Source organism: Contarinia nasturtii, unplaced genomic scaffold (assembly GCF_009176525.2).
Source record: "Contarinia nasturtii isolate CC-2019 unplaced genomic scaffold, AAFC_CNas_1.1 Cnas_scaffold_1037, whole genome shotgun sequence".
In the NCBI taxonomy this organism is placed as follows: domain Eukaryota; kingdom Metazoa; phylum Arthropoda; class Insecta; order Diptera; family Cecidomyiidae; genus Contarinia; species Contarinia nasturtii.
Genome location: NW_022198383.1, coordinates 7,348,358 through 7,579,653, shown reverse-complemented (window position 1 = coordinate 7,579,653; position 231,296 = coordinate 7,348,358). Strand labels below are relative to the sequence as shown.

Sequence of the window (231,296 nt, the reverse complement as noted above, 5' to 3'; positions counted from 1 at the left end):
GGCGGACACGGATACGGGCGGATTAGCGGGAGCAATGTCAGTTACCCCTACATTCAAGAAGATGTCACGTAGTGCCGTAGTCTCATTGGAAAACATTCTTTGGTCCGTGAGAGATCTAATAATATGTTTGGAAAAAAATTCTCTGATGAACAAATATGTCCATGTTGTGTCAGTTCATAATTTAGTTTTTCTTTTGCACCTTACGATCATTCATGAAATTAATACATTAAAACCGAATACCGCGCGAGAGAATAAAAGAAGAAATGCACGCGTTTTGTTATTTTCTTGATTGGTAAATTGATGAGTTTCAAACAATTCCACCGAAAATGAGCGGCTGTCGCTTTTTTCTATTCCTAAATGAAATTCGATAATAGAATACACAATAAATGCCCATATTTCATCTCTATTTGGAAAATAGTTCAACATGAAAATACCGAAAAGCGATTTCCCGCTGCGTTTTCACTGCCACTGGTGTTGCGTCTGTCGTTTTTAAAAAAAATACTAGCTCGATGCATTCATTGGCTTATTGATAGTTTCTTTTTTCGTTGATTAGCGTTGTTTCCAAACGTGTGCGTAATTCAATAATTCGAGAGAACTCAACTCAATTTTCTACTAATACTTGTAGAGGGAGAGAGAGAGAGAGAGAGAGTGTGAACGCAACAGTTTGAATAATCAATAGGATAAAACTGTTCTTTTGGAAATAAATAACTTTGACATTTAGACAGCGGATCAGTTGTTGTTTGGTTCAATTTCAGTTTGTGTTGCGGCTACCAGCGTTGAGTCGGCACAATGCATTGATATTCTTACCTTCTTCTCACATTTTTTGTCTCTCTTTCTCAGTTGTTGTTTTTGTTTTTATTTTTTATTATTGATATCATCCTTCATCGTTGCGTTCGCTATTAATCTTCGACATTTTAATAATTTATATTCCAGCTTTTTTTTCTTTTCGTTTTGGGTTGTCTATTTACCAAAAATGTTTTAATAAACGAAATGAATCGAAAGCGGAAATTCCAAAACGCATTTGACTTTGAATCGTATCGCCCATAAAACAATTTTCGTTCTTTTTAACATTCCAGCAGTGATTTTGCATTCCGCACACACACACACGTCCTTAAAGAGTCTATATATCAAAACGATATATTTTATTGCACATAGAATCTACTTAGTATCCTCGAAAAAGGAATGAGACAGCGGTCGAATCAACCATTTCAATCGAATGTGCTTTCGCTCATTTTTATGATTGCGGTTCTTTTTGGCTCTTAAAAGTGAATTCATACATTTTTCAAATAAAAATAATAAATTTATTCAATATTTATGCAAATGTGTGTATGTCTCTTTCTTTCTCGCTTTGGCTTGTAATTTGTTTTGGAATGAAGAAAAATATATGAGCGACGAAGATGATGATTAGCAGCAAGCAGCAACTGAATTTTTTTTTATATGTATTTTTAAATATGTTTGATTGTCGCTTTTGTGCAGCCAAAAATTCCTATGTGGTGAAGACGAAAGCGAAACAAAAAAAAACATGAAATATAAAAATATGAATATCGAATTATATATGAATTCACACAGAGAAAAGGAACCGAACAAAAAACGACAAACGTTGAAGATGTGGCCGAAAAGTCACAAAAGCATAAAAATGTGTTCGGTAGTAGTTTTAAAATGGAATTAAATTCCAGGAGCCTGATTCATAATTAACCTTTTATTATGAAGATTATTATTGGTAAAACTGTGTGTGTGCGTCTGCTCATTTCAACGGCTTCTAATTTAATTCTTGAGATCAACAATTTCAATATAATAATACAAACATCTGAAAATTTGGCATTGCAAACAGAAAACTGTTGAAAAATGGACCGTGACTTGAACGTTAATAAAATGACAAGAACTAACCGGTTTAATTGTATCGGAGTTCAATGTTGTTCAAGCTCTGTTTAGCTGACGTTTTAAATGTATTTCAAATTCGCAAACCGAATTAGCCAACCGAAAAATGTGTTAGTGCTCTTTTAAACAAATCAATAAAACATTTTATTGACCAATTCGAATTCGTTGCGTTTATTAAAATCGATATTTCGTTTGATGAGGAATATTTTGACTTTTACTATAATTCTAATTGGATTTTTGTTGCTAAATTTTAGCAAAATAAAATGCTCAATGCTAATTTGACTTGATTGGATTATTTGCCTATTCAATATGGATTATGTGTGTGAAACAAACCGTTGTTGATTTTATTACTTCAACGTTAAATTGCAGTTCTCTCGATCAATAAATTTTCGACTAAGTCATTTAAAACCATTCTTTATGATCTCGTTATATATTCTAAATTAATAAATTCAATAATTTAATTATTATTTTATAAAAAAGACACATCGCCACCGACTGACATCGATACAATTCTCGTTTAGATCTCTTTGATCTAAATCAACAATAGTTACAACAACAGTCAACCTTTTTAATCCGCAAAATAAAAAATGAAAACTACATTTCTCATCTATCCTTAAAGATCTTTTCCACCAATTGATCATCGATCTGCAGATGATGTTCAAGATCGTTTGAACATCTTGCAATCCCTTTGTGTAATATTCGTGTGATTATTTTAATTTTTTTTTTTTCAATATTGCAATAAAAGTAAATGATTTTGGGTGCAATGAAAAAAGGCTTAAAAAATGTTTAAACCTCTTCCAAAGAAGAAATAAAGATAACCAGCGCAATATAAAAATATTTTTCTTTCTTTTTCTTTCAGATGGATTAAATTGTTTACAATTGCTCGAAAAAATGATTTCGTTGGTGCGTTTATTTTTAATCCGAATTGAGTCGAGCCAATCACTGACAGCATTCCAATTATATTCTTTCAAGCTATCCAACTTTAGCACTTCAACGCACTCCAACACATTTCGAATTGAACAAGACGATTCGATTTGTTGATATTTTTAGAAACTATTTCTTTGGAATACTCAAGCTTCCTACTGAAGCTTCGTTCATTTAAATTGCATATTCACAAAACAATCGTTAATTGGCAATACTGCGTAAATGAGATTTTATGTTGTAAATATGTCTGAATATACATAAATCTTTGAATATTTAAATAAATTCTATGTGGCGGCTGCTAGATATCATCGACGATATTTCATTGGGCATTGAATGATTCAAATATCAACGGATTGAATTAGATACCCCTTAGAAGTAAAGTATTGAATTTAATTGGTTTATATTTCTTTTCAGACATTGTTTTTTATGCATAAAAACGCCTATTACAAGCTCTTGAATCCCCGACTGAACAAATGAAAAACAGTTTTGTGGGATGCAGTTGGAAAAAATGTTCAAATGTTATGCAGTATATTTTTTATATATATATTTGAAATGTGGATAGAGGACATTTTCCAACAATCAAAAATTAGTTGAAAATGATTAAATTAACTAAAATGTAAACTTTTAATTAATTTCTTTTAAGTGGTCAATTTTGTAATCCCCAATAAAAATTCAATTGTTTGTGAATTTCTTTCGTTGAGACAATATTTAATAAATTTATGTTTTTTTTCTTAATTTATTGTACCAGATTAATGTATGAAACATACAAAAAGTTACATCACGACGAGTAACTTTAAAATGACATTTGAGGAATTTGCAAAAATATGCCATTGATAAAAAAAGCACATTTTCTCTAGACGTTGAATGTATTGAATTTCACGGCGTACTTTTTTTCTCGTCGTTTCGTCTCTTTTATATGAGTTTTGAACGATTTCCATAACATTTTTATTTAAAAAAAAAACTATGAATAACCATATAATTCATGATATAACTCTAATGGTAGCAAACTGTTTAAAAAAAACTAGCCAAACAAAAAGCGACATTCATAATGTATTGGATTTGTGTCGAGAAAGCTGGCTTCCGAATTTAATTCATACTTCATCAACATTTACGCTGCTCACAAGCACTTATATAGTTCATTTTAATGAATTCGATATTTGCTCAGATACTTTCTTTTGCGTAGTTTTTTTTTTTTTTTTTGATATCGTAAATGAGCTCTTTAGTGGCCATTGAAATCCATTCATAAACTACTAATGATTTGAAATTCGTTGACTTCATCGACTTTAGTCTAACGGTTAGTTAGACCACTGAGAATCTTTGTAAATACTTTTTCGTAAATTATGCTGTGTGGTACATTTGGGGAAAAGAATCATGCCCAAGCTGACTTTGTGTGAATTGATTGCTTTTTAATTTGTATTTAAAGAGAAAATTGACAAGCAAATGAGAATCAAGAAATGAGTGAAAGGTTCATCAATATGAAGAGAAAAACTATACAAAACATAAAAGAGTGGTGATTTGCCCACCTTTGGTCATAAATGTGTTTAATCAAAGCATGTCTGACCGGTTCGACCAATCAAATTGAACTCATTTCAATGTAGGAATATATTGAAAATGCTTTTGTCACGAAAGAAAAACTTCTGGTTGTAATTCATTTGCGTTCGCATTTTGTACTGGCCGCGTCCGGCAATAATAACGACATACACAAGAAGAAAATCATTTTGAGCGCTTTGATCTTTTTTCAATCTTTCTTCATTTTTTCCGCTGCGGCAGGCTTAAAAACTCTTTTTTTTCTTCTTTCACTACCAATTCCATTCAAATCCGTGAATATAAGCATCGTTTAATATTTACGAAATAAGCGTTGTGTCTTGGTGAAGAAAAAAAGAACGCCAACATTGCATTCACATTTAATTTTAAATTCTGCTTACATGTGTTCGTGGTCTCGCCATCTCCTTGTGAATTGAAGCAGTAAAAAGCAAAAGAAAAAAGAAATACCGTCATTTTCGTATAATATGGTCAGTGGTTTTTAATCTGATCTGCGTCACACGGTAGCGCTTTGTGTGATTCTAATTCAAGCCATAAGTTATCATTAGAGAGAATTTTTCTTCTGTGATGTTCGTCGTTATATTGTGTATCACATTTTTTTTTTGAATATGCATTGATCACAATACATGAATTGTGTGGTAGTAATACGCAGCACATCAGTACTACTAACGTATCTTTTGTTATTGAACCATTTTTGCGGCCACTGTCGCTTCATTTTCAATAATTAAAATGAATAATAATCTGAAAATTGAAAGTCTCAAGAATATTAATGTTCGTTTGAAAATTGCAAAAAAATATATTACTTGATTTCATAGCATCGACTAACAGTAATACCGTCTGATTTATATGGTCGACAAATCGGTATTTTCCTTTGTACACAGTTTTTAAGCATTTAAGTTTTTCGCTACTTACAGATATTCCGTTGAATTGAGGTGTTACTGTATATGTTTCTTTGCTTTGCAACGCACTTTCCCATCGATCTATATAATTTGCAAAAACTAAATGAGTTACTGTGTATCGGATTTGATCAAAGGGCGCCCAAAATTAATCCGCCGAACACATATACATCAAGTTGTCATTTTGGAATAAATTTCGTGAGAATCACGCCATCCACAGCAATAAGTGTTTAACTCTTATTTAATTCCGGTAGCACTCAAGAATATTGTAAATTAAAATTTACGCTCGTTGTTGTTTTAAGACATACATCTCTCCATCTTCTGCTTCAATTTTCGTTTGTTCCCAAAGAGATCAATTCTGCGGTCAACACGACTGAAATCACGAAACGGAGACTCATTTTTTTCATTCGAACAACAATCTACTAGATTTATTTCTCGCTTTTTTTTAGTTTCAATGCTATTGTCGAAGGCAACGATTTTTTTTTTGGTATCATATTGAAGATATGCCGTCCAATGAAAATTGCAGTCAAAACATATATTGCATGATTTAAATCAGCCGTAGCGTAATGCAATCTGTACGGTAACAAATTTGTTCGTTCGTTGTGTGGCATGAACAATGAACACACATCCAAACAAACTAGACGCTCCACAACGGCGTCAACAATAAAAACGGAACTCTATTCATATGGAATTAGCATCCTAATCTTGTGTGAATGATACGCTTTTTTCTCTCTTTCTATTCTTTTCAATGAACCCTGAATTGCATTTTATATAAAATAATAATAAAATTGAGAGTGAGACAGCAAATGAATTGAATGGGGAAAAAATTGAAACAATTTTTTTTCGTTATCGATTTGATTCTATTTTTCAATTGAATGTACATGTAACCGGCCCAAAACAGTTTTGTTCAACCCTCGTTTTTGAAACGCACAAAGAAGAAGAAGAAAATAAATGTATATATTTAAACCAACAGTGACGGAACACATTGCTGTGCAATTGATATAACCAACTATAGTTGAATTCAATGGAAAATTAGTATTGGGCAAAGTACGTACAATAGACCCACACCAAACACTGTAAACTGAATTGAATCGAGACGCTGAAAAACTAAGCCATTGTCCCATCCACTCGCAATTGATTTCGCACTCGAGATCCTTTCATTTCATTTTCAACACGAATCATAATACCGTTTATATATACAGTGAATCTAATTTTTTTGATAGACAAAATAACAATCAAAGTAAGCAGAGAAACTCTCCATTGACATAGGATTTATATACGAATGGCGTGTGAGTGGAGTGTGCCATGCTAAATTTTGTCTACCAAAAATATTAGACTCAGTGTATAACCTTTTTATATGTCGACAATAATTCAATGACGATTTTTTTGGAAGATGAAAACAAATGGCAACTCAATAGTGTTTGTGTTTGTCTCAGCTACCGAAAAATGATAGCCCACAAAATTAATTCGATTTGAAATGAATGAAAAATACAATTTACTGGAAACGAAATTGTTACGTTGTCTCCAATGAACGAAACCACGATTGAACGTATTTGAAACTCGGTTACCCTCGGTTTGAAATGAAGTATTCCTATATAATGACGAGATACCGTCGAAGAATGTCGTTTGATTCATACTCTTTAAAGTAATGTCTGCACATCAATGTCTCTTTGTGAAATATATAAGTTGTATTTATAACATTTTTTTAACTGAAAATTTCTATCTAAAATGAACCAAGTAATGATTACCTTGAAACACGCCAATTTATCCATAAACGTTCTTATATTATTATTGAACCGTTAAACCAAAAAATCCACCAAACACTCAAAGTACTCAAAAATATATTTTTAAATAATTGTTTTTTTCAAATCACCAAATTACGTAAACTTTGACCTCCATCATAATAATCTTACCTTGTAAAATATCAGAAAATAAGATAAAACATTTCGTTATTACGTTCTTATCAAGCTTATTTACCCACGTAAGTCGTTTGTTTGCCCATTAATTCTTAAATATCAGTAAAATTCAGAATACATGAGTTGGTGCAAAAAAAAATAAAATGGCTGATCTTTTCAACGCGAATGATTAGAAATGTGTGCATCTGTTTAATTTCGTTACCAAACAATAAATTTAGGCTGCTCATTATTGTGTATTACGCACTTGGAAAACAAAACCAAAAAATATACTTGATACCACTCTCTCGATGGCATCAATTGACTTATACAGATGTAATACGTAAATCGAAAAACAAACACGGACGAAGAAGGTACATAAAATCGCGAGGCGAAACTAAAGAGATTTTGAGATTTAAAACGTGTCTTCAAATAGAAATACTTCTATGTACATAATGCCGAATAATACTAAAATTATTTTCACATGGTACAACCAACCTTTGCTCTGATTATTCCATCAAATGTGGATTGGCCCATTCTTTTTGCTATATGCGTATGTATTTTGATCTGATGATCATTTTCAGTGAAATGAATAGTTCCATTGACAAAAATAAAAAGTAATTTAAATAAATACACACGCAAATTATTGTTAGCCGAAGATTAAAATAGCAGTCACACACACACACAACTTATTGTCTCGTTAAATCCACATTGATGATGCCGTAAAAAAGTGTATCATTCAATACATTTTCAAGCAGAAGTTTTCCTTTGGCAAGTGCCCGGGATTAGACTCTTGTAAAAACCATTGCATTTTGACCTTTTAATTTTGTGTGCTGTGAAGCTCATGTTGTCGTCGACGTCTGTGATTTCAATACGTTTACTATTTTTGAAAGTGTTTAACATGTGACGAATGTGTAAATAATAAGCAAATAAAACACAGATCGACAAGTTCCGAACGCATACGTATGACATCGAGACGATGACAGACGACAAGCCGGATAGTATTAAAAGTTAGTCGGATTTAATAAAATAATCTTACAAAAAAGAGCGAACGCACTTACAACAGTACGAACGCGTTGAGCGAAATGAAAAAAAAACCCGAACAATTTATGTTAGTCGAACGAAGGTTTATGTATGCGAGTAGCACGGTAGCAATAAATTTGTACATTTTGATATACTCGAATAAATGCCCCAAAAATGTCTGGTGAATGATTTAAATGTTCTATTTATTGAGCTGTAGCTAACGGAATCACAAGTGATTTAGCATTGTCAACATCATCATCTCGTCAATACCAGATTTTTCGTGAACGTGCATCTCTGTCTCTCTCATATGTATAATAACTTATCAGAACGTGGTTGGCATTATGTATGGTTTTTGGATTGCTGTTGTTATCGGGTGCATAAGATTTGATGAGAAGCTTTAATATACTTTGACATTGTTCCTGATCAACACACACATTCAGAGAGTTGACTTCATTCTTTAACATATAATCTAGATGTGTTTTCTCTATTTCTTTTAAACGTATTGTCAGACGGTTATTATGAAAATGGTGTAACCTTGACATTCAATTCTTAAGCACATTACCGACTCACACTGCAGATGTGTTTACGTATTACTTATGCTCAATTATGCAAGTGTGCGCAACGTAGCACAACATCCGTTTCAATCCTTATAATGTGGTTCTAAATCTGACCAACAAATGTTGCTACTTCTAGAATATTTACTCTGTGTTTCGAAATATCGACAAAATATCGAGATATCGACTTCATTGTGTTCAAATTCCCATCGCTCCCATTGAATACATAATTAAGTCAATTATATCTAATGCCAATCAGCTACCGATATTAATTTCACAGAGATTTTGTGTTGAACTCTGTTTTTTGACATGGCAGTATTTTTTATGGTGAGAACGGCGATATATTGAATAAAAACTTCGAATTTCCAAACTAATAATAAAAAATGTCGATCAATATAATAGTTTCATTCACGGAATTGTTCGATCTTTATGAAAATGACGACATAAAAATTATGTTGATATGTATAACTATGACTTTGATTCGAATTGATTTGGCTACTGGCGATTCATGTCGGAAAATTATCAAATGTGAGAACGAAAAATGCCATTTATGAAAACATTCGATGTGTAATAGAATTTGAATAATGGAACCGGTTCGCATTGAAAATGACAACAACAAATGAATGCATTTCAATAAAAATTCCTTTGGTGTGACCGTTTCATGCAGTGCAACCGGAAAACTGTCTAATATTTCTCTCTGTTCGGTATAATTTTTCATTGAACAAAAGAGTTGAATATGTATCGCGCGTCTGTCACTGGACAATTAAAATGTGTGCATGAGAACGCACCAATTTCTTATGTGTTTATCGATTCAAAACAGCACCTGAATGTAGAATGAAAAAAGAAGAAAAGAAAAAGAAATTCTTCATTCATATCGTTGGCCTATTTTATTTCTTTATGTTATATTCATTGACCACCTTTCAATGAATCGAAAAGCACGATGAAGATGTACATTTGTATCTTTATTCATCTTCTGTCTGTGCACTGTGCCTATTCAGCGGGTCACGGTGAAAATCCAGAAGCGGCAAACAAAACAACAAGAAAGAATTCATTGAGAAAAAACACTCATTCTGAAAACGTCCAAGGACTCGCGCCACATATGTAAGATTCCATTGAATGGACTACATTAATTCCATTTATTTTTATCTAATCCAATAAATGTGAAACACGTCGAAATGACTGTAGAAGTGAATGTTTTATAAATTTCAAGGATACTGGTATCCTGTGCGTATTTAATCGATATCCTTGAATTTATTACGTTAATATGTCGGTCAATTCTATTTCAATTTCGAAGTCTTGTCTTTCGATTGTCTGATTTATGCATACGCCATCGCTACCATTAACAAGTGCTTTAGTATCAATTTCGTAGGTTGAATCTCATTTTATAAACTGCGCGGGAAGTTTTGTTGGGTAGATTTTATGAGATAAGTCCGTAGTCGGAATTATTAAAATAATGCACCAGCTATTTTAGGCAATTGTACCCAAATCCTGTACCCAATACCCATAGCTAGACCATTCGTTCTTTTCGTAACCTAAGCTATATTTGAATTTTGTTAACAAAAGTCATGGCCAAAACATAAAAACACTTCCCACAAAAAAATAATGATTTGAAATGATTCAATTTTGCACAAGATTTTCATTATAAAGTCATTGCAAAAGGAAATTTTTCACACAAAGAAAATGACCAAATTCATTTTCTATTCCATTTCTATAGAATAATAACAAACACGAAAGGCAACTGTTATGATTTAATTGTTTGAATTTTACATTGAATTTCTGGATAAGATGTGGTTTGGGTATTGCTGTGACAGAACTTATTATTGACTATGCATCAAAAGTGTGTGCAACGAATGTCAGAAGGAGCAAAACGACACACAGAGAGACGCGTAATAGATGATACATGTTCGTTGTTGATGATTCAATTGTTTGCCACAATATTTTCGCATTTGACATTTTTGCAAACAAACATCATTCTTTTTCTATGAACTATCATCAACAAATATAGTTTGGAATGTTTATTTTCTTTCGAAACAAACGACAAAAGAACCATATAGATTGGAATTTCGTTTTTGTCATGCCAAGTAAAAATGTCTAATTTGTGAAAATGTTTGTTATTTTTTTTCTTCTTTCGACAACATCGATATGTGCTTCTTATGCCTTCCATTCCTTTGTGTTACAACATTAACCTTCTCTTATTCTTTTCTCTTGTTTTTCAGCTGAAATAACCTCACCGAATTCAGAAGGCTTTAATGCTACCAATTGTTTTGTTATAAATGTCACTCACTCGCATTCGGGGGATCTCGAACAAATAAAGAAAAAATGAAAAGAGCTTTTCATGCCATAGGATGAAATGCCTACACAAAATGATAATTTCGTTGTTAAATTCTGATTGACTTGGCATTCAATTGTCATAAACATATCAATTTAGGTGACAAAATACAGAACATATATATTCTAATAGATGAACAATTTTTACGTTGCTTTTTGCTTACACATTCATGCTCTTAGGTGTGGCACTCACAGAATACCATTCGGTGTTTGGCTTTATACCTTTATGTATACATCTTTTGATTCAATATTACATTTTTTTTAAACTTGAAACCATGTAACCCAAAGATAAGAGAAACACAACACCAGATGTGTGTATTCGTTAAACACGAAGTGACTAAGCTTTATAGTATATTTTTATCTTTTTTTACACGTTTACATTGATCACACTTTTCTATCTTCAACATTGCGATCTACAGGAAAAATGAGTATGCGCAACACCAGAGTCTCGAGATAAAAACAGACTTATGTTACATGAGTACTTTAGTATAAATTTTGAGTCATCAACCAAGTAATTTTTTGAAAAATATTCAATAGTATATTTTTGTAGTAGTTTGCGATCGGCGTGTTTTAATGAGAGTGTTTTTTTTATTTGTGATTATTTTATGGTCGTTCTTTTTTCACCTATGATTCATTAATCAAAAATGGAGAATCTTGCGGCATACAAATGGTAAAAAAAAACATAAAATGACATTGATATTGAGTTTTATCTACTATTAAAATCTTGTCATTGCTCCAATTTCAATCGATAGAACCTATGTCTCAATTCAATAAATGAGACAGAAACAAATGAATCCTAAACTATTTCTACCCGATTGATTGTCAATCTGTGCCTTCAGGTTTCGTGTATAAACGAGCAGACAAACTATTGTCGCCCATCGATAAACAGAACATGTTTTTAAAAAAATTCCATTAAATAAAAGATAACAAAAAAATCGAACCTCGTATTTGAATTTAATGAAAATGACTTGTCATATCAATCAAAAGGAATATGCTCAACCAGTCGTGTGGTTGGAGACATTATGTCTTCCGAAAAGTTCTGTCATTCGAAGACTAAAAGACAGGATGATTAAGCAAAAATAAACATACAGAAAAAATAGAGTCAAATTAAGCATTCAAACGATCCAATTTTGGATTTATATTTGATTGAATTTTTTCAACACATAAAAAAGTGCAAACTTAAGGCCATGCTTAGAACTTGACTAGATATTCGTTTCACCGTCTTTACAATGTTAGTTCTGCAGGTGATCCTATGCATTTAGATCACATGTTCAATAGAGAATAGATAAAATTAGCATGCATTGTTTTTTACATGTATTAAATGAACGAACAATTACTTTGCGCACATATTCACTTCATTCAAACGATTCTTACGGCGATTATCATTATCGAATTTGTTTAAGAATATCCCAACCACAAATCCATTTTCACTTAACAATTCCGACATAAAGTGCACAACTCAACACAGCCATTTTTCGCAGAAATGATCTCTTCTAAATGTCAATGGGTTAGGACTATTGGTATTTGTACAAACAAGAGAATTGGCCTTAGCGAGGCCAAAAATGTCGAAAAACGAACGTATGAATGGAATTAAAACAATAGCAATTTATTAATATAATGCAATTGATGAATTTCCAAGAAAAAAAAATATTCTCTTGTTTTTCTTCCATCTAACATTTCATTTTTTTGACTTAAATATATTTTGCTCTTCCTTTTATTCGTCCCTATTTATCTTTCTTTCTATGTATACAATTTTTGGTTTATGAATTTTGTGGTTGGTTTTTTTCTTTCTTTTGAAAATGCAAATATACGTTCAATTTCGGTTTTCTAATACTGTTAATACTTTTACAAATCCCAGAATCAATGACTGTATAACAAAAAGATTCAAATCCGGATTGCATTCCAGTGTGTGTGGTAAAAAAATGTGAAAATATAGCAATTGCTGCCTTTGTCGCTGCTTGCTTACTTTCAGGTTTTTTTTTTGTTTTCACCACGTGGTTTCAATATGTTAACACGGAAGATATTATTAGACTAAGTTAGATCGATATAACTTGAACGCCTATTTTAAAAAAAGAAGTTGTTTTGAATCAATTCATTATTTTTGCCAAGGTCATATTTGGGCAATTCAAGCTCCTCTTTGTCTCTCGGCAACCATAAAATGATTTAAATATACATCATGATAAATGTGCAAAATGACGTCACACAGCGCTAAGTTTTGGCACTGTCATCTACTGCTATATAAAATCTCTCTTTGCCAAAATGAATCACAGTTTTTTTACAAAACGCATTTTTTCGAAAAAAAGAATCAATTTTTCATAACTAACATTCACAGGAGTCATACTAATTAGTTGCAGCTCACACTGTGATTTTTGATACAAATACAGAGATAAAAATTCGCCAAAACACACCAACAAGCAAATGTAAAAAAAAGAACACAAAATGCTCACATTTTTCATATTGAGTGGTGAAAAAGAAGAAGCAAGAAAAAAATGGTATGATGTGAAAATAAATGAGTTCTGCTAATGAAGTATGACAAATGCGAGTTGTGTCGTTGGCCAAAAACCAGTAGTCGATAAATCCCAACTGAAAAAGAAATAAAGTGTATTCGCCAATTCGTGTTGCATTGCCACCACATCTCTTGAGATTGTGCACACAGTGTCCGAAACCTTTCTTGGACTTCAATGTTTTTTTCTCTTTCTTCAGATTTCTTGTATGTTCTTTTCCTTATAAATGTAATGTTTGAATTGCGAACAAAGCGAATCCTAATTTCATACTTCCCACGCGAAATGCGCTTCTTCTGCGACGTGATTTTTTCAAATTACACAAAACAAGCAGTAAACTACCTGCCAATCGACAAACAGGCATTCAACCCAGTTCACATTCTATCAAAAGGTTGAAATCTCTCTCTGGTAATAATAGAATGACAACAATAGATCGAAAGCAAACGTGAACGATACAATAAAATTCGATTTTATTTCGGAATGAGAGAGAGAAAGAGAGAGACACTTAAATTGATTTTCTCAGTTGCATTTTTGTATCCCGTTTTCGATATCGGACCGATATCAATTTTGTGTCAAACACATTTTTCACATTTCCGAATCAAATAATTCAAACAATGGACATGGTTGGTCGTTTCAATAAATTTATAGTTTCCAACAAAAATTTATCATTTTTATAATGGTCATTGGTGTTTTTTTGTGTATTGGGGTGAGGAAGAGAATCCACCGAAAAACTTTATAATCAACAAGTGAGCTACTGTATAAATTGAACTAATTTCGTGTGATGAATCGAATTTTAAGTGAAATCTATACTTTGACTTCTTCTTTATTTGGCCAAGTCGGAAATTCTCCGATCGGAAACAGCTCGGTTTGAAACATGAATGAATTTTGCTCTGTGACAAAAAAGGTCATTCGTGAATGAAAAATACTTTTATTTTAACACGCATTTACAGAACCAATTTTTTTTTACAATGTCAATAAACCAGTTCAAGTCGTCTACATTGGGCCAAAAATTTTATGACCACCATAGACTAAGAGAATTTAGCAAAAAAAATAGTGTTTTGTTGCTGAAAGAAGAAAAATAAATAATTGCAGCGTGAAGAAGAAGACATAGAAAGACCAAAACAATTCACACAAACAGAAAGGGTAACGAAGATCATAAAATATAACCACAAATGAAATATTTGCATAAAATAAATAACCATGATGTGTTTTCAGTTTTATTTTGTTTGGCATTGTATTTTAACTCTCTTGACATGTTGCTTCTTGTTTGTTACATACAAATAGAAAAAACGCACTGAATATAGGAGAAAAAGAGACAGAGTGGGTGATTGTTAACAATGCATGTTTATTTGCTGGACACCTGATGAGTTTTTCTTCTGTGTCGTTGTGATGACCAAGAGTTATCGTTTAAATAAACAAAATCCAAATGTAAAAACATGTCCTAGAATAACAAAGGATTTTTCTTTCTATTGCTGGTCTTAAAAATACACTATTTTGCATGTATGTGTTCACTGTGCATTTGCATTTTTAACTGTGTGAAAAGAAGAGAAAAAAACACGAAGGTGTACACAAAAAAAAAACAACACAACAACTAAGAGTAAGGATATAATGATGATTGTGGTTGGTTTTAAGAACAAGAACAGTAGTCAACTAATTGCACTTTCATGGGGAGGACAAACAAAGAGATAAAGATGTTGGTGTACAGCATTTTTTTTTTCGTATTTTCTTTTTAAGCTCGAGACGAACATCGGACAAGACAAAGTTCAATTTGTACATAGCAGCAACAGGAACAGCAGCATTGTCATTGATCCGTTCTGACGTGTGCTTGACAAATTTTCCACAATTAACACACGGGATGTGTGCATCCATTAATCGAAATTTATAAAATAGATGTGACTCTTTCCAGGCACATTTTTGACATCAAAAATGGTTGTGAAATGAGTCCAATTTAAATTTGCTTTCAATTAGACAACAGGCGACCCAGAGATGGAGAGAGCGAGAGAGAGGCAACCGAAGAAAATACATTTGATTTGTCATTTGTCTCACTTGATTTAACATTTAATTGACATTAATCCTGAACTGTCGAAAAGTGTTCGGACACTTCGTGCATTAGAGAATGTTGAATACTGTTACAAAACATATGCCCGAACAAATGGCACAAAACAATAATCCTCCATCGGAAAAGACTTCTACTTACATCGAATAGACCCCGAACATCTTTCAAATTAAAGACGTTCCATTTGAACTTGTTCAATTTTTTTTATTCTACTTTAACTGCTACCATTCAATCATCAACCATGCAACCGGAAATGTCAAAAAGTGATGCGCGTTTGATGTAAGTGTATTCTTTTTTCTTCAGTTATAGTTTACTTTTACCTCAACGATTTCGACCGATGTGTAGGTTTTTTTCTGATTTTATTCTTACCTTTTCCCATTAATAACGCCAAAAAATTCTCTTTGTTCATGAGAGAAAAAAAAAGTAAACACGAAAAATGCGATTTAAATGGTACATTACGCATTTTATTTCACTCTCGATTTGAATAATACAATAAGTTATAGTATATTTCTACCTTTTTTCGTCTTAAAGAAGAGAAGCGGTGAAAATGCTCTATTCCAAGTCAATTTCTCTTGTTGGCGTTGAATGAAACAACATTTTCTTGAATAAAAGAAATAAACTTATTTTTTTGTGAATAAAAAAAGAAGAAGAAGAGAAAAACTGTTTGCTGCAATTATATCGGTTCAGATTATTATTCGCTAGATTGCATTCATCGCAATGTGTTTGTTTGTTTTTCACTTCTAGTTTTAACAATTCAACACACGGCTGGTACGAGGGATAATGCATTTGGTCGAAAACATAATGTATAATGCGTAAGAAATTCGATGAGAATCGATAAATGGTTCACGCTAATGTCTTTTATCTGTGTATGTAGTATGTATTGCGCATGCCTTTCCACACATTAAAATCTCTTTCTCACTTGCACGCTCTAGCTCATTGACTCACTGGATGTCTCTGTTCCGCTAGTCAATTGCTGTACATGTAAAAATCTTAGTGTCCCAAAATAATATGAAAATGGTAAATATATGTTTTTCCATAAAGTTTTAACAAAAAATCTCTAAAAACATCATTTTACCGAAAAAAAATTAAAATATTTTTATTGAAACCAAATATATTTCAAATTTCGTATCATTTCGTGTGGTAGGAACTTACACTATCATATATGACGATCGATATTGTCTGTACAAATGCAAATGCCAAATTCCTTTACTTTGGATATTTGACACGTACGTGGAAGCAAGTATGCTTCAGCAAGTTTTAGATTCAAATCGAGCAGCAGTAGTAGCAGGCATCCTTATTTTTAGGAATATGCTCCAAAAAATGAAAATTTCGTCGAAATTACTGAAAATTTCCAAAATTTTAGCTAATTAGTGAGATGAAATGTAACATGAAATTAACATTATCCGCCACCAAAACTTATCTACCTCGATTGTTGATTTTGCATTTAAAGCGAGTAATTTGATCTGAAATCTGATGCAAATTGTGAAAAATTCATAAAGAAATAAAAATGATGATAATACTTACGATATGGAACAAAATGTTTAGGCATAGATTGAGTAATTAAAAATGCTTAAGTCCTTTAAGACACTTCATATGTTGTGGCTAATGACAGCGCTCACTCAATAACGTAGCTTTTTTTCCTCTACCATCTCTTTCTATTTCATTTCTTTGTTTGAAAATGCAAATTCTTTTTCCACGAAACTTATATTCTTCCATGTTCTACCTCTTCTTTGTAGTGTGTACATTCGATTGGTCTCCAAGGTCCAATCCAGAAGCATCCATCATTGGGACAAAACTGACTTTTATGACTCTCTGTGTGATTTTTCTCAATAAACATCGACCATAAATTTCATATTGTTATTGCTACCAAGTATTTTAAAACCACAAATTCATCAACATCTATGTACAAGCAACCATAAAAAAAAGAACTGAAAAGACATATGACAACCAAGCTTGCAATCTGTCTTGAGCGTCGAGCAGCAAATAGCACACAACAACAATGATCACCATAAACCATAAAACCTAATTACATTTTAGCTGGAACTGCAGAACGTCAGGAAAAAAAAATAAAGAGAGAGAACAATATGAGAAGAACAATTGACATGCGCTGTTCGCACTAATTGTAGTTACTTTACTTTTTAAGAACTGTTCCGTTCTGGATTTACTCATATATGCATTTTCGTTTATGATTGCGGTCAACTTACCAAATAATTCAGAGGATATTTGGCTATTGTTTGCTTTATGGCCGTTTTTCGTGTGCAACGAAATATTAACTTTTACTATATATCACCTTTGATTCATATATTTTAAAATTAAGAATGAATTTTTTGTTTTATTTAAACAGCAATACAGCCGGGGAAAAAAACTATTTGCTGGAAAACGACGGACAGGGAAATGATAAAATGTTCGGACACATCCAATTGGAATTTTCGGATGACGTTCTGATGGATGATAATAATACGTAGATCCTAGTATATGAATCTGAGACGTGCGGGACACAGAGATGAGTATTTGATTTGATTATTGTTCAAAGGGATTATTTCAGTTTTTATCGATTTTTAATGCAGTAATCCATAGCGCGAGAAAGAGAGAGAGAGATGCAATCTATTTGATACAGTCATTAGTGTACGGATCACTTTGTCAGTGTGGCGCGCCAAAAGAGTGAATACATCGTCGACTTGTTGCCACTACTTTGGAAGAATTAATTCGGATTTGTTGGCATTACATGGAAGAACTTATGAAGAAAATCTCTCTCTTGCTCGCTGCTCTGGCATTTGTTCCTTATTAACCAGACGCATATAATACTCTCCATAATAATACCATGTATTTCTGGGTCATCAGACATTTTTCGGATTTGACGAATCATCAGTTTTATATTTAAAGTTCTCCTAACCCAGATATCTCTCCGAAATTCCACAATTAATGTATTTATAACAAGTTTTACGGTTCTGGAATAATAATTGAATAATTCGAAAGTTTCAAATAGATGTTTCGATCTTAACTAAATACTCTGTGGATAAAAAAAATTGTTCATTCACTGTTGCTAAATTCATTTAGAATGATTTTTTTTTGAAAAAGCAATAAAGACAATAAAAAATTATTAAATTATTGTAATTGCCTCGCCATCACTAACAATTTTTTCTTTCAATAGCATTTGATTCAACAACTAAAAGAGTCATCATTTTTTGATTTGTCGACTCAAATTTTTCCTCCCGCGGTTGATGTTTTCCATTTCGGTGTTTTTAAACGCAAAAAACTCGATTTCGATTATATGACGGGGAGTGGCCTATCCACAACAACTTAAAGAGGCATAGGAACGCAGCAGTGGAATAAAAAAAAATAAAAGAACATGATCACGAAATGAAGAAATACAACGAAAAGAAATACATGGTTTCTTCATCGTTGTTGTAGTTTGTATACAGCCCACGATATAAAAAAAGTCCCCGATGCGAGGCAGTACCCGATACGTTTAAGAGACACGAGCATGCAAAAAAAAAATAACAACAGCAAAGTTATAATAAAGATTTGCTATGCTTTTTTTCTGTGCAATTCTCATTGTGATAACATTTCAACGTATTGTATATTGAAGGGTTTCCAAACAATCCCACGCGTTGCTACGCAATTTTTTATTCTCTCTTATTTTAACAATTTTTCTCTCGTTCTTTACCGATCGCTCTCTTACTTGCTCATTTTATGTTATACCCGTGCATGCTCGCTGATATTTTGATATTTTTCTACATATTCGTATACAAACGCACATGAATAAAACACAACTCTATCAAGCAGCAAACAACAGCCAATCTTGAATTTGTATCGCGGCAGCGTTATTAATAATTGTTTGTTCGTTGTCGTTTCTGCTGTACGAAGCGTAGTAGTATTTAATGTTTTAAGACAACAAAAATGGAATACAAAAATAACATGCATTAAACGAACCTGAGCTTGTTGGTCGGTGTACGCTATCAAAAATTTATGATTTGCGAAAGTAATTCTGGACTCTGTTCTATGGCACATAGTATGGCGCAAGAATAGGAAGAAAAAAAATGAATAAACATTATGCTACACAATTACTAAGCCGATTCGAAATCTGTAATATCAATTATTTCTCTCTAGAGATAGGATCTCTTTTTATATGTTCGAAGCGAAAAGAAAGAGAGCTTCGCAAAAAAAAAAAAACATTCAAAAAAGATGATTTTGACGATAAGCACTCTCGAAACTATCCAACAAAATTGAAGCTACTATCAATATATTGCGAAAATATTAATAAAAAAAAAGAAATCGATTTGGTGGGCTAAAAACTAACAAAGAACCAGAATGAAAAATCGAAACAAATCTACCATATAAAAAACGACACAGTAACAAATGTGCCAAAATAATTTAGCGTTCGCAAGTTAGAATCAAAATCCAACGAAAAAAAAAATCATTTTGGTTTGAAACTATATATGTTTGTCCCGTTTTATCGTATGGATGGAGTCAAACCGTTTCCATCATTTTGCATTTGAGCCATACACAACTCGTTACACATCATTGTGTTAAACAATGTAATGAATAAAAATAAGATCGAAGTAATGGTAAAAATGTTCGGAGAAAGAGACAACACACCTCCTGGAACATACACACACACACGGGCTGTATTATCATTGTCTCTGTTTCACACGCACATCTATATGCGCATACCAAATATCTCCGCGGTGAGGCGACAAACGAACGAGCATTCAGCAATGGTAATCACAAAATACATTTACTTATTCACTCACACAGCACTCACACATGCACCGCACAACACGAACAAATCAAATTCGTACGCCAACCAAAATACATAGAATGTCCGTATACCCGGGCTCTTCTCTTCGTACACGTTTCGTTCCCTGTACGTGTGTCGTGATGCTCACTCTCTTTCTCCTTTTCTCTCATGTTCTTGCTGATTGTTGCTTCATCATATTTTCTACTGCTTCTGCTTCTTCTACAATGTAATTCAACAATATGCACAGCAGTTTAGTTTGAATTCGTGTCTCGCGTTGAATACACACGCTGCAGCTCACTCCACAACTTGTGTCATGTGCATTTTTTTCTGTTGAAAAAAAAATATCATTTTGTTTATTGTAAAATACGTATGAAAATCTTTGAACGTGCTACACGATTGATTTGGTAGTTTAGCGTACTTAAAGTTTAACAACACATTGTTTTCCGATCATCAATTCCATTGTATCTGTGTTTGATACTCTGATTTTCGGTTTAAATTGTATCCGGAGAACCAAAGAAGAAAAATTAAGCGAAACGACGATAATACACAATTGCATAAATAAAAAAGTGTTTACTGAAAAAACAAAACTAAGTCACAACGAAAAAAAGTTCACATTTTTTTCGCCCATTACAATGAGAAAAAATTGTTAGAGGTTGATTCTTGTGACATTCGCAATTTTAAGTAAAAAGTGCCGTTGAATATATATCTGTAACATTGAGTATTTTGTTCTGAACATTTTGAAAATCAATTGACTGTGCAAAAAGAAATCGATCCGTAGAAAACAATTTAAAAACCATACACCGACGGCCAATGGACGGCACGGCACGTGAATAAAGAAACGAAATCGGACAGACAAGTGCTAACCAAACAAAACGGAATTGTAACGAGATTTTCAAAGCTTGTCAACAAAAAAATTCGTGCAAAAAAGTAGTGGAACACTTTTTTTAAGAGGTAAGCTTTCATTGTGTCTCTTTTATGATCCAAAAATATCCAATTATTGAAAAATATTCTTCGAAATTCTTCTACACTTCGAAATTATTGGCAAAGTTTTCACAAATTTTTAAATCTTTCCTTTTGCTTTGGACACACACAAAAAAAAGACCATAAATTCATCATCGCTTCAGTAAAAACTGCGGAAAAAAAGTATCGCTGCAGAAAAAGGCCTCTGGAATAAACGACCGACAAAATGCAAAAGTAAAAAACGAAAGAAATAGAAAGAGACAAAGCATAAATATAAGTCCATGTATTCCGACGATGATTGTGTGATATTTGTATAAATGCAATTTTATCTGCCGTGAAAATAGAGAAAGAGAGAAAATACAAAAGAAGTGAAGAGGCAACAAAAGTTAAGAAGAGAAGAAATAACAATAACATTAAGAAATATGAAAAAAAAAAAACGTTAAAAAACGTATATGCATGTTTTTAACACACAATGAACACCGCATACATTCAAGCACATAAAAAATTATCAAAATTCGTATTCAAATTTGTTTTCTCTCGGGAATGTTGTTTAGCGATACTTTTTTTGTTCGGTCTTCTTCTTCTTCTTCGTTCAAATAAATATTTTGATTTAAATGTTGAATGTCGTGGTAACGTGAAACATCTGAGTTCGAGTGATAAATATATGAAGCAGAAGAAATAGAGATAAAAACAAAGTCCAATCGAAAAGTAGAAATGATGATGGTATTTGAAATATGGAATTTTTGATTTGTTGTCTTCGATTTTGAATAGAGATTCGTTTTTTTTGTTTGTCAAATTCGCAGCGCTGGAACGGTTTTTAATATGCGTGATCTAATTTAATGGAATTGTTTTCAAATCTATTCACAAAATCAAATACTAGTTTAACTCAATGAAAGATTCGTGCCACTAAATTTATTGCCGCTGGTTTGACGACTAGTTGTCACCTTTTATGCTTTACGACACAAGAAAATACTGCTATGTTTATGTCATAAGTCTCAATTTGAATAGCTTCTCAATTTAAATTGTTTTCTATAAGTCAAATCATTTCGAATCAAGTGGAAATCTCAGTTCTTCTGAATCTTCACTGAATTTGAGAAGATTCTGTTATTGGAAATTAATTTTTCGCAACGATTTTTAATGGACAAAAAATTGTCTGTGGAAAAAGCAGCCTACACGTCAGACTACTTTTAAATTTAAAAAAAACAATATACGGCAAATGGCGATGAAATAAAACAAAATGCGTTATAAACCATTTATCGACGACATAAAATTGATGGAAATAAGTGCATTGGCTCAATAATAAACAAAACAGAGATACGAAACAAAACAATAGCATAGCATAAGCGAGCGCGCGCGCGTGTGTGTGTGAAGAGAAAAAGAGAATCAGTGAGAGTGTGCACGGTTCCGAAGATGTTTGTGTCTCCATGAGTTTTTTTCGATACTCTCTCTATCTTCCTCTCTTCATTTTTTTCTTCATGGAAATGCAGTCGTTGGCGTGTTTTGCTTAAAAGCATCAATTCATCTTATCTCGTCATTCCGCATAATTTCATCATTAAAAACGACAAAAGAAGATGTGTACTATTAACGAACAATATCGCTAATAGTTTTTTTGTTTTTTCCTCTCATTCTGATTTTGGTGTGTGTGATGATTCTTGGGCGAACGCGATTCTTCTTCTGAGTCACTTATTTTGCAAAGCCGCACACAGTTGACCAATTTTATGTGGCTTCTTACGATTTGTCGATATTGATTAAATTTTATTTGTATGCCAGGTCTTGGTTCAAAGACAACAAAAAATGTTGTATTTTGTTTTCGATTGTGTATCATTCCATTATGACAGAATATGCGTTATCTAATGACATATAAATGCAAATCAATGAATTTCGCCAGCAAAAATTTACAAAAATAAACTCAATCGCTTGGGTCGGGACACAAAAAAAATCGTGAATATTTTGATTTTGAAATTATTGTCATGTTCATCGTTCATTGTGATGAGGCGATCACACCATTGTCGCTCTCACTAATTTTGTTTTGCTGCCATTTCATTGAAATAAAAACTTGTGTAACATTTTTGGTTCCATTGAATTTGAAATTCAGCAACTGTTTGACCCGCAAAATACGGCGATATTTACGTGAATGGCTCGGTTCATGGTTTGTGTATTTATTTTTAAAAGAAGCGATGGCAATTTATTGTTTCGTGGTATTTTGTTTTTTTTTTGTATTTATTGTTTTAATGGTACAAATTGGTTTTTTGATAAGAAAGCATGCGAATCTTTATGAGGATGAGCTCCAGACCAATTTTACCTTGGCTGATAACAATAACGTATGCTGTAATTAAATAAATCACGTTCGTTTATTCTTATTGTGCTGGATGTATGCGTGATACCGGTCGATTGGTTTTGTGTTCGCAACATTGCTTGCCTATTAAGTATTTATATACAATGTGTGCATCATTTATCGAAGTAAAAAAAAATAAATTTTATTCGTTTCTCACTGTCTCTGCGACATATACTTAACTATCGTAGGCACTGCCACAAAAATCAATCACATACAACTCATACAAAATGAACGTTTTCACTTCGACTGGTATGACCTCTTTTTATCAATGGTCTGTGTGCATTAAATTATACAACCAAAGACCTAATGGAAAAACATTTGTTAAGCATTTTCGTATCAAAAAAAAAAAATCGTATAAAAAAACCAAAAATATACATTTTTTCATATTAATCTCATGTGGTCAAAGTGTATTTTATCGTTGTCGATGTCGTTTTATTTGTTCGTGGTGTGTAAGGTCAAAAACACACATCTCTCTTCCAAAAAAAAGCAGAGATGAAAAATTACTAACAAATTACCATTGGGATTGGCGAGTGAGATCGTGTTATAGGTCCGCGCAGTATTCGTGTTCTGCCGATTTTGGGTGACAGTTAATAATTACCAATGAATTTTTGAAAAATTGTCTTTGCCAGCTCACATCATTTAAAAACAAACACTCGGGCGACTGGAAACAAATGAAAATATCGTTGTTGTATGACCTGTACAGTCGTTGAGTTTTATCGCATAAAAAGAATTCAAATCAACTATAGAGAAATAAAATTAACGGAAATACTGATCCAAATGATCAATAACACATTCATTTTTACTGCATTTTCGAAAAGAAGAAGAATTGATCGCACTTCCAATTAAAAAAAGCGTTAAGTTAATTGCACAAAGCTAATTATAATATTAAATTATCATCTGATATCAAGTTTTGTTCAGCTTAACCGAAGGAAGTTAAATATAAATAGATTCTGCAAGATTCTGTGTGTTAGAATCATTCGTTGGTGTTGAACATCAAAATGTGATCGCCTTGACAGAATTTGGTTTTACATTTAGAAAATCATAAATTCATGAATTCTACGAACCGTCACTCTGTTTATTTTTTGCGTTCTCTTGTCTCTCAAAAACGTCCAACCACGAATATTTTCATTTTCGGATTGGTCATATTATAATTTAATGGTAGCTGTTTGTGTGTTTTTTTATTCTTCTTTTCGTTGCCGCTGTCGTGATCTACACGCTGTTTTCACGCGACTGTTCATACAATCAATTTATGCAAATGGCCAGTTTATTCAAATATCGAATAGAAAAATTTAATTTTCCTTCTAATATTCATATTTGGTGATCGCTTTGATTTTTTCATCGCTCTGCATCGCATTGGATTGTGTTGACAGGAGAGTGATGTTTTATGAGTTTTTTCTGCTTCATTTTAAGACATCGTGAACATCTTAATTACTTCAAAGATTCACCGATATAACAATAATTAGCATAATTTTTTCACGATCTTCGTGTGTCGATTTGATGAATGGCCCATTGAAAAAAATCATAAAATTGTTTTTTATTTGTCTTTTTGCAGAGCAAATCACACTCTTTCTCAGTTTGAGAAATAAAAAAAATGCCGAAATATTTTAAACACCGGAATCAATGTCAACATATTGCAACGCGCGTTCGATAGACACAATTTTTCTTATTCGTGTCCCTTTGTGAGAAATCGTTTTGTATCTCTCGTTTGACTCGATTTCCATTTATTCACACGACCCGAAAACTTTCTTCCGTCATTTTTTTTTTATTCACTTCGATTTTATTGATTTGAAAGCAGAATGCGATAATCGTTGCACTCACGATTTAAAGTTTGAGTGGCGGTTTGTTTTTTGCTTACCTTCTGGATTTTAATTCCAGCATGTGGAAATCACTGTGCAACATTTTACTCCTATATTAATTGAACTTTGGAAAAGATAGAGAGAAAAAAGCATTGATCGACCATCGTAAAAAATATTATTTATACGTTTGAATGATCTCTCTTTGCGCATAAACGCACAGTGTGCGCACCAAAGTAAAACTTACATCAACAACAGCAAAAAGTTTGTAGCAAACTGAAGAACCAGAATGATTTGGTTATAAAAAAAGTTATAGCTCTGAAAGAGCACACAGGAACAAAAAAACGAACGAACGTTGTGATGTCACATTGCATCTGCAAACTAGCTACTTTGCTACTGCATTTATGATTTGGACAGTTATCATTGTTAATGACAGTTTTCCATAATAATAATAATTTGATCGTATTCGTATTTAAAACTATTGCATCCGCGTGATTTTACAGTTTGATATGTTTAAAACAATTTTTTTTATACTGCTACATTGAATGTGTATTTCGTAATTAAATAACAGCACAATTGCAACAGTTTTCTTCTCTGTCAACACAAGGGACTTGAATGAAAATTTCATCGCCTTTTTTAACTGAGTTGAAAGTTAAAAAAGTTAAACGTGAACCTAACATCTGAATTGACCAAAAAAAAAACTATAATTGATGATGTGATGAAATGACCATTGAGCATTTTGTGCTGCTTGCGTTTATGGTTCGTTCATCACTTTTAATTAATAAAATTCAAAACCACGCAAATGCATACATAATATTTCAAGAAATAAATTCAATAGCATTTCTTATTGTTTGACCTTGATTTCACTCAGAAAAGCACAATAGTCCGACATGACAACATTCTTCTTTATAAACGAGAGATCATCGAGTTTTTGATCCATAAAAAAGACATTATCGGGAAAGACAGAAAAACGGGAAATGTCGACGGAATTTTGATGTAGACGGACAGCCAGAGTCGAATGAAATTGAACAGATGAAAGATAGTGATTTTCAATTTGAGAGGCACACAATATCATTACCATTCTGAAGAGTATATATTAAGACATTGTGTGTGTTTCATGGCCCAATTTAATTATAACATACCATTTAAAAACGATTAAATTGATTTGACAACGGTCTATACGAGCCGAATATTTCGATCCGTTTGGTGCGGTGTGTTCATAAATAATTTCTACGATAGGAGAAACTCATAACTCTTTTTAACACGTTTATTTAAGCTTGATTTTTATTTCGGGCAACAGAAATTTTTATTTGATTTTCTTTCCTTCTCAAACAAAGAAAAAAATTTCATCAACTCAGTATGTCAGTTTGATACACGGAATACTTTTTTCATGTGTTCGTTCTTCACACACTTCGCCAAACATAAACTTGTTCAGAATAAAATGAGAAATGTGTGTATCTAAAACACGAAGATCGGCCGCTCATTCATTTTGTCGCTTTGTTCGATCGAAAGATACGATCGAAATTGTCAATTCGTGTGCCATATAAAAGCCATCTCACTGCTATTATACATTACCATTAGGAGTTATCTCGACACGATCAGTCGTCATTTTTGTGGCCAAACAACAAAATAAAACGAAATCGATGCGAGCATCGTATTTTTTCTTCTTCTCCCCTTTTCTTTCTTTCTCTCTCTTTCGTCAATTCATAATGTGTGATTGATCTGATAATCATATGGTTCCAGGCAACACAATATACAATTCGGTTGGCATGAAAATTTCAAACGTAAAATTGGTTGTTTTGGTGAAGAAGGAGATGCGAGTGAAAACAATAGTTTATCAATAGTAGGGAAAAAGAAAGTTCAAAAATCGTTCCGATAGCTCACACACAGCACAAATGAAAACATTAAATTAACTGATTTACTTACACGTCATTTTATGGTAACGATGACGCATCTCATTATTAACATTAGTGGATCACTCTCATTTGCCTAATTTTTTAATTAATTTCATTCGATGATGAACACCAGACGATATTCAAAAAGAACAGCATGTGTGCTCATCACATTTTACTAAAAAATCAATACCAATAGAGTATATGAGTTTGCCAACATTGAATATTTAAAAAAATACCATTAAGGTAGACGCTTAGTTGCCTCTTTTCTATTTCTCTTCGCATTTGTTTCATTTGATCATTTTATGGGGCTGCAATTTATACGTTTTTTTTTTTTTTCGAAACGAAGAGTGAGCGAGAGAGAAATGAGTGTGCCAATTGTTGCTAATTTCTCTTTTGAATGACAACCAATTTTCCTGCAGTCATGGACCATGAGTCATGATGATAGACTCGAAAAATTTTGATAATTTATTTGGCAAATATTTATGGAATTTGGTTACTTGCTTGTCATTGACTTATCAACATATAAAATGGCACATAAATTTCTCGATTGAACAAATTATTCGATTTGTATTTACGTTATATATTTTTTCTTGGCTAAACAAACTGTCATATTTCGTATATCCCCATATACATACGTACGAGATTGCTTTTTATATGCTAAAAGCATCAAATGGCAATTTGAGATATCCATTCTGGTTTACACATCAAAGTGAGATTCCGCGTGTGGCCTCACTATGTGATTTGCTTGTGCCACAAAACCGTCTTGAAAACTCATTTAAATTTATTTTTATTTTTTTTTAAACAAAAATCAAAAGTCGAACACACAAACAAACAAACAAAAAAAAAACACTAACCAGATAGACCGAGTACGGCGTCAATAAAACCGATTATCAATTTTCAATATCGAAAGCAAGCTAGATGCACGCATCACACTCAAAAAACCCGAAAACTTCTTCTCTTTTTTGTTTTCAGTATTTCGTCGCTTTATCATGAAAATAACGGCGCTTATCTCGCCACTGCATTAAACATATGAGAGACAGCGACTAATTCGGTTTCGATGCCGTAGCCATTGATTAATTGTAATGTTTGATCGACGATGCTTTTAAACGATATATATATATTCCTTTATGCGTATTATATTTCATAAAAACATACCATTACCTGTCGCCACATTCTCTAAATATGCTTTTCCAGTTTTGCTTTTAAGGCAGCTAAATACTATATAACGCCAATGCAATATAAACCAATTTATTTTTTTGCGCAATCAAAAAATTGTTGCAATATTGTTGTTGATGGAAAAAAAATCGGAATATTATTATTATGAGCAAGGTCACGGTAGAATATTCCGGAATAGAATATTCACCCGCACACAATTAACTTTTCAAGGCGACTTCCCTTGAACTTATTCTATCTCCATAGAGCATACAATGACGTATTATCGCTTGTTTTCCGAAAAAAATCTCTAATAAATAATAATATATCTTATTTGATTTGGGTTTTAAAGAGAGAAAGTGAGTTTACATGAATAAAGTGCTCATTATTTTGTTCTTGTTCATTCTTGAATTTGAAGACGTTTTCTGTGCCTTTTCCGTGTTCCAGAAGAAAATCAAATGGAGACCATTGAAATCCACCTCTGACGAGCCCACAGATTTCACTTGAAACGATAATAAAAATATGTGTGTGCGAATCGTAAAACGGAAAATTCCGATAAAACAGTTTTAATATGCATTTGTTCTGTATTGTAAGCAAAAAAACGTCGATTGAAGCTCTATGAAAAACACAGTGAGGACACAACAAGAAAAAAAACAGTTCAAAGTAGTTATAAAAAAATCGTTGACCATTACGCGGTTGGTTGGTGTTTGTACACTAAAAATGCAGAAGTTAAGAAACGTGGTGCATTGCAGACACACACACACACAAGAAATAAAATGCTACATAAAAGAAACGAAATGACGACGATGGTGTAAGAAGCACAAAGAGATGTGAAACGTAAAGCATTTGAATATACACAGTAGCCATGTATGATAATCATATTTTCGAAATTTATATTCGTTCGATTCGGTTGGTCCACATAAAATCATCGTGTATATGGTGTTTCTTTCGTTGTTGTCTTGCTTCCAACAATAAAAACCGAAAGCCCATATAAAAAAAATTTATTGAACGACACCACAGCCAAGAGAAAAATTATAATCAGAAAAGAATGTTTTTTTATACATCCAGCACGATTGAAACGCGGGCGATTTTTGTTTTCTGCAGAAGCCAGTAATGCTGTTGTTTGCTTATTAAACATGATATTGTTCGCGCGGTATCTCATCATAATCGGTCGCATTGAGAAAAATGAACATTTCTTTTTTTTTCTTCATAATTCCGGTCCGATTATTCAAATGTTCTCTGGCACCCAGTGTCTTTCAAAGAGTTCGATTTTTTTCTCATTTCTCTCACCGCTCACACGTCGTCGTTTTCATTCTGGACGATATGTGTGTGTTTGTAAATATCAATTTTTTTCTTCTCTTCTGTTTTTTTTTTATTGTCGTTTGCGTGGTAGTCGGTCGGTGTGTAATGTGGATTCGCTCTCGCAATAATCGTAACCTTTACGGTGTGTCGTTACATACCTTATAATATGTCTTCGTATAAATAAAAATTCATAAAAATCTGTCGTTCTGATTGTGTCTCTATCTCTGTCATTCAATGTCTCTCGCTCTCTCTCACTCTCTTACTACCTCACATTCAACCATGTCATATTATTACTGTTTCGTTATTAATATTTCTCCCGAGTAGAAACCTGTTTAATAAGAAACATTTTCTTTTTCTTTCTTTCTTTTTTTTTACTCGATTGTGCTTTTTAAGCGATAACTTTTTCAACAACAAAAAAATTCGTATATGAAAGAAGAAAAAAAACAATGCAACACACATTGAAAAATCATAATTTGAAATGAATGCTACACACATTTTAGAGAAGAAGAAAAAAAAGCAGATGACGGTGGACTGTCCCTTTGATGTGAAAAATTGATTGTTGCCAAAATGAAAGAAAAAAAAAACAGGTCGGTTGGTGTGGTGGGCTAATGTCATGCTATTTTCGATTTTAAATTTCGCAGAGCATAAAACACTCTTTTATGTCTGGTAAAAATCAAATCGATGAAAATGTGTTTTTGCGTGAAAAACGCACACAAACCACTAACGAACACAAGCACCGAAATACTTGTAACCTTCTAGAGTTTTTCAAACACCAAAGTCCGTGGCAAAATGATGACCAGATCAAATTTGTTGTCAATTCTTGTGTTGGTGTTTCGGTTGATCTCTCATCTCTCTCTCTCTGTCTGTGCATGCATTAACATGCAAAGCATTTATAGTTGTGCTCATTTCACCTCGTAAGCATTGCTCGCAAACTCCGTGAAGCAAAAGGAATTCCGAAGATGGAATTCAGTGAGAGATACAGGACATAGCATATCGAAAGTGGAAAAGAAGAGATGAAAAAACGAAAAGTAATATTAATTATCGCAGCTTGACTCAATTTAAATATGCTCATTTCGTTCGATTTAAGCCGTCCAATGATCTTTCTATTTGTAAATACACGAAGCGTATGAGTATGTGCGCGTGTGTTCACGTTCGCTGTTGCAATTATTGCATTGAACTCTCTCATTCTTCTTTTTTTCACTTTCATGCCATGTTAATCTGCATTGTATCTTTTTATGTTTGCGTTCGGTTGCGACAAATGCCAAATGCAGGAGGCTATCATTGTTGCTGACTGTGAAAGAAAGAGAAAAACGTACAAAATGCTACTGGAAAACTAACGCTAATTAGTCCATAAATAACGGCAATATTCACTTATGAAATTTACAATTATAGATAATATATTCATTGAATTCACGCCGTCGAAAAATGAGTGTTTCAATCATTTCGAGTCATTCCGAAACGATTGCACTGATATAAATTAAATTTCTTTTAGCAATTGAAACAGTTGGAATTCGACCAACATTTTTTCATGTCCACATCGGAACGTTTTTCCGTCGTGTGGCTTTGATTTGACATGTTGTGCATACATAGAGTAATTCCTGGGAAAAGACATAAGATCGCGGTGCGTTATTAATTTTGAGGCATGAATTCGATTTTTTTTTCTTTTTTCGTTTGCCACTGTGATGTGAAGCATTCATCATCATTTTTCTTCCTCAAAACGACCACATACGCTCAAAACGCTTTTTTCTTCTCTTTTTTTTTGATTTCCGAAGTGAATGGTGAACATAAATAAATACATACTAAAAGAAAACAAAAATTCGAAAACAATATGTTTCCACAGATCCAACTGACTCGTTGCTACCGAAGATTATTCTTGTAATAAAATTGTAAATTGTTATTAATTATATGATTTATAATAATAATAAATAAAACGGGGCAATTAGTTGGTAGCAACTAAACCACATCGGATGCAACAGCAGCAGTTAAGTTGAATCGTGCTTCACGCGCTTGTGAGCCTTCACCTTCCACACACACACATTGGTTGTTTGTGTTTTCGTTTTGGCTTTGCTTTTATTTATGGTTTCATCACTCTCGCTTTGAGAGTCTGCATCGTGTCCGGAATGTTCAAGATACAATCGAAAGAAAAGAAAAACAATAAACAAATAACAACAACATTCTCGAGTAGTATCATTCATTATTTTTTGGATTTCTCTCAGTTTTGACGGTTTGTTTTCATTTTGAGAAAAAGAAAAAAATATTTATTGAAATTTCGATAGTCGCAGTGCAATTTTCATTTTGGAGGTACCAGAGTAATCTGTCAATTTTTTTTTAAACCGTTCAAAAGAGTTGAAAAGTCGTAAGTCGTGCGAGAGTATCTCTGTTTTAGGCCTTGATAAGGCTACTTCCATTAAAATAAAGTGTTTCGTTATGTGTATTGACATATATATTCAATTCATAAAACTTCCTCTCAATAAAAATTTGTCCACCAAAGAATCATTTATCATTTTGATTTCTCTACGACGCAAATGCTAGTTTGAGTCAATTTGTGTGGAGAGAAAGAGAGCCAATATTTAATGCGTGCACTTCAAGTAACATTCACCTATTATTAATGGTTTTATTTTTGACGAACGAAACACGTAATTGACATCTGAGCCAAACAATGTAGATGAATTGAATGTGTAACACGCGTGCTCAACACCGAGACAATCTTAGAATGAAGAAAGTTGGCGTCAATCCATTTACAGGTCGCTTTATTGAATGTACCATTCGGGTTTTTTCTCTTTTGTCTTTTGACGTTGTTGCGTAACATTCAAAATCAAATGACAATTAAAAGTTTCAAATCAATGAAATGAGAGTATTGATGACGCGGTTTCTATATTTTATTCGGCCAAATAAAGAAACTTTTCTAAGATGTGTCCCATCCAAAAAAAGAAGATAGAGCTTGTTTGACCACTTTTTTAGAGTATGTCCAGTATGTTATATCTATTTCATTTTTTGCGCACACGCAACGTTTACTCAATTTACGATTGATTTTCAATTAAATTTTATTTCGTTTCAAACTTCTTCTTCTTCTTCTTCACGAATGTTTTGTGTGATGGTGACTATAAAAGACATATTTTTGTCAATGATTTTTTTGTCGCTTCGATAGCACTGTAAAACCAGAAATGAAACTGAACCCGTGGACTCAGTTGTGGTCGCGCGCGCGCGAATCCACAACAATGTATATAATCGAAAAAATTAAGCGATCGGGTTTATCCAAAACCCGATTCATTTATTGTCGGCTGAGTGAACGAGAGATGACAAAACACTTGCGCAGAACCGCACACAACGAAAAACCATTAAAATCGAATGACTTCAATAAATTTGAAGTTCAATAGATCGAATGAAACGGATAACCGAAACTCGCGAAATATTAAGTAGTGTGTGTGGAATGTTTCGTCGTTCGGCCAATTCGATGAGGTGTTTTATTCATTTTCGATACACGATGAGTGTTCATTTTAATATGTCTCTTTTTAAGGTGAACATCGCTTCATTTGTTTGTCAAACATCATGTTCTTTCCAATCGGGAGTTGCATTTTTGTGTGCGAACAAGAAATAGATGGAAGAGTGTAAAAAATGAAGCGCAAAAATGTAAAACATAAGTCACCGCAATCAATCAACGAAATGAACAAAAAAAAATGTTTGGCAATTCTGCGAAGAACCATGCCGCGACGGAGAGTGAGAAAAAAAATCATCACTTTCGAAGTAGCCGCTTGTAAGTGTGTGCACGAGCTCACACTTTCAATACACAGATTTTTGTTTTGTCGATTTATACGATGATGTGTGGCGGCAAGTTGCAAAAAAAAAACTTAAAAGCGATTTTGAGAATTCCATTTTATGTTTATGCAATCGAAAAATATTTGCTTCGGTTAAACGAAATCAAATTGTGTCTCAGAACCGAAATGCTGTTTCGGTTCGGTTCGGTTTCATAATTGAAAATGATGTGTTAGAAAGCGGGATAGATTGTTATGTGAAAAAGAGACAAAATGAACATGTCGATGTTTGTGCCTAAATTATAATGAGCACATAGTTCATTTCATTGTTTGTTTTCTTTGTGGTCAGTTCAAAATGCTCTCTAATGCACTGCTCTATTCCCTTTTTCGTTGAACCAAATTGTCCATTGTTGTTTCTTTGCCAAACAAATTTTTTCTACGAATTTGTATGTTTTTACGAATTTTGCACACATTCAAAAAAACAAAAAAATAAGATGAAAAAATCCACTGAACAAAAATCCGTCGGCAAACTGTGCTACTGTAGTTGAAATTCGCGGCCATACAGAAAGACATTTGCAAAACGAAAAAAATAAATACAGAGACCAAAGGGAATAGATAGCCAGAAATATGAATAGAGACAGAAGAAGAAAATGATGAAAAAAGAAGAGAGAAAGAGCATTGAACAGAACTATGACATAGCCATAGGATAATCCACCGAACAGATAATTGAACTCTCGGTTTGCTTGCTATTGTGTCGCCTTTTCTTCGTTCCATAATCCCGCAACAAGTAACAACAGTAGCTCCGAACACATAGAAATTTATCTTTTTGTTTAGTTTCGTCATATTTGCTATGTACTTTTCCTATTTGTTGATATTAGTTTTCTCTCTCTCTCTCTTGTTCTTTTCTGCAATGCACTCGTTATTTATCTTGATAAGATTGTTCTTGCAGTTAAACATTTTTCTTCTCTTTCGTCGATTTTCACCCGTTTCTCGTGAAAAAAATCAGGATTTAATTTTTATGTATTTTGAAAGATGTAAGCAACAGAGAAGGATATGGAACGAAAGACATGTAAATAATTTTCAATTATGTTGTTTTGCCTTTCGGCTCGGTTTTCCATCCATTTCTTCGGCAATTTTTTACCTGCATTTACTTTTGACACAATTTGACGGCATGCATTTTAGTTAGTGTACTCTCTCTCTCTCTCTAAGTGAACATGTATGTGACAAAATAAGCGCAGGTAAAAATGAGTCATGAAATGAGAACATAATGATAGTATTCTCTAATGAATGTATCTGTGGCAGCATCGACAATTTGACAGTCGGTCAGTCAGTGTGTGTATCAGTACATTCTAAGCATTTGTGTGGAACACTTCGTGTATAAGATTAAACAAGATCACCTCTCAACGATTGATAAACGGTAAGAATATATCAATTTGGAAGAATCTCTAATCCATCAAAGGCATAATGTGCCGAAATGGATGTGCATTCATTGTTTCGTGTTAAAATACAGAGAATATGTGCATTGTGTACGGTATTTTTTCCATTACCGAACGAGAAAAAAACAACAACCAAAAATATAAAATGAACGGTTTTGATCACCATTTGTCACCACATGAGCTTTTTACTGTGTGTGGTTTGAAAAAAAGAAATTGAAATTTTCACCTCAATGCACTTTGGCGAACAAAAACATGAATTGACAATTTTGCAATGCCACAAAACAAAACTATAATCACCACCACCAACTGCTCGACAAACAATTTTACAGTAAAATTTTTCAAATGAATTGTTATTGCAGTGAATTCTCACGACATGCGTATTTGATCTGTCATCTGTGCCCAAAACATTTCTATTAATAATGTTACGTAAACGGTATTTCGCCCATTTCAAGTGAATTCAATGGAATGTTGTTGCTTTTTGGTGTGGTCCATAAAACAGATGTGAACGTGTCTGTGAACAAAAGGAATTTTTAGACGAGTCGTGTCATTGCATGTTTAGGAAGTGACAAACAAAACATTCATAGTTTTGTCTTTTGATAATCACGTCCTAAATTCCAGTTGCAATTTTACACTATTCATCACGTTTTAAAAACCATGTTTAATTGTTTATTTTTTCTTTTATTTTGTAATTTCAGGACAATTTAATTAAATTTGGTCAAACTGGCTCTCCACTCAACAGAAGCCCTCATGGCGGGTTATTTGAAATCATCGGATCTTGGGCCGCATGCACATAGCTATGGTGCACCACATCCGCATCATTCAGCACACGCACATGGACCATTACCGCCGGGAATGCCAATGACATCGTTACCGTTTGGTTTGCCACATGGATTGGACACATCGATTGGCTTCCCGCAAGGTATGTGGGGTAAATATCACATTTATTACTATCACTTCATTAGTTTCGTTTTTTTTTTTTATTTTAAATTTGTTCGTTTGACTGTGTTGACTTCTACATTCGAAGAGACAGAGATTCGATTAAAATTTAAAACCAATTCTGAAAAAGATCATCTTCGGAATTTCGTTATCGTTTCGGTTTTTTTAGCGATTGAGTAAAGAAACCGGGTTGGATGAGATTGATTATGTGACAGAAAGATGAAATGGGAACGGTGTGAATAAAACGATTATGTGTAAATTAAAGTCGAAGAATTTTTTTTTGTTTAAAATATTGTCATATACATAAATCGCGTGTCATTAGAATCGGCCAATGATTAATGTCTTTTTCAATAAACGTTTTTATTTCTGTCCGTGTTTTTCGTCTGTTTTGCTGTTCATTCTGATGTCCGGCTGCATCGGAAAACCAAACGAAAATACGACGGACGTCACAGTGTCGGACTGAATATTCAATACCGCAACTAACTTAAAATATTTCATTCTTCAAACGCACATTTTTTTTCAGTTCCAGACATTTGATTCTTTCATTTCATAAAGCGTTGTGTCATTTGTATCTTTCGTTTCACGTGTATGTGGAATCTTTTCGGTTTTGGCTATGACTGAGAGATGTGGCTCAGATTAATATCATTTGATGCTAATACCAACCGTAACATCTTAAGCTCAACTGCAAAAGCAAAAAAAAAAAAAATATTGAAAAAAAGTGTGCGCACATCAAATACATTAGTCTTATCTTCTGTCCACTGCTTTATCTCTCCGTGCAGCTCTAACGAGAGAGAAAAAAATAATACACAAACACTTTGTTTGTCGTATGGTCGATTAAATTTTAATCAGTAGCCATAGTAATGAACTAATTTTCTTCATCAACACTCTTCAACTATTTATTCGGGCATTTTTCTGTTGTCAGATCATAAATGCACAACCAAAAGAAATTAATATTAGTCATTTGTGGCACTTTAAAATTAAAAATGATGCTTATGATTTAAAAAAAAATGATTCTGTGACAATCATTTAACGTGGCGCTCTCGATATCCAACAAGAATGGAAAAAAACCTCTCTATGCGCCTACCTTATCTCATGAATCAACGAATTCCAATTCATAATCATATCAATTGACAAAACTGTTAAGGAAAACAGCTACCATGTACTTAAAGCCATTTTAAATTCCTCATACGTAATGCGCATTTTTGGTTAAAGTTCATAAATTGAATTTATTAAATTCCAATATTTAAAGATCTGCATTGAATGACTCAACGAGGTCTCATTCTATATTACTTTTAAGAAGTAAGCGCGACAAGAAATCAAACTAGAAAACATTGATGGATGCGCTCGTTCAAGGCAGCAATGCTCTGTAAGAGTTTCATGAGCAATATTATCTGCTTCAGTGAATATCGTGACAAAATTCTTGTGTCGTTTTAAAAGCATTCTCCATCAACACCACGACCGTACGTCCAAGCTCTTTGTGATCCATCTCGCTCCTACATGTCTTCGGTGTATTTCATATTCAACACAACCAAATTTTTGTTGTTTTTTTTTCTCGTCTGTTTCGCCATGAATCATTTTTGGTCGGTCGCGATTGATGGCTATTCTTTTCACTCTCGAATTCGTTTTAGATAAAAACGTGAATGTGTGGAGATCACTCATTGTGCGCATTCCCTTTTACCCTTTCAATCTGATAAATTTATCATATATTTTTCTTTTTTCGCCCGCGCCGAAACTTATGTATATCAATACCTTCGTTTTTCTCTGTCTCCCGCAGTAAGTTTTCTCAACATATCACTGTTTTTTTTTTGTCTCGTGGCTGCACATCAGCTCAAAAACGACAATTTCACAACTCTTGTTTCTCTCCTGCTTGCTTAAATCAATCGCCTGATTTCTGATTCACACGACGTCAAATCACATTTATTGTACGCATCGGATATTGTCGATTTTTTTAAGTAATTTCCATCATTTGTTTTTCTGCTCCTCCCTCCACGTCATAAAATACAGAAAAATTTCGCTTTACTGAAATCATGATCGAAAAAATGAATTCATCTTGAAAAAGAAACACCGAAAATGTATTTGTCTGTAATAACATGTTGACAGGCTCTTAAATAATTTTTCTTCACTTCGTTATGCATATGAGATGTAGCGAGCATTTTTCGGCAACGCACAAAGAGAAAGTTCATAAAAAATGACTCGCAAATAAAATAGAAGTAAATGGAGTGAATACGCTAAAACAACCAAAAAAATTGATGATAATCGATGTGACAAATTCAGAGGAAAAATAACAAATTTGATACAAATGCCAAACATTTAGAATGAGAAATAAAAAATATGCTGAAATATATTATCGATCGTTTAATTCACGATGTATTTAACTCGATTGTTGTGTTTGATATGTTGAAATTTAATGGATTTACCATTTCATATCATTAAACCAGTGGAAAATCCTGTAGCAAAATTAGTTTTGCGTGCATTAAATTGTAATCTAATTATTATTATTATTTATCGCGCCAAATTTTAAGTTTCCATACAGACGACATACGTACAGAAAATGTTCAGCCACAATTCGGTCATACTATTGGATGACATTAAGAGAGAATGTGCGCACTACCCAAACAAAACTATGAATAATACTTTATGCTTGCGATTCGTCATGTTACACAAAATATAGAGAAAAATAAAATAAGTTTCATCGAATACGCGTACCACCCCGATAAGCGGTTTATCTTGAAATTGCAGGCACTCAGAAACATTTATGCGCGTCGTCACACGTACATACAACATGACATACAAACTCACTAACAAAAATCACACCATTTGTGAAACAAACAAAATGAGAACTCACTCCGAATCCCGCAACAACAATGTACGCCCCGAGTGATTTTTGATGTTTTGATTTTCGAAACATTCCAAAAGAAACAAAGCGAAAGTTTGAACGAATGAATGAACGTGCGGAAAAGTTTGCCTGTAAATAAAGTTAAAGTGAGCGTTGTAAATTATCTTCATTTTATTCGAGTTTATTTTCTAACACTTCACTTTGTTTCGAAATTTTCTATATGCATGCCAACATTCAAAAATCAATTTTTAAATTACAAAATTCACCACATTTAGTTGATACAAAACATGATCTCAGTGATTTTACAGTCTCTTTTGTCGTTCTATGAAATATTTGCCGCAGTCTTTGTTTGAATTGAAAAACGTTTCCATTATATTCCAAAAAGTAAAGCATTCTCGGCAACAATGAAAAGTAAACTGTTGCCAACCATTGTTAAAAATGCGGTGAATTTCTTTTTTCATCTTGCCATGTCGTCGTTTTCGTTTCGCTTCAGTTCACTCGTCGGTTTTTCGGTATGCAATTTTTAGGATGAAAATCACATCTGTAAACGTTCTCACCACGGATTTTCCCATTTTGTCATGACAAACAAAAAAGATTTTCCACAAAAAGCCGAGCGAACGAGTGCGGAAAAGAGAACGAGCTACAGAGGAAAAATGTTTAAATTAGCGGATTCTTACGCATAAATAAACAGCCACCAATATGAGTTATGGGCGTATGCGCCACAACCCAATAGATAAACACAACAACCAAATCGAACGAGTAAAAGAACTTTGGGCACACATTTTGGATGGTAAAACCTTCCATACACAATTACATACGATACGATATTTGCTTTACTCTTGAGATTCTCCACACAATTTATGTACATGGCAAAAGTTATTTCGACACATTCTAAGCTTCATTTTTACGCCTACATAACATAACGGTTTTTCCGTATCATAAATTAAACGATTGATTCAATTCAATTATAAATGTTGTTCTCGTTACTTGGGAATTATTCAACTTCATTTCGTTGCGATCTTTTTCTTTTAAACGCTTCTCCACAACTTTTTGTGTAAGTGTGAAAAAATAACACGCTATTAATCTGAACCGTTTATTTCTTCGTCTGTCTGCTGCTTTTGTTAATTTTACAAACCACAAATAAAAATTCGCACGAATTTCAATTTAACCTCAAAAAATAAAATAATAAACATGTGAAATGGCATCATCTAACGACAGAAATGAAAAAATTGCAAGTAGTATGCCATTAAAAAGAGAGATGAAGAGAGAAAGAGCCATAAGAATAAATGAAAACAATTTTGAATTTTCCATGCAATTTTCATTTTCACATTCACTCATTTACTCGCATCAACTATTTATTCTTTTATTTATGTTGTACAATGTTTACTTTTCCTTTTCTTGCATTTTAATTCATGAATATATCTCGTACATATTTTTTTATCGTCGCCAGAAACGCAACATGATGGCAGTTAAATATCGCGTCGAGTTTCCCATATGTACAGTGTACAATTGCACAGTTGTACACACATAAAACCAACTAAACGAATGTCGACTGTAATAATAATAAAAATAATCAAAGAAAATGTTGTTTTTCTTGGATTTGTGTTCGCTTCGCTTAGACCCGTCCATAGATCGTTCATGTATAAGGCGGTACATTCGTGTATGCAATGAAAAATAGGCAAACAAACGAACGAATAAATTTTCATGGGGTAAAAAAATATCGTCGACATTGCTCGAAATCGGAATTGTTTCACTCGCTCGTGCATTTCGCTTCCATTTTACACAACATTTTCATATTTTCGATACATTTTATTTGTACTGTGTGTTCGTATATATGAATCGTTGCGTTTTGGATCGTAAATGAATATATGAGCATAAAATATGAATTGTGCAATAACACAATAAAGTGATCATAAATCGGCATTAGGTTGCCCCTTTGGCACTCTGGTGCTTTTGTTTTGCTTTACAATTGTCGTTATCGTCGTCGAGAGCAGGCACGATACACACTAAGTCATTTTTTTTTATTCCCGTCCCTACGATTTTGGGTACCGTGATTCGTTCTTTCTATCTCGCATCCCAGCACAACCAGAAAATGTTCACTTTTCGGTTTTTGTCAAAATAACTTGATTTGATCGACCCGAACGAAAAACAAAAATGGTGTTAATGCCACATCGACATAAAATATTACGCTTCCATACACACACGCATGCACGCACGAAAACGCACAATAAAAATTTATTCAGCATATGTAATTTATTTGCAAGCGACTAATTCATAGCTAGCCATATCATAGCAAAACACACACACACACACAATTTCCATTTGAACAATATTTATTGCCTTGTTTTGTTAACACACATAAACATTGCCACAGACATATCTTGCGTATCGGCCATTGGAAGTCTTTCAAGGCTATAACCATGTTTTGGTGAACGGGCCAGGCAAATATATTCAAAATTAATTTATCAAAGAGATCAGCAAAATATCCAGAACCAACCAGAAGCACAATCATTCCGTGCTTCATTCACTTCAGTTTGTCCAAATTCTAACAAACCGAATTTCCATTCATTATCCAAAACAATATCAAACAGTAAGCTCTATTTCATTTAAATGGAAATTTCATTTAGCGGTTGATGCCATATTGGATTCTCGTATATCGAATAATAAAAAAAGGAGATTGCATTAAAAGCAGCTGTTGTTAATATGATATTTTTACCGTTTAGATTTGAAAACGAGCTCAAACACTGTGATTGCATAAAATTTTTCCGTATATTGACAAATTGCCCACATGAAATCCAAAAGCCTAACGTTAAAAAAAAAAATAAAAATTCTATTAGCAACCCTTCAATTGGAAATAAAAATAGAATATCATTTCGGTTGGCTCTTTTATTACGATTTTCACGTTTCCATTTTAGAAATATATAAAGAGAAAATACGTGCACATTTTCCACTTAATGCGTCTAAAAAAAAGAACTATGTATTCGTCTCTCTTGCTGCCGATTGTGTCTGTGCCGAAAGAATGACGTGTTGTTCTGTATGCCATTCTGATTATAATTTTAGTATTTTTTTTCGTTCCTCATACTTTGATTCTTTCGACATGGTAGGGGTTGCAAAAAAAACTACCTTTTGTTCGATCAGAGATCAAAATCAAATATTTGGCACAAAACTTATGTACACGAATAAAGTGGTGGAAAAAGGTATCGGCACAATGCATTTTTTGTTCATCATAAATCTGTGCATTGAATTCATCGAAATGGAATTCAATAGAGAGATATATATATATAGAGAGAGGTGCCTTTCTAAGCACTACAGTTACTTTTATCGCCGTCATTTCTCGCTACTTACTATTATTCCTTGTAACATTATATAATATATATCATATATTGCAAACAGGCCTGTCAGACTCCCTTTTCTCATTTCAAAGAGAAAAAAAAATTCTTTTTTGTGTATTTGAATAAAGCCGAGGGTTGGACAAACAACCAAGTGATACAACAATTTGCACCAACCATAGCAAATGACAAAAATGCCATTGACGAAATAAATCATCTTAAATTCATCGTCGCTCCGTGGTGAAAACTAGTTTGGTTACACACAGTCAACGACGAACACATCGCATGCTATAATGAATGTTACAGTATAGGCGGTACAATGGTTTGGAATGCCTCATGTTGTTCTCCCAGCCTTTTCATGGGTTACGACAAGCAACGCCGTTACTGCTACCAACCGTTAGAAATTAAAAAAAAACCTTCTTCTAAAAACAAACGAAAAAAAAACAATGGAAAGAACATTTCACTTTCTCTTAAATAACAATTTATCGCATCCATTTTAATTATTGAATCGAGTCGATTCACTTTGTTTTGTTTAAACATGAACCTCTTTTCATTTATTTAGCCTTCAACTTAATTTAAGACCTCACAGATTTCTTACATCATTCTCGAGTCATGAACAATAGGTTAAATGTTGTCCTTTTACAGATTTATGTCGGTTTCCATTTCCGAAATTTGGATAAATTTAAATTTATGATAACGATTTTGTCATCAGATTGCCCGAAAAACGATGTTTTGTAAAAATCAAAGTCTCTTTGTTTCACTGGTTTTTTTAACATAAGCATGTCATTTAATTAAAGAAAACTGCGAATCTCATTCCGTAAGATTTTGGAGGACCGCAAAGGTTTTGAAAGTGTTATTAATGAATGGAGAACGGTCACTTTTGAAATGGCCAACAAAAATATTCAAATATGAGTGAGTGAGTTAGTTCAGGTCATGAACTTCTTAAGCCTAATAAGATTATGCAACAATAATGCGTTAGACGCGCAGACTTGATAGATATAATGTTATGTATATGTTTGCCCATTCAAATGTAGTACATAGCCAACGTTAAGCAAGAACGCATACACAATCGGAATGTGCGATTAAAAAAAACTTGACACGCTGTTAGTCTTGCTTAACACTCAACTTGACAAATAATGTGTGAACTTGTAATACGGTTATTGAAATCGTATGCACTTTCTGTGCTCTTTTTTACAAATTCTGCGAGAAGTACGCGCACCAGCAAGAGCAACACAAAATTCGGTACAAAACTTAAGCACAATTAGATATAACTAGTAGCCGACGTCTGTCGTCTGAATGGCACCAGGAAGCAAAATCTAATACCATTCAATTAATACAGTAGTGGAACTGTTTTGCACTTTAATCTGCAAAAACACGCATTTCAATTTAGCACATTTTACAATGTGCAAATAAAATTGTATGCACGTATGTGCTTGCCATTTGTTTTATCACAAAGTTACATTTTATAATAATTTTCTATGCTGCACGATCTTTCTCTCGCTTGGTTATATGCCATTCATAAATTACCTACGGCTGACATTCATTTTACAAACTTGAATGAACCTATATTTAATTTCGTTTTTTTTTTTTAATTTTCAAAATTGTTCTATCTTCGTCATCATCAGTTGTCATGACAATATCGCCATTTTTATACCATAAAAATATTAAACGCCTAGTTAGCAACGAATCTTTTGAAACATGGTTTTATCCATGATTACCTCAGCCAAAGCGGATTTAAAGCGGAGTCAATATCCAAAGATTTTACATTGGATTTGTGGTCAGGATCGCAGCATTAGATGGTATTGCAGCATTCTTTCACATTTTCGAAAGACTCGCAATTCCAAAATAATCATTGATTATATACATTAAATGGGCGAATAAAATGATAGATGGAACACAAGCAAGCTATTTTATCGCATAATAATCGAGGTCTGTTGAATTACACCGACGGTGTCAGTCGGTATCAAGGATATCCATTCTCACAGTCACTTGAATTTATTCAATAAATTAGTTTTAATAGAATCAAGCACTTGGAAACAACAATGTTTGTGCACGCGCTCGCACTCACTCAACACTATGCCCCCGAAAAAAAAGGAAAATATAAATACATTCGAAATGACATCTGATGCTTAAAAAACAAATTCTCATCCGAGAGAAACACCCCAACACATCCACATCGTCGCTCGGAAATTGCGTACTTGCGTAAAAACACCATCGAATAGAAGATGTGTCGCTTGTTTTATTTCGTTTACTCCCATCGCATATTTGTCACATATCCAGCCAAAAGAATGAACCAGTATCATAGCATTGTTTGTGTGTGCGAACGAATGGCAAGTGCATCTACAATAGAGCACTTCATTCGCCCGAAAAATGTGTTTATCTTTCTTAATAAATATGTAACTAGTTTACTTTAATGCTTCCAGCTCTATTTGTGACCCTTGATTTTCAACTGAGAGGGTGTTCAAATCAAATTGTTTTCCGAAGTAAAATTCTTTACAGTGGCATACGCGTGCGTTTATGTGTTTATTTCAATATTATTCAATTTGTTTTATCTAATTTTATCGCCGAAAATGGTTATGCACATGCACATGACTAAGTGAAATCAACACCTCCCCGACAAAAGCAAAGTGATAAGCGTTGTACCGCTTCAAGGCACAAACAAACAAACAAAATACCAAGAATCACTTTCACATGCATACCAACGACCAAGCAACCGACTATTTGACTTGGTTCGGTTTTAATATTAAATAAACAAAGGGGGTGTGTGTTGAGTGCTCTCGTTTATATTTTGCAAAAATTGAAATAACAATTTTTTTTAACTGTATAACCTTGGATTAGTATCCAAGCTATCTGATGATGATAAAAAGCACAAAACAAAATTCAGCTAATTGGGAAAATTCGATGCTGTTCAAAAAAAAAATCGTAGGCGATAACAATTTTCTAATCATTTTTTTTTTTAATTCAAAAATGGATTTCTTAATTGAATTACCGCCTTACGAATAGAAGCTCGCCATAATCTCATCCATTGAGAATCACTTGACTTTTATTTTGAACTTTTTCCAAATATAAAATTTAAAAATAGTAATATTTAATTTCAATGGTTTTTTCTTTTTTTTTTTTTTACACAGGCGTAAACACCAGAAAACAACGAAGAGAACGGACTACATTCACACGCGGACAATTAGACGTATTAGAGGATTTATTTGGCAAAACTCGATATCCCGATATTTTCATGCGAGAGGAGGTAGCATGCAAAATTAAATTGCCCGAATCACGTGTTCAGGTAAGAAACGAAATAATTCATTAATGTTAAAATACAAAAGATCATTAAAATGGTAATCACCATGCCGAACAAACGCAGACCAAAAATAAATGAATCGTAATCAAAAGCAAGAATATATATCGTAACAAAGTAAACAACATTTTTACATCTCTTGTAAGAAAAATCCATAAATCATAGCGCACACCATATAACAATGGCATTTGTATTTATTTAGGATCGTCGATGTTTATTTAACAGTTTCACATTCGGCAGCAGCAACAAACACACCGCACAATACCCAATTTTCATGATGTGATAATTGTTCACAATTGGTGCAATCATTTTTTATTATGTTATCATCATCGCCATCATCGGCTTGTGATTTAAATATGCTTAAGTAAACGACCCTCTCCCTTTGTTTGACTACCGATGATTTTTAGAGAAATTATGCAATTTTAGAAATGATTTATGCCATTTTCACATTCTTTTTACTTTTTATGACTTTATTACCTCTTATTCAAGAAATTTTTATAGCAATCTAAATTACATTGGCAGTTTTTCAAATTAGTAAATAGAGATGAGAGATAAAAATCCGCACATCAATTCACTTAGATACCGACATCTCTTGTCGGTAAATTTGCTTTGAGCAGAAAGAATTCATTTTCATCAAATGATTTAACTTTAACACATCATCGATTGCATTTGTTTAGTGTGTGTTGATAGTCGTTTCAATTGTTCGACTATTGCCAATTCAGGTATATTAATAGATATTCTATGAAATTCTCAACTATTTCTGCTTCATTAAATCGAAAATGTATGTCCCGTTGAAATAATACTTGAGGATGATGAGAGTTGATATTTTTTTCTCTCTCTTGTAATTTTCTGTTTGTAGTTGTTCCGTAAACGGACAACAATTATCCAATCAAGATGATTTTTTTGTTGTTCGAAGTCGAATGCAAGACGATAGTGTATTATCACAGTGAAAACATCGTGTGTCTGTTGAACTGAAACCAACAACACGAAATTCGATACAATTTTCTCGGCGTAAATGGCATCCATAACCGAACCTTTTCGAGTTCAACTAACTATAAAACCATGCTCTCTTCACATGTTTTTTTTCTTCTTTTCTTCATTTTCTCTCTACTACACTCTTTCTGTCTCTTATTGCTCTTTGTTTGACGCACGTGTACTCTCTATTTCTCAATTTTCCTTTCAACAACGAAAAACAAAAAAAAATCAACAACAAACAAACAAACGAGAAAGAGAACGAAAGCAGGAGAGAGAAAAAAAGGTAAAACAAATCAAATGCACATCACAAATCAATCATATCGTATGCAAGTGTGTAAAATTGAATGGCAAACAAAACTCGATTTTTTTCTCTCATTTCACAACTGAAAAAAAGGCGATCGGGCAAGAAGTAATAGAGCATAAAACAGTGAGAGAATTGTTGAAAACAACATTTATGTGCAACAATGGATAGAACGTGGCTTGGTAAAAATTGTAATTTAAGTAGCTCGAAATATGTTCATTTGTGCCTAAATGAATGGAATATAATATGGCCAAGTAGACAATGTACGAGACCCATAAAACGATCATTTCTTCTACTATTGCACTCTTGCTGCACAATTCGGTTTTGAATGGCATACGTCTATTGCTGGTTTCACGTTCAATAAACATTGGCCATTACGCTTTTTTCTATGTCTCTTTTTCTTTCACTTTTTATGTATTTGCTTACCGCTTCTATATGAAATACACTCATTGAGTTGTGAGATTGTATTTGTTTTTTTCCGTAAATTAGATATATTTGTTTCCAACAGAAAAATAGTAGTGGAGAGCATAAAATATCCACCAACAAAACTGATACAAACAAGCTTCTGTGGGGCTTCAGACAACATACGAAAGGAACATTTTTGGATTGTGCATATAATACCGTTAGTGTTTTGAGTTGGAGCAAAAAAACTGGTGTAAAAAGTGATTTTCATACAAATTGACATTTTTCGAGGATTCGAAACATGTATTTCCCATTTTCAAAAATCATCAATTTATGGCTGGTTGTTTTTCAAACTTATGTTGTATTCAATACTCAGTGTATATCTCAATTTATTTCCAACACAAATTCACACATGAAATGACAATAAAATAATAGAATAGAAAATGCTGAAAAACACAGAGACGGCTGTGTTTGCCTAAACAATATCAAACGATGACATCAATTGCAGTAATGATTATACATTTTAGTGCAAACATTTTTTTTCTCCTTTTTCATTATGTTTCGAATAAACAAACCCGAAATACATACCGACCATGGGCAATGCAACATATTTTTCTTTTCCATTTTTCTTGTGCAAAAACTATTATTCATTGTGTCAGCATAAAAACATATTTAGCTACACATACTATTACCACAAAGAGTCCGGGGTTGTTTGTTGTTTTTTTGTACTCGTCAAGGAAAATTGAGAATGCATTTGTCGATCGATTGCAATTTGACATATTTACACTGTAAATATCGATGTATGAAATGCACAATAACTAACGAAATATGAATTACAACCCTCTGGCATTTTCCTCATTTTCAATTCATCGCTTTCTTTTTTTTTTGTCTCTGTGCGGCGATACTTTTATTTGTCTCTATTGTTCGTTCGGGATTTTTGTCTCACTCCCATTGTTGAATTCTTTTGACATCGGAACATTTTGTCACTCAAATAGAAAAATTATTGTGCATTTCCATGCATAAAAATCAGTAATAGTGATTGTATATTATTTGCATTATGAAAACATTTCACACATTTTGTCAACACTAACGCCATTCAAATCGGGAGTGATTTTTGTTGTTGTTTTGTTTGCTGAAATGAAACTTGAATGGGAGTTTTAATCTCTTATTTGGCTACTGTGATATATACGTATGTTAGAGAGATGATTGATGATGAATAGGTTTTGAAAGGTAGTTTTCTAAATTGTTTACGGCTGTTTTTAATACAAAAGACCTTGGCTAAAGAAGCGACACGGCATTGAGTCAGTTGTGCTTGTACAAATCATTTTGTATTCGGTCACACATATTTTCAATTAAGTAAACATTTCATTGATGAAAATGTCATATTTTCGTTTGTTGCAATGTGCAAGATGCAATAAATTTCAGTCATAGTCAGAACGGTCGTTGAAAATTGTTTGTTTTTATGATTTGTGCCGTTTGTTAATGATCGAAAAGGTAGCTGCAACATGATTTGTGACCGAGCAATAAATCAGATGCGACCGATTCGACGTACAAGTTTCTTTTTTTTGCATGAAGTAGTACATTTATTATAAAACCGATAATTAAAGCCATAAACAATAATTTGTATGAGAATCGTAAATTTCCTGGTTCACATTTTATTAGTTGAAATTAAATCTTATGGCACTTTGGAGAGAGAGAGAGAGATTGTGCCTTGTTTGTTTCAAATAAATGTCGGCAAATTGACGTTTTAACAGAACTATTATGATGCTGTCGTTTCAATTTTATATCATCACACACCCTCTAATAGTGTATTCGTTCGTATTTGTGACGTCTGCTGTGAAGATAAGAGCAGTGTGTTTCTCTCAATGTATTGTGTGGGTCGACAATACATGGGTGCAACAATAACAAACATAGCATGGACTGCGGTAAAATGAGAAGAGGCCAAAACCACCCTCTTATCCAAAGAAAATAATGAATAAAATTACATCATAGTGTAAATCCGTAAACAAATCACATGGTTAACTTGGCAGAAAATGACAGTTTTGGGGTGTTGTTTGCACTCCATCCAAAAAAAGAAACTAGAGAAAATAGATTTCTTTTTTTCTGTGTGCATGCTGTTATTGTTGTTTTCGTTGGTTGTTGTTGCGTCGGTTCCACCCCAAAAATTAGCAAACACGAACGAGTGGGTGAGTGCATTGTATATTGTGCTAAGTAGCATTGGATGCTGTTAACGATTATGTGCATGCCTCACTGGCACAAATCGAATCCTGTTGGATCAAATATCCGTTCTACCATATAGGTGGGTGCTCTTCAAGCGTTTCAACGCTCTGCTCACTCTCTTACTATCTCTCTGCGGCACGCATTACTTATTCATTACGTAACCGATTACATTTCACTTATGCATGCTATTTCATGTACCCATTCGGAAAAATCCCCTCAATTCGTTTTGACTCGATATTTTTTCCTTTTATGCAAGCAGACCGGGAACCATTCACAAAAAGAGAGTATGGTGAATATTTAATAGACTTCTTTTCATCTTTTGTGCCCTGAAATCAAATCGATTCTTCTTGCGTTGTGAATTCAATTCGGTAAATTTCCCAAATATCACAGCAATTCCACCGGAGCAAACTCAATTTAAAGAGAGCAAAAAACGAGAGCAGAACATAGAAGTGACAAATGCTGAAGAATGAAACTTCATAAAAGAAAGAAAAACATTTTTGTGGGTGCTTGAATGTATCGTTTCGTCGCTTTACTGCTCAACAACCGATGCGTATTCACAACGTGAATAATTTTTTTTTTTGGATTTTTAATCTGAGGGTTGAAATGCATTTTGTGTTTTTGCTTGAGTTATTTTAGGGGTGCCGTGTTTTTTCCCATTTACTGCTATTATTATGTGCTCATTGGCGTGATAGACATTTGATTGAATTTGATTTCCAACCAGAGAACGAAAATGAAATATACACGGGACATGGTATACTATTAATTTGTTGAATATACGGCAAATGGTTAAGTGGGTAAACTGCTGAACTGTTACCTTTTTATGTGTATATGCTTTGGCTATTGCGGCGAATTTACTTTATTGCAATTTGTGCTGTATCAAATTTCGTTGAGACTATTACTTTACGATTTTTATTACTTTCATCTGTTTTCCATTAGCTCGTGATTCAAATCTTTTTCATCTAAATTGTATTGTCCTTTTGATTGTATTTGCAAAAAAGGACAAATCTTAGCATTTTATCCCATGCACGCACACAATCGCATTGTCTTTGAATCGAAAAAAAAAAATACATTAATTTGGTTGTAGAAAAGCAGCAAATGTTCGAGCTTCTGCATATTTTCAAATTAAAAACCACATGCTGAGCCATTGAAAGGTTGTTACAACCTGCAAGAAGCCCTTCCAATTCATGGTTGCAATAGAATATGGCCATATTCGTAATTGAAATGTGACTTATTCGTTTTGTCTGTTTAGTTGATATTATTATCTATTCTGAAATAGAAAAAGCATGAACATGCTCAACAGTTTTCGGAAACAATGCACTTTCTATTGTTATTGGGCTGGTGATTACTTGGTGGTTAATAAGAGTTATTATTAAATACTACATCTGTCTATAAATATTCGGATGGGAATACCATAAAGTCATGTGTTCATATATCTAATAATATTAATTTTTTCCGATATTCTGTTTATAAATTGCAGGTTTGGTTCAAAAATCGTAGGGCGAAAGTGCGTCAACAACAAACTCATCAACAGTCGTCATCCAATGCAAATAACTCTAAATCATCGTCACGGTCTTCATGTTCATCGTCTTCGTTGCCATCATCACGTGGCACCGGTTCGAGTGGAAATAGCAGCGGCAATGCCATCACCAACAACAATAACAAAACAAACAGTTCTGGTATGAACAGTGGTGGATCTGGATCGAAAAATACGAGCACATCATTAAAACAAGGCACGAATACTACCACATCGAATAATAATCAATTGTCGCATCAAAACAGTAATTCAAACAATAATACCACAACATCAAATAATGGACTCGTATCGATTGGTCACAATTCATCACCAATTCTACCGATGACACCAACATCATCGGTCAGTCCGCCGGTAAATGTAATTTGTAAAAAAGAACTGAACTATGGCTTACAAAATGGTGTGCCCGGACTGAGTGATGTTATGAAATCCACATCTATACATGATTCAATCAAAGAAGAAATGGCCGGTATGATTTCATCGAATCCAATTGCATATTCAAATATCAATGCACGTCTTGGCCATGGCGGCAACAGCACACCATTAGGTTCAAATTCATCAATCATAACAACACCATCGCCACCAATGACACCATCACAAAATGCCCTGTCCTATGTGCCGAACCATGAATCGTATTTTTGGCATTCACAATACAATCAATATCCAAATAGCTATCAAACACCAGCTTCTTACTACTCACAAGTGGACTATCAGAGCCAATCAAACTACAGCATGGGACATTCAGGTTATTCAACATCAAACATGGGCTTAACCGCCAGCAACACATTCAACGGTGCGATGACATCACAGCCATTCTCATCGAATGGTCTTGATTATATGTCGCCAGCACCAGAAAAGTATGGCATCAATATGGTATAAAACATTCGATTTGATTAAACAAAATGGAATTTATCTCTAATTTATATACATTTTATATATATATTATATCACACACACTCACACACATACACACACAAGAAACATTACAATGGAAAATCTTTTGTTAGATTACAATCATTTAATCGTAAAATCAAGTATCAACCGAAACAAAAACAAAGAGTTTCGCAAAAAAAAACCTACTTGTTTATTTAAAATTGAAGTAAAAAAATTCAAATCACTTTTCAATTTTGATAGAGAAAGAAGAAATATCGCCGATAAATAATGACAATATTTAAAAGAGAAAAAAGAAGCTCGCATTGAATATTATAAATCTATTTAAACAATTCGAAAATTGTATTTTTTGTTAATTTTATTCACTAGTATTCTTGTGCTTGGTCATTTCTTCTTCGAATATTTTATCAATTTTTTCGTCATCATTTTTCATGTGATTTGATATCAAAAAAAAAATACTTCAATCTACATATTGTAATTAATTTTAAATGGATTTTGTGCAAAATACGCCTTCAAAAGATCTGAATGCATACTTGAGTTTTAATATAAAAAAGAAATTTTACCGGATGGTACACACTTGCATGTCTGGCTGGCAAAGATGTAAATAGTTGATGCAAGAGAAGCAAACAAATGATGAATGAAACACATATTCAACAATTTAAAATACGTAATTTTCAAGATAATTTTTAAGAAAAAAATTGAAGGTGTAAGAGACAAAAAAAAAACCACAAAAAAGTGAGAGTGGAAGATAGAAATAGAGAGTTTAGTTGTAGGAATAATACGTTGACGATAATTCTAATTGACCATCGGAACTCAATCAATTTATTGAATATGGTTTAATACAAAACTGAAAGCAGAAAAATTATTAGAATGGTTTTGAATTTCGAATCGTCAACGACATTTTTCGTGGAATAAAACACGAATCAAAATGTTTAAAGCAAAACCATACACTTCGAGAGAGAGAAAAACGTAATTTATTAGAAACATTCAACTTTTTTCTGGTTCTATGTGTCAGTGTGCGTGTTTGAATAAAAATGAAATTTTTTTTCGCAACAATAAAATATCACCAAAATAAAGTAGCGACCGCATGGATAATTTTTAATTTCACTCGTCTACACTGTACTATCGCAGTTTTTGTGCAATGAGTAAGAAAAAAGCGATTCATTGCAATTTATTAGTGCAAAACATGCGATATTATTCGTTAATTTGTTCATTTCATTCACTATTCTTTTAGTGAATGCGTGAAACGTAAATAATAATCCACAAAACATTGAAGCAAGGAGAAATGAAATTCATGAATGAGAGGAAATTAAAAAAAATTAACGTAAACAAAGAAAGAATGTAATGAGTATATATTGGTCCTTAGAAAAAGCACGAGTAAATGCATCATATGCATTATTCATGCCTAATAAATGAAGTACAACGATTCTCACATTAAACTTAAAGCAAGAACATTAACAAAGAAAAGAAATCATCCACCTAACTAAAGACAAAGCACTCCGAATGGACAACAAACGAATACTCTAGTTCTTTAACAACAATTACATTCAAAGTAATAATAACAAACATAAACGACGATAGCAAAATAAAACTTAAACAAAAAATCAGCATAAATAATAATCAACAATCCATGATTATGTTAGGTTCAATAAAACGATAAGGAAAGAAAATTACAATTAATTATACTATATAAATAAATAAAAAATATATATATTTAACATGTCAAATTGAAAATATATTCTAGAGTTAGATATGTGTAAAGTTGAAACAAAAGTGAAAAATATGCTACAAAACAAATAACATTCAAGCGACAAATATATATCAAAATTTCATATCATAAACATGTTAATTTGATGCCCTCACACTCACAATACTTTGGATAGTTACACATTTAATACACACACAATCACATGTTCAAGACAAAGAGAGACGATTTTAACTAATTTGTCGATAATATATTATTAAGTCACACCAACCGGTATCGTTCATTCAATTCAGAAAGACAAAATCAATCGCAAAAGTATAAAACAAATACGTCTTCTCTTACCCTTCTTTCAAATACTAAACCATTTCTTTCCGTGTCTTGACCATAACTAATGTTAATTGTCCAATTGTAATATAAAATAGCAGTAAAATTGATTATATAAATAATATATATATTATTTGCAAATGAATTAAGTATATTATTGTGGAAATTTACAAAACTCAATAAAAAAAATTTCGATAAAAATTATTTCTTCTTTTCATTTATGAAATCTATAGCTTTTTGTCCGAATTTTCAGCAAAGTTTTTACTTGATATTCTATTACATCATCGAGAGAAGAAAACTTGAAACAATACTCGATATTTGAATTCGACGTGGGCGTACTTTTTTAGCATAATCTTCATCCAAATTTAAATGAAGGTGTTTGGTTAAATCAAAACGTGGGATGCTTGAAGTTTTAACACGGAAAATGTATTTTCTTTTAGATAGAATTATATTTTTCAATTCAGATAAAGAATATTGGGCACTCTTCAGAGTATCCTTCAAATCATAAATAAAGAATCAAAATTTGATGAAATGTTCTTTTTCTTCGTCTGTTTGTTCTTCAGTCTAGCCGAAACATAAATAGCTCTTAGCAAAAAATAGTTTATAACAATGGAAAATCACACGGAAATTTACGCAATTCGAAAACAGAAGCAAAATTATCTGTACATTTTTGAAGGAGAACATTTTTGATTGGTAGTAAACAATATAATCGATGTAGGTAAAGAAATGTGCTGAGACATAAACAATTAAATTGGGTAAGTTCGAAACGATTTACGGTCTTATTGATTCCCATTTAATTTTGGGCACAATGGCAATTGTTTGTAAACACTTTTTTTAAACTTTTCTCTCAGGCGGTTTGTGTGTGTGTGCTTTGTTAGGCGTTGAAAATATTTGGTAGCTGCTTCTTTTTACTTTGTTGATTTTATTCTTCAATGCACGCTTAACGTAAAGAAGAAGAAGATAAATTGCGAACAAAGCACAGTGTGGGAAGAACAAATTCAGTGTGTCAAAATAGAATCTTCGTCAACAATGAGTTCAAAAAAAATAAAAATAAGAAATAATAAAACGCATCGTTTTCTCCAAAAATCGGCTTCTTTTTCTGTTCCCACTACCTTTAAAAGGCCAAGACGCAATTAAAATCATTTTATTTTTAAATGTTTGCACATTTTGATTACTTTTCTCTGATTTGATCCAATGTAATCTGTGAAATTACGCATGAGATGCGATGCAAATTAGCAGCGAATTGAAGAAATGGCGATATCAAGTGCTAAACTCAAACATCTTCAGAAATAATTTCTACATTGTACGCAAATAAAAATCATATCGCAGAAAAAAATTATTGATAAAAATCTATGCTTTTTAATGATATGTCGAAAAAAATGGGCCACAGAATTTACCACAAGACTTATGTTTAAAATTTTAGTTTGTGCTCCCTGTTATTTAATAACGAAACATTTTGAAAATCCAAACAAACGCAGCATGACATAAATGAGATTGGCATCCGCATCGCATCCGATTATTAATATACGAAATGTACATACATATCGGAGCGAATTCTTATTCTGTCTGCCATTGTGTATGCGATAAAGAACATACTCATTAAAATGGAACGAAAAGAATTGGTTGGCAGCTCCGAATACACAGAGGCAAAATGTTTTAGTTGTGGTTTACAAATTGAAAGGGATTTATAATTTTATAAGCGTGCTTGCTCTTGAATCCCAAGAGTAATCTTAGTGTATGCGGCATTTGGGGTTTGATGCATGTATGGAAATTCGATACAAACTCCTCTAATAGTCACCTAATTATCCTTTCCACTTGCCCAAATTCGGGGGATGAATTTCTTTCAGTATTTATAAGTATATTTTTATTTATTTTATGCCATACCTATTCAACAAAGGAAGAGAAATACATTCCAGATAAGAAGCGCATTGACCACAGTGCTCTCTTTGTGTACAACTGTACAATGACCCAAAATGAAATATTAGTAAATAGATATTGTTGTTTACTATCTTGGCATTGGGTTTTGCAGGCAGTGCGATCGAAATTGTATGGTTTATTGAAATCGAAGCGTGATTTCACAAAAAAGATATATTATTACTTGCGAAGAATCTTTAGAAATGTTTTTACAGTTGATTCGGCCACGTGTACACGCGCGACAGAAGACTTGCTACCATGCCGCGTTTACATTACGTGTTGCAGTTTCAGCACACGAAGAATTGTATCTCTTGTTTGAATTTTCTAATACAAAACAACAAAAATCCCATGGCAAGACATTTTTATGCCCCCGACGTTGAATGTGAAATGGTGCGCGTGAACAGTGCACTTTTCCAGTTGCAATCATAAAAGTGCTCGTGTCTTGTGTTTAGCGTACGTTGCTCACTTGTCGAAGTCCTAGAAGTTCCATAAATACAACACACACGTACGTGTGATGTGAGAATGTTGCAAATGAAAATCGATGGAAAACCAGACATGATAATTTCTCTTTTTTGACACAAACGAAAACGACTTTTCTTCATAACAAAACACACAATATTGTTGTTTTTTGATACGCACAGTAATTCACATAATGCGAAACATTCCTTTGTCTTTCTGCAAGTTTTTCACCTCGGCATAAATATCATATTGTGTGACATAAACTATACAGTTTCAGCTAACGTCAAATGTTGTCATTGCAAGTCACAAATGCACACTCATTGGATTTTCCACGCTTTGTGCTTTGTATAACAAGGAAATACGGTGGACAAACGAAAGACATACTCATGAACTGCATAGACAATTTGAGATTGGTGATGTTACGGTAAAAATTCAATGAGTTTTCAATTTAACACAACATAAAAAGGAACTTAATCAAACGAAAATGATTTGATTGCAAAATCAAATGATGTGTATTGCATTTGATTCAATTTTAAAAAAATAAAATAAAAATGCTTTGAAGTTTAACAAAGCCGTATAATTTCAAAGACAATCAGTTTTTCACATTCAAAGAACTTTGCATTTTGTCAGCATTTTGAAACGAAACACATTCGCAATCATCATGTAAAATGTACACGTTGGCTTTTTGTACTGGTATAAAAGAACCAACGTAAAACTCTTTGAAATAAAACCAAATATTCGCTGTAATTGAAAAGCATTTGTGATTCTGTTGAAAATTTAAATCAAAGCAGTTTTAATGATCTGAATAATTTAATAACATTTACGATTTTTGTCCATATTTGCATTTATTTTTATCATCCTTTCCAAATTAACATGTGGCCATAAAATTGCGAAATCAATTTACAAAACACTTTTTGTTCTTTTCATCAGACATGCTTTTCCCACTTCCAGTGAAATTGTATGGAACACTTTTTTGTACATATTCGAGAAAAAATTGCAATTTTCAACAGAACCACATTTCGTTCAACAGAACCATATTTCTACACAAAATTTCGTTGTAAATTAAGAATTTAATAAATAGCCTACAACATTATGCATGTCGTCAAGTAACTTTCTAAGTAAATAAAATATGAGTTCAGGATGTTCGGGACAAATTAAAAATTCATTTTTGATTTCTAAAGTCACAAAAACGATGACGATTTTTTATGGCTGTCCATAAGCTCTATTCCTTTCGATTGTTATTGTTATTGTACATTTTCGTCGACTTAAATAATCAAACAATTTGAACAATGCAATCGGTATGACGTCGGTGCGGAAAACAGGAACCAACCGAAATATTTCATTATTAAATGTAAAGGCAACGAAATGAAAAAGAACGATCATTTCCACGTCGACGCAATCAAAGCCCCCAGTTCCGATACAAAACGTCAGTATGTTTCATGATCGTGTGACTCTTTCAGCATCATTTTTTTCGCCTCTAATGATTTTATAATGTCATTTATTTTTAAATCACCTGATCTAATGGTTATTTATTGGTTTTTATTTTATTAGACATAGAAGCAGCGTAATTCGATTCATGTGTGTGCGGTATATAGCACGACACATCGACTCAGCGATCGATTTCCTATTGCGACAACTAATATAATATTTTATTTTTACCAAAAATGCGATCTTCCCAGGCCACAAATAAAAAAAAACAGGCCTGAAATCAAAGAGGCAGTAAAAAAAATAATTCTATAGAAAATCCAAATCACAGACGAGCAAGCGGTGAATAGGAAGCAATAAAGAATTTCAAACGGCAAGAATCTTTTGAAATTTCCTACAAATTCGAATTGAATGCTATGCGTTTCTGCACAAAAGATCTAAAGAATAAACAGTGTATCGTATTTGAACACATAGTTTCATAAAAGAGAGTGGAAGGTCAAATGGAATGGACACAAAACACAGCGTATCAAAAAATGTTTTCATTGAACACGCATTTCCGTTTTAATTTTCACCCTTAGTCTGACATAGTTGTATCGTTTCTCTTATCATAGAGATTGTTCAGCGGTTATTCGTTAATGAAATCGAAAAATATTGCCGTGTGATGAACGAATAAAAACACTAACAAAATGAAAATCGAAAATTCAATGCGTTCATGCAGTTATGTCACTTTTCTCTCTTTCTTTTTATTTCTCTTTCATTATTGTGCTGTTTTCACATCGATCTATGTCCTCAATAGCCACAAAAAAGAGTGTGAGTTTATTAATTACGATGACGAATCCATTCCAATTCATTGGACAGGTAACATTTATACTATCAACAATTTTATGGGTCATAAAATCAGTGCGAGCTACTTTTTTTGTTGATTTACTTTAAATACCACCAAAACTGAAGGAAAGAGAGAGAAAGACTTTGAATGGAAAAAGGTCAATAATCTACAGAGGAATGCACAGCGATCATAACCATGACTAGCTATATTTGATGGAAAATCGATTCAATTTACATAATTACGAAATATGATAATATTAATTAATGGCGATAGGTGCGTGTAATACGCGATTAATTTTCCTAATACCGACTGTTTAATTGGAATTTTACACTGTTTCTGTGTCCGTTCATTCCACATTCATATCGAATTGTGAGCGCGAGTTAGAATGGAGCACGCATATGTTGTCGATGCTTTGACAGAATGTCAAATTGAGAACTTTTTTATAGAAGAACTGGTATCATTGTCACTCATTTATAATTGTACATCAAAGTTAATAGTTTTGCAGCTGGAAAGTCGCATTTTTCAATTACTTTCTCAGACCTTTTTGTCATAGATTTAGTCGAATTTTCTCTGGATTTTTTTTTAATGGAAAAGTCTCGCATTTAGATTTTGGTTCTTATTTTTTTTTCGAAATGATTCTCTTTTGGGCAAACTCCGATGTATCGCCCTCTGTATCTCCCACTCTCTCTCTCTCTCTCTCTCTCTCTCTCTCTCTCTTTCTTTCTCTCTATCTAAAAAAAGCAAATTTAGAGACATCATTATAATGTCATCCCCCAAACATTTCATTGTGAACATCTCAAAAATTCCTTGCCATCAAAATAAGACCGTATTATGCTTTCAGCGTGGTTTTTTTTCTACGCATCATTCTTTTTTTTTCTTTTAGCACAGCAAGAATATATTCCGCTTTTTTATGGAATATTAGAAAAAAAAAGGAAAGGATACCACTGAAGCGTACGCGCATCACCTTTGTCATCATTTTTTGCCGTTCTTTTTCTTCATCATCGTTCTGAATTTTATTATGTATTTATTATTATTGTTATCATTGTTATTTTGTTCCATCCATAAGTAACGAAACATCAGTAAAGATTAAATGGAACCCTTGGATGTGTTTTTGTTACTACTGCATCGCCTATTCTATTCATTCCCTTATATTTTATCATCTTCTTCGATTACCTTCTGAAAGATTGTGTAATGTTTTTCATTTCGCTTTACTATTTCATCAGATTTCGTTGGAGTGTATTTGTCAATTATTAATTTGAAGCCTTCGTTTTGTGTTTTTCATTTCTTTCGTTAGTCTTTTGTCTTCTACTGGAATTTTTTATGTACATTTACACTTATACGGCACCAGTTTTTCATTTTTCAACCATTTTTCGTTTCATCAGTAGAAGTAGTAGGTGTAAAGTTTTCTCATCAAATTACACTGACAAGAATCAACTTACAAAAATTTAAATTGATAAAAAAAAATGTCCACTAAAATAAGCTTCATTCTCATTGCATCGTACGTAATTTGTTTCCAATCAAAACTCATTGCTTGAATTTAATCTCACATTCTGAGGCTAACGAAGAATCTAATCGTATTCGGCATCAATAAAAGTGTGCATGCTGTTGCACGCGCTTACTATTAAATTAACTGGTAATCATTTGAGAATATATTTTTTTTGTGTGTGTTGTTTTGTCTCTTTTGTGATTTTCCGTAACAATTCGGGGTTTCGGTGCATTTTCCTATCTAATTTTGAATAAATGAATGAAGATTTGCATTGTTTCGTTGGCCTTTTTGCTTAGATCTTCCCTTTTGTCAGCTGATTGGTTGGTGAAACGCCCAACTAATAAGGCAAAATACACAATACGTGTATAGTTTCGGCACGTGACATAGATTTTTGGCCTTCTGCATGATTCCGATTCAATTGCATGAAATATGATCCGATGAGATACCACATTCTTTACTATTCAATTCGAAATTCATAGAAATTTAATGGCAAATAAAATATTTGTATTTCAAACAACGGCACTTTAACCACACTAAGCCAAACGGAAAACGATATGATTTTGTCTCCTTCACGTTTAGGACGAAATATATTTGTGTCACATTAAATACGAATTGATTTTGATAGGGATAAACCGATGCTGTTAATTATGGTCGTACAATTTTCAAAGCAATTATTATAAATTTGATGAAAAATTTATGGAATTAATCATTGAATTAATATGAGACAGATGGATTGAGTTAGTTTTGATTGGAACCTTTAGAGGTGATGATGCTTTTACACAGCGATTCAGCGACTGGTATCACTAGAAAAAAATCCGTATTAAGACGGAAGTGATTTTCTAAATGAATTTAAGCGCTTGGTGGTCCTGTGGCGTTGTCATTTTTTATGGATACTTTGACTCGATGATGCTTAAAAAAACGCACCCTCGTGTATTTAATCGCATCGTTGTCCTTTCATTTTATTAATATTTGTGATTTATCGGAAATGGTCAACTTTTTTATTTCCGTCTGAGTGTATTTTTTTCACAGACGAATCAATAGTAGTCACAATAAAGTGAAGTAGGAAATCGAAATGCAGAGGAAAGACCACATGGGTTGAAATGTACAAAATTTAAGGTGATTAAACAAGATTTCCTCCAAATTTATTTTATAAACGGTCATATGAACTATTTAGACGCACATTCAAGCTAATCTCCGTATGTCACTTGATTTATGTCAAAGAAAATCGTCCAAGTAACATTCTTATTATTCGTTTTCTAAAATTAACGTCAACAGTCAATACTCCTCTCTCTCTCTCTCTCTCTCTCTCTCTCTCTCTCTTTCAGACTTAAATTTACTAGTATATCTATTTTTGAAAAATGATGAAATTTTTAAAAAATGTTATAAGATTGAAACGAATGGTAATTAATTCATTAATTTTTTTATCGATTAATGTTTCGCTCGCATTTTATTTTTATTTTTATCAGCATGCAAAAAAACCAAATCCGAAACAATTAATTGGGTTTTAAAACAAGTTCAAAAGCATTAAATATGTTGAACATATAAGATGGGGCGTAAAAAATCATCAAACGTAAAAAATGCTTAATTAAATAAGCTATTTTTATATTCTGATAATTTTTTAATGTGTTTTAGTCGATTCATAAAAATAACTGGCGGAAATGTTGACATATACCCGAATATATGTTTTATATTGTAAAATCATTCATAATAAAGAAGAGCTGCTGTTCACTGATTGCCATTCAACAGCATTTTTCTCATATATTGACTGAACTGCAAATCAAAACCAAGTCACGAAGACACTATGAATGATTTTACAAATATTTGTTGACAGAATGCCAATCGCAGCAGTATGAATTTAATATTACGGGTTTATTGGAAAAATCTTCACTTGAACGATTACATTGAATAAACATTGTGGTTCAATAGGCGAAGCAACGAAAAAAATGCTCTATGACAAGACACTTGAAAATGGTTTTCATTACAATCGGGCATCATTGAGCGGAAATTGTATCAATAACTAATTTATAGGAAAATCGTGTTTTCATTCTGTTTGCATCATTTAAAATGCAAACAATATTCGTCGCTTAGTTGAATATTCAACATTCTAATGCTTTTCATTTATTAATTTCGGTTTCTAGTCCCGAACCAAATGCCATTCACTTTGAACCTGTACATATTTTCACCAAAAAGTTTGTGAATTGTGTAAATATGTAGCTGTGTTTTTGAAACAGCGTTAAAACACTAACGCTTATTTTTGAATAAAAAAAGGAAACAAAAACAAAATATTAGTATAGCCGTCAATTTGTATGTGTGACTCATACGAAGCCTTTGCACGTAAAAAGCACGCTAGCATACATAAAAATGTGTTGAACAAACAAATGGATAGAGAAAGAAAATGAAGAGAGAAAAATATGTCGACACGATTCAAAAATCGATTGGATAAACATACAGAAACGCCTTTTGAATAGGTGGAGTTCATGAGTGCCATGTGCCATTCTCTACTATTCGTTGTTTGTTGGTTAGAGGAATACGACTGTATGTTGTTGTCGGGTGTTCTTTTTTGGAGTAACGATGATCCACACATTGGTTGTGCGCACGACTCACTCATCAGCTTTGGCTATCTACACATTCTGCGGTGTGCATGTGAGCATGTTTTTCGATTCATCCTTATTTTGATGTATATAAAAGAGCTCCTTTAGGCTGTTGAACCACCGACGAAAAACGAACATTTCCATTTTTGACTGGCACTCTCCCATATAAATTGCGAGTCGTTTTTTTTTATTTTGAAGAAAATGGTTGTGCGAAAAAAATCAATTTTTCTCTTAATAGCAAACCAACTTTTCTCAATCAACATCGCTTTCATATATGGACAAAGTAAAAAAAAAAACAGAGAACACAAAAACTCACAAAACAAACCCCCTTACCAAGTAGAACAAAGCCTAATGGCCATCACATGTAACTACAGTTAAAAGTTTTCGTCACCACACGCATCAAGATAAATACGGTGGTTATTTTTGATGATTTTAGTAATGAAACTCAAACATTTTTCGGAGAAGGTTAAGATTTTAATTACATCTATTCAGTTGAAGCGCGAAAAAATCGCCCCATCGGCATATTATTTATTTCTTCGATTTTTGAGCGTCTATTGAGGTCCAGTCATATCGTTTCTTTTTACTAAGATTAATTGAAGATTTTTCTATTTTTACACTCACTTTTAGAAATTCGTGATTTTTTGTACTCATTTCAGCAATTCTATGCTCTGCGATTATGTTCAAAAAGAAATTCATTGCATGCAAAAAAAATCTTACATATGTATTTTGCACAACCAGCCGACTTGCGATGTATAATTAATAATTATAAATGTTTTTTTTTTGTTGATACGCAGCAGTACTATGTTGAAAATCTAGTACCATAAATGTAGCGTTATGTACAATTTGTAGGAAAATGTGAATTTTATATATGAGCCATACAATATTTTGAGATGGCTTCATTGGCAGAGAATGTCAGCTGCAAGAAACGATAAGTGTACACTGTACACTGTACATAACCGAAATTGGTGTGTATGTAAAGGTATGCCGCAGGAGTGACAGAGAGAAAAAGAACGAGTAGGAAAACAGGAGAGCTCACCATCATTGTTGTCATCGTTATCATCATTGGGTGTCATCTTGATCATCATCATCATCATCATCATCGTCATCATCTCCAATTGGTATATATTCGGTTGCTATTTTCAGTGCGGTGCTTTTTCCTCCATACTCTTATTACCATGACTATATATGTGTTGTGTAGTAAAAAGTTGTGTGTATGACTTGTATATAGTCATCTGGGCAAAATAAGTTTGTGAAATGCGTTTCTCTTGGTATGGGAAAAATGCGCGGCAGCAGAACCGTTTTTTCCACAATAATTCAAGATGAAAATATGTGTATGTATTGCGTGCTCACAGAAAAAGCGTTCTTCATATAAAAAATTTTTTTTTGTTGTTGTCAATAATACATATTTACAGCGGCACGAAAACAGCCGAGCTTGTTTGCGTGAGTGTACGTGTGCTTCGTAATGTTTCACCTGTTAGTCCTTGTTATTGCCATTTTCAATTTGTTTATTCAGAAAATATCGCACATCGGCGAATAAGTTTTTGAATTGGAAGTGTTTACGAAAGCATCTTGTTCGTACAGCAAACCCATTAGACACAACACACACAACGCATTTTCCAGATGATGTACGAGCAAAACTATCGTTTCAAGTTTAGTGAATTTAATTATACTTAAATATTATTGATACGTTTTTTGGCCTATTTACTACAGCCACTTGGTACATCTACATTTGCATTTTATTTTTACTGGGAGCCATCGTTAAAGTGTGTGCATGTGTTGGCTCTGGTTTTGCACGCGCTTTTTCATGTGAATGTTGGCTTGATCCTGTTTATTGATTGGATTCAAAAAAGTTAATTAAATTTGTCGTTGTTAAGTGTCAATTGATGAGTCTCTGTGTGCATTTTTTTTCTATTCAAATTAGTGACAATGAACTAAATAAACTCATGGAAAATCGATATATTGCCGTCGTTAGTTTCAAACAACTCGTGTTATATTCCATATAATCAAGCAATTCGTTTGGGGTAGAAAAACCTATTCGTTTGAGCTGAAAATTATTTGATTGAATTGATGAATGGTGAAAAATATCAATGAAACATTTGAAGAAAAATGTACATCAACAACTGAAAATAAGTGAACAAATGGTGTGCTATCGAGATATTAATCCAAAAAATCCCGATAAAATTTTTAAAGCACCTGTTATAAGAAAGAAAAAAATCACTAGCTTAAAGACGAGAATTTCAACGAAGCAACTGTTTATTTTCATTCTTCAAAAATCCAATAAAAATACCGCATGCAATGAAACCAACGCCTCTCGATTACTTTCACCACAGTGATTTTTCTAATTTTGACTGAAGAGGGAGAAGAGACCCATTATACACACAATTTCAACCACATGTGGTAAAATATATATCAAATACTTAAACATATTAAAGCCTCGTATGCAGATTTTCAATGAGACTCTCAAGCAGTCTCAGCAGAAGAAAAAAAAATGGTACAAATGCGAAATGTGATATTGCTCTTTTGACTCTGAAAGGAAAAACAATAATAACTTCAACAACCCCTTTCAATTTTCATTTGAAGTTCAAGCCGCCTCTCTTTATTGAAAATGCCATTTATTTCTTTCAATATAGTCAAAATGTGCACATAGTGTCAATTGTATGTAATGAGCAAAAAATGCTCATTATTGGAATATCAGTTACCACTTCAGGATCAATTGAGTTTAGCAACAGATGCTAAATTTCAAGGAAAGTAATACAACAAGTTTGCATAATTCTTTACTATGTGTTTGCAATTACCGATTTTCACATAAAACTGAAAAAAGAAATCAATAGAAGTGACAAGAGAAAGAAAATGATAATTTCATAAAACTCCGAAAAAGCATAACCGTACATTCACTTTGCAATTAATACTATTATTATTTATTCAAAGTTTGCTGAATGTTGCAGAAAATGATTAATTTCTCTGAGAAAAAAAACCATGATCAATTCTCATTGAAATGAATGTATCTCGGTCAATAATCGATTTGTTCATAATTACTTATAGTTCGCTTAGTCAAATTCCCATACGTTGGAATTGCAATTGGCTAGTACTACTGTCGGTATTTTGTATAATTAGAAAATGTGGCATTATTTCATTGCTCGTTTAAAATGATTGCTAAAAAAACCCCTCACTAAGCTGAAAAAAGAAATCATCGATCAAAGGTGTCAACACCTTTTTCGTTTCCGTTTGTTGTGTGCACCATTTTGAACTAGTTCGACTTCGTAAATCGGTGTAATCAAGTGTAATTAGCCATTTGCGTGCAACAAAGCTCGTATATTTTCAATTCAACGTTCTGAGCTCAATAATAAATATATATTGAAATGAGTTTTTAATTCCGCGGCCACACACACCAAACCTGTGTTAATTCACATCACACCCGTTTTCTCTCTCTCTCTCTCTCATCTTGCTCGTTTTACACGTCTTACATCACAAACTCCTATGCGATGAACTCATAATTTAGCCTTTAAGACGCAAATTATTGTTTACTAATTCAATTCAAAGCGGTTTGTATTCAAATTTACGAATTTGATACAAACAACTACATGATGTTTTCTCAAATACAAATGGTAGAAATCGTTTTTTTGCGGCTGCAGTAGCCACACCAGATTTCTGATTGTGAATTATGAAAAAGGTGAAACTAAGAATGAAATCTGTTTTTGGTGCTATGATTGGGCTTTTCGCCAATAGAACATTCATTTAATTCTCGTTAATTCTAATTAATGTGCTTAAATCCATAATTTAAACTGTCATCATTTGGCGATTATTTACCTTTTTATATGCGATGTACTTTTTCTACACACACTTTGCGAATGGATGAACATCATACCGGAAATTTTTAATATTTCATAGACGTTGCACATTTGGACACTTTTTCGTTATTTTATAAAATGGAAATGAATGTTTGTTCAACCATTTGTCGATTTCTTCTTCTGAAGAAAGTATTGCGAATGCAAAGTTGAAATATAAAAACAATTGACTACAGAGTCTGTAGTACAGACCCGCGCTATATTATTCTTGCCATAGACCCCAAATAAATAATAGTTTTTTTTATTGAAGATAAATAATTGTTCTTTTCCAGTATATGATAATCGTTTGGCCGCCTGAACTCAAATTCATTTGCCTTTAAAATGTGGGGTAATACTCTCGGATCTGGGTAAGTTTTATGTAACATTTTCTTTATTTTTCTCAAAAAGGTATATCATTTTCCATAAATATTGGATTCAAAATACATAAGCATCACCGCCTTCTTTCTGGTCTTTCAATGAACATTCTTCCATTTTATCACATTTTTCATTTCTATCAATGAATTGCTTTTGGACTGTCCGCCCGAATATTCTTTTAGGCATTTAAAAATGTAAGAAAACTCAAAAATCTTCATTAAAAGAAATGAAATTGGAAACTCAAATTCTGAAAATATTTTAAAAAAATAACATCGACGGTAGAACAACGTATGATATAAAAATTCTGATGATAAATAAATGCATTCATGAGCATAAAATAATCATAACAATAATGCTGGCGACAATGACAAAGAAAAATAAAATGTCAAAGTTAAGCCATTTAAATGTCGTCTTGGAAAAGAAATAAAATTAAGCAATAGATTGAAAATGCCAATAAGAATTAGTCGCATCTATGTATCTAAATATTTTTTTTCAAACGAAAATGCATCGCGGAACCAAACAACAAACATATTGACCATATTGTAAAAGTGATTACTTTATTTGTTATTTATTGTTGTGATCAAATTTTTCATCGAGAATTTCTTTTCATGTTTTATAGTTTCGGAAGTGAGTTTTAAGGCGATTTAAAAATTTTTCTGATTTTTCTAACGCCAACCATAAAGTTCTTATAAACGTATTAAATTGGGATTTAAAATAACAAAAAAATGTGTGAGTAACATTTCTTGTCTGTGGTTTGGTGATTTAAACGATTCGTGGAGTCAAATCAATGAATGGTTAATTGTGTTTGTGTCTCACATTTATTTTTTCCTGTTTATGAAAACTAAGAGATTTACACTTTTCACTCGATTTTCTTTACCATGATCGAAACGACAATTGTCGTACCTGTCGATGATACAATACTTCGCACGGAAAAAAGATAAAATTAACTGTTTTAGTATGATTTTTCAAAATTGAAATAATGAAATAAAATTAACCATCATTTTAACACAAATAAAATGTATTTTAAAATCACATTACTCACCGTGCCGATTAAATGCCACGTGATGAGATTTTGCTATTTTATATTCATGACAGCCCTTTTTTTCATTGGCGCAAAGATCACGCGTTTAGCACGTTATACGATAAAATCAAACGTGCAAGTTGAAAATAAACAATTTAAATGCGCTTGCTTGCAGCCACCATGCAAAATATGTGTGTGTATTTCATTGTGCATGTATGTACCCAGCGCATGCATGTATATATAATCACCAGCTAATTAAAGCATATGCCAAATGCTTTTTTTTCTAGTCTCTGATACACCCTTTTCAATCCGACTGCCCGTTTTTGTTTGATGTTTTGGTGCACATCTGTCATACAAACGGCACCGTACACTATAGTGATCTTACTTTACCGCAGCTATTCAATTTATCCAACTAGAGTGGATGCGCTGAATTATAACCGAAAATAATGATAATGAAAAACATTTAACAAGCATAAAATGATTACAAATTTAAGATAACAAAATTCATGGGAAAATAAATGAGTGCATCAAATTAATGCTAACGATAGCGTTCTATATTGATGATTGTGGTATTTCCTTTGAAAATAGCATGTTACATCGATGGTTTTGATTTCACCTACGCTCACAACATTTTGCCGCCTCATTCACAAACGAAAAAAAAAGTAACAAAATTTTACTTTTATTCAATTTGTTTTGATGTTTTTATTCTCATTTATTCCCCTTCATTTACTCTATTTTGTACATCGTATATTCTAGTGGTAAAGCGATTTATTGTCATAGCTTCGTTTATTATATTATGGGTAAAGTAGATTTTTTTATTGTAATTTTTCGAGTGAATTGAGCACTTTACTCCTTTTGTAGTTTCAATTCCATGGAAACATTACAACTCGAAAGACCGACTGTGCAAAATCATTATATAGAACAATCTTTGCATGCTTGCGAAATGTTTCAACCTCATTAAGATAATGACTATCAAATCGCTTCCAATTTTACCTTAATTAAATGAATAAATGTTTTTGCTGTTCGCATTGTCGAAATGATCGCTTATGATAATGAAACGATATACAGAAAAAAGATAAGCAATCAACGAGGGAGGCATTTCAATTCGGTTGCTAGTGAAATTGCGTACAGATTACTTCCTTGCCAAAGGATTACCTTTCTCTTCAACTCTCAGCCGAGTGGATGACTTATTTTGGTAACGTTCGCCGTTTCCTCTGTTAAACACATTTCGAGCATTTCCATAGAAATTAATCACCCGCCGATACACGTACTTATGAAGCAAACGCTAGCTCAGGCACACATTTATAAGCTAAATGATTTGGACTAATGCTTTTGCCTATCGGCCGCTATTAACATATGTATCATTTGTGTGCGTGCGTATGGAAAAGATTGTTGTTTTTTTTTCCAAAGATAAATTCTTTGTTCAGAAAAGTATTGAATGTGTGCACACGTAGAGTACACCAATTACCAATAAAAAAACATTTAGTTCGACCAACAGTCGATTTCTTGTATTTAAAAAGTATATTATTTCATTTCTTTTGTTTTCAGGTGTTCACCGGACGATTTAGGCTTTTCAACCTTTGCAGCAGCAGCGGCCGCATCAGTCAATACAACAGCACCATTTTCAAGTATGCCTTACCTCAAAACATCGCCATATCTAATGGCTGTCGATCCTCTACATTCAATGGGATATTCAGCCGCAAGTATGTAACAAATACTTTTCTTTTATTATTTTGCAAATGTTGTTTTGCACATACTACAGATACAAAATTCCAATATATTCGATTGTTGAAAAATCAGAAATAAATAAAAAATCAAATGTGAAAATGATTTATTGGCACAAAACACGATGCGAATGAGTAGATAATTGTTTCAGTGTGTATTTGTCGATTTTATGAAGCATCAGTGCCATCCCAATTAGTAGTGTTGTTTACATATGCAAAAAATGCCCTGCAGTTGTTTGCTTTGGCATTAGTAATGCCCCCAGCAACAAGCGCGTCGTTGAGACGATTACAATGAATAGCTGGTGTTGTTTGTGACGATGGACGGCATGCATTCCAAACTCATCATGAAATTACACGCGGCAAGTGTTTTGCTGCTTAAGCGAATTGGTTAATGTTTTCGGCGTTTGTTGATAAATTCAGAACATTTTTAGTGCATTAAACATTTGCTTGCTTGCGGTCGATAGAGTTATTGTGCCAAAGCCCCACTTATTTGCACTCGTATACACACACAAGCACACCACCAAATAAACAATAATAAAAGGCACGTGTGTTAAATTAAACGATTTGGGTAGTTTTACAAAAAAAAACTTAATACTCACATAAAACACTGCTGTAAACAGTAGCAGTCAGCATTGAGAGGTTTTTTTATGAAGAGTAATTCTTATTTTGATAATGGATTCTTACTTTAATGGCGAAAAAATCAGACAGTACAATTATGTTAGAAGAGAAAATGCATTTCGTGGTATTTATTTATTCTTTTACGATTGAACAAAAAAAATATGCGCAAATATAGTTATTAAAAAAAAATCATGAATTGAAATAAATAAAATTGAAAAGGCGTTCTGTACAAAGGACACCAATTAAATATAAAGATTACCACAAATATTCGTTACTATGATTCGTAGCAAATCAGAGGAAGCAACGACGTGAACGCACAACTTTTACTCGGCAACAGCTCGATCTATTGGAAACATTGTTTCACAAAACACGTTACCCGGATATTTTTATGCGCGAGGAAGTCGCTCTCAAAATTAATTTGCCAGAGTCTAGAGTTCAAGTAAGTAATAAATTTTATTCATTTCTATTTTTAGTGCCTTTTTTTCACTTTATTTGTGATTAAGTGTCCAAACTTACTTATAAATATTGATTTCTCGCTGTCTTTCTTCTTGGTTGAAATATTTTCCATAAAATCACAATAACAAAAAAAAAAGTAGTAAAAAAAATACAATGAAATGTTTTTTGTTCGAAATACGAACAGACTTTGCTACAGACATTGAGTCCTGGAAAAAAATTCATGATCACGTACCAAAAAACGTGACCTTTCATAATAATGAGTAAGCGGACACGAGTGTGTAAATCTTTTAGCGACTGACTTTCATTTATATTACGAACGAATAAATTTTGTGATTCGCACATGTTGTGTAGTTTTTTTTATAAGAGTGTGCAGCTGTGCGTGCTGCAGTCTAGATAGTAGCTATTTCATAATTTCATTAAAATATTCGTTATTCAGATATACATATAATTCGTGTCGCTCTCATAAATTAGATTAATTTCATCATTTACCATAATATTAAACATGCATACACGATTTAAATATTGTCTCAACTTATCTCAAGGTTTGGTTTAAGAACCGTCGAGCAAAATGTCGCCAAATTCAAAAGCAAAATCAACAACAACAAACCAGCTCTTCAACCACTTCGAACACACAATCGGCCACAACAACAACAACGGCAGCATCTGGTAATTAATCCAACACTTAAATTGGTATATTAATTAATAAATTATTCCAAAATCTACCTTTTCCTCCGTAGGCATCGGGAAAATTCGAACTGTACCGATGACCAAAATGAAAGCAAAACCAACAACGAACATTTCAAATTGTGCCACAAATAGGTAAACATGAATATTGGAGCGAATTTAAAATTATTTATAAAAAAGACGAGTAAAAAATTTAATTAATTTTTTCATTCAAAGTCCAATCAATTCACCGACAACATCCGCACCAAGTTTACTTGATTCGCCCAATTATTTTAAAATGACTCAAAATATTTTCACAACACCATCACATACGGTGGGTCATTTCGAGAGTAATCAATTGTATTTTGAAACTTCTATTTTAATACATTGTTACGTACATTTTTTATAGAATTTATCGGCTCTGTCTTCAAGTAACAACAGTGGAAATTCCATTTGGTCGCCCACAATGCTGGAAAATACGACATCCACGGGATGTTTAGATAGTAGATCGTGGAATCAAGCCGCTAGTGTATCATCCGCTCCGAATTCTTACCAGAACTTTTCCGGTTACTATTCGAACCTAGATTACTTGGGTTCGAACATGCAACAACAACTGGTGAGTCTCTATTTCGATTTTTTAGGTTTATTTTATTTTCAAATATTCTATATTCAATTTCATACATTTAAAAGTATGTTTTTGGTTTCATTATAATTTTATAGATACAGCAGTTTTGAATGCCTTGAATACTTAAGAAAATATTAAACAAAAAATAAACATTTTTCTTTCAGCATGAAAATGCACTGGAAAGTACCTGGATGAAGCGTGAAGAAAATTGGTTTTATAACAATCCCAACTGGGATGCTCAACGAAAATAAGCTGAAATGATTATAATTACTATAAGTAACTGATGTAAAAGAATGACAAAAAAAAATCGGTGAATACATATCGAATACCAAAATATTTGTATTTTATATCAAAAAAATGTGTAAATTGTATAAAAAATAAACAATTCAAAAGAAGAATGACAACGATCACACCATAAATTAATACAGAAAAAAAATTAATAAAAAATTGTTTTGTTTGGTATATTACCAATTTAAGTACTTCTATCTTATCTGCTATAATTTGGCATTTTATTTTTGCCAATTGAATGCAATATTTGATTGCAGTATGGAAATACCATAATATGGCACAGCCTGCAGCATACACTAAATTATTCTCATGGATACGCTAATCAATGGGCCATTTTCTTACTGCCAAGTTTGTGCATTTAATTGGAAGTAGTTTCAATGGATTTAATTTCAGTACTTTCGCTCCAGCCGGATTCGAACTCTTCAATGTCACTGTCATCGTCTATTGATCTTTGTATTGGTTTCTCTTCAAGAATACTTATTTCCTCATCGTCTGGGAATATTTTCTCCTCGATGCTGCGCGAAATAAGTTCGGCACGCTTTCGACGACTCTCTTCAGATCGTTGGCGAAGGTTTTCACGTGTTTGCTCCATCCACACTGAATTCGTCCAATACCAATGATACCAGCTCAATAAACTGATTGTCATGATGAAAAAGAGATTTACGCCAATTCCTAAAAACAGATTGCATTAGAATTAATGTTGTACATCTAAATCGATAATAAATGCAGTGAGATAATACCTATTGAAGCAGAGAGTATTGGCCAATGAAACATAATATACCGTAGACCAGAAAAATGTGCAGTTATATGTAGTGTAACCGAATAGAATTGAATTTGCTTCGATTGAATTTCCACGAAAACATCTGTAACTGGATTTTCTTGATCATCTTCGTAGCTTGAAAACACTTCAACTGCGATTTGTTGTATTTCCTCTTTGAAACCAAATATAATCAGCGGACTCATCACCAAAGTTGATATTGTACGCGCCAAATCTGACCGGTAATGAAGCATGGTCGAACGACATGCGTGATTCCGCATTTGATTTCCTTTATCGCGCATTTCAGCACACACCATAAACATTCCCAGCCGTAAATTTTGTTCGCTTTCCGGCATATTTATGTTTATTGATATACGATACGGTTGACCGACCATGAGCAATTGCTGTTTCTTTGTTAAAAGAACATGAGCCTGCGGAAACGAACATGGTCCAATGATTTCATCACATGGCCTGAAACATATTTTTATATAAGATTTTAATTTTTATTGGATAAAATGGGAAAATAAACTTTTTTACTTACTTGAATTGCATGTGAACTGGACGTGTATGAGCGATGATTGGTAAATATGTGTAATAAAATGCAATGTACATAAAAACAGCCATCCAAATGATAACAGCAGCAGCCAATGCAAGAATTGCCAATTTAATCATCACTTCGCTAGCTGAAATCACTCCTTGTGTTGTGCGATTTCGATAGTCATCGTAGGTGTGCTGCATTCGATCCAGTACTGGCTGAACAAAGTAACCACGCATCATCTCAAATGGCATCATCAAAATCATTGTAATTAAACCCATTCTTAATTACAATAGCTAAATTCTTATTTATTTCAAAAACGGTTGATGTTCACAAAGAAAATTCAAAACATTTGAATTTCACATTTGTTATTGAATCGACAAAATTGATACAATAACACTAACTAATTTATATTTGGAATTGAGTTATATGAGATCAAAGTCCTTATTTACGTCAACTAAAGCAAGACTTTGTCAACAAATTTATTTTAATTTCAATTTTTTTACACACCGAAATTGAGCATAATATTTTTCAAGTTTTGTTTTTATTTGGTACATTCGTTGGTTGACAATGTATCCAATTTTCAATCGTTTCAGATGACACTTCGAAATATGACATAACCTCACTTTTTGGTATTTTGTTTATAAAGAGCAATCGCGCATTCAAGAATGAAACTTACAACAACTGACCAGAAACTACGATAAGCTATCACTTTCAATTTATAAAAAAATATACAATTGTACTTGTCGATCTTTACATGATTTAAATTCATACATTTAAATACGAAAAGTATAACTCTCGGTGTTTCGAAAATGGACAACCGTTTGAAATTCGAAAATTGATAACCGATTTTGTATTATTCAAATTACTAAATGATTTGAAAATTATTAAAAATACTGAAAAGATTTCGATTTTTTTGATTGAAGTTTGTGTCTGTCGCATTTCTTTCTTACTTTTCATCGCTGTTTAATGATATTTTTATTGTGGTATTTTGTTTTCAGTGGTTTCCTATATTCAGTTGTTCCACTTTGGCAACACTTACTCAACTTTGAAATCGCAACTTGTCAATTTTTTCAGCCGCGAATGTGAGATATTTCAACATAAGATTTATTGACCATTTAACGAATATTATTATAAAACACTGAAGATATTTTTATCGGGTATCAATTTTCCGTGTGTTGTGAATAAATACTTAATTTTTACATTCGGAACGTTGTTTCATTGCGTCAATATCGACTGACAATGAAAAGGGAGATATTTCTGCAACGTTTTGAATGTGCGAATATAAATTAAGTTTCTATTCACAACACACGGAAAATTGATCTACCAACTGCTCGTTCTTCACCGTGACAGAGGCTTTTTTGGTAAAACGGTAAAACAAAAATCAACACTATAAAATAAAAAAATTGATCAAAAATGACATAATTGCTGAAAGAATCTAATTGAAATAATTTTGATCTTGCTACGTTTCAATTTATCACATTTCTTGGTTACAAAAACACAGATGAAAGTAAATTTTATGCAAGGTAAGTCATGTATGATCATTTATTGTCATTGAGATTTAAAATTATGAACAAAAACATTTATTTTTATCGCAACCATTTTTTCTTCCAAAAACAACTGAATTATTAGTTTTAAGACTGGATTATTCAGTTTTCTTTCAATTTTTACGTTATAGTTTTATGAGCGGATGGGCAATATATTATTTCGGATTTCAATTTTTACATTTCCTTTTCTCTGTGGAATACGCTGCGATTAATTACATACTTATAGTTACGATATCCAGATTCTCTCAAACAGGTGATTGCATCGGTAAATCGTTCGGCGTACACTTCTCGTATATTTAGAATCCCGGCAGTTTTTGCAAGATCTGCATAGTATTTTTTATGACCCACATCCAAATTTGCCCCCCGTTTGCATTTGATACCCTTTTTCGTTTGCATTTCGATTTGAGTTTTCAAATCTTTTGACATCACTTGCTTTGTTGGCATTTTTTATTTCCAGAGATAAACTCCAGTGCGAAACGTGCCTAAATTAGAATTGTTAAAAATTAATTTTTATTTGAAGAGCACAATTTTGTTTGGATTAAAAAATCAAAAAGGCAACAACCTTATCAAAACTGGGTGCTAACACATTCTAACAGCAAAACATGAATAATTTCTTGTACATTGATTTATGAAAATAACATTTTAGCCTGCAAATCACAGATGCGATTATGAATTCCTTTGGAAGGAATCTAGTAAATATAAAAACGTGTAAATAACAGAGGATATGATAACAAAAATGTGTTCGATGATACCCCAATAAAAGCCATTGTCGGATGATTAATATTCAAAACTTGCTTGTATAAAGGAAATGCAGTCGGGATTTTATGAAAAGGCGCCGAAAAGTATTGAAACAATGAAATTCCTGATTTTTTTCGTCTCAAATTCTATACGTTTTACATGAATTTTTTCTTGAATTCAAACTGTAGTCGACTGCATTTTCCCAAAATTTGCATTTTATTTTAACATCCATTGTATTCCAAACACCGTTATTTGGTATGATTATTTTAAACTTTAAAATTACAAAAAAAAAATATGTAGACACATGTTACCATTGCAAAACAAAGGGATGTATAATATGACAATAACACATTATCATTCTTTAATCTCAACTATCTAGAAAAGAATAAGAATAGGTAGAGTTAATCCTTCGCAACCAAAAAATGAGGTCACAAAACATACAATGCTGTAGTCCAAAGTGCAGAAAACAATAAGTTTTCAGCCGCAGACGAATTATACCAACGATGTTATTATTTTGAACTATTTAAACGTATCTTTTGATGCTAAACCAGTTTTGCTTACTGCTCGAATGTGTGAAATATTAGTAGAAAGAATTCTCCAAAGTTGTCAACATTAAAGTTATTTCCATTTAAATTTAAATAATATTTGCAGATCAAAAATGGAAGAAATGCAAGAAATGCAAGTGAATGATCTTGAAACGGCATTCATGACTGCAGTATTCACACCCAATATTTCTAATGTAAGTATTTATCATTTTCAAAACGTCTTTTATTTTGATATCTAGCTTATTTTTATTTTATTTTTTTAAAAATATTGTCATTTTTCATTAACAGGACTTTGGTTACTTATCAAAAAACGTCTTAAGTGAAGTAAACGAAATTGACATGGATGTGGATATTTTAATGCTTGGCAATAATCTCAACAAGATGAATATATGCCGATCGGAATCAAAGATAGAAGTAGTCATCAAAACTCAAAGCTATTCGGGTGGTACAAAACGGAAAGCTCAAGATACAGAGCAAGCTGAGGGTCAAAAGTCGAGAAGAAAATCAGAACCAAAACGATTCAAGACATTTGCAAATGAAGATGTACAGAAAACACCAATGAAGGCCAAAGAAGCAAGAAATGGTGCCGTAGGCTGTGTATTTCGTCGATTGAAGCGGATTCGTTTGCACCCTGAATGCACCAAATCTATTTCTCAATCGGCCCAATCTACAGCTGGAAAGATGCAAAACAGTAAAACACGACGGTCATTGCAGTTTTAAAGAAAGAAATATGCATGTAGTCACATATTTTTAATGTATAACATGGAAACATTTATTGTAACTTAGTATTAAAATAAATAAAGAAGCATAAAAGAAAACATTTATTTTTTATAATTTATATTTCGAAAAAATACCATATAATATTGGAAATTATTACAAGAAACAAAAAAGCACTTCAGATAATCAACTCTATTTGACATTGAACACAATAAAAAGTATGGATCCGTTTGTCAAACGAACTGTTCATAGATAAGCTAGGGGACGGAAACCATTAGCTAGTTTTTTATATTTCGAGTATAAACTAGGAAAATTAAAAAAAAACTAGCAAAAGCTAGAAAAATTAGCAAAAATTATTTGATCCGCCATTTTGATATTGTGTCTAAATCAATTTTACAAGTCGACTATTGAAAGAAACAAGTATTTCATGCACGATTTTGTGTCAGTACAATCATTTGATTGTCATTTGACAGAACAAAAAACTAGAAAACTAGCAATTTCATAAAGGAATATTAGCATTATTAGATTATTCAAGCAATAAACTAGTAAATTAGCTATAAACTATAAAAACTAGCATTGGTTTATCTCCCCTAATAGATAAGCAATCCGTTTTTGAACTTTGAACTTTGAGCAGAATCTGTATGGTTCTCTGAACATAGTGCAAAACAACTTTATGGTCCAATTTCTAGATTATTCATACTGAAATTTAAATATGGAAACATAAACTGAGGCGATAAAGTGTAATTAAGGTAATTAATAAGATAATTAATTATATCGATCTCTTTTTTGTATTGGACTATGAACTATATAATTACAAAATATTTGGTAACAAAAGGTCCCGGTAATAAAACATGCAATATTTGTGCATGTACCGAAAAGGTGAGTTTGTGTGTTACTACTAATAACTAATGATATGTACGGAACCTTCCAAATGAAAGTGTATGCGAAAAAAAAGTATAAATATTACCTGCTAAATATTTTTAAATCATTATCAATCTCACTTCTGAACAGTAAACATCAGTAGATCGAATTCTCCAAGTTGTCCAATATTTTACGGATATTATTTCGCTTCGAATTCTAATCATTTTGAAAAAATTGAAAAACCTAACCATGGACGCAATGCAAATTAGTGAAGTTGAATCAGCAGTATTCACAGACATCTCTTCCGATGTAAGTATTCGTAATTTTTCAAAGTTCTTTTAATTTGATAACATTCATTTTTTTGATGAATATTCTTTTATATATATTTCCATTTTGAAATTAATTAATCATTTTCTTTTTTTTTTCTTTTTTCAGAGTTTAGAATATTCAACGGTAACATCGCAAGGCGCTTTTAGTGAATATCATGAGGCTTGCATTGATGAAGATATTTTAATGCTTGGCGGTACTCTTGAAAAGATGAACTTAAATAACAGCAAAATGGAATTGAATGCCTTCCCGGAAAATGTGTCAGCAAAAAGAACTTTGATGCGTGACACTCAAGAGGAAGATGTACCCAAGACACCACCAAAATATGCTAGTAAACGAAAAGCTCAAGATATGGAGCTAGCTGATGGCTTGAGATGCCGACCAAAGGCAGTTCCAAAACGTTTAAAGGCAATGGAAGAAGGACACACACCAATTACAACGAAAGATGCACAACATTTGGTGGCAAATGTTTTACTCCACCGAATGAAACGGGGCGTTTTGCACACTGGCTACATTAGATCGATTTCTATGTCCGACCAACCTGTTGCCGGGACGATGAAAATGAGCGAAAAATCACTAAATAAAATGAGACGATCATTGCAGTTTTGAAGAAAACAGCATCCAATCAACCAGTGAAAATTCATCAAATGTATTTACTTATCACATGTTTTTTTTTCTTTCGATTGTATACAAAAATTATGCATAAATAAATAAAAATTATATTCAATGGAAATTTCAAACGTTTAATTATCTATTGCATTATAGAATCTTGCCAAATTTATATGGTTGTCTCTGTCACTCCCATGAAAGTTTATCAGTGAATCTGGTTCAAAAACCCCAGCAAAGCGGAAGATATTCCTCTCGTCACCAAAAACCCTAGCAAAGTAACAGACAATATATTGGGCTGAATATTCATTTGAAATAAAACGAAATAGCACACTATTTTTAATAAAACAATAGAAGTGATTGTTATAATTATTGTACCAACGTAAGTGTTTTATAACCACAACAATCACATCTATTGTTTTATCAAAAATAGTGTGCTATTTCGTTTCATTTCAAATGAATATTCAGCTCAATATATTGTCTGCAAAGTAAAAGAATTCTTTGAAAGATTCGTAGGGGCTTACACTTCGTCCCCTCAGTGAGGACGTATAGTGTGCACCTGTGCATAGCGCACATGTATACTAATACAAATATGATACATGTTATTTTGGATGTACATTGCGTATGTATTTATGAAAATAGTAAAACGAAGAATATTTATATATCATATGTACTCCCTAGCTTCTGATCTCGGTGGTTTATATTTTCAGGCAAGGGTGAAACTACTGCCACTACTGTAATTCGTATAATTTAATTTAGTACAAAAATAATTCCAATCAATTCCAAATTTATTCACTTGTGTGATGCTAAACGTATATGCAGTCCAATGCTGTAGTGCTGAAAGTCCAACTAAACTAAAAAAAATATGCGTGCCAAATTGTTTTCAAATACGATAGGTGAAAATCATGCATTGAAATTTGAAGTACATTGAACATTTTTTTAATAAACATTGTACTAGATTCATGAACAGAATGGAATAGAATTTGATGGAACTGAGTAAAAATGACACATTCGAATCTAGTACCGCTTTGTTTCTTTTATGGATTTGACAGAAGTATACTTCTCTACTCTTTCACTCTCATACAATTAGCTATTTCATGCACACATAAAACAGTAGTATTAGAAATGTTTAAATAACAAAAGTAAAAAATTCTTTTGGTATTTTCATACAATCAGTGTGTCAACCATGGGGCGAATCACGCTAGTGAATACTAGAAAAACTAGTAAATCTAGTGCGAAGAATGACGTCACAAACGAAGCCAACTTCACACCAAAGGACATATAATTTATATGAAAAACTACTGAGAGCCAACTTCACGCACTAGAATTTTCTAGTTTTCTAGTGAATTTTTATCAAAAACTAGATGCACTAGAATTTAGTGATTGACCCCATGGTGTCAACTGTGCTGTAGTTACGATTGTACGAAAATACCAATAGATTTTTTGACTCGTATTAGTAAATTCGCAAAATACCAATTGATTTACACAATTGTACTACTAGTGTTTTGTGTGTGTGCCAAATTGGTTTCTTTCAGTTTGCAAGAAATGCCCTAATGCATTCCAATAAAAAAAATCAATATTTCAACAAAAAACCATTGTGGCAGCACATAAATTGCAAGATTTGAACAATTTCTTGAATACTCGAAAACTCTTCTTTAATTGAAATGTCCTGAAAGAAATATTTAAAAATGATTACATTTTATATAATAATAGTGCCTTTAATTATGACATTAACCTTAGACCCGTCCCTCGGGTCAAATTGACTCGAGGTATATTCTTTTGCAAATTAAACATACAAAAAATCAAAAATATAATCAAACCGACCGGCCACTCTTTATTATTCACAACCGGCTAAGCCTATGAAGAGACAAAATGCGAATTCCCCTCATCTGTGCCATCTTGTATTCCATAGTTGAACTCCCATTATTTACAATGAATTGAATCGAAAAAGAGAAAAAAAAACAACAACAGTAACATGGCTACATAGATCTGTTGACCAGTGAGATACGTATAACAATGGAATGAAAGAATGAAGAAAGCGTATATGTGTATGTATGCATCAGCACGCATAGATGTACAGCTCTGTGCGGCCGTGCTATTGTTGTTGTTTTTTTCTCTTTTTCATTTCAATGCTACAGAATTAAATTCAGTTTTTCGATCTAATTCGAACTAATGTGAGGTGGCGCTGATCAGCTGCGTTCGCATAAAAAAGTTCCCAATCTCATATACGCCAACCCCGCTTGATTATTCACCAATGACACCAAGACAATTTTGTATTTTACAGTGTGTCCATGACATATAGAAATAGCACTAAATAGTGTCGATATCTATACTATATCGGTGCACTATATATATATATAAGATATTCCGCAAGACACCGTAGCTCACGATCGAAGTGAGTGCGGACGGCAAACATGTTGACGCATACACACAGTTCTTTCTACTGCCGCACGACAATTTGTGATTTTTTCCGTCTACACTAACTTCGATCGTGCGATACGGTGCCGTGCGGCAATATCTTTCATATATAGTGGACCGATATAGTATAGATATCGACACTATTTAATGATATTTCTATATATTATAGACACACTGGTATTTTATAAGCACAAACAGGCGCCAATTGATAGTTTATTTCAAGACCTTTCCAACGATATTCAAATACCAACTGTAAGTCAAGGGGCTGAGCCTCAGTGGCTGTAGGAAAATTGACCATTATTCAACATTGAAAGACCGGCCACGGCCAAAATGGCGGCAGGATCAAAAAGTTTTAGAACAAAAAATGTTTAGCTTATCTTGTACTATAATCCCTGAAAGTTTGAAAAAGATCGGACTCAACTAAGTTTTACGCATATGTAAAAATACACATGTGATACATAAAAGTATGTACATATGTGATGCACATACTTATGTGAATATTTGATACTTGAAGTATTAATGTATATTGATATATAAGTATCAGTATCATAGAAATAAAATTGATCATTCATGAAATAATTGAGCTAGTTCTTAAAAAAATGACCATTTCCAATCTGACCCATAGAGACGGGATTAAGTTGTAAACACCACAGACGGGTCTAAGGTTAAACACTTCAATTTTTTAAAGTATAATTTTTATTTATTTATGCATAATTTTTGAATACAATCGAAGAAAAAAAACACGTGACAAGTAAATACATTTGATGAATTTTCACTGGTTGATTGGATGCTGTTTTCTTTAAAAATGATCGTCACATTTTACTCAGTGACTTTTCGCTCATTTTCATCGTCCCGGCAACAGATTGGTTGGACTTAGAAATCGATCTAATGTAGTCAGGATTCAAAACGCCCCGTTTCATTCGGTGGAGTAACATATTTGCCACCAAATGCTGTGCATCTTTCGTTGTAATTGGTGTATGTCCTTCTTCCATTGCCTTTAAACGTTTTGGAACTGCCTTTGGTCGGAATCTCAAGTCATCAGCTAGCTCCATATTTTGAGCTTTTCGTTTACCAGCAGTAGCATATTTTGGTGTCTGGGGTCCATCTTCCTCTTGAGTGTCACGCATCAAAGTACTTTCCGGTGACACATTTCCCGGGAAGGCCCGTTTTATACGTTTTATGTAAGATCTTAATTTACCAGAAGCAGCACATTTTCGTGTCTGGGGTCCATCTCCATCTTGAGTGTTCCGCATCAAAGTACTTTCCGCGGACATATTTCCCGGGAAGGCCTTCATAAGTTTTTCGTAAGTTTTACTTAGTTTACCAACAGCAGCATATTTTCGCGTCTGGGGTCCATCTCCCTCTTGCGTGTTTCGCATCAAAGTACTTTCCGCGGACACGTTTCCCGGGAAGGCCTTCCATTTCATGTATCTTTCGTAAGCTCTTCGTTTACCAGCAGCACCATAGTTTGGTGTTTTGGGTCCATCTTCCCCTTGAGTGTCATGCATCAAAGTTCTTTTTGCTGACACATTTTCCGGGAAGGCATTCAATTCCATTTTGCTGTTATTTAAGTTCATCTTTTCAAGAGTACCGCCAAGCATTAAAATATCTTCATCAATGCAAGCCTCATGATATTCACTAAAAGCGCCTTGTGATGTTACCGTTGAATATTCTAAACTCTGAAAAAAGTTTAAAAAAAAAAGAAAATGATTAATTAATTTCAAAATGGAAATAGATGTAAAAGAATATTTATCAAAAATATATGTGATCAAATTAATAGAACTTTGAAAAATTACGAATACTTACATCGGAAGAGATGTCTGTGAATACTGCTGATTCAACTTCACTAATTTGCATTGCGTCCATGGTTAGGTTTTTCAATTTTTTCAAAATGATTAGAATTCGAAGTGAAATAATATCCGTAAAATATTGGACAACTTGGAGAATTCGATCTACTGATGTTTACTGTTCAGAAGTGAGATTGATAATGATTTAAAAATATTTAGCAGGTAATATTTATACTTTTTTTTCGCACACATTTTCATTTGGAAGGTTTCGTACATATCATTAGTAATTATAGCTAAACACACAAACTCAATTCATTAGAAATTTTGAACTTAATGACCCTTTTCGGTACATGCCATGCACAAATATTGCATGTTTTATTACCGGAACCTTTGGTAACCAGATATTTTGTAATGTTTTGGCTACCTGAAATTAAGGACATAGAACAATAGTCATTATATAGTTCATAGTCCAATACAAAAAAGAGTTTAACATAACCTGCAAACTCGTGATCGATTTATTGCCTTAATTACACGTTGTCGCCTCATTTTATGTTTTCATATTTAAATTTCACTATGAATAATCTAGAAATTGGACCATAAAGTTATTTTGCACTATGTTCAGAGAACCATACAGACAAATCGCGACGAAGCCCGATCATGGTATAGGATTTCCTATACAAACCTTGTAACTAACAACACCTCTAATGCGTATTCCGAGTACTAATCGAAGTTTGTGACAATATGGCCGTCACAGTTTGGCAAACTCATAGTGAATCGATTAAACTGCGTTAAACTGTTAAAATAAAAAAGTAGAAATAAATAGATTTTAATTTTTTACATTTTTGAAAGTAAAAAATCTTTTGTTCTTTCAATTTTGTGAGATTTTCTGTCCACAAATTCAAAAATATTAAATTATTAAAAATGAATTGGTTGACATAACCTCACTTTTGTGTCACAATCGTGAAAAACCGATCAATTAATTATTAAAACGAAAGTGAGGTTATGTCAACCACTTTATTTTTCATTAATTTGATATTTTTGAATATTGTGCAGTAAATCTCATGAAACTACCGGAAACTAAAAAACAAAACAAAGAATTTTTATTTTTAAAAATGTAAAAAATGAAAATATTTTTATTTCTACTGTTTTAATAATTATTTAATCGGATTATCACGAGTGTGACACAAAAGTGAGGTTATGTCAACCAATTCATTTTTATTAATTTAATATTTTTGAATGGACTTTCTGATCTCACAAAATTGAAAAAACAAAAGATTTTTTATTTTCAAAAATGTAAAAAATTAAAATCTATTTATTTCTACTGTTTTCTTTTAACAGTTTAACGCAGTTTAATCGGTTCATTATGATTTTGCCAAACTGTGACGGCCATATTGTCACAAACTTCGATTAGTACTCGGAATACGCATTAGAGGTGTTGTTAGTTACGGGCATGATCAGGCTTCGAATCGCGATGATGACAAGCAACGTTGACAGTAGCGCCATAGTGCGGTTGCCAGCGAAACTAAAAAATGGCACAAATCTCGATCGCCTAAATCAAAAATGGTACAAATTTGTGGCACCCAACATAAACAGTGGCAACCATAATGAAGTTGCTGCGTTGCCCAGCTGTCATTGTCGTCGCGCTTTGCATACAGATTCTGCTCAAAGTTCAAAAACGGATTGGTTATGAATCAATGAACAATACGTTTGATTATTTTGGACTAATTTTATATTTTCCAACAAAAAGATATCTTTTGGAGTTTTTTATTTATTTTAAATCTGAATTAAAATAATTTTTTACATCTTATTCATGTGTTAAACGATAATAGTTTGCGAAATAAACGTGATTTAGTGAATCCTTCCTCAAAACTGTAATGATCGTCTGGTTTTACTGATGGGTTTTTCATTGTTTTGCATTTTCCCTGCAGTAGATTTGTCCGACTGAGAACCACATTTGATGTCATCAGGATGGTTAAAAACCTGCTTCAATCGACAGAACACCATATTTACGGCCCAATTTTTTGCTTCTTTTGACGTCGCTGGTGTTTGTGGTACTTCTTCATTTGGAAATGCCTTAAAACGTTTTGCTGCCACTTTTCTTGTGGACTTTTGACCGTCAGCTAGCTCTTGAGCTTTACGTTTTGCACCACCAATATACCTTGGAATTTTAAACACCACTTCATTCCCCGATTCTTTTTTGCTTATATTCATATTTTCGAAACTATTATCAAGCATTGAAGTATCCTCATCCATGTCAGTTTCTTGAAAGTTACTTAAAACTTTTTTTGATAGATAATCAAAGCCCTGTTAAAGAAAAACGACAACAATTGATTAATTTTAAAATTTAACTAAGCAAAAAGAGACATATGTTTAATGATATGAATGCTTACGCTTGAAATTTTGGTTGTGAAACCCTTAGATTCAATATCATCCATTTGGTTTGCGTCCATGCTTTGATAATTCGATATTTCAGTTTTTTTAAATTTAGTCACAAAAATGAAATTGACACAGTATATACTATAGAAACTATGTCAAATATCTGGTAGAATTATCTGCACATATGATTATTTTTCAGAAGTCGGGTTGTATATAATCCAAAAAAGTCTATCAGCGGTGCTATTTATACTCATTCAAATGATATTGAACATGAGTTGTCACTAATAGCCATATAATTAGGAGTGAATACAATTTTGCGTTTTTTTGGTATCATTTTTCTCAAACTTGACAGACTAATGATAATTTGATAGCGTAATTAGAAAAACAAATGATGTTTTCTCATCTGTTTTTATTGATTACGGGGGTTGCCATTGCATTTAAGATATTTGAAAAACCTAAAAATAAGAACGCTTATCGTATATTTTAACGTTTTAAATGTTCTTTTGGATAGGAACGATGAAGACAATTTAGAACGGTGGGCGCTGGTGAGGCACTTTTTGTATGGAAATATTTGTTGAAAATTCAACAATACGCCACCTATTAAAAGACAATAAAGATTTTCGTTACTATTGCTGTATTGACACAGCTCTGGCGAACTATATAGCTGTATTGCAAACGTATTAGTACTGAGCACACGACTCCGATTCTGTGTATTCGTGTGTGTTGTAAATTTTGCACAAGCAGCTACGATGACACAGCTCTAGCGAACTACATGGCTATCGCTGTATACTAAGAAACACACTGACTTCGATTCTGTTTATGCGTATGTGTTATAAATTTTGCACAAGCAGCTATGGTTGACAACTGAGTGCAGAATTTTCAATACAAACGGACACACAATATCAGAGTCAGTGTGTTCTTTAGTAACCAAAATCTTTATGTCTTTTAACAGATGTCGTATTCGTTGAATCTTCAACAAAAAATCTTCGATACCAGCGCCCACCGATATAGAATACAAAATAATGGTGCGAACTTGACAAAAAATATTTGAAAGATTTGTATTTCCTTTCTTTTTTTCAAATAAAAGTAACAAATAATCTCAGTGGACGTTACTGGAAAAAATCAACACTTTCATATTGTGAGTTCGCAGTGTGAATTTTGTACACACAAAATATTTTTCTACTTCAAGTACCTGTTCATACTTACAGCACGTTTTTCTAAAATATTGTGTAAAATATTTTAAAGTACCTATAAACTACGGGAAAAAGCCAAAAAAAAAGTAATATTAAAAATTACCCAATAAATTAAATTTTACCCAATATTTTTGGTAAATGTAAACCAGAAAAATAGTTTGTATGTATATAGTCAAAAAATCATAAAAAAGGCATAAATTATATTTGAATATTATTTATATTTATTTGGATACAATTGCTAGAAAGATACAGTCATTTTGAAATATTTTCTTTTTTTTGGTGGATGGTCCTACACTGATCGTCTTTTCTTAATGGTGGTTTTTTTATCAGCCTTCATTTTTGCTGCAAGAGATTCTTCTGTTTGGATAACAGAGGGTTTGATATATTTATGGCCGTTAAATAACCACTTCAATCCATAGAATATCATATTTGCGACTTTACTTTTTTCTTCTTTGGCTGGATCAGATTTCGGTTGTTGTTCTTCATTTGCCTTTAAACGTTTTGGTTCTGATTTTGATCGAAAATGGTAGCTATCTTCTCGTTCCATATCTTCAGCTTTCCTTTTTCCAGCAGCGACATACGTTGGAGTTTTCAACATCATCCAATTTCTTGAATCCATCGTGCGAAAGTTTTTTGAAATTCGGCAACAATTAATTATTTTCTCAACTTTTTAAGAAGTTTACTATACAGAAGTCAGACTGGTTATCATCCAAATAACTGAAGCAGGTAATATTTATACAATTTCAAAATAATGACAAACATATTTTTTTGTACATATATACATACAATATATACATAACTATGGGAGGATTATGACAACCTAATGATATTTTTATGGTATTGGTAAATCAAACTATACGAACGAACCCGAACCGAACATGAACGTTCGTTGAAACCGCTACTAATGCACAATACATACAATAGCATTTCGGTATTTTTGTGTTTTAATTGTTCGGAAAATATGTATTGTGGTTGTTGAGGTAAGTTACATCGCAATAATATTTTTTCATCTCGAAATTGGACTATTGCACTGAAATTTCGACTCGTAATTTGACTACATTGATTAATTTTTATAAACTTTGCAATAGCATATTCGTCAACAATACATTTTTCCACGAACCTTTTATAATTATTATCAGATTTTAGTAATTAGTTGCAGTTTTTATTGCATCAGAAAGTAGAAGACCAGCTGTGAAATCTTGAAATGCTTTTTGCTCATTATGCATAAGATAAGAACAGACAATATATTTAGCTGCCGTCATCTGGATATTTCAGCTCATCTGGATGCCGTCAGCAGATGATGCGAAGTGAAAACAATAGAAGTGATTGTTATAGTAATACCAGTATATAACAAGCTTATATACCTTTAACAATCACCTCTATTGTTTTCACTTCGTATTATCTGCTGACGATATCCAGATGAGCTGTAATATCCAGATTACGATAGCTAAATATATTGTCTGGATAAGAACATCATCGAAACTATTATAATTAACTGTTGATTAATAATCACTTTGAAAATAATCCTACAATATATGGGTTAGGTTTGATCTGACCCATTGCTAAAACGTAAAATTATAAATTGAATTAAAGTTGCTATCAACTAAATTAACAATTACCTAATCATAAGAATGTGGCAATCAAAATGCGCTTGGCTCATAAATACCCCATAACTGAGCATTATATTCACATTTCAAATTGATTCAGAACACTTGACTTATTTTGATGAATTTTTTGAAACGACATATTTCAACCGTACATTAGTGTGTTGAATTCAAAATCGAAAATCACATAGCGCTACACCCCACTGTATTCGTTTTGTCAATAAATAAAAAAACATAGAATCATAGTAACCATTAGAAACAATATCTATTTATAAAAAACATAGTAGCAATAACAGTATTGACAGGGCGTTTGAAATGAATAGAAAACCAAAATTACCTTTAATTCCAGGATTTGTTGTCCACGTAATTAAATAACACATAAAAATAAAGATGCATCATCATTGGTGTAATTCGATTGTTTTATTCTAGAAACCAAAAGAAAACTATCATTTGCCGCAGTGTTGGTCGCATATTGGTAATACGAGAATTCTGGTCGAGAAGAAACATGCAGATAACAATTGGATTTTAAATGATGGAAAGGTTTGATTTCGGTTAATGGTTCATGATTTTTTAAATACTCATTTATATATTTCACATATTTTTATGCAGATTTTATGTTTCAAGGCGTATTTCCGTCAGAATTTGGTTGGAAGCAGTGGAAGTGCACAGTTTCAAATTCGTAAAGTAAAAATATTATTTTATATGGAGGATGGAACTATTCAGGCAAGGTTTTTAAAAGGAAAAGATTTTCGAAACAATAAATATAAACAAAATTATAACGTGTCTCACAGGTTGTTGAACCGCGAACAGATAATTCCGGTATACCACAAGGGTGTATAGTGAAGCGACAAAGGATTCCCTGCTCGTCATCAACACAAAATCAATGTTTATCAATGCTTGATTTGAATGTTCAAAAGGAAGTTGAGATTTTTGATCGAATTTATATTATCACCGATTGTGATGGATTCACACGATCATATCTCAACAGAGCCGGTATCGAAGTGCCACACGCCATTGAAACACCAAAGTAAGTTTAATATAACATTTTTACGACTAACTGTAATGATATATTTGGTTTTGTTAGGGATCCAATTCATTTGACACGTGAAGAAATGCAGGAATCTCGACCAGTGGCGGGGCCAAGTAAAGTGGAAAAGAAAGAGAACAAATTGGAAAAATTCCTTAGGTTTGACAATCTGTGTTTAAAGTTCGATGCGTACTGGGATGACCGTGATTCTCCGTTGGGAGACATTCATGATTTGATAGTTTACTACTATTTATCCGATGATACAATTCAAATTAACGAAATTTTCAAGCAAGGAAGGCCGACTACATTGTATAAACGCTTAAAATTACCAAAGGTAATTCATTTAATTATTCAATGCTGAGCGATTTGATTCACTTTCGCCCATTTCGAAATGCTAGAGAACGGACGATGTGTTAATGCTTGATCAAAAATCAAATGCGACAGTATTGAATGTTCTCGGTCGTGATTTTATGAATGCAAGATGTATCACAGACAAATTGGACATCGGAAAACCAAATATTGACTTTTATACGGTAACCACAATTTAGAACATTATGTTCCTAATTATGCTAATGTCGAATGTTATGCACACAGAGAAGTAATACAATGAAAACTAGATGACTTGTCGTATAAAATTTGGAACTAGTTGACACTCCGTATAAAATTGTATTTTTCCATCTAATTTCATACCAAACATCGTTTTTGTGTATTCTCTTTTATGCGGATCTTCTTCAAAGCATAAACGGAGAAGAACCGCACAAAAGAGAATACACAAAAACGATGTTTGGTATGAAATTAGATGGAAAAATACAATTTTATACGGAGAGTCAACTAGTTCCACATTTTATACGACAAGTCATCTAGTTTTCATTGTATTACTTCTCTATGTGTGAATATAAAATATAGGATGCCGATTTGAAAATCGGTGAAAAAATCAATGTGTTTGGTCGGTCTGTGATTTTAACGGATTGTGATAAGTTTACGCGAGACTATTATCAACAGAAATATGGAATCGAAGAATTTATTCCAATTGCAAGGCCGAAAGAAACACGATGGAAACAGCCGTATATTGAAAAAGTGATGCCGCCATATAATGGCTGGGGAACGTTTGAAGACTCTGAATCCAGCTGTTATTCGATTCAATTGAAAGTGCCACAGCGTGATATGAAGAAATTTTTGGAGTTAGACAAATGCAACCTCAGATTCAAAGCTCAAATGATTTCAAACATAGACGAGAACAGTGACCGTGAATTTGTAATAACGTATTATTTGAGCGACGATACGATTTCAGTATTTGAAATTGGAAAGCGAAACGCATGTCAATCGGTATATTTTTACACCATAAATTCGAGCGAAATAAGATAAAAATTTAAAATATTTTGTCTTCTTTCGATTTAGCGTGATTTTCTCAAACGGTCCAGATTTTACTTGCCAAATCAGAATGTATATACAAGCCAACGACCCCTTGCATACACACCACAAATGTTTTACATTGGAGCAAATGTGAATTTAAAAGGTTTCGAATATCATTTAACGGATGCTGATGAATTTACATTGAATTTTATGGAATCACATTCATCTGAATTTCCAATGGCCAATATCAGTTCAATCTTAAGTAAAATCAAAGAGGCCATCACGCCAAACTACAAGGAATTCATTGGAAAATATTTGAACGTTGCCGAAACAACATCGAAGCCAGACAGTTTGAACATTTGTTATGATACAACCGCTTTGGCTTTAAGAGATCTTTTGGACAATCGCATTTCCGAACATGAAATCGTCACATTTTTACGGTATTTTAGCGCTAAGAAAGTATCGAACAAATCACAAATATTAGATCGTACGACAATTCAATCGTTGGTTCAAATGGCACTGACCACCAATCTTTGGGATGATTTGGAATCAATCAAAGAATTTATGTATGATGTTGCTCCAGATCATCATAACGGATTCATGCCACCGTCCAAAATACGTACGATAATCAGAGGATGTCGAATTCCAATCAAAGGAGTTATGATCGATGACATGTTTTCGGTGTAAGTTTCCTTTATCTGACTTTTATGTGATTTAATTTAAATATTGACTCTGTTTTAAAGATTGAACAAAGATTCGGATGGGAATATTGATGTCAATGATTTTTTGTATTTTATCGACAATAAAAAGTGCAAGGCACCTCCAGTTCAACCGATCAACGTATATGTAAGCCAATCAATTGAATTCATAGTTGAATGATTATCGTTTATTCTCCATTTCATTACCATATGTTTATACAGAATGAAAATGATAAAAAGTCCTTCAATTCAAGCTATCGACGAGAGCTCGTCGATTGGGCAGCGTTCATTGCCGCGCTGGGATTGGAAACAGAGTTAAAGCAAGAAACAGAATAATTTGGATTTTCATAAAATTTTATTTGAGAAAAAAAAAATATAAAAAAAAGTGTGTCACCACAAAACGCTGATTTGGATAAAATGGGATCAAACACACGTACAAATATTTTTTATTTAAAAATATGGATTGAATAGTAAATTATTGTTCACAACAACATTTCAGCTCAACTTTCCATCATTTCAGCCACTTTGATATTTTATGTTTATATGTTGTTTGCATCGGCCACACAATACTATGCTTTTATATCATTCAATTCGAATATAATGAAAATAGACAGAAAAATAATTAATTAGTAAAAAAATGCACTTCAAAAATGGTTAGTTTTATTGTTAGTATCACACAATGAATATGATGAGTGTGTATGTATTGCACTTTGTTATTTTCTAATTTTTGGTTCTAAAAACCTTCGAAACATACTGAAATCGCTATTGCTCTGCACGAAAAATATTTAAAAAAATGTTTTCAATAAAATTCCGCTTAAATTAAGCTTTTGGCTTTTGTTGTGGTTGTTGTTTTGGTTTTTGTTGTCCTTTTTTGGCGCCGCCACCTTGTTGTTGTGGTGCTGCTGCCGCCTTTGGAGCAGCTTGTTGTTGTTGCGGTGCTGCTGCTTTTGGAGTAGCTTGTTGTTGTTGTGCTGGTGCTGCTGCTTTAGCAGGTTTTTGTTGTTGTTGTTGTGGTGGAGCGTCCTTGGCTGCTGGAACCGGTGTCGGTGCGGTTTGTGGCTGTTGAGTTTTTGGAGCCGATGGTTGTTGTTGCTTTTGGGCTGGTTGCTGTTGTTGTTGCTTTTGCGGTGGATTCTTTTGATCTGATGGAGCCACAGGTGCTGATTCAGTTTTCTTTTCCTGCACATCAGCCTTGGCTGGTACGGCAGCGGAAGGTGCTTTTTCATTGGTTGGTTTTTTGGCCGTGTCCTTCTTTGCATTATCCTTCTTTTGGTTGGTTTCGTTCTTCTTCTGATTGTTATTATTATTACCAGTCTGTTTTTCATTTTTACCTTCAGACTTTTTATCACCTGACTTTGGGCTCTCCTTTTGCTTCACTGGTTCAGCCGGTTTAGTTTGCTCGGCTGGTTTTTTCTCTTCAACAGCGACTGCAGCAGGTGTCGGAGCCTCTTTTTGTTCGGGCTTCTTATTTTCTTTGTTTTCTTCGCTGGTTGGCTGTGATACCGGTTGCTCAACCTTTACAGTGGCCACCACGGCTTCAGCTTTTTTAGCTTCAACATCCTTTTGTGAGACTTCTTCAAAATTTTCTACCAAATTTGGTACGTCGTCTTCCTCAGCTACGCTTGACAACAATTTGTTGCCAGCCACAACATTGTTGGCCAAACGTTTCAATTGATTAAGACCTTCTGGTCCCAATTGTGTTAAAATGCCTGGCAACATCTCAGCAATCTGAAATTTTTTTCACGTTAAATTATAAAGTTTTTCTTTGTTATTGACTTTATTTCTTAATAATCGTACCTGTTTTTGTTCACACTGTCCAGTAATAGCAAATGTATTTGCGGCCAAAGAGGCTTGAGCCTTTGGATTGTTGAAATGTAGAACCGTTCCATCTTCTTTGATCATATTCACTTCTTCAATGCCGGGAATTGTGTTGACCGACAGTTTTTTCAAAGATGATTGCAATTTTTTATCATCGGTAGCGGCTGTTTGGTGTACAATCTTCTTCTTGCGACGTGGTGTACCCTTTCCCCCGATACGCACTTGCGATTGTAATTTTTTCAATTTATCAGCGTTCATTGTTTCTCTCTGTCTATATGTTCAAAAATATACGAGAAAAAAACCATTATGAAAACTGAAAAATGTAAATTCAACACCAAATCCACTTCAAATCAATGTATATCGATAAATTTCGCTTATTTTCCACCAAATAAAAACCAAATGCAAAATATAAAATCTATAAAATATTATTTTTCAGCGAGCACAACTTACACGTGTTCCTATCACACCTAAGAATTTCCCGCAAAAGACGGAAAATTAAAAATGGCTCTGTGAAAAGGAAAATTCTGTCATAGCTTGCGTATGTGTATGTGGATGTGTGTGTGTGTGCGTGAGTGTTTGCCGGACTGAACGAAAGAAAACAAATTTTCGTCGGTTTTTCACAAATGGAAACGTTTAATGAAACATCAAAAATTACGTTGAAAATACAAACGATCTTATAGCCTACGATTATTGTGGACGAAAATATTAATGGATATGCAATAATTCGTTGATTTATATCATAAAAATGGAATCTTAAAAATTGTCATCTATTTGACTCATATCAAAATCATCATCATTATTCCATGCGTCTAAATCAGCTTTGGATTGTTCTTTTCGTTCGACTTCTTGTGTAACATTCCACAGTTCATCGTCGTATTCATCCATCAATGGGTTTTTGGTGTTTCGTTTCTCATTTTTGATGGTCACCTTTTGTGAGGCACGTTGCGTTGCTTTCGGTGCTGCCTCATTGGTTCTTTCCTCGATCAACGTCTGACTTTTGTCGAAAAATTGATTCGGATGTGTAATGCTCTCGTCTTGTGTTTCGTGCATTACACCAAAATAACGTCCGCACGCCAATTGATAATGACCTTTTGTGGCATAAGACACAACTTCTTGTGCGTGTACCGAATTGAATCCGTATAATGTTAATTTGGCTCGTAAGGTATTTGCATCCATTGTCTTGAATGGACATCCATGCGTTTCTTGTGTACCAACATGCTGTGAAATTACTTTCAAACATGAATGTGGTGCCCAGTTCTTTGCTTGACCTTCCTTACCATAATTATAGCGAATGTTATAAGCATAAGATTTTTCGAATTTCTCCAAATCCATCATTTTTGTGAATTCAGCACGCCAAAATCTATGAACGAAATTGATTACATCGTTATAAGTAGTCAAATAACAACAGCAATCAATTGACAAATAAAAACCAACCTCAATGAATCTTCTAATGTAACGCCGATCCCTTTCAAAAATAGTCCATACTGCAAACGGCCATGATGTTTGAGATGATGTTTGGTGCGCAGCGCTTCGTGACATTGACGCATACACAATGGAAACGACTTTTTCGAAAGCTGATCGATGCTTTCAATCGGTATTGAACCCTTTGCGCCGACCACATAATCTTTACCCGTGTAAGATGTGTGCAGTGTTTTCAGTAAATTGGTCAATCGTTCATCATTATCCAAATCGGGAAGTGCTTTAGCCGCCGCAGTCAAACCGTTTTCAATGCAAGCTTCATGTAGACCAGCCACAATTGATATAAAATCTTGCGCTATAACATATGCATAACCGGATTTGATGTAACACCGACGAGACCGTATTAAATCTGGTACCGCCGTAAAATGTACTTTATAAAATTCATCCATTTCAATTTTTGGTATGGGATGCATTGCAGTGGAATGGTATAGGCCATCCTTGACATCTGATTTTTCATCATCGGTAATCGGTTGATAGCTTAATTTATTGATCTCGAGAAATTTCTTGATTTCATCACCGTTCAATGTGCTAAACTTCAATTTAAACCATTCCATTTCACGTGTGATGAACCATCTGTAATTTTATTGAAAAAAAAATTCCAAATTAAAATGATAAAATATGGAAAAAAAAGTGTAAGAATTACCGTCGCAAGTCACTTGATCGGCAATAGGCCAAACGTAATATGAAATGTGAAATATAGTCTCGGCGTCTGGCTTGTAGATCAAGATCAGTAGTGGTTGTATGCCCATCGATTAGCCGTAGATAGCTCTTCATGCCCGCCTGTTTCATTTCCTCTTTAATTTCATTCTTCCAGTCATCCGATAAAACTCGCAGATTTTTCGATGTGGCCTGTTCAAATATGCGAAGTAAATTCACCCGTTCGATGGCATATTCTTCGAATGTTTGCAGTGTGATGTCTTGTGTCGGCGGCAAAATGTACATCATCACATTGTGTGGATAAAGTGTTTCCAAATTTTCCGATTCAATTTTCGCAACTTTGGTGCGATCTCGCGCTTTTCGTGTTGCAAACTCCATTTTTTTATGTTTTCTATACAGTTATTATACAGATTATTTCTTTGAAAATTTAAATTTTGTTAAAGTTTGTGTACAATGCACTATGATCACTACTAATAATTGTATTCAGAGAAATGTCAATGTTTGGCGCCGAAATTCAGTTGTTTTCGTTCAGCAAGCATACACACATACAAAAAGAGTGCGTTTAATGGAAGTCGAATGGCAGTGTAAACGCAGCCTCTATACCAACCAAGTTGAATGTGACAGTTCGTACACGAGTTTGACATTCGCATTTACCCAAATAAATTTGAATTACGAACATGTTTAATATTTTGCTGCAATATTTTGTGTAAATAATGAAAATATGAGATTGTCGTCAGTTCTTTATTCAAAATCGGTGAAAAATGTTTACAAAAAATCGGTGTATCGAATTTATCGTAAAACCGAAAATGGATGGAAAGTTTTAAACAATGTGGATAAAAATGCAAAACCATTGCCGGTTAGAAATTATGACCAAATACAATGTGAAAAGAATGATAAACCAGAATTATCTAAAGATGAATCAACATCCGAATTATCGAAAAATGAATCTACTTGCCGTGAAAATGAAATGAAAATTCAAATGCTATCGGAATCGCTTTACAATCAAATATTTAAAAACAGCAAGAAAAATACGCCCGACCAACACACGATTCAAATGTGAATTTCGCAACTCTTCATATCAATTTCTTCTTGTTGATTAGAACTTGTTTTTTTATGAAAAATTTTCAATCTTTGTTTACATCAGATATCAAAAGACGCTAAAGTCCCATGGCATCAAACTTGGAGAGACTCCACTTTTACCTGATGTTGATATTAAACTACCATCGCTGAAAGGGTCGAATTTGATTGAACATTTTCATGAAATAGCTCGTGAACAATTGTTGCCATACAAAGTGCTCATCGACCAATTGAGTGAGGCTGAAATAGCTCCGATGCCAAAAACATGGAAAATGATTGAAGGTTGGACGCGTTACGATCGTGATGGAAATACTGCTCCCGTACCGTATCCAGGTATGTCATACAAGCATTTGCTCGATGATTATTAATTTAATGGAATTTTTTGTTTTACGGTCCACATATGCAGATGATAAGGCTTTGATATTCGATATTGAAGTGTGTGTACGTGAAGGGAATGCACCAACAATGGCGTGTGCTGTTGGACCAAATTATTGGTATTCATGGTGTAGTCGAAGTTTAACCACACCGATTTCAAGACGAACAAGACGACTTAAGGATGAAAGTATACCAAGAATTTATCGTGCCGATGATATGATTAACATGGAACCGGATGACAGTGCGGAACCGCGAATAATAATCGGTCATAATATTTCATACGATCGTGCTCGTATACGAAATCAATATAATATGAAAGCGACAAAAACTCGATTCCTGGACACAATGTCGATGCATGTATGCGTGTCGGGAGTAACTTCATATCAACGGGCTATGTTAAAATCGTCAAAAGAAATCGAACCCGACGACGAATCATGGAGCTCAATGAGTTCATTGAATGGATTGGTTGATGTTTACAAATTGTATTGTAGTAGTGGCAACGATGGCGATGATAATGGCAAAATAAGCAAAGAGCAGCGATCGATATTTGTCGAAGGATCTTTGAGTGAAATTCAACGGGATTTCCAAAATTTAATGACCTATTGTGCAAACGATGTGATGGCCACTCACAAAGTCTTCAAGGCACTATATCCCATGTTCAACGAACGATTTCCACATCCAGCGACATTGGCCGGTATGCTTGAATTAGGCATGGCATATTTACCAGTGAATTCGAACTGGTCACGTTACATTAATGAATCGGATTTGATCTACAAAGATTTTGACATTGAATCAAAGTATTTGCTGGCAAAGCGAGCAAATCAAGCTTGTCGTCTGCTGCACAATGATGCCTACAAAAAAGATTTATGGCTTTGGGATGAAGATTGGTCGGTGCAAGAGTTATCGTTGAAAAAAACTGCGGCAAAAAAGAAACGAATCAAAAATCAATTGAACAATGACGTAGCTGTAGAAACAAATGAATTCGAACGTTTAAAAAATAAGTTTCAATATTTATTTGATTTCGAAGAGCATCTTCCGAAGCGTCGTCCATTGCTAGCCGGCTATCCAGCTTGGTATCGAAAATTATGCTTGAAGCGAACGGAAGAAAATTGGTCACCGGGACCCGTTGAAATTGGAACCGGAATGCAAATTGCACCAAAGCTATTGTCACTATGTTGGGAAGGTTATCCACTACATTTCATTCGGGAACACGGTTGGGGATTTTTGGTGCCATTCAATAATGATATTCCAGATGAATATAATGGAGCAATTCCATTAGCACAATTGATTGAGAGATGCCCCGCTGCGGATCTATTTTCCAAATCGGCCACACAAAATGAAAGTGAACATGCACTGCGAAAACTATCAAAAGATGTTGAAATGGAACTGGGCAAAAGAGACTATTACTCAAAACCAAAAAAGCAAAATCCGAGCGAAGGACGATACGATGGCACTGGCGTTTGGTGTAACACTGAATTGGAGGGAACTTGTTGGTTTTTTAAATTGCCACACAAAAATGGCACACAATACCGTGTCGGCAATCCATTGGCACGTGATTTTTTAATCAAATTTTCCGAGAATGTTCTAGCTGGCGATAGCATAACAGCTGAGCGCGTCATTCAAATAGCACGAATGCTATCCTATTGGCGAAATAATCGTGATCGAATTACAAATCAAATGGTTGTAACAACGAATGATGGCGAGAATGATGCGACGAATGAAACAACGTCCACGGCGATAATACCACAGGTTGTCGTTTGTGGAACATTAACGAGACGGGCGAGTGAACCGACTTGGATGACAGCAAGCAATGCACAAACGGACAGAATTGGATCCGGTATGTTATACCGCCATTTAAAATTGTTGACTTTATTTTTATACGAATGTATGTTTTTGTTTACACAGAGCTACGAAGTATGGTGCAGGCACCCGAAAAATACCGCATCGTTGGTGCTGATGTTGACAGCCAAGAATTGTGGATTGCATCAGTATTGGGTGATGCCAGTGAAGCCCGAATGCACGGTGCAACTCCATTCGGATGGATGACGTTGAATGGTACGAAATCGAATGCAAGCGACATGCACAGTGTTACAGCCAAAGCAGTCGGCATTTCAAGAGATCACGCCAAAGTATTAAATTACGCACGAATCTATGGTGCTGGCCAACAATTTGCCACTCGACTGCTTAAGCAATTCAATCCCACATTTTCGGACGGTGAGGCCAAATCAAAGGCCACGAAAATGTTCACGCTAACAAAGGGTAAAAAATTGTACTATCCAATGGCCGATTATTTGGATCAGATCGAAGATAAAGGCTACACAAACTATGAGGCAAAAATAATTGCATTGAAATATGGAAAACGAATCGATGAAATGTTCAATAAAAGCAAATGGTATGGTGGCACAGAAAGTGCGATGTTTAATCGTTTAGAAGAGATTGCCGGAAGTGATAAACCGGTTACTCCGTTCTTGGAGTCTCGGCTAAGTCGAGCATTAGAACCGCAAACAGGTACCGTAGATAGATTTTTGCCAACGCGCATCAATTGGGTGGTTCAATCGGGGGCCGTTGATTTTCTGCACTTGATGATGGTGTGCATGCGATGGCTGATGCAAGATAACATTCGATTTTGCTTGAGTTTTCACGATGAAGTTCGATACATTGTTAAAGAAGAATTTGCATACAAAGCTGCGTTGGCCATGCATCTGACCAATCTTTTAACGAGATCGTTTTGTGTTAGCAGGTAAGACTATATATACAAATTATACACAAACAGAGACAGTAATTTTTTTCACTTGAATTTTCATAGAATTGGATTAGATGATTTGCCGCAGTCGATAGCATTTTTTGCATCAGTTGAAGTGGACAAAGCGTTACGTAAGGAGGCACAATTAGATTGTAAAACACCATCGAATCCATATGGATTAAGCATTGGCTATGGAATACCACTGGGCGAATCACTCGATATTTTAAAAGCAATTGAAAAAGCAAACGGCTCCGATTTAAACGAATGGCCATGGCATAAAAAAGCTGTTCAACATTCAAATTGAATTTGATAGTTGGGCTGCTATTTACACCGAAACAAAGGCTTGTGATTACGATTCGCTTAAATTTAAAAAGGAAAATTATTTGTTTTGTATTTAACTGTAATAACAGTTAAAAAAATGTGCAAAGAAATTCAATAATCAAGAGATATTTTGTAATCGAAGAAAATTCAAATAAATGTTGATCAAACAACATTGTAGTTATATTGTGAAGTTGGTTTTGTATTGTGAATGTCAAAGTGTTGTACTTTTTTTCTTAAATTTTGGTTTAACATATTGGATAACACATTCAATGGTTAAAATTCAAGCAGAAACGTTGAAATGTCGGATATATCAAATGAAATTCTCAATTTGGATGACATTACGAACATTGGTCATCCATTTTGGCAAGAAATAGATCGTTCTCCAAATATTCAGTTGTTATGCAGCGAATTTGATAAAGTTTTCTTTGAACGAAAATTGGAACATCGCGTTGACCTCAGATGGGGAATATGTGAGAGTAAGTCTACCGCCGGAGAGGCAACCTGGAAGGACGGAAATATTAAGATTAGATTAAACGAAGTATTGCTGAGTGGAAAGTCGCGCCGAACAATCGTTGAAATTTTACTTGTAAGTAAAAAAAATGACGATATTTTTGTGCAAAATTCAATAAAAAACCATTATCATTACCAGCACGAAATGATCCACGCATATTTGATGATAACCAATACAGAAAACATAAACGATTGCCATGGCGTTAATTTTGTTGTAAAGGTAATTTTTGTCGTGCATAAATTATCACTCATTTTTATGTCTTAAACTTATATGCATCGTTCATAAATCGACTGATTGCTGTGAAGATGACTGAAATCAATGCTCGTACGGGATTGAAGATAGCGGTAACTGGAATGGCAATTCAATTTATTAGAATTCATGTTATAACATCTATTTGTTAATATTCGATTTTGATAGACAACCCACGACTTGAAGGCGGATTTGAAGAAAAAGTTCACTATGTGGCGATGTCAGAACGATTGTCGATCCTTCCCACCATACTTTGGTTTTATATGGACCAGAGACTCGAAAGAACCGACACCAGATGATTTCATGTTTTTTCCATCCAGCATATGTGAACATCGTTTTGAGAAAGATACATTTGTTTACGACAACGAAGTGGACTGTGTAACTGCGTTCAATAAGTTCATAAAGGAAAATGAGGTTAAAATTGAAGCTACATTACCTCAATTCATTTCGAAATTCGGTTACTCAATCATTGTCAGCGATGTCAACAACGACACAGGTTTAGTCGAAGACACTGTCATCACCAATGAGCATTACACAAACTACGATCGTGAGACAAAAGAGTTCATAAAATTCGAAGATTATTTGCCACTTGATCCAAATCATTTGCCGATTCACAAAACAGTCTGCATGATTTGCACCAACACAATTGCAAATGACATTGTACTGGAGCATCTACAGCAATGTACTGGTGTAACGTTCTCACTTGATACTACAGAATCGCTGCCTATATTCAAGATTATTGATTAGATATTGAAGTCAACTGAATGGAAATGGTTATTTATTGATATTTATTTGCAAAGAATTCATTTTTGTAAATGTGTAAGCACAAATTAAAATCCGTTGAATAAATAAGAAAATCTACATCTATTGCAATTTGATTGCCAATCATTTAAAAGAAAATTGAAAATGTTGCACTAGTTTAGATTTTAGCATCTTCATGATTGATGAAATCAAAATCGGCGACAAGCGAAACATGGTCGGATGGAAATAAAATCGACGGTATTGCTGTCAAAGATGTCAACTCTTCATCACTCGGCAACGGAACAGCCTGTAGCATGGTCAAATTGTTTGTTTGATAGAAAATGTAATCTAAACAGGCTGCAAACCCAACCGTGAAATTTGTATATTTCGGATTGTTGTATGCCGACCGAATATCAAAAGGTTGTTGCAACGATACACCCGTAACTGCTTGCTCTGCATCTGTTAAATTGAAAAAGGAGAACCATTCAACAAAATGTTTAAAATATAAGTCGAAAAAAATGACATCAAACATACTGCTCTGAAAGTCGATGAAATCGTCGGGTACGAATTTTTCCGTCATAAGCTTGTAAATTCCACATTCTGGTACGCTATTAAAATCACCACAAAAAATGACCGATACTTGATTTTCATTCAGACTTTGTTCAGCGATGATCCTCTCATAGACATGCTTTACATACAGCATAAAGAAGCCGATTTGCAACAGTCGAATGTGATCGGCATCGGGATGAAAGTAAAGATGTGTGTTTGCAACGATGAGTATTTGACCATTTGCCTTTGATTTTAAAACGGTGACTTGCAGTGCAGTAGACAAAGATACCATTCTTTCGCATAATTTTTCGTTGTTTTTAATTTTCTCATACAATTCGTTAAAATATGGTTTGGTGCTTAGATCGTCGCTCAAATTGAAACCCAAACTTTGTACCAAATCGAATTTATTGCGATTATAAAATGTTGCCACGCCTTCTTGTGTTGTGCCTTTCTTTTGTAAAATTCCCTCCAAACCATCATTTCCGAGGCACAATTTTAGATCCAAATCAAAAATTTTACTATCAACTTCTTGAAGACAACAAATGTCTGCATTATATCCTCGAATTTCTCGAATAAATAAATGTTTTCGATAGTCAATGGCTAGTGCGAATGGTGGACAGTAGGGAAATAGTTCAGTACGCGAAAAATCACTGTCTGCATAGTAATCTGCTAGCAAATTGTATGATACAACTCGAAATTTCGTGCCTTCTAATCGTGTTGGCGTGAATTTTTGCTTATTCTCGAATGCATCGCAACCAGGACCTGCCTCAACCACACAATTTGAAATGAGCTCAACGGTTGGTCCAATTTTGTCATTGCACTTTGGTGTGCACACAAACTACATAAAAGAAAGATCAAACCAAGGTAAATATTAAATGGAAAACTTTTTATTGAAATAAGACGACTTACTTTTAGCTTGTGATTTAAATCGGACACTTTAACTCGATAGAAAAATCCGTCCTCCTCACATTTGTCCCAATCAGTAATTGGGCTGTTTTCATTCGGACTGGGCTTTCCTCGATACCTAAGGGGAGAATCACAAAAGAAAAGAATTAATTTAAAATAATCGACATATAATCGTAAAACAATCATACCATTCGAAAAGACACTTTTCCCGTTCAGTAAATTCAACCTTGAATATTGCCGGATAACAGTCGAATCCCACGAGTATCGTTGATGGCATTGTAAGCTCTTGCACGTATGGGTAATTGTATGCCACTGTAAACTCCTGATCGCACACTTTTAATTTCGATTCCTTAAACTCATGCTCATCCACATTGGCTGGAAATATGATGACATTCAGATACATATATTTTAATGAATCAATTGATATGTTAAACTCACCAAAAATCTCCGACCATGTAGTTGTTTCACATTTGTCCATTAATAATTCAATTTCAACTGGATTTGAATGTGGTGTGGTTTCACTTTCAGCTTCGCCTTTCTTTGGTTTTTTTCTTTTTTTCAGTTTCTTACCATGTTCTTTCTCCACATTCGTTTTGATTCGAGTGAGCGTAGAGCGTATGCTTTCGTTAACATCACGCTGCAAATTAAAAACACGATCGATGCCAACGACTGGATTTTGATAACGAAAAACTAATTCGAAACGAGCAGCATCGGCTGTAGAGCGACGGATGTGCGCAACCCCCATGTTCACAATGCGATTCCAACGAAGCATATAAAAAGGTCTGCAAATAAAAAAAAACATTTTGTTCCATAATTAGCACATTTTTTGTATTTGGAAGCTAGATATGAAAGAACAAAAGAGAAAGAATGAAAATACTGAGAAATCTCATGCTTCATTTTTAGTAAGATATTTTATTTAGTTTTATTCATTCTAAAATCGTTATGAACTTAATTTCACAATTTTACATTATTAAAAAATAAATCGAAAAAATTGCAAATTAAGATCTAAATGATATTCGTCAATTGTTTATTTTGTTGTTAATCAATTTGATTGTTACATTGTTTTGTTTTCACTTCATTTCATATTTTATAATTAAAATATTGTTTTGTTAAATCTTTTTTTTTTTTCATTATTTTTCGATTTCATTTGTCAATTGCTACAAGAAATCGAGTAGAAAAAGAAATTACAACAAAAACATTGTCTACACCACCAGACTGAATGACTAAATAGATTTTATAGAAAATAGGAGAGATAGAGAGATAGTGTGTGTGTGTGTGTGTGTGTGAAAAAAAGTGACAAACAAAAAGTATTTTGTTTAAAAGGCAAATGTGATAGAATGTTGTTCGAGTACATGACTACGTTATTGTTCGATTTTCAAGACGAAAAAAAACTATACCCATTTGATATATATTCTTCAACTACATTTTAATTTCTCTTTCATTTGCGATACGGAAAAAAATATTTATATGTTTTGATTGAACCCATCATCACTCGGAACTAAGGTCGAAATCAATGCACAAAGTATTCAAGCTAGTGTACTTTTTTAAAATTTAAAATCTCCATCATCCTTATACATTCTTTGCAAAGAAAATATAACAATATTGATTTCATTTTTGTTGCTGCTAGTTTCTAAGAAGTACTTTTTCATTTATTTATATATTTTTTTTGTAATTTTATTAATTCGTTTTTTTTGCTTCAAGTGAGTGTTTTTTTTTTATTTTGAGTGGTTTATCTAATCATATCTAATAATTTGTTTGCTTTTTGTATCCGATGCAATGTAAGTTAGATTGAATTTGGGCTTGTTTTTCATCTTTGTGTATATATTAATATTCTTCTATGCATATCATTTTTTTATCTATTTCTTTTAAATACTCTCTTCAATTTGCTCTATTTTATTTTTCATAATTTAATTTGTTTCTTATACCTTCATCGCATATCTTCTTTATTATCTTGTGTTACGTGTGTGTTCTTATAGAATTAGTTGTAAATGTAATCTTTGGATTGATGATTTAGTTAACATTAAAAGTATATAATGATTTTGTTGCTAATGTTCATTTTCTTCGCATGTTTTGGGCGACACTGTTTACTTGACCCCCCAATACATTGTATCGTTATTGTTTATTTAGCTGCTGTTCCACTCTGACTTAATCATTTAATTAAATAATTTTGTTTCATTTCAGTTTTATTTTAATTTCTTAATAAATCTAACACAAGAACACCATCATCATGTTTTTTTTCTCTTAATTTTATATAAATTAATTACAATCTCTCTCGGCATTTCATATATATATATTATTTATAGTAATCTCGTTAAATTATTAAAACGTTGTCATGGTGTTGTTGTTGTTTTTGTTATTCTGTTGGGAATGTGTATTTTATTTTTGTTTATTTTTTCTTTTATGAATCAGTTAAGTGTTCGGTCCTGTGTTCTAATAAACAAATATGTTTCTATACAAATTTGTCTAATTTTTGAAAGCACAAATTTTCAACTATGGACTACAAATGATTTGAGAGAAGAAATTCTTTTGTGTTTTTATTGTTGACATTTGTTACGATTTATGTACAACTATAAAAAAAATTGTGGAATGTCATATAAGGAGCTGGGAATTGGCCGACGATGGAAAGAAAGATAAATTGTCAAGTTTTATTTAGAAAATAATGTTGGAAAAAGAGATTCAAACATTTTTCTTCTTTTTGTTTTGAATAAAGAACGAGTAACCTCACTGAGTCCATTGTCAATAGAGTAACAAATTGGAGAGAAGAGATGCTCTACTAGTGAGTTTACTCGTTCTTTGAGTTCTAAATGGCGAAAATGAAAAGACAAATTTTTTGTTTGTCGTTGACAATGACCATAATAAATGTTTTCTTGGGATATCTTCATAAGATTGAAATGAAAAGTCAGTGTTTATTAGAATAATAAAGCTCTTTTGGTATACCATTCAGTACTTAAAATAAGTAATGATAATGAGCGCGCGCTATTTACAATTAGAATTCTAATCATAATCACTGATTAGATTTTCGATGCTTCACTTAAAAACAAAACTAAATAGCCAAATTGTTTTTTTTCTCTCACATAAAATTGGTTTTAGAATCGGTATCGACTTTTTTTTTCATTTAATCGAATGTGTGTTGTTGTTCATAGTTTTCTAAATGAAATAATAAAATAAAAAATAAAAGAAACAACAAAAGTGAATATTCTCTATTTTCTGCCACAATCATTTGTTTGCAATGTTTTTATTTTATTTAAAATATAATAAAAGCCTTTGTTTAGATTACAACGTTGTTAAATATTTGACTGAATTGCTTTTTTTTCGATAAAAACAGAGAGAAAGAGTGAGAAAACAACAAATAAAAAGACAGTTACTTTATGCAAAATAAATGTGATTGCATTGTATGAGTTGCCGTTGAACGGCTGATAATCGTAGCTCAACACATCGATATCAATTCATTGTATTGGAAAATTATTAATATCACACCAGTTGAATGATTATTTTACATTTCTCACAGAAAAATGAACGGAGAAACGAATGTGGAAAAACTAAACGTATGCAATTTTTCCGTCCAATGTCAAATCAAATTTGTAACGAGATTGGCTTTGTGACATTGGATAGCACTATAATAATGTAATTATTCCATTATTACACACACACACTTGACCCCGAATGATTAATATTTATACCGAGTTTTACTCGGTTTTATTTATGATTTTTTTTCTGGTTTCGATTGCATCGCGATAAATTGAATTAAATTCAAATACTAAAGCATATCTAATTTTTTTAAAGAGAGTGTTGCGCGTGAGTGAGAGTGAAAGTTTCGGTGAAATAATTTATCGTATCATACAAATGAACAACATGCATTTACATTTATCGAAGTAATTCCATTTATATATTTACTCCATTATTAAACGGCTTTGTTTTTTTTTATTTATGGTTGGTTTTGTTTCCTTCTATTTTTCTTTCGGTTTATTTCTTGTTTATTTTTATTCATATTGGTTCACTTGTAGTTGTACCTGCTATGTGAATTTCGGGAAATTTATACAGTTCAATTTTTATTCATTTACTTGATTATTATCCATTCGGTTTAGTTTTTTGTGTTGCGCTGTTGTGTGTTCACATTTTTTATTGCCGTGTTAATTACTGCTCTGGATTAGATCTGATAAAAATACATAACAGAAAAAAGACGAGCACGGAATTCCCGTGTGTCATTTTTTTTAGATAATAATGTGTGTGTGTGTTTGAGTTTGTGTATGTAGAATCACCGTATCCTTTGATTTATGCGAACTTTATTATAACTGTTTAAATTTGGCTCTTTCATAACATTAATATGCTTTCTTTTTTAATTTTATTAAATGTTTTAATAAATTTTTGTTTTCTATTTATTTTATAGTTTGGTTGAATCTGTAGTTTGTTCCACGTTTATTCCTTTGGCGCCACCCCGCTAAATCAGCTTAGTTATTTATTGATTTACATTTAAACGTGCATTTTTAGTGTGTGTGTATGTGTATAGTGTTGAGTGTTGTTTGCTGTTGAATTTTGTTGTTTGCCGTGTTGTTTTTGTGTGTGTCTGTGTACTAGTTTCTGTGTGTTGCGTACATTTTTTTTAAAATTTGTGTCCTTATCAAATTGTTTTAAGTTTCCATTTATCTTCATTTTTGTTTGTTTGTTTAATTTAACAAATTTGCACGAGCATTTCGGCAGTAAGACCTGCCCTAACTAGTTGTTGAAGGCATTGGTGAAACTGGTGATGTTGGACTATGCACTGAATCACGTGGACAACCTGATATCGTAATTGCTAATTTTCGTGATCCAGCATGATCACGATGCTCACATAACCAAATACCTTGCCATGTGCCCAATGTTAATTTACCGTCCGTTATTGGAATACTTAATGAACTACCCAGAAAGCATGCTTTTACATGTGCTGGCATATCGTCGGGTCCTTCACACGAAAAAAAAGAAAAGACATTAGTTGTATCGACCTGTGATTATGAGCTATTGATTGAATTCTAATTGATTGATGAGCTGTAACTTATATTCTAATGAAACTTGGATGATATTCACACAATTAACATTTGGGATTGTACGTACGCCCCATTTTCTTCGATATAAACATTTTGCGTCACCTTTCCGGCAGATTGACATCTCTTTACCATGAGCACGAAATTGTGATGATTTCTCGCAATTTGTCTGTTCGGAAAAGATTTCAACTCATAGACAATATTGTAGTTGGTGTTTGTATTGAATGGCTGACAGCATAGAAAGTAACCAGTGACAGCTATCAGGTATAAGTAAATCCAAATCGCCAATTATATAGCATTTGATCAGCATAGACATTGTAGGTAAAACCTTGATAAGCATACATTTCAATTTTATTGATTACTTTATCTATTTTTTGTCATACGAGCTGTTTGATGCTATCATTTTAAGTTCTTTTTCCGTCAGCTTTTGATCTGTTTTTGGGTGCTAGCGATACTGTGCTTTGAAATTGTTGTAAAAATCGTTCGATTCCTTTCTACCTGTTCTCTGTTCAGAAAATCTTCGAATCCAGCGATGTTTCACATCTTGACATTGTCCCAAATAACATTTATCGGCATCAAATTCAGCTTGCTGTTTACAATATAACTTATAAGCCATTTGTATTATTTTCCGGCAGAAATCCAAAATAAGAATCGTAATATTTGCTTTCCCATCAAAAACAACTCCTTGTTCGATTTGGTATCATAACGAACCTCATTTATAACGGCCGAATATTTTAATTTGAATTTTCGCACCTTTCCGAAACATTCTTCAAATTTGTACCATCGGGGTTGTTTATCCGAAAATATCATTTGTCAACGTGCAAAGAAATTGAACTGTTGACTGGCCGGCAAAACTGAAAATCCTCGTTTTCTAATTGATTTTGCTCTTTGATTGACCAGCGTCTCATTTTGTCCGGCGTATGAGTGAACTGTTTTTTGACGATTTGGATTTTCCCGAGCATTGGACTGGTTGATTTGCGGCGATCGTTTGTAGTTGTTGTTCGTCATTCCACTCGGTTTTTGTTCCTTTTGATTCCTTCGGTTCGATGTGCATTTGCTTCATTCAGCGATTTGCGCCATTATCGAAGAATGTCGAATGTACGCTCGTACAAATGTTAATTGTGTGAATAGCTTGCCTAAGTTTGATTAGAAAAAAAAGTTATAAAAATGATCATGTATACCTTCGCACGAATGACGGTATGCCTCATTTTCCGGTACAATTTTATTCAACATCATTTCCATATCGTCTCGAACATCTGGATCCCAACTCTCGTTTAACGCTAAACTGGCTGATGTGTGCAGAATTTGTATGTGGAATAGGCCAACCGAAAAATGTGACAATTCTGGAATTTGACGTAAAATTTCGTCGGTAACTAAATGAACACCTCGATGCTTTGGTCGTAAATTAATTTTTCTCTGGAACCATGCTGATCCTATTTGAAAGCCTGGATTCGCTGTAGCCATCGTCTTTTCGTCGGAATGTAATTCGGTTATATAGATGACTTTTCGATGTGTAATTCTGTCTTGTGTGTTATTACTATATGTGTGCGTATGAGAACGTGGTTACGTTCTTCTAATCTCTTATGATTTTACACTTCCTCGAACACTTATCACATCGAAGCGAATGAAAATGAAAAATCAGTAGATTTGATTCGAAAAAAAAAATTGCAATTCGCCCCTTGTTTTTTTTAGCTCATTTAAACTGTTTGACACATAAATTCAATACACGTACACACAATCTATTGCTTTTGATTTCACCAAACCGCAATCAACCAACAAAAAAAAAATAACAAGAAATGATTTTTTTCTTTCTCCCTTAGCTTCCTTGTAGCTATAGTACATGTAGTCGTTCGTTTGTCGATTTTGTTGTGTATCGAAGTATCTATATTACTCGTAAATGTTTTCATTCAAATTGGATTATCGTCTATCAAACTTAGTTTCTATTTGATAATATCATTGGATAGAAAATGATAGGGAGAGAGAAACTGTGTGAAAATCCACCAAAAAAATAAACAAAACTATCGAATAAAAAACTTCATTTTGGCCATTTTTTTATTTGTGTCACTGGGTTCACGATTCGTGTGTGATTTTTTTTTTGACAATTATGAAATGTCAGTTCTTTGGGAACGAAATTGTGAACAGAAAAAAAACGCACACAAAAACAAAATTCAGTCATAACTCATACACAGAGAGAGAGAGTGGCACACACAAGTAGCAAGTGACAGGCAAACAGATGCGTGTGCATATGTGTGTAAGCGCACAGTGGTGCTGTTTTTATTTCACAATATTAAGTCAGCTACAGAGACTCAATCGACACCGAATTCCTTTGCCTTTTTTTCCACATTATTTCTCACAGCAATTGTACAACTTAATCGAATTGTTTTTTTGACAATTTCAAATTTTAAGTTGCAATGAAAAAATAGATTATGACTACACATAAAAATATATAAATAAAAAATACGTACGCAAATCGCTTCAACAGATGAATACTCCGCGTGATTGTCGTATGTATTACTTTTTCCTCGATGTGAGATTGTTTATGAATCAAGGAGTTCAATGTGTATGTGCCTGACTTGAGATGGCAACACCTTTAGAATTGACAGTAACTGTTTATATGTATTTATATGTTAGTGGTGGTGGCATGAACGCAGACTACAAAACACTTGCACATAACCTCAAAAACCATACATAAAAAACCAAGTTTTTTTTTTTAAATGAACTGCTTTATTTTCTAAAATTATCGATAAAATCTGTGATTTTTTTGATGCTCTCGGTAAAGTCGGTTTCGGTTTCGCCCGATAATTGTAGAATAATATCTTCGTCATAGGATTCTTTTGCTTCGTTTAGTACCATCTGAAAGATTTCGCACTCGATGTTTCCTTTGATTTTCTTCTCGTTGTAACCACGTTCTTGTAGTCGGTCATACAATATCGTATTGTTGCATTGTACCACAAATACTGCGTCGAACCAACGTTCCGGGAAGAAATCGCATGAATGATATTCGACAACGTTACCCCCAGCTTGTATCTCTGGTTCTAAATGATCCATGAGCTGCAAAACAAAAAAAACAATAACACTTCAGACGAATGTTCGATTTTCAATTGAAAAAAAAGTTGAACAATTTCACAAACTTTGTCTTCATCCAACACGGGACATTCCAATGAATCGTCGTATTCTTCAACGAAACCATTGTCTTTGGCAATTTTCGATACGTCTTGCCATTTCATCGAACGTTGTTTGGCTATTTCGGCGCAAATTCGTGACTTTCCCGTGCCCGGTGTTCCTATGACAATATACATTTTTATTCAATGAAAATTCAATTTAATTTCCGTGAATCATCCAAAATTCTCACCAGTCACAAGAATATTCGGCAATGTCACAGTCATTTTCACGGTTTTTTTAAAAAACAAAGTTTCTTCTTCTTTTTTTGTTACAGCGCACAATGTTCATTTAAATAATGGAATGGCAATACTATGATGTTCGTTTGTTTGGAATACCAAATCTTTTCCATGTGTCAAATTTAACATTGAAACGGATGCGTTCAATGAAACCAAACAAATCATTCTATTTTATCATGAAACACACATCGAGAGAACGTATATACTGGAGTACATTTTTATTGTTTTTAAATAAATAAATGAATGAAAAATTTATAATTATCACCAATATATTAATCATTTTCAAAATATGACGACTTCACAATTTATGAGAAAAAATAATTTTATATTTGTTCAGTTCATTCATCATTATGTATATACAGTGAGTGCTCTATTGTGTGTTGTTGTCTTTATCCTTATCACTATGTAACCCATGTATGGTCAATTGTTTAACTATGTTCAAATGTTCGTGCATTTAAATGAAATAAGCAACGTGAAGTTATTTTAAATGTTTAGTCTGCAAGTTTTCATAGCTCCATTGGCGCAATTGGTTAGCGCGCCGTACTTATAAGACAGTATGCGAAAGCAATGCGGAGGTTGGCAGTTCGACCCTGCCATGGAGCAGTGGTTTTTTTTTATTCCTACCCATAAAAATGTTATTTCGTCATTTTACAGCAAAAAAGTAAAAGTACTTTAACGAAAAATAGCATATTTCAAAAAATTTGATTTGAAATAGTTTTTTTTTTTTGCTGTTTAAAAATGTTGAAGCAAGTGTCGTTTACATTAACGACAAATAAATTAGAAGAAAAAAACACTAAATAACAATATTTAAAAACATGGTTTTTCAAATATGATCATCATTCATATAAAGTTTTTTTTCCGTTTAGCTTGTTGTTTTGATGTCTTTTTGATCAATTTCAACATTAATTTAGATTTTTAAAATAAAAATAAGTCCATTTTGAAGTTCTTCACAACATCTGTATTTCAAAAGAAGAATCGAATTCTAAGAAGAAAGAAATCTAAACTATAAACTTACAACTTTTTTTCTCTTTTTTTTGTAAATCGGTGTAGTTTTGCTGAGTTTTTGTTGATAAAATTTCAATAGAAGTAATTACGAGAATAAAACGTGATAGAAAGAATAGTTCTGAGAGACTCTGTGGCAATAACACATAACTGATAACTACATTGGAAATCAAAATCATCGTCACAAAAAGCGAAATCGTGAATAAAAAAAGATTCAATTTCAAATAATGGCCATTTTACATTCTTATTACCAACCTCTGTTAAAAAAATTACATGCCCTTACCTTTCCCGCTTTAAATATTTGATGCATTTGATCAATGTTCCTATCATTATGTTCCTTCAGATTTATTTATAGATTTCAGCTACTTTTTATACGTGAAACATTTATTTTTTCAATACATGGTATTTTTTGCATATATTCAAGTCGCAGAAATTCCAACAAAACTCACCCTGTTTCCCTGCCAAAAAAAAACTCACGAAATAATAATCGGTACATCATCTCATGTGATAAAAAAGTCCGGCGAACTCACTTGGATAAGATAACATTTGTTCATTTTTTTCCTTTTCATTTTGACCAATGGATCTAGTGTAACCATACATTTTTTATTATGAAAGAGTAAAACCATATTAGGAAAATAGATGGTTTTACTTCCAGTAATTTTGCCTAATTTAAGGGTTGCGCCAACTTTTCTCATTTCACATAATCGTAATTTAATTTCAGCCACGTTTCTATTGAAAATATATAATGAATTTTTAATTTCATTCGCTGTAAGGCCAACTTCATTCTTCCAAAAATCCAATTGAGTTTTTATTTGGAATAAAAACAAACAAACAAAACAAAAAGAAATCCTTATGTGATACGTCTCGCATCTTTAAGATCATTTTCACTCCAACCTAGCCGGTTTTTTAAGACTTTTGATTGACCACAAAGTTCATTTGTGCCACGCTATAGCGTTTGAAGACCGTTGAATTTGAGGAAATAGTTGAACGATCTACGTCATGTTTCAGAAGAACAATATGGAATATGTCCATGTTCAAATGGCATTTTGCTCTTGTTACTTTGCGTTTTCCCATCTGTATTTTCTCAGATTGTATTTCACTATAGTCAAATCTATTAACGAACAGGAAAAAAAATCAAATATAAAATGGACCACTTATAACGGAGCATACGGACGCTTTCTGATTTCAGTTCAAAAAATAATAATAACCGCAAGTAATAAAATAAAACATAAGGTTGCTTGCTTCATATAATTTTACTAAATCATAATCAAAGTGTAAAATGTTTGTTCAAGCCAATTGTTCAAAATTCATTTTATTTTTGATAATTTACTTATTTTCTAGGAATGTTTTACATTGAATCGAATATCAGCCACTATAGATAAAAAAACAAATGTTGTGATGATATTTATACGATTCCCGTTGAATGAGTTGTCGGTGGCTGGGCCGGCTTAGACATGAAATCGAAAGCATTCCGAAAAACTTGCTTGCGCACAAAATCAGTGGCGGCTGAATTTAGGTTTGTACTTGATCCATAGTTGCATTTGATGTATCCATACAAGTTTGCACCGTTCAACATGATAGCAATTGATATCAAAACCTAATAAACAAAGTTGAAGAGTCTACAACAATATTCAATTGCTTTTGGAATATATTGACTTACCATCCATTCTAATTTAAATCCGATTAAAGCAAACATAAAGAAAAGTCCCCATATCATTGGAAACAGAACGAGAGCCAACCAGAAAATGCGTTGTTCTTGAGCGTTCACCCGGCCCTGCTAAATAAAAAATGGTAAAACAAATATCGACAAAAACGAAAATGCAAATGATCCATTGAAAAAGTAGCATGCAATCGTAAACACCCCCAGAAAAAGAAAACAACATAGTGATTAGTAAATGAGTTTTACGACAAATTGGATGTTAGTGATTCAATTGTACCTTTCTCGATTCATACACCCAATGCGATTTTCCTTCTTCGTCATCAATGTAATTCCACCATCGTAAGCCGACAAGCAAACGACCAGTTATATTTTTAACCGTCCAAAAATCGGCTGATAATAGTAAAATAACAAACACAAAGCTTGTGATAAATGATTTTATTAACCATCCACAAAAAAGGTATGTAACAACAGCCATTCCACGGAAAAACAAGTGAAAAAATGTCACATATGGATGGCTGAAACAGAAGAACAGTGCGCACATTATTTCATTTGAAAAAAAAAATACGAACAAAATTCTACATTTATAAATTTATCTTACGGCAATTTTCCCGATTCAATTTGATCTTCTTCTCCGAACGGAATTGTGTCATCATCTGGAAAAGGTGCCTGTAATTCGTCGAAAATTGTAATCTTTTGATGACGACAACAAATATACGCCGAACAAAATACATGGTCTAATTCAACTTACACTTCCAACTGATGTCATATTTCTATCACAATTTTCCTATTACTACACTCACAAATAATTACAATAATATTTTTATAACAAATCCAATCCCTTTTAAGGTGAAATTTTTTGTTATTTATGATGAGGAAAATATTTGTGTTTTTATGAAACGTCAGTAGTGCGATTGATACGCGACAGTGTGACAGAGCTGAACTTTCCAATGCGATGACATTTCAAGTATATTGGAAGTCACACATTCCACTGGAACACACAATTGATAAGTGTGTAACAAGAGTTTTGTAAATGTGTTTGCACTACTATGAAAATCAATGGAAAGAAGAAGAAAAAATGAAATACGCAAGAAAAACATTAGAAAACATTCGAAACAACGCGAGACAGAGCAACATTAAAATTATCGGAACGTTTTATTTCAAAAACTACAAAAATATGTAACAAACAGCTGATTTGACAGAACCACAACAATTTGACAGAAATCGTATAATTTTTAATAGTTTCGGAAATAATAAACTTATGCAATCGACAGACCATAATCGGGAATTAAAAACAATGTTTGACCGGAGAAATTTATAGTGTTTTGAGTGTATGTTTATTTTGTCGTGTGTTTCTAACGCTGCTGCTGCATTTTATCGCATTCAAGATTCTCCAGCAAAGTCATAAAATTGATTTGTTCATCAAAAACTATATTGATATCGATGGTCGACGAACCGGATGAAGAACCTCTCCAAAGCGAGAAAAATCCAACTGATAACACCAATTTGGGTTACAAAACCGAAGAAGCCCTAAGGTTACTCTGTGATGAAATTGAAACGGTGGTCAAATCCTACGAAACGAAATTCCACAACGAAAGGTATTGTAGTTTTTCATTGTAAACAATCATTGATTACATACAAATGCAAGTAATTTAACTTTGAAATAATTCAAACATGGCCGTCGTAGCTTACTAACAACAGCCAAGAGTGCGTTTGCAAACGCGTATGAGAGTCCGTTGAGTTGGTTCTCCGTGCTGACAACAGTTTTGGTAATCGTTTGTTTGGCACTAACAAAACATTATTTCACCTCAATATGGGTGCTCTTCATATTATTGGCGACCATAACACTGGTCATCTACGAATGCTATCTGCGTCGCACCGAAATATTTCGCAAGGTGCGACTGATTATAAATGAAATTGAATTGGCACAACGATTGTGCAAAGACTGGACGGCGGAAAACTATCCGAATAAAAATAGTCCGCTGTCGCCGTGCGTTACACTTCAGCTATCATATCGAGACGGTCAAATTGTCAATCTGCCATGGGCTCTGCTTGTTAAAAATGACATTATTGTAATCAAACCGGGACAACAGGCACCGGGCGATTGCAGCGAAATCTCACCGCCGGGAAAACGAAAATTCAAAATGGGTGAAACGTACGGAATAGCACAGGTAAATATTTTGCAATAATTTAGAGTTCATTTTTGAATCATATTTGAAAATTGCAGCCAATGGATGCTCCATCTAGGCCAAAAATACGTTCGCCTCTGCCAGATATTGTATGCGTTCTTGAGAAGACACCATTTTTGGATAATTTGCGAAAAATCTTGGACAAATCACCCAAACGTCTGCCAACTATTTACAACGAACAACGTCACTTGGTATGTCACATTCATGCACCGCATAATTTTATGAATCGCATAATTTTAATTTGGTTTTTTATTTCAAACGGTGTTGTGTATATAAATAGCTTATCACGAAATACATTCAACACTGGGGTGTTATCGCGTGTTTAATAATGACATTAATTTTTGCTGCTTTGAATTACAACGATAAATTATACGATGACGTTCAACTCAAATGGATGAATTTATTTCTTGAGTTGCCGGTCTGTGCCATTTTGCCAGTCATAAATGGAATGTTTCCAGTCATGTGGATATGCATTAATTTATGGGGCATCGCACGGCTCGAGACGCATTTGGCCCAACCACAAGCAACAACATTGCTCGAACAACAAAGGTCATTTCAAGAAGACCTAGACACACCCACCCTTGAATGTGAAACATCCAAACTTCCATTCAAAGAGGTTCTATTCAATTGGATACGTTTGTGGCAAGGTTATAGCATGCTTTTGGGGCGTTCCTCGAATGTGGTGCAAGGTAAAGATAAATGATATGATGTGCATTAGTATATCTCTCTGCCGTATTTATGTGCGTATGCTATTGTTGTATTTTAGTCCTTGGCTCTGCAACAGCACTTTGTTGTGTCGACAAAAAAGGAATATTATCGTGGCCAAATCCAACGGCTGAAAAAGTATTTATTTTACGTGATGCGGCCGAACGTGATGGCTCCGATACAGAAAGTGACATTTCCTTTGATTCACATGAGAAGTCCAAAAAATCGGATAAAATTGAAAAAGAAATAAGAATCGCTGAAACCGATCAAAGCACCGCAAATAAAACAACCGAAGCAAGCGCGTCAGCAAACAAAAGAGATAGCGGCCGAATTATTGACACACATCAACATCCCGGTACAGTTGCCGAAGTCCTAGACTTAACCCATGATCAATGTAGCCCGTTCCGCATTGATTTCGATGATCACAGCTGGAAAAATCATATTGATTCATTGAAGCCATTGGGTATGGTTATAATTAGTTTGAATTTTTTGTTGTGTGAAAACTAAATTTTCGATTTAATTTTTGGAACGGAAACATTAGGCTTAGCCATTTTAGTAAACACTTGCGACAGCAAAACACAAGAACACTATTCAAAATTTTGTGCTCATGTCACGGCAGTGGCCACGTTAGACAAAGATTTGGTGCCTGTTACGAATCGGTATGAAATCACTGAAACTCAATTGAATACCTTTATGCATGGGTATGTACTAGACATACCAAATTCGTTTGCTAAAAATAAAAATATGTGTGATTTTTCCGTTAAATTATTGCTTTTGTCATTTTGCCATTTCCATTATTTTAAAATGTTGCATGGCTACATTTTCATTTATCGTTTTCATTTTTTCCCATAAAGAAATGTGCATATTTTTATAATTTCGAATTTGGTTCTTTTTTTATTTTACTTTTTTATCATTCAATTCTCATTGTTTTTTTTTGCTTCAAATGTGCTTTAATTTATACGTTCACCGAACATTTCGAAAGAGTAACGTAAAGTTTGAAATTTACCATAGAAGTACAGGCGATAAAAATATTTTACCATTAATTTTTCTTTTGGAAACAATCGAAGGCGATGTCTTTGTGAATTGGCCAAGCAAATTGGTTTTACTGAAAAGGCAACAACGTTATTCAATCTTGAAGGACAGATAGCCAGTTACATGCATTTGGTAAGTGGCTTAGGAAAAATGAGCCAACACAATGTATTATAATCAGATTTTTTGTTCTTTTTTTAGCAACCTGAAGTAGTGAAAAGAGATATTCGCTTTGCACGCCAACTTCGTATCGCATCAAAAGTCAAGGTATTACTTCCTTTTGTCTCATTTTAATCAAATCAAAGAATAATCTTATTTATTTAATTTGGTATATGACAAAGGTTCCATTTCCACATTGTCTTTCGGTTGTGATACGCGATTTGCAAAGTAACTCATTACAAATGCTGACACAAGGAACCGCCGATATTGTGCTAGATTGCTGCGATGATTTTTGGGATGGACAAGGTATGATTTATTTTCATTTTTTTATATCAACATCTGGCTACAACATGTTTCCCTCAATTACAAAGATCTGCGACCGCTGGGACCTCAAGAACGAAAACGTGCGCAAGATTTTTATCAACGAAATGCTCTAACATCGTATTGCACCGCATTCGCCTATCGGCCGTTGAGACATGGTATTGTTGGTGCGTTAAGCGAAACCGCCTATATGGAACTACCACCAGAGTCTGCATACAAAACTAGCGCTCATCGTGATCATGACCGTGGTGGAATTTACTGTACATTCGATGGTGCCCAGAACAACAATTGCTGTGAACCAACAACAGCTGAACTGAAACATTCAATCAGTTCCGACTCATTGCTATTCTCTGACAACAAAGAAGAAGATATTTGTGATGTTGATGGATGCTTCGAAATGCAATGCCATCAGGTGTTCATTGGCATGGTTACCATGCAATATCAAGCTCAAACCGATATGGTATCGATGATTGAGCGCCTTGAACGTGCCTGCATTCGATTTGTCCATTTTAGCAAAGAGAATGAGCTTCGATCACGAGTTTTTTCCGAAAAAATGGGCCTCGAAAGTGGATGGAACTGTCATATCTCATTGCTTAGCAATGATGATCACAGCAATGCACCATCACCACGTAGCCTATCGGGCAATTTTGAACCAATTGTTACTTCCGCCGTGTCAAACAACGAAATCAATGCTGAAGAAGATGGCACCGAATCCGAACTAAATCGATTACTACCTCCATTTACGTATGTTCTTTTTTTTCTTCTTTTTGCGAAATAATTGAATAACGTTACTTTTTTTTAATGCCTCGTGTAGTGGCTTGGAATCAACTAAAAACTTGAGTTCATCAGCTCCTGGAGCAATCAGTGATGAATTGCCAGAACCAAAAAATGGCAGTTTTGATTCTGACACCAAACACCGTATCTCCAAAGATTCTGCGATGGAAGACGAGAACTGCCGATCGCTTAGCGGTTTCACTGACAGCACAGAACAATCGGCCGCAATCAATTTTGATATGTCGAATCGAGTGAGTTTTGACAATTTAATTACAATATATTCATCAAATAATCCAACATTCTCTATTTCTCTTAATCCAAGGCAAAACTTCCGCGGGGAATAAAGAATATTCGACCACATTTGGAAAATGTCGACAATGTACCCTTACTTGTTAGCTTATTCACCGATTGTTCAGCAGAGGCGACGCGTGAAATGATCATGATAATGCAAAACTATGGTGAGATTGTCGTTTGCATTGGCTCCAGTGCAAGTTCGGCAAATGTGGACATATTCCTTCAGGCTGACTGTAGTATTGCTATTGAGCCACTTTATCCTCAGGTTTGAATATCTCTAATCATATCAAATGCAACATATTTAAATTAATTATTTTATTAGGTCTGCCAAAGCATCGCAGCGTATACCGAATCAAATCTACTGAACAATCGAAATACATTGAATATGCAATGCAAAACGCAGTCGTCCAACCAAAGTGTCAAAAATAAAAAGTGGTTCGAATACGAGAAATACGAACCGACACGTTTTCATCGTACATCCACTATATCACCCATCTATATCAGTCGTCAATTGAATGCAATTCCGTGTTCGGTTTCAATATGTCGTGACGATTCATTTTTGATATTGTCAATGATTGAATTGTCACGCCGATTCACGAATGGACTGTGGAACTGTATTCAGGTAAAAGAATGTTAAACTTTAAATTTAAGAAATTCCCATCGAATTTAATTTACTTTTTATTTATAGTTCTGGGTGTGCTGTGGATGCATGTTGGCTATAATCAATACAATTTGTGCATGTTTAGCACTTCCACCGATCCTGACACCATTTTCATCTATCTACTTAATATGTGTGATAGTGCCTCTGATATCAACCACACTAATTAATAACAAATATGATGCGGACATTATGAATCGTGCAACCTCAAAAAAGCACACAAAATTCGATTCAAAAGTTATTGCATACGTGCTATGTTCCTATGGATTTAAATTCATCCCGACAATCATTATAATGGTTTTAGCATATTGCATGCTGATGTCACATCCAGTCGATGCTCTTAATTTGGACAAGGAGAATTTCTATAAAGAAATTCAAGACACATCAAGATGCTTCATCTTTTATTCAATCATTTTACACTTTGGTATGTATGCCGTATCTCATCTCTGTTGGACATTAATATGCTAAATATTCATTATATTACAGTTATAATCTCAATGAGCTTTGTTCATCGCGACTACTCCATATGGAATAAAAGTCCATTCACAAATAGTGCCTGGCTGACTGTTTGCATCGCAATGTACGCATCTCATGTTTATTATCTGTGCAAATAACAAAATGCCATTAACCGATTTTCAATTTCAGATTGTTGTTTCAAACATTTATTTTTGCACTCAATTTATTGCTTTATGAGAAAATTCTTGAGCAAATCTCTATTTATTGGCCGATTATTCTGTTTCTCGGTGGATCGTTGATAATTGTGTTTTTGATTGTCGAATTCTGTAAATGGCAAGAGTTAAAGTAAGAACAAGTGAAGATAAGGGAGCATTTCTACAAATAATGAACCATATTTTTGTAACTATTTTCAGAGCAAACAGTCGTTATCAGCGGCGTGCCAGATTGGACTTTGGCACAAAACTCGGAATGAATTCACCATTTTAGATCAATCTCGACCAAAATGTTTTTTAGTCAAGAGACTACTTATTATACAAGATCTTCCAGTGAATTATTTTCAATTTTACATGAAGACAAAGAACGAATTACTTAATGATAAATTACAGTTACTTAAAGAATGTTTTTGTTTTTAAATAGATCTGAGCATTTAACCAATTTTTGTTTTTTTTTTTAAATATACTAAAAGCCATTTTATCCTTAATTCTGTCACATATTCTCATTTTATGCTCTATTTTGTACACTGTCAAAGAGATTTTTATTATATTTTTCAAACCTGAATAAAAAACTATTAATAAAAATGCGATTACTCATTGGTTTTGCACAAAAATGTATCACATCGCGTTTGGTGTTTATTTACCGGCCCATATAAATGCTGTATATTCCAGTGGTTCTCATCACAATCCAATACGCGCTCACACAATGACAATTAATGAATACATGTAGAAATGAGACATGTATACAATGTTCTCATCAAAACACTCAGACAAATTTCCAGCTTTCGAGTGAATGAGCCGAAACGAGTACACACAGACTCGTGTTGCGCGCATGTGTTTGTGTGTTTTTCATTTTTCGCTCAATGCTTTTGTCTCTGTCTCTTCATGTTTGTTGTACAAAATATGCGATATTTACCTCTACGTCGTATATTACTTTGCAGTATTAATAAAATAACCAATCTGTAAGCACGTATTCTCGTTTGCATGCGTGTTTTTATTCAATTGAATGTCCATTGTTTTTAATAGATTTAACGCAACAAAATATTTGCTGAATTAAAAATCCCCAACAAAGTGAATATAAGTAGATTTTGAATGCGAAAAAGAACGATTGACGATTTATAAGAACGATTTTCTCCACAAAGTAAACAAAACTTTTTTTATTTGTCAGATAGAACAGCTGTTGATACCGAAGAAAAAAAAACTCTTTGTTCGGAAATTTACTAGTGGAAAAAGTTATATTAAAGAACAACAACAACAACATCGACACATTAAATATTTTTGCGTGCAATTTTCGGTGCACTTTCAATCAAAGTGTAATAAGAACAAACACTTTGAGACAAAGAAAAATTGATTTTTTTTCTTGTTAGAATTTTTCGCCGCTTGGGCAGGTAAAATGACAAGTAAAGTTCGTCCGTCGATTTTTTCGTTCGATATGGATATGGATGTGGATGAAACACCAAAGAAACTTAAAGCAGGTAAGACATTCACCATCGGTAAAGTATGTACACATTATTGCGAAATTATTGGAGCGTTGTGGAAACTATTAATATGATATGTGACGATATATGTTGCTCCAATTGGTGTACATTCTGCGACACTGCGGACAATTTCAAGTGCGTCTTAGAAAATGCGCCTCAATGAATCATTCGCAATTATAAAAATAGCATCTCTCTCTCTCTGTCTGTCTCCGTTTGTTTGTCAAATCGATTCTGTTCTCTCGGTTCTATGAGTTTCTGGAACGTGTTAAAAACAAAACTTAAAACATCGATGACGTCATTTTCAACCAAAAATAATAACCAAACGAGTTAGGTGGAAACGATTAAAAACGTTCTTCTAATAATCTTCTCTTGGAGATTAAAATGAAATCGCAACTAAGCGAGATTGTGAAAATGAATTTTTAATTTGATTATTTGATATTCGTGTGTTACTTCAACATTCAATTTCCGTTAATCAACTGAATGTTATGTGTCAGAATGATAAGAAACAAATCCCCATTATTCTGCTTTCGACGAAATTAACAGATAAAAGTCATCCAATTGATAATAAAAGGAGACTGTCATAAATCATGAAACGATCTTTAGTTGCTGCATTCAAATATATCTTTTAATCATATTTTACAATAGCGAGGCTTAATCATGGCTTTCTTTAGTGTCGGCTATTCAATGCATGGATTTATTCAATTATTTCGATTGATAGTATTACATATTGTGAATAATAGCAATTTATTCATTCATGAACACAAATGACTGTGTTAAGACCAAACAAAACGAAATTTTTTTCTTTTTTCCCTCGAGCCAAAAATTGTCAACGCCTTCATCAGCCGTGTTTCATTTTTTTTATTTCGATTAATAAATAGTCTATTTTCAAATAAATAAGAACAAAATTAACACGATTAATGAATGTTTTCAATGTGACAATTTATCGATAAATTATTGCACGAAAGTGTCAAATAGGTGTGTTTATTATAAAACATTTCTGCCACACAAAAAACGAGAACGAATGTTAGTCAAGTCGCCAAATTTGGCATCGCTATGAAATTACACACGTGTTCAGGTATGTTTTATTGCTTGCTGCAAGTAATTTACCATAAAATGTATTTTTTTTTTTTTTTTCAAAGTAAATTGCCAGTGAAATATAATATGAGACATCTGAATTTATGGCTATGCATAAAATCCACTCAGCTCATTAGAAACGACATTGTCGTATATTAGGTGCAAAATGGCACAACACCATGCATTCCAATCAATGTGAAGTGTCTTTGATTTATCGGTTATATTAATTTCATTTGGGCGGCTTTCCCAACCAATCATAATACTACTATGGCGCGTTCGTACAATATTAAATTGGGCTTGTGAATGTTTGCTGCATTATGATTGATGGCACTTATCTGCGTCAATTGTCTGCAAATAAACTGGCGTTTGAATACGTGTAAATTCAATCAATATGCGAATGAATCGAATTGAATTGTCTCGAAAGTGAATTTAAAACTTTTGAATTTAACATATGTTTGTTGAATTAAATTTAGCTTTTGTTATGCGAATGTTACGGAAGTGTTGATTATTGACTTATATTTATAGCACTTTGAACACTAGCAAAAATGTGTTTTATTTTGTAAACACACAATGTTGAAAGCATTAGCCACTGCATTGGACACCATGAATGAAGCGGTAAATGTGAGCAAATGTGTGTATATGCCGGTATTCGAAACCAAAAGTCACACACGATCACAGTGCCTCATAATAGATGTTCATTTGTTCGTTTAGTAGCCCGATATATACGTTGTGCATGTGTATATTTTTATCGGTTTGCGTCGACCGAAAGAGTGAGAGAACAAAAGATATCTAAATGGTTCTCGTTGTCAGTTCGATATATTCGTCAGATGAACGATGTACAAATGCGATTCATTGTAAATACGCAAAAAGATCATTTCAATAAATTGGCTCGTTTGAAAGTTGAAAAACTCATAATTTACAGTGGAAAAAAGTGGTAACGAGTGTTTTCAATTCGCATTAAACATGTTCAATTGACATAAATGCAATGAAAATTATCAGGAAAATTGTATGGTGCCAAGAACTCAAACATTATTACTGTCAGTGTCTCGTGACACATCGAGAGATTTTTTTTTCACTTGGATGAAAGCAAACATAAAATGAAATCAATCGATAAAATGCCAAAATCCATTATTTATCGTTTAACAAGTTGACGGAAAAACATTTAGACAAATTGTGTGAAAAGTTTTTTCCATTATCAATATTGATTACAATTGGGCAGATAAAATGCTGTACTTTTACTGTAGAATATTTGTTTACTTTTGCATTCGGTCATATGATCACATTTGTTTGCTACACGACTTATATTTCAATTTACAATAATTTGATATTTGACAAGGCCATTTTCATACATTTCCATCTGAATCAATCACCCTCAAAATGTGTAGTACAATATGAGTACAGCACCATCTAGAGCTGCCTTGCGATCGTTTTTGTTTGTTTGTTTTTCAAGACGGCGACTAAGACACACGCTAAAAATATATTTTACAATCATTTATTTTTCGCGTGCGAAAATCATTCATTTACGTTTTAAGTTTCGTCGAACTGAACGCTATAAACGTATTTTTGTATGCATGTGCATCTTAAAATAAACAACCGATTTTCGTTTTGTTTTTGTCATGCCCGTTGACGATGCATTCAACGGCGACAAACATTCGCAAATCGTGTGGTTATTAACCTTATTCATGAGTATTCGGTTAGCAGCTGATTGACTCATTTTTTTTTTTTTTTCAAATAATCATTCGAAATGAAAATAATAAAGAGGTTTGGTATTGAATTTAACGAATAAAAAAAATACCCCACGCCCATGAAATATAACTGATGTGCAAATATTAAATCAAGCATATTTGAATGGTATACGCTTTTCTAATTATATCCAATTTATATTCCACGCGAGAATGAACGCATTTGAAAAACAAAGCAATTGTGAAAATTGCAACCTCAGAAAAAGAGTACACCAAATATTTAACGTGATTATTGACATTTTGGATACGACAAGATGCGTCAAACAGGCTGTTTGAAACAGTTGAATTTTGAGTATGAATACGAAGCAAAAACAAAGCAAAATTAGAATAAAAAATGACATAAGTAGAATTCGTCTAGAAAATCATAATATATTTTCGCAGTGTTTACTTCTATTTTTTAGACAGCTTTTGATGGCACTCCATTTCAATTATTTTCTTATAACTGAGATTGGCAAATACTGAGGCTATGTCACCTAAACTTGAGTTCTTAGCGCCAAACAATTTTATTTATTGTGAAATCTTTGGTTTTAGTATTTTCAAAAAAGAGAATAAATTGTTCGTTTCCACAGATAGTCAAAGTGAAGGAAATATTGTGATAACTTAGCAAACCGACTTCCCTTCAAAAAAAAATTGTTTAAAAGAAGTGTTCTACGTTTTTGAGTGTAAATATGAGCAGTCGGGGTGTTCTTGTCAGACTTGATTCTGTTGATTCGCTCACTGATTTTCCAATTGAGGCCTCATCACCACCGTCAAGAACACCAAGAAGCCCGAGAAGTCCACATACCATACGCGTCGATTACTTTGATAGATCTCGTCTAGGTAATAATTGTAACAGTGCGAATGCTTTAAATGTCATTATTCATTTGTTGACTACAAATTTAAAAATATACGTACGATTATTTACATACTCATCGATTTACAAATATAGCGTTGACTTGAAAGTTCAAACAATACGATTTATATTCTGGTTATTGTTTATAAATACTACACTCCATATGCACAGCGCCTGTATGGTCAGTACTTTGTAATACGGCGTAAGGGCGCTTATATTGTATGCAACGTTGTTTGTTTAAAAAAAAAATTAGAATAAGATCTGTTTATATTGGGGCATTCAAGACGCTCAACATGTTCAGTCAGACCCTACGCAATGCTGTTGAACTCGAATTATAGCATGTAAAACTAACATATAAATATAAATGGGCAAACAAAGAACAAATCAAACTGATATGGTTATCAACAGTCAGAAGCATTGTATGTGCCAAATGACGACAAACATGTTAGCAAATAGAAATCTAACCAAATGAGACTAAACACACGTACGTATACATAAAGTTTGTGTTAGACGCCACATAACTTTTTCGGAACGAAAACAAAAAAAATCCATTTCTATTCAAATTAGAGGTCAGTGGGTATTATCGCAGCTGATTTCAAATCAGTTAGTTGTTGCTGCTTGTCACGATCACTCCGAAAATAGGACTAAACAGTGTTACTTTATTTCACTTTAGTTTAATTTCTCTTGAGAATAGATTTTATTTGAAAAATCGACGTTTTTTTTGTGAGTTTTGTATTTTCAAAAATAAAATGATGAGCTTTTACGGCATACGAAAATCAAGAAGTGAAGCTGAAATCGGCCATTCTGGAAAATCTGATAAAGATAATGGTATTATTTGTTTTCAATAATGTTGCAGAGAGAGAGAGAGAGAGAGAGTACGATAGCGAATTTCGAAATGACGACAACGCATTGTCCGATTATAAATAGCAATAATATTATGTCAAAAAAAGGAAGAGAATTATCACAAATATGCTTGTTTATAACAACGTATTGTCAATCAAATGTATTCCGATTATCTCGAGAAAATGTGATTTCACAATTGAACGAAAATATTTTGATGTGTATTTACTGATAAGGATTCCACAACTTTTTTTTTCTTCCAAAAATATTGATAACTCTGTTATTTATACTTTTATCTCATTCATATATTTTGTGGGTTTAAAAAAAATAGGTAATGAGTCGCCTTCGATAGCTGGCGAAACAGATGGTGATCCGTTGCCAAATGAAATCTCTGCACCATACGAGGTACCTCAGTTTCCAATCGAGCAGATAGAAAAGAAGCTGCAAATACAACGCCATTTGAATGTAAAGTGAGTGTCACATTTATTTCCGTTATTTTCAAATAATGTTACTGTCAAAGTTGTGTTGTGGTGCGCGATGCGAATAAAATTGAACGTGATTTGTACGTAGGAAGAAAAAACATTCGTTGGGGTGCATTTGTTGCTGCCGTGAAATGAATAAGGTTTCGCTTCGATTCACAGTGTTACTTTCCAGTGTTTGCATGAAACACCATATCTACACTCTCATGATTATGTCTTACTTTGTTTTTGGTTGTCTTTGTTTCTTCTTCATCATCACAGTCCGTCATCACAATTTATGTTTTGTTCAATGGAGCTATCGTTACTAGTTGAAATTTAGCCATTGATATTGACGTGTCGTGTGCAATGAATGTTCAATTCACCATCAGTGGTGGTCGCATTTTGTTACGCTAGTGTATTTTCTTAGTTAAAAATAGAGTTTTATTAGTTAAAAAGAAAATCCAGATTTTCAATTACAATTTAAAACATGTTTTCAAATGACATCGATATCGATAAATTTGTTTTCCATCGATTACAATGTCTTGAACAGCCACAGCAGTTTTCCGTTATTCGACGTCCGTCATTAAGGTAATTTACGATTTGTATAAGCAATTAACATATATGCTGTAGTGTTTTTGCAAAGCATATACACGGAAAAAGGTCCATGAAAACCACTGAAAAGTGAACAATTAAAATAGAAAAGCACACCACAAATTTATGGTAATACAAACAAATTTGCATACAAAACATTCATCGGTTACACTTTTTCGTCTTGTATTTAAATTACTTGGCTATAAAACTAACGGCCAACTCGCCCGACACGTACATTTTCCAAATGTTATAACATAGTCGAGCAAAAGTCTAACCACACCATCCAAATAAGTGGAATAATAAATAATAATTAATTGTGAAGTTGAACTCAAAGTATAAGAATTATTGATTTGTACACTGAGCCATTGTGCGATTCAATTAAGTAATTTTCGATTGGCATTGGTTATTGAGTAGCAGACGCCATTTAGTGAACATTTGAATGCCCATTAAACACACAATTTTTGTTGTTGTTTTTTTTTCGTTGTTGTTTTCCAAACATTTCGTGCCGATTCCCTGGAATTTCTGTCTCATAAACGAGTGCATTTGTACCGCGGCACGGTATTCAATTCCGTGCAAATGGTTGAATGAAATGAATCGATTATGGGGAAAATATTTGCGTGGGCTTATGATGACGTGACTTTTCTTTTGCAGAAAGTCTGTTTGTGTCAAGTTCACGAGGTGAATTTTCATATCCATTTCTCTAACACCACCTCTCTCCGTCTTTACTATTGTATGTCACACAATTTAAATGGAATAAGTAAAACACAATGGCAAAGTATCCGTGCCTGGTCAGAGAAAATTGCGTTTATTGAACTTTATGTCAGTGGTTTGAAACGCACATTCGAAGTTTGTGAATTATCACGAATCGCCTAAGAGCAGAGATGTTTGCAGTGTGTATCTTGTCTTAATTTGTCAATAAAATGTGTTATGCACGCAATTATTTTGAGCCAAACAAATTGCCGAAGAATTGGTAAATTAATTATCACACGGTCGTGCGGTCATTTCAATTTTTGTAATGCGCATACACCAAAAGTAGAACGGTCTCAATTTCTCAATGACATTATTCTTCGATTATTAGTTGTTGCGCCTGGTTGCGCCACCATCACACCAAATGGATACTGAATTCATATTTCGCAATCACAAACTGAATCGTTCGAATGCAATTGAGTTGGTTTTTTTTTAAATTAATTGAAATAATTCGGTCTTATTTTACTAAAATTTCTTCTTTCAATTCGATCGCAGGGCATTGGAAGATAGGCAATCTACAATCGGATTGGGAGATACGGCACACACAAGTGATGATATTCAATTTGATGAACATGAAATTGTGCCACATTTTCAACGAGTTTCAATATCTGGCGAAGATACAAGGTAACGAAAATTGATCACAATAAACAAAATTGATTTGAAATGAAAGAGATTTGATAAAATGTTCATTTTATAGCGGTGTACCTTTGGAAGATTTGGAGCATGCATCCAGCCTAATTATCAAAGCACTTGAAATTCGTGAACGTTACATGAGTCTATCGTTGCAATCGTTTCCACAAACAACCGAACGATTTCTTCGAACCGTGCACAATAAAACGATGTCCGACATTGTTGAATACGAGGATAAGCGTACCACAGCAGGTGGGTTAATTATATTTTCTTCAGTCAACATTATATATTCAGAATGGTCGTTGATATGTTTAGCGTAGAATCAAGGGTTGCATAGAATTTGAATTTTTGACCGTCATTTTTATCATTTTTTTTATTTTCCACAATACACATGATATGATATAAAATTTTATTTTATCAGTAAACAACGTAAAAGATCATAGAAAAAGACTTCAGAAAACGAAAGGTAATTCGTTTGATGGGTTTGCGATACATATTATGTCTTTTGTATACCTGAAACGTAATTTTGTTGCATTAATTTTTGTACATTATTAATTTTTTTGTGTATCTATGTTTTTGAAAGACCAGAGAACAAAACGGTTTTAGCCCGATAGTAAACAAAATGAGACAAAAGCTTAAAAATTCTCGTTGGTTCGTAATTTATTATAGAATAATACAATTTGTGAGAGCTCGCAATGAAAGTAAATATAAATTTATGTCGATTTTCTTTGTGTTTCATTGTAAGCATGTGGATTGATAACAAAGTAAACGAATTATAAATCAATCAAAGAATTGATTCCATGTAATAATATACGATAGTTTCAACTTTTTTCTCTTCTCTTTCGGTCTCCTCACTACAATCATTTCAACAGATCATTCTGTTCACGCTCCATCAACAACAAAAAATCCATGGTCTATTGAATTTCCGGGAAATGCTGGCTATCACATCAAGGCTGTTGACGGTGTTTTCAATTTGTTCAGAGACGCCGAATGTTCGGATAATGTAAATTTTCCGTATTTAAAATTGGATGATTTTGTTCAAGACATGAACTCAATATGTGCTATGATGGCCGACGGACCACTTAAATCATTTTGCTATCGCCGGCTCAGCTATTTGAATTCTAAGTTTCAACTGCACGTTTTGTTGAACGAACTACGTGAACTAGCCTCTCAAAAAGCGGTTCCTCACAGGGATTTTTATAATATTCGGTAAGAATACATGCTCTTCGCACTCATGCTTATTTGGAATTTAGAAAAAGGAGTGATGTAATACTCATTAATTCCATTACAGTAAAGTCGATACACATATTCACGCTGCTTCTTGTATGAATCAAAAACATTTGCTACGTTTTATCAAAAAAACATTGAAGAATAATGCCGACGAAGTTGTTACAGTGACCAAAGGTGTGTGTCTTTGACATGTTCTTTATTTTACAATATATATTTGATTTGTGTTTTTAAATTACAGGAAAGTCAATGACTTTAGCCGATGTATTCCAATCGATGAATTTGACAACCTATGATCTTACTGTTGATATGTTGGACGTCCATGCAGATCGAAATACATTTCATCGTTTTGATAAATTCAATGCGAAATACAACCCGATTGGTGAATCACGATTGCGTGAAGTGTTTTTGAAAACAGACAATTATCTCAATGGAAAATACTTTGCAGAAATTATCAAAGTAAATTATTCCAATATAAAACAATATCGAAATGGAATGAATGGAAAATTTAATGTATTTCTTATATTTGCAGGAAGTGGCATCAGACTTCGAAGAATCGTAAGCATGGTTTTTTTTATTTTACTTGTTTTTTTTATGAACTCCCGCAATAAATCATCACTTTTTCTCCCCGCCGTCGCATAGAAAATATCAAAATGCCGAACTTCGTCTATCAATTTATGGAAAGAATCGTGAAGAATGGTCAAAATTAGCCCAATGGGCAATTGATGGAGATGTCTATTCGGATAACATTCGTTGGCTGATTCAAATTCCACGTTTATATGATATCTTCAAAACAAACAACATTGTGAATTCATTTCAAGAGATCATGGATAATATATTTTTGCCATTGTTTGAAGCGACCAACGAACCGGAAAAGCATCCAGAACTACATCGTTTCTTACAATATGTCATTGGGTTCGATAGCGTTGACGATGAATCGAAACCGGAGAATCCTTTGTTTGATCGTGACGTTACTGTACCAGCTGAATGGACTGTCGAAGACAATCCACCATATGCATACTATATTTACTATATGTATGCAAATATGACGGTATTGAATCAATTCAGAAAGTATGTGTTTCATTTAAAAAATTGTACTTCACGATGAATAATGAGTTTTTATTTCTTTTTGCAGAGAGCGTGGAATGAATACATTTGTTTTGCGGCCTCATTGCGGGTTTGTACTTCATAAAATAATATTTTTGTTTTCTTCAATACAATAAATCAAAAATTTATTCTTCATTTGTAGGGAAGCCGGTCCCGTTCAGCATTTGGTGTGTGGATTTTTGATGTCAGAAAATATTTCACACGGTTTATTGTTGCGCAAAGTGCCTGTTTTGCAATATCTCTATTATTTGGCTCAAATTGGTATTGCGATGTCACCGCTCAGCAATAACTCATTGTTCTTGAACTATCATCGAAATCCACTTCCCGAGTACTTGGCACGAGGTCTCTGTGTCTCCCTAAGTACCGACGATCCACTTCAATTTCACTTTACTAAGGTTTTTTTTATTATATTTTCATACCGTTTTTTTTTCGTTCTCTAGCATTAATCGATTTTGTTCGTGAAATTTTAGGAACCACTGATGGAAGAATATAGTATTGCTGCACAAGTATGGAAACTTAGTTCATGTGATATGTGTGAATTGGCAAGAAACAGGTGATTATTTCATTCAATCCAATTTGATTTGGAAGAATATTTTTAAATTAATTATTCTTTTTCGTCCAGCGTTCTTATGTCCGGGTTCCCTCATAAGGTAGGTCCTTTTGTTCTTGTCTCACAGAATGTGGATAAAATATATTGACTCATTCAAATTCGATAATTACAGATGAAACACCACTGGTTAGGACCAAACTATACACGCGAAGGCGTCGCTGGAAATGACATTACTCGCACAAATGTAAATACAATACATGACATTCAAATGGTTTTATTCATACTCATTTTTTTTCTATACAATTTTAGGTGCCAGATATTCGTGTGTCATATCGTTACGAGACGCTCATAGATGAGTTGACAAACATTTTTAGCAAATACCTCATAAAATGAATTTATATACCCACATTTTGTTTTTAATTTCAAGTATAATATATTTAATGTATTTAAAAAAAAAAACAAATAAATGAATAATATACGAATTCTTTCTTTGAATCAAATAAAATTAATTATAAAATGTGTAAACATCACTTTTATTCACTAGTAAAATGAAATGTTTTATTGAAATTTATGACGGTTTGACAGTGGCATTTACGATGGCTTTGGCAGCGGCTTGGGTGACAGCTGCAATGGTAGTAGTTGATACTTTCGGGTCTGGCATATGAAAGAATAAAAGTTTGAAACCAGCCGCTAGCAAAAAATGTGCCAGAATAATTCCGGCGATCAAGAAAATAGATAGTTTTGAATTTTTTAGTGCTGGACTTAAAATAATTATTAACACGGTGCCAGTTGACAATGCAGCGCCAAAGACAAGCAACCACTGCAGAAATGAAATTTGAATAACCCAAAGGACCGACACAGGAATGTAGATGCCCTGTTAAAGAAAAAAAGTAACAAATCTTTATTTTAAAAAACCACACAACCTTTGCACTATTTATACTCAAGATAGTAAGTAGTCATTTGAATCAAATGTGAAAATTGTTTCAAAGAACTTACCAATGAATAGCCGTAGATACAAATTAAGGTCAGTAAACTTGGTGTGAAAACACCGTTCTGCAATGTTAAAAGAGATGTTTTGAGGTTAGATCATGTCAATTGATTCATTCATAAGCAGAATTTTTTCAAATTTACCTCGTCTTGAATCAACTCAGTATCAACTGGTTGTGCTGTCCATTTGAATGCAGCCCACAATGCAAACGGTACCAAAATAACATAAATGACAATGGTTGTTGCTGCAGTTGATACCAGATTAAAATTGTAACGCCATTCGTAATTTACATTCGCATCATTCAGATAACTTGCTATGTTTCCAGCAATGGCAATGGAGAATACCTTCAGAAATCGGATGTCAATTTATAAAATGGCATTTTCGTTTTGAAAAGTAAAAATGTTACCAGAGTGACAACAATCCAAAATGGTCCATATAAATCGGGATTCGGTGCAATGTCTTGCTTAATGTAGTGAACTGGTGCGCGTCGTGGTACTATCGCTGATACAATACGCTCCCATACGATGTTTGCATCAACATTAAAAAACTGTTGATAAAACTCAATGCTGAATATGGAATGATTACTTCTTGGGCTACTATCAATATCATCTGCACCTTTAATGGAAATGCGCAAAAAGTCATTTAGTTCAGTTTTCGAGATGGAAAATATTTCGATTGTACTTACCATGCAATGGTGACGACTTTTGACGATCTTCATTTTGTAGAATATTCACACTTGCACTCATCGAATTGATAAGATCTTGGAGTGGATCGTTAGTGGTCGATTCATTTGATGTTGTTGTGGCATTTTGATAAGGTGACCGCTGTCGATTCGGCGAATTCACATTGATTTCCGCACTTCCACCATATGTTTGTGTTCCATGCACTGGTGAATATTCTTTGAACGATAGTAAATCGTCGGAATTCATTTTGAAATAAAAGTAATTGCACTGATTTAAAATTTATTCGCCGAAAAAATGAAATAACACGTATTCGTTCTTGATTTAGTTTTGTTATGTCTTATTTGTACAAATTTACATTGTGACGTTTCATGGCTGTCAATATGTATGTCTATGTCATTCTATGTGATTTAGTGTGCTGCCCTCTGTGAATTCATCATACAAATACCGCATTTAAAATCTACTCACTTTTTGGATGAACATTTCACTCATTTTCTTATTATGTATCATTGTGATAAATATAAATTGTACGTTTTATGATTATCATTGCTTGTTAAATAGTAAACAACCGCTGGAAGATCTTCGAGGTGAAATGGCCATCAAGCGTTTTATTTATTTAAAACAAAAAAAAAACATATGAAATGGCATTCGTTTGTAGAAAAAGAGGTGTTGTGTATTATCCATGCAATTTATTCTACGAATTGAGCATGTAAAGCAAATTAAAACAGAGAAAGAGAGATAGACATAGATTTTTCAGTGTAACTAAATTTTCATTTCTATCTTTTCCATTCGGTTTCAATACAATCAATTTTCTATTCGAATGGCACAGTTTTTCTTCGAACATGACTTGGATGCTGTAGAATAAATTTGTTCTATTGGGTGCAGAGAATTTGTTGTGCAGCTTAAATGAACTGACGCGCACAAACACACGCGCGCGCGCCACCAAAAAGATCGTGCTGCTGAATGCAAGAAACTACTAAAATTATAAAAGCTTTAACAAAATTTATATGGTAGCGTGAAAAGTTCCGCAATAAACATAGCCCTCTATTCACGTTATATTCAATTCACCAGCTGCACACAACCATAAAATAAGCTATAATGTGTCAGTTGCTGGGTGTAGTTGCGGTGCATTTGAATCGATTCGCGCACACAAACCAGTTGTATCGACAAGAAAATGCCAAGAATCAACCCGAAATATAAAAATTTATAAGCATTGCATACGCGACAAAACAACAAAAATCTTTGCACAACAAATGCACTGTTCAGAGACCCGACGTTCAATAAGTTAGGAAGGATCCATAACCAAGAATGCATTCGCCGAAAATGCAAGCAACCCAAAGAAGAAAAAAACGAAATGACATCGAAAGCGATTTATTTCAATTTATGGCGATAATAAGATTTTGTTGAAATAATTTTCGAGTTTTTCCATCTGTATAACACACAATGCAAAAAGCAATAACGCTATAGGGAACCAAATAGACAAATGAAAGAATTAACATAAAATATCGTGTGACCAAAAGTCACAGTGAACAACAATAAATTTATTATTGCCATTTATATCACATTAGCAGATTTATTGATTTCATTCCGAAGCGTATATGCATACACAACAATTTGTATTGTTTACTCTAACTCTATATTAAAATGAGATTAGGTGACAAAGTGAAGCGATTTGCTGAAAACGAAATCGCGACATTTGAGAAAGAAAGACGTATGTTGATGATGCGTTTCAATATAATTCATTTGGAATATTTCGATTTATGTTACCATTTGCGAAACCGCAATCCAAACGAGATTTTATTAAATCACTTTAAATTAGATTGATGATGATTGAGAGAGAGGCAGAAAAAATCATCTACAATTGTTGTGTTTAACAATCTGATAGCGTAAACTTGAACTTCGTAAGTTAAATAGAATATTTGATGTCGATTCAATTGCAATTATTTGTCGAGTAAAATTTCTCGTTTCTGAAGTTTTCCAAAGTGACAAACATTGTTACATCAAACTAATTGCAAAAAAAAGGCGGCATTAATTAAATAGTTGATTGGCATTTGAGGTGCACACATACACACAAGCTGCGGTTATGTTTAAATTCGAATGAGTCGTGACATTCAATTTTCTTAATGTGTGACTCGATTTCGTGCACTTGTCTATATGTGGCCAAAATGTAAAATACTGTTGACTCTAAGCCACTTGTACGGCTTCGAATTTCGAGTAAGAACTTTGTTTTTTTTTTCCTTCCTCGTTCGTTTTAAAACACATTAAAAAGTGTGTGTGTGTGTGTGTGTGTGTGTGTGTGTGTGTGTGTGTGTGTGTCGAATCGACTTTTTAATATGGCAAAAGAAGGAAAATGCAACTTGTAAAAACTTTTACACAGAACCTGATTCACATATTGAATCCGTAAAAGAGACCAAACTAATATGTAAAGTATTTATTGGTTGTTGTTAAATCACAGACATCAAATATGAATGAGTGCAAGTTGCTCATCGTACTTATATATGCATATGGCTGAAGACTCAAACCCGAAGCATAGTGACAAATAGACACTCGCTCACACATACACCCGCACTCATTTTCGAAACTTACAAATGTGTTCTGCTTGGGTATTTGAAACAGACGTTTTGAACACAAAACAAGAGTTTATTATGTGGAAAATTTGTATAAAAGGCGTTGAAATCCAATAAAGCTGGTACAGTCTTTCAACGAACGCTCACCAACGACAAATAAACAACAACTATACAAGAAGAGCAACATTAAAATCGCAAGACAAATCATAACAATTCACTTGTTTACAATCTGTGTCTCGACCGTTTTATCTATCTCTCTTTGTATCGTTTTCATCAAAACGCCACACTATAACTTTGTACGAGGAAACTCTTTCTCTCGCCTCGTCGCACACTCTCAATAAAAAGCATAACAACCATAAAACAGTAATCGAGATTTAAGTTTTGTGCGGCATCCGGTGTATTCAGCAATATGGATAAATGGAAAGGAAAAGTGGCATTAGTGTCGGGATCGTCGACAGGAATCGGCGCAAATATTACAAAAGCTTTAGCAAATTCCGGTCTAACTGTGATTGGGCTAGGCCGTCGCGTCGAAGCGATTCAAGTGTGTATCATATTTTTATTGCTTTATTTCCATATTTGATTTGACATTTTCTTAATTCGATTTCATTTAAACTTCGCGATAGGATTTAACAAATCAAATACAGAGCGGCAAAATTATCGCAAAAAAATGTGATGTAACAAATGAAACCGAAGTGTTGGAAGTCTTTAAATGGATTAAAGATACATTCGGCCATTTGAACGTGTTCGTCAATAATGCCGGGGTCATAAAATCCGATTTATTGTTAGGTATGGCACAGAACTATTGATTTTCTACAGTATGGCATGCCATATGTAATTAATTAATTAAGTGGCATTTCAAATGGAATTCATTTGCAGAGAGTAAAACCGAAGATTTTAAAAGTACATTTGATGTTAATGTGATTTCTGCATGTGTGTGCATCCGTGAAAGTGTTAAATTGATTAAGGCAAATGGAAGCTTCGGTCATATTATTGTTATAAACAGGTACATGCTTTTCTTACTCAATTTTAACAAATTAAGTTACATCAGCATGCATTTCAACAAACACGCTTTTCATTTCCATTTAAAATATTTAATTAGAATGGCATTGCTCAATATATAATCATGTATTCGTTTTAACACGTTGTCATTATCACGTGCAGCCGAGTGGTATTTTATTTTCGAGTTTGATAGTTACCTTAATTTTTTTGAAAATTGATTAGAAAAAAAAAAGAGTATACACCATGAACAACCTCATTGTACATTTTATTTCATTTCTAAAGATATAAAACTGCTTTTTTTGACATGATATTTGTATATTTACTTAGTGTTTTGGGTCATCGAATTCCCGATCTTCCAGTGCCACTCTTCAATGTGTATCCAGCAAGTAAATTCGCCTTGACGGCGATAACGCAAACCGTTCGACAGGAACTAGCATTCCAACAAGCCAATATTAAATTAACCGTAAATAAATCCAATTAATATTTTTCAAATCAAATTTAAAATGTCATATTCATGTGAGCGATCCTTCCAAAATTATTTTGAAATGTGATTCATTTCAATTTTGATATTGATAGAGTATTAGTCCAGGGATGGTGAATACCGAATTTTTGACGGCATATGATTCGTCATTCTGTGCAGGACTTCCACGACTTAAATGTGATGACGTAACTGCAGCAGTATTGTATGCACTCAGCACATCCGAGCAAACGCAGGTATGAATTATTTTACTTCAATTTTACCATTTGTAGTTGCATTCATTTTTTTCATCTCGTCAATTTAAACATATTTTCTCCCAGAAAAAACATTTATTACGAAAAATTGTTTTTCATATTAATTTTTTAGGTGGAAGAAGTTATATTGCAAGCAGTGCCAGAGTATTGTTAAGACGACCAAACGAGACGCAAATTTATAAATATTTATGTTTGAAAGATAGAGAATATATTTGAATCGTTTCTGAAAAGTAATAAATGACGGGAAACCATTTGAAGGCATTCCATTGATGTTCGAACGGATGTGATAAAAGCGCTGCTAATAGTTTTCTTTACCCCCACTCCATTCACAGACTTGCAATTCAATGCAAACAGGTTGTGGTCCATAGCTACGTATTCGTTGTAATATATTATTCAAGTTTCTTGGGATTTAAAGGGCTTACAGATTTCTCTATTCTTCCGTCGAACTAACTTTACTTTGATGGAACTTGGTAATTCGTGCATCTGTGGTATATGATATACATTTTAAGTTTATAGTTTTTCGTCGAGTGAATAATTTTCACAAATAGAAAATCAATGGCAACTTCGTGACAAATTGACCAATAAAGTGAACGTCCATTAAAAAATGCATGAAACATTTCATCTCTTGAGTTGCTCTTATGTAAGCTTTTCAAATTGGAGCTTCCGGTTTAACTGTCGTAAGTATGGACTAATGATCACATGCGGAATTTTCAACTTTGTCAGAAGTAGCTTGTTTCTGTCAAAGTTTAGTCTGCTAAAAGCATAACATATCAAAATGCTGATGGATTTAAGCCAAAAGCTGCTCTTAACAGATTTGCTGCCAATGGAATTTGTTTTTACTTAACAACATCGGAATTAGATAAATGCTATTAACAAAATAACACGAATATAAGAGATTTTGGTTGCTACATACATTTTGGATGAACCGTTTTGTACTTTCTCTCATATTTTTAACAAATGTAGAAGGAATTTATTTATTTATTATTTTTTATTCACCGTCTGATCACAGACTGAATTTATCACAAAATTTGTACAATATCGTTCACAATGAAACACCACCCGATCGTATACCCAGCCACCAGCCTTCTCGACTTCGGAGCAGCAGATATCGATTGTGTTCACTGTTTTAATTTCTATATAACACATAAAAGTTCAAAATTAAATTTTTCACCGAACAAATATCACATTTTCCAATTTGACAATATTGTTCCTAAAGATGTGTCTTGTTTCCGATTCTAAAAATATTTCTCTTATCAAGTTAAAGTTTCTACAAGCTACGTAAAATGGCTGATTATGTGCGTAATCCGATGAAAATGCCCTAACTCCAATCAGTTCTGTACTTCTCAAACTTCTTTGGTTCTCATTATATTGCAGTCTTGTATATACAATTTTATCTCTAAGTGAGCTAGACACTATTTTACTTAAAAGCAGATCATAAATTAAAAATATAGAGGCATTTATACGCCGTCTCCAAAGCGGTTGAATATTCAAAACATCACATCTAAACTGATACGGTGGCAATACATAATTCTCATCTCTCTGATATACATATCGTAACGACCAAATAACAAAATCTTTTTGAATTGATTCTATTCTATCGGAGTGGATACGATGGTATGGAAGCCATACAATACTCGCGTATTCCAATTTTGACCTAACTAGTGCACAATATAATATTTTTGCAGATTCTATCGTGTACTTATTTTTTAATGTTCGTTTGATGAAACCCATTGCCGCATGTGCACTGGCTGTAATCGCATCGATGTGATCTGTGAATGTCAGTTTTGTGTCGAAAATAATGCCAAGATCCTTGTGCATTTTGGTCCGTTCAAACGTATGATGGCCGTTGTCGATCGTATAGTCGTAGTTGACTACGTTTGCACCCTTTGCATACGTCATTACGTAGCACTTCTTCAGATTCAAATGCAGGTTGTTTTCGTTACACCAGTCGCTCAATTGATCAATGGCCCTTTGAAAAATGATGGCATCAATGGGCGAATGTATAGTGCGGATCAATTTCAGATCATCTGCATATAATAAAACAAGTGCATTTGACACGGTTTCAACAATGTCGTTTATGAAAATAATAAAGAGACATGGTCCATGGTCCATGGAATGTTAAATTATAAATCGTTATTGGAACTTCTCTACTTTTTCGAATTTCAAGAATTTTATTTGTAGTACCGTAATGCTGTAATGACACAATGAAACCAAAACAATTTCTTTCATAATAAGTGTTGCTTCGATGAAAACAAATTTGATGTGTTTTCAAAATGGAATTGAAGAAAGTTTAATCTCAGTACACAAAGAGTCGTTACACGTCAGTATATTTTCCTTCATCATAGAAAATAGTTCAAAATTTTCAAATAATTTCAAAACGAATGATTTATTTTATTAGTGGAATTTAAATTGGATCTAATTCTTGCATTGTAACCGAGTATCCGCTGTGTGCATTATACAAATTTATCGAAATAGATAATTTTTTAAAAGATTAATAAATTGAAAAATCTAAACCTTCAAATATCCGAATTATAAAGATTACTAATCCAGGTGAAATCTTTGAAAATCGTTAAATCCAGCAAAACTTAAGAATTTCAATAGTCAACAAGTTTGAATTTTTAGTAGCGGCCATAGCAACGGCTTACATAGCATGATAGGACTGTGTCCACTAATTACTGAGCCATGCTCAGTTAGACCCCAGCATGTCTGAGATTTTTTATTTAAAAACCGGTATTTACCGGTTGAAAGAAAATTGTCAATACTCGTATTGAGTCAAAAATGAAAAGTTTGTTCGAGAGGCATTCTTTATTTTTATAGGAATGACTGAAAATCTACCTATATCATATATTTGGCGAAATTCCTAAAAATTCGCAACGTTTTGTGATGATTTCAATTCCAAAAGAGTGTTTTTCGATAGTGTTTCAATGTAGCCGTTTGGAGTTTTTGTACTTGTACTGGCACAAACATAGGGCTACAACTTCTTGATTGTAATTATGGAGTGGAACTGTATGTTGTTAGATTTATCTACATCTTAACGATAGACGGATGATGTATGTGAAGAAAAATGAAGAAGAGCAGAATAGGAATTAAAAATATCATCCGTAATGTGACCTGAGTATTGATTTCATACTGTCTTTGGTTAATATCAGTATTTCATAAATGGATAGATATATCTGCCTGAGCGCTCAGCTCAGCAGATATATTCACACATGCGCGCCATTTAAAAAACTTAGACGTGCTGGGGTCTAACTGAGCATGGCTCATTAATCAGTGGACATAGCCCTATCATGCTATGATAGCCGTTGCTATGGCCGTTATTAAAAATTCAAATTTGACGGCCTTAGAAGAAAACAATAACATACAGAACATGTTGCAAATAATACTAATACAAATTTTATGAGAGCAAAAACCAAATATATAAAGAGACAGCGCAAAAGGCAAATGCAAAACCAGCCTACTTACATGTGTTTCTTATTCTAGACTAAATTGGTCTTTGTTCTGAATGCCACTCATACGACACACACACGCACACATTCATGCCCCTCACTGACACACTATGAGTTATTCAGTCAGTCAAATTCCGACTCGCAAGCCCTTCGCATCGCCGCGAACCGATGCTAGAGTAAGATATAAGCCAAAAGAAACAACACTCATCAATGGCTATGTTAGCTTAAAAAAATAAATAAAGCATATTTAAAATATTTAATCTGAACACAAAAAAAACTGCCTCTTTATTTATTTCTCTCGAACAGTCTTAATTGATGACATAAGATCAATTTTAGTATAGAAATGTGAAAAATAAACCGAAATTGTTATTACTAAATATTAAAACTGAATCAATCCAAATCAGAGAAATTCAAATGAATCGTATCCAGCACCTAGTGCTGGCAATATTTAGTCCGTGCTCGAGGTGACTCCACAATTAACATCCTCGATACTGGATGTTCCACAATTGGAATCAAAATCCTAAATATGAAAAAACGTGAAAAATATATATATAAATTGGTTTGTTGTTTTATTATTCTTTTCTAGTATTTAAGAACAGTTTATGGAATATTTGTACACACAGAGAAAAAAGTTCAGTTCTAGAGGCCAATTGATTTTTATCTAAAAATCTGAACTAAAAAAATTTTTATGAAAAGAATTTTGGTTTTGACAAAAAATGTCACAACGTAAGGGAGCGATGTCTAATGTTTTTTTTTTTCGTGTGAACATTAGACACGATTATTGTTCAAGTAAGCATGTTTTTTAATTATTTTATCATCCGAAAATAAAATAAAATATTGGGGTAACGATGATTGATGATTAAATCAAAAAAAATGTTCAATCAAAAAAAAACCCGGCGTGCTTACTGTACTTTAATGATGTAACATACACAATGAAAAAAACTTAGTATTTTGTGTGTTTACACTAAGCACAGATTCGTTTTCGGATGACTGAGTAATGTTTGCATTTTTAATGCTGAGCATTAATACTGCCCCACGGTAGCATGCGCAATGGCATTGTGCCTGTATGAGCTCCGTACGTCTCACTCTGTGTATACAAGCATATATATACAAATGCCTTTGCGCATGCTACCGAAAGGCAGCGTTAATGCTCGGCATTAAAAATGCAAGCATCACTCAGCCTTCCTAAAACGTAACTCAAACATTAAGTAAACTGCAGTAAACCTTCTGTGATAAAACGTTTCCACGAACACTGTCAATGCATTGAGTATAATGAACCGAGAAAATCAGTATTTGCCGCACATGTACTAGAACAACAACATCGCAACACCGGTGTTGATAACGTTCGATTGCTGAAATGTATAAACAACGACCGAAAACTCGATACATTCAAAAGTCTGTAATGACGCGTTAAACATGGACAACGGATACATCGAAACGAAATTGTTTTGTTTAGTTTGAATGTAGTTGTTTATCTCTTTCTTTAACGCATGTTTTTTCTCAGTTTTATGTATTTAAGTTTTGGCATCAGCATTTTCAGTGTGTTTTTCTTTCTATTTTTGTTACACTGTCTACTTTGAATTCTTTCTTTTGAGTGTGATTTTTTTTACGTCATTGTTTACGATTGTTTTTACCAACGATTGGAAACGCTGCAGTTCAGTGTTTAATTGAGTAGGGCGGCGCCACCGTCTATACATACAAATGTCCATTTAAATCAGCGCCATCTACGCTAAAACATAATTTTGGTTGAAAATGTAACGCCATCATATTCCGACATTGGTTTTTACGTTTCGTTGTACTTGTTTCTGTGTAATCATTTTTTCATTTGGTCGTGTGGTTGATGATGGACAGTACACTGTCCGAAATGCATACAAATTTTGTTGACGATTAAAGCCTGTCCTACAGACTAAAAATAATGTCGCTTTTGTTTATTAAATTTATATAATAAACTGCAGTAGACTGATAAATTGATAAATTTCGCTTCGTTTTTATTCTTTTTCTTTCATACCACATTGCCCCCTATAAAATTCACGAAAATTTCGAAAAATACCCCGAAATTGGGTCCATATTCCATCCAACCCAAAATTAATTACATATTCGGATTCTTCGTGAAAAATTGCCTATAGGCTATACATTGCACTCTCTCTTGACCTACGTTTCACACCTTCTAACTTGAACCTTTAGTTCGGGTCGAAAAGATAAAACGCCCCAGGGCGGGAGTCAGAATAATATAAAAGTGAACCCTTGCCCTCCGAATTGGGTCATTCAGGACAGCCAAAACTATATGCCAATGGAAACTACATTGATATGCATAATTTTCATGGGAAAAATAGAAAATAGAAAACTTAAATGCCCAGTTGAATCATAAGGGGTGAATATCCCATTGTGAAATCACAATGAAATGGGGTGTTTTCACTTTTCGACCATGTGTCTTTGTTTAAAAAATCGCCTGTTCTCTATGAAAAAACGCACTGTACACTTACATCGACTCATTTCCCCCTGAGAAAATTCATACAAATTATAAGAAAATGATACTCACGGGACATCTCATAAGTCGCACATTCATTAAAACCGTTTGATCAGGGAAATTTTGCCCAACAATTTCTCCACATTGGCAAAGAAGGAATTCGGCGCCATCGGCATATCCAATCTTGACATTGCTTGATATTTGGCTAAAAGATTCATAAATCACTGACATAGAAAATTCAATGCATACATATACTTTGCGGACCACCAATGACATATTTCCTGGGAATATTTTAAAAGTGTAAGAACTACTAACATACAATTTAAATAACACATAATACTAAGAAATCGACTTTTTAACGATTAGACTTTAAAAAAAATTAGAATCAAACCAATAGGTCCCGAATTATTTGCATTATGTTCACATCTTGGTTTAGTATTTTTATAGATGATTTTTCGTCTCTTATTCATGTATTTTCGATCATCCAGAATGATTTGCAGTTGCTACACGTACAAAAAGTACAAGTATAAAAAAGAAGAAGACCTTTCTCCGGACACTCAAAAAATAGTTTTAATTTAAATTTTAAAACTTTTATATTACCTTCATCTCTGCCTATTATGTTATATTTTCTCATTAAATATTTTTGATCTCTATAATTTCTTTATTTCAAAAATAAAAAACAGATAACCTTATTTATACACAAAACATAGCTTAATACACAAAACAAATATTCAAAAAAATGTGAAAATCTACCTATATTATTGGGTGTACACTGTACAGTCAATGGAATTCAAGAAAATGCCTTTTTAATTTTTCAAAAACCGACGTTTCGATCACATTTATTTGATCTTCCTCAGGGTCTAGAAATCAATACATAAAGAGATAGGTTATGCACGTTACAAACAAAAAGTTAAACCATGTATCCAATTAAATTAATCATACCAAAAATCACAACATTTCTATCGTCAACAAAATTCAAATATTGTGTCATTGTCAACAAATTTCTCATGAAATAAGTGAAAAAACAAAGTCAATTGATAAATCGTACATCAGAATCCAAAAACATAGCCGAATTCTGTCCCATTATGGAAGCATTTGGAAATGCAAGGACTTGTTCTAACGCAAACAGTTCCAGGTTTTGCAAGCTTATTGAAGTAAACCAAAATGATAATTTTTAACAAATCAAAGTTTTATTCACGTTAATATATGTGTTTTTTTTAAAGGACCGACTAAAAAAGTGCCCCTCGATGATTTTTCAAAAGCCCAATAGGCAGCGTAGATGTAGTAATATCCCAGATAATATCCCATATTCACAATCATAGAAAATGAAGGGATTATTTTTAATTGTCGATTAAAAAAAATCATCCGAAAATATTCTTTTAATTTGCACAAAAAAAATTATTTTATTATTTGTGTTCAAAAATACCGATAATTTTAAATATTTAGGTTGTTGAAATAAATTATAACATAACACCACACAAAATAACAATTTATTTACATGCTCATTGTTGACAATCCTTAGTACAAATACAATAACAGTGCGAAGCGCTCACTCACAAAAATTCATGTGATGACATAAACCAAAGTGAAACACGCATGTATTTGTGCGAACAACTCGTCTTCATTGAGTCACATGATCAAAATTCTTTACGTTGATTCGTTCGCTTATGAGCATCGTGTACGATCATATGACTCAATGAAGACGATGTTGTTCGCACAAATACATGCGCGTTTCACTTTGGTTTATGTCATCCGAGTATCACTTGCGTTGTATATTGACAATGTATTTGAACGCGACTCGATTTAAGAAGCGCCATCTCTTTCACGCCAGGTTCTCATATATTTTTTTCTTGCAAATATTTTTTTCTTGCAAAATTGTATAAATTGAATAAGTTTTGCAATAATAATAACGAAAATAATTAATAGAATTTATAATAAATAAAAAAAATTGAAAAAACACACAAATTTTTTATATTATATGATTCACCAGAATAGCTTCACTTCGTGTTGTTTACGTTGTTTCTTTTGACAGATATCAATGTTTGACAAATACATATTTTCTCCACGTAACCATCTCTACATGGTCTACAAGGCAAAGTCTACAAGGCAAAGCTACATATCATCAGTGTTGGGTAAAGATATTAGATAAGATGAGATACCAGATAAGATGCCAGATAAGATGATATCTTATATCTTATCTTATCTTTTGACGAATATATCTCATCTTATCTAGATAACTAAGTTTTCTTTCAATATCTTGGTGGTATCTTTAGATCTTTTTAAGATATTTTGAGATTTTTACGAAAAAATTCAAAAAAATTTGGAAAATATATCTTTATCTGCTTATAAAATTATTTATATGAAAAGATAATGAAATTATCTAGATACTTTTGAATATCTAGATACTTAGAGTTATCTAGATACTTTTGAGTATCTTAAGTCCAAAAATTTTGTGATTTTTTCTGCGTAAAAATATCTTTAAAAAGTATCTAAGATACACCCAAGATATTATCTTATCTTTGCGTTTTTTTAAGATAAGATATGGTATCTTACCTAGATAAATTTTTTGCAAAACTAAAAAAATCTCATCTTATCTAGATACCAAAAATTTTACAATTACCCAACACTGCATATCATATAACAATGAGCATGTAAATAAATTGTTATTTTGTGAGGTGTTACGTTATAATTTATTTCAATAACCTAAATATTTAAAATTATCGTTATTTTTGAACACAAATAATAAAATAATTTTTTTGTGCAAATTAAAAGAATATTTTCGGATGATTTTTTTTAATCAACAATTTAATATAAACAGATAGACAGCGACATCTATACGAAATCAACAATTTAATTTCCTCGTAATGTTTTTGAAGAAAATGCATTGACAGCTGTGTGACATAAAAGGGGCACAAATCCCTGGGATATTTTACTCGCTCCTTTGGTTCAATTCTATAATGCAGAATTCAACAGTGACCGGTTCGCGCATATTTCTATGCCTGATAGCTATGCTAAGCATAGCGGAGACGCAAGCCGCAACGCACCCGTCGCCATTCGATTCGAGCTATATTGTATGCGCACGGTCGTCTGCATAAACGAACATGTGTATTGTTCATATAGAGTGAACGGCGATGCGTCGGTTGCGTTTGCGGCTATGCTTGGCATATCTATGCTACCTAGCGTATTTAGGCAAGCATAGAAATATGCGCGAACCGGTCACTGGAATTCAAGCAATCTGGAGCGAAAATAACATATCATTTGCTGGAAGTGAATCGAGTTTGTGTAAAAGATTTACATGACTCCAATTTTCACGTATTTTATGATTTGATGTTTGGTGCATCAGTAAAGGACCGAGTACGACGTTTCCCCCTTTGCTAAGCGAAATTAATCCGATATACGGCGCTGATGTAAATTTCAATCTATGTCATTCCACAATAATACATTTTTTGGATTGACAACATATAAGCTCTTCATTCAACATGCATAATTTTTGAACGGTCGAGTAAAAAAAAGAAACATATCATAGAATATTCTTATTACGTTTTTCATAAAAATTCTCTACATTTTAAATTCATTTGTTTAAAAATAACAATAATTTCAATTTATTTTTCATAGATTGAACAAGAATCCAATGTAAAAAGTAATACCAATGCGACACCTACCGTAAAAATGGAAAAGGAAACTAATTTGGTTTTTTTGTCTATATATTCACCGTCATGTTGTCTAAATATATAGACACAGAAACGCTTTATCACTTATACAAATGCGACATATGGTCTAAGACACCATGTCGTCAGACACCATGACGTAACGCCATCTTCGTTTTGCTTGGCGGGGGTCTACAATTTCATTATGCAATACATGAAACTTCATTTCTTTTTTATTTAATTATTATATTCTTTCAAATCTCTGAAAAAATGAGATGAAATATAAAAAAATTAACTTACTTTGATCTCCAAAGATAATTTCGACGTTAATGTTTCAATAATGCAAATTACATTAAATCAATTTATTAATTAAAGGTAAAACACAATAGATTTAACTCTCATTTTTACGCGATAAAATATGTATTTCGTTTTAACTTATTTGTGTCGTTTTTTTCTTTCGAAAAATGGCACCTCAATTTGTTTCGAGTTTTCGATTCAATTATTTCAATGGAGAAGACACTTGTAAAAAACCTACAAACGACAAAAATAAATAAATTTGTATGTATATTCTATAGCTCGAAAACTAAACGTAAGCGATTAAAATCATTAAGAAATAGAAACACTGTATAAAATACACGAAAACGAGATAACTTTGGATAACTTTTCTCATATAAATATCATATTCCTTTCAAATCATTTAAGTGTCAATTTCACTTGATATTTATCAAAATTATTTTAATTTAATCGACAAAAGTTTTCACAAAAAACATCTTTTTCCTATTTTATTTCTCGCGTCGTTTTTTTTCTTCAAGTGGCTGATATTGGTCTATACACACAAAAAAAATATGTATATCATAGCACTAAACGTCAGTGCTATAGGTGCGTCTACACTCAAAATTGTATTTAGTACACCAATATGAGTGTAAACCCGTCACTTACTCACAATTCCTAACTGTCAATATAACTTCAACGTAAAAGTCAATTATGTATATTCATTGCGATCGCACAAAAATGGACTTTAAATGTGTTGTTTGCAAAAAAGAGTTTTCACAAATCGCAAATATATTTGCGCATATGAAAACTGAACATTTATTAAAAAATAATAAATGCCCATTGTTTTGTGTTGTTAATAATGGGTGAAGTAAATCGTATCATAACTTCAATTCATTACGGGTCCATATCAAACAATGTGTTAAAGTTCGTCCGTTTTGTGAGGTATGAATTATTAATATATTTGATATGAATTTTCGTATTAAAAATTACATTAATATTCGATTAGGAAAAAAGTCGAAGTGATAGAACTGAATCACATAATCTCACCACCGATACGGATAATCAATTCACAGCAAACAATTGGGTACGATTTTTAAATAAAACTTGTTTGAAATAACCATTTTAACGTAATTTGAAATCTTCCATCCGAAAGGAAAGTGAATTGAATGCCCATGAAGTAGTTGCTGCCCCGACAAATAAGTGGACTGACTTTGAATTTGTTCCTTCAGAAAAAACGTCAATGAACCACTGATGAATGACCAATTTAAATTAGATGTATCAAATGATGCTGAAGAATTCCTGACTTCATTTATGCAACGAATCGATAAAATGTGTTTGATTGAAAGGTTTGAGTGTACTTTTAATTAATGACCCCAATGGCTTCACTGCAGAACTAGGGGGGAGACACAAACGATCTTACTGTGATTCCGATATATAAACGCTATTCCCACTATTCCACTAATCCATCATTTCAATATAAAGCATTGTGTCAAATTGTTTTGTCAAAAACTATGTTATCGACATACGAACGAATCGAAGCGACTACATATTAGACAATATATGTCACTGTCAAAAACATTTTATTTGTTATGTAAAACGTGAATCACTAAAAAGTTCCAGATTGAATTTACTATTAAATTTTATATTTTATTTGTTGATTGCAAAATGGAGCAAATATTAGAAAAAATAAAAAGTGATTGGGCAACATTAGAAAAATATACGGGTTTTGATGTGCCGATGTATTTAAAAATGTTGCTATGGAAATGTGGTTATGACAATATGTACAGTGTGAAACAAATATCCGACAAAAATATAAAAGAAATGGAAACATACATAGGAAGCCAACATGAAAAAATATTATCTATGTTTGACGATGAAAACCTAGACGAAAACATTCACGAATATAAAAAACAAGCAACATTTCAGTTTCGGCCCGGTGATCGACATATTTTGGAAACTTTACCACAAAGCATCAAGGATATGCAGCAAGCCTTCACATGTGGAAGCACAAACATTATTACAAATATGTGCACCAAAAACAATGAAGTGTCAACAGAATATTCTATTATTTTAAGTGAACTAATTAATACTGCGAATAAAAATAAAAATAAGTCGAAAAATGCTTATCATTATGATGATATCATCAAGTACTACTCTACATATATATTCCTACTTTGTGGAAGAACTTGTTATGAAACTTTAAACAAGAATCTTCCAATACCATCTACAAAAACGATCTGTGAGTACATATATAAGTGTTTCCAAATCTTTTTCTAAGAACTAAAGCTATACACACTTATATCGCTAGTATTAGCTTTTAGCATTTGCGGATTTTTAGATATAATTAGTCCAAAAGGACTAACCATTAGTCCCAAGGGATTAAATTTTTTTTATAGTTAGTAAATATATTTAATCACTAAAATTACTCCACATATTATAAGAAGTTAATATAAAAATACATTTTTACCTAACACATTGTTTTAACGTATAAGTATTTCTTCTGCACTTGCGTTAAGTACAATTCGGTGCTAAAAAACTCATGCGTACTCGGATGACATTTGGTCTGTTGACATTCAATGTTCGGTTGCGTCTGTGTTTGAAATGTTTACAAATGGTTCAAAATGTGCAATGAAATAGAAAATTCAATATTTTTGGATATTCGTATAAATTCTGTTACTCGTTTAATACGTCTAACAGAGAATGAAGTTAAGAATCCAGCTATTCTAGTCGAAAAAGGTGGGTTTTAATATGATGTTGTTTTTATATCAGTGTTACATTTTGTGTTTAGTTTTCAGTGCTTTTGAAATCACATCTGACAAGTATGTGAACTTTGTTTTCCGTGACAACTTACGGGCACCAGTTGATGTTTCAGATTTGCCCGATTTAATTATGCAAAAAAAAGGCTCCGGTTCCTTTTTTATTGAATTGGTACTCAAAACACCACCTTTGTCGCTAAGAGCTGAGGTAATGTGACAATCTATATTTTTGATCAAGTCATAAATAAACATAACCTATATCTTTGCCTATAGAGCATTCAACATTACATTGAAGAAATGTACCCGCATGCAAACATTTTTGCTGAAACAGAAATTTCGGATGGTATTCTTTCGAAAAAAAATGAAAAATTTGTTACGGATGCGTTATACAAATATATTGTTGAAAATTTTTCGGAACCATCACAAAACGATATTATCGAGTGTTGTAAGGCTGCCATTCAACTTTTTACATCTTTGGAAGCAAGGCCGAGCACATTTCATGGCATTGTGAGTTACATAACAATGAAATATTCCAATATTTCTTTTGGTCAATTTGTTATATTTTTTGCTAATTTTATATAGGATAATCTTTATAATCCGGGAACCAAAAAAGGCGCAATTTTTCATAAATTCCGCAATGCTAAATATGCTTTAGCAAAAAAAGCGAAGTCAACTGCTAATGGGAACAATATCTCGGAAGAGGATGTGAAGAAGACTTTGAAGTATTGTGTTGTCAAAAATGATAAAGAAAAATTGAAGGAATTCTTGCGAGAAAGTGTTGACATACGTCGCAAAATGTTGGCAGAAAACGACGGCGATTCAAACGAATTTTGGAAATTTTATTTTGTTGACGTGGACTTGGTAAAATTACATGTTATATTAAATTTGAAATTGATTGTGTTCATATTGTTTGTATATTTTTAGATTCTTTACGATTTCACAATTTTGTTTGAAAATATCAAAAGCACCGCTTTGCAGGAGAAGTGGGATACGCTCCATGATAAACCACTCTCGGAATTCGCAGATAAAATTGACATGAATAAAATACCAACGAGGGATATCAAAATTTGGCAGTTGATCACCACATTTACAACTCTTAAACCTCGCGGTGATACGTGGAAAACATTGTCTTCATTAATCATTTTTTCAAACGTAACAAATATTTTAAACTTTTCAATTTATTACACAAATATGCATTATAGATTTAATTTTCAGGACGCACAAGCAGAGCCAACGAAACTAAAAACTTCAAGTGAAAAACCTTATATCATTGCCATTATAGGGTCAGACCGAAAACAAATGAAATTTTACATTTCTATTCGAGGATCATTGATCAGCGTGAGCATTATAAAACATATAACTTTTTTCTCAATATAAAATACTAAGCAACTCTGCTTTTGTAGGTGCCAGTAACATTTGATATCGTTGGCGCATTGGATTTGCTCTATAAATTGCATAAAATTCTGGCAATTGAACCACACGCACATCTCAAACGGTTAATGGATTTTTTTGACTATTTTATTTACGAAAATGAAGACGAGATTGACTCTGGAGCAATAAATCAAGTGATGCATGACATTGGCGATAAACTTCGCGTAATGTCAATTTGATTTTAAAACTAGTCACATTTTTCAAAGCATATTTATTAAAATGAAAACTTTATTTGATAAATTAAGTGCAAAAGTTCCTAAGCAAAATCAAACTGACTTTAATATAAAAACGTTGAGGACGTAAACAACAGTGATACAAATATTTTTTCTTAATTTGCTTACGTCTCGAAAATAAAATGAATGACGAAATAAATTAAAAAGAATTCAACGCAAACATTAATTTAGTATAGACTCTTTTTTATTTCTTATACCAGCAATATATATATTCATGTTCCGATAAATTTGACCAATTTTTTATTTATTTTTATTCGGTTACTTTAATAAAATCGTCACCGATGTTGAATAAGACTGTGACTTTAGCCGCACTATGCACTTACCACATAATTTATAGAAACTCCTAGATATAGAAAAACTTCCAATTTCGTGAATAAATAAAATAGAGATTGTGATTTTTAATGTTGAGCAGTTTTTTCATTTAATTTATCTCAAAGACAGTTATAATTTTGGATGTTCTAAAATTTATTAGAAAAGAAATAAAATCTTTTAAGTCAATTTCGCAATAAACAATTTATCGGCAATAACATAATACTTTTCGTTAGAATATATTTTGTCGTACACACATTTGTTCTGAAGCATATCAAAATTAAGAATAATAGTACTATTGGTTACTTTCTCAATTTCCCAGCTGTTGCAAAAATTATCAAACAAACAAACTTTATACAGCTCGCATATGAAAAACATTTTTGAATTATTTGACAAAATATTAACGATTCCATAAATACGGCCATTTTCAATGAGTAATCCACCTTCACGATAGTCGATGTTTCCGTAAATAGAAAATTTGTGAACTCGTAGTCCACTACAATCTGTTGTTATTTCGTTAGCAATAATAGATTCATATTTTGCAAACTGCATCGATTTACTAAATTGTCCAAAGGATTCTGAAAATTTGACTTCATTTGTGAGTACAGGTGGTTTACACATGCATTTTTGATGTTCCGTAGCTAATGTTTTTGCTAAATTGATGAAATTTTTTTTTCTGCGGGCTATTTCTGTGAAAACTTTGTGTTTTGATTCATGTCTCATGGTCCACAAATGGATCGGCGGGCCCATTTTGCGGATGGAGTCCGGATAATGCACCATGAAGTGATGTTTCGGTGTGAGTTTGCGTTTGAATGTCTCTATTACTGATTTCAAGTGCTCTTGTATTTTCTTTTCCAACAATTTAACATCACGTTCTGTTATTACAGGTGAATAGATAACTTGCATGATACTTAAAAGTGTTTGAATTGGTTTCCAGTAGTTTTCAACTTGATTCTTCACATCCAAGAATATAAATGGAACATTTATCATTAAGCAATATAGCTGAGACGCATTTTGATTCAAGTTGTGTTTTTCTAAATTCAGCAATGAAGGTTTGGTTTTTCTCTCTGTGTGACCGTAATTAAAATCGCGCACACGTTGCTGAATTTCTCCTTCTGTGAGAATTTTATTCTTGACTACCAAACCAAAAAAATCGGACAAGCAATATGGTATGACTCCCTCGTTAAAATCGTGCATACACTCAACGGACATATTATCAATGACATGGAAATACTTTAAATCATTAAAAATACACTTTCTTTTTATCCCTTTTGTCACGGTTAAATCTTCTTTTAATTTTTCATTTTCGGCTCTTTTAACTAAGTTTTCATATTTCAACTTTGTTCTTTGCTTTCGTTTATCGGCTTTTGTCATTGTTTGACATTCAATTTTTGTACTTTCACAATGAGTACAATAAAAATTCGCTGCAAAACACTCCACAAAACCAAATACAGTGTTCTTCCCCAAATTATCACACGCTACACTTGTTATTGTTCCTTTGAGCATTTCTTGGCCAATTTGAATTCCTTCTGTTTCTAAAATAGACATTTCATCAACGATCACTTCAGCTATGTGGTTATAATTATATTCACGCGACTTGAAGTTTACATAGCTGCATAAGGCAACTAGAAATATATTGTCTAACTTTGAGCGGTAATCAATTGGCATGTTTTTGATCTGGAAATACGTTGCGTTCATTTTATGCTTTGTAGCCTTACTTTTCAATGGGCAACAAACTTCGAAGTCATCATTTGCCAATTGTATTTGAATTGCGAGCTGATCTTGAAATATGGGTTTTGATCGATATGTATTTCCACAACAAAAGTCTTGATAAATACCAGCCACACACTTATGTTTCTCGTGCAAGTTATATTTAACATAATATTCAAAAAAATCTTCGTTTTTGAACAGCGACTGTAGAGTTTCTAAAATTGGAACATATTGAAATGTTGATTCGACTAAACCATGGTCAGGTATATTAGTTTTCGGATCGACCTTTGGTTTCTTCCATTTTAAACCGATGGACTTTTCGATTGGTTTCACAAACATTGGATTTTTTTTCATGATTTTAGTCAGTTTATCAGCAGAATTTATTTCAGCTAGTTTGTTAAGAATATGACAAGATCCAGTTTCAATCTTTTCGATAATATTTTCACTCTCTTTCTTCACAAGTTGTTTGCATAAGTCTGTTGTGTATTTTACGACGTCCACAATCAGTTCAATATTCTTTTTATACTTTTCTTGTGTTAAGTTCAATGTACACAATTTTTGTGGAAGTGTTTCAAAAAAATCGTTGCTAGCTTTATATATGGCACCAGTCTCTGTCAACACACAAGCCGCATCTCCTTCAAACACAATTTCTGATAATTTTTCTTCATTCTTTTTATGAAAAACATTATTATGAGCACTATACTCCACCAGTTTTTTTTCTTAAAAACAATATCTGTATTCTTTATTCATTTTGAAAACTCAATTTATTGAAACTTCGGTTAATTATTCGTTGTTTCTTCAAATGATCACGCTCTCATTTAAATGTCATTCATTTAGTACATGTGTCATGCGTACTAAAGTATGAACAGTACTTATGAAGTTTAGGTACTTGTACACTTAAAATACTGAAACTACATCACATCGAATTATTTTAAAAACTTGTAATCATATTTGGAGTAATTTCAGTGATAAATATTTATTATTTATTATAAAAAAATTATTTAATCCCTTGGGACTAATAGTTAGTCCTTTTGGACTATTTATGTCTAAAAATCCGCAAATGCTAAAAGCTAATACTAGCGATATAAGTGTGTAAATATTTAAATTAAATATTTGTATTCGAAATGTTTCAGTACGGTGCATTAATGATACAAAAAAATGTATCATTGAAGGAGAATTACGGTGTGAAGAGTTGAAAAATTATTTATCAGAGCGAAACGCAGGTAATGATGTCTGGCTATGTGAGGACGCTTCTGGCATTGTATGTAAAGTTACATACGATCAAACGTCGGATCAACTTGTGGGGATTGCTTTACCGTTTGACGAAATAACTGGTTGCCCAAAAAGATATGAATTCACAGCACGAAATCAAGATGAAATTACAGAATTTATGAAACATAGTAAATCGACCCTTGTCTACATCGTAATGGCCATACCGTTGAAAGAGGGCGTCGCACCATTCATATTACAGCTATTCGGCACTGACAATAAATTCAAAACTGTGGATGTAATTAAAAGATGGAATTTCACATTTCGAGAACTAAAACGGTACTAAAAATTATAGCAACATATTCACAATTTATTACAAAAATTTCAAAATTAATTCAATTTCAGATGTGGTATCACAGTTCACGGGATTTCATCCGATGGCGATACAAGACTACTGGCGGCAATGAGACATCAGATGGTATACAAACCAGACGCGGAATTTTTCATGCAAGATGGAATACATAGTGTATTAAAAATGCGCAATCGAATGCTAAGATCTTATGATGAGATGCCAATGGGATCGAAGCAGGTATCCGCATCACATTTAAAGGTAAATCAGAAATTCATTTATCCTTAGCTTTTTTTTACTATAAGAAGTTGTATGATTTTTTCATCGGTTTAGGACAAGCATGTATTTTACCCTCACTAACCGCAACGCCATCTGTTCGGTTGCTTTTCAAAACTATCAATACCTTACATTGTATACTGACAGCTTGACAGCAGTATATGAATTTAAAAATAATATGTTATTTAGACATTTGAAAAATGTTTGTCGAAAGAAAAAATAAAAATAAAGAACAGAAAGTTTTTTTGTGTTGTTTTTGTGGAGTTTTTATAAAAGTAAATCTCAATAATTTGCTTCGTCATGAAAAAATACACACAGAGGTGAAAAAAATTAAATGTGCCGCGAGAAAATGTTCGGCAACGTTTCAACAAAAATACGACTACTTGAAACATTGGAAAATCAAACACCAAAATATTATAATGCCCGATGGATTTAATTACACTGAAGAACCGAAGAAAACATATAGAAGAAAATACCACACAAATATTAAACAACCCATTCAATTATTCCGGCCCACCGACTTCTTAATTTTAAGCTATTTGGGTCTGGTGGAAAAGTCTGGAACAAATACTAAATTAACCTTACCTTATGCTGGACCATTTTTCGGCCAATTAGAGTGACTTTTATGGAAGTAATGAATTATTGTATATGGAAATTAAATTAATTATTATATCTTTATTGTATAAAATATTTTTCACATTGAATATTTTCTTTAATGTTGAAAGATCTACCTTTACTTCATTTATTTCATAATGATATGAGAAGAAATATCTTTTATTTATGTTAAGTTATCAAAAAAGGAGCGAAAATAAAAATTTCATTTAAAAAAAAAATAAATGATTGATGTTGTTGTTGTCATAGAAAAATCATTTTTGAATCATAGTTTTCGAAACAAAGAGATTTGTTGGCTTTGCTGACATTTTGGCTCTATTTGGCGTATAATTGTAACGTTGGAGAATGCTTGTGTTTGGAGTTTGCTGATTGCTGGTATTACTAGGCTCTTCTTCATTTGATTCAGCGTGAAGTAATTCCAGTGTGGATTCGGCTGGCGCTGCGGATTACTTCCTGAGGAAATAAAACCTACCTTTTAGTGTAATAATTCCTGGCCATGTGTGTATGAATTAATCCCTGAGAAATAAGTCCCCGTAATTATCTCCGGAATTAATCCCTAGTTCCTTCTAAATATTTCCCGGAATTTAATTCTAGGATGAAAAGTGTGGTAATAAAACATAGTAGATTTCTCTCAAAAATATGGATTTTTATATAGAGCCAATGCCTGTATAATATCGTAATGACGTGAAAATTTGCACAGGGTATTTTTTTTTCACAAAAAGCTAAAATTCTGAAAGTTTGCTGAGATTATTTATTTTGGTAAGAATAATAAGATTTTTTTAAATAAATAGTTTTAAGTGGAAATAACACCGATCGTCAAGTTAAATAACATTTATATACGTTCGTTAAATTAAATGAGTGTTTCTCATCGGTCGTATTTTGCAAATTAATTTTTGTTCGTTACTTTAGTTTTTTGCTTCTCTGAATTCATCAACACCCTGTCGGCATACAGGGCATTTAGGCTTTACATTTACCATTACTGATTCGATTGGTATTGCGTTTATTTGCTGTATTTTCCACATAATCCAGCATGGGCTACATGTATGTTGATGCAAGCATGGATACAATATAGTCGTTTTCTTTCGCTCGCAGCAAATTATGCATTTAAAACTATCTGGATCGATCGTCAAGTTCTCTTCTTTTTCAAATTCCTGGAACCTTTTACGAAGTTTCATTATCGTTGATCCATTACGACTTATACGTTCCATTATTTCGTAGACGTCCGTATCATCGTTCGAACCCGACTCATCGTTCGTTGTCTGTTGATGTCCATGATTTCGTGCTTTCATTCGTCTTCTTTTCGGTACTTCAATGGATTCAGTTTCTTGAACAGTTGTTCGGTTTGATGTCGTTCGTACGTGAGAATCGATCGTTGTTTGCGCAGCTTTTCGTTTCGATGTCTTAGCCGTTCGTGGTAAACCTATTTATTTTAAATAATACTTATGTTATTTAGTTTCATAGATTTTATGATATAAAATCAGTAAATAATACCTGTTTCAGTTAAAACATCAATCGCATCACTTTTTTGAACAATTATTCGTTTCAATCTCTTTCGAGCTGGCTCTTCAGTCCCTCCACTTGTTTGAGGACTCGTACGTTTTGATCTTGTGCTAATAATTTCGCTCGTATCATTTATTTGAGTTAAAGTTTTTTCTCTTCTTGTACGTAAATTTCTTCTTATTGTAATTCGTTCGGGTCTATTTTCAGTCAAAATTGCTGATGAATCTTCTTCGGAATCGTCTAGTTCTATGCCTGGGCCATCATCACCTTCAATGAGCTCAGTTTCGTTCATAATCCTAATGTCTATTTCGTCCACAAACATATTTTTTTCGTCGCATAAAATGTCATTATTAATGTTTGCCATTATACTCAGAAAATGACCAACAGTTATTACTTTCTTTTCCAATTCGATCGAATATTTTTTAATTAATGCCGAGCGTTTTTTATAAAACATTTTTCGTCTATCCGGCTGAATAACGCCGGCAACATCTCGGCTGAATTGGTCAGCTTTGGCGGCTTCCTCTTTTTGAAGGGATTCGACAAATTGAAAGAATGCTCCGTGTGTGCGAAACGATTTGTTTACTTTGCCATTAAATGCTTCCGCCGATCCAGTGGTTTTTGTTTCTTTTTTAAAAACAGAAAAATGTATTGGTTTTACTCTGAGTAGCCATTGATTCTTGTAGTATTCTATAAATGGTGCAAATTCGACATATTTATATATGTCTAAGGCTTCACGCAAAAGTAAAATGAATCCATCTTTAATTAAATCTGCGGGCAGGAGTGCCAGAGATTGAAATTTTCGAAATAAGAATTTTGCATCATCATTCGTTCGGATTAATTCATGTAACGACGTAAACGATTTCATTTTTCGAACGAGAGCCTGCATATAATGAAAAAGGCAGCCAAGCACTGGAAGATTGGGACATACTGCTTTCAATGCTGCCCTCATTGCATTCTCAAAATCTATAATAATTCCCATTCCTTCTAACATTATTAAATTTTGATTGACAAAATTCAATGCTGCGATATACGATTCAACGGTTCTTCTTGTCATTAAAATCCATACCAATGGATATGTCTGAAAACATTAAGAAATAATACAATCGTCCGAAAAAATTAAGTAACGTTCGTATACAGGGTGTCTCACGAAATAGTGACACTCTTAGGGGGTGGGAATTTTGAAAAACCCAATTCCCACCCCCTAAGAGTGGCACTATTTCGTGAGACACCCTGTATAATATATATCATTCGTACGGGTACATACTTTTATTCCATATTTAGCATGAATTATTAGCACCTGTTGAAACGAACCCCGCGGTGTTATACGGAACGTACCGTCCATCAAGAAGAAACGTTCGTTTGGTTTAAGCTGCGTTTTTACGAGCGATATTGAATGCGGCGAAGAAAAAATACAATTTGCAAAACCATTTTCTATTTGTATTCCACTGTAAATCGCACCAGTATCTCGATACAATGATTGTCCCAAGCTGATCAATATTTCTGGTTTATCAAATTCTTCTTCTATCTCCTGTGGAGTATTTGGAGATTTTCCAAATCTAGTCCGTCGTAGATCCCTTAAAGTTCGTTCATATTTTTCAAAATTGTGGGGGAATGGGCCGGTACATTTCTGGTCTTGATTCCATCTATAAAGAAAAAAATTCATTAGTAAAATATCGTTCGTAATTTTAACATATCGATCGTTAATCTTACCTCATAACCGCTTCGTTGTAAATATCCCGAACTGCTGACGCTGGAGCAGTTCGGCATCTTTCCTTCATCCAGGTATATAAAGTTCTTTCTTTATACACCCTATATAAAGATCCGTGCGATGAATGAGTTGGCGAGCGCATATCTTTACCTGCGGTACCATCGGCCATAACCAAAATGCGTGCTTTACATGCCTCATCAAAACAAGTATATGCAGTAGCATTATGCTTTTTACTGATTGCGTTCGCATAATATATACATTCTTCTTCTGGCACCCATATTAAGCGAGAACCGGAACGCAATCCTTCAATCCAAATGAATTCAAATATTAAAAGCCCATGCTCATTGAAATGGCTATGTTTGTTCGCTCGTGATGTATTATTTTCGTTATTGGAATTTGATTCTTCGTTCGTATTTATCGTGGCATTAAATTCATTTAACAATTGTTTACTTAATTCGTCGTTATCCATATCACAGTAGATATAGGTAGAAAGATATATTAAAGAATAAAAATATATATAATTATAAAACAAATAAATAAAACTACAAAAAAACTTGCACAAAAATATCACAATAATCGCTTAGGCATATTTCACCTGTCAGATATCAATGTGACATATGTAATTAGCGCTATCTATTGATTAAATTATAAATTCATTTTTAATTTTTTTTATAATTTATTTAAACAAGTTAGCATGTATGACTTTTTTCCAGTGATGGTTTTTTCCTATCTGAATAGCGCTAGCTATTCGCAGCGCCTGTACAGCATTGCTGCCCAGATGCTGAATCGTAGCGGTTGCCGCACGCGCAACACACTTCGTTTGTACCACACAGAGCATATACGTTCGCGTTCGTTCTCTGTTCGACATGCGTTTGTATGCTGACTATGGTATTAGTGTATCATACTCTCTGAGCTCACTGGTTACTTAGACTATATGACAATATGTTGTGTGGTACAAAACGCGTGCGGCAACCGCTTCGATTCAGCATCTGGGCAGCAATGCTGTTCAGACGCTGCGAATAGCTAGCGCTATTCAGATAGGAAAAAACCATCACTGCTTTTTTCATTTATCATCCGTTTAAAAAAAAAACGTTTCGTTCGTTACAAAATTATTTTTTCGTTCGTAGAAATTCATTTTTATAATTTAACATTTTGCATACGTAGCATTCATCAATTGTTTCTTCTCCAAATAAAAAATATTTCGCCTCTTCTACGGCTTTTCTTAATTTTATGTTACCAAAATTCGAAGAAAATTGTTGAAATCCTTCAAAATAATTTGTAATGTATCGCCGTGTAACGTCAGCGCGCGTATAATCACCAAAGAAGTGAACACGATATTTTCCTTTTGGTGTTATTTCCTCGATTACAGCCGGCCACGATGCATAACCCTTGATATAAGCCCATACAAGTTGATATTTGTGTAACGGTGGCATCAAAGCAAGTGAATTTTTGGGAATTTTCGGTCGCGTAGATATCCTACGATTGGTAATTTTGCGTTGTTCCGTCATAACTATATTAACTTCGTTCGAACTATTTTTCAACGTTCGATTGTCGATTCGCTTTGAAAGTGAATGGTTCGCTTCAAATTGTGAATTTTCGTTAGTTTGTGGCTCGACCGTGTGATCTTTTAACGCTCGGCTTCGAGTCCTCATTGCTGGTACATCATAATTCAATTTTTCGTCAGTTTTCGGTTGAATGCCCTTCCCTTTGGTTATTATTTTGGTATCTTTTTTTTTCTGTGGCGTCTTTTCGTTTATCTTATTATTTTTAGTTTGACTTCTCGTTCTCTTTGCGGGTGCTTCGTCAAAACGATTGTTTTTCACGGCTCTTTTAGCACGGTTTTCATATAATTTTATATATTTTTCCACATCGTTGCGATTCAAAACTATTTTTAACGTGCGTGTTGTTTCCATTTTATCTAAAATATATATTCCTATTAAATATTCAAGTATATATTAAAAATCAAATGTTTTACCCTTTCTGTTTCTTTTAGTTTGTGTTTATTTTATGTAAAACGTGTGTGCCTTTTCTACAGCTGTCAAGATATGTTCGTCTCTGGATTATTTCGTTTCATTTTTGTGATGGTAACACTAAACATCATTTTGTTTTGTTTTGTGCTGCCATCACCTAAACGAAATTAAGTAAACTATTTCATGTATAAGACATCATAATTTGACAGCAGTAGAGAAGAAGGCACATTTTTCAGAACCTGAGGAAGAAAAGCGGTAAAATATTTATCTATTTTTTTATTATAAACACGAATATTATGAAAGATATGTTTTTGAGAGAAAAATACTTATTGAAATAAATTTAATATTCAATAGTCATTCACTGTCAAGACGGAATCATAAAGCGAAAACGAAATCGAAAATTAATGAAACGAGCGTATTCACGAGACAGACAAACCGTATGTTTTTTTACATGTCATTTTATTTTATGCGTCGCACGATTAATCTGTGTATCGCTGACAACAACAAAAATTTATTGTCTACAGTTATTTATTGTACAATGTTTATTTTACATGTTATTTGTCGTTATTTATATTTTACAGTCCACAATGAGCGATGTGCTATGCTTTAATTGCGGCCAACCCGGCCACAAATCGGCCAATTGTCCGGAACCACAGAAGAAATCACGGTGCCCGTCATGTGATAAAGTCAATGGGCATTCAAATGAATGCCAAAACTTCGTGTTCACATCGCAATCTCGTTTCACGTCGACGACGGTTTTTGCCATGCAAAATATGTTGAAAATGGAATTCAAAAACGTTAACGATTGCTTTGTTGTACAAGATGTTGATCGTCAGGTTGAAATCGGTAGCGTTGCGTTATGGCTATCAACAATTGATGCGTTCGTGGGAAAATCTGGTAAATTTGCTCTCGATTTCGCTACATCTCGACCAATAAAGCGACACATTACGATCGTGAACAATGACAACAAGCCAGTTTTGTCTCTGGTATTTTATGAAAAGGTTTTGAAGATCAACAGTCGATTCGAACTCAATGAGAAAGGTGACATTTCGTTCAATCGCAACGCCGTGAATGCAATCATGGAGAAGGTGGTTTGCAAAATCAAGATTTGCAATTACGCTGATGTATTCGGCATCCGTATCACCTGGTATGGTCATAAACATGTATTTGATGTTTATCCATTGGTTGGTCCAATCTTGGTTGATCCATTACAACCACAACAAGCAAAACAACAACAAAAAGCAGCTGAACAACCACATCAGCCAAAGATGAACGTTTCAACGATTGACGTTCGTGTAAATGCTGCGTTCGGACGTGAAAAGATCGACAGTGGTGCTTGTGTTGAGGATAATTTCGAGAACCGTACGTTTACACTAAATTTGGACCTGAGTGACATCGAACAATCAATATTCGAAATGGAAATTGGCTTAGCAAATGTGCTGCGAAGCGCCGCCCGGAATATCGAAAATGAAGAACGCCGTGCAATCGAAGCAAAAAAAAGGAGGACGAGCGTGACAACTGAAATAATTTTCATTTCCAACTAAACATTCATTTACTAAATAAACAATAATTTCCTATTAAAAGATTTTATTCCTTAATTAAGAACAAGTACAAAACTCAACAATTAGTATAATTGAAAGAGAAATAAAATTAAAAAAACATTTTTTTCAATTGTAACGATCGATCTAATATTATTCTTAATACGAACGATCAATAAACAGTAAAACATTGAATTGGTTACTGCTTCAATTTGTAATAAAAATGTCTGAAAATTGATAATGAATAAATTTTCTCATTAAAACATCTCTCCAAATTCAATTTCGTTAAAGTAGTAAGTGCAGCAGCTCCACTTCGTGTTATCATTTGCACGCCAATCACGTAGTCACCGCATGTCTTTTTAAAATAACATTCCGATTTGTCAGTCAAAAGTTGGGTAATTTGGTTGTTTGTATCATCCTCGCATAGATGCTGTTCCAAAAATTGAATTTTTTGAAACACAGAACCTTCGTTCGTGAAAAAGCGACCTTTTTGTTGCGGCCATTCAAACCAATAATTCAACTGTCCCGTGACTTTAGTTGCATCTGAAATGTCGAATTTTTTAGCGGGACGGATTAGTCAAAATAAATAAACAAATATTTTTCTAAACAAATTATGTATGTATTCAATTTTATGTATTTATTTAATGGCACTTACATGTGACGCGAATTGGTTCGCCTGGGATGTTTAGTGTTTCTTCAACTTTGTCGAAAATAACGCGTCTTTTGTCGCCAACCATTTTAATATGTTTTTCCAAGAATTCTAGAAGCAAAATCGGCCAGTTTTGAATTGTAGACGCAGATGAAACCACGCGGTTTGGCCACGTGTCTCTGTACTCGATTAAGTATTCAATTCGATCGTCCTGAGTTCGTCGTGCACCTAAATCAAAGCGTGTTTATTTAATGGTATTAGTGTTTTACAAAAAATTCTTTTTTTTTCTTCAATGTTGTTCAACTTACCCAGTATACGGCGGACTTGTTGCTTGTCGAAATTTTCAATAAGTTCTTCACAACCATTTAAATTTTCTGCTGGTTCCCATGAATTTTGCGATGATGGATAATTTTGCCATTTTATCAAATAAAAAACCTTTCCACCAAGAGTTTTTCGGCCAAAAATTCCTTCAACGCCGAATTCAATCATTTTTGTTTAAAAAAAAATTCAAAAGATATTTCAAATTAAAAATGTTATATGATTATTGTAATATTATGATTGATAGATTTGAATAAATCGATGATTCTGAACCGTTGAAAACGTGTTAATAGTGACGCTATCGAAATGTATGTCTACTCGGATTGAACTTTTTTAAATAAATGAAATGGTACGAACAATTTTGACAGGTACTAAATTCGCGCGAAAAATTTTCTAGAAGATTAAGAAAGAATAAGATTGTATAACAACGCCATCTGGTGGCTTGCACCGTTCGCATTTGATCGAATGAAAAGAGGTTTTGAATCGAATTTTTTGCGCAAGTTAGTTACAATAATTATTTAGTAAAGATGAAGAGATATTGTAAAATTATTTCGTGTCAAAATAGTCTCGGTACTGATGATAAGAGCATTCATATGTTTAGGTAAAACTTAACAAAGATTATTTTTTTGTGAAAATCAATTTCAAAATTCTGCTCCAATTTATATAGAATACCCAAAGAAGATATTCGTCAACAACAATGGTATAAATCACTTGAGAATATTCAATGTACTGGCGGAAATTTAATTTGTATTGAACATTTTACAAAAGAATGTTTCGAAATCAAATCGAATAAATATGTTTTGAAAAATTCAGCACTGCCCACAATTTTTCCAACACCAAAAAACGTACCGGCTGAAAAAACATCAACGGAACTTCATGCGACTCATACAATAAATTTGGAAAATGCTGGGCTTGAAAGGGAAAAAGAATCAACTGAAATTCAATTACAAAAGATAATCTCGAAACAATTGGACGAAATACAAATTTTGAAAGAAAAAGTTTCTGATCTGGAAGAAGTTAACTCAAAATATCAAACGGATTTTGTGGCTTTTGCTGTCAACGATAATGAAGAGGTAAATATGAACGGATGATGATAGTCGGTGATCTTAAATCGATCTAGATATTATTTCTTATTTATTTTCATCTGCATTTTTTGGCTATCATTAATGATGAGTAATCTAATTAATATGCCTCAGTCACTCTGAAAATGAAAGGAAATTTGATTAATTCAATGGAAATTCTTTGATGTACCAACATTGCATTTGAAATTGTGGCACGTACTTGTTCATACAATTTGTGAAGTAATTTCACCCATTAACAGGCACACATTCACAGTCATATTTGGAACCGGATTTATGTGTTGTTTCAGTAATATTCAGAAACATTAGTATCAATAGAATTGTATGTGAAATATCTCTTTTTAAAATTAAAAACTATACTCACCTACGGGCTCAGATCCTCCCTACTACCATTGTAGTGTTTCGAAACCCAAAAAAATATTATAGTCAAGGCTATGCTAACTAATTGTTATAATATTTGTTTTATCTCATTTATAATTCAATGCAGTTCTTTGTTAGTTGACATTCTTTACATTCGGTGGTATTTTCAACGAATCAGGCACTCATACGCTAAACATCCCACAAAGTTCTATGGAGTTAGAAGAACAAAAACATTATACAATGAATTCACTCTATTTTTCAATTAAATCATACCCCCATGTGATGTTCCCCGTTCATTCTTCCATTTCAATGCATGTTTAGTATTGAGATGTTTTCCTTGAAAATTGAAAATGATATGAAATAATGAGTTTCGATTTAAACACATTTCAAATGATATTTCAAAATATCACCTCGAGTTGATCAACAGAACCGGCTGTTTTCTTGATAATCGCATCAAAACTGCACCAAATAGATTACACAATATAATCAAACACTTTTATCACAAATCAAATAAAACAGTAGTGAGGAACCCATTATAAATACCAAATATGTTGCAGATCGAATATTCACTGTACATTTTATCAGCGCTTTATTATTTCGAAATTAAAACAAAGGCAGTCACAAAATCAACTGGGAATATATCAATTCAAAATCGTTGTTACAACAATTTGATTGTCCAAACGATGCTTCATGCACTCTACGTATAATTTTCAAGAAATCCTTTTGCATTGTCACATTGAATATAAACAAATATCGTTGAATTCGGTTTGACATATTATATGTACAAAGCATTGTAGTTAGCATTGTTGTCATGGGTAGCGCTGAAATCAGTACTGTCAAACACTGTCAGATTTGCAATTGAAAACTCAATGTATTCTGTTATGTTCACATTATGTTGTCAAACGATATATTATTGGAAGTGATAATGAAACAAGTGGATCCATTTAAATTTTAGCCACCAAAAACTCCCCAATGGCATTGCTGAAGAATAAAATTGAAGTCATCGAATACAAATTTGTCATTTGAATTACTGAATTAAACAAAATTATTAAAAAAAAAATAAGGTAAAATTCAATATTGTGCGAATATTTTTATTCTTTATAGATTCAAAAACAGAAAGAAATCTTATCTTGTTTGGCGCTTGGAATTCGCCATCGCGAATCGTACTCTCAAAATGTTCGGAATTTCGCAATAACACTGAAAAACACTTCACCAGCTGCGTATCGTTATATTCGAAGTGAATTTAACAATCATCTGCCTCATAGCATAACAATTGTAGACTGGCATGCAAATTCCGACATCAATTGTGAACATGGTATCATGGACCATAGTCTGAATATTTTGCGGCGCAGGGTTGCCGAAATGACTGAAAATGGACAAAAGCTATGTGGGGCACTTTTGTTTGATGAAGTAGGAATAAGGCAACATATCCAATTCGTAAACGATCAAATGCTTGGATTTGAAAACTTTCCAGGGATGGATCCAAAAACGGCAGATGTTGCCTGTGAATCTCTTGTTTTTATGTTTAGTGCTTGCAACAATAATATCCGATTGCCTATTGCCTATTATTTTGTGAATAAGACGATGGATGCACCAACCAAAGTGCTTCTCATAGAAAAGGTAATTGAGAAAATTTTTGAATGTGGAGTCGAAGTAGAATCTATTGTATTTGACGGATTAAGAACAAATCCAGCCATGTGTACACTCTTGGGATCGAATTTAGACGTGTTTTCAAATGATTTCAATGCCTCTTTCCAGCTGAAAGGCAAAGTTATTCGGATCTTATTTGATTTTAGTCACGTAATAAAACTTGTCAGAAACAATTTGGCCTTAAAAAAGGTTTTTTTTAATGCTGATGGCAACAAAATCAAGTGGTATTACTTTGAAAAATTGGTGCATTTCAAGGATAAAAGAAACTTTGCGCTATGTCATAAACTCACTCAAGCTCATATTGATTACTCGGCAAATCCAATGAAAGTGAAGCTCGCAGTCGAAACATTAAGCGCATCCACAGCTAGAGCGATGGAGTTCTTAATGAATCAAGGTCATCCAGAATTTTTCGGAGCTGAGGCCACAATAAAATTCATACGCATGATAAATGATTTGTTCGATGTGTTTAACAGCAACAATGACAACAAAGAAAACCCACTGAAGAATCCTATGAGTCCCATAAATGCTCAACAAATTTTTGAATTATTCAACGATGGGTCTGAATATCTGAAGAGCTTGCAATTACTTGAGAATGGTAAAAAAATTCAACTTTGCAAGAGCTCTGTCAAAACTGGTTTTCAGGGATTTGTGGTAAATATTCAATCATTGACACAAATATACAACAAGCTCATTGTAAATGAGAAGGCGATGAAAAAGATTGCAACGCACACGATGTCACAAGATCATTTGGAAGTAAATAGTAAACTTAGTGGGAATGAGAACATTTATTGAATCATATCTTAGAAACCGTCTTTTATACTTTTAGATACTTTTTGGGAAAATTCGATCTCTCTGTGGCAGCAATAATAATCCAACGTGTCAACAGTTTACAGCATCAATGAGAAAAATAATGGCAAATACGGCAATACTATATTCGAAAAGTGGTAACTGTACTGACTTGGGGCCAGTTTTTGCGTATAATCCATACACAAATATTTCACATGTATCATCTCGCCGGCCCTCTAAAAAGAGCGCAGTCGATACATACACAATAGAGGTAGAGACATAAATTTTTACTCGCTAACGTTTGAGCATTCTAGTCGGAAATACCTTTTTAGAAAAAAAAAATGTGTGTCTCATTTATAGGATATACAAAAATTTCGCGATGATGAAGAAGTTGAAGCTCTAAATAAGCAGCTTGCTGATATTCAACGCTTAGAAAGTAACAATTTGACTGATTTGAGCAATCTAACAGTTGCGCACATTTCGGGCATAATTGAATGGAAAATTTTAAATTCAGATCGACTTAATTGTGAGGAATGCAAATCAGTTTTGATTACCGCCACAAAACTACGGCAAGCATTTTTAGCCAGTACTAATACCACAAGACCGTGCCAAAGTACTTTTGAGATTTGTACAGTAGCTGACCACTTTCTCAAAATCGAAATCCTAAAAGGACAATTTTCAAAGACTACAATTGAACGAGCAATCATATCAAGTTTGGATTTTGAAAATCTATATTCTGATGCAGATTTTTCACAACACCGTGATCATAAACTTTATTTGATAAAATACATTTTAAAAGAATATGTACGGATAAAAGGAATACATCTGGCGCGAACACATAACTTCAAAACCAACCAAAAGATGATGCGACAAAAACTTACAAAGTTAATTTTACAATATCATCAGTGACCAACTTTCATTCTCAGGATAATTAAATGAAAACTTTAACATTTACATAAAATTCACACTGACTTAAAAAATGGAAATAAATGTTTTTAATAAAAATCTCACTCTCTAAATAACGAATTGGCTGGGCTCATATACTCTTTTTATTCTTTTGACTTTCAAGATACTAAGAACTAAATTAAATACTACTTGAAAAACATAAAATATATTTTATTTCAGAATGAAAACATCATTGCAACGCAACACTTGTTACTTAAACAAAACAATTGAGAATTAAAATTAATTAGACCAGTTCTGTCGTAAGTCTCAATCAATTTGTGCTTTACTTACTTCAGTCATGACAAAAATTACTACGCGAAATCCATAAATTTGAAATTCCATAAATTGAAAATTTGAATTGAATTTCCATAAATTTGAAATGAAATGAAATTATTAATTTGTAGCAGTGAAAATGATCTACAGCATTCAATCATTAATTTTCATTACAGCATTCAATCATTCGATATACAATTGAGGTGCTCGTGGCACAGAAATAACACGATTGGGTACTTGAATCCAAACAAATTACTTGTAAAATTTTGGATTTATAGACGATTGCTTCTTTTAACGATATGGTGAAAGAGTTGCATGAAGAACATGACAATAATGATTTAATAAGTAATGTGAACCTACTGTATTTGCCTGTATTTCATCATATGTCTTTTTTATATATTTAAAGCTATTCAAGATTTTTTTGCGCTAATATAAATCACTACAAAAACAGTTTTTTTCTGTAAAAAAAGTAATAATATAATGCGAATGTCAATGATGATTGACAAATTAAATAAATTGTTTGGTGAAAAAAAAAATCCCACAAAATGATACAAACAATTTTTGTCGTACAATTTCGTGCAAATTGACATTTTTTTAGAGCATTATTTAATTTATAAAATTGTTTTGACCTGGCGGCTTATAAAATAAAATTGTTTTTTTTTAATTTTTTCTTCTTTTCAATTGGTTTCTATTATATGTCTTATTAACGTATTTTGGTGTATTGCTATGCCTTTCATACCATTTGAAAAAATCAAAGTGTTGTAATACCCTCAAAGTTTTCCACGTCAATATAGCAGTAGCTGTTATCATCTGGAATATCTTGATATTCTGCGCTACACGAATCATTTTCTAAATCTGTCTGGCTACGACGAAAGGCCAAGAGATAGAGAAATGTAACCAGAGTCAATACAGCTATAGAAATCACTAACATAAGACATATGTATTGGCTAGAAAATGCTAAAATGTCTTGAATCAGAGTCGACGGCTCAGTACCGGCTTGTAACACAATATCTTGGTCCGATTGTAGGGCATCTTCTTTGGCCGTTTTGATCATCAAACTTTGTTTTGAAAACAATTCAAGTTCTATCTCACGAAATGAAGATATTATCAATACTATGCGGAACTATAAATAAAAACTTCAATAAATATATATATTTATAAACCATTTTGATAAAATTAATGTCACATACTCTATATTTTGTGTATGGTTGGAGATGTTCAACTCGTATCATTGAACTGTTTTTCACACTTTGATTTTCACATGTCATCCAGTCATTTCCATACTCATCGTATCGCCATTGAATCAAATAATTCCACAATACCTTTGGTTTTGTCTTCATTAGTTGAAAGAAATGTTCCGGGACTTTCCATGTGAACGATAGTGATATCGAAGTTATTGAGTCGATCAAAACTACCGGAGCTGACAGAGTACCGATTTCAGCTGTAAGCCACTCAAAGTACTCTGTTACTGCATTATTACATCCCATTAAACAATTCCAGTCTGTTGCAACCATTCCAGTCTGTTGGGTAACTGCCAATTTACTTACACATGCCATGTTACATGAAGAATTGAGTGCAGGTCGCCACAATCTACATCCAGTTTCACACGCAGTTGCAGTACTGTTTGTAGTTTTTTGATTCTAAAACACAGAGAGAATAATGAACTAATAAGCAATTTTTTATCAAATCAAGAATTATGATCGTAGTCATTTGTTATTTTGTTTTTCATCGAACGAAAACAAAAAACTTGAATGATTTCAATTCATACATCGGCAATTTCATATGAAATCGTCCGGATATATCGTCGGGTATAGTCACCGATCTCATATGGAATTGCCGACATATTATTGGTTCTTTCACAGTGAAATTTTCAAACTTCATTCCAAAAAAACATACGTTGTCGATTTTTTAAATTCATAAATTTCATACTTCGTTTGACCACGATGATATTTGCAGTATTTTATCACAAACATTAGTTACATTGGCTTATGCTACTCAAAAATGACCGCATTTATAAAAAGAGTACGGAAATATTTTTTTCTTGCTAAGTAAGCATACACATTTTCAATTGGCTTGTTTTCTTTCTGGAGAAACAGAAACGAAAACGAGAAAAATATGTGAATATGAATTTTTCCGTCCCTCGCCTGTTATTTTGATCTTTTGAGAAATGCTGTCGGTTGAAAATTTGCTACATGCTGACGTTTTTTTTTTGACGTCAATGACCGGTCGATGGTATATCCAACCCAAGTATATTAATACAGTAACACGAGTCTTTGATTAAACTTATATGATCGGGACTTTTTTCGGTGCAAGATTTATCAATATGTTCTTCCGAATGACTAATTTTCACTTCAACAGCTACACTGCATTTAATACACAATATAATTGCACATATGATGAATGGATGTCGTCCGAGTGAAATAATACCACCCTTTTTGCTAGCCAACATGACTGATGAGAATGATCACGATTTTTGTTTTTCTCAATCTTCACACTCCAGTTGTTATTTTGATAAATTAAATGCAGGCACACATCAAACTCTTTTTTTCGTGGATTTTCCAAATTTATTTTTTTTTAATACAAATGTATCTCTTTATTTTCGAAATATTTTCATTTAATTACTTATTAATTTTGAACTTCAATTTAGAGCAAGATAGGACGAATTCTATAAATGAACAGTGTTCAAAACACTCAATGGAGCGACTAATCGAATTGAATCGAATCATTTGTTATTAGATTTCTCCTTTCAATGAGTTTGTATATGTTGCGCACACAAATTCTGAATTCTGACTATATTCTCTTTGTATTTCACGTGGACCCTCAACCTTCTAACGTATTCGCCAATATTGTTTATATACATACATAAAAAAAAATCAAATATCACAGAATTCAGACATACGAGACATTGATCCAGACATTGTGTAGAGGCATGCCAATTGTTCCTTCTCTTTCTCTCTACCACTCCGTCGTTTGTATGCAATCATTTATACATAAACACTATTAATGTGTCATATGACCACAGAAAGGGTTTTGAGATTTTTTTGACCAACGAAATTTCTTCTCAATTATTGTGTTTGTTGTGTTTTATTTTTCAAACTTTAAAATCAATTTAATTTTTTGCTCATCAAATTTCAAACCTTTCTACTTTAATTCGACACACATTTAGGCCTTATGCTACAACTGCGATTTTTTTCCAATTGGTGGAATTATCTTATATGAACTGAAGCATTATGGCTTCATAATGATTTCGTTATTTTCCCTCATTGCTTTGTATCGATATGGACCCACTATGACAATTCAATAACTGAATGAACCCAAATGAACCTATTTAGATATTGTATGCAATAGAAAATATGTGTATATGGCTAGAAGGCTGGTGTCAATTTATCAACGTGAGTTTTTATTTTCCTGCTTTGTTTGCCTGGTGTCAAGTGGGTCAAAGCCGATGATGGTGATTATTTTTTGCCAACAAATGTGTCGACAGAAGGTGGTATTGCTGTATTTGACACAATGTATGACTGTGGTTTCCACCAACTGTCGAATATCGTTAATCCAGCCGGGAATGTTTTGGATCTTGTATTCACAAACAAGTTCTACGAAATGTCGTTGATTGAATCAACAAGACCATTGGTTAAATCCGACATTTGGCACAAAGCAATTGAAATCGAATTGACATTTGATGAAAACGAACCCACAGCACCGCAATCATCGGAAATATACGCATACAATTCGGCGGATTTCGATGCGATGAATGCATTCTTCATTGCAAGTGACATTTTGTTGGGGATAAATCGAATTGATGACCTCGAGAATGCATTCCAATTATTTGGCAATGTTCTACACGAGGCAATAGACTCATTTGTTCCAAAAATCACCATTCAAAAGAGTACTGATCCACCGTGGTACACAAATCACTTGAAACACATGAAAAATGTCAGAAGAAAGGCGTATAAAAAAGCAAGAGAAACTGGTAACTTTGACGAATACAACGCAATCACAGATTCGTTCTTGCAGTTACAAGGCCAGTTGTTCAAGTCGTACATCACCCGCATTCAATTGCAAATCAGAGCAAATCCAAAACATTTTTGGCGATTTGTAAACGACAGAAGAAAGAGAAGTGACATTCCGCCTATTGTTGAATACAACAATGAGATTGCGAGCACAGACGTATCGAAAGCGGAATTATTTGCTGATTTTTTCGAAAATCAGTATACACAGAGCGACAATATCGACTTGGATCAATTGCTGAGTGAGTGCGGTGACATCTCGTTTGACATTGACATCAATGAAGTAGACGTGATGAAAGCACTACAAACGATCAATGTAAACAAAGGAGCTGGCCCAGATGGTATTTCACCAAAACTACTGAAAAATTGTGCGCATTCTTTGTCAAAGCCGTTAACAATGCTATTTCGTAAGTCTTTGCATCAAGGATGTGTTCCGGCAGCATTGAAAAATTCCAGAATTGTTCCAATATTCAAGTCTGGAAAGAAAAGCAGTGCATCGAATTATCGGCCGATCGTGATAATACCAACAATAGCCAAATTGTTCGAAATTGTTATATATGGCAAAATCGAAACATTTGTTAATGCGAAAATCAGTCACAATCAACATGGATTCGTGAAAAATCGATCAACCTCAACAAATTTACTCCAAATGGTAAATTTCACGATGGACTCAATGGTCAAAAAATGTCAAACGGAAGTGCTGTACACAGATTTTGAGAAGGCCTTCGATCGTGTAAACCACAGGAAATTATTGCGGAAGTTGGTGAACTTTGGATTCGGCCGACAACTTGTCAAATGGTTCCATGGATACTTGACAGCACGAACACAATTTGTTGGAATCGGGGAAAGAAAGTCAAGAACTTTCACTGTGTCATCAGGAGTACCTGCGGGAAGTATCTTGGGGCCGTGTCTTTTTATTATTTTTATTAATGACATTGTCGAAACCGTAACAAATGCACTTGTCTTACTTTTCGCAGATGATCTTAAATTGATCACAATGGTCCAATCGCCTATTGATGTCATTACTTTCCAAAATGCCATTGATCAGCTGAGCAACTGGTGCGATGAAAACAGCCTATATCTGAATCTGAGGAAATGCTTCGTAATGACGTATTCAAAAGGTGGAAACGCAATCGACTACGTTTATACGAGCAACAACGGCCAACACACGTTTGAACGAATAAATTTACACAGGGATCTCGGCGTTATTTTCGACACAAGACTAACGTTCGTCAATCACATCGATGCGATCACAGCCAGTGCACTTGGGACAATGGGATTCATAAAACGCACATTAAAGAATAAGTTCACGATTGAATCGGCTAAAATGTTGTATTTTGCGCTAGTCAGATCAAAGTTAGAGTACGCGAGTATAGTATGGCAACCATACCACCGTATACACTCCGATAGAATAGAGTCAATTCAGAAAAAATTTGTGATATGGTCGTTAAGATTTGTTTACCAAAGAGATGAGAATTTTGTATTGCCACCGTATCAGTTTAGATGTGATGTTTTAAGTATTCAACCGCTGTGGAGACGGCGTATAAATGCCTCTATATTTTTAATTTATGATCTCTTATTAGGTAAAATAGTGTCGCGTTCGCTTAGAGATAAGATTGTATACACAAGACAACAATATAACGTAAACCAAAGAAATTTGAGAAATACAGAACTTATTAGAGTAAGAACGTTTACAGCTGAATATGCACATAGTCAACCATTTAACGTGGCGTGTAGGAATTTTAATTTAATAAGAGAAACATTTTTGGAATCAGCATCGCGAAGCATTTTTAGAATTAGTATTGTTAAATTGGACAATTTGTTATTTAATATTCGGTGAAATAGACTAAGAAAAATTGTGTTATGAATATATATGGACACAGTCGATATCTGCTGCTCCGAAGTCGAAAAGACTGGCGGCTGGTATTCGATCGGGTAGTGTTTCATTGCAAATGATATTGTAAATGATTGTGATAAAATCAGTCTGTGATCAGACGGTGAATAAATAAATAATAAAAATAAAATACGTTAAATTCGCACAGTTTACGTCCAACAGGTACATGAAAATTCATTCAATTGTTAAACAGAAATAGAGAATTTTAATTTACGCATTTTTGGTGGGTCATTAAGTATGATATCAATAACGAATCTTGTGATAACAAATGAAAAGAAAAATCAAGACCTTAGTGAATAATGTAATTTTTTGATATATTGGCTTTCATGTAAATAGTAAAGCTAATTTAAGGCGATTTTGTTGTACAATTTAGTAAAATAAATATACAAAAATAGAATATTAATAACTAAATAAATTTACTTTCATAGCTGAACATAGTCTGTCGACAAAGTTCTTTGTATATTTTGATATATGTATTAACCAAGTTCATTTATTCTAGAAGAAAACCAAAGAATAGAATATTTTCTCACACTCAAGTATTTGCAAACTTCGCATTTTCTATACTGGTAGATCTTATTAATGTCGATAGACTAATAACTTTAACAAATATTTGCACGTAGAGTTTCAATTTCACTTGCAAACAAAAAAATATTCGAAATCTGAAAAATGTATTGATTTGTGCCACCATTTACTTACATATTTGTACAGATATGGTTTTGAAAAGAGCAAATCTTCATGTATTGTTTTATCATACCCATCACAAGTCGTGACAATGCCATAAAGACTAGGTTAAACTGCATCAAATACATCTGGTCGATCATCGCTTGTGCCAGAAACCAGTACATTTGATAACAAAATGCGAGAAAGACGAACGCTTTAAAAAAAAAAAACATAAAAATGTACATTTTATGATGATCACAGGTTATTTGTGTCTTGATGGAATGACGCCACTAGAAGCAATTTTGATTTGAATGCAATATAGCTTCGCCTATTTATTTTATATGCCGCAGACAGAGGGTCTTTTGGTCGTAACCTTGACTCTTTGTTGAAAATTTCAACTTGAAATTAATGGTAGAGTGATGCCGCGTGTAAATCGAAATAGCAGCCACCAAAACAAAATTCATGGAAAGTAGTAGTACAAGACAAAAATAATCTCTAATATCAATAGATCCTTAACCTACCGTATTTTTGTAGAAGAAATACAAAATCATGTGAGACAAACGATCGTATGACCAAAAACCATGTATGAGTAAAAGTTTCTCCAAAAATTTAAATCTCGACATTGTAAAATCGAATGCTCTCGTGACCCGATATGCCAACGCCTACGTCAGGCCCAATACAACAACGTTGACACAATGTAAGAAATGGTCTAGTTAAATTGAATCTATTGTTATGAAAAACGAAATTAAAATGAATTAGATGAGTTTTGTTTAAAATTCCATAAAAATACGGTGAATTACCTTGGATCCAACAAATGGTTTAATGCCTTGCCATCAACGATAAGAGCCCGTTGTCTATTTGCTGTCCTTGAACTGGAGCTTATTTCTTGTTTTCCAATTTCATTTAAATAAAAAAATTACAATTCACATTTATTATGCAAATATGATTTTTCGTTAGCATAATGTAATCTTTTCAATCATGTCTTCTTCATACTTAATACCAAGTAAATTTAAATAAAAATTCAGGAACTAAATCAAATGGACCATTTACCATTGTGTTCCATTCCTAAATTGTAATTCCCAATCACATGATCAACATTTTCGCCACTTACCGGAATAGAAAAAAACATGATTTTTTTCATTGGAATGGGTAAATAAAATTGGTATTTTATCAATTTATTCTGGTAGATTATGTGATCATATTTTCTACCATATTTACATTCTAATATTCGTTTGGACAGATAATAAGTACGGTGTTGGTGCATATTCGATTCATAAGTGAAGATATGTTGTGTTACTGTTTTGTGAAATCGTTGAAGCTGATAAATATGATGGTTTATCAGGTCATAATATTATTCATATTCTTTTTCATCTCTACAACACTGAATTGCTATATTTTGCGACATTGATTTTATCTAAATTAAATATGCGATAAATTCATGCTAAAATATCATAAAATTACACTTATACATTGCAAATTAAATACAAAAAAAAATGTTTGTTTATAAAATGATTTAAATTACGTTAAAACAAATAAATTTAATTCAGACAAATAAAAAATGGTTACAATGTAAATAAATATGAAACTGTACATCATCTGAAATGAGCTGTTTTGTTTCAAAAGAAAATTGAATTTGACAAAAAAGCATTTGTGTTTCTCATATTTTGTTTTCGTTCGACTTTATTCGAACTTATTGACCTAATCTCAATTTTGGTTTGTAGTTCATTTTCACTTTTGGTTAACTTTTTCTTCATTTTCTTTTAAAAAACACTTTTAATCGAAACTTAATTGCAATTAAATTGCATTTTGAGCCAAACATCTGCTTTGCTTCCACATTCCATTGTCTTTTCAATTTTTTACAAATGTGAACTCTCTCAATCTTTAACCAAATTTCTTTTCTTTTTTTAAATTATAACTTCTGGTTTTGGTATTGTTTTCTAAATCCATTCTGTTTTTAATTATTCAAACTACACACAATATAATAAATGGACTAGAGGCTATTCTTTTTTGTTTATTTTTCATGTGTTTAATGTTAATTTTTCATTGACAATTTAAAAAAAAACTGAAAATCAGTATAACTTTGATCGTCGGATTTTTCTTCTTTTTTTTTCTTCAAATAGTTGAATTTGGAATGGTGCATCAAAGTATATTTTTGGCGCACATAAAATGTTGGTGATTCCATGACCAAAGTCATTTCTTGTATCACTTTTTTTTAGTTACAAATTCCATCAAAACATAAATTGTTTGACTAAAACAATGGATACAATACAAAAACATTCATACACTGATGATTTTAAAATAAACCCAAATCATTCCATTGTGTTGTTCTCTTATTTCTGCATGCAAATCCATTCGTCTAACGATTCAACATTCCTTTTATGCGAGTATAAATACAATTATAGCGCAAAAGTTTGCGGATAAGCTCGAAAACTTGAGCTACTGTCTCTTAAAGCACAGTACTCTTTCAGTCCTTCGGTTATTGTTTTATGCCATTCTAGATGCCATTCCAATCTAAAAATGAACATTAAATATCATTCAATGATACCGTCAATCAATTTCATTGTTTAAGAAATTTTAACTTCGAATTGGGGCTGAATCCAGTTCAGCAAAGCCAAATATGAATTATAATTGTTGATCTTATGAAGATGTTTCATAATTTTTATAAATTTAATAACATGCCTCTCACGATCTTTGCTATTTTCTTGTTTGAGTATTTGCGAACGCGCCCTGAAAAGTCGATAGAACATTGCAATTGTAATTATTTGATTAAAAGGTATATATTTTTTTTTAATGAATTCCAAAACATACCAGTATGACATTTTCTTGAAGTGTTCGGTAAATCGAGTGAGATTTGGTGATCTTTCCTTGCATTGCTCCTGAGCCCATAGCAGTACTTCAGGTATTTCGATTTTCTGGAATAGTTTAGCATCCAATAAAGTCATTTATTCGGCGATATCGGCCGACTTGAGATCCAATAGAGATGGAGGGTTTGTAATTTCACTGAGTATTGGATTGATTGGAGACCATTTTTTGATGTTTAAACACCATAATCTATTGAGAATTGGACGATAAAGTATTATATTAACTTGCTTTCCTGGGGAAACTTTTCATTAGTGTGTGTGTACCTTTTCAAGAATACAATTCCGTAGCATTTTGGCCATCATCAATTGACCCGAACAAACTAATTGATACACGAATTCATTGATTAGCTCAAGAATGTGTGGTGCTAAATCCGGTGCACTGTCATATATTTAAGAAAAAAATAATCATTTGTTTTTTTTTCGATTAAATCGAAGAAAGAAGCTTACGTTAGATCATTGACAACTCGCACGAGTAACGAAAATGATTCCTTAGCTGCTTATTGTTTTGTTTTATTGATTTGGCAACAGAATATTGAGTATCGATTCGTAAGTTTCTCTATTAAATCCAATGAAGTGATGCTTCACCAAATGCTGAAATACGAAAAGAAAACATTTAGAAAATTTCGAAAATGCGAAATTCAAATCAAAGCCACATAAATCTGGAACTAAATAGATCGAAATGAATATTTAAGCAAAATGAAGTGAGAGGAGATCTGTACCATTCTGTTCCAGACTAATAGATAATTCTCTGTGTGTGCGTTATCATTTACGTGGATGTAGTGATCATGATAGCGTGTGAGACGACCAAAAGAGAGAAAAAAGACAATAAAACATGTGTAATTAAATGGTGTGCTGAACAAACATAGTTGGTGTCTAACTCCATTGAAGGATGGCTGTCATAATGGAAATATAAGGAAGAGGGGTACTTAAAAAAACGGATCAACCTACCATTTTTGGAGATTTTCTGTACTTTTGTTGCATGAATAATTAATGTATCCAGTTCGCCACCTTTGACATCAGGCCCATCTTCTCCATCTTTTTAGAAAACTAAGTATTTTTGCACATCGATCTCTTCAATCAAAACCGATTGAACGCCTTTTGATGATGATCCATTGCCGGAGTCAATCTATCGGAAAAAATGAAAAGATTAGTATTGCGTCAAATTTAATGAAATAGAAATGTGTAGGATAAAATTTTACAAATTTTTGATAGTTTAGTTGCCCAAATTCCATGAAAAAGCGTGTAATGAATATTATTTGATGAAAATATGCACCTTCAAGCTATTGTTAGATGAAGCCTGAGGAGGACGTCGTAATACCACAATATCCTCTGGTTAGTCATCGGTATTTTTATCATTAATCGAATTATTATTATTGTTAATCAATTGGTTACTGTTTTGTTTTACTGTACTGGTACATCGGTTGTTATCCTTAGCAGTGTGTTCATTGTTCGTATCACATTCGATTTGATCAATTGAATTTTTGGATTTTTGATTAACATCATTAGCACATCTACTGTCATACAATTGAATGTGATTCTCGTCAGACGACGAGGATCGATTGTTAGTCGTATTTAAAATGTTAACGTTCGTATAAATCACTCTTACGTCGTTATTCACTGCACTCGATTCAGACACATTATTCGACACCGTTACAATATTGCCTTTTAATTTCGATGGTGATATTATTGATGGGTATTTGTTTGTTTGGACGCTTCGGCAGCAGCAGCTGAATTTATAGTTGATGTCGAAATTTGCACATAATTTGATGAGGGTGATGTTGGTGGAATATGATCGATTTTTGGTTGAATATTATTTTCCAATTTATTCCGATTGTTGTTAAATGCGTTATTGTTGATGCTTCGACTAGATAAATCATTTATTGGCGTTTTAATGGATTCGCTTAGTATCGGACTAGACGGCGGTGTAATGTTCAAATTGTTAAGTTTGGCACTTGTGCGATGTCGTTTTGGTGGAAGTGCTGGTGGTGACCGATACTCGGGATTTTCGCTCATCTTCGTTGGTAAACTCGATGCTTGTGATACCAATGAATCAGTTGATTCCATTATCACTTGACGACGCAAGAGCGAAAGACTGCAATAAAGAACAGAAAAACAATCCACATATAAATTCAATTAATTTATCACTTTTTTTCTTTCTTTCTTTCGCAAACACAACGCAAATCATTTATTTTTAAACAATATCATTTTTGCACCGCAAATAAAGGAAATAATTTACAATTTTACAAACAAAAACAATAATTCAAGGGAAACGAAAGAAACATGAACTGCGTCTTACCTCATTGTTTGGCTGTGTGAGATGTAACAAAAAACCACATGATTTTTTTTCCTGCTCGAATTTAATTTTATTCTCTATATCGTTAAACATTTTTAAAATGTATAAATAATATGCTATGTCAAGCTGTCAAACAAAATCAAACTATACAATGCATTGTTTTAAAAAGCAACCGAACAGATGGCGTTGCTGTTTGTGAGGGTAAAATACATGCTTGTCCTAAACCGATGGATTTTTTTTTCACATCTGAAGGTTTTAATCAAAGAAGTACCAAAATTAGTGCATGGACTCGTGTACTCTGACATCTCCCCAGATGATCGCCAAAATTACATGTCTCTTAAGAAATGCATGGATATTCGAGTTCGGAATGCGATTCGAGATTTTGTACCAGATAGTGAGGCGACAGCATTCTACTTGCGTTTATGTTCAGAAATATCGTCAAGCTTAATGGATCATGACGTTATACCTCATCAGCGCATCGAGATGATATTTCATGTTGTCTATTTCCTACGCATTTGGAGAAAATGGATAGTATCATCTGGCTACGATTTGAAGAATTTCATCACTGATAATGCATATATATGCCTTGAATTAAATGCCGCAAATTTGCTCAACTTATTACGACGGTTTCGAGACGACGAAAAGCCTGAGTTATTTTTAACAACACTTTTTGATAGCCAAGCATGCGAACGTGCATTCAGGCAATTTCGCTCCATGGGAACACCGAACTTCACAAAAGTCAATTTTACACTTTTTGAATTACTGCACATGACGAGAAGACTTGAGGTACAAAATGACATTATTTACAACAAACTGCCGAATGTCAATTTTCCGAAACTTGAAAAATCTAGAAAATCGACAAAAATTTATGCTCTCCCTTCTGAGGAAGAAATTGCGCAATGTTTGATTAGATCAAAGCGTTTTGCTTTAGATGATGCTTCACAATTTGGGATGAATATTAATTCACATGAATTCGATGAGTGCGAATCAGCCATCCCAAGAAGACTTATACAAGAGGAAGTAGAAGAAGAGGAAGAAAACGAAAACAATAACGATGATTTTGAAGAAGAAAATTCAATCGAACCAAACGATGAGCTTGAGTTCCCCGAAAATATTGAAACTATTGAACGTGCATTTTTGAAAATTCGAGATCCCAGTAATCCAACTAAAGAGATTTTGATGCGCAAAAGTACGTTTATATGGCATTTAACTGAGGGAACGAAGAAAATAAGTAGTGACCGGTTGATTCGTGTACAAGATGCAAAAACTGCATCAAAAACTCATGCTTGTGATCAACAAGTGGCAGCCAACAAAATAGTCGATGTATTACAATATATTAAAATAGGTGACTGGTGCATTTTTAAAAACCATAAGATTGATCTAGCGAATGATTCTATTGATATTATTATTGGATCAGTACTTGCATTCAAATTTCGTGGCACAACTGCAAAAGAAAAGAGATACAGAGGAGATTTCGTCGATTTAGAAGCGAGAAAGAAGAAGAAGGAGATGAAGAAAGAAGTAAAAGATATGGAGGTGTTATCATCATGGTATTTTATAAATGATAAAGGTCATTTAATCTCAGTAAAAAAAGAGAATCACTTTTTCGTTAACATAGAAAACTATGTAGCTACCGTGAAAAAGCCAATAATTGATGAAGATACAAAAGCATTGTTTTTCACCCAAAATGACTGCAAAGAAATAGAAAATGATATTTTGAATGTTTTGAAATAGATATAAGTCGAATATGATCAGTTATTCATAATAAAAAAATATTGTATAAAAACACATTATATTTACATACTATAAGTTCAATCCAAGTATGAATGTTTTCAAAATTTCATTGAAATAAATTATTCATAGGTATTAAAATAAATAACAACATAATTGCATAAATATTTATTGGTCGTTTTTATTTCAGTTCTTCTTATTATAAAAAATATGGTAAAAAAATCAACTTGAGTATTTTTCTGTGTCCAACGGGCTAAGGCACATAAATTATTTTTAGAATTTCGTTCTAACTAAAATAAAAAAATGAATTGAAATGTTTAATGAAAAAATGAAATCCTGAAATTATATCATAAATTCTATGTGCTCTAGAACTTTGTCAAAACCCAAAAAAAAAATGGCGACCTTAATTAAATAATATAGTGAGTATTTTGTTAATATGATAAATCTTGACCAGAGTGAGCAATGTTTAAAAATGGCTAGAAAAATGGTGGATGGATTTTATGATAATAATAAAAACTATTATTTCGAATAATATTTTTGCTGGATGTTCCATCTAGTCCATCAACCATCATACTTTTCTTTTAAAATCGTGATTCTTTCGATTCTATGGTCGTTTATAAGGATGTGCATCATATTTTGGACGTTTCCTGAAATGTTTAAAAAGAAAAATAATTCGTTTAAAACCATGAAATAAGAAAGAAACATTACACATTACTCACTTCAAAGCTGCCTTCAACTGTTTTTGAAGGGAATCGTGTAAATTCAGCTGGCTTGAATAATTTTCCTTTCCAAAGACTTGACTGAAACCAAAAGTTTTGGCACGTTCAAATGAAGCTGGCAACGTTGCTTGTGTAGTTGATACTTTCTTCAAGTTTACTCGATTTAAATGTTCTTTTAGTGAACCTAAAAACAATTTTTTGTTTATGTTATATTTGCTTTATACTGATTGACTGAGTCTTTTCTTTATTAAACTGATTTACCTTGCGCTGTTGGCGGTGGTTTTGGTAATGTCAATGGTGGTGGTGGTGGCGGTGGCGGTGGCGGTGGCGATACCGGAGCTGATGATTCTTTTGTTATGGTGACACATTTTCCGAATTGTGGCATTGTTGGTGGTTTCGGCGACGTTGATCCATACTTCCCAATTTCCTGGTCTATTACTTCGCGAAGTTTCATCAACTGTTGTTTTTTTTCGTTTGATGTTTCAGCACAGCACATGTGCGTTTCAAATTGCTCGATTGAATCATAGTTATTCATATACACCTTGAGATATTCACCGCAAGTTAAACAACCGAATACTCCAAACTTAGATGCCATTTTAAAGCTATTTCGATTAATTCGTTCGATTGTTTTCACGAGTACCAAACAAGTTTTAAACGTATTTTCTTCCGAAATTTTCTTAGAATATATCAAACTAGATATCAAATATCTGCTCGTATTTACCCCAGTATTTAGCTCGTATACTTCGTGATTGACTTCTGTGGCTACTTTGTTCTCTGATGTCAACTCCAGTCTAAACTGCTAACTAAACTGTTCGTAGCGTTGAGTGTGCACAAACCTATACACAAACACATACAAACGTGTTGTAGCATTTATTCAAACGAAGTCTATATTGGAAAATATGTTTATGTATTGATGTTTTTGGTACTGTGTGACTGGTAATTCCTAGGATAATTCTCTTATGTATTCTATACACTCGGTTTTGCACACAAAGTTGAAATGAAACAAAAATACCGTTGATTCTAAGAATATTTCACTGAATGAAAATACTCCAAGTGGTGTGTGAATAAAATCGACCGTGAACAAAAGTCTATGAACGCAAAAGTTTTTCTTTATTTTATGAAATATAAATATTTTTTTCATCACATTTTGCAGAAAAGGTTTTTTTAAATCATCAAAATAGTTAAATAGATAGATAGATAATTTTTATTTGTGAATGACAGCATTTCTTTCTAGATATCTTTGTTAGATATTTTGGATAATCAGCCAGCGTTTTGATGTAGGTTTTGACTAGGGTTTTGACTTTAGTTCTAATATATATAGATTAATATGAGCAAATACAGTAAAATACAAATCCAATAATGGTTGTCTTTCATGTAGCAAGAATTTGTCTTATATTTTAAGAAAAAGCGCATTGATTCTCTTATTTATCAGATTAACTTTGTTTGAAAACGTATGATAAACTGTAACATTTTATGATTGATTTGTTATATTTAGAATTCATATTTAAATTGAGTTCTATTTTGCCAGCTATGTATAAATTTATCTTTGAGATCATCATTACACTTATCATTTTACATTCAGTTCAATCAATAAACATAGTAACGGGTTTCAGTTTTTTTTTTGCCTCGCCGCTCTTTATTGGGTCATGAATTTGGTCGAATAGACTTTGTTGTTGCATCGGTGGATTTGGCAAAATGCGATCGGAAGCCTGTTCATAAATATGGATTTCTTAAGAATTTTCAAAATTAAAAAATGATAATTTTATACCTTCGATAAATTTTCTTTCATGTTTTTTAATAGACGTTCGAATTTCAATGTATCCTTTTTGACTTTTTGTTTTTGCTTTGATGCAGACCGTTTGCTCGGGCTTTTGGTTCGGTTGATTGCTTGATTGGTTGTGCGACTTTTGGCCATATTTTTAGATTTTTCGCGAATTTCAGCAAAAATATCGTTTGGGTCTGGGTTTAGATTTTGTCGTTCCATAAAGACACTTTTAGAACGAGTTCGAACCATATTGCAATGATATGGAAGTTTACCTTCTTTTTTAGTGAAAATTATCGACAGAAGATTTAGCCACAGATTTTGTCTTTATAATTCTGGCTATAATCTATTTTGTAAGAAAATTCCAAGTTTGAAAGTACGTTTATCGTTTGCACAACACACTAGACCGCACTTGCTTGTGATATGTGTGTATTCATTTGACATTAGAATTGACATTGTCAAATAAAATAGAGTTGACATTAATGTCTAACGTAATGTTTGACGCTAGGTTTGACATATTCGAAACGGAACACAATTTTTTGTTAGACTTTGGACAATTGAACATAATAATTCTAGTAATAATTAGTTGGGTTTCCATTATTCTAGTAATTAGTGAAATATAAAACTTTCAAAGTTCTACGGTTTTCTTAAAATAAAATTTAAAATACCTCATAAATAATAACTTATAACACGATGGATGCAATCACTGATATTTGTGAAATCTCAGATGGAAATAAAATAATTCAATGTTTAAAGGAGAGATTTATGCAAGGTGAAATATATGTGAGTATATTTATGTTTTGATTTGTAAATTGAGATTGACTATTCACTTCTGATTATATTTTAGACATATATCGCAAAGGTTCTTATCGCGATCAACCCATACGATCACATAAATGGTCTATATTCGCCACAAAAAATTGAAAAATATCGCAACGATAAGGATGAGCTCCCGCCACATTTATATTCAATTGGTATTTTTCCCCATTCCACATATTTTAACATTTCTAGTGAACAAAAGGCCAATCATATTTTTTTTCTTTATAGCAAATAGAATTCTTATGAACATAATTTTGGATCCACAATCAATTGTGTTGACAGGAGAGACAGGTTCGGGCAAAACCAACAGCGCAATGCATCTACTTTTATTTATATCCAAATCGACAAAAGTTACAGATAGTATTATGGCTACAAACAAAATTTTTGAGTCATTTGGAAATGCGAAAACTTGCCATAATCAAAACAGTTCGAGGTACACAAAATTAACTGAGGTAAAAAGTATAAAAAATGTTCGCAATAAATTCACATTTTAATAGCCATAAATGTTAATTTAAATATTCCAGATTTTTCTTAATACCGATCAAACGTTAGCTACAGCCAAAACATCATATGTTTTGCTCGAAAGTAGCAGAATTTATGCACATAATAAAAATGAAGCAAATTTCCATATTTTTTATACACTTCTGACATCAGCTGCAAAAAACTTGCTCAAAGATTTTGTTGATCTACAACTTGACGTAACAAACAACTACGTATATTTGTCAGACTATCGTTTTGATGAATCAAGTTGGCTAGACTTCGTAACGGTGGGTAATGCATTAATTGATATTGGATTGGAAAATAAAGAGAGGAAAAAAATTTACAAAATACTTGCAGCAATTCTGCATCTCGGCAACGTATCTTTTGAGGAAAATCCTTCAATAGGGTGTAAAATTGCAAATAAGACTACAAACCACATTTGTATTGCTGCCCAACTTTTGGAAGTTGAACAAAGATCACTTGAAATTTCCCTGATGACACGACAAATGATAGTGCCCGGATCAGATCCAATCACGTAAGCATGCATTTTGACTGATTTTTAGTTATACAATTTGTAATTAAAGGCGTTTTCTCTAATTATTTGTATAGCATTCAATTAGATCACCTGAGAGCCAACACAGTAAGAAATAGTTTGTGCCAGACCTTATACGAATGTGTATTTCAATATATCGTTGATAAAGTCAACGAAAAAAGTACAAACCACAAAATTGATTCAACACTATTGAACATAAACCTGTTAGATATAGCCGGATTCGGTAATTTTTTAGATCTTGCTTTAAGAGTGTCCCCAAACAAACATTTGTGTCCATGGGAATAAATATGGCAATACAAAAACGGAATCTGAAGAACGTTACATAATTTTTTTTTACATAGTTTAACTCCATACAAAAAAAAATTTATGTAACGTTCTTCAGATTCCGTTTTTGTATTGCCATATTTATTCTTACGGACAGATTTAAATTATATAACTTTATATTTTCTATAATTATTAGAATCATTCAATGGAAATAATCATTTTGAGCAGCTTTCTATAAATTTCATCAACGAAAAAATCCAACAAATGTTCGTCAGAATAATGATAAAAAACGAAGAAGAGTGGTATACGAGTGAAAATTTGCAAATACCAAAAATTCAATTTCTGGACAATCACCTCATTTTAGGTGAGCGATAATTAACGTATATTAACAAAAACAACTTAATTATTAACGTCATACTATTTTATTATCTTTAGATTTATATGAAAATAAATTCAAAGGTGTCTTCAAAGTTTTAGATGATACGGGCAAAATTCAGTGTCAAACCGCATCTAACTTTCTTCAAAATATTTTTGCAAATTGGGAAAATAATCCAATACTCGGCGTACCGAAGCTACAGAATTCGGGATTTATTATTCGTCATTTTGTTGGCGATGTTTTTTATAATGTCGTAAGTGTATTCAAAATATTAAGATTCTTTATTAACAAAATAATTGAAAATATGTTTGAATTTATTCGCTAGGATAATTTTTTGGAAAAAAATTCAAAAATGCTGACAAGAGAAATAAGAGATATTTGTCAAAATCTCGGTTTAATTATTGGAAGTGGTTCAGTTAATATATTGAATGGAAAATCAACAACCTCTATGTTAAAAACAAAAACCGATGATCTAATCAAGAAACTTTCTAACACAGTGAGTAAAAGGAAAAGTTCGAATAATTTTTGTCAGATTGTAAAAATCAATTTTTTTTTAGAAATGTTCATTTATAAGATGCATCAAACCGAATGGAAGTCAATCTAGTGGTATATTCAACGAAGATTTAGTTCGATCACAGCTGATTTCTTCGGGATCTATTGCTTATCAGCAACTCATGAGAATCGGGTTCCCAAATTTTATTAGTATTGCTGACTTATTTATTAAAGTTAAATCAAACTTGGAATTTGAAGATTATGCCAACACAAATCCCAAAGAGTTTTGTAATTTATTAATTCGATCTTGTGGCCTTCTGTGGAAGGATTTTAAAATTGGTAATACTAAAATATTCTTTCGATGCAAGAAATTAGACCTATTGACGGAAAAACTAAACGATGAACCAAGTAAAATTAAATACCAAATGGATAAGCTAAGGCTCCTGCGCAAAAAATGGAAGATAGCCATTATATTTACGAGATTTTGTGTTCTCGGCAAAAGTCGCAGTGAAAAACTGATTGGTCTTGTGCAATCTGAAGAAGTAGTTGATATTCCAAGAAAGAAAATAAAATTGAATAAAAAATCCGTGCAACTTACTCAAACTGAAGGTAAATATAACAAATTGCTGAGATGAAAACTTCCATTTTTCTTATATTTATATGTCAAAGTCTATTTACTCGCAAATGGGATTATAGAAGAATCGTGTTCACTTTTGAAGCTGCGAGAAAGTTCAACTCAACGTGAAAGGATAACAATTAGTTCGAATGAAGCTGAATTGACTACTGAGAATCAATTGCGAAAGTTGTTACGTGAGGAGCGAAAAAAGAATGAGGTAGTGTTTGCGGAATATCGTCAACTACAAAAGCGAAACGTTGAGTTACAAACGGAATTACAAAGCATAAAGAAACAGAATGATTTGTTGATAGGAGAAAACAACCGATTTAAAAACGCATTTTCATATATATCACGGGAACATGACTATGTACCTCAAAAATAAAAACCTTGAAAAACTGAAAATGGAATGAAACATGTTTTTTTTTCTGATATATTTTTTTAATGATGCATTAATTTAAGGCACTTTAATCTATTATCACCATTTCTCGATATATTGATGAATTCGAGTTTGTAGAATGAGCATTTTTAGACTGAACATTTGTCGTTTTAGTTGTCTTCTGTGATGTCGTTTTCGTTGCCCTCAACTAGAGTGTCAAACTCACCCAACTCAATGAATTCGTCATCATATTCAATGTATGTATCATCTAGAGTATCACAGCCTTTTGTAATTAAAATGTCTTCAAGCGATAGGTTTGATCCAAGTTTGATGTTGAAATTTTTTTCTGGTTGGTTGAATTTTTCGCTCAGGCCAGTAGTAGATGTTTCTGTAACTTTCACGTTGTGCTGTGCACTAGGCAGTGCATGCTTTCGAAGATGTTTACAAAGGTTGCTATTCTTCCAATGCTTATCGTATCGAACAACAAAACTGGAAAAACATATTGGACACAATAACGTACATGTGCAAAAAGCAGCAGTTTCAGTCGCAGTGTAACTCGAATCCTTTATTGAATCTGACCAACTTTTTGTCAAGCCAAGCCCATTCGAGTACGTGAACATTTGGTTCAGTAAAGATGCTTGCAGTTCAAGTTCGCTTAAAATGAACTTTGATTTCATATTTTTCTTCGGTCTCTTTTCATCCTTCATTTCAGCGATTTCCGATGTGATTCCAAAAATCAAAGATTTGTGTCCGGGAAGAAATTTGAACGGCTTTGCGTCTTTGTATTCTTCAAATTCGTCAACAATATTTCGATGGTATTGTTCAATGTATTTTTCGGCTTCGTACAACTTTTCATCTGTCATATTCTTGAAGCTCCACATTGAATTATAGCCGATGGTATTTAATAATTTCTTCAATGAAGCTGGCACCTCTGACTTCAAACCAGCAGCTGCACACTTTGCCTCAAAACTCTCCCAAAAATCTTCATAAATTTTACGTTTTGGTGCCTATCAAATTTACGTTGAAATCAATAACTGAATTTCGATGATTTTTTCTCAAAACTTACCATTTTTGAAGTATTTCACTAAAATTCTGAAGAAAATTGATTCGATTTTGTCGTTTTGTTACGATTATTTGATTTGTCGTTGCGTGACGATGAATTCCAACATCTTTTTAAAATATGCTAACTTAACAGAATTTTATTTAATGAAGACCACCCTGGTTGTTTCGACTATATACAGATATTTTTGATCAACGTGCTGCATCAGCTTTTTGCATTTGTATTTGTATGCATACAATGAATGACAATATTGTCAATAGCTGTTTGACTTTGACATTATTGTCAAACCTCATTGTTCAATGATATTCTGTACTACCGACTAAAAATGTTCGAATCCAACCTATTTCTACTATTCCATGCACTGTTTCGCTAATCCAAATACTAATTTGTTTATTCTACTAGAAGTTTATCATTTTTAATTCAAAATCCTTAATTCTATTCCACGTGTCTCCCCCCTAGCTGCAGAACAGGTTAATATTACAAAAAATATTGAAAAAAAAAACAATTGAACACAATGTTTGATTAAATGTTTATTATTGAAAGGCGGAAAAGGCAGCCGCAAGTTATACTGTTAACAAGTTATCTGAATTCAGCACTAAACACAAGCGAAATCAGGTCAATAAGCTGGATAAATTTTACGTGGCACCAGAGTCAAAAGTTATTGGAACCAGATTTGAGAATAGGAGATTTAATCCACTCCAGCCGGCGTTGCCAATACGACTACAGTGTACATTTCCATATATTTCGATCATAAAAACATTAGAAAGTTTATTTGCGAATGAACAGTACTTACAAACCTGAATTTGTTGACTTTTGTTGCAGTGAAGTGTACAAAAAATGTGAACTGTTCCAAAAATACCCAAACAGTATACAAATTCAGGTTTTTGAAGATGATTTTGAGCCTTGTAATCCATTGGGTTCTAAAGCCACAATGCATAAAATGTGCGGTTTGTATTTTTGTATCCGTAATATGCCGAATAATTCACAGTTGAATAACATTTTCTTGATTGGGCTATGCAACAGTGACGATCTTAAGACTGAATCTACTGATTTCAACGATATTTGGCGACTTATGTGTCATGAAATCAAGCATTTGGAGACCGAAGGTATCAATGTCACAGAGACCATAAAATTGAAAGGAACATTGGTAGTTACATCTGGCGATAACATAGGATTAAATCAATCGTTGGGATTTGCGGAAAGTTTCTCGGCCAACTACTATTGCAGAGTGTGTGAACTGCCGAAACGTATATGCCAAACGATTTGTGAGGAAGATCCGAGTTCGTTGAGGTCGATTGCTAGCTACGAAAAGCATTTGTGTGTAGTAGAAAACTCAATGAAAGTTGATTTTACTGAAACAAAGGGAATAAAGCGTGACTGTGCGCTAAATAATCTCAAATATTTTCATACCATGCAAAATAAATGCGTAGATCCCATGCACGATCTCTCAGAAGGAGTTATACATTTTGCGCTACAAACAGGGCTGTAATTTTCACTCTGTCAGTGCACGCACACAGTAGTGTGCACACTCACATTCTATGTGCGTCGCACACACTGCTTGTATTTTGAATGTGCACGCACACTTAGTTACAAATTTGCCAACCGCCAAAAATGTCAGACTTGTGACTTAGTGTGCGTGCACATTCAAAACACAAGCATTGTGTGCGACGCATATAGAATGTGAATGTGCACACTACTGTGTGCGTGAACTGACAGAGTGAAAATTACAGCCCTGGCTACAAAACCTATTTCAATATATTATCAACAATGGTATTTGTAGCGAGGATAGCCTTGTACAACGAATTCAATTTTATGACTATGGCCGTTTAAATCAAAGAAATATCCCGTCTATGATTTCAACAATTAAATCGAATTTGAATCAAAATGCTGCACAGTCGCTTTGCCTTTTCCGAAACTTATCATTTATTTTGTATGAATATCAAGAACAATTGAAAGATACTCGGCCATATATTAGTTCACTTCAAAATGTAATTCAAATTGTTTTTTCTGAACGTACTACGTGGGTTGATAAGTTTTTAGAATCGGACACTAGATGGCGCCATATACAAAAACTAGTCCCATGGTTGTCAAGTGCCAACCCTTGAACCTATACTGTCAAAATTTGATGTTATTCCATCGAATAATTTATGAGATACAGTCATTTATATAGAGTAACCTCCGAGTATTTCAAAAATATGGAAAAATTGGAAATTCGTGCAGCGATCAAGTATCAATTTTTGAAAGGGTTAAAACCGCAAGAGATTATCGATGACTTCCAGAAAACTTTGAGGAAATCCACAGGCGGCACAGTGGACAGAACAGGGTGAAAGCCGGTCCAAACGATCAAAAATACAACAATCGGCAGAAAAAGTTATGGCCAGTGTATTTTGGGATGCGGATGGCATAATATTTATAGACTATCTTGAGCATGGAAGAACTATCACTGCTGACTATTACATAGCATTATTGGATCGATTGGATACTGTATTGAAGAAAAAACGAAAGCGTATACAAAGAAAAAATATTTTGTATTATCTCTTTCCAAACTTGAAACGATGGCTCCAGGGAAGACGATTTTTCACAAATGAAGAAGTCGAATGAGAAACAGATGGCTATTTTGGATTACTTTCGGCCGACTTTTATTCCAAAGGTATCGAAATGTTAGAAAAACGCTGGACTAAGTGTATCGAGCTAAAAGGAGACTACGTTGAAGAATAAAATCAATTTTTGCCAACATTCACGTTTTTTTCATTTCCATTCTAAAAACTTATCAACCCACGTGGTATTAGTGAAAGTGATTTAATTTCGCCCAAAGAATATATTCGTATACCATTTAGAGAGTGCAATTTTAATTTTTGGTCGCGATTTGTTACCTAAGCATCACTTTCTCACAAGCATCCAACAATAATTAGAAATATGGGGTCAGTAAAAAAAATGAGTACAATTCGATTTGAAGCAAACCATCAAGTCTTTAAACGATTTGCAAAAAATAACCGCAATTTCAAAAGTCTCACACACACCCTTGCAACTAAACATCAAAAGGCGACCGCTCAAAGTATTAAATCGTGCTCACATGTTGATAAAATATCAGTAGGAAAAAAATAACCCGTAAATGATGTAGAAATTCTTAAAATTTTTACAAATGGTTCCGTATTTGAAGTTAAATAGATTCAAATGAATGATCGAAAATACAAAACAGGTTGATTCATTTTGCAAGAAAATGAGCCTAATGAAATAGTTCGAATATTTTGTAACAACAATTGTTACTATTTTTGGGCCAAACGATATTGTTTTATTGAAGTTGATAATTTCATTAATGCAATTGAAATCGAAAAATTGGACCCAGAATTGTCAAAAATGTATAAATTTGATTCATGACTCTCCTAGTTTGCACGAAAAAAGAACCATTCGAAATCGAACATATATTCCAGCAACTACTTTAGAAATTGTAAGGTCTTTTAAAAAAATGCAATGAATTGTTGTTTATTAAATTTTGATGATTTTATTTTAGCGAAAAATAAATAAATTAGAGCACTTGCTCATTGACTTGCCCAGATTTTCATGCGTATTATTTAATCTTTGAATAAATTACACGATTTGTAAAAGTGGATTGCACAGTATGCAAAGCATACTTTATCACATTAAAGTATCGATCATCTTAAACCTAATTCACTCAAAATAATAAGGTACGTTTCATTTCGATATTTATAAAGAAATAGTCAGAGATCAAACAACAACCAGAACACTGTATTAGAATATGCTTAATGAAAAAAAACTGAGGAATAATCAATCCCCAATTTGATTGTTTACGAATTGGATTCCAGAAGCCATTATGCGCATGAGTCTGTTGTAGACATCTTCCATTTTCGGAGTTGGTTTCTTTGATATCTTCATTCCGTAAATGTAGTGTTGAATGAAAAACATAGCATTTTCTATGTTTTTATCGAAGTTCATGTCAAAAATATGATGAATTTTGAACAAAAGATCAAGTATTTGATCATACGTGTGCCCATTGGCAATCTAAAAATACAATGTGAATGAGTATATTTTCCAATAGATTACTTTTCAACTTTAGATTGACGTCGTCTGAATCTTGATGTGACAACGTTAATTCACAAAATGTTAATAAACTTTGAAAATAGTCACTTGAAGACATGATTAATTACGCAACTGTTTAGAATTTTGATTTATTAAACTTTTGTACAGTGCATGCAGATATCTATCTATATTATCTTAAAAGGGAAGGAAGAAAAAAATAATAAATAATTCCCAATTGTCAATAAATTATTTTTTCACAAAATTTAATTACACAAAAAAAAATTATTTTACAGTTATGCGTCCGCGTGTGCACAATTTTCGGAAAGAAACTGTATGGTGATCGGTGAGAACACACAACCGGCATCGTCAGACAAAAAGTGTTACCGACGCAGTCAAATTATTATTCACCACTACATATTTATGTATATATGCAGATAGATTGAATGCATTGATTATACGAGTCTTGATTGGGAGTTTAGGTTAGGACACAAAAAGCAGTAGTTGATATCAAAAATTACAGAGAAAAATGTCAAACGACAAAGAAGAAATAAACGTCGTAAATATAAGTCGTACAGCTACAAAAAGTAATTCGAATACACCGTTATCGCAGCTGGAACACACTGAGTGACACTGAGAATCAACCAAATACACCAGATCCATGGGGACAAATGACAATATACAAAATAAAACGACGACGCTTGGGACAAAGACTTTTAACCAGCACCGAAGAGAAACAATGTACCATCGGTAAATATTAATAAGTTTTACGATTCTTTTTTCAATACAATATACCAAATTATATATATATATTTTTGATTACGTAGATTTAGTAAAGGAAAAAACCACATTTGGACGGAATGGTGATTGCAACATTTCAGCTTACATTGAACCAATTAAAATGTCTGAAGTGTCAAACATCCATTTTGCAATCACGAAAAAAGATGTAAACGATCAATATTGTCCAGTATTTGTGGAGGTGAATTTCAAATGATTCTTCTTTTTTCATTCATGTTTTACCCAATTGTTTCACAATTTCAAATTATCTCAGGATTTTTCGAAGAACGGAACATTTTTCTGCCAACAAAAAATCAACACCAACAATGAAACAAACCAGGGCATAACTTTCCAGCAAATCGATAAGAATACTAAAAAACGAATAATTAGTCACAAAGTTTGTATTTACATCGAAAGACATCAGCCATCAATTTACTTTGTATATCATTCACTACAACAAGTAGTGAGTCCATCATTTTTGCCAAAAGATATACATGCTGAATATCACATTGGTCATGAATTGGGTCACGGTGCATGCGGAAAGGTGTATTTTGTACAAAATCGTACAACGTGTTTGCCATTTGCATTGAAATATGCCTCAAACGAAATAAACCAAATCCCTATGAAATCCATTCTCCAAGAGATTGAGATTTTAAAAAAAATCAAACATCCATGCATTTTGGAGCTATACAGTGTCAACACCTATGTAGATTCGGTCGCAATCTTTCTGCACTATATGGATGGCGGTGATTTATTTAGTCGCATTCAAAAGAACAAACCCTTTTCTGAAGAGCTGACAAAATTTATTTTCTATCAAATTTGTTGCGGCGTTGAATATTTACATAAACAAAATGTAACACATCGCGATCTTAAACCGGCAAATATCCTCTTGGCAACGCCAGACGAATATACATTGATTAAAATATCAGATTTTGGTTTGAGTAAATGTGTGACCAATTTAAATTCAATTTTAAAAACACAATGCGGAACACGTCATTATATTGCGCCCGAGATAAAAAACAAACAACGACCATACACGAATAAAGTCGACATGTGGAGTCTTGGTGTCATTTTATATAATTGTTTTACCGGAGAATATCCATTCGATGATGACGATGATAATGATGGTACAAGCAATGAGGAATTACGATTTACCAATGGACAACTATGGAATAATGTTTCAGATGAAGCAAAGAATATTCTTCGTGAAACATTGAAGTTTAAAGCAGATGATCGTCCAGCTGTAAGCATTCTCTTGAACGAACGCAAATGGCTTTCGAAAGAAAATGATGCGATCATTAAAAAAGCCATCGAAATCGTAAAGAATTCAAATAAAACAAAATCACCGCAAAAAAAACTTGAAACGGCTTACAGAAATTAGAAAAACAACGAAACATCCACTTAAAAATACACAAAATGTTATCTAAAAATGTGTTCAAATAAACAAATTCTCTCTCTCTCTCTCTCTCTCTCTCTCTAATTAAATAAAATATGTATATACGTATAAATATAAATGAAATCCAAAGAGTTTTTTTTTTTCTAAATTCAGATTATCACATACATAGAATATTGCAGTGTGATTGATGATTGTGGTCTCTGCGTCCAAGTAAATGTGGCCAATCAAATCTATCGAAATTATCAATGGGAGAGTATGTTTTTCGGAATTGTAGTACGATAAACGAAAGCTTGTTTTTCCATGATAAAGATTGTTAGAGGAGAGCACGTATTTAGATCGATTTAGTTTGTCATAAAAGAGAGGTTTTGGTTCATTTAAATTTTATGAAAGGAGTGTATGTGATTTGGTTAAATTGGGTGGAAGTAAAGGAGAGTACCTTATTAAATTATTCTGGTTGAAATAAAAGTGAGTATGGGCGAAAATAGTTAATATATTTCACATTTTTAGATCCGAATGTAACTGGCGCGCAGAATTAGCAATATTAAATCTCTTCGTATATAAATACAAAATACTATTTCATAACAGCACGCAAACATTAACGGGTGAATGAAACGAATGGAGTCTGTGTTGTTGTCACAGGCACACATAAACAACAATACGTAACAAACACGAAAGAACATGATCTGTGTGTGGGTTTGATAAGTCACACAGAGACGGCATTTGCTATTGTCATTGTTTGTTTGTGTTTTTTTACTCGCGCAACTATGTGACTGCTTCAGCGCGCCTATTACATTCGAATATTATTTGATCCGAAAATATTAATTATTTTAACCATTTTTATATTTTTATTTCGATGTAAGTGAATTAATACAAACTCTCCTTTATCATAAAAAAATTTAGTTGAACTACATACTCTCCCCTTTTGCGAAATGGATATGGCCAACAACTTACTCTCTTTTAAGTCAAACTAAATACCTCAAACTACATACTCTCTCTTATAAATTTTTTAACTGTTATGCGACTTACTCCCCTTTTGCTATTAACACAATCGACAAAAAACATACTCTCCTTTTGAAATATTTTCAACTCGAAAATGACATACTCCCTTCTCGATATTTTCAATAGAAATGATGTTGGTTTGAATGCATTTTTAATTGAATGCATCGTCTCAACTGTATTTTTTTATCATTTAACGTGTAATAAGGCTCGATTATAATCACTAAATGGCAAAAAAGACCAGTTGAAGCGGGAATATATGTATTTTTTTTCTGTATAAATAAGTTGTATATACATTTCAATTGAATATGCAAGAGCGCGTGCTACGTTGGAACTGCGTGAATCGGTAGTTATTGATTTATAATAGTACTGCACTACCAGTTCGGTAAAGAAAGAAATAGAAATGGACAGTGCGGAAAAGTTAGACTTACGAATGTAAGTTCCTTTTTATTTCACTCGTATTTATCTCCTCAGCTTGATACTTACCTATATAATAGCCTGCCTGAAATAGAACATGATGTCGCTAGAAGACATTGAGCACTAATTCGATAAATCAAACAGTCAGACCGATCGAAAAAGTCTAAGCGACAAATGAGAGAATGAGCATTTGAAATGGGGAAAATCTATGAACGGAAGTCAACATAAACAGACTTGATTAATTCGCAGTTTCAATGCAATTCGGAATAAAATGTACTACTGTTTGTCAAATCGGTTTAATATACAGTCTTTATTCTACTTGAGTTTGATATCACATTTTTCGAGTGAGCGGTTGGTCCCGTTCGTTCAATGGATGATACGGCATACCCCGGAGGCGCATCACCAACGCGATATCCTTGGCCATCACCGTTACACGTTTGGCGTGATTGGCGCAGATGTTTGCATCGGACATTAAATCCGTTACCACTCCCTAATAAATTGATACCAAATTATCCCAATCAATATCTATTTAAAAAAAAAAAAAAAAACGTAAAATGGTAAAAACTTACTTCTGTTGCCGTCTGAAGTACCTCCATCGCTGCCTCTTGGACCCGGAATCTTTCTAAGCCCATCTCCTCGCATATGGCTTCGACGTGCTCGCGTACCTTCACCCTGAATGGTAGCTTTGCCCCCATCAATTCACAAGAGTTTTGGTATCTACTTATTTGCCGCACCATTTGGTCGACAATGTGCGCTCTTGGGAGTTGGTTTGACGATTTTTGTGGTTTTTTTGCCGGTTTTCGTTGTTGTTTTGCCGATTTTCTGTTTGCAGGGCCTGCTTCAACTGAATAAAAATCGATATTTAATTAAAAATCTCAAGGGATTTCAATGGTAAAATTGTCAAAAAACTCAGTTGAAGCACAATAAAACGATGAAAATGAATGACAATTGAATCAAATTACCTGTTATTGTTTTTGCTGTTGTTGTTGCTGCTGCGGTGGATGGTTCTTCAACATTTTTGTCACTATTTTCACTATTTTCGGTTAGCTTTCGTCGCTTTGCTTGTTTGCTCTTTGGTGTTCTATTACGTTTACGTGGCGATGAGATCACATTTTTCGGTTTTAGTGGCGTTGGCGTTTCATTTAATGCTAAAAGAAACAAAAGAGAAATTTTACGAAATTGAATTGGTGAAGATCTTCCTCAATAAAGCATCAGATTGATGGCCCTTGAAAGAGACGTTGAACTCATTGATGTACGTTCTATCCAATGCTGGATCATCGCTTTTCTTGAGTTCCAATATTCCATCAATCTGATTAGCTATTTCTGGGTCAGACATCTCCTTTAATGCATCGTACAACTCAGAACCAAAAAAGTCGACGTCATAATAATCATCTGTGAAAATACAAAAACATAAACAAGAAAAAATATATATATATTCAATCCATTAATTTGTTTTTGTGGTACAAATACATAGTATTACAAATTAGAAGAGATCATTTTACCGAGCATTTTTTCATCATTGGTTTGTTGTTCTCTTGGCCTTATTATAACATTTAGCCCTTGCCGATATAGGCGCTTTTCTTTATCTGGAAATTATAATGAACATGAACGACTAATGAAAAAACGCTCGGTGAGCAGAAGCAATTTAATGGTTATATAGTGTAACAAAAATAAGACGAAAACGTGACTTACCAATGGCTGGTGGTTTTTTTGCATCTAAAAAAGAGAAAAAGGATAAAACAAAAACAATGATAACATAAGTTTCTTTAGCCTGAAATCTCTTTTTATATAATAAAAACAACAACTATTAAATTTATTTTGTGTTGTGTGTGTTTTACATCGGTGCCATATACGAGCTGAATAATGACAAATAATCACGTAAATATGAGAAATATTCTCTATATTTTCCATTTATACACCACATTCATACAAAATTGTCAAAACTGTGTTTATTTTGATTTTTTTTTTGTTCATGTTCCGCGCCCCTATCTTTTGACACATCCAGAATTTGTTTTGAACTTGGCTCGCCAAAACCATTTGAGATACTTTTTCGTTAATCCGATTTGTACGACATCGCGAATGGAAATTTTTGTGCAAATTGTATTCGACAGTAAGTAGAGTAGGAGTCCGGTTAAGTATCCTATGTGCATTGGTTGACATTTTTGATTTTAGTTTCAAAACTAACCAAACACATGTAATTGAATCGTTGTGGCGAAAGAGTAGCTCTTATTTTTCTCCAAATAATACTGCAACATAAAGTTTTTTATGAATAGTTTATTTGTTGTTTAAACTATAAACTATTCACACGGTTTATTTAACTATTCATAAAAAACTTTATGTTGCAGTATTATTTGGAGAAAAATAAGAGCTACTCTTTCGCCACAACGATTCAATTCTTATGATTACTTAACTTACTTGAATAACCCATTTAATTAAAAAAAAATCAACAAGAAAAAATAATCACGCCAAACCAAACCAAACAAAAACCAAAAAAAAAGAATTGAACTTACCTCTTTCCGCCATTTTTGAAATAGTGAACAAAAAGATGTTCTCAATTCTGGTTTTTTCTTTGTTTCTTTGGTCTATTTATTTTTCGTCAAAATATTAAATTATTTTTCACTTTTACATATTACCTATAGCAAATTTTCGTACGTCAATTTACATATCTATATAATTATTTTAATAAGGCACGAGAATTAAGATGTCTATCGCTTGAGATTCTGCACTATGTATGCTGAACACCAAATGTAAAACATGTGGAATATAACAATGTTACCAACATTCTAGCAATAAAATGGTGGCAGTGTGGAGATTTTTTTTTTAGAACTGAATGTTGAATGATGTTGAATGCCATCTATTGAGAAAAAAAATTGTGTATGATTGTGTGAATTTGTGTAGTGTGGAGAATGTGTTCAGGTGCGAGTGTGGAAAACCATTTGTTAGGAAAATACGCGGCGAAGTGTCAAAAGTAAGTAAATACATATAATAGTTATGATTTCAACGAAACAAAAAATAAATTCGCAATTTATCATCCGATCGATCATTTTATATTCCGGTAGAGATTCAACATAAAAATAAGTAGAAAATATAACCTAATAAAAAAAAAAAAAAATATTTTTTACTTCGTATTTAGTTTTCCAAATACTATCAAGTCCCATCAATGGCGCAAGTTCCTGTAATTGAATTGAGCCCTAAACGACGCAACTTTGCGGTCACCACAATTTTTCTTGATGAACTCACTGAAATGGTAACTAGTATACCAAAATTGGAATTATTTTATTATTACATATAATGGAGAATCATGTTTGTTTTTTGTTTGTTTTCTTCTAGAAATTTAATGAAAGGATCGATTCACCAGAAATCTCCGAAGAAATGTATCTTCAAGCTAAAAGCTTATGTGTTTTATTTGAGCGACTTGATCGTATGCATAGTAAGGAAGATGGTGTTGATGCTGAAACCTACGAGAAAAATCCAAAACCAACTGTTTTGATCTTTCTTCCGGGAATTTTTGAAATAAGACAAATGTATCAGTACCTTGAAGACTGGACCAAAATGTAAGTCAATTATAATTGCATTTTGAATCGAACAACAGTAACAGTAACTATTTGATACATTGTAGAAATGATGAAACAAGCATCTTGCGCATTGTAATGCATTCCACGGCCAACCCGTTGCTCACTGAATTAGCGATGCAACAATCGAACAAAAATACTCGAAAAATTATTTTGGCTTCGAACATCGCTGAGAGTTCAATTACCGTTCCGGACGTCAAATACGGTGAGTTTTTGTTTTTCTATTTGTTTTGCTTTTCGAATGAATTTTTAACAATACGTTCATGTTGAATTTCAGTTATCGATTTTTGTTTGACGAGAAATCTTGTTGTGAATCCGCACACGAAATTACCATCGCTTCAATTGGCCTGGGCATCACGTGACAACTGTGAACAGAGAGCTGGCCGTACAGGTCGTGTCCGTAATGGTTTATGTTTTCGACTTGTGTCGAAAAGATTTTATGAGAAGGAAATGCGGCAATCAGCAAAACCTGAACTGGTTACCAATCCATTGGAAAATATTATATTAAAGACGAAGCAATTGAATCTTGGTTCACCAGAAGAAGTTTTGGCATTGGCGCTGGACAAACCTTATTTGGATGAAATTGGCAATGCTGTGCTACGTTTGAAAGAAATGGGTGCGATGCTAACCACAATCGATGGAAAACCTGCAGTTCGTTACACACCAGAAGAAGTCGACGAATCGGTTCAAGACAACGGAGTCGTATCAACTCGCACACAATCGACGAAACTGGCACCAAAACGAAAATCAATTCCAACATCGATTAAACCACCTGCTAAGCGTAAATTGCGAAAGACAAAAATGACCCAATGGAAAATAAAAACCTACAAAAGAAATAAATGGAAAGTCGAAAGTGTTGGCGTTGAAAATGGGGCCAACAATGAAGAGACAGTTCCAATTGAAATCGAAGAAGCAACCGAAACAAATCAAGACCATGCGACCGCCAAAATAAAAACTGAATCTTTGGAAGCAACACAATCGCCCGATGCAACTGCTGTTGAAGTCGAACCACGAATGTCCAATGTTCATGAACAGGCCGAAAATCCCATTCCTGTACGAACTGAGGAAAAACCTCCTGAAGTGGTCAATAGCAGTACATTTGCCATAGAAGAAGCAACCGAAACAAATGATGACCATGCAATCGCCAAAATCAAAACAGAGTCTTCGGAGGAATTTGTGCCCAACAACTCTGAATCGAACGGAGAAGGCAATATTCTTCTCATAGATGTAAATGGGCACATAATTCAAATTGCATACAGTGGCAAATCGCATATTCCTGATATTCAAACATTTAACCAATGTGTGGATATTTTCCGCGATGCATTGAACACGTACAACAACAAATACGAACCGGGCGAAACACTAGAAACTGCTGTAGTGGAGTTTTTGGCTATCACGGACATTGATTCAACTCAGCCAACAAATAAAGTCGTCGTAATTATAAATGACCGCAAAATAACTTGTGCCGTAGACGACATTCCAGCTAAAATCACAATTTCGAGTTGTTTTGCGTTTTGTCGGATGGCGTTGATGAAGCACAATCAAACGTTAAGCGTAAATGAAACGCTCAACACTACGTCAATGAAATTGCTATATTATGGTTTAAATAAAGCCGTATTCTCGCCGGAAGAATTGGCACGTTTGGATAAACACACAGAATTGGTGTCCATTCAAACGGCACTCATGAAAATCGTGAGACGCTGCGCCGCTTTAGGAACGGTAGCCCCGATCGAAAAAAATAGCCTGATATCAGAGATAAATGAAGCTCTCGAAACGACCGGCAATATAATTCGGCGGATTGAGGAAAATGTAGGAAGCGTTGACTGGCATTGATACTACTACTAAACTATTAATTACATATTACTTCAATATTGCCAAACAAAACAAAACAAAAAAATTTTTTAAATTAAAAATAAGTTTTTTATACATATATTTCAATCAAACAGATGTCAGTCCATTCTATATGTTATAGTTCTTGGTTCTGTTTGGATACGCTGTGAAAATAATAAAAGATGTTCTCAAAAATCATAGTGGAATCATAGTCGAATCATAGTTTCATCTTTAAAATGTTCAATTTTTCTCCTAATTTCTTTATAGGTGCCATAGTTTATAAAAATGAAGAGAAAAAAAATGCCTTTAAATTTCACAAATTTGTAATTTATGCTTGTTTATTGAAGTACTCGACGCTTCTCAAGTTACGTTCATTTTGATTGCGGGCCATTTCAGTCTTCAGTGATGGGCAGTGAACATTATTTTGCATCAAGTCGAATATGAATAAAATTGATGCGTTTATACGGCGCCTTTGGAGTGATTGCATGTTTAGTTTGCCCAGGCGAGCGTTGTACGATGATATTTTGTAGTCATTCGAGATGTTTGGATACTCCTTGAGTGCAAACATTGAGAATTGACGAAGGCAAGATTCAATTTTGTTCTTGTGAATTCCATGGTACGGTAGCCATACTAAACTGCCATACTCCAAGATTGGTTGTACGAGGGCGCAGTATAATGACTTGAGAGTATTGACATCAGGAATATCGTAGCAGAATCTCTTTACGAATCCGAGCGCTGATGTTGCTTTGGCCACGATTGAATCGATGTGTTTGATGAAGTTGAATTTGCTGTCAAAAATTACTCCCAAGTCTCTTTGTTCGCTTACTCTCTTAAAATTGTGACTGCCATATGAGTAGGAGCACATGATTTTCTCTCTCCTTTTCGATATCGACATAACAGAGCATTTGTCGAGATTTAGGTAAAGTTTGTTTGCTTCGCACCAATTTTTTAATTTATTAATTGCAACTTGAAGTTTGATACAGTCATTGGTGTTAGCGATTGAAGTTGCCAATTTCAAATCATCAGCAAACAGAGAGATAAAAATGTCTTCATCCTTAATGGAATTAACAATGTCGTTGATGAAAAGCAGAAATAGGGTGGGGCCCAAGTGACTTCCCTGAGGAACTCCTGAGTTAACGACAAACTCACTTGACTCCATTTGCCCATATTTCACGAATTGACGACGATTTGACAAATACGATTTGATCCATTCGATTAAGTTAGGAGGCAGATCGAAGTTTTGTAGTTTTGAAATCAGAATCGAATGATCAACAATGTCGAATGCCTTACTGAAGTCAGTATAAACTACTTCTACCTGCTTATCTTCGTTCACTGCCTTCATAGAATAGTGCAGGAATTCTAAAAGATTCATCGAAGTCGAGCGACCTTTCATAAAACCATGTTGTTGTGGAACTATTTTATCGGCTACCATCTTGCTGATCTCCAAATTAATCAAATATTCGAAAAACTTGGCGATCGTTGGCAATTTGGCAATGCACCGATAATTTTCAACGTTAGAACGTGATCCCTTTTTGAATATTGGTCCAACGCTGTAACGTTTCCATCTCGTAGGAAAGTGTCCAGTGGAAGGCGAATCATTGAAAATCATTGACAGCGGTTCGTATAATAGGCCAGCACAATTTTTAAGAAGGATTGGATGAATTCCGTCCGGTCCTGCGCCTTTCTTAGAGTTAATTTTTAGTAACTCGTCAAAAACAGAAAATTCGTTAAGAATGAAATTGTCAACGGAAGAATTTGTTTGAGTTGACGCTTGTGCTGTCGATTGAATTAGAGACGGTTGATTTGCAAAATTGTTTTTGAAAAATGTTGCAAACATTTCAGCTTGCTCCATCTTATCAACCGATGATTTGTCACCATAATGCAACGATTTTGGGTCACAGTCACTGTTTTTCTTCGTGTTGACAAAACGCCAGAACGATGTAGGGTCGGACTTCAATGAAGAAGTCATTTTGTCGACATACGAATTGTACAGTTCCGTGTTAAGTTTGCTGTAATTTTCAAGCGCAAGCAAATAGTCAGAGTCATTGTTAGTTGACTTCGATCTTTTCCACTCCTTGTTATTTTTATTTTTGAGAGACTGGAGTTGCTTGTTGTTCCATGGACATTTCGATGTAATCTTTTTCGTTCGAACAGGTACGAACTTTTCAATCGCCTCGTTAATAATTTGGTGCAAAATGTCGACTTTATGGTCAAGAGGCTTATTTGAAAAGTGTTCGGAAAAATCGATTTCGGCAAAGTACCTATTCATTGCAATGTAGTCGGCTTTAAGGAAGTTTCTAGTTGGAATTTGCTCTTGAGTTAAGTTATTTATGTGCCATTCATACGTCAATAGAATAGGTGGATGATATTGTTCATCAATGGCAGATAAAGGCGGTGGACAAGAAACTTCGACGTTCGTGAAATCGTTCGTAAATATTAAATCGAGCAGTTTATTGCTGGCATTGCGAATAGAATTAATCTGATAGACACCATTGGCAGTGATGTCTTCGATAAAAACCGCCGCATGCTGCGGAGTGACGCAAGTTGGAATGAGAACATTATGTTCGTCGTCATCCATAATCCAATTGACAAGGGGTAGATTAAAATCTCCCAATACAATAATAGTGTCAATTGGGCTCGATGGAATATGGCTTATGGCAATCGAGTGGCGTTTGTATATTTCCGGCTGTGAGTTTGGCGGAATATACGCAGCATAAATAAATACATTGAGTTTTGTATTAATGCTGACTTTAACGCAGACATATTCCAATTCACTTGTGTCATCGAATACAATGTTGGTGGATGTTAGTTTTGAGGTGACTGCGATGAGTACACCACCACCACGACTTAACAATGAACCAGTCTCAAAACGATCCTTACGGTAAACATGGTATGAATTGTCAAAGAATTCTGACGAAAAATGAGACTGGTTCAACCATGTTTCCGTTAAAACAACAATCGAATGTGCAAATGCCGACGAATTGCAGAAAAATTGTTTTGATTTGGTGCGCAAGCCACGAACATTTTGATAATAAATATCATTGCACACCAAAGTCGTTGGAGGAGAGAGAGAGTGATTTGTGTTGCTTAGTTGCGACGATTTTGTTGAGGCTGACTGTACGAACCCATCAGTGGACTGAGTAGGCACTGAGACAGCAGCGGCAACAAGTTGGCAATCGATGGAATTTCCGGTGAAATTGTTTGCCTTTGATGTGACTTTCGTCGATTTCGACCAAGAATTGGTGGCCTGAACGAGGCATGATCCTTGTTTTTTGGATTCTTTACGGTTCGTTTGGGAGGTGGAACTGATGTAGAGTTGTTTTTGCCAGGCAGTGAATTTTCAACAAACTCTTTGGCTTTAACGCCCGGTGGCCAAATGGAACTGTCCATAATAATTTCGAAATAGCGATTAGGCACTTCTATTTTAAATGAAACGAACGATAATTTCCTTGTGTCTTTATTTTGGCTCACCAGTTTGATCACCTTCAAGTCACCTACAACACTGTAACATTGGTGTGACTTCAAATGATTGGTGATATCATCGACAGTAGTATCAGGCCGAAACGGTGAAATATAGACTGTTTTTGTTTCATACAATTTTGAGTTAATTGTATGACCGACCCGATGACCAAAATCACCATTTGCCACTTTGGAATTCAAATTCTTGTTAGGATTTGAGGTGGCTGTAATATTCCTGCCAACGACTTTTGACTGGAGATGTGAAACCGCCATTGAATTAGGCTCTGAGCTAGCCTTTGTCAAATTCGTTGGCTTTGACACCTTCTTTTTGCGTGGATTTGACACTGTATTTGTCGACACATTTGATCTAGTCGATGGACTGACAGATCTACGACGCTTGCGTAAAACTTTTGGCTTTGGTCGCACGGTCGGAACATCATTTGTCGAAATATCACACGAAATCGAAATTATGCTGGTGTCATTGATTTCGTTAACAACAGGGTCAATCACATCGGTACTGTTTGCATCGATATCAACAACGATATTGGTATCGATTTCCATCTGATTGATCGTAGTCGATGGAATGTCAGTATGAATTACTGAAGACTGTGTCAAAATAGGAGCGGATAATGATAAATTCGCGCTATTTATTTGCTTTGCCGAAGTGGCTGCGTTGGAAACCTTCAATTGTTCCAATTGAGGTTGGACAGTGGATTGAAATTCCGATATGATTTTGGCACTATTCACGAGAGTTGATGCGATGCCATTTACCGTAAAGGTCAAACATATATCGCAATACCACTGTAAATTCTTAATTGAAACTAGATAATTTATAATCGATTTCTTGTAATTACCATTTTCCATAATTAAACAATTGATATGAAATTGTTTACCGCAAAATCCATAGCAATTTATCACATCTTTGTTGGAATTGGTCGTGGATTCGGCACATAAAGTGCATGTGTCATTCTCTGTATTCATATTTGTAGGTTATACACCAACAAAATACACGGAGAAAAAAAAACGAAATAAAACCAACGAAAATAACACTAGCAACAAAAAATGTAACGCGATAAATACTAATTTGGATAGCACAGTGCTTCAAAACAAGAAAAAAATTATCTTTTAGCCAAGAATACTACTTAAAACAATAAAATAAATAAAAAGAAACACTAAAACTACGGAGCTAAGAAAAAGTGTTGTTTACTGTTTGACAGGTGACAGTTTTCTATAGGTGACAGTTTTCAATATATCGAAAACCTTATCAAAAATTTCGATGAATTCAATAGTTGGAGATGCACCTGCGAATTGTTGATAGCCATTCTGCATTAAAAACTGTATTGATTCTGCAGTAGACTTGCTCAACGTTTCTACAGCTATTCGAACGTTCATCGGTCTACGGCGCCATTCCAAATGTGACTGATTCAGTTTATGGTAAAATGAAAATCCTTTTTCTTGGCTAAATTTGATCAACTGTGCGATGTAGTTCCATTTGATTTCTTCATCATCTTTATTGAAAAATGTTCCCTTTTTATCAAATTGGCCACGCACCAACTTTTCTGTGTGGCAAACATCATAAAATATGTGTATCTTGTGTTGTTTATTCAAAATAAAAAACAGTCGAAAATTGCGGTCATAATCATTTAAATTGGCTCCCAAAATTTTGCACATTGCTTTGTTTGTTGGATGACCGTCAAATGTAAGGCTAGCAATCGTAACGCCTACGAAAAAATGTCAAGAAAACAATAAAAAAAATATTAAATTTGAAATTATATCAAAATATTTACCTGTTTCTGTCAGTGCTACAAGTACAAGAATCACCAACGCCGCTTTTTTAATTGCATCTAATGAATTCACAAAGTGATATGCTGCTGGAATACGAAACTTTTCATTGAGGCCGCTCACAACAAATACTATGGCTTCTTTAGCAATCAATGGGTCGTCTTTGTCATCACATCCATACGTGACGTATCCCTGCATCATACCAATATGCCTACTCCAAATAATTTGCTTACGAATCGAACTTTCATCAAAACAAACCGAAACAACCAACTCCTTGTTCATTTTTTTTTTCTCAATTACTTTCTTCTTCAAAAATTCCAAAGTTTTGGTAGTGATTCCTGGCTCTGTATTCAGGTCAGAATGTGCATACCACCTACGTAAAGTTGATGTATGCGGCAAATTGTTGTTGAAAGTTTTACGCAAGAATTCGTATGCATGAGGACTGTGATAGTGCATGTTGATTGCTACTTCACGTACATATGCCGGAAATTTTTCTGATTTCATAACTCCATGCATTAAACAATTAATCAATTCTTTTGTATTCACGTCCTTAAAATAAAATTAAAAAAAAAAAACATTATTGAAATAGAAACAATACCAAAATAATATGAAGTAATTACGTTGATGTTTGTGGTATTCATAGATCTATGTAATTGATTTTGCAAAAGTACAATTTGCTTTTTATAATATTTTTCCAATTCTTCCAAATCAGCTATACGACAACCTAAAGCTGCTTTTATTTTTTGTTGATCTTCACATTTTTCTGTTAATTTGTTGATCTCGTCACCTTTTTTATAGAGTTCAATTTCAAATTTCAATTGGGCTTCCGATCGCATTTTTTTTTCTTCCTCCAACTTTAAAAATAAACGTTGGCAATTGTTGCAATTGTCCTTTGAATTATTCAATTCCACATTGCTTGCACATAATAATGTATCACATTCAGTCAATGTTTCAACAGCTTGATTGAAATAATTTAAATTCGGAATGCTGCCTTTTTTCAATTGAAATTGACCATTTTTTTTTCAATATATCAGACATTTGAAAATGAAGATTACATAACCATCCTGTTCCTTTAAATTTGTGGTCTTCGTCGATGCCTTCATTGATAACATCAACCCACACTTTATTTTCATTCGGTTCAGTGGGAATTCTGAAAATGAACAATTTTTTTTTATAAAAATTTCATAAATATAAATGAACGTTAAAAAAACCACCTAAACATATGAATGTCTGCCCTTGTCGTTCCTTTAAAGTTTATACAACTTCAAACAATACAATATCTTTTTCTTGGCATTTTTTAAAAATGATATTTTCAACTTGTCGTATAAGAACAATAAAATATCTCGACGTGCAGCGGAACAAATGTATTAAGAACTAACTAATTGGAAAAGCGTAATACAAACAAACGAACATATTTCAGTTCATATTCAAATACGTTCTAATAGGTTAGAGTATCGAGTGACATCTTTTGACATTTTATGTCAACGCTATTTTTCAATCTTCCAAGACTGCATAGCACACTTTGCTTGCATACTTTCAAAGCAACATTTATTTTCGTGCCGCGTTTTACAGAACTATTCCTATTTAATTTCATCAAGGTAATCTTTCATCATGGCAGATCAAAATTACAAAAATATTCTTCAGCGTGAAAAAATGGGTAAGAATAATTTACTTTTTTAAATATTTGAACAACGATTAAACGTTAAATTACTCAGCCAATAATAAATGACTCAGCCATAGACTAGTGGTTAGCGTGCCAGGTTTGTGAGCGTGAGGACACGAGTTCGATTCTCGGTCAAATTTGGTCCGGTATTTTTCCACCGTGATTCGCTCAGGAATTATCAGTGGTTTTATGCGGAATAGATTTGGCCGGGTTTCGGGCTAGTGGAGTGCTTCGGAGGGCACTTAAAGCCGTCGGTCCCGTGTGTGTGCACAACGAATAATGGGTTCAGCATAGACACACGTAAAATGGAGTGCCTTTACGTTAGGTTGGTGTCTTGGATATGTCAAATATCCAATACGTCAACCGTAAAAAGGTAGTGCGACATCTCTGGTGAATATATGGTGAATATACCGGTAAACCAGCGATATGTGCATTCCTCCATTGAAATAAGATGAGCCCAACGCCATCTAGGAATGAATGGAATACTTGTGACTGTCACGACAATTGACTTGAGAAGAAAGCCCTGGTCACTGGCCCTGTACGGAGGCTAGTTACATGGCTGCTATAAAGTGGGCCACGCCGTGGGAAGCATTCTCCAAGCAATCGAGTGACAGCACAAGTCGGGTCGTCATGCAATAAGTTACGAAACTTGAGCATCGAAGTGAATAACTCCCCGTTTAATCCAATAATCCAATAATCCAAACGTTAAATTTCGAAAATATTATTTTTTTTTTCTTCAATAACTGAATCTATTTGATTATATTTTAATTGATTAATATGTATGTAAAATTGAAAAATTATTTAGTTTTAGAGGATATATTATAAATATTATTCGGTTTTAATTGGTTATTGAAATTAAATACATTCATTACCTTAAATTTCCAGTGACACGTGGAAAAGCAAAACGTTTGCAAAGCAATCAGTATGATCGTATCTGTCGCATCAATCTTGGACATGTTGGCTTTCTCGCAAAAACCAAGTCGCCGATTTACATGTCATCAATCTGTTCCAAATTTGGCCGAAGTCGTCTCTGATTCTTCCCAACAGCAATCAGCTTCAAATTTGGATATGGTCAAGATTCGATCGATTTTAAAAAACCCAGCTGGAAAACCACGCTCTGTGATTAATCGGCGCAAATCAATGCCAGCTCGTGTTGTTTTCGATGAAAATATTCTTGAATTTTCACATGATGAAGCATCAAATGCTGATAGTGATCACCAACTCATCGATTTTTCTGATTCCAATGGCCAACCATTACAACAAAAATTGGAAAATAACCATGGAAGCGGTGTGACGCAACCAACGGTAAATGTCTCCAGTTTAATTGATTCCGATGATCCGCTTCAAGCTTCGCACTCGTTTATTGGTTCGAATGGCGAAAGCCATCAAAGTCTTTTGGCTTCAATTGATCGGGTATCGGATCAATCAACTGTATTACAAAATGCTCCAACAGTCGCCTACAACAATGATTCAAATGACTTGAATATTTCCGGACTACAAAGTCAACCAAATTTGTCAGTCATCATGGAACCGAATGTTTCAAACAACGACTCTGTTCGGGTTGATCGTCCATTGCCACGATTGATTCCGATTAAAACGAATGTTGGCCCAAAAAATTTGCGTGTTGTAAAAATTGTGCGTGGTCCAGGAAAAAAATCAGTTCCAGATTTACTACCCATTGGAAATGTCGACAAACAAAGTCAATCAGCTGGATTCAACAAGAACATTATTACCGAACCAGTTGCAAAAAGAAATCTTCCCCAATTAATTCCAATTGGTCGCCAACAAATGACATCGACACCGATTACACCAGTTGAAAGTACATCAAACAATATGCCACCTGATTCTACAAAAAGCAACAACATCCAACAAGCATGGCTTCAGTATGACAGCGATTCCGATTGAACAAAATTCAACATTACCTTTCATTTCTTTTTTCTCTTTTCAGTACACCTAGTTTTAAGCCATTTTCTATCATTTTTCGCTCCAATGAAAAACCAACATCAAAAAAAATCTCATCTCGATCAATTATGTACATTTAGTTTAGTTACCTCCGTTGCATTTTTATAAAATGAATATGAGCATTGAATGTACAAAAAAAGTAAAAGAAAGAGTAAAAAAGAAGTAAAGAAGATCAAATAAATACACCATTATTAATGAAATAATCTCCTTTTTAGTGGAATAGTTTCCATTTTAATTGTTAAAGTCGATTCATTGATTATAAACGATCGATAGTAAAAACATTTGAATATAGAAAGTACATTTTTGTACATCATGTTACAATTAAATCTACAATTTAATAGTACAATTTGGAATGCATTAGAGTGGATCCATCCGCCCAAAATTAATGTCGAATTTTATTTCAATTGTGAATGTTTCCGATGAGGGCATGACGTCAATAGTTTCATGGTAAACGTTTTGGGTATTTTTCAACAAGCCGAAATATTCTATTTTCATTCTCTCTGTTGATAATGGCACTGGCATCGATGACCTTTTCATTAATTGTGAATTCAATACTTGAGGTGAATGATTAATAGAAATGATTGAACGTAGATCTGAAAAAATGAAACGAATGTAATAAATTCAATACGATTCAATAGTTTGTTTCGGTTTGCTTATTATCATTTGTTTCCTCAGTTTTGGCGGCTCTGTAAGATTCAAGTGCTTTTGGTTTATCTCTTTGGTTATGTTTAATGCTCCAATGTTTTCGTAAATTGCTCATGTTTTGATATTCTGTGTGGCACTTTTCACAAAAAAAACATTTTACCAATGGACCATGCAAACGAATATGACGTCTCAAGTTAGAAACGTATCCACGAATTACAGTTCGACATAAAAAACACTCAAGAACTCGGTTTGGATCTTTTTTTGAACGCATTTTCACAAATGTGCAAGTGTTTAAAATAATGTTATCGAATATTGTAAACAAAACAGAAAAGTCGAAAAAAGAAACGTCACATTGAATAAACCGGAATAAACCGTCAAAAAATAATGTGGTGAGTTTATCAACATATATATTTTGCCTACATTTTGGAGCACATTAGTAAAAGACGATAATGCAATTGATTGCAATTAAAAAAGAGAAAAATAATAAATACATTTAAAAAAAAAATTCAGAAAATAAAAAATGATCGAAAATCAATAAACATGTCATGTTATATACTTATATAAAACTATATTTAACATAAAAAAAATCAAGATTGTTTGCGTTCATTTGAATGTGCCTTAGTTTGATATGCTTATGAACATAGAAATGCCAGGCGGCAGCACCTCTGCATGTCTGAAAGTAAATGTATTAGTTTATATAGAATGCGATCAGACGACGAATCAAGTTGTACATAATATCAACAACTGAGCAACAAACCGATCAATGTATTGACAATTATTTATATAAATTGCAAATAAAAACATTTTTGCAACATATCAGATTCTGAAAAGTATAAGAAAATTCGTCTCTTTTCCTACACTCTGTCTTCAGCAAATAAAGATAAGTGGTTTTTAACGAAAAAAAAGAAATTGTTGCTATGCAGTATGTGACTAAGCGTGACGGGAGCTTACTTATTCATGGAAAAAAATTAAAAAATTGAAAGACTTTTACACAGAACCGTTCTCATCGCGATATTTGAACATATAAGAATGTGATCTAAATTTCGCGGACTCTGAATATTATGATATTAATGATATTAAGTGCAAGCCCGTTTTTTTCCCATTATTGCACACTTTATAATTGTAATTTCTCAAAGTTTCAATAAAAAATATACTGGTGTATCACATACACTGAATAGTTTATTTCATACACCCATTTCTTTTTCATGGTGTATTTCATACACCATAATTAGTACATTGTATACACCACAATTTGTATACACACGGAATACACTAAAAGTGGTGTATAACATACACCATAACGGAACCTTATACACCAAATTGTCTGTCATTTGAAATGCTAAAATCTGTTTACAGTACATGCTTAAACGTCAAACACAAATCAGTCGGCATTTTCGTTTCAACAACACTAGCATTATGGCTAACGTAATTAATATTTATAAAAAGTTTTTGGTTGTCGAGTTTTTGGAACAGGATGGTTCAACCACTGTGGAAGCAGTTCCTTACACATGGTATAAAGATGGTGATATTTATTATTATTATTATTATTATTTATTGCTTTTTACGTCTACTTAAATAAGCCGACGGTTGAGATTAGTACAATTTTTATACAAATAAATTTTTGGAAAGTAGTTTTAAAACTCTAGCTAGTTTAAATGAAAGTGAGTATAAGATACAAGTTCAGTTCAGTTTTGTTCAATAAATCTAATATTACGTCAGTCACAGTTAGTGTGTAAATTCTTTGAATTCATATCTATAAAAATAACAAGTTTATCACAGAAAATATTTGATTATTTAAGCTTATTGAGATCTCCGAAGGCTTTATCTGGTAATTTAATTAGCTTTTAATTAATTTTATTGGCCGCGATCTAGACGTAATCAAAAAAAGCAAAGTGTTTTGGAAGCACCTGTTGAACTGAATGATGATAGTGAATAGGAAAAATGTAAGCTGATTGAAGTGAAAGGTGTATTTGATTTTTTTAATGAGGCAACAGCAACGGCAAAATCGATCGCATCTTATACCGATTCGGAAGGTGAAAAGGCAAAGCGGACTTTTTCTTGAATTTCTTGTCCTGAAAAAATGTTCTTTCATTTGATTATTCAGTCTGACTCGTGTTGGGAGTGTATTGAGGAAAATTGGGAAAATCGTGATCTTTGTTGCCACAAAGCGCACAAAATGATATCGATACAAACAATTGGTTGTGCCCGGTGTGTGTTGCATCGGAAGCTGCTGACGACAAGTGAGTTGAATGATTCAATTTTTTTAATTCGAGAGCCCTCGAGTTTTTCCAAGAGTGCCAGAAAAATTTTTCATATCGAGAAATTATCAGATCCATTTGATTCTTTTTGTCAATTTCAATGTTTAACAAATAAAAAAAATCCAACTGTATTCTTTTCAGACCAAGTGCTATGTAATGGTTGCCGTTAATCATGGATCGTGTGATTAAAACCGATTTCGTAAGTGTAAAAACATCTCGAACAATTTTTTTTTTACAAAAAATGTAACCTAACTTTTTTCCGTTTTTATCATACAGTATCAAGTGTGGAAGCAGACGCACCATTCCATTGTTATTCTCAACAATTTGCGAACTGTCATGAACAACATTCACTCATACAAAAACTTTGCCGAATTTCGTGGTGATATTTTGTGGATTCGTCACAATTGCATCAGTGCATACAGTGGTTGGTACATTCAATTTTATGACGGAACTCCCCAATTTTTTTGTTATATCTCCAGTAAAAATGATTGAAATTTTTGAATTCCGATTGAATTGTTCAATTAAAAAAAAAAACATTTTATAAAATAAAATAATTTCTAGATTTCGATCGAGATGAAAAGAGACAAGCTGCTGGTAAACTGGCTCACGCCAACGTGCCAACAACCGACGTTTACTTATATTCCGAAAGTGTTTTGAATCAATGGTCCAACAATGCCGCAATCATAGTAAGTTTTATACACATTTCCATATGTAAAATCAACTCTAAATGTTTATATTTAATTTTGTAAACAGGAAGTGTGCGGATACATCGAAAACATTCGTAAAAAGTTCGGCTCATTTGCAATGGCCAAGGCCAAAACGTTGTTCAATCCGACATTGTATGAAAGCTACCTATACGACATGGTGCCTGAATTGGCCGAACGCTGTGCAATGGATTCGAGTCCTAGTTCATCATCGATGGGACGACTGCCAGATGAGTCTGATAATAAAAAAATGCGTTTAGCCGAAAAAAATGATGACAAACCCGAAGAAGGTACCCCGTATTGTGAAAGCAGATTGTGACTTTGATTATTTAAACAATTAAAAATGATTTTCTCAAGGGGCTTATGACATATGTGAATCGCAAGAGTCTCATATAAATTATACTAATCAATAAGAGTCTGTATGTGATTTGCGAGTCCCCTTATGATTTTCGAGTCAGTAAAAAGTCTCAATGACAGGTTTTAAGCGAATGTTAAATCATAACAATTTGTTGACCACCAATAAGAACAAACATGTCATACGTCCTCAGCAGGGGTCCGAGGGGTCCGATTAACCCCCCCCCCCTGACGAAGTGTTACCCCTTCAAAATTTTCAAAGAATTCTTTCAATTTGCTAGGGATTTTCGCCAAAAAAGTGAGGAGCAAAAAAAAAAAAAATTTTCCCCTTAAATTTTTTCCTTGAGGACGTATGCTACTACCCGTAGAATAAGAGGAATTCCTCATAAGCTTATCTATACGGCTCAAAACTTGTAGTTGTTAGAACCAGTGATGGTTTTTTCCTATCTGAATAGCGCTAGCGTGCGGCAACCGCTTCGATTCAGCATCTGGGCAGCAATGCTGTTCAGACGCTGCGAATAGCTAGCGCTATTCAGATAGGAAAAAACCATCACTGGTTAGAACAGGCAAATCTCACAAGCATATTTATTTATACAAGCACAGAGAGAAAAAATGTGGTATTTTTAATTCAATATTGGTAGATTTAATGTAAAATCAACCAACAACGAATTAAATTTACCATTTTTAACATCTCTGAGGCATATTTTTCAATAGAGACTATTAGTTAAATAAGTTTTACCAATCGGCACGTATAAAATTGAAAAATGTTTTTTCCAGCATTAAAATTTTCCAAAAAAAGTCCATATAAAAAAATCCCATACAAAAATATCACTTTTTTGTGATTTTTACGTGTTAGGACAATTTGTGATCCGACCCTATGGGACCAAAGTGTACAAAAGTACATATTTTCTGTGAGTACAAATTGAGTACTAAATCGCTGTGCATGGCCTGGAAATGCCTATGTAATTTACATATAAACGAGTGAGACTCAAACATGTTCTTCTTTTTCCATCAAATATACCAGTGGCGCCACCAATTTTACATACAAGCGCATACAAAATTTTCAATATGGCTGCGCCCATGAGAGAGAAAATTTCGTCTCATTCATTTCCGCCCCATGTCGCTGTGAAAAAAATTTCCCCAAAAAAATCCCGTTAAAAAAAATCCCATACAAAAACTACGTTTTTTGTGATTTTTTCGTGTTTGAGCATTTGTACTCGGAACCTAAGAGACCAAAGTGTACAAAAGTATATGTTTTCTGTCGGTACAAATTGAGTACAAAATCGCTGTGAAAAAAATTTCCCAAAAAAAATCCCGTTAAAAAAAATTCTCATACAAAAACTACGTTTTTTGTGATTTTTTCGTGTTTGAGCAATTTGTACTCCGAACCTATGAGACCAAAGTGTACAAAAGGCGCCATTTTAACCTTCATATGCCCTTCAAAAAAAATTACAAATTTTACCCTTGTGCGTGGATTTCTACGCATATGGAATTTGTATGGAAAACACATATTTTGACAGATTTTTTGAAGATATTTTTGATTTTACTTGATTTTTTTCAAAAATCATTACATTAAAAGTGATTTGTTTTTAAAGTAGGCGTTCTACAATACATTTCACGCACACATTTCGATTATGGGTGCTTTTGCAAACACCTTTAGTACAAAAACAACAGATAGTTTCATGCATATTATTTCTATTGGCGGATTTCTCAGTATAGCACATGTGACATCTTGATCTGCCTTTCGACACCGATGGAACACTTTTTGCTCTTTTACGAGGAATTTCGAATGATGTAGATGGTAGCAAAGTTGGTGAACCTTCACGTGACATCGAAGACTCACGAGAAATGGAGGAAGACGAAGACTGAATAGCTGGTGAACTTTCACGCCATTGTAGGGATTCTCGGCTCGCTGAAAGAAGCGATGCTGATGATTCAGATCGTGGCACACCTTTTCTCATATCCATGTATGGCTGCGCAAGAGAATATCCAAGTTCCCGTAGAAAATTGCGTCGTAATGTAGTTTTCTGTGTTGTTTGCCAATTCGGTGACACTTCTTTGAAAATGACAAATGCGTTCAAGGCTGAAATATCGATTATATTCGAAAACACGACCATAGGCCAACGATTTGTTTTGCGCTTACAGCTGTAACACGAAAGCATCTTGTCAACCGTATCCACACCACCTAAAGAAAAGAAATCAAAGATCATGTGAAAAAATATCAAATTACCATCAAAAAGTAGCATTTGACAAACCTTTAGTTTTGTTGTAGTATTCTATAATTTCGGGCAATTTTTTGTCGCCGGATCCTACATCATTTGAACTATGCATTGTGCTTTGCAAAATCGTGCACTTGTTTTTTCGTCCGACATATGAAACGAGTGTTGTGTCTTTCGTGAATGCAAAAGTTGACTGGTACAAAGGAACTTTTTTACATTCAAGGAGCTTTGGTGGAATGCTTCTTTTATTTTTTCGCATCGTACCAACCATTGTGAGACCTTTTGATAGCAATTTCTGCCCAAGTTCATAAGATGAGAAAAAGTTATCCATTGTTACGTTGTGACCTTTCAGTCCGCCAATAAGATCCAATACTACGCGTGCACCTTGTCCTTTTTCAGCCGAATCAACACCAACGGCTTTTCCCAAATATGGCTGTATTTTCCATACATAACATGTTTCAGAACAAACTAATTGCCAAAATTTTATGCCATATTTTTCTGGTTTGGATGGCATTGCAAACTTGTCGGTGGATTTTTGTTGTCGTCTGTTCATGACATCATCGAAACGCATAACTCGGCTCATGTATTGGAATGTTTTCTTTGACATGATCGCTCTGAAAATTGGACGGCCATATTCACCGTCAAATAAATCAACCAAATTTTCATTTTTTGATCTAGGTAAAATAAAAACCCAAACATAAAAATCATCTCAAAAAATGAAAGAAAAATCCAACAACACACCTGTATACACCGGCCAAGATTAGTACAGCGATATACGCATGTAATAAGTTTGAATCGATTTCAATGGCATTTTCGCCATACGTCGCCTTTGCATACGCATTCGAATTCTTCAAAATAATGTTTTCAACTGGTGATGGAAAGAAAAGGAGAAATGCATCTTTGATAGAATCAACACGGTTTTTTGCAAATCTTGTTAGTCCCGGACGAAGTGTGATAACGTTTTCTTTACGCAATCTTCCACTTCGATCTGTCACTGGTTCAGAGTTCCAAACTATGCCATCTTTTGAAATAAACGTTGGATCAGCATTTTCATCAATTTCAATATCGTCTGCTGAGCCATCAATTTCGATATCGTCCGGTTCTTCAACATCAGAATCACTTGTTTCAATCAAACTGTCTTCTTGTAATTCACATTCGTCATCGCTAATGTCGGCATCTTCGTCGTCAGTCTCATTCAATAGTGTTTCCAACTCCTCTTGTGTAAGATATTTTGGTCTAGCCATGTTATATTTTTGAAATTATTCTTCAGAAAATTTCATAACAATACACAACATTGCACACACTCACTAAACTTGCAAAAAAAAGGTTGACTGAATGACGTTTTTTCCGTCAAATACGTTGAAATCCCATATGAGTAGAAATCTACTCACTGAAGGTAGTCTATGTAATTTTTTTAATATTCCGATGCGAAAAATACTTTTGACATCGGGTAACATTTTTTTATGTTTAAAATAAAGCAAAAATTAAAGTCAAGAAGTTTCATAAAAATTGGTTTAGAATTTTTCGAAAAAAAATAAAAAATAAAAATGATATGCGTAGTTTTCTACACCAGGAGCATATAAAGGTTAATAAGCGCCATCTCTGTCACGCCAGGTTCTCATATATTTTTTTCTTGCAAATAAAATTGCAAAATTGTTTGAATTGAATAAGTTTTGCGATAATAATAACGAAAATAATTAATAGTTTGTGTGTTTTTTCAATTTTTTTTATTTATTATAAATTCTATTAATTATTTTCGTTATTATTATTGCAAAACTTATTCAATTTATACAAATTTGCATTTTTATTTGCAAGAAAAAATATATGAGAACCTGGCGTGATAGAGATGGCGCTTCTTAAATCAAGTCGCGTTGAAAGCCGACTATAAGTGATACTCGTTCAAAACTCATTCCTAAAATTTATTTTTCAATGTTTTTTTTTTATTCAGATTTTATACATCTAACGTCGTTTCATGCGTTCTATTTTTTTTTGTAAACATATGAAATCAGTTGCTTATTTTTATTTCGAGCCATATATATCATTGTTCACTTGTTCAGCTGCCTCCCTCAAGCCTATTTTTCCGAAAAAAACATCGAAATTCGAGCAGAATTTAAATATCTGCGAGCGAAATAGCTTTGTTCTATAATCATTGAACCATTCAACGTTGACACGTTGTACATCAAATCCAATGACTTTTGCGGTCCAATGTGGCCAACCTCTTATTTTTCCCCATACAACGTCGTCTATAGCAAAATCAATTTTTGCTACTGTTTGGTTTGACTCAAATGTTTCTTGGCGTAATGAAGATTCGACGTTTTTTATTGGTTTGTCAACAATTTTTTTTTTGCGTTCAAATATATATTGATGCCGTAAGTGTTATTATATGTTCGGGGACTTCTGCCAAGCCGTGAGCATTTGTTACAGCCGAATTTTCTTGAGTCATTTTTTCGCGATGCAAATCTTTCATTCGTTTTGACAAAACTTGTGCCAAGAAGTTTTAACGATTCTCATTTCTCTTTGAGTACATCGAGACGCGAACGTATAATGGATATTTTTACACAGCTTATCGCCTTCTTCTGTGAGTTCGTCTATTCTCCAACTTTCATATTTGGCCATATCCTTTTCATGTTTGCAATGTGGCTCACTGTCAATGGTCCCCCAAATTATCTGGAAAGCAAAGATACAACTCAATATCTGGAATGCAAAATTTGATTGCTTTTCTCATTCCATCTTCGAAATCTGTCATGAACTTTGTAGGTTTAATTTAATTTAATTGTAGGTTGATATAATTAAAGACCGCAGCATATGCAACAGCGCTTTTGTGTGTCATGAGGACATAAAAAGCAGGAATAACCTGAAAAACTCAAAAATTAAAAAATTACAATGGATTGGATACAATATTCATTCAATTCCAAAATCTATAAAACTGTTTTGGATGTTGGATGAATGTTGGCTGAATTCATATTAAATTAAAGTTTCAAAAGAACTTACATCATCTCTGAATTCAATGTAAATAATTAGCAATTGATACCAACGACCAAATGGGCGAATACGAAATGTACAATACCATCCATTAAATATAATCTTTGATTTGGAATGTGGTTCGAAATCATTTCCACACAAAAACGGTAAATCCAAAATTGTCCGTGATTTCTGTGCCAGCGTGAAATGCTGAGGTTTTCCGAAGATTCATGCCATACTCCTTCAAAAATAGAAAACCTTCAAAAGCATTTTTAATTTCTTCTGCACCCCAAAGATATCGATATTTAATGTTGCTTCGACGTTGGATAGTTTTTTCGATACTACTGTATTTTGGGCACGATTCGCCCAGTTTACGCCTTGTAGAAAGGAATTAAAATGAATTTACACATTACAAATATCAAAGAAAAATTAATCATACTAAAACTAAACTAACTTCTTAATACCCGAACGTCATTGGATGAGTTTTCCGATCGTATTTTGATGGTATGTTTGACAGCGCTCTTTCGTATTTCTTGATTATCGTCTACCAACATTGTTAGAAGAACATTTTCCGAGTGAGCGAAAAATGCATTTTCGGCAGCAACAGTTTCCACGAGTTTCTTCGAAGTTTTCGGCAACCAATCAATCAATTTGGTAAATTTAAACAAATTGCGCGATCCGTAACTGAATTTTGGGCTCATCTTAATTTGATTTTTGATCCATAATGGTCTATATACCCGAAAAGGATCGAGTACGATGTAAATGTCACTCTATGGCATTCCACAATAATACATTTTTTGGCTTGATAATATACAAGCTCTTCATTCAACATGCATAATTTTTGAACGGTCGAGTAAAAAAAAGAAACATATCATAAAATATTCTTCTTACGTTTTTCATAAAAATTCTCTATATTTTAAATTTATTTGTTTAAAAATAACAATATTTTCATTATTTCAATTTATATTTTTTTATAGATTGAACAAGAATCCAATGTAAAAAGTAATACCAATGCGACACCTACCGTAAAAATGTAAAAGGAAACTTATTTGGGATTGTAGCATTTTGTTCCGCCATGACAGCATCTTCGTTTTACTTTTCCGCACACATAGTGTAAGGTGAAAAGTATTGTAATCGGTCAAAGTTTTGAAAACTTCAGAAACATGTTTTCTGGACGTTTCTGTGGTCAGAGAACCCGAATTTGGCGTTTTTAAACATGGTTTTTGTTAATCTGTACGTCGTACAGTATGTTTCATTATAGAGAGAGGTTGATTTAACTACCACAAATTTCAAGTATCTTAAAAATATTTCTGGTGTTGCCAGATGAGACTCTAAGCTACTACGCCAATTAACATTGACAGCTCTCAAATCAGTACAGTGTTTGTTGTGCAACGAAAACATTAATTCTGAACATTTTCATTCACGGTTTGAAGCCATTTTTCTGCATTTGCATCCAAAAGGACGAAGAATGTCGATTGCATCGACTGCTAAATATATTAAAGAGTCAAGGAGGTTCGTAACAAAGTGAATCCAGCAGTATTAGCACGAAAAAAATGTGAACGATCAGCCCAATGTTAAGCCAAACCGAGCCTCCTCGCCAGAGCAAGATAAGCCAATAGTTATGTTGTTCGACGAAAATTCAGGTATGTCGTTGAACCAAGGTGTTGAACGGCTACGCCATCTTAAAAAAGACGTCTCGCGCTCCACAATCAAGAAAAGATTAGATGTTGCCCGTGTTCGTTATCGCAGTAAATTGAAGAAATCACTTTTGACAGAAAACTAGAAGAAAAACGCATTGACTGGGCAAAGCATAATTCAACAAGAGATTGGAGCGAAGTTATATTCACTGACGAGCCATTCTTTTGGCTGGTGAATAGCACTACCCATGCCTAGTCTAGAGCCAAAAAGAGAATGGTCGTTCGCTCGGTAAAGTATCCGAAAAAGGTGCATGCTTATGGTTGCTTCTGTGAAGCTGGTTTTGGAAAGTTGACCGTATTCACGGGCCTTGCAAACGCCGTGAGGATGAACCAACATTATTCATCGATACTGTTACCCACCGCCAAGAAGTTCTATGGCAACGGCAATTCGAATTGGCTTCTACTAAAAGATAATGATCCAAAACACAAAAGTCGTCTCTGCTCCGTTTGGAAAGAGGAAAATGACATAAAACAAATGGAGTGGCCGCCACAGTCACCCGATTGCAATCCGATCGAAAATGTTTGGGCTATTATTAAGGCAAGGCTTCGTGGTAAAACACACCGCAATTTGAAGCAGCTCAGTTCATTCATTTAGCGCCAGTGAAAATGTTTTCAACGTGAATATGCTGAAAATTTGAGCAAAAGTATGCCCAACAGATGTGCCCTTGTGATCGAGAAAGAAGAAGAATGAATTAAATATTAATTTTTGGCGCCGTAGCTTAGATACTAAATAAAATGTATATAAAATAATTTTGTAAAACTCTTGAGTTTTATTATAAAAAATCAACCTCTCTCTATAATGAAACATACTGTACGTTGTACGTTGTACGTCGTACACAAAATTTGTTAGCAAGATTGCGCTCATCGTAGAAACTCAATTCAAAATCTGACCTCACAGGATGATTGGGGGTCCCGAGGAATAGAAATCATTAGATTTTGAGCGACTTTGATTGATGGAAAAAAATTTCATGCCTGGAGTGATACCTATGAAAAAGAGTCCAATTTTCGTCCAAAAGTCATACTTAATGTAGACTTAAACACTCAAAAATATGTATTGAGGGGTTTATTGGCACGAGAAAACCGAATCTGGGGTTATTTTTGAGATACAATCAATTTTTGATACAGTTTCCTTGAATAAATCACAAAAAAATTGAATTTTTGTATGGGAACCATGCCTGTATGCTACCTCAATGACGTGAAACTTTGCACAGACTATTTTTTACACAACAAAATAACATTTTGAAAGTTTGAAGAGATTTTAATCAAAATTAGGGGTACTTCCCAAACAAAATTTTTGGCTCAAAAACGAATATTTTGTATGGGAGGTACCCTTAATTTTGGCTAAAATTTCTCCAAACTCTCCGAATGTTATTTTTTTGTGAAGAAAATAAGCTGTGCAAAGTTTCACGCCATTAAGGTAGCATACAGACATGGCTCCACTGGGTTGCTGCAAAACACGTATCACTGGCGCCCTCACTGCATTTCATAGTGAAACAGCTCATTAGTACGTGTGTGAAATGTGCATATTTTTTCGCGCACGAACTAGATGGCGCTTATAACTAAGTGTCTTTGCAGCAATGGTGTGCATGGCTCTCATACAAAAATCCAAATTTTTTGTGACTTTAGTTATGAAAAGTGTTTCAAAAACAATTTTTATGGCAAAATTACGTCAGACATATTTTTTATAGTGATTTGTTAGAAAATAGAATACTTTCAAATGTCGTACAAATGGGTTCATCATGAAAGTGTGAAAAATCTTTTCTCGATTTCTTTCTGCTATTAAATTGAAGAATATTTCGATGCCAAGGTTTGAACATATTTTTTGGTCTCGAACTTTACGCCGCTTGAAAGGCTTGAAAAATCGAACAAATATTATTTTGAACTTGCTTAATAAAATACACAACTACCACCGTGCGGAAAAGTTCGTCTTTATGCTTCTCTGTGATTGGTCAAGTAAAACGAAGATGCTGTCATGGCGGACCAAAATGCTACAATGGAGACCAACTAAGTTTCTTTTTGCATTTTTACGGTAGGTGTCGCATTGCTATTACTATTTAAATTGGATTCTTATTTAATCGATGAAACATTTTTTTTTGAAATTATTGTATTTATAAACAAATTAATTTTTTTATAACATTTTTAATGAAAATCGTCAGAAAAATATTTTATGACATGTTTTTTTACTCAAATTATGCATGTTGAATGAAGAGCTTATATTTATCAGGCCAAAAAATGTATGATTGTGAAATGACAGAGTGACATTTACATCAGCGCCGTATATCGAATTAATTTCGCTTAGCAAAGGAGGAAATATTTTGACAGATAGTACTCGATCCTTTGTCAGAGTGATCAAATTTTGAGATGAGCAATATTGAAAAGTATAGTGTAAAGATACACTTTTTATATTTTACATAAATAAAAAATTAATTGAAAAAAATCGAGAGTGGTAAGCAAAAAAGTGAAGTGTATTTTGCGAAAAGTGTACTTTTTTCGTTTTTTTTTTTTGCTCTTCACTTTTTTGGCCAAATCCCTAGCAAATTGAATGAATTCTTTGAAAATTTTCAAGGGGTAATACTTCGGGGGTAATCGGTAATCAAGCACTGATTTTGACAGTTGGTAAATACAAAATAATTTCTTTTTCACTTTTTAAATCTCATGTAGTTTCCTAAGAGATTTTTCCTACCTGGCTTCATCCCAACAAAGCTGTAAAACTATAAAGTGATTTAAAGTTCAAGCGAGCAAAAATGGGTCAACGCTCCAACTGTCGGAGTCGAAAGTAGGTTTTATTATATTTGAACAAATACTCTTAAGCTTTTTATCGCGGTTCTAGTTTGTTGTATTTTAATAAGGATTTCAAACCATGATTTTGCATTTCAAGAAAGTTATTAACATTTATTTCAAATTATGCGCATCATGGATGTTGCTTGATGAACGTAATATTGTTTTGCCGACTTTTACTTAATTCACTTTAATTAGAATCATGAAATGGATGCATGTTGTCTTCGATATATCTCTATCGCAACTAAAGTGGCACAATTTACTGTTTGCCTTGTCGAACTTGCACATGCGATAAGATTACTGTGGTTTTCTTTTGAAATTTAATACAATATCATAATATGTCAGCTTGTTTAACAATCTTGATTAAGTTTTTATTTATTCAAGCAAACACACGTTTGCACGTTCTTGCAAACACATTATTGAAAAAATGTCGCAAATTTAATCGAATCATGACTCCCAAATTTTCTTTGCGTCTTTAATATTTAACTATGCGGAAAAGGTTCGCCTATTTATAGTTAAACTTGAACGTTTACCGAAATGACAATAAGCCAATTGAATAGTTGTGAAAAGAAGTGCTCGATTCTGAGCAAGCAGTTCGCGTTATCATCATGATAAGCTTAAGCATATAAAATTGCAAAAAGTAGTTATTATTCAATTGAAACCACTTGATTAAATTGCATGAAGTGCGTTCAAGACGTGTAAGGTTCTACTGTGTGCAAGACAAAGTAAAGAATACAATATATTTTAGTCATCATTAAAAAAACACTCAACAGACAACAACAATATCGCACAGCAGATTATTTGTACAAATCAGTTTCGAGTGTTTTTATTTATATATTGCAAATAAGCAAGAATACTTTTACAAAAAAAAGATGTCCACTGAGTAGTAGCGTATCAGATAATTTATAATTTATCATAGCCATTTCATTTTATCAATGAAATTACACACTCCATATAGGAATACTGCAATAGACAAGGTCCAATTATTTAATTGTAACACACATTGTACACTGAGCTCTCCTACTCAGATCAGACATTTTTAGTATAGATTTGTCTCAATCACGATCGGTCGCAATTCTTGCGATAGATCTGTCTCGTTTATTGTTTTTTAAAGTGGAATTTATTTAAATTCCACCTTTTTACTCTGAAGAAATAAGTTTTTGTTTTTGTACTTAATTTCCTTTGCCCAATTTTAACAGCAAATTATTTTAAAGGTAAGTTTCGGCGTTATTTATGCATAGAAAATGATTTGGACATATAAACATTCTATGCAATTTTAAAACGTAGTAATTTCAATGAAAAATACACCAAAAATTGTTCAGTTTGTGTCATTTCCCGTTAATGAAGCGTACAAATCGCTTAACAATGTTAATACTGGACAATTTTTTATGGATTTATTTATTATTATAATAATCGATTGGAGTGTTGAAACAAAAAAGCACACATTATTGACTAATGTGATGCAATTATGTCGATTTTTATCGTCAAAATAATCGGCTGAAGCACTTAATTTTGTAAAAATTATCGATCGGATAGCTTTATTTTCGATTTGTTGATTTTCTGACATTAAATTAATTACATATTTGGACGATGAAAACGGAAATTAATGGCATACCATCGCGAATTACATAGAAAAATTTAAAATTAATGAAATATTTGTTCGTCGACCGAATTTGGGGCAGTTGGTATGGAGTTGATTATTACTATTTTTTATCTTTCGGAATGTAAACATAATGCTTGTTTGTGCACTTTTTTTGTAATTAATTTTCGCTCAAATTTAATATCTTTCATCAACAGTTTATTTCGTGTGCAGATATATACAAATGAGTGTGTATGTGTGTTAAAATAATGCGAAATGGTTTATTTAGTCAAAGTGATCAAATATAATACATGCAAGAGTTTAACTTCCGATCCCAATAGACCGAGAGCTAAACTTTCGATGTGCAGCAAAAAAGTGCTATTCTCGGATACGCACTAATTGTAAATAAATATCACCGTCAGTGCATTTATGAGTTCGGTGTATAGGCTGGTTTTTGTGTGCCACCATTTCGTGCATTGAACAAACAACCGACTTCTGCATTATGCATAATTCTCATTTGTTTACATGTTCAGTGCCAGTCTCACGCCCATCGATGTGTATGAGTTTGTGTACTTTTTTGGAGTTGTCAACCAGTGAACATAGCCACCATTGTTGAACACTGTTTGTACCAACACCTTTTTAATTAACTGCAATGCATAAAATCATAGGAAAAATGCATGTGTTTGTGTGTATGTATTTTTGTGAATAACAATGCTCCGGGAAAAACAGCATTCGCGCCGTAATTACATGTGTACTTATATTTATTTTACAAGAAAAATGTAAACATTTATACAATTTTACATGAAAAAAAAGATAGACACCGTGCAGTAAGAATTAAACGACAAAGATAATTAAATTGAAAAGTGTGAAAACTCCAACTATATAATATATTATCATACTGATTCACATTTTACAGGCATTCTTGGGATTAAGATTGACGGATGCCTTTTAGGAAATTATTTTTTATTATGGAAATTTTAAAAAATACATAAAGTTGTTGGCTATTTGAACAAACTCATTCGTTGCACTCTGTCAATATGTGTAAGGTGTGAAATGTCACCCGAGGGTTACGTGACGGCTGAAATGCAATTTTGCTTTCATATTTGATGATATTAATTGGAAACAAACAAATGGCGAAATTGTATGCTATTTAATATAAAATACAATATGCACATTGATTGGGAAGAGAAAACGCCGATTCTTTCTGCTGATATTTTATATACGTTTGAATGCTGTTTTATGTTTATATAGTAACTACAACATCTCAATTTATGGGTTGAAATGTTTGTAAAAAGGCGCAGGACTTTTTTTATATTTCTCACCATGACAAGAGTGTAAAATAAACTAGAAACAATTTTGAGGTACTATAAAAAGTGCAGCCAGACATTCTATCAAATATCTCGTGCTTTCTAGTTAAACAACAAACTACTCCCGTCCTGATTATGTTAAATCACAGTAGTTTAAGCCATCTCTAGTAAGTTCTTTATTTGTTTAAATGGGAAGATTGTTGCTCCTTATACCAGACATTTTTTTTAAAACAAACAAACACGTTATTTATGGAAACTTTTTCACCTTTCATAAATGACTCACAATGCGATAAGTTGTTATCTGTAGACGGTACATATTAATTTACTGAGCAAAACAAGTGATTACAACAGTTGATATTATTATCTATTTTATAAACATAACATCTTCAGCCGACCGCTTCAGCTGATTCTAAATAAAATTGTATGTTATCTTTCAACACGTGTTTGCTTGTTTATTAAAAAATAAAGCGACCTGGCGATGACCGATTCGTCTTTATGTAAGAAATACATTTGAAGATGTCTGGCATAAATTAAGTCGCAACTCTTTCAAAAATAGAATGGTGATGCGTCACTAAATCAATGCTGTTTGAAGTTTGAAGAACAGTGTCTGTTTTTGTGATGCCGCCGTTCTTTTAAGCATTTCATTTGTATTTCAGATGGGTTTAAAAAATATAAGCAAATTCAATACAAAAATCCATATCCGTATCCATTATCCCGATTCACATTAAAACTGTGTTGCTTTGTATTTTTCTTTTTTCTTGATTTTTAGGAAAAAGGGTTAAAGTGCCATTTGAGTGAAAGAAAAATGGCAGCGCAGGATGCAGCTTTCGACAAAATTATGGAAAAGGTCGGTAACGATGGGCCATTTCAACAGCGATTCAACTATATCTTCAACGCCGCAATGGTTGTGTTTGGCGGAATGTCTTTTATGAATATTATATTGGCGTTGAATGTACCGGATCACTGGTGCCACGTCAGTGGGCGAGAGAACACCAACTACACATTGGAGCAATGGAAACACTTAACACTGCCGAGGTGAATAAATTATAAGATTTATATTGTAAACTTAATTCTAATTCCATTGTTCAAAAAACGGTTCGAAAACAATTAATCCTTTGCGAACATTCGAATGGAAACCAAAAACATTGTGTGTATAAATTTGTCCGTACAACAATAATGTCGAACACTTATGGTTAATGCAAGCTCAATATTTTATTGATTTCATCGTATTTCAAGCACATATTTCAAAAGGTCATATTGGTTGTACCAAAATTTTGAGTTCATTGTTTAGTTTGCACGCTAAAAACCACATATGGCGATCACGCTCGATGATTCTACGCTTTCATCGGTATGGTCGTCGTTGATTATTTGGCAGTGCACACAATACTACGATTCATATCCTCATGTGGCTTTTCGCAATCGGATTAGCGAGAGCTCGTTTTACACAAATTCACATTGCTCTGCAACGTTCCTTTCCCATGCCATACATGTACCGCATGTAATATTAACAAACAGATAATGCCCCAGCTGGTTTTTAGGTCCAAATTCATTGTCACATTCGCAGATATGAATAATTTTATTTGAATGGTAATATTTAAAAAAAAGAAAAAAAGAAGATAGATCCAACCGTTTCCATGCAAATCGATGCAACAAAGCGTTCATAAATAAATTGTTTACTTGTTTTCAATTTCCTGCTTTTGCAAAATCGATGTTTTGAAATGTGCTGGAGATCATGAATTTATGCGTATATAATGTGGTGTGATGGTGCTGCAGCAACAGCATTTTTGCTCTCAACTCAACGATAACCGCACAATTTCATTTGACCGAGTCGGTAATAAAATATGCGCTTGTATATGCTTAATAAACCGCCGCTTGCATTTATAAACCAGACGGTTTTTGCAAAAACGAACAATGAATATTTCCGATCGATTTGTCATTAGCATGTGGATAGTCGATATATATATATTTGTCGATCAATATCACTGTAATTATCATTAAAGATTAATAACAATTTATTCACATAAATTTTCACATCGGCCACGAATGAAAAACGCTTCTATCAATTGTGTTCGAATACTAATCCTAGGGGATAACCGTGAATTGCAGATCGAATAATTTATAATAATAAACGCTATTTCTCTCTATTTTTCACTAATTCTGCTAGTATTTCTACTAGTTTGTTCTAATACTGCTATTTTTTGCTAATTTCTCTAGTACGTCAAAAATATTGCATACGTCAGATTGACAGCATGATCGAATAACTGAAATGTGTTTACGTATGGACACTCGCCCAAATGTCGGACTATTTGTTTGAATTTTCAACTTCAATTTAATATTTAACATTTTTGATTTCATGAAAAAATATCACTTTATACACAATTCGATGCAGAATTTAATTGTGCTTCATTTCACGTTTCTCAAAAGATAGTAATTTCCAAAAATGTATTATTTTTTTCCATTTTTTCGTCATAACATCGAAAATTCCAAATGTCGGATATTCGTCGTCCAATTCTCGGCTCCCTAATCTCGACATATTTCATGCATTTTCACTACGAAACTTGTAAACTTTAAGTTTTGACAGCCCATGAACGCACTATTTACATTGAGGTAAACAATACAAAATATTGGAGTTAAAATTATTAGATTGATATATTTTTGCTCCATATTTTATTTTACTTATTTTTCTATAGTAAAGTGGCAAAAATATTTAAAAATATTACGTTAGTTCACTGATCTAGAATATTTTTGGTTTGAATTTCACAATGATCCAATTACGACTTTAACTGTCACATCTGTCAAATCCAAAGTGTTTCACTTGA

The 231,296-nt window shown here is 33.3% G+C and overlaps 21 protein-coding genes, 1 non-coding gene and 1 pseudogene across 35 annotated transcripts; 13 read left to right on the top strand and 10 right to left on the bottom strand.

Moving 5' to 3' along the window:
• Positions 1 to 20,607: 20,607 nt before the first annotated feature.
• On the top strand, positions 20,608 to 53,802 carry LOC116344053 (homeotic protein ocelliless). Of its 2 annotated transcripts, none has more exons than XM_031772428.1 (4): positions 20,608 to 21,286; positions 35,656 to 35,879; positions 45,190 to 45,344; positions 50,732 to 53,802. In XM_031772428.1, exons 2-4 carry the CDS (start codon positions 35,708 to 35,710, stop codon positions 51,662 to 51,664), a joined length of 1,260 nt encoding a protein of 419 aa, XP_031628288.1. In that variant the 5' UTR covers positions 20,608 to 21,286; positions 35,656 to 35,707; the 3' UTR covers positions 51,665 to 53,802. The 2 variants fall into 2 exon arrangements, with proteins under 2 accessions (XP_031628288.1, XP_031628287.1); XM_031772427.1 differs by having other exon boundaries at positions 35,656 to 35,888.
• Positions 53,803 to 63,932: 10,130 nt separating this feature from the next.
• LOC116343911 (homeobox protein otx5-B-like) lies at positions 63,933 to 72,119 on the top strand. 2 transcript variants are annotated; one of them, XM_031772228.1, is made up of 9 exons: positions 63,933 to 64,055; positions 66,524 to 66,598; positions 69,175 to 69,329; positions 70,256 to 70,407; positions 70,967 to 71,090; positions 71,162 to 71,243; positions 71,325 to 71,421; positions 71,497 to 71,703; positions 71,877 to 72,119. In XM_031772228.1, the coding sequence occupies exons 2-9, from the start codon at positions 66,573 to 66,575 to the stop codon at positions 71,961 to 71,963; spliced, it is 930 nt and encodes a 309-aa protein (XP_031628088.1). In that variant the 5' UTR covers positions 63,933 to 64,055; positions 66,524 to 66,572; the 3' UTR covers positions 71,964 to 72,119. The 2 variants fall into 2 exon arrangements, with proteins under 2 accessions (XP_031628088.1, XP_031628089.1); XM_031772229.1 differs by having other exon boundaries at positions 63,978 to 64,031.
• On the bottom strand, positions 72,028 to 73,816 carry LOC116343910 (seipin-like). Its single transcript, XM_031772226.1, has 3 exons — positions 73,299 to 73,816; positions 72,741 to 73,228; positions 72,028 to 72,672 (listed from the first exon to the last, which is right to left on the bottom strand). The coding sequence occupies exons 1-3, from the start codon at positions 73,571 to 73,573 to the stop codon at positions 72,359 to 72,361; spliced, it is 1,077 nt and encodes a 358-aa protein (XP_031628086.1). The 5' UTR covers positions 73,574 to 73,816; the 3' UTR covers positions 72,028 to 72,358.
• Positions 73,817 to 74,383: 567 nt separating this feature from the next.
• On the top strand, positions 74,384 to 76,940 carry LOC116344271. Of its 3 annotated transcripts, XM_031772740.1 has the most exons (4): positions 74,384 to 74,664; positions 74,797 to 74,818; positions 76,229 to 76,316; positions 76,411 to 76,940. In XM_031772740.1, exons 3-4 carry the CDS (start codon positions 76,236 to 76,238, stop codon positions 76,840 to 76,842), a joined length of 513 nt encoding a protein of 170 aa, XP_031628600.1. In that variant the 5' UTR covers positions 74,384 to 74,664; positions 74,797 to 74,818; positions 76,229 to 76,235; the 3' UTR covers positions 76,843 to 76,940. The 3 variants fall into 3 exon arrangements, with proteins under 3 accessions (XP_031628600.1, XP_031628599.1, XP_031628601.1); XM_031772739.1 differs by having other exon boundaries at positions 74,384 to 74,818; XM_031772741.1 differs by lacking the exons at positions 74,384 to 74,664; positions 74,797 to 74,818 and adding an exon at positions 74,985 to 75,092.
• Positions 76,941 to 77,497: 557 nt separating this feature from the next.
• Positions 77,498 to 78,636, top strand: LOC116343728. The gene is made up of 4 exons (XM_031771944.1): positions 77,498 to 77,588; positions 77,675 to 77,718; positions 77,851 to 78,009; positions 78,136 to 78,636. Exons 3-4 carry the CDS (start codon positions 77,950 to 77,952, stop codon positions 78,634 to 78,636), a joined length of 561 nt encoding a protein of 186 aa, XP_031627804.1. The 5' UTR covers positions 77,498 to 77,588; positions 77,675 to 77,718; positions 77,851 to 77,949.
• Positions 78,637 to 88,309: 9,673 nt separating this feature from the next.
• LOC116344193 (EF-hand domain-containing family member C2) lies at positions 88,310 to 91,689 on the top strand. Its single transcript, XM_031772627.1, has 10 exons — positions 88,310 to 88,374; positions 88,441 to 88,551; positions 88,621 to 88,734; positions 88,803 to 89,038; positions 89,096 to 89,372; positions 89,437 to 89,571; positions 89,945 to 90,364; positions 90,437 to 91,074; positions 91,135 to 91,237; positions 91,312 to 91,689. The coding sequence occupies exons 1-10, from the start codon at positions 88,327 to 88,329 to the stop codon at positions 91,423 to 91,425; spliced, it is 2,196 nt and encodes a 731-aa protein (XP_031628487.1). The 5' UTR covers positions 88,310 to 88,326; the 3' UTR covers positions 91,426 to 91,689.
• Positions 91,426 to 93,468, bottom strand: LOC116344192 (activating signal cointegrator 1 complex subunit 2 homolog). The gene is made up of 3 exons (XM_031772625.1): positions 93,358 to 93,468; positions 92,887 to 93,178; positions 91,426 to 92,817 (listed from the first exon to the last, which is right to left on the bottom strand). The coding sequence occupies exons 2-3, from the start codon at positions 93,163 to 93,165 to the stop codon at positions 91,909 to 91,911; spliced, it is 1,188 nt and encodes a 395-aa protein (XP_031628485.1). The 5' UTR covers positions 93,166 to 93,178; positions 93,358 to 93,468; the 3' UTR covers positions 91,426 to 91,908.
• Positions 93,469 to 93,516: 48 nt separating this feature from the next.
• Positions 93,517 to 95,522, bottom strand: LOC116343926 (DNA primase large subunit). The gene is made up of 3 exons (XM_031772254.1): positions 95,030 to 95,522; positions 94,342 to 94,959; positions 93,517 to 94,267 (listed from the first exon to the last, which is right to left on the bottom strand). Exons 1-3 carry the CDS (start codon positions 95,419 to 95,421, stop codon positions 93,661 to 93,663), a joined length of 1,617 nt encoding a protein of 538 aa, XP_031628114.1. The 5' UTR covers positions 95,422 to 95,522; the 3' UTR covers positions 93,517 to 93,660.
• Positions 95,523 to 95,692: 170 nt separating this feature from the next.
• On the top strand, positions 95,693 to 99,695 carry LOC116343710 (DNA polymerase subunit gamma-1, mitochondrial). Its single transcript, XM_031771921.1, has 5 exons — positions 95,693 to 96,099; positions 96,188 to 96,453; positions 96,527 to 98,332; positions 98,401 to 99,235; positions 99,302 to 99,695. Exons 1-5 carry the CDS (start codon positions 95,765 to 95,767, stop codon positions 99,540 to 99,542), a joined length of 3,483 nt encoding a protein of 1,160 aa, XP_031627781.1. The 5' UTR covers positions 95,693 to 95,764; the 3' UTR covers positions 99,543 to 99,695.
• Positions 99,696 to 99,819: 124 nt separating this feature from the next.
• Positions 99,820 to 101,192, top strand: LOC116343591 (sprT-like domain-containing protein Spartan). The gene is made up of 4 exons (XM_031771762.1): positions 99,820 to 100,145; positions 100,209 to 100,289; positions 100,376 to 100,414; positions 100,488 to 101,192. Exons 1-4 carry the CDS (start codon positions 99,858 to 99,860, stop codon positions 101,064 to 101,066), a joined length of 987 nt encoding a protein of 328 aa, XP_031627622.1. The 5' UTR covers positions 99,820 to 99,857; the 3' UTR covers positions 101,067 to 101,192.
• LOC116343590 (2',5'-phosphodiesterase 12) lies at positions 101,081 to 110,125 on the bottom strand. Its single transcript, XM_031771761.1, has 6 exons — positions 109,999 to 110,125; positions 102,954 to 103,297; positions 102,704 to 102,890; positions 102,519 to 102,633; positions 101,595 to 102,447; positions 101,081 to 101,519 (listed from the first exon to the last, which is right to left on the bottom strand). The coding sequence occupies exons 2-6, from the start codon at positions 103,285 to 103,287 to the stop codon at positions 101,239 to 101,241; spliced, it is 1,770 nt and encodes a 589-aa protein (XP_031627621.1). The 5' UTR covers positions 103,288 to 103,297; positions 109,999 to 110,125; the 3' UTR covers positions 101,081 to 101,238.
• Positions 105,706 to 109,821, bottom strand: LOC116343593 (UPF0047 protein YjbQ). The gene is made up of 2 exons (XM_031771765.1): positions 108,715 to 109,821; positions 105,706 to 107,454 (listed from the first exon to the last, which is right to left on the bottom strand). Exons 1-2 carry the CDS (start codon positions 108,995 to 108,997, stop codon positions 107,225 to 107,227), a joined length of 513 nt encoding a protein of 170 aa, XP_031627625.1. The 5' UTR covers positions 108,998 to 109,821; the 3' UTR covers positions 105,706 to 107,224.
• Positions 110,126 to 110,240: 115 nt separating the features above from the next.
• LOC116343592 (adenylate kinase isoenzyme 6 homolog) lies at positions 110,241 to 111,022 on the bottom strand. The gene is made up of 3 exons (XM_031771763.1): positions 110,886 to 111,022; positions 110,665 to 110,816; positions 110,241 to 110,584 (listed from the first exon to the last, which is right to left on the bottom strand). Exons 1-3 carry the CDS (start codon positions 110,917 to 110,919, stop codon positions 110,258 to 110,260), a joined length of 513 nt encoding a protein of 170 aa, XP_031627623.1. The 5' UTR covers positions 110,920 to 111,022; the 3' UTR covers positions 110,241 to 110,257.
• Positions 111,023 to 111,442: 420 nt separating this feature from the next.
• Positions 111,443 to 111,534, top strand: Trnai-uau. Its single transcript is given in 2 exon segments — positions 111,443 to 111,480; positions 111,499 to 111,534. It is a non-coding gene; the product is annotated as a tRNA-Ile (tRNA).
• Positions 111,535 to 113,215: 1,681 nt separating this feature from the next.
• Positions 113,216 to 114,528, bottom strand: LOC116343853 (uncharacterized Golgi apparatus membrane protein-like protein CG5021). 2 transcript variants are annotated; one of them, XM_031772130.1, is made up of 5 exons: positions 114,342 to 114,528; positions 114,192 to 114,259; positions 113,871 to 114,108; positions 113,594 to 113,710; positions 113,216 to 113,530 (listed from the first exon to the last, which is right to left on the bottom strand). In XM_031772130.1, exons 1-5 carry the CDS (start codon positions 114,357 to 114,359, stop codon positions 113,339 to 113,341), a joined length of 633 nt encoding a protein of 210 aa, XP_031627990.1. In that variant the 5' UTR covers positions 114,360 to 114,528; the 3' UTR covers positions 113,216 to 113,338. The 2 variants fall into 2 exon arrangements, with proteins under 2 accessions (XP_031627990.1, XP_031627991.1); XM_031772131.1 differs by having other exon boundaries at positions 113,594 to 113,707; positions 114,342 to 114,527.
• A 2-nt stretch (positions 114,529 to 114,530) lies between these two features.
• LOC116343852 (transmembrane protein 94) lies at positions 114,531 to 120,825 on the top strand. 3 transcript variants are annotated; one of them, XM_031772126.1, is made up of 17 exons: positions 114,532 to 115,188; positions 115,278 to 115,761; positions 115,818 to 115,970; positions 116,060 to 116,468; positions 116,546 to 116,947; positions 117,026 to 117,185; positions 117,552 to 117,648; positions 117,715 to 117,780; positions 117,855 to 117,978; positions 118,044 to 118,737; positions 118,808 to 119,018; positions 119,090 to 119,326; positions 119,384 to 119,683; positions 119,750 to 120,143; positions 120,206 to 120,299; positions 120,365 to 120,520; positions 120,589 to 120,825. In XM_031772126.1, the coding sequence occupies exons 1-17, from the start codon at positions 115,034 to 115,036 to the stop codon at positions 120,659 to 120,661; spliced, it is 4,209 nt and encodes a 1,402-aa protein (XP_031627986.1). In that variant the 5' UTR covers positions 114,532 to 115,033; the 3' UTR covers positions 120,662 to 120,825. The 3 variants fall into 3 exon arrangements, with proteins under 3 accessions (XP_031627988.1, XP_031627986.1, XP_031627987.1); XM_031772127.1 differs by having other exon boundaries at positions 114,533 to 115,188; positions 117,026 to 117,143; XM_031772128.1 differs by lacking the exon at positions 120,365 to 120,520 and having other exon boundaries at positions 114,531 to 115,188.
• A 516-nt stretch (positions 120,826 to 121,341) lies between these two features.
• On the top strand, positions 121,342 to 132,145 carry LOC116343805 (AMP deaminase 2). 7 transcript variants are annotated; one of them, XM_031772054.1, is made up of 17 exons: positions 121,342 to 121,528; positions 121,755 to 121,862; positions 126,685 to 126,823; positions 128,645 to 128,773; positions 128,847 to 129,031; positions 129,201 to 129,245; positions 129,652 to 129,988; positions 130,071 to 130,183; positions 130,248 to 130,465; positions 130,539 to 130,564; positions 130,649 to 131,077; positions 131,142 to 131,183; positions 131,256 to 131,508; positions 131,584 to 131,666; positions 131,736 to 131,763; positions 131,836 to 131,907; positions 131,973 to 132,145. In XM_031772054.1, exons 2-17 carry the CDS (start codon positions 121,781 to 121,783, stop codon positions 132,054 to 132,056), a joined length of 2,265 nt encoding a protein of 754 aa, XP_031627914.1. In that variant the 5' UTR covers positions 121,342 to 121,528; positions 121,755 to 121,780; the 3' UTR covers positions 132,057 to 132,145. The 7 variants fall into 7 exon arrangements, with proteins under 7 accessions (XP_031627914.1, XP_031627913.1, XP_031627909.1 ...); XM_031772053.1 differs by having other exon boundaries at positions 121,356 to 121,458; positions 121,556 to 121,862; XM_031772049.1 differs by lacking the exons at positions 121,342 to 121,528; positions 121,755 to 121,862 and adding exons at positions 123,747 to 123,873; positions 125,251 to 125,500.
• Positions 132,146 to 132,175: 30 nt separating this feature from the next.
• LOC116343807 (protein YIPF1) lies at positions 132,176 to 133,692 on the bottom strand. The gene is made up of 5 exons (XM_031772057.1): positions 133,337 to 133,692; positions 133,058 to 133,266; positions 132,795 to 132,995; positions 132,660 to 132,716; positions 132,176 to 132,537 (listed from the first exon to the last, which is right to left on the bottom strand). The coding sequence occupies exons 1-5, from the start codon at positions 133,578 to 133,580 to the stop codon at positions 132,232 to 132,234; spliced, it is 1,017 nt and encodes a 338-aa protein (XP_031627917.1). The 5' UTR covers positions 133,581 to 133,692; the 3' UTR covers positions 132,176 to 132,231.
• A 2,573-nt stretch (positions 133,693 to 136,265) lies between these two features.
• On the top strand, positions 136,266 to 137,921 carry LOC116344079 (farnesol dehydrogenase). The gene is made up of 6 exons (XM_031772462.1): positions 136,266 to 136,439; positions 136,522 to 136,684; positions 136,775 to 136,901; positions 137,225 to 137,360; positions 137,474 to 137,611; positions 137,742 to 137,921. The coding sequence occupies exons 1-6, from the start codon at positions 136,308 to 136,310 to the stop codon at positions 137,781 to 137,783; spliced, it is 738 nt and encodes a 245-aa protein (XP_031628322.1). The 5' UTR covers positions 136,266 to 136,307; the 3' UTR covers positions 137,784 to 137,921.
• Positions 137,922 to 178,080: 40,159 nt separating this feature from the next.
• Positions 178,081 to 180,045, bottom strand: LOC116343723 (annotated as a pseudogene).
• Positions 180,046 to 187,445: 7,400 nt separating this feature from the next.
• LOC116343719 (myosin heavy chain 95F-like) lies at positions 187,446 to 189,032 on the top strand. Its single transcript, XM_031771933.1, has 5 exons — positions 187,446 to 187,530; positions 187,602 to 187,795; positions 187,868 to 188,038; positions 188,100 to 188,643; positions 188,704 to 189,032. Exons 1-5 carry the CDS (start codon positions 187,446 to 187,448, stop codon positions 189,030 to 189,032), a joined length of 1,323 nt encoding a protein of 440 aa, XP_031627793.1.
• Positions 189,033 to 191,056: 2,024 nt separating this feature from the next.
• LOC116343718 (ovarian-specific serine/threonine-protein kinase Lok-like) lies at positions 191,057 to 196,279 on the top strand. Its single transcript, XM_031771932.1, has 4 exons — positions 191,057 to 191,376; positions 194,735 to 194,871; positions 194,949 to 195,100; positions 195,173 to 196,279. Exons 1-4 carry the CDS (start codon positions 191,057 to 191,059, stop codon positions 196,277 to 196,279), a joined length of 1,716 nt encoding a protein of 571 aa, XP_031627792.1.
• Positions 196,280 to 217,369: 21,090 nt separating this feature from the next.
• LOC116343713 (piggyBac transposable element-derived protein 4-like) lies at positions 217,370 to 219,462 on the bottom strand. The gene is made up of 3 exons (XM_031771925.1): positions 218,897 to 219,462; positions 218,192 to 218,829; positions 217,370 to 218,121 (listed from the first exon to the last, which is right to left on the bottom strand). The coding sequence occupies exons 1-3, from the start codon at positions 219,397 to 219,399 to the stop codon at positions 217,526 to 217,528; spliced, it is 1,737 nt and encodes a 578-aa protein (XP_031627785.1). The 5' UTR covers positions 219,400 to 219,462; the 3' UTR covers positions 217,370 to 217,525.
• Positions 219,463 to 231,296: the final 11,834 nt, after the last annotated feature.

Coding starts and splice junctions, on each gene's coding strand:
- LOC116343807 (XM_031772057.1), bottom strand. CDS start 133,580: ATGAATTCCGACGATTTACTATCGTTCAAAGAATATTCACCAGTGCAT. Junction 133,267..133,336: donor AAAGTCGTCACCATTGCATG/GTAAGTACAATC, acceptor TTTCCATTAAAG/GTGCAGATGATATTGATAGT. Junction 132,538..132,659: donor GTATCTACGGCTATTCATTG/GTAAGTTCTTTG, acceptor TTTCTTTAACAG/GGCATCTACATTCCTGTGTC.
- LOC116343853 (XM_031772130.1), bottom strand. Junction 114,109..114,191: donor ATTGAATCGGGAAAATTGCC/GTAAGATAAATT, acceptor CTTCTGTTTCAG/CCATCCATATGTGACATTTT. Junction 113,711..113,870: donor GGGTGTATGAATCGAGAAAG/GTACAATTGAAT, acceptor TTTTTTATTTAG/CAGGGCCGGGTGAACGCTCA.
- LOC116343713 (XM_031771925.1), bottom strand. CDS start 219,399: ATGGCTAGACCAAAATATCTTACACAAGAGGAGTTGGAAACACTATTG. Junction 218,830..218,896: donor ATCTTGGCCGGTGTATACAG/GTGTGTTGTTGG, acceptor TATTTTACCTAG/ATCAAAAAATGAAAATTTGG. Junction 218,122..218,191: donor ATACTACAACAAAACTAAAG/GTTTGTCAAATG, acceptor TCTTTTCTTTAG/GTGGTGTGGATACGGTTGAC.
- LOC116343926 (XM_031772254.1), bottom strand. CDS start 95,421: ATGGAGTTTGCAACACGAAAAGCGCGAGATCGCACCAAAGTTGCGAAA. Junction 94,960..95,029: donor CGATCAAGTGACTTGCGACG/GTAATTCTTACA, acceptor ATAAAATTACAG/ATGGTTCATCACACGTGAAA. Junction 94,268..94,341: donor ACATTAGAAGATTCATTGAG/GTTGGTTTTTAT, acceptor TTTCGTTCATAG/ATTTTGGCGTGCTGAATTCA.
- LOC116343719 (XM_031771933.1), top strand. CDS start 187,446: ATGATAAAAAACGAAGAAGAGTGGTATACGAGTGAAAATTTGCAAATA. Junction 187,796..187,867: donor GCGATGTTTTTTATAATGTC/GTAAGTGTATTC, acceptor TTTATTCGCTAG/GATAATTTTTTGGAAAAAAA. Junction 188,039..188,099: donor TCAAGAAACTTTCTAACACA/GTGAGTAAAAGG, acceptor ATTTTTTTTTAG/AAATGTTCATTTATAAGATG.
- LOC116343718 (XM_031771932.1), top strand. CDS start 191,057: ATGCCGAATAATTCACAGTTGAATAACATTTTCTTGATTGGGCTATGC. Junction 191,377..194,734: donor GAAGATCCGAGTTCGTTGAG/GTCGATTGCTAG, acceptor CCGTTATCGCAG/CTGGAACACACTGAGTGACA. Junction 195,101..195,172: donor ATTGTCCAGTATTTGTGGAG/GTGAATTTCAAA, acceptor AAATTATCTCAG/GATTTTTCGAAGAACGGAAC.
- LOC116343590 (XM_031771761.1), bottom strand. CDS start 103,287: ATGCTTCGTTGGAATCGCATTGTGAACATGGGGGTTGCGCACATCCGT. Junction 102,891..102,953: donor TACATGGTCGGAGATTTTTG/GTGAGTTTAACA, acceptor TCATATTTCCAG/CCAATGTGGATGAGCATGAG. Junction 102,634..102,703: donor GAAAAGTGTCTTTTCGAATG/GTATGATTGTTT, acceptor TTCTCCCCTTAG/GTATCGAGGAAAGCCCAGTC.
- LOC116344192 (XM_031772625.1), bottom strand. CDS start 93,165: ATGAACGCTGATAAATTGAAAAAATTACAATCGCAAGTGCGTATCGGG. Junction 92,818..92,886: donor GACAGTGTGAACAAAAACAG/GTACGATTATTA, acceptor AAAAAATTTCAG/ATTGCTGAGATGTTGCCAGG.
- LOC116343852 (XM_031772126.1), top strand. CDS start 115,034: ATGGTCGACGAACCGGATGAAGAACCTCTCCAAAGCGAGAAAAATCCA. Junction 117,186..117,551: donor TTGAATACCTTTATGCATGG/GTATGTACTAGA, acceptor AAACAATCGAAG/GCGATGTCTTTGTGAATTGG. Junction 117,781..117,854: donor GTATCGCATCAAAAGTCAAG/GTATTACTTCCT, acceptor TATATGACAAAG/GTTCCATTTCCACATTGTCT.
- LOC116344079 (XM_031772462.1), top strand. CDS start 136,308: ATGGATAAATGGAAAGGAAAAGTGGCATTAGTGTCGGGATCGTCGACA. Junction 136,440..136,521: donor GTCGCGTCGAAGCGATTCAA/GTGTGTATCATA, acceptor ACTTCGCGATAG/GATTTAACAAATCAAATACA. Junction 137,612..137,741: donor GCACATCCGAGCAAACGCAG/GTATGAATTATT, acceptor TTAATTTTTTAG/GTGGAAGAAGTTATATTGCA.
- LOC116344193 (XM_031772627.1), top strand. CDS start 88,327: ATGAATAGAAAACCAAAATTACCTTTAATTCCAGGATTTGTTGTCCAC. Junction 89,039..89,095: donor CACGCCATTGAAACACCAAA/GTAAGTTTAATA, acceptor TGGTTTTGTTAG/GGATCCAATTCATTTGACAC. Junction 91,075..91,134: donor ATCGATGACATGTTTTCGGT/GTAAGTTTCCTT, acceptor TCTGTTTTAAAG/ATTGAACAAAGATTCGGATG.
- LOC116343591 (XM_031771762.1), top strand. CDS start 99,858: ATGTCGGATATATCAAATGAAATTCTCAATTTGGATGACATTACGAAC. Junction 100,146..100,208: donor CAATCGTTGAAATTTTACTT/GTAAGTAAAAAA, acceptor TATCATTACCAG/CACGAAATGATCCACGCATA. Junction 100,415..100,487: donor GTACGGGATTGAAGATAGCG/GTAACTGGAATG, acceptor CGATTTTGATAG/ACAACCCACGACTTGAAGGC.
- LOC116343728 (XM_031771944.1), top strand. CDS start 77,950: ATGGACGCAATGCAAATTAGTGAAGTTGAATCAGCAGTATTCACAGAC. Junction 78,010..78,135: donor TCACAGACATCTCTTCCGAT/GTAAGTATTCGT, acceptor TTCTTTTTTCAG/AGTTTAGAATATTCAACGGT.
- LOC116344053 (XM_031772427.1), top strand. CDS start 35,708: ATGGCGGGTTATTTGAAATCATCGGATCTTGGGCCGCATGCACATAGC. Junction 35,889..45,189: donor CTTCCCGCAAGGTATGTGGG/GTAAATATCACA, acceptor TTTTTTACACAG/GCGTAAACACCAGAAAACAA. Junction 45,345..50,731: donor TGCCCGAATCACGTGTTCAG/GTAAGAAACGAA, acceptor TATAAATTGCAG/GTTTGGTTCAAAAATCGTAG.
- LOC116343911 (XM_031772228.1), top strand. CDS start 66,573: ATGTGGGGTAATACTCTCGGATCTGG. Junction 71,244..71,324: donor TCAAATTGTGCCACAAATAG/GTAAACATGAAT, acceptor TTTCATTCAAAG/TCCAATCAATTCACCGACAA. Junction 71,422..71,496: donor TCACAACACCATCACATACG/GTGGGTCATTTC, acceptor CATTTTTTATAG/AATTTATCGGCTCTGTCTTC.
- LOC116343593 (XM_031771765.1), bottom strand. CDS start 108,997: ATGGCTACAGCGAATCCAGGCTTTCAAATAGGATCAGCATGGTTCCAG. Junction 107,455..108,714: donor ATACCGTCATTCGTGCGAAG/GTATACATGATC, acceptor TTTCGTGTGAAG/GACCCGACGATATGCCAGCA.
- LOC116344271 (XM_031772740.1), top strand. CDS start 76,236: ATGGAAGAAATGCAAGAAATGCAAGTGAATGATCTTGAAACGGCATTC. Junction 76,317..76,410: donor TCACACCCAATATTTCTAAT/GTAAGTATTTAT, acceptor TTTCATTAACAG/GACTTTGGTTACTTATCAAA.
- LOC116343805 (XM_031772049.1), top strand. CDS start 125,350: ATGAGCAGTCGGGGTGTTCTTGTCAGACTTGATTCTGTTGATTCGCTC. Junction 131,509..131,583: donor TTCAATTTCACTTTACTAAG/GTTTTTTTTATT, acceptor GTGAAATTTTAG/GAACCACTGATGGAAGAATA. Junction 131,764..131,835: donor TGTCCGGGTTCCCTCATAAG/GTAGGTCCTTTT, acceptor CGATAATTACAG/ATGAAACACCACTGGTTAGG.
- LOC116343910 (XM_031772226.1), bottom strand. CDS start 73,573: ATGGGTTTAATTACAATGATTTTGATGATGCCATTTGAGATGATGCGT. Junction 73,229..73,298: donor CCAGTTCACATGCAATTCAA/GTAAGTAAAAAA, acceptor AATATGTTTCAG/GCCATGTGATGAAATCATTG. Junction 72,673..72,740: donor AATACTCTCTGCTTCAATAG/GTATTATCTCAC, acceptor ATCTGTTTTTAG/GAATTGGCGTAAATCTCTTT.
- LOC116343592 (XM_031771763.1), bottom strand. CDS start 110,919: ATGACTGTGACATTGCCGAATATTCTTGTGACTG. Junction 110,817..110,885: donor GCCGAATATTCTTGTGACTG/GTGAGAATTTTG, acceptor ATATTGTCATAG/GAACACCGGGCACGGGAAAG. Junction 110,585..110,664: donor CCGTGTTGGATGAAGACAAA/GTTTGTGAAATT, acceptor TTTGTTTTGCAG/CTCATGGATCATTTAGAACC.
- LOC116343710 (XM_031771921.1), top strand. CDS start 95,765: ATGAGATTGTCGTCAGTTCTTTATTCAAAATCGGTGAAAAATGTTTAC. Junction 96,100..96,187: donor GACCAACACACGATTCAAAT/GTGAATTTCGCA, acceptor TGTTTACATCAG/ATATCAAAAGACGCTAAAGT. Junction 99,236..99,301: donor AGATCGTTTTGTGTTAGCAG/GTAAGACTATAT, acceptor GAATTTTCATAG/AATTGGATTAGATGATTTGC.